Source organism: Delphinapterus leucas, chromosome 1 (genome assembly GCF_059928025.1).
Source record: "Delphinapterus leucas isolate spDelLeu-1000000601 "Yukka" chromosome 1, BTC_Dleu_Yukka2, whole genome shotgun sequence".
In the NCBI taxonomy this organism is placed as follows: domain Eukaryota; kingdom Metazoa; phylum Chordata; class Mammalia; order Artiodactyla; family Monodontidae; genus Delphinapterus; species Delphinapterus leucas.
Genome location: NC_143129.1, coordinates 132,486,358 through 132,768,971, shown reverse-complemented (window position 1 = coordinate 132,768,971; position 282,614 = coordinate 132,486,358). Strand labels below are relative to the sequence as shown.

The 282,614-nt window shown below is 39.6% G+C and overlaps 3 protein-coding genes and 1 long non-coding RNA gene across 9 annotated transcripts; 3 read left to right on the top strand and 1 right to left on the bottom strand.

Moving 5' to 3' along the window:
• Positions 1-33,621: 33,621 nt before the first annotated feature.
• Positions 33,622-88,481, top strand: IL23R (interleukin 23 receptor). The gene is made up of 10 exons (XM_022581145.3): positions 33,622-33,691; positions 36,601-36,897; positions 43,268-43,391; positions 54,619-54,779; positions 58,861-59,006; positions 64,610-64,766; positions 77,284-77,373; positions 79,690-79,795; positions 82,306-82,396; positions 85,967-88,481. The coding sequence occupies exons 1-10, from the start codon at positions 33,622-33,624 to the stop codon at positions 86,615-86,617; spliced, it is 1,893 nt and encodes a 630-aa protein (XP_022436853.1). The 3' UTR covers positions 86,618-88,481.
• Positions 88,482-132,448: 43,967 nt separating this feature from the next.
• On the top strand, positions 132,449-225,691 carry IL12RB2 (interleukin 12 receptor subunit beta 2). 3 transcript variants are annotated; one of them, XM_022581133.3, is made up of 16 exons: positions 132,449-132,960; positions 144,044-144,155; positions 145,663-145,950; positions 152,845-152,959; positions 153,866-154,050; positions 155,270-155,412; positions 156,538-156,688; positions 165,661-165,740; positions 178,417-178,636; positions 192,771-192,971; positions 198,220-198,318; positions 198,409-198,567; positions 202,583-202,720; positions 205,456-205,546; positions 207,916-208,015; positions 212,340-225,691. In XM_022581133.3, the coding sequence occupies exons 2-16, from the start codon at positions 144,080-144,082 to the stop codon at positions 212,877-212,879; spliced, it is 2,586 nt and encodes an 861-aa protein (XP_022436841.1). In that variant the 5' UTR covers positions 132,449-132,960; positions 144,044-144,079; the 3' UTR covers positions 212,880-225,691. The 3 variants fall into 3 exon arrangements, with proteins under 3 accessions (XP_022436841.1, XP_022436842.1, XP_022436845.1); XM_022581134.3 differs by lacking the exon at positions 132,449-132,960 and adding an exon at positions 133,016-141,540; XM_022581137.3 differs by lacking the exons at positions 132,449-132,960; positions 144,044-144,155 and having other exon boundaries at positions 145,849-145,950; positions 152,883-152,959.
• On the bottom strand, positions 225,591-240,037 carry SERBP1 (SERPINE1 mRNA binding protein 1). Of its 4 annotated transcripts, none has more exons than XM_022581141.3 (8): positions 239,725-240,037; positions 235,778-235,928; positions 235,140-235,280; positions 234,938-235,027; positions 234,223-234,342; positions 231,345-231,522; positions 227,585-227,758; positions 225,591-225,990 (listed from the first exon to the last, which is right to left on the bottom strand). In XM_022581141.3, the coding sequence occupies exons 1-8, from the start codon at positions 240,035-240,037 to the stop codon at positions 225,934-225,936; spliced, it is 1,224 nt and encodes a 407-aa protein (XP_022436849.1). In that variant the 3' UTR covers positions 225,591-225,933. The 4 variants fall into 4 exon arrangements, with proteins under 4 accessions (XP_022436849.1, XP_022436851.1, XP_022436850.1 ...); XM_022581143.3 differs by having other exon boundaries at positions 234,223-234,297; XM_022581142.2 differs by having other exon boundaries at positions 234,938-235,009.
• Positions 235,924-252,523, top strand: LOC149750732 (uncharacterized). The gene is made up of 3 exons (XR_016395046.1): positions 235,924-237,854; positions 238,428-240,788; positions 242,450-252,523. It is a non-coding gene; the product is annotated as an uncharacterized LOC149750732 (long non-coding RNA).
• Positions 252,524-282,614: the final 30,091 nt, after the last annotated feature.

Sequence of the window (282,614 nt, the reverse complement as noted above, 5' to 3'; positions counted from 1 at the left end):
ATTTTAATTTCCAGCCTTCCAGAGCCTCTACCTCCCCAGACGGCATCTACTTCTTTCTTTTCTCTTCTGGCTCTGGTAGCTCTTTTCTGCCCGCTTTAGCCCCTTGGCAATGCGTCCTGTGTCCACAGAAACAGTTTCCTGAGCTTTCCCTACCTTGAAAAGGTCTTGAGAGCAGAGTTCTCTCTCCTCCAAGGGGTTTTCGACCCCACACTTCTGTCACTAAAAACCAAAATGACTCACCAAACCCTTACAGATATAAAAACTATTATGCTGAAGACTGGAAGGAGAGAGAGGTTAAGGAAAGAAGAAAATCAAGTAAAAAGAACTGGGGAGCAGTGACTTTGCTTCTCTTTATTTCCTTCTTCCTTTTGTACTTTCTTGGAAACGCAGAATTTCAAAAAGAAGCTTAAAGCTTCCTCCATGCAGTTTGCAGCTCTGAATGGAAGTTGACAATCTATTTTTGAATACCTGATGAAAGACTGCTTTCGTGACTTATGACATTAAACAAACAAACAAAAGAAAACCGATTCTTATTCCTGAGGCTAAGAAACCACCCGTGTGATTGGTAAGATCACCCTTGTATTTTACAAGTTGTATAGCAGGTTTGGCCACACACACACACACACACACACACACACACACACACACACACCCCCTATACCATTCATACACACCACAGAATAATAATCTAAAATTGACTGACTTGGGTTTCCCTGGTGGCGCAGTGGTTGAGAGTCCGCCTGCCGATGCAGGGGACACGGGTTCGTGCCCCAGTCCGGGAAGATCCCACATGCCGCGGAGCGGCTGGGCCCGTGAGCCATGGCCGCTGAGCCTGCGCGTCCGGAGCCTGTGCTCTGCAACAGGAGAGGCCACAATAGTGAGAGGCCTGTGTACTGCAAAAATAAAATAAAATAAAATAAAATAAAAATGACTGACTTGAAAACATTCTTGATTTGCTCAAGAATGGTGGAGCATTTCTACAACGATGAATAATTTTTTAGTCAAGAGTTATACTGATAACTATTTCAGGAATGTGCCTTAACTGATGCAAATCAAAATAGAAGTAAAAGCTTTAGAAAACAGCATTAATCATTACAAGTCCACGCTAGTGGCAATGACAGAACTTTGCAAAAAAAGTAGTTTTAACTATGTAGTAATAAAAATTGAGTTAGAACTTGTTATTCATAGCCAATGTATGAAAAAATTGGAATCAATTTATTTAAATATAAGATTTTCAATGATAAAAGTATAAGGTAGTTTAATTCTATCATATTTTTAAAACCATATCCATTCAAGTACAATGATTTGTATGGAATTGGTAAATAGAATCTAGTGGACATTTGACTAATATTATTATAATGCCTTCACCTCAAATTTGCACAAAGGTGAAATTAGCTTCTTAAATAAAGGAGAATTGAGTTCAGAATTGTTAGCCACTTACCAATTTTTAGTCAATAAGATTTGTAAAACATGAATCTTATATAAAATTCTTAGAATATTATCATTATATGAGTTAATATTTATGGAACACAACAATGTGCTAGACACTAGACTAGAAATTTTTAATAACATCTCTCATTCAATGCTTCATCTTTCATTAATCCTGAATCTTTAATTACTATGTATGAGAATGGTATTATCTTCAATTTTAGAAATGATCAAATGCAAAGAAATTATGTGATTTGCCCAATATTATACAATGATTAAGCATTAATATAACATAAAATATTTTCTCTTTAAAAAAAAAATTTGATAAAATGTATGCCAGAAACAATTTAAATGGATTCTTTCCTAACTTCCTTAATTGCTCTCAGTTAAATTCAACAGGTATTTACTGAATGAGCTCATGAACCTATTATAGACAAATATTGTGTAAAGGAGTCTAATGAATGCTTTATTTTAAAAGAATACAATGTCTTAAAGCATAAACAAACAACACTATCTTAAAACATAAACTGTATTCTACCAATATAAGAAAGCAAAGAAAGTAGTATCCGCAGACTTTTTCCTCCTGCAAGGTGTTTAGGCCAACCACAGAGTTAGAGGGCATCTTCCCTAAGACCACTCACTTCTGACACCAAGTTTGAACTCTCAGGTTCAATAATTAGCTAGAAGGACTCACAGAACTCACTGAAAGCCATTATACGCAAGATTAGGGTTTATTACAGGGAAAGGATACAGGTTAAAATCAACCAAGGAAAAAAACACATAGGGAAGAGTCCAGGAGAAGTGCCAAATGCAGAGCTTCTTTTGTCCTTTTCCTGGGGTCAGGAACAGCTTACTCTCCCAGTATCGATGTATGACAATGCATAAAGAGCATGGCCAACCAGGGAAGCTCACCTGAGTTTTGTGCCCAGAGTTTTTATTGGAGGTTCATCATATAGGCGTGACTGACTGATTAATTGCCCACATGGTTAATCTCAGTCTCCAGGTTGACTGATCCAAAGCCCCCACTTTAAGTCACATTGTTGGTCTTTCTGGAGTGGTCATTCCCCACCCCTAAGACTATGCGGGAGGAGCCAGCCCTCCACCCTAAATCACATTGTTGGACTATCCAGTGTGACCCAAGGCCCCCAGGCAAACAAAGACACTCTATCAGATACAACACTCCTAGGACCCAGAGATTACCTCACAGAAGCCAAGGGCAAAGTCCAGAGCATCTTTTTGGGCAAGAGATTCTTTATTATATATTCTTTACTACATACTGACTATATCTTTTTCAGAAAATATCCAGATTTTTATGTAGCCATTCAGAAATGGTGAAATCCTGTATTTCCCCACCTTCTGTCCTCTCTAGAAAAGGGAGCATTTCTTTTCTTGCCCCACACAAACCATGAGGCCTGGGAGAAGTGTCATTATTCTTCAACTTTCCTATTGTCCCTTTCATACCTCTATTTTTCTTCTTCCTTAGGAAAGGCTTCCTTTTTTGAGGTTTGTGCCAACCATCCCTCCGCACCTACTTATTAACAAATTCCCAGCCATTTCTCACTTTTCTGGATTTGGGACCTTTCTCAGTCTCTATATTAAATTTATGAAGTCAATAGTTTCACCTCAACACTCATTAACCTCCCAGACTAAAGCTATCTTTACTTCATTGTCCACGAAAACTGAAACTCTGAAATCTTGAGCTTCAATAGATCATCTTAGATCACAAACTCTCCTCCCTTTAGCCTATCACCTCTCTTACTTCTAGATAATGGGCTCTTTGGCCCCTTAGTGACCCCTTAATTCCATCTCTCTTATTTGAAAATCCAATGGACATCTTTCAGACCCTATGCTATTTGACCTCTATTCTGAATTTGACACTGTTGATTTCTGGCTCCTTGAAATGTTCCTTGGCTTCAAGGGATGCTACTCTCTCCTCCTACTTCTCCTGCCTACTTCTCCTGCCTTACTGAGAATTTTCTTATTATTCTCCTTTATGGACTCCTATTCCTCTGCTCACTCCTCAAATATTATTCTACGCTGAGATTCTTTCCTGTTATTATCTTCCTTCGTTCTGAAACAGGAGGGAAGGGAACAGGGCGCAACCTTTAAAAGAATGACATAGCTGTTGAGGATACAACATAACTGGTTAGAACCCATTTGCCCCAAGAGGGCAGATGATTTGACTTCCAGTAGGTGTCTGGGCCTCATTATGCACTCATTGTAATACATCAGCTAAATGACATACCCACCGGCGCCAAGACAGTTCTGAGGCTGACGATAAGAGGCCAAAAAGAGAGTGATGGCCCAATTCCTGGAAATCCCCAGCCCTTCCCTAAAATACTTGGAACAGTTCTTCCACTTGGTAGCCCGTGAAATTACCCAGCCCATAAAAACTAACCACCCCATATCTCGGGGATGCTCTCACCTTTTGAGACAGACTACATTTTGTCTATGGAATGTGTATCTTTCTAAATAAATCTACTTCTTACCTACCAATTTGCCTCTTGCTGAATTCCTCCTGCACTGAGACATAAAGAACCTGAGCTTCACTAAGTCCTGAGACCAGGTGTCCGATCTCAATTAAAAGACAGCAGGTTCGAGTCCCAGCCCGTGGGTTCAAGTTCCAATCTGAGTTTTGGCTGAGTAAAAGTCTCAGCCCGTGGGTTCAAGTCTTAGAGTTTTGGCTAAGAGTCTCAGCCCAGGGGTTCAAGTACCAATCTGAGTTTTGGCTGGGTTCAAGTCCCATCTGAGGTGTGTGGTTTCCGTTCCCTTCTTGGCCTTGACATTGCCCTCAGAACACAGTCCAAATTACACAGCAAAGAACATGGATATGGAAATTTCTACCATCTGAGTCCAGTTTATGTTGAACTGAGTTCTGATTTTATTTTTTAAATCTCAGCCAATCCCTGGTACACAAAATGACAGCCTTATCTGTTCATGTAAATTTTTCAGATGTTTCAGGTTTTCATATCTTTGTGCCTTTGTTTATGCTGCTCCCTCAGTACAGACACTTCAGAGGAACTTAATCCCAAAGCTCCAAGGGGAGAACATGTTGTCTATGCTATGCCAATGAGACCACTGACTGTACCCCCTGACCACAGTGATTGACTCAGGGAGAGGCACATGACTCACGTGAGGCCAGTTAGGGCCCTGGGTCAAGCTACCAAGGAAGTTAGAACTACTGCCAGACTTTTTCATGATAAAATAAATTCTCTTTGTGCACAAACCAGTTTGGATTTATTTTTTCACTTCCTATAAAAGGAAATCTAAAAATTGACACTATGCTCAACAAATATTTGTCAAATGAATGGAAACCGTAAAATAGGTAGATTAATGATCTCATAGGGCTGGTCTGAGCATTAAACGATTTACCAATCTGAAGCACCAAGCCCAGTGCCTAATAAAAGCAGATTCTCAAAACTTTCATTATGTTTCTGTGCCCCTAGCCCTCCTCCCTATCTCCACGACGTCCACACAGTACAATTCAAAACTGCCACCTGAACTTGATTTTATAGTACCAAGAAAGTACATATTCTCAAATATTTAAATTATTAAATCCTAGAGTTTTCCCTCATAAATCCTCTCCTCCTGTTTAAGACCACAACTTTAAACATATTCCTTTGTATAGTATCTTAAAATGTTTTGCTTGCTTTACATGCAAAAACACAATATTTAAAGTAAAGGATTATAAAATCTCGCTTCATAAATATTTAAAATTTCTGCATGTCAATAAACATCAAAACATGTTAAAGTTGGAAAACTACCCAACATGTGTAAACAAAAAGTATCTCAAAAAATCTTAGGAATCATTAAGAAGAGGACAAACACAATAATGGGAAAAAAATGTGTGTTGAATATAAACAGTCTACTTGCAAAGAATACCTACAAATGACCATTAATTATATTTTTAATTATCAACAAAATATTCAAAGCCATATGCATTAAACCTACAAAATATAACTTTTTCCCTATCCTATCGGCAATCTGGGGAAAGAAACAGAGAAATATGCACACCTGTGCTGTACCAGTGGAAGTATGAATTGTTAGAATGGTGATTTACAATTTGTAGGAAATCTTTCAAAATATATGTAAACTTTGGCCCAGCAATTCCATTTTCAAGAATTTATATTTAGAAATTAATCACAGAAATGCACAAACAATTAGGCACAACGCTGTTAGTGTAACATTTTTTATAATGGTGTGAAAAATAAAAAATAGGATACTAGCATCTATTTGTTATTTATTGAATTCTCAATTACTAAATGTATTATGTATCAAGCACTATACTGAATTTCACATATATTGTCTCATTTATTCTTCATTTTATAGATTACAAGTTGGATTCAGAGACTTTAAGTATCTCGGTTAAGATCATAAAGCTAGTAAGTGGCAGATTCAGAATTTAAACCCAGTTATATCTGTTTCCAAAGCCTATAATCTTTACTACTGTTTTCAGATATTCTTGTCAAGCTTTTGTCCAGCCATAGGATGTTACATATGATGCAACTATTGAAAGTGATGTAAAGGAATACTTAATGACATAGGAAACTGTTCATGATGTTGTGTTAGTTGAAAAACAATCAGATTATAGGACTTTACATATTTACATTTAGAATTATTATTACTTTTTTAACAAAGTATGGGTCTATGTTCACAGAAAAGATCTGCAATAAAACACTCTTAAAAGATGGTTATAAAAAAAAAAAAAAAAAAAAAAAGATGGTTATCTTAGGGTGGTAAAACTATGGGAATTTTTTTGCTACTTTGTACCCTTTTCCATTTTCTAAATGCACAAAAGACTAATGCATAGTAGAGACTACATATGAATATGTATTATATTTGCACCCAAGTTACTAAAATACTTCAATATGGCCCCCAATGTTTTTTCTTCTTGTGAAATTTGAAAACGCAAGAGGCTCTTTGAAAAAAGTTTGAAATGTCTTTCCATTTGGCATCCAAAAAAGTTTGAATAAAAGTACATAAAGCTAAAGATTTAAAAAATAATAATTTAATGATTTCAAAAGTAAGGGATAAACCAATGAAAAATAGAAAAGCTGAGTGTAGGACTTCCCTGGTGGCACTGTGGTTAAGAATCCGCCTGCCAATGCAGGGGACATGGGTTCGAGCCCTGGTCTGGGAAGATCCCACATGCTGCGGAGCAACTAAGCCCGTGTGCCACAACTACTAAGCCTGCGCTCTAGAGCCTGAGAGCCACAGCTACTGAGCCTGCGTGCCACAACTACTGAAGCCCATGCGCCTAGAACCAGTGCTATGCAGCGAGAACCTACTGCAATGAGAGGCCTGTGCACTGCAATGAAGATTAGCCCCCGCTTGCCACAACTAGAAAAAGCCCACGTGCAGCAACGAAGACCCAATGCAGCCAAATAAATAACTAAATACATTAAAAAAAAAAAAAAGCTGAGTGTAGACAAGAGGAAAATTGCTGATAATTTGATAGCAATCCCCTTTAAAATGCTTCTATTGTCTGTTCCAGGCTATGGCACTTTTACCTGAGGGAGGGGTCAAGACACTTTTGTGTGAATAAGAGCTGAAGCCCCTCCAATTGGCCTGCTCTCAAAGATGTTTTACAAATACAATACAGCAATCTGCTTTGATCCTAAGGCAGGAAAAATCTGAAATGGTCAAGACACTTTAACTCTGACATCAACACTCCGAAATATAGATTGTATCCTAGAGTGGAAATAATAGATTATTTGCTCCCATGACTTATAACATCAGATGTAAACATTTTTATTGTTCAAAACTAGTGAGGGTACACTCAACTGAATTAAAACAATCTCTTATGCTGAGGTGAACTCAGAATTCCTGCTTAGATGAACTTGGTGTTGGGAATCTTTTTATAATTCCAAAATCAGTTTTTCAACTTTTCTACAACTGTGATGGAAAACCAGTTTAACATGATTTTTATTTTATTTTCTTAAAAAATTTTTTAAAATTTATTTATTTAGTGTTTTTGGCTGTGTCGAGTCTTCGTTGCAGCACGCGGGATCTTTCATTGCAGCGCTTGGGCTTCTCTCTATTTGTGGTGTGCAGGCTCCAGAGCACATGGACTCTGCAGTTGCAGCACGTGGGCTTAGTTGTCCCACAGCATGTGGGATCTTAGTTCCCCGACCAGGGATTGAACCTGCATCCCCGCACTGGAAGGCAGATTCTTAACCACTGGACCACCAGGGAAGTCCCGAACACACATCCATAGTGCCTGGACAGGGACATGAACCCTAGGCTGTGATTTTTAAATATGTGTTTTATTAGAAATATTTTGTAGGGAATTCTGTCACTTTTTGGGAAAATTTTAGGAAATCTGTCTTATTACTTTAAACTGTTCAAAAATACTCTAAAACTAAATTGGAAAAATATTATTATTATAGTCCTAGTAGACCAGTGACAAACCAGGCAAAGATAAACTGAGTCAGGGAAGGTAGGAGAAAGATAAAAAGGACAGAGAGAGAAATAAGAATAAACTGAATAGGAGGGAAGAGTATTAAAGAGCAAATAAATAATTTATGTCTAAATAAGGAAAAATAATCATGACGGTTTTATGGTACAAATAAGAATATGCCCTAGATAGCTCTTTTGTTATTTTCTTCTTTTTGGTACTATTTAGAGAAAGAAGGTAATACTTTAAGGGAAAGAAGTTAAGGAGAAAGGAACTAAGACACATGTGCGAGGTATTTTGCTAGATGTTTTATCTATTTATTTCATTAAAAAATGAACCACTTTTTTTCAGTTATATATATATATATTTTCCAGATTATTTTCCATTATAGTTTATTACAAACAATTGAATATAGTTCCATGTGTTATACAGTAGGTCCTTGTTGTTTATCTATTTTATATATAGTAGTGTGTATCTGTTAATCCCAAACTTCTAATTTATCTCCCCTTCCCTTTCCCCTCTGGTAACCATAAGTTTGTTTTCTATGTCTGTGAGTCTGTTTCTGTTTTGTAAATAAATTCATTTGTATTATTTTTTAGATTCCACATATAAGTGATATCATATAACATTTGTCTTTCTCTGTCTGACTTGCTTCACATGATATGTCCATCCATGTCGCTGCAAATGGCAATATTAAGAATGAACAACTTTTGGGACTTCCCTGGTGGTCCAGTGGTTAAGAATCTGCCTTGCAATGCACGGGACTTGGGTTTGATCCTTGGGCAGGGAACTAAGGTCACACATGCCACAGGGCAACTAAGCCTGCATGCTCTAGAGCCTGCGCGCCACAACTAGAGACAAGCCTGTGTGCTGCAACTACTGAGCTCGGGTACTCTGGAGCCCGTGCGCCACAACTAGAGAGAAGCCCGCGTGCTGCAACTACTGAGCCCACGTGCTCTGGAGCCCGTGTGCCACAACTAGAGAGCCTGCGCACCACAATGAAGAGCCCACACACCGCAACCAAAGATCCCACGTGCCACAATGAAGATCCTGCATGCTGCAGCTAAGACCCAACACAGCCAAATAAATAAATAAAATAAAAATAAAATACATTAAAAAAAAGAATGAACCACTTTTAATTGGACCCTGTATTTAGGGCATAACCTCATTTAGTCCTCCCCACAAGCTTAAGAGGTAGGTATTATTATCCCCACTTCATAGATGAGAAAGCTGACACTTGGACAGGTTAAGTAATTTGACAAAGCTACTTAGGTAGAAAGAGGTAAACTTTTTTTTTTCTTTCAAAGCCAAGGAGCTTTCTACTCCACCTCACAGCAAAACAAAATCAAAGGCTATACATGTGCTTCAAAGGCAAAACCTAAGCAGAGTGAATATCCTATCTGTGACACAAGACAAATTTTACAGACTAATAGATATGCAATCTTTAGATTGTTTGGCAATGAATAGCATGACGAAGTGCTGGGAAGGATTTTTGCTTTAAAAGTAAAATTAAAGGTGAATTGTTGTCTTATTTGGGTTCTCCCACAAGCAGACCAAGCGAAAACAAGGATTTGGTATAAGGACTTTATTTAGGAGGCAATCCCACGAAGTGTGATGAAGAAGTGAAACAAGGAAAGGAAAGAAGAAAAGTCAATGCTTTAATGAATGGGTTACTGCTGTGGGCAACTGGGGCTCAGTTTCCCTGGGTAATTCTGAGAGTTGATGGAATTGATGTAGAACTGACGACATAATTGTCCCTACGATGGGTGAGGAAGCTAGGGTTTATCCACAACACTCATCCCTCACTGACTGATGGTTATTCTGAGCCATTATATTCCTGGCACGTCGACCCTGCCCCACAAACGGGCTGAGCTCACTCCTGAGGCCAGAGAAAGTCTCTAGGCAGAAAGACACAGATGCTTGAGGTGAGATGCCCTTGGCAATATAAAGCAATTCTTCTTGAAGCTGCAAGTGACATCAAGAGTGAATTGAGGGGCTTGCCTGGTGGCGCAGTGGTTAAGAATCCGCCTGCCAATGCAGGGCACACGGGTTCAAGCCCTGGTCCGGGAAGATACCACATGCCGCGGAGCAACTAAGCCCGTGCACCACAACTACTGAGCCTGCGCTCTAGAGCCCACGAGCCACAACTACTGAAGCGCATGTGCCTAGAGCCCATGCTCCGCAACAAGAAATACCGCAATGAGAAGCCCGTGCACTGCAACTACCAAAGCCCATGCACCTAGAGCCTATGCTCCGCAAGGAAGAGCAGCACCCCCACTCGCCGCAACTAGAGAAAGGCCGCGCACAGCAACGAAGACCCAACGCAGCCAGAAATAAGTAAATAAATAAATAAAAATTTTTAAAAAAGGAGTGAATTGAGGGGATTCAAGGAGGACATCAACAGAGTCCAGTAAATAACTGTGTGTGTGTGTGTGTAATTTTAGTAGAATAAAATGCAGTTACAGAAGTAGGTTCAAAGAATAAAATGAAGAGAAAAACAATATTCTCTTATTTCACACACTCTTCTACCACTTGATGGCAGTATACAAAAGTTTAGATGATTGAAACTAAAAAAATAGTAGTAATGACTTGAAATGACACTAAATATCTCATGATAATGGCTGTAAAACAATTTCCCCAAAATGTGTCATTTTCCAGTTGGAGATTAAGCTACTCTTACTATATTGTAGGTTTTTCAGAAAAATTCTTTCTCCAATGTGTCCCTTCTCCCCCAGCCCCTGCCTGTTTTTATACTATTATAATAGTCATGAAATTACCATTATAATGCAGTGAAACTATTGAATTAATGCTTAAGCCACTTTCTTACTTTGTATGTCTCTTTACTTTTTGCTGCTACTGAGGCCTGATTTGTCTCCTTACACTGGCATTCCTTACAGAAAGAGGAAGATTTTCCTTTCAGTAAGAGAGGAGTTGTCTTTCTTATCAAAATGCTGACAAGAAAATCATCATAAAAGCTGATAACTATGACCATAGGTTTATGACCTAGGTTTATCTTTCCAGCCCCATTTCTCTCTGAAGCTCCATTCATTTTGTGATGGCCTGTTTAACATGTCCACTGGAGGTCCCACAAGCACTGAAAATTCAACATGTCTACTTGTTAATTTATGTCCTTCCTAAATTTGTTCCATCCCGCACCCTTTTGCCCTTTGACTTGGTCACTGACAATGAAATATTAGAGTCATTTTAATGTGAATAATAATAATTAAAATGATTAATTGAGTTCTGAGTCTTTTATATACATTACCTTATTTAATGCTCAAAACAAGCCTATGAGGTAAGTACTATTGTTAAAACCATTTTACAAATGAGGAAACAGACTTGCCCACAGTTACATGGCTAGTAAGTAGAGGAACTGAGATGTAAACTCGGTGTTTTCAGAGTCCATACTGCTAACCCACACTTAACAGGAGCAGCACCAAATATCCATGTGTCTAAACATTTTCTCACCTCCCTTGCAACTAGGTTGGGATCATCTATCTAGTTCTGGCCAATGAAATGGGAATGGAAGTGATGTGTGTCTCTTCCAGGCCAAGGCACTTAAAGAAGTTATATTCCCCTCAATCCCTTTTTCCCTCAGTTGTGGCAACCTTAGAAGCCATGAATTCCAGATGGCATAGTTACAAGCTGGAGGAGACGCCATATGGTTAAGGAAAAATACCTTTGTGGTAAGTCCCGGAGATTTCAGTTTGTTGTGATTACTGTGTATGCTAGCCTATCCTGACTGATACAAGCAACGTGCCAATAAATTCCTCCTTCTTCACTATCCACTTCAGATAGATCAATTACCAAATCTTTTCATTCCTCCTTAATTCTTCTTCCTCTCTTAAGTCCTCATTATTTCTCTAATTGGGACAGCTCCTAAATCCTTCTATATAACTCATCTTCCTGCCTCCATCCTCAACCATCTCCAATCCATACCCCACTGTGCAGCTAGAATGACCCTTCTAAAATCATATTATATTAATGTCCTGTTCTTACTTAACATTTTTAAACAGCTTCCCATTCCCCAGCAGATAACAGCCAGTCTTCTCAGCATGGGCCACAAGATCCTTGACAAGCTTGATAACACCCACGTCACAGGCCACTCCCCTCAACCTCATGTTCATTTCATTCAGGTCCCCCAATTCCCCTTATTCTGCTTTCTAACATGCTGCTCCTTTTGGGAATGCCTCTCCTATGCATCTTTTGAAATTCAACTTAGTTGTTGCCTTTCAGGAAGAAATCTTCCCTGACACTTTATTCCATCTCCTCTTTTCTGTGCTCCCATGGCCTCCCTCTCTTCTAGCCCTTATGCCATTGCATTGTAGCTCTTTTTTCCTATATCTGTGTTCATTTCACTAGCTATCATACTCATGTTAATATCTTCACTACCATGCATGCACAGTGTCTGGCACTATTGGATAATTAAATATTTGCTGAATGAATTAATAAATACATGAATGAATGAATAATATTTTTAGCTGTAATGTGTTTCCTAGATAAACTGCAGACAACACAAGATCACTAAAATAGTAGCAAAATTGCATTCTCTTGCTGTGGTAGCTAGTTTGCCAGGATGGCCCCCAGTAAACCACGTCTCCCAGTATTCACACCCTTATGTAAACAATTCCCACATTGAGTCTGAACTGGCTCTGTAATTAGTTTTAATCAATGGAACGTGGAAGAACGGATGTTGTGCAACTTCTAAGGTTGGGCTTAAAACATCTGCAGGTCCAATTTTTCTGACTGGGATATATTCCCTTTTGGAAACCAACTAACGTGCTGCGGTTAGTCCAAACCATGGCAATGACACAGGGAGGAACACTGAGGCAGTCTGGTCAGCAGTCCCAGCTGATTTCCCAGAGGGCAGCCAGCACAAGCTGCCAGCCATGTGAATGAGCCCTCTTGGGTGTTCCAGACTAGTTGAGCCACAGACAACTGCACCTCCAGTCAACATCATGTGGGACAGAAGAACCTTTCAGCTTAGCCCAGTCATCTCCTTCTCTCCTATTCTGGCTTCATGTGATCATGTCTCCTACGTGTGTAATGACAAAAGTGACAATCCTGCTGTCTTCTAAGTCTTTGCCACAGTTACCAGTGCCTGCCAATGTCTCTGCTAACGTTGCTGGCCCTCGACATTGACAGTGCAGATGTCTACACTGGGCTGCAGTCTCAGGTCACTACATAAGTTGTTGTCATGGATACTGCTGACCTCTTGCACTTCACTATCCCACAGAGATCATTGTGAAAAAGCCCTTCAGATCTGATCACATTTTTATTGCGTCCCTTTCACTCTAGGACTCAGGCATGAATCTGCGGGGGATGGGCCACTAGATAATCTGAGTGATAGACAGAAATAGTGCCACATTCATAATCATTTCTCCTCCTTTATCCTGGCCCACTGTCCTTAAGCCATACTTTTGTGCCATGATATTCCCTTCCCTTGGATTAAAATTTCTCCAACGAGGCACCAAGTCCTTCATGTATACAGATACTAGGATGTGAACCCCACCAGACCTTCAGACATGACCAGAGAAGACTGAAACCAAGAGGCTCAACATGCCCAGATTATAGTTGAATTATGACTGGGGATATTTATTCATTCATATGTTTAAGTGCAGAATATCTCTCCTCTTCCCACTTTCATTTGCTAACAGCTACCCTTCTTCTTGGGGAAACTGTCCTTCCCCCTTTCCAATTATTTTTTATAATTAATTAATTGTTGGCTGTGTTGGGTCTTCGTTGCTGTGTGTGGGCTTTCTCTAGTTGTGGTGAGCGGGAGCTACTCTTCGTTGCAGTGCGCGGGCTTCTCATTGCTGTGGCTTCTCTTGTTGCGGAGCACAGGCTCTAGGTGCAGGCTCAGTAGTTGTGGCACGCGGGCTTAGTTGCTCCATGGCATGTGGGATCTTCCCGCATCAGGGCTCGAACCCATGTCCCCTGCATTAGCAGGTGGATTCTTAACCACTGTGCCACCAGGGAACTCCCTCCAATTAGTTTTGGTTGGACTGTCAACTACAGTACATCACTCCACCTGGCCTATAGGAATGAGAACATGACCTTGTTCTGGTCAATCATAGTACCCCATCTCTCTAGGAAAAGGGATTATTCTAAAGGATAAGTACAGGCCCCAAGACAGGGCAGAGTTCTTCTCTGAGATTTTTTTCAGGAAAAGACTCCTTTCTTGAGGCACAAAGTAAGAAAGCTGTAGTCCTGGGCTTCTATGTGAAAGATATTTTGAGAAAATAAAGCCTAGAAGAATTAAGCAGATGAGAGACGAATGGTATGAAAGAGAGTTAAGTCCTAGTTATGTCAAGTTGGAAGTTTCTCTCCCTGAGATACCTGAAGTTACCTGTTCCCCACAGAAATTCCATCAATTCTATAATGGGCCGCATGCTTTTCCCATTAATTCCCATTTTTTTTACTTAAGTAGTTTGAGTTGGATTTCTAGCAGTTACAGTTTAAAAAATTCTGACTATTGCAAATACAAGCACACCAAAATGATAAAAATATTTTTTCTTGTTTTTAATTTATCTGCCTTATATTCATAATGGGAAAATGACTTACAGTAAAAAGAGCTGAAGTTGCAGTATATTTAAAGAGTTACCTAATAAGAAATCAATGTGCTATAGTATATAATTTGTAGTTGCCACAATCTGATGAGCTTAACAAATTGTTTAAGAAATGAAAATTAGATTTTCAGAGTTTTTTGTAATGGGAAAAATTTATGGAAAAATGTGTGCTTCATTGGAGTAAAATGACAATCTTAAAAGTTACTCAGCTTTACCGTTTTCTCTTGCAACTCCAATTTGAAAACTTGGTTGTTTTTTTTTTTTAAATTCTCTATAATTTTGCCATCCAGAAAAGAAAAGGTACACGATATAATATGAAGTAATGAAACTCTGAGAATTCTTTACTATTGAATAATACTATGCTCTGGATTAATGAAGTTTTTTGTTGGTTTCTAGCATAAAACATGTACAAATGTTTAATGATAACATATTAAATCATTCTTTTATTTAACAGCTAATTAGTATTAAACTAAGAAGGAAATCCCAGCAAAATATAAAGGTTCTTGTAAACAAGGCTACAGCAAGGACCACTTGTGAAATGCATAAAGTATAAAGGCATCTAAAGAAGACAAATTAATTAATCTTCCAAGATATACTCTGTCAAACAGGAAAGTAGAAAACTGACAACCTAATTTATACTATAAATTGCCTTTTTACAATGTGTTTACAGGTGTGAACACTTTGATTTCCCAATACTGTGAAGAAAAGGAGGCACATGGAAGAAACATCCTGAAAGAGAAAGTTGGTTAGCTACTGAAGGTAAAGTTAACAACTCTCCTATGTTAAAAAAACTGAATCACACCTGTAAATTGTGGTTAGTGAAAGATGTGTTAAGCTCCTCAGTGTTTAGACCACTGTACTCTAACAGTTTAACAGGAAGCTACATGTGCTCCACTACTGACTGAGAGGTGAAGCAAAACTCTCACAGTTAGGTTACCAGAAGATTCTCCTGACAGAAATAGTTGACAAAACAAACAACTACTTTGTTTTCTTTCAGTTGAATTTTGGTTTCAAGTATAGTGCCAATGACTTCAATGTTTTACTTTTTTCTCCTGTGCAAACTTGTGCTCCGTTTTATTTGAGACTTTTTCCATTCTGTAATAGTATTCGATTTTAGTGTGGAAAGGAACACAGAATTGAACTCAAGACAGGACCCTTGCTTTGTTCCATTTGTTATCACCATACCAAGAAACTAACATTTATTGCATAATTATGTGCCAGACACTGTGATATACATTTATAGATGTGATCTCATTCAATTCTCCCCCAAATCCTATATGGTATGTATTATTACCCATATTTTACAGAGAAGAAAACTAATGGTAAAATGGGCTTGTGACTTGTCTAAGGTCATTCAACTAGGAAGTGGCCGAACTTGAATTTAAACTTAGGTTTCTCTGGCACCAGAATATTTCTCTTTCCCATTATTCCATGCTGGTGCATTTGTTTCACAGACATAAACATTAGAAAGTTTAATAGGCATGACCTACTCTTAAAGAGGCGCCAACTGGAAAAGAGGTTATTAACTTGGAATCCTCAAGGACACTTTCTTTGCAACTTGAGAGAGTTTATGTGCAAAATGACACTGTTTCAGGTTAATAATAGCTTTTATTGCTTCTCCTTTGACATAATAGCTATAAAATTCCTAGTATACTGCTCACAACATTGTAAGGGATAACTGGTTCTCTTCCAATTCTCTCTACTTTAGCATTTGGGGATTGATAAAATCTACTACTTGATATTACTATATTTGTATCTATGTAATAATACTATACAGGACTCCTATTGTCTTGTTTGCCCAACATCCAAATTTCCTCTGGAAACTGTTTCTCACATTCACACCTTGTGGTAGATTAAATGATTTAGCCCCATCCTTCTCCCTCCCCTGTTGGTCCAGAGGCAGACTGGGCTACTTAGAGCTCTTCTCAATGTTTTGAACTTGGAGGGAGAACATGCGGGCACTCTTCCTGGGGCAGAAAGTCTAAGGTATAAAACCTAGGAGTTATCCTCAGCCATTTTGGCCACCCTGTGGAGAAAGCAGATTTGCAGTGAGAAAGATGAGTCGGGAGGTGAAGAGCGACACCTAGGGGCTCTTTAGAGTCCCTGGTTGCAGTTATTAAGGCCTCACTGCATCCTTAACCTTTCTTAGGCTCTCTGAACCAATAAATTTCTCCTTAGTTTGACTAAGCTACTTTGGCTGAGTTTAGTCTCTTGCAATTGAATGAGTATTGACCCATACACATTCTTTCTTTTCCTTTTTTTAAAAATTGTGGTGAAACCGTATTATGTAAAATTTACCATCTTAACCATTTCTAAGTCTGCAGTACAGTAGTGCGTACTATATGCGCACTGTTGTGCAACAGATCTCTAGAACATTTTGTCTTGTAAAACTGAAACTCTATAACCACTGACCAACAATTCCTCTTCTTCACATCCTTCCTTCCCCTGAAAACTACCATTCTACTTTCTGTTTCTTTGAGTTTAATTACTTTAGATACTTCATATACGTGGAATTATGAGCTATATGTCTTTTTGTGACCAGCTTATCTCACTTATCATAATGTCCTCAAAGTTCATCCACATCATAACATATGACAGAATTTCCTTCTTTTTAGGGATGCGTAATATTCCATTAGATATGTATATACCACATTTTCTTTATCCATTCATCCATAAATGGACATTTAGATTGCTTTCACCTCACGGCTCTTGTGAATAATGCTGCCATGAAGATGGGAAATATGTGCGAATATATACATATTTTCTTAATGGATTCAAACCCATAATTTCTTGTGCAATCTCTGCTTCTCCACTTTGGGAGAAAAAAAATGAAAGAAATATAGATGATAATAACAGTGGTTTGAGGACACAAACACCCACCAGTGAAACATACTCCTGAGCTTTCTCACACCGGGGCCCTTGGCCATATTATACCTTCTACCTGTCAAATCCCATCCTACCCATAGTTCAGGGGCTATCTGAGATGTCATGTCCTCTATGGAGCATCTAAGATGTTCCCAGTGGAGAATCACTTTCTTTAACTCGAACTTCCATAAAGTATTTCTGTCTCTCTGTGCCTCTTATCACACTTTACTTGTGTTACTTTCTATTTTTCTGTTGTAATCCTTCTGAAGAAAAAGACAGTCTCCTAATCAAATTTGCATTTCCCAAATTACTCTTTCAAGTGTCTTACACATAACTGGCACTCAGTAAATATTTGTGGAATTAAGTGATCCCTCACCCAAACCCCTGGGTTAAAACTAGATCCCCTCTTTTGTCCAAGTAAACCCATGTTTACTCTAATCCACCTACTTTATGCTGGAGGTTCATATTTCAATCATTTCCCATCATTTGACTGAAATTAAATCCCTAAATTACACTGGGCAAGTGAGTCAGCTAGTTTTTTAAAGGTCAAAATATTTGTTGCCAAAAGGCCAACAGGTTGAATTTGATCATCCTTTAGGTTAAGACGTACTTTAGCTTTAAGATTCTTTAGCTTTGTGATATATACAGTTAATTCTTTTTTCCAATCATAAATAAATGAATTTCCAGGTAACCTTCTTAAGGATAGCTAGAAAATTTGCCTTGGTTTATTTTTCCTTATATCTTTACATAGGAATGTTCTGGGCTCAGTCCTAGGGCTTCTTCCCTTTTCTACCTCTAGTTTATATCTACTTTCTTGGTAATCTCACTCTGCTTGCGGTTTTAAATTCATCTCTGTGCAGAAGACACTCAAATTTTGTATCCCACCTGTATCCCTCCTCTGAAATTCAGACTGATATGACCAACTGCTTATTCAACATCACTGTCTGGATGCATAATAGGCATTCTAAACCTAACATGGTCTAAAATAAATTCCTAATTTGTTTCCCCATTCCTCTGCAAAATATCTTCCTCTTCAAGTTTTACCCCATCTCAGTTAACGGCCACTTTACCCAACCTTTCTAGTTGCTTAGGCGAGAATCCTTGAAGTCAAATCACGGTCACTCCTCTTCTTAAAACACTCCAATAGCTTCTCATCTCAACTGTCAGAAGAGCTGAAGGCCCATGGAGCCTGACACTATTGCCCACCACCCCTTCACTGCAGTTATTTCCCTAACCTCCTTTCCTTCTGATTTTATCTCCCACTTTCATCTCCCCTTGTTTACTAAGCTCCTCCCACACTGGCCTCCTTATCTGTACTCAAATGCAGCCCAGAGCTTCTTTTCTTCCCCTTCCCTGCCCCCCACTGTTCTGCCTGCCTGAAGCACACTTCTTCAAATTAACTCCATGGCCCCTCACTGAGTCTACCAGATCTGTGCTCAGATATTATATTCCAGCAAGAGCTTCTCTGAGCACACTGAACTCTGTCTGTCTTTCCCACTTAATTTCTCTCCAAATGGTACCACCATCTAAAACTATATTTCACTTATTTATTTTACTTACTGTCTGTCTCCTCACATTAGAATCTAAGCTCCATGAGGACTAGATTTTTGTCTGTTTTGTTTACCCCTTTATTCTCAGTGGTGGAATAATTACTGAAACATAGTAAACACTCAGTAAATGTTTCTTGAATAAATGAATGTTCTCAAAGTAGATACATAAGTTCACAACAAATACAGACAGAACAAAATGATGAAGAATAATTTTCTTTCACTCGAATTATACCTTTCAATGAATGTGTCTAGATGGCAAGAATGACTCCATGGTACATTTTACATTGTTAATAAAAAAAACACTCTCATTCAGTTGTTTTTTAAAAATACATATGGGTAGAATGGCAGAGAAAATATGCCAAAGTAAAGCAAAAAAAAAAAAAAAAAAGGCTCTCTAAAAATTTATTTTGCTACAGAGGATACTCTAAACAAGTTTCCTTAGGGCAGAGTACTTCTGGTGATAAGTGAGTAATTTTAGATGGTACACAGGTAAACATTTTCATTTAATAGCCATGTGATTATTTTAATGTGTGTTAGGAAAAACAAAGCTAGCATATCACAGCTGTGATCTTCTGGATGTGACTTTTTTTTTTTTTTGCGGTACACGGGCCTCTCACTGTTGTGGCCTCTCCCGTTGCGGAGCGCAGGCTCCGGACGCGCAGGCTCAGCAGCCATGGCTCACGGGCCCAGCTGCTCTGCGGCATGTGGGATCTTCCCGGACCGGGGCACGAACCCATGTCCCCTCAATCGGCAGGCGGACTCTCAACCACTGCGCCGCCAGGGAAGCCCTGGATGTGACTTTTTAAGGTGAGGCTACAACAGGAAGAGCTGTGGTAATTTGTGTATCACACGAATCACAGGAGTGGGACTCAGGCCTACCCATGATCATAGTGAACCTCCTCTTGGAACTGTTCATAGAATGGATAACGGATGATGCTGTTCACTAGTATGTTTTCTTACATACTGAATTTTCAAGCCCATTCCTGCATTCTTTTCAGCATTAAATTGAAATGTCGCTTTGAAAAGCTGTTGAATGTTGAGTACTGGAGTATTAAAATGGTTGCCCTAGAAGCATAATCTAGTCACTGTTTGGATGCACCAGCAAAATCCCCCTGAGCACACACATGAAAACTGAAGAGGAGTATTTAAATGATGCTTTTCAAATTGTCAATTGTATAATCCAAAGTTCTCTTAAATTTCAGATTTTTACTTTTCAAAGAGATGAACAGAGGCAATGAAAACCATCGAAGATCATTAGCTTCCATGCGCCCAAGTCCTCACTCTTTCATTTGAGTTGATAGAACTCTAAATCTTTCTGAAGAAAGCCTTCAATCTTCAAAATTGTTTTCATGAATGGATTTAAAAGTAGAATATCTTACTGATATCTCTGCTAATTTGAACAGCTTAAAATCACCCTTACAATGTGAGCTTCCATTATAATTATACATGAAGGCCAAGTGAGTGAGGGGCCTGAAAAATAGAGTGATGAATGTGTCTTGATCATGCTATATTCTATTATTTTTTAACTGAGAAATTCTCTAAAAATATTTTAATATCATGAAACACTTCCTAAATACTTTTCCCCACTGATTGGCAGCGGTAAATGGATAAAGAAAACTCTTTTATTCTATTACTTTCTATTATCTTTAGCAAATGATATAAATTTTCCACCAAAGTCAATAATACTAATAATAAATGATAATAAGTTTCATTGTTAATAATAATTATCTTTATAGCAGTAAACACCTACATTGAGAAAAAAGAAAGATCACAAATAAACAACCTAAATTTACATCTCAAGAAACTAGAAAAAGAAGAAAAAATTAAGCTCAAGGTTAGCAGAAGGAAGGAAATAACAAAGATCAGAGCAGAAATAAATGAAACAGAGACTAGAAAAGCAATAGAAAAGATCAATGAAACTAAGAGCCAATTTGTTGAAAAGGTGAACAAAACTGACAAACCTAGACTAAGAAAAAAAGAGAGCAACTCAAATAAATGAAATCAGAAATGAAAGAAGAGACATTAAAACTGATGCTGAAGAAATATAAAGATCATGGACTACTATGAACAACTATATGCCAACAAATTGGATAACCTAGAATAAACAGATAAATTCCTAGAAACAGATAACCTACCAACATTGAATCATGGAGAAATAGAAAATATGAAGACCTATAACTATTAAGGAGATTGAATCAGTAATCTAAAGTCTCCTAGCAAAGAAAAGTTCAAGACAAGATGGCTTCAATTGGGAATTCTACCAAACATTTTAAGAAGGTTAACACCAATCCTTCTCAAACTTCCAAAAAATTGAAGAGGAAGAAACATTTCCAAACTCTTTTTATAAGGTCAGCATTACCATGATAACAAAGCCAGACAAGACCATAAGAAAAGAAAATTACAGGTCAATATCCCTGATGAACATATATGCACAAATACTCAATAAAATACTAGCAAACTAAATTCAACAGCACATTGAAAAGGTCACACACCATGATCAAGCCATGTTTATCCCTGGGATACAAGGATGGTTCAACATCCATTTATTGATATTCAAATCAATGAATGTGATACACATTAACAGAATGAAGGATAAGAATCATATGATCATCTCAATAGATGCAGAAAGAGCATTTGACAAGAATTCAACATCCTTTCATAGTAAAAACTCTCAATAAATTAGGTATAGAAGGAATGTACCTCAACATAAAAAAGGCCGTATATGACAATCCCACAGATAACATCATCCTGAACAGTGAAAAGCTAAAAGCTTTTCCTCTAAGATCAGGAATAAGACAAGGATGTCCACTCCCATCACTTCTATTCAACATGGTACTGGAAGTCCAAGCCAGAGCAATTAGGCAAGAAAAATAAATCAAAGCTACCCAAACTGAAAAAGAAATTGTCTCTGTTTGCAGATTTTATATATAGAGTAACCCTAAAGATTCCACCAAAAAGTAACTAGAGTTAACAAACAAATTCAGCACAGTTTCAGGATACAACATCAATATACAAAAACCAGTTGCATTTCTATACACTAACAACAAAATATCTGAAAGTGAAATTAAGAAAACAATCCACTTTAATAGCATCAAAAACAATAAAATATTTAAGAATAAACATAACCAAAGAAGTGAAAGATCTATACACTGAAAACTATAAGTCACTGATGAAAGACACTGAAGAAGATATAAATATGAATGAAAAGATACCCTGATGTTAATCAATGAAGTTAGAACACTCCCTCACAACATACACAAAAATAAACTCAAAATGGCTTAAAGACTTAAATATAAGACATGACACCATAAAACTCCTAGAAGAGAATACAGGCAAAACATTCTCTAACATAAATTGTAGCAACGTGTTCTTAGGTTAGCCTCTGAAAGCAATAGAATAAAAATAAATAAATAAAAAAATGGGACCTAATCAAACTTATAAACTTTTGCACAGAAAAGGAAACCATAAACAAAATGAAAATACAAACTACAGACTTGGAGAAAATATTTGCAAATAATGCGCCCAACAAGGGATTAATTTCCAAAATACACAAACAGCTCATACAACTCAATAACCAAAAAAAACAAACAACCCGATCAAAAAATGGGCAGAAGGCCTAAATAGACATTTCTCCAAAGAAGACATACAGGTGGCCAACAGGCACATGAAAAGTTTCTCAACACTGCTAATTATTAGAGAAATGCAAATCGAAACTACAATGAGGTATCACCTCACACTGGTCAGAAAGGCCACATTAAAAAGTCTACAAATAATAAATGCTGGAGAGGGTGTGGAGAAAAGGGAACTTTCCTACATTGTTGGTGGGAATGTAAATTGGTGCAGCCACTATGGAGAACAGTATGGAGATTCCTTAAAAAACAGAAAAGAGAGCTGCCATATGACCCAGCAATCCCACTCCTGGGCATATATCCAGAGAAAACTATAATTCAAAAAGATACATGCACCCCAATTTTCATAGCAGCACTATTTACAACAGCCACGACATGAAAGCAACCTAAATGTCCACTGACAGAGGAATGCATAGAGAAGATGTGAGACATATATATATATATGTCTCACATCTTATATAAAAAAGAATGAAATAATGCCATTTGCAGCAATGTGGATGGACCTAGAGATTATCATACTAAGTGAAGTAAGTCAGACAGAGAAAGACAAATACCATATGATATCAATTATATGTGGAATCTAAAAAAAAAATGACACAAATGAACTTATTTATGAAACAGAAATAGACTCACTGACATAGAAAACAAACTTATGGTTACCAAAGAGTAAAGGGGTAGGGGATAAATTAGAAATTTGGGATTAACATATACACACTATATATAAAATAGATAATCAACAAGGTCCTACTGTATAGCACAGGGAACTATATTCAATATCTTATAATAAACTATAATGGAAAAGAATAGAAAAAAGAATATATTTATATATAATATATATAACAGAATCACTTTACTGTACACCTGAAACTAACACAACATTGTAAATCAACTGTACTTCAATTAAAAAGAAAAGCAAAGCTATCCTGTTTCCTTGGATTGGAAAAATTAATATTGCTAAAACGTTCATACTATCTGAAGCAATCTACAGATTCAATGCAATACCTATCAAAAGTCCAATGGCATTTTTCACAGATATAGAAAAACAACCCTAGTATTTGTATAGAACCAAAAAAGACCTTGAATAGCCAAAGCAATCTTGAAAAGAAGAACAAAGTGGAAGGCATTACACTTCCTGATTTCAAACTATATTACAAAGCTATAGTAATCAAATCAGTATGGCGCTGGCATAAAAATAGACACACAGACCAATGGAATAGAAGAAAAAGCCCAGAAATAAACTTATGCATATATGATCAATTTTTGACAAAGACACCAAGAACACACAATGGGGAAAGTATAGTCTCTTCAATAAATGGTGCTGAGAAAACTGGATTTCCACATGCAAAAGAATGAAATTAGACCCCTATCTTACATCATTCAAAAAAATTAACTTGAAATTACTTAAAGACTTAAATGTAAGACCTGAACCCATAAAACTCTTGGAAGAAAACACAGAGAAAAAGCTCCTTGACACTGGTCTTGGCAATGATTTTTTGGATATGACACCAAAAGCCCAGACAACAAAAGCAAAAATAAGCAAGTGGGACTACATCAAACTGAAAAGCTTCTGCACAGCAAAGAAAACAATCAACACAAAGGAAAGGCAACCTATGGAATGAGAGAAAATAATTGCAAACTATATATCTGATAAGGGGTTAATATCTAAAATATATAAGGAACATACAACTCAATAGCAGAAAAACAATCTGATTAAAAAATGGGCAGAGGAACTGAATAGACATTTTTCCAAAAAAAGATACACAAATGGCCAACTGGTAACAGAGAAGGTGCTCAACATCACTAATCATGAAGGAAATGCACATCAAAACTACAGTGAGATATTACCTCACACTTGTTAGAAGGACTTCTTTATCAAAAAGACAAGAGATAACAAATGTTGCAGAAGATGTAGAGAAAAGGGAACACTTCTACACTGTTGGTGGGATGTAAAATGGTACAGCCATTATTGGAGATAGTATAGAGGTTCCTTAAAAAACTAAAAATTGAACTACCATATGATCCAACAATCCCACACCAGGGTATATATCTGAAGGAACTGAAATCAGTATCCAAAGAGATATCTGCACACCTATGTTCATTACCTTTATACACAATAAATGCAATAACCAAGCTATGGAAACAACCTAAGTGTCTGACAAGATGAATGGATAAAAAAGATGTGATGTATATATACAATGGAATATTATTCAGCCATGAGATAGAAAGGAATCCTGCCATTTGCAACAACATGTATGAATTTGGAGGACACAAAATGAAATACACAAGACAGAGAAAGACAAATACTATTTGGTATCACTTATATGAAGAATCTAAAAAAAATAAAAAGTGAAACTCATAGAAACAGAGAGTAGAATGGTAGTTCCCAGAGGCTGTGGGGTGGGGGAAATAGGGAGATGTTGATCCAGGGGTGCAAACTTTTATTTATAAGATGAATAAGTTCTGAGGATCTAACACACAGCATGGTGAATATCGTTCATAATACCATATTGTATACTTGCTAAGAGAGTAGATCTGAAGTGTTCTAACAAAAAAAAAAAAAGAGAGAGAAAGAAAGAAAAAGAGTAACTATGTGAGGTGATGAATGCACTGATTATCTTGATTGTGGTAGTCATTTAACATATGTATACATATACCAAATCATCACATTGTACATTTTAAATATATATTGAATACAATTTTATTTGTCAATTATACCTCAATTTAAAAAATATTTATTATTATTGCATTTCTGGTATGGCCTTCTTTTCTTTGAGTCACTAAAGACTTAAGGTCTCTTTTAAAGAAGATGGTAGAAGAATGAAGGAGAATTTAGTGGGATAAAAACTCTTCCCCCCCCTCCACTTAGAGTTGAACTTGCATAAATAAATGTGTACACCAGTAGACATATCAACAATTGCCTCCAGCTGCCTCATATTTTAGAATCGACTAGGAAGTAATCTCCTCTTTATATCCTTCCCTTTAAAGACTTCCTGTCCTTAATGTGTTTAGTATTTTTTAAATGTTTTTAAATGATCATATACAATATACTCATCCTAAAAAATAGGAAGTTATAGAAAAGCAAAAGGAAGAAAAAGTAACCATAATTCCATAATCCAAAGAAACCACTATTGATATTTTGGTGTATTTTTTCCACATACGGATTTTGTTTGGCTAGTATAGGTGAGAACTAGTGGTCTTCCAAATGTTTTCCTTAAATACCCTTAAAATAAACTTTAAAAACTATGTACCCTATTGCATATTTTTAAATTAATGTCTAAAATATTAAACAAAAGTCTAAAAAAGTTTACTTCCTTTTAAATAGAAATTACTGAATATTTTACAAGATGAAATAAGTGAGACAAGGCTGTTATAGGGACAAATATGCCATGATACAGCTTGATAACAAAACCTTTAAAATTTTACTTGATTTCTTTCAGATTTGCTGTACTTTATTGATAAGGTAGTTACACATGACTTTTATCCAATGTGTCTAGAAAAAATATGACAGTCCATCAAAAATCTCATTTACATTTAAGAGGATAACCATAAGCCCCCCATATTACTTCTGATGCTCAGCATTCAGACTATTCCAAAATGGGCCCAAATATCCCCAAATTGGCTAAAATTCAGAGTACATCAATATGGGCTGAAATACAAGTATTTTAGTAAGCTTCACTTTTCTAAAAAATGTATACAATGCAGGAAAAGATTAGAAGCCTTATGAGTTTAACGCACCTTGATTAGTAATCAGAAGAGTTCTCCCTGCAACCAGTATCTCCATTTCTCTGTTTGCTTGGTACCCTGGAGCTAATTATACCCAGGGTCATGCACAATACTGAGATTTGGGGTGGAGGGATACCATTCTTTAAGAAGCGAAAGAATGACTACTGCGAACCCAGGCTCATTCTCAGAGAAATCAAATGTAGGGAAGTGCACATTAGGAAGTTGAAAATCTGGAAACTGATCTCCTTAGGAGTATGCATGAAGTCTCCAAGAGCTACAGTTGTACACTGAAGGTTTTGAGTTCACCTCCGCTTCTGAGCATTCTTAAGTCTCTAAGAAACTCATAGGAAATAAGATAAAGTTGACCTTTAATGCACACCTCACAGGAAATGGTGATGATTCAGCCAGTGGCACCCACTCCTCCGATAGAACTGAATGAGCCATAAGGTATTTGATACTGAGAAATACTGAGCAGATGCATGTAGGGTACATGTAGGGTCCTTTGGATGAGTCAAAAGATTTATGGTATTTATTTCTCTTCAAAGCAACTACCTAACTCTTTATGAATAATGGGATTATTAATTCAGTAGTTGAGAAAATAAATAAAGTGACATCTCTTTTATCTGGCATATTAGAAGAATGAGTTTTTCCAGGTAAAATTATCATCAAGAAAATTATAACTCCAAGGCCATAAAGTTACAAAAGTAATTTCAACATTTTTGACAGAAAGTTTTCTGAAATGAATAATACTGTCTGTTACATTCTTAAGACTGCGGAACTGAAATTGTACTTTTCGTAATTACTCAGTTGTGAGTTTTGAAAAGTAGGGCAGGCCCAGACAGTGAGCTGGGCACTGTTGGTGAAGCAAAGTGATATGGTGTGGTACACACCCATTGGAGGATGATGGGGTAGAAGTAGAGGCAGCTGAAGGAGGAATGCTGGTACCATAAAAAGGCAAAAGATTTACATGATCTGAAGAGAAACCAGAGTTATTTGGTATCATAAAATCTAGTTCAGAGTCACAAGTGTGAGATCAAACTGCAGGGAATAGGTACGAAACCAAGCCTGAGTCACTGACCCAGATCAGGTAAACTTTGCCCTACAGGAGTTGGCATTCAGGGCTGAAGCTTGCAAAAGTGTGAACCTGAGGCTCCTGTATATTCCTCTCTGATCCCCTAATTGTTTTCATATTTTCTATTAGCATTTTTTATTGTAATTTTAAAATACAATTTTGTTTCCTACTTCAGGGTCCTTGAAAGCCATTAACATCCTCTTCCGTAGTCACAACACTTAGCCAGTCTATGCTGGCGCACAGAAGGCACTTAAGGCCCCTTTATCAGGCCTGTAACAATAGAAGGGCAGGGTGACACAGTCAATTATCCAAATAAGTCTTCAATTGCACATGCAAACGTCAGTATATTGAAGAGTGCAAAATGGTTCTTTACTCCAGGCTCAAGTCCCTTATTGCAGTATATACAGAAACCACCTTAAAGAGACCTGAGGAGTGGCTCACTGCCCCTGCACAAGTCCATCCACAGTCACAGTGGGCTTTTCTTCTCTCATCCTAAATTTTGGGGGGCCCACCCATGCAGTTGCCTCTCTTTTGAATGTTTAAAGAAGAAATTGGGAGGAGGAAGCCACTTTCCTAGCCAAATGTCTATTAAACAATTAGACTATTATTCTACTATGAATTGGGGAATTGCTTCAAAGCATAACTCCTGGTTTTTGCCTAGGGAAAAAGAAGCCCTCTGTCTTATCTTTGTGCTGCAGTTTCTAAAGGCCCTTTTCTGTCATCTTGGTTCGATTTGTGACTGCCCAAGGAGGAAGAGTGGATACATGTCTTGCCCTTGGCAGGGAGTGAGGAGGGAATCCAGTCACACTTTAGTCATTGTAGTACAGTAAGCCCTCTCAAATGGGAACACCTGTTTTACATGGTGTAGCAAGAGACTGGGCTGTACCACTGTATCCTAGCTACCAAGAATTGTGCAGATATGTACAAATGTCTGCCCTGAGCATATCCATATATTAGGGGACTTCCTCTGGCCTCTATGGGTAGCCGTTGTCATCTTCTCTCCTGCAAAAAACAATTCATCCAAACACCCATCAGTCTCCCCACCCTTCCATAATATTGATTTCCTTTTTTCCACACAGAATTGCTAGATTACTATGGCACAAAACTTTAAGCCTCCCAAATCAGGTCTACTGAATGGGATTTGCATATTTAGTGGTACCTTCAAAGGGATGGCTTAGGAGCTTTACACATGATTCAGACATTCTCCCCTACTAAAGCCACTTCAAAGAAACGCAGTAATCAAAGTAGAAATAGTGTACCTGCTTTGCAAGCACAAATTCAAGAGTTCCCTAGTCCTCCTCTCTAACCAGATTATCTGCCCTAAGCCAGGCCTATTTAAAAATGTTGGGGCTGCCATATCACTTCCCTATATAGAGGTGGTAGGTTTTCCACCTCTATTCAGAGTCAGGGAGTCACTAAGTTCCCATTTCAGGGATCAACAGTCCACTCCTTGTTCTTCTCATTCCCACCCATATAGGGCATCTGAGTTCTGAGGCAAGATAGATCCCTCTAGGTTTCCTCCCCAATGCTAGATGAGTGTTGTTAGGCAACAGTTTAACATTCCAGGTCTTGGTCCAGCTATACTTCTTAAAGTGGATGATCCTAACCAATCCACTTCAAGGAGCTCCTTCTAGTAGTCAGTTGGTTTATGACAGTGTCGCCACTGGATGGGGAAACTGGAGATATTTTCAATCCACAATAGGCAGGTAAATTTATAGAAAAGCACAATTGCATAAGGACTACAGTTCTAGCTGTTTTCTTCTGTTCTGAAGTTCCCTAAAGTGGATTTTTTTTTAAGTTGGAAAAAAGCTAAATGTTGCATTAAATGTATTTACCCTGTATGTGTTAACTCAAAATATACTTACTAACTTAATATGATATATTTTCAAGATCATGCATTTTACACTCAATCACCCTTTTCATCCCCTCAGCCGACAACCATTCCAAACTTTTACCAAATGCTAGAGAAAAACTTGAAATTGTGTGACTTTTAGAAAATAAACAAGGTTTATTACTTGCAGGCTTGTAAGATGGTGACAAGATATCTTCCAAAATGGAATAATTTTGAAAGTAAAATGGAGTGTTATGTGTAATTACCTTGGGACAAGTTTAAATTGCACTGTCCCAGGATACCCAGATGGCAACCCTGCCTATGGAAAGCAAGCCAAGACAATGGGTTTTGATGCTTTCTGATTAGCAAGTGAAGTCAAACCATTTACATACAAGATTTTATATAGTCGATCCTCATCATTCCAATTCTGTACTTGTGAATTTATTTACTAACTAAAATTGATTTGTAACCCCAAAATCAACACTTGCAGCACTTTGTCAGTCATTTGTTGAGATTTACAGAGTGGCGAAAGATTTGAGTCACACAATGTGCAAGTTCCCAGCTAAGAAACTTGTTTCGGCATGATACTGTAATCAAGTGTCCTTTCTCAAGTCTATTTTATAGCTACATTTTTCACATTCTGTGCTTTTTTTTTGGTGATTTTTCTGTTTAAGACGGCCCCCAAGTATAGTCCTGTAGTATTGTCTAGTGCTCCTAAGTGTAAGAAGTCTGCAATGTACACTACAAAGAACACCCGTGTTGCATAAGCTTTGTTCAGATATGAATTATAGGGCTGTTGGCCCTAAGTTCAATGTTAATGAGTCAACAATATAAACAGAAACACACATAAACAGAAACACACATAAAGCAATATTACGTATTGATCCATTGATAAAATTGTAAGCAGAGACTCACAGGACAAAGAAACAAAAGAAAGAATCACTAAAATAATTAATGAATTGGGCTTAATCAAAATTAAAAACTTCTTGCAAAAGATGTTGGTAAGAAAATGAAAAGATAAGGTACAGACTAGGACAAAATATTTGTGAAACATATGTCTGATAAAGGACTAGTTTCCAAACCACATATAGAACTCTCAAAACTCAGTAACAAGAAACATAATAAACCAATAAAAATGGACAAAATATTTGAACAGACTGTTCACTAAAAAAGAGATATGCATGGCAAATATCTTTGAAAAGATGGTTAAGAAGTACCACCAGCCCCCATTAAAATAAATAAATGAATCCTGATTTGCACTGAGCTGTCCATCAATCTCATCTCCACTGTCCGAATTCCTGAAAGATTAGATGATGTCCTCTCCTTTATTTTCTATTCTAATTCACTTCAATCTCCTTTTTGCCCCCATTTCTTTTCTGAAACTATTCTCAGGGAAGACAGACTTTTGTTAAATTCAACACTACCTGTTAGTTCCTATCATATTTAATCTCTGACAATTTGACACTTGGTCACACACTTCTCGTATCTCTTCTTCTGTCCTTTGGTCAAGATTTTTGGCTCTGGCCACCTACTCCCTTCCCTTAGCTCCCTGGATGTTCTCTTTGAGTTCTCTTATTCTAATCTTACTTTTAATACTATTGACATGCTGAAATCTTCTAAATTTAGATCTTCAGCTCAAACTTCTCTCTCAAGTTTACCCAAGTCTCCAATATCCTACCAGTCTTCTCTGAACATGCTGTAAGCTCCTCCAAATCACCATGATCAGAACCAAATTCATTACTTCCCCACCCTCACTCCTCCTTTTTTGTGCTCAGTTAATGCTGTTATCTGCTGAGTCAGCAAAAGTAGCCACAGAGTCAATCCTTAAGCTCCCAAATTCTTAGCCCCACACAACTACACAGCTGTTGAATTGGCCTCCACAGAGCTCTCAGGTGTGTTTCCTCCTCTCAGTTCTCACTGCCTTTGCTTTGCCTTAGGCCTTCATCAGACTCTGGTTTTCCATAGCCTCCTAACTGGACTCTCTACCCTCATTCAATTCTCCACACAGTAATTAGAATTATCTTTCTAAAAATCCAACTTGATTATGTATTTCTCTGCCTAACAATCTTTGCTATCTCTGACACTTTCTGATAAAGGAAGTTGGGGATTTTTGTTGTTGTTTTGGTTTTTTTTCAGCTGTGTAGCCTGACAAGCAACGGCCAGGTGGCGATATGCAGCTGGGTGAATGGGAGGACGGACAGGAATACACAGGAATACAAAGCCCATTACATTCTGCCACTGACCTAATTTTCCAGCTCAAATCCTTTTCCCTTCAACCTGGAGAAACAACCTGCCAGTCCCAAACAATTTACTTGCACCTTCTGTTCTTGGTATGTGAAATGTTTTCCCATACCCTCTCCTTCACGGTTTAGAAAATTGTTACTGGTGATTAAAACCCAGTGATAGTCAAAGACATTCTTATTCGTGTATTCCAGTGGACCTCAGCCCTGGCTGTTCCTTGTAACTACCAGGAGAGGCTTTTTAAAAATATCGATGCACAAACATCCACTCACAGAAATTCTGATTTCATTGGGTACAATAAATTTGAGCATAGGAATGTTTTAAATATTCCCCCAGAGTATTCTAATGTGCTAGGTGCAAAAGATATAAAAATTGAAAAGACAGTATGGAGTTTCTAACTTCAAGAAATTCACTGTGGAGGAAATTAATAAATTAATTGTCATTTACAATATAAAGGAGTACAAAGAGTGAAAAGATATTCATGTAGAACAAATAAGGAGGCAAGAAAAGGTGTGTCGCAGAAGTCTCCTGGTGATGCTTACTATAAACCAACCAAATAATTTGACAATTATTTTATTTGGTTGTAGGATCCTGCTAAACTTTGAACAATAGTTCAAAGCCACTAATCTGTAATTTTATCATGTAAACAATACAATAAAGCAGATGTTCTGTGATTAATCACCATTATATCTTTAATGCCCCGAACAATACCTGGCACATATTAGATGCTCAAAAATGCTTGTTAAATACATGAATGGTCAACAGTAGTATTTAAACTTTCTTTTCTTAAGAAATGGGTTTATAATGGATATCACTGTTGGTTGCAAATGAAAACTAAGCATCATATCTTTGGTGTCAAAGATTTTGATAGATAAAGCATATATATGTGTTCTACTTCTTGGCTGAGACAGATTATTTTAAATTAAGATGAGGAAAAAAAAGTACTGACAAAGCAGTTCACTTTCAGTAATCTGGGTTTTCCCAAATAGTGACATAAGAGCCAGTCATTTTGAATTGGACGGTTTGAGTTCCTCTTTGAGAATCTGAAATGTAGGTCGGTGCTTTGCTGACATTTCCATTTGCCTCATCACTGAAAACCTGAAGTGATCATTGACAGGCAGGCAGTGAGGAAAGAAGATGTGACACAGGCGACAGCCTGGCTCTGAAGTGGAATTATGTGCTTCAAACACGTTGAAAGGTAAAGAGACAACGATCATCTAAATACTCAAAAAACAGCTATATTTTCTTTTGGAAATACATGGGCCAAGTTGTCTTCTCTTAAAAGTTCTTGTGGTATTTCATACAGTGGTTACTGATGGAAGTTGAATCTGTAATATTGTCTATCACATCACTTTAAATAATATTATTGCGTATGTTCTATCAGGTGAGTAGTTAACTCCTAACTGGGAACATTTTAGGGCTTGTTTCGCCTATTATTTATAAAGTGAAGACCTACTATTGTTAACAAATTATGAAAGGGATCCTTATATTCATAAGTCATGGGGACCCCAGTTTTTAAAAGTGTTATCAGGTATCTTGTGCTATTTGATGAGTCATGAGTTTTGTTGTTTTATATGAAAGGCTCAGATTTTACTAAAGAGATAAAAATAACTGAATAATGTTGATTATTGAATAATTTATTCAATAATGTAGGTAACTGATTACCTGAATAATGTAACTCCAGTTGTATACTCATGGCAATATTGTTTGGAATTTCTATAAGGTATTTCTTTTGAACTCTCTACAGATAAAAGGGCTTTCTGTAGATTTAACTGGTGATAGCACATAAGCCTTTGTCTCACTTTCTCTTGCTTCATTTTGAATGCTTTTTTTTCTGAAAGTTCTGACATTTTTGGCTTTTCCTGAGTTTTACTTATCAAAGACTAATATTTCTGGAGCTTGATAGGCATGTAAACCTGGTCAGGAAAAGAACTGAGCATCAGGGGTTAGAGCAGAAAGAGATTTCTGATGAAAGAGACAAGATTAGAAGGAGTTATATTTTATCAAGGGTCAAAATGTCCTACTAAGGTAATTCATAGTGATTTTGGGAGGGTATAAAATTCCATACTTTTGCTTTACTCCTCCACCTGTATTCTACCTCCTCGCGCTCCAGGAACTCCTTTGCCCTGTTTCCTTTACCTCCCCCTTCCTTCCTTCCTTCCTTTTTTTCTTCCTAATTATTCTCATCAAAAGCAACTGTTAGAAAAAATGTTATGCCTTTTAGTATTTTATTGCTATTTTATTAAAATATTACAATTTAAACATTTTTCATATTTTTTCTAGAGGGCGACAAAGAGCTTTTTCCTGCCTTTGGTCATGAATCAGGTCACAATTCAATGGGACGTGGCAATAGCTCTTTACGTATTCTTCAATTGGTGTCATGGAGGTACAGTGTTTTGAGTACCTATTGCTATTTTTTATTCAAATAAAATGTTGAGTGTTTATTATGTTCATGGCATTATGCTAGGATCTCTGAAGAATAAAAACTTATTATATTCAAAAAATTATATGCACATAAAATTATGTGGAATGAAATAAAGTCCAACCTCCCTACTAATTCAGGATTCATTTATCAAGCATCCTAACAGACAGACGTCTAATTCTTATACCAACATTTCCACGAAGGAGCTTATTATTTTGAGTTGGCATATTCTATCTTTGAATACTTTTAACTTATATGATAACTCATCAAACATTTCAACTTAATTCAATTCCACAAACCATTTATTGACGGTTACCGTGTGTCAGGTGCTGTGCTAAGCCTTGTATTCCTTTGTGCAGTAGTATTATGTGCTATTATTATTCCTATTTTGTAATTCACACAAACATCTGGCATTATGACAAAGGCATACACAGATTTTAGGAGTCCAGGAGGGAGATCATCAGAAGTTCAGGCAGGGCAGCCATCAGCATTTGAGAGTTTCTGCTTAGCATCCTTGGCAGGTGACAGGGATTCATTTACTAGGAGATAAGCAACACCAAGGCAGGGTTCTAGACCTTGAAGGAAGCTTTGCAAATCATGCAAGTTACTCAGAATAGTGACAAAAGCAAAACTGTCTTCTGTAGGTTGGGACACATTATATTAGAGATATAGAAGTAGCCCCACCTTGAGAACTAGAATCCTTCCAGCAGGATATTGGACACTTCCAGAGTCAGACCAACAGCTATCCAAGATTTAGTAAAAATAAGACACCAGCTACTTTTTCCAGCTTCTGGAAATATGCAAATGATAAGTAGGACTTCTGTTTATATATCCAAGTGATTAATATAAAGCATAGAGAAATAAGACAAGCCCGTGTCATGTGGCATTAGAGACCTACCAGCTGTCCATTAAAAATTATTCTATGTATTATTGTTCAATCTGCTATGAATATTTTTAATATCATCCAGACTATCTTTTCCACGTTTTCTACTAGAACATTTTACCCCTTTTTAACAGATTTGCTGAATAAAAAATATACTATGTTTAGCATTCCTCTGACCAATCTAAAAAGAAGAAATTAATGTTTTATATGACTTATTTTAACATATTAAAAAGAGAAATTGACAATTTTTCGTATGACTTATTCTTATATAGTCCATGTTGATTCCTGCTGATTACTGATTTTTTTCTATGTACTGAAAAATGATCAACTTACTAATTTATTCTTGAATGTTGTGAAGCTCAGCGGCCCAGTGTTTCTGGGGTTCTTCTTTATTCCACTTTTGAAAACCAGGAGAATATTTGTCCAAATCTGAAGTCTTCTGACATTTTTGATATTTTCTGTGTATTCTCAAACACTACTCACAATGGTTTCATGAAAGTATTCACAGATTTTTTAAGGTGCTCAAGATGCAGTTTGTCTGAACTTGAATTGTTGAACTTATTTAAAGCAGTCAGATGCTTTCTTAAAACTTCTTTCCATGTCTTTGCCTTCAATTCCCTATTGATAATGATGGAATTATTTTTAGCATTACCTCAACATTTAAATATTTATAACTTATATGTAAATGTTCATTACATAAATGGCCATATTCAATTATACTTATATTATAAAAAATTTAACTCTTTTTAAAAAATTAATTAATTAATTAATTAATTTATTTATTTTTGGCTGCATTGGTCGTTGCAGTGTGCGGGCTTCTCATTGTGGTGGCTTCTCTTATTGTGGAGCATGGGCTCTAGGCATGCGGGCTTCAGTAGTTGTGGCACGTGGGCTCAGTAGTTGTGGCTTGTGGGCTCCAGAGCGCAGGCTCAGCAGTTGTGGTGCACGGGCTCAGTTGCTCCGCAGCATGTGGGATCTTCCCAGACCAGGGCTCGAACCCGTGTCCCCTGCATTGGCAGGCGGATTCTTAACCACTGCGCCACCAGGGAAGCCCCAAAAATTTAGTTCTTTAAGCTTTGAATTCCAAAGATAAGAACTTTTAAAAATCAAATACTGACCTTTAATTATCACTATTTTGATAAGGTTTTAAGATATTCTGATACAGGTATTTCCAGAAAAAGCCTACAATAAATTTTCCTTGATGTGAATTTAATTTAATTGATATTGCATAGCATTGTCATTCAAGTTTATGAAAATGACTTTATTGTCTTTTGGTTATAAAAATAATATGTTATTATATAATTTTAAAAACACAGAAATATACAATAAAAAATTACTCTAACACACAGAGATTATCATTGTTAATATCTTAGTGTATTTCTTTTTAATTCATTCATCGAGTTATTTTTAACATTGAGCCTCCATTAAATATGTTGTTTTGAAACTTGCTTTTCAACTTAAAAGTGAAGAATTTTAAGTGGTTGTCAAGCAATAAATTTTTGCAGTTAGTAATTAGTACTGATTTTACTCATTAAACTCATAGTTTTCTGTTAAAAGTAGCCTTTATCAAGTGAAAGTGAAAATAGCTGGTGAAAGAGTGAAAGATTGAGTAGCTGGTTAATGGGGTTTGGATTCTGCAGTGCCAATTCTTATTCCTAATGTTACCTTTGAAAAATGAGGTAGACTCAAAAAGTCTCAGTCCTCACCTTTAAAACAGGAGAGCTAATCATATTTGCTCTTTAGACAGCTAGAGAAACTTAAAGGCTGAAAGCTGACTCTAGTCTTGTGTCATGCTGCCGAACATCAATAGAACACGGTAAAAACACACTTTGATAAACTAAACAAATGATACTCTGAGTCCTAAAACTCTTTTCCAATGGTAATTATTCAGTTAATCGAAAAAAACTTTTAAATGCAATAGCACATTCTTCTGAATCTCTGGTTTTAATGCTTTACATGGAATTTTTAATTTTATCTATTTGTTTTCCAGGAATTACAAATATAAACTGCTCTGGACGCATCTGGGTAGAACCAGCCACAATTTTTAAGATGGGTATGAATATCTCTATATATTGCCAAGCAGCAATTAAGAACTGCCAACCAAGGAAACTTTATTTTTATAAAAATGGCATCAAAGAAAGATTTCAAATCACAAGAATTAATAAAACAACGGCTTGCCTTTGGTATAACAACTTTCAGGAGCCACAAGCCTTTATGTACTGTACTGCTGAATGTCCTGGATATTTTCAAGAGACACTGATATGTGGAAAAGACATTTCTTCTGGATGTAAGTGTTGAGGTGCATTCAAAATCCAAATGAAAGTTAGGCTAACAATTAACTGGTAATTACCAATCTTGTCTAAAAATAGAGGCAAATTAATATAGTTCACTTCTTGTATTAGTTTAATGTAGGAGTTGCAAATTCAAATGTCTCCAGGGGCCAGGCTGGTGAAATGTGTGAGTTAAGGAGGCTGGTGGGATCCGTGCAGAGAGGAAAGCACAGAGATGGTCTACTGGGCTCAGCCACTGCCCAGCTTCAGCATCTATGAGGGTCCAGTATCCCTAGATCTTTGGACACTTCAAAAGAAGACAGAAGTGTAAATTTTCAATGTGAACTCTACAAACTTTAAATGTTTGTATGCCAATGCATTCAAAAAATAATTTTTCAACACTAGTCTGGCCAAACACAGCATATGTGCAGGGCAGCATCCTCAGATTTTCACTGTTGCTCTTCTCATCTGTTTTTTACTTAACATTGTTATCCAAACTATTCAATAATATCAACCTTGAAGCAGATCCCATTGAAAAATTTTGAGGCTAAGATTTAGGAAGGAGAAAAACATTTGCAACATTAGCTTTGTGTCCCTGCTATACTTCTTACCATCTGTGTGACCTTGGGCAAGTTGCTTAACTAGTCTGAGCCTCAATTCCATGTCTGTAAAATGAGGCTAATTATATTGGCTATGGTAAGCATCAAATTTCAATAATTCATTTGAAAGCATATTATACACTTTAAACTACAACATTAATGTGCCTAAACCCTCTTAAATGCATCCTTTTGATAAAACATGGGGAGATTCTGATACAATTCCCTGCACCTAATGTCACTCCCCTAATTGTGAATAATTGTGTTTGTTATTATAATTATTAAGAAAAAAATTAATTAAGTTAATTTTTTAAATATTTGGTAAGTTCAATTTGTGTTCATGGTATTCTGAAGGTGTTTAAGTTACTACAGTAATATGGGCTGGCTTGTATAATTATACACTTAACTCTTGGTTCTACTATTATGAAGGAAAAATCAGTAAGTTCAGCACGGTTTTAACCCAGAGGTTCATTCCCTACAGCATCTGGGCCCATTTTCAGTGAAAGATAGAGGGCTTTGGGTCTTTGTCATGCTCCCTTTCTCCATACTTTTGAGAATCAAATCTGAGTTCTTCCTCATCTCCAGTCCTCAGCTAGACAGAGCAAGCCCACCTGGCCACCTCCACCTGCTCCTTGAGGGGATGTCTGAGAAGCAAGAGGTTTCCTTGTTCTCAAGTAAGGCTATCGTCCTGCTGGGCTCCTGATCTCTGTGATTTTCAAGAGAGAAGAGCCATGGGAAGTGGTAGAGGTCAACGAAGGAAGGAAATTAGTAGGTTTTGGAGTCAAAGAAAAAATTTATGCCTTAAAGTAATACTAACATGCTAAACTTGCCCTAAATTGTAGGAATTGAAACCACAAGTAGACATCTTATCTGATGTCTAAGGACTTCTTAGCTTGTCCACATCCTCAGGAAACAGAAATAACCCTTCATGCTTAAATACTTTCCTATTTATTCTTTGGGGGTGTGGTGGGGTGTTGAGAGAATATTTCTTTAGAGGGCAAATGAGTAACTTTCACAGTTGTGTGGAAAGGTTAGTTTTTAATTAAAGCCAGAGTAAGAAAGGAGGCAAAAGAAGTACGCCTCCTTCCCTCTGTTGCAGTTTGGGTGACAGGTTATTGCCAACCGCTCTCCCTGTGTTGCCTGAGGCCCTCTGCCCTCAAACACAACCACCAGGCGATGTTTAGGGCCAGGAAATGGCCTTTTCTCCCCTTCTAGGACAACATATTAGAAGCACTTATACTTTTTGCTGATGGCTGCTTAGAAAGAACATCATCCTTTCCACTTATTTACTTTGTGAGTTGGAACTTCTTACATAGACCTCTGGTTATGAGCGTGAAATTGTAACTGCCATGTAAGGGTGTACTCAAACCCCTGGATTCAAGAACCCCTGTGTTCTCAAGGCTCTGCACTCTTAGCAAACAGAACTTTCTATTTAAGTAGGTCAAGCAAAGGTTTTTGAGGGGTTTTGTGGTATTCTAGAAATCACATTGCTTTCACTGGATCACTTTGAGTACAGGATATTCATCCTGTGAGCTTTATTGTGTCAACTTATCATCACTGTTCTGAACAAAATGATTATGTGTATTTTTTTAAACTGGAGACAAATCATAAAAGACAAAGAGAAGATAAATGAGTTGTTGCTGTTCCTAAAAAGATACCTAAACATATTAAAAAGGTTCTGTACCTTAATGTGTAATTTGTGAAATACAAACTATTATTATCACAGTTTTCATTTTTAGCCATAATCTTAAAAACTTCCTAGATTCTTATCTGTGATTAAATGCATGCATATTATGAAAAGTATTCTATTAGAGTCACACCATTCACGGGATAAAATACTATAAGATGTCTTTATTCATTTAAAAACACCAGATTAAACTATTCATGAAAGTCATATATCCACATAATCATTTATTTAAAAGTTTAAATATCTTTGACTTAAATTTTAACCATCTTTGATCTCTACTTGTCATCAGTGCCTAGAAGGCACTGAATATTCGTCTTTAACATTGCTACTAAGTCTCATTAGTGACACAATAGGCTGGTCTGCGTGCTCCTTAGGTAAGGAATTATGGAGTGATCTTTGCCAGAAGTATTGACTTTCTTTTAATTTTAAATTCTTCTCATTGTCATTTTATTAATCAAGCCAATCAAGTCATGAAATAAACTTTACTAAGTGGTTGGTATGCACCAAAAATGTGTTAAACGATAGAAATTCAGAGAAGAGGGGATCACAGACAGTGCCTTCAAGAAGCTCTCAGTAGAAAATGATACTTGGCTAAACTTTGAATTAACAAGAAATCTGGCCTGTGAATAGTGAGGGACCCAATGGTAGGGGAGAGGTGCAATTAGTAGGAGAGAGCAGAGTGTTTTCTGCTATCTGGCTGTACAGAAGGTTTTTATCCATAGGCATTTAATAACCTGGCAATGAGATCTAAAAACAATTCGGTCTTATTCTTATAACCATATTCACATTCCCTTCTTTACATAGCTTCACATTAACAAATAGTGTGTATATTTGCATGTGTGTATATAATCTATTTGATCTTTTGCAAAGTTAATTAGTTACCAGACACTTCAGAGAGAATGCTGTGGCATAACATAGCCCAAAAGACTGACAGCTGTCTTTTAGGATGGCCAAATCAGTGATACTCTGTCTGAAACCAGAGGGAAAAAATAACTTCAGCACAGATCACTGAGGGACCCCAACTCAATCAATATCCAAAATTATTTAAATTTATGTTTCCACAGCTACCTCCTTCAAGGCTCAAAGAAAACTTAAAGATTTCTTTTATCCTACTTGGAGTCCAGTTTCTCCCCATTGTAACTTGATACTACAACTACACATTTTAGTGTGTTCTTACTGTGTGAAAACACGTTTTTTTTGGTTTTTTTTTCTGAGAACGCCAAGTTAAAGTTTTATTTTTTTTTAACATCTTTATCGGAGTATAATTGCTTTACAATGGTGTGTTAGTTTCTGTTTTATAACAAAGTAAATCAGCTATACATATATCCCCATATCTCCTCGAAAATATGTTTTTTAATTGTAAAATCAAATTGCATTCATGTAGAAAGTTTTTAAAATTTTGGACTAACAAAAAAGAAATACTTATCATTTCTATAATCCCATAATCTCACTACTAACAGACTCCCTCTTTAATAATTTGGAATATGCCTTTCAAGTTTCAGTATTTTTCTCTCTCTCCCCTTCTCTATCTCTCTGTTTGTCTCTCAAATGAGACTACTATACTATACTATTTTTTTCACCTTATCATATGGCCGGTACTTACTTACTTAATTAAACATATTTCTAGTGCCTTCCAAAGGCCATATACTTAAACTGTCTTCTATAACTTTGTTTTTGGATGTATTTTAGGAGTGCATTTTGGGTTGTTAAGGTGGTCTCCAATTCTTTCATTATTAGGAACAACACTTTAAGAGGCAAACCCTTTTTAGCCAAATATTTTTGTATATCTATGAACATTTTAATATGGTTGCATTCCTAGATTTAAAATTGCTGGGTCGCAAGATATTACTCCCACTTTTAAAGGTTGTGATATGTAAAGTGCTCTCCATAAAGGTTGTATCAATTTGCATTCCCACCAGCAGTGTGTTAGAGGATTTCCCTGAGTTCATTCCAATACTGTGGATTAACATTTTTCAAGATCCTTGCCAATTTGATAGATCTAAATGACATCTATTATTGGTTTAATTTGCAATGAGGATAAATTTTTCATATATTTATTTCTTCTTTTATAAGTAGTATTCTTGGTAGATGATTTACAGGTGAAGTGCAAGAACATACTTGTATTTAAGATAAAGCTTTGGGTATAACTTCAGGTGCATAAATGTCTGCATTTTTATTCTTTCTGAGCCCCCATCCTTTCCTTTTTTTTTTAATGGGAAAGAATTATCATTTTCTTTTTTTTTTTCCTTTTTTTTGGGCGCACAGTGAGGCATGTGGGATCTTAGCTCCCCGAGCAGGGATCAAACCCATGCCCCCTGAAGTGCAAGTGTGGAGTCTTAACCACTGGACTGCCAGGGAAATCCCTCTTGTCATTTTTTGAGTAGTCAAGTTTCCCAGGCAGTACTGCAAATGTAGGCACAAGCTGAGAGAGCCACACCTGAAAAGTGAGCATATGCTACACACTCAGTATTTCCATACTTCTTTTTTTAATCTTGATTCTTGGTAATTTATTATTGGATGATGCATCTGAAATTCCAGATGCAGTTCTACAGTTGCTGGGGTTTCATAGGCTTCAGAGGCTCCAAGGGCTCAAACAATGTCATTAGAACTCTCTCATCTTTTCTCATTTCTTGGGTTTTGTTTTCCCCTGTGTTGGCTTCATTCTTAAATAGACTGTTTCACTATGACAGCAAAATGGCCATCAACAACTCACAGCTCACATGTTACTCAGAGATAGCAGTTTCAGTGGGGGAGAAGCACCTCTTTTACAATGGCTCCAGAAGAAGATCCTTGGATAACTCTGATTGGTTCATCTTGAGTCATGTGTTCATTCCCAAGGGAAATACTCTGATTAGTTAGCCTAGGTCAAGGGTACACTTCTGTGTGATTGACAGCCCTTGGCATAGGGGTGGAGGTTGGGAGTGAGGGAGATGTCAATTCTCAAAGGGAAAGATGGTAGCAGACAAAAACTAACAATATTCCCCATAACAGGGCCACTCAGAGAAAGAGTTGAGGGCATGGGAGAAGGGAAAAAGAGAGAGAAACTAGAAATAGAATTCTATGAATGCCAAAAATTTTTAATCTTTTTTTATTGTAGTAAAATGTACCATTTTAACTATTCTTAAGTGCACAGTTCTGTGGCGTTAAGCATATTGTACATTCACATCACTGTGTAACCATCACCACCATCCATTCCCAGAACTTTTTTCATCTTGCAAACCCAAAACTCTGTACCCACTGAACAACAACTCCCCATCTCCCCCATCTCCCCAGACACCATCATTCTACTTTCAGTCTCTGTGTGTTTGACTGTTCTAGATACCTCCTATAAGTGGAATCATATAGTGTTTGCACTTCCATGTCTGGCTTATTTTATTTAGCATAATGTCCTCAAGGTTCATCCATGTTGTAGCATGTCAGAATTCCCTTTCTTTTAAAGGCTCAGTAATACTCCATTGTATGTATGAACACCAAACTTTTAAAGTGGGTAGTGGAATAGGTGCTGGAGAAGTAGATAGTTGCCAGAGCAGAAGAAAAACACCATGGAGAACCCTTTCACAAGAGCCAAAAGGCAGAGAAGTTTCAATGTGGGAGTGACCAAAATAGCAAATGCTGCAGAGGTCAAGCTCAATGATGACTTCACAGAAATCATGGGATTTGTGGATTAGAAAGTCACGATGACCTTAACAACAGTGGTTCTGGTGGAATTGCAGGTCTGAATCTTGATTGTTTGGGGTTCAAGAGTAAATGGGAGTTGAGGAAAAAGACCAGTATAATGGACTTAAAAAAAAAAAAAAAGCTATTATGAAAAGGAGAAAGATACGTTGGCAGCTGAGGGGAGACAATTTGGAGAGGAATTTTCTTTTTGGATGGGAGGAACTTGATCACCTTAGTATCCCAAAGGAGGGGAGAATATAGTAAAATATATGGAGGAAAGTAGCAATGTTTGAGGGCAAAGTGGGTTGCAAGGTGAGCTGGTAGGGATGGAATGGGGGAGGTGCTGTGTACCAATTGGCCTGGTTTTCCAAATAAAATGGAAAGTTTATCAAGTAACTATAAAAAACTTTATGTTTCTATGCTCCTAAGTGATATATTTTGTTGCAGATCCACCAGATGTCCCTGACAAAGTAACCTGCGTCATTTATGAATATTCAGGCAACATGACTTGTACCTGGAACCCTGGGAAGCCCACCTACATAGACACCAAGTATGTGGTGTACGTGCAGAGGTAGGTTCCCTCCTAACAGTCTAACCTGAGCGATTCCACTCCAGTCCAGCCCATGCTGTGCCTCCAGCAGAGATCCAAGAAATCAACTTTAAATATTAAATGCATCCTTTTTATCACCAACTCCCTAATAATGATCAAGGAAGCTACCAAAACGCTTTTCAGGCCATGAATATTTTCACTCTGTGGGACAATGTGTTCCATAATCTTTCTACTCTTTTGACTCATTGGAGGTAATTGGGGCCAAGGGCCTAAAGGGATACAGCACAGCACAGTTTTAAAAGGATCTTTGCTCAAATCCCAGCTCCATCCTCCTTCTAGGGTTTAGGTAATTTTAATCTCTCCAAATTGCCATTTCTTTATCTTTAAAATGGTTTTAAAAATAAAACCTAATGCACAGGGTAATTTTAATTATTTAAGTGGAATTTGGCTTTTTAAGTGTGTATCACTGTGCCAGGTCCATAGTCAGCACTACATTCATGGAAGCTGTTAGTTATTAATAATGACCCCCAAATCTTAAATTTGGTGTCTGTGTAGGCTGACCATCTTCCCTGGTTTGCATGAGACTAAGGGAGCTATCAGGACACAGGACTTTCAATTTTAAAACTGAAAGTAATAATTGAATGAAAGTAATAATTTTCTAATTGGAGTTGAGGAGGGCTTTGTGGAAATGCTCTTTGGTTACGTTCTAACAATAACCAGACTTCAGGAGCCAGACAACCATGCAGCCAAAATCTCTTAAGTTTTATGCTTAAGGACAAATAATTGATCATAAGAGTTATATTACTTCATACTAAATTAAATTGGGAGAAATGTATCTTTAGTTTCTGCTATTCAGAAACTGCAAAATAGGAAAAGGTTGATGTGAAAAAAATCTTTTCCTTCCTGAATGTACATAGTTCAAATGTTTCACTGTTAGAGCAGTTCCTCAGAGCTACTGAGGCTGTCTCCTGGGCTATAGTCCTCAGTTTGCCTTGAATAAAACTCTCTTCTATCCCTTAAAAAAAAAATGTTTCACTGTTACATCTAAACTATATCCACATATGTCAGTCTGTGTTGGACTCCTTTGCTAGTGTTAAAGATGGAAATAATACCATTAATTTTGGGGGGAAAATTGTGGGCAAACTGGGCTACATTGGTCACCCTATCCTTGTTTTGTTTCATTTATTTTTTTTTTAAAAGAATGTCTTTAGTTTTGTACAATTGATCCTTGAAAAACGCAGGGGTTGGGGTGCTGACCCCTTTGTGTAACTTCGTGTAACTTTTGACTCTCCCCAAACTTAGCTACTAATAGTCAACTAATAGTTGACCAGAAACCTTACTGATAACATAAACAGTTGATTGACATATTTTGTATGTTATGTGTATTATATACTGTATTCTTACAATAAAGTAAGCTAGAGAAAAGAATATGTTATTAAGAAAATCATAAGGAAGAGAAAATACATTTATAATACTGTACTGTATTTCTTGATACTGTAAGTTAATGTTGTCTGTTTACAAGATTAATCATCTCTTACTACTGATATCAAAAATGAAAAGATCATGTGAAAAAGAAATTCATGTTTATTTACAGGTGTCACAATTCATGCATTGATAGGGAAGAAGCAGCAATATGATTGCTTTATAATAGCCTAGCCTATACACTAATGAATGAATCATTATAAAATTTTTATGGCATACAATATTGCAGTCATATTCATAATACAGCATTGGAAACTTTGTTACATTTTTTAAAAAACCACTTACCTGTGATGATAGGCTGATACACAGTTTCTCTGATTAGGAAAAACAGGCGTACTATATGGTAATGTAATTCTTTGAAAGCAAAGTTATAGAACAGTAAGAAAGTAACACATCATTAATTTTATATTAAATATCACTTACTTTATGCCTATGTAAGGATAGACAAGTATCTACTAACATCTACAAATATTTTATGCATTTATGACATACCTAAGTTTTTCTTAATTTTTTGATATCTCTATGCAGTTCATCTGTGAGTTTTTTCAAATTGTCGCAAATCTCCTAAAATTTTTCCAATATATTTATTGAAAATAAACCACCTATAAGTGGACCTGCACAGTTCAAACCCATGTTGTTCAAGGGTCAACTGTATTTGAAGTACACGTTTTCTCTAGTGATTCTCAAAAGTTTCACAAACTACTTTTTCTTTTATACTTAAATATATATATATATATTTATTGGACTCCTACTGTTTGCTAAGCACTGGGCCAAAAGCTTTATATGTGCTACCTCATTTAATCCCCTATACAACCTTGTGTGGTACATATGATTATTTTTCCGATTTTTGTAGACAGGTGACTGAGGCTTAGCTAGGTTAGGTGATGCATCCAGGGCCACGCAGCTATGAGAGGGAAAGGTGGGATTTGAATCTGGGGTGGCCTGACTGCTTTCTTCCTAGTTTAGTCTTTTCTGCTGAAGTGGTGTGGGAACCCAGATCACAGGGTATATTTGAGAGATGCTCTCCAGGTCTCATCATTATGGGAAAGAATAACCTTCCAATCTTACTCTCTCTCTCCAATCTGTTAGGTACTCAGAATAACTTTGATTAAGTGAAACATAAAAAGTAACACCTCTGTGTTCAAGACATTTTGGGTAAAAACTAGACAGATTTTATGAATACATTGCTAAGCCTGGGGTTACTGGCTACATGTCATGGGCAAGAAGCTCACATCTTTCACTAAGTAGCGGTATGGTCAGGTAGCAAAGGGATGATGGAAACACTGAGATCAGTGACGGGTTGTGTTGTCAAATATATAATATACTAAACACTGCGCTCCATACTTCATGTGCCTTACATCTTCAATCCTCAGCTTAACCTTGAGCAGTAACTATTAGAATTGTCCCCTTTACAGAGCTTATGTTACTTCCCCTTAGACATAAGGGAGCCAGAATTCTAACAGGTGTCCAAGACTTAACCAATCCTCCTTGCCTCTGGGATAAAGTAGTCCCCTCGAGATGAAAAGAGTCCATGAGGACAAGAATCTCATTGCAAAGGCAACTTTAGGAATGTGAAAATGAGGGCAGTATGGGAGCAAACACCACAGTTTAAGCTCAAAGAAAAGTTAGATAGTGCCAGATTGACAGAGAATGCCTAGGCTTTGCTATCTCCTGCAACTTATACTATCTCATGGACTCACTGATCTTGATTAGTTGGTTAATTCTTTTTCTTTTAATATAACAGCTTTATTGAGTATAATTCACATACCATACAATTCACCTTATTTAAAGTGTACAATTCAATGATTTTAGTATATTCAAAGAGTTGTACAACCATCACCACAATATTAGCACGTTTTCTTCATGCCAGAAAGAAACCCCATCTTCATTAGCAGTTACTCCCCATCTCCCCCCAACCCTCCCAGCCCTAGGCATCCTCTGTGCATTTGCCTACTCGGGACATCTTATATAAAAGGAATTATACAATTTGTGGTCTTTCATGACTAGCTTCTTTCACTTAGTGTAAGGTTTTCAAGGTTCATCCACGGTGTAGCATGTATCAGTACTTCATTCCTTTTTATGGCTGACTAAAGTTCCATTATTGTATGAATATATCACATGTATCCATTCATTAGTTGATGGACATTTGGGTGGTTTCCATTTTGGGGGCTACTATGGATAATGCTCTACTAACATTCATGTACAAAATTATGTATAGACATATGTTTTCATTTCGCTTGAGCATATATTGATACTTAGGAATAGAATTGCTAGGTCATATGGTAACTCAGTTTAAACTTTTGAGGAACTGCCATACTGCTTTTTTTAATTGAAGTATAGTTGATTTACAATATTATGTTAGTTTCAGGTGTACAACATAATGATTCAATATTTTTATAGGTCATATTCCCTTTAAAGTTATTGCAAAATAATGGCTATGTTTCCCAGTGCTGTACAATATATTTTTGTTCCTTATTTATTTTATAAATAATAGTTTGTATCTCCTAATCTCATACACCTATCTTGCCCCCACACACACACTAGTAACCACTAGTTTGTTTTCTATATCTGTGAGTCTGTTTCTGTTTTGTTACATACATCTGTTTTATTTTTTAGATTCCACATATAAGTGATAACAGAGTATTTGTCTTTCTCTGTCTGACTTATTTCACTAAGCATAATACTCTCTAGGCCCATCCATGTTGTTACAAATGGCATAGTTTCATTCTTTTTTGTGTCTGAGTAATATTCCATTGTGTATATATATATATATATATATATATATATATATATATATATATGTATACCACATCTTCTTTGTCCATTCATCCGTTGATGGATACTTAGGTTGCTTCCATATCTTGGCTATTGTAAATAATGCTGTTATGAACATTGGGATGCATGTCTCTTTTTGAATTAGTGTTTTCATTTTCTTCCAATATATACTCAGCAGTGGAATTGATGGATCATATGGTAGTTCTATTTTTAGTTTTTTGAGGAACCTCCATACTATTCTCCATAGTGGCCGCACCAATTTTCAATCCCATCAACAGTGTACTAGAGTTTCCTTTTCTCCACATCCCTGCCAACATTTGTTATTTGTAGACTTTTTGATAATAACCATTCTGACACGTGTGAGGTGGTATCTCATTGTTTTGTCCTGTTTTGTTTTGGCCATGCCGCACATCTTGTGGGATCTTAGTTCCCCGACCAGGGACTGAACCCAGGCCCTTGGCAATGAGAGCGCATAGTCCTAACAACTGGACCGCCAGGGCCCCTCTCATTGTTGTTTTAATTTGCATTTCTCTAATGATCAGCAATGTTGAGCATTTTTTCATGTGCCTGTTGGCTACCCCTAATTTCCTATTTAGTATCATAAAAATGTTCTCCTAATATTTTATAAGATTATTATATATCTCTTTTAAAAGCCATTAATGCATTAACAATTATATCTGTCTAAATTATTTACACGTGGTTTTTGAGGGACACATCTTCTTTATCAAGTGAGGAATACTTGCAGTAGTTATGAATACTGAAATTGTTCTCAGTACTCAAAAAGTCACTTTGGAAATCTTAAGAATAGATTTATTAAAGAGCAAACTGTCAGAAATATCCATTGGAAAGAGTACAGGCTTTAGAATTTTATGTTTGAATTCCAGTTCTGAGGCTTATCATTTAGATGTCTTTTACGGTACAAATATCTGAAAACCCAAGTGCAGTGACTTAAACAGACAAGGCCATAGTGGTAGGTAGTACGGAGCTAGCATGTTAATTCAATGATACCCCAAGGAACCAGGCTCTTTCCACTTTTCTCCTCCGCAGCCTTTAGTGTGTTGGCCTTAATCCTCAGATGCTACACATCCAGGCTTCTCATCCAAGTTTCAGGAAGGAAAGAGGTGAAGGGAAAAGGATATTCTCCCATGGAATTCCACTTGCATCTCATTGGCCAGAGTTGAGTTACATGTCTACTCTGTCAGGATGGCAACCTCAGAGAGGGGTGTTATGGGTGGAGTTCAGTACTGTCATCTAATAGTATCTGCCACAATTGCTAGCTGAGGGATCTTGGTAAATTTGTTTAGCTTTGCTAAGCCTCAGCCTCCTAAGAAATGAGTATAAGTAATACCATACTGAGTGTTATAAAACTTACAAGAAAGCAAACTATAAGAAAAGGCTCACAAATAGGAAATGCTTAGAAACTGACAAAAAGGTGATGTTAGAATATTAGAACATTAGGGTGAAACTCAAGGCTGGCTCTCTAGACTTGTCTGATTTGTTCCAAAATCAAAACCTGACTGATCTGGGAGACAAGATTAATGTAAAGCCATAAAAAATGATCACTTACAGGATATTATAAACAATAACTTTATTTACATTATTTTCAAGTAACAGTAATTTTGGACAGATGACTATCTAGAAAGATTGTTAAATGTGCTCTAATAAGACTAATTTTCTAACTGTTGTACATATGTCAGTAGTAAAGTCACTCATTTATTCAAACTAGAAATGTAAACCCAATGTGGGCAAGAATTTTTGTTTGTTTTGTTCATTGCTATATTGCTTGAGCCCAGGATGAGGCCTGGCGCATAGTAAGCGCTCAACAAACACTCGTTGAGTGATTATTCTGATAACTAGAAATAAACATTTCCTGCATCCTCCCTTCACAATCTAGTTAACTAATAATACTACAAGGTCCTATATATTAAAAAAACTTTTCTTACTGTCTTTTCTGAAACCAAGAGCAAATTATAGCCAAACTCAGGCAAACCTAACCCAAATTCTGACTTGATTGAGTCCAGATTAATGGAATTTTATCATTTTTTTAAAAACTTTATCATAGGTTATCATAAAAGATGTGAAGGGTTACCATAAAAACAAATGTTCTCCTCTAGCAAATTCAAAGAATGAGCTCCTATAAGCACAGACAAATTGGAAAAGAAAATAAACATCTGTTTGTCTTACAATTAATTAAAAATGCACCCAAGAGTTGAGAAAAATTAGAGAAATCCATTTTTTTCTAACTTATGGTTAAGAAGGCCTTTCCCCCTAGGAAAAAGGTGAGTTATAATGAATTTTGTGGTTGAAGTGGTATCAGATTTAAAAAGCCTTTTCTAGATCCTGGGTTCTCAGGGTATTTTCCACTTGGGCAGTTAGGTAGAGATCAGCATTTGCAAGGTTTCACTTCCAACTCATGTGGTTCCGTTTTCCAGTAAAATCACATATAGAGAGAGGCATTTCACCTCAGCCCACCCACTTGTTTCCACAGTGGCAGAAAGATGGCATTCCCTCTATGGCAGCATAGGGGCCATCAGGGCCTCTGTCTGGTGTTGGATTGAAGTTGTAAAGTAGAGGAATTGTGTCTGTGTTGCTTCTTTCTCCCCAGAACCTTTGTGGTGACCCCACCAGCAGAGCTGCATGTCCATTCACATACACTCCTCAACCCCTTTGTATTTTGCTATGCACCAGTGGGTGGTGATAGAAAAAAAAAAATGAACCTCTGCTAATAAATATCTACTTACTGTTGTCCCATTACGCTCAACAGCTTCATGTAAATACGTTCTTTCTTTACCTTGGATACTCTTGCAATGTCTGGCACAGTACCTTGTTGAATGAAAATAAATAACTTGTTGAATGAAAATAAGTGCATGATGGCCCTTCATTCTATTTTATTCAAGTCAATTTAACAAATATTTATTTAGTATTTCATGTCTTCTTGGAACTATGTTAAATGCTAGAAAAAATTTTAAAATACGCAACATGTCGGTGCATGACAAGTTTATAAACTGTTTAGAACAGCACCAATGGTAGAATTTTCAGGTACTATGAAAGACCAATAGGGTCTTTTAATTTTTTGTTTTTTGTTTTAGATATTGTATAATTCTTATTATGTAACTGCTACACTTCCACTTTTTATTTATTTATTTATTTATCTTTTGGCTGTGTTGGGTCTTCGTTTCTGTGTGAGGGCTTTCTCCAGCTGTGGTGAGCGGGGGCCACTCTTCATTGCGGTGCGCAGGCCTCTTATGGTCGCGGCCTCTCCCGTTCCGGAGCACAGGCTCCAGACGCGCAGGCTCAGTAGTTGTGGCTCACAGGCCCAGTTGCTCCGCGACATGTGGGATCTTCCCAGACCAGGGCTCGAACCCGTGTTCCCTGCATTGGCAGGCAGATTCTTAACCACTGCGCCACCAGGGAAGCCCAGGGTCTTGTAGTTTTAATGAGACCCCTAAAAACAACTGCCTACTCTTCCAGTTCATAAGGCCTGCTTGTTTTTGCCACATCTTCCTCTCCATATGCATATTCATTATAACCAGAGTTCTTAGATATAATTCCAAATATATTTGAGGCTGTGATGTTATATCTCTACTGAGTTCAATAACCAGTTCATATGTTAAAATCCATCTCCTCACCGATTCTGCACCAGTGCTTGGAGAGCTAATTGTGGCTGGGAACAAACACAAACTTACTGACTGATATTACTTTATATTCATGACCACTCACCACACCTGGACCCAGGTAGCCACCCAGTAGTCCTACTACACTTCACTGGTCAAGTCACTCCCCCACTAACCGGGTAATTATTTCATTACTCTTTCTTTCATCTCTGGTCTCTAACATCTTCTCCCCTTCCTCACTCTATTGATGACCTGCTTTCTATTTCACTGAGAAAATAGGAGTAATGAGAAATACCACAGCCTCCCTCATCTGCTGACACACTGACATCTGTACCCACATACTTGGTCTTCCCTTCTAGTACGGTGGATGAATTACCATTGCCCTGATGCCAGCTCTCCACTGTGTACTAGATCTTACCCTGCCTGCCTACTAGAGGACATTGCTCCAACAATACTCCTTTCTTCTGTATCATCACCTTTTTTATCTTTACTGGATCTCCTCATCAGCTTTCAAAGATGCTGTAGCATCTGCTCTCTTGAAAATACAACCCTCCCTTGGTCCTTGCCTTCCACTGATCTATTTCTCTGCTCCTTCTACGGCAAACTCCTCAAAAGAGTTGTTTGTACTTTCTGTCTCTACTTCCTCTCTTTTCATCGTCTCTTTAATCTAGTCAAGTTTTTGCCCTTCACCTCCAGGTCTTAGCAGTGTCACTAATGACTTCCCCATTGCCAGATGCAATGGTTTATTCTCAGTCCCCACCCTCCTTATCAGGAGGATTTACCATCAGGAACATTTAACTTAGCTTTTTACTTCCTTCTTTTGGCTTCCAGGACAGCACTCCCTTTTGGTTCTCCTCCTACCTTCCTGTATGCTTTTTCTCAGTCTCTTTTGCCAGTTCCCCTTTATTCCAGTAAAGTAATGGTGACCCAGAGCTCTATCCTAGGACCTCTTATTATCTCTATCTACATTCATTACCTAAAAGATCTCACCCAAATTTATGGTGTAAAACTCCCTAATCTATATCTCCAGTCCAGATATCTCTCCTGCAATGCAGCCATCATTTATCTAACATCTTACTCAGTATTTCCTCTTAGATGTCCAAAACGTATTTTCAAGCTAACACTTTCAAAACCAAATACCCAGTTTCCTTTCCCCAGACTCGCATTCCCTATCTCAGTAAGTGGTAACACCATCCTTTCCAGTATTCAGGTTAAAATCATTGGAGTCCTCCTGGATTCCTCTCTAACACGCCCCCCATTCAACTGATCAGCAAAACCTACTGGATATGTCTTTAAAAAACTGACTTCTCACTGCCTGGTCCAAGCCGTATCATCTCTCACCTGCATTAGTACACTGGTGCTCTACCCTTCACCTTTGCCCTGCTACAGTCTATTATTCACAAGTAGTCAGAGTAATCCTTTTCACATGCACATCAGATGTCACTCCTCTGCTCAAAATCTCCCATTTCACTCAGAGATCAAAGGCAGCATCCTTCCATGGCCTTATGTGACCTTACAATGCCTTCTAAATCTCCCACTCCTCTAGGACTCTCTGATATCATCTCATCCCTTTCCATCCCTCAGTCTACCAAGCCTCAATGACCTCCTTACTGTTCTTGAACAGGACAGGCAAGGTCCTGCCTCAGGGCCTTTGCATATCACCTAGAATGCTCCAAAGAGCCACAAGACCTGATTCTTTACTGCTCTAGTGTTACCTTCTCAGATGCTCAGATCTTCCCAATCTCCCTAAAAAAAAAAAAAAAAATACCCCCACACCTACTCCTAGCATTTCCTAACCTCCTTCTTTTCTCTTCTGAACGTTTATCACCACAAGACATATTATATATGCATTTGTTTCCACCAGAATGTGTGCTCCACAAAGGTTGGGACTTTACCTGTTTTGTTCACTGTGGTAGCCCCAGTGACTAAAGTAGTGCTTGGAACATAGTGGGTGTTAAATAAATATTTTTTGAATGAATGATTAAATTAAAAAGTACTGTTCACCATTATCACCACAAATCAGCAGTGTTTATTAAAAATCTATTAACTACAACTAGGATTAGGTGCAATGGAAGCTTCAGAAAAATATAAATCATGCTGACTCCTTCAACAAATAATCTGTTATGTATTAGTTAGCACAAGAAAAAAAGAAATAGAAGTAAGAAATTTAAAAAACTTTGTAACAGGGCTTCCCTGCTGGCGCAGTGGTTGAGAGTCCTCCTGCCGATGCAGGGGACACGGGTTCGTGCCCCGGTCCGAGAGGATCCCACGTTCTGCGGAGCGGTTGGGCCCGTGACCCATGGCCGCTGAGCCTGCGCATCCAGAGCCTGTGCTCCGCAATGGGAGAGGCCACAACAGTGAGAGGCCCGCGACCGCAAGAAAAAAAAAAAAGAAAAAAAAGAAACAAACAAAAAAAAACTTTGTAACATACAGTTGTATGCAAAAATTGTCCTAAAGTATATAGTCAGTCATTACAATTAGATTCTTCATCTAAAATAGTGCTTTGCGGTCTAGGTGCTGATATGAGGGGTAGACTTTAAAAGAAGAATTAAATTGCCTAGTAGCTATGGTTAATGTCGGTTTGAGAATACATTTCCATTTTGACTTGTGGTCTCAATACGTGTGATAAAAGAATTAGCCACAAACCAATTAGCAACATGTATGTGGTTTTCTCTAACTGGAAAATATTCAAAGATGCCCTACTTACTACTTACACATAGTTGCCATTCTCTTATTTTCACATTTGAATACTTATTTACCATGAAGTTAGCATTCCTTATTATAAAGCCCTTGCATGGAACCCCTGTGCAATGCTCCTTCTCAGAGGGAGCTCATTTACTTCAAGCCATGTCCACAGCTGCCCTTCCCAAAGAGGTACAGTAGGCATAGTACCCAGGGCTAGCCATACTTTCAGGAGTCTACAGGATGTTTAATTGCATTTAAAATCACAGGAAAAAATGAACCATTAGGTCAAAGAAAATGGTTTAATATGTGATATTAATATAGTTGCTTTTATATCAGCAGTTGTGAAACATAATCTATATGAATATGTGTGTGTGTGTGTGTGTGTGTGTGTGTATATATATATATATATATATATATATAAACATAAACATACCTACACACATATAAACTTTTTTATGTTAATGGGAGAAGGGGTCTATGAAGGCAAAAGTGCTTAGGGCCCATGAAAGTCATACTGTGGCCCTGGATGGTCTTGACTTTGTTTTAAAAAATTCTAAAAGTGAAACCAATTCTGATTCACTTTTAAGTAAAAGGTTGCCTTCTGAAAGCTAGCTAAAAAGATAGCATCAAAAAAATTGAGGAATAATTAATTCAAACCAACATAACTGGTGATCATAATCTTTTTTTTTAAGTTTAGAGACAGAAGAAGAGCAAGAGTATCTCACTTCAAGTTATGTTAACATCTCCACTGACTCATTGCAAGGTGGCAAGAAGTATTTGGTTTGGGTCCAAGCTTCAAATGTACTGGGCACAGAGAAGTCAAAACAAGTGCAAATTCACCTGGATGATATAGGTAAAGAAAAAGAAATTCTGTAATGGCTTTACGAATAAACAACTAATTTGTTCTGACCTAATCAAATGAAGTTGAGATTTGAAAAGAGTTTCCCTAAAGTTCCTGAAGATCATGATACAGACAACAAGAATTACCCATAAGTCACTGCCTGAGACAAGCCAAAGATAAGTAAGGCTGCCATTGTGTTGTATATTCTTCCAGTCTTATTTCTACATGGGGTATGTCTTTTCACAATATTTACTGAGAACTTCTTATGTTTAACCATTGTTCTAAGGGCTAGGGAGAATGAGATAGACAAGGAAGATACTTCCTGTCCTAAATATCTTGCAATCTACCAGGGAAGAGGGAAAGAAATAAGGATTATAATAAAGTGTGATGAGTCTTATGTTGTGAGAAGTACAGCATACTAAAGCATTCTACTGTATATGCTATTTTGGAAGTTATGTTTTTGTTTGATTTTGTTTGAAAAGTTCTGCAAAAAACAGAAAATTGTGGAGAATTATGTAGACATCTCTATGTACACCAGCCAGATTCAACAAAAGTTAACATTTTTTGCTTCAGGTATTTTAGAACTTGCCTTTAAAAAAATAATAATATAGAATACATATTTCTATTAATTTAATCTATAATCTTATTTTTAATTAATATCTTTAATTAGTCCCTTATTATTGTTCTCAATTTTTCGCCATCATAAACTACACTGCCATGGACAACCTTTTGGCTGAATTTTTGCATAGTAGTTGTTTTTTTTCCTTAAGATAACTTCCAAAAAGTGATTGCCCTTGAGCCTTTTACAACTATATCGTAGTCCTAAAGCCAGAGTACAGCCAAAGAGCACCAAGTGTGAATCACCTTCTCTCTGAAGATCCTAGTGCCAATTATTCTTGTTTTTATTATTAAAGATGATTTCAGTAGCTAACATTTATGGCACACTTTCTTCAGTGCTAACTGCTTTTACATACATTATGTTATTTAACCCTCACAACTGTCCTATTTTGTAGAAGAGATTATAATTTACACATGAGGAAACCAAGGCTAGGTGGCATTAGAAGTTGAGTTTGCAGAGCTAGGAAGCCTCTAGTTCTAGTATCCTCAACTCCTATCCTCAGTCTTTATTTAAAGCACACTGCAAAATGTGCAGTTATTTATTTTAATAGAAAGACAACTTTCCTGCTGATTAATGTTCTAGGGGATGTGACACCTCTTGGGGCACAACACGGGTATCCTTTGGGGACTACTGGGGTCTTTTATTGGAACTAATATCTCAACATCTCAACTAAACTGAACTATCTCAACTAATAAGATTGGTTTAAAAATCTGTCCTTATGCTATGAATATTGGCTTTGAAAACAAACACTGCTGACTATGGTGGTGAATAGTAACTCCATTGTACTGTATATTCTTGGACTTATAGTTCTCCACATTTTTGTAAGTTTACATTTTGAGGTAGGATATAGCCATAACTTGCCCTTATCTTAAAACAGGTTCCCCTCAATGGATTAATGATGTTTAAAGGCTATTGTGTTCAGTATCATTTTGGCAGTATCATTTTTAGGAACTAGATTATTACTATTAGTCTTACTGCTATTATTACCATTGTTATCTTATTATGATCTTAGTGTCATTGCATCCATTTATTGAACACCTATAGTGTTCCAGACAATTAACATGCAAATCACATTTAATTCTGAAAACAATCATGCATGGTACCACTGTGCCCATTTTACAGACGAAGAAAGAGATAAAATAATTTGCTCAAAGCACATAGCTAGGAAGGAGGAGAGCCAGATGTCATCTCAGACTTGCCGACTTGCTGTAGTTAACCAGCACCCCACCTCCCATAAAGGGAAAGATCTCATCTGTCTGTCACCTCCAAATCTGCTTTTCACACTGAACCAGGGAGCCTCTTGTTTAGAGTTACTCCACCTCCTTCTCTTCCTCCTTTCTCAGCATCCCCAAATGCACTCTTAGAAACTCAGGTTGAAAAGCACAGGTTGACAGTGTAGGAGGCTACTCCCAACAGAGCCCCTAGGTTATTAACGGATGAACTATATTCATTTGTGGCCCTTTAAGAATGAGACATTGCAAGTTAGATATATGAACTGTTCTATGAAACTGAAGACAGGGAACTCTCCTGGGAGCAACTTCCACATAACGGCTATGGGGTTGGTCTTTAATTAAGTTAGGAAGATATGCTGAAAGGCAGGGCTGAATTAAGAGTGCAGTAACACTGCCAAAATGACATGTGAGAGGAATGCTTAAACTTCTCTTATAGAGAAATAAGTTTCAATACGGAAAATGCAGTGCCTTCCGGCTGCCATTTTGAACATTAGTTCTCCCCACTGAATAATTATAAGTAAATACATGCTGTTAGAAAGACACCAAAGAACTACAATATGGTTCTTTATTTCAATATAAGTGGAAACTAAAGATATGGCATCTACGATGGAATTGACGTTTTTTTTAAAAAATGTAAGATCTAATGGGAATGTATGAAACCAAAGCAATGAGAGCAAAAATTCAACATTCTGAGTCTTGTGTAACAAACTAATGTTCAAGTACATATTACATAACATGTTTTTATTTGAAAAATATAAGCTCATTCAAACCTAAACCGTCAGATCTCTATTGCACCTATCTGCTCTGTGCTAAGACTCTATCTTAAACCCAACTTACGTTTCTCATAGGACTAAGCAGACTTTTGCTTCCTCCCCAGAATATCTCTTTCTGCAAAAGGGTCTCGGAATGCTTGTGTTGTTACGTCTGTGGCAGGTCACACTCAGAGGTGGGAGACAGGAGGGGGTAGGTAATTTGTAGCCTTGAGGGTGCTTAAATGGCCCCAAGTGGTTTCAGAGCCCTGGAGATCCACTTCCCTGGCTCTAGAAATCTCTGAATTCTGATTCTCATTACAAGAAGCTTAAACTAGCAAAAGGAAACCACCTATGGAATTCAGATGATAAAGTTTCAGTATGGTAAGCTCTTTAATTAGATTAATCCTGCTACTACTACTTATGTTCTATACTGGGTTTAGCCCAAGGATTTTATTTTAGGTCAGTGCTACTAGAAAGCAAATCTTTAATTTTTATATTTTTCTACAAATCATATATCTGTGCACATAATTTTAGATAATATTATTCACTGAAAATAAAACAAATTTCCCAAAGAATACTTTATAAACTTAGAATAAACAAAAAGGAAACTAAGTCATAGAGAATATTAAGCTGTAATAATGGCCTCTAAAAACACACATACAGGTCCTTGAGTTCTTTGTTAAGTAATACATCTAACAAAGCTATAGGCTCTCACTGCTCTACTATGCATATAGGAGAAACGGGAAATGCCCATGATTTTATCCTGTTCAGACACAACGAATTTACAAGAATGTACACAGTTCAGAAATACAGAGCTTCCAGTTACAACATTACACCTAGTACAAAAAATAACTAGTAAGATAACCAGTCAGTTTCCTTTTGAAAATCATAATCACAGAACACAGCAATAATCTGTAAAGTCTAAGAGTCTTGTGAGACTCCTTGTTCAAATCATACTTTCAAGTACAGATTTATTTTAATAGATAACAAAAGTTAGCAACAAATATAAATATTCATACAAGTTTCCCTAGGACACAAGAGAATAAAAATATTATTGTGAACGATCTTAATTTTACATCTTACCAAATTAGATTCTCTGAACTAAATTTAGGATGCAAAACATCATTTCTCCCTAAACGGATGCGGGAAAGAAGAGATATCTTCTTTACCTCCTTTTTACATTCTTTTGTTAATAGGCCAGGCTTCAGAATTTCATTAGTTTGGAATACAGGGGAGTATGAGGTGGGAAAGGACAAGACAGAGCTCCATTTAACAGATATGGAGAATGGGTGGAACAGAATTTTACTTAAGAACAGCAGTTTTCTCCTACATAATAGATTAGAAAACAAGAAAAATTTCATGTTAATTAGATCATGAGATTTTTTTTTTTGGTACTTTGCGTTTTAACATTCTAAATATTGATGAAAAAATATTGATTTCTCCCTAGGCAAGTTTTAAGCTGCTGGATTTCTGTTTTTGTTTTTCTTTAGTGATACCTTCTGCATCCATTATTTCCAGGGCTGAGGATATAAATACTACAGTGCCCAAAACCATAATCCACTGGAATAGTCAAACATCAATTGAAAAGGTTTCCTGTGAAATGAGATACAAGGCTACAACAAACCAAACTTGGAACGTAAGCTAACTTTCACTATTCTTTTGCATGTAAGTGAGTGAAAGAAAAGCCAGCCAATAGTCAGTGACCACAGTGGATGTATAATGATCTGTTTTACATGTTTTTATCTGATTGTTCATGTAATATTCAAACCACTCTACTTTTAATAATGATGCTTCCAAATAGAGAGGTGTTTCCTGAAAAGGTCTCTTGCCTTTTGTAAACTGCTAAACAGACAAATGTCCAACTAGGACGGATTCATCTCTTTAGCTCCTTGTAATTCACTGTCTCTTAGGGTGAAATTTATATCAGTGATTATGAATATAAAATGTAAGTATTCTATGCTGAAATTTAACAGCCACCCAGGGAAATAAAATCTGTTCAAAGAACTTCAGATTTATGGGTGTCTCTTTTTAAATGAAAAATGTGCAATCCAAAATGTAAAATTTGTTACTATATTAGTCTTAGATGAGCATAAGGTAAAAAGTGAATGTCTAGGCAAACTAATCATCCTTAAATAACAATGGTAAGTTAGTAAGCGTCTTAGGAGAGGCATAGGTACAAGGTTCATTAATAAAATCGCATCACATGACAGCACCTGTGAACATTATAATAAAAACTCACTAATTTGAACTACAGGGTAACACTAGCCTGGCTGAAGAAAAAGTACCAATTTTAGTGTATTTGAAAACAAATGCCATTTTATTATTTTTAAGTACAATAAACTGGCATTTAGTCAAAATAATTAAGGAATGGAGTTTATGGCTTTGCTTAATTAATAGTTACGTGTCATGTATGAATTTACCAGTTTTCAGAGAGTTAAGTGAAATGATATGTATTTATTCTCTGGTGATTAGCATGGCTCCAAAGTTTTCATCATTCTGAACATGAACGATATTGGCTTTGCTGTAGAACAATATGTTTAAAGAGTGTCAAGAAAATGAGGGTAAAACTATACTGATTTCATGACATACTCTAAAGACTGCTCTTTAAAAAGAAATCCCGGATGCCAAGTTGTTTATTTACCCTTGTTAATGTACATGAGAAATGTGATCTTTTAGTTGTTTAGATTACACTTGGATGCAAGTCCATGTTCTGCAACATTTGGTCAGTAACCAAATGAAGATCCTGCTGGACTCGTTGACTAAATAACTGTGGCATTTGTGTGCACAGCAACCCCATGCTTGAAGCCTAGGACGAGCAAGATTAAAAACTTCACAGCCAATCTTTTGCCTACGTGGAATTTAGGTAAATTTGAAAACAACCCAAATGAAACTCTCATCCTAGATTCTGAGTGGATGAGGCTTTACTCTAATAAGACACCTGGGTAGTGTCAGGGTCATAGGATGATATTGAGAAGACGAAATTTCTTTATTTGGCATAATAAGCTATAAGAATGTTTAGAAAATAGAAAGGAGTTACAGTATCAGTATCCATGAATAGATTTTCAGAAACCAACTGTTTTCCTGTTGAAATTCTTGTTCTCTGCTCCCCTTGGTGGTGCTACATATGCCACTGTGAGACTTGGTAACTCAGAGGTAAATCTGAGTTCCCTTTTCAAAACCTTCTCTTTATCAGAAGCAGGCAAATGGAGGAGCTGAAAGAATATTTGTTACCTCATTTCATCTTCATCACAATCTTTTATGATAGGTAGTATCAGCTCCATCATCGAAATGAGGACATAGGGCTTGAAAAGAGCTTAAGCCAGGTTCTCCAAGCTTACAGAGTTAGTAACTTAGTGCCTCTTACAGACCCTACATCACTTTGGGTACCCCAAAAATGTTGGGAAAATGAAGGAACCAGTTTCAATTCAATATGTGTATCCTAACCCTTTTACCATGATTCCTCCAAATGTAATTACTCACACAGATGACCCAAGTCCAGTTGGTAACAGCCAGAATGATGCTTTGTTTTTTACAGTTGTTACCCGTCAGTTTCATCTGGATCATGCATAAAATGTTGTCTTTACCTCCTTGTAAGGAGATAGAAAGCGAGAGTCATAAAGATTGGGCAGACACAAAGGACTACGGATTTGTTCTTCCACCTCAGCTCTGCCTGCATCAGATAACTGATGGAAGGAAGCTCTTCACTTCAAAGTGGCAGACCGCTATGCAGAAAGCCTTGTGGCTAAGCACATAGGCTCTGGAGTTCAAAGCCTGGCTCTACCACTTTCTGGTTGTGCAGCCTTGGGCAAGTTCCCTAGCTTCTCTGGGCCTCATTATTACCACACCTAAAGGAGGGATAAGATAAGCACCTACCTCATATGGTTTGGGGGATGATCAAATGATGGAAGAAGCTAGCCCAGAGCCTGGAATAGAGTTAATGTTCAGTAAATGCTGGCTGTTACTGTTCCTCTTCATCTTAACCTCCAGGAGAGCCATGCAGCAGGTGTGGTTGAGCCAAGGATGCCAACCTGAAAATCAAAATCAGTGCATTGAGGGTGTTTTCAGCTGTTTTTAGCTAAGCTGCATATAAATTACGAGGTATCAGCCAGTCCTTCAGGTGAACCTGCAAGGCTGGCACCATGGGGAGAATATCTACTTGTTGGTTATCTTCATGGACTGTCTCCCTACCTCCCTGGCATCCTTGCCCACTTCTGTGTACCTTATCTCAGGAACATTTGCCATGTTGTTTGTATTTACCTGTTTACATGTGTATTTTCCCATCCTTTAACTACGAGTCCCTGGAAGACAGGACTGTTCCATAATCATTTTTGTATTTCCATTGCTATTTATAATGTCTGGTTCACACAGATAATATTTTGACACATTAGCTATTAGTATTATTATTATTTGCCTTTAATGGTGCCAACAGCAGTGATAGTAAAGTAGGGAAATCTTGACTAGAAGTTCAACTGAATGGATTAATATTGACTCGAGTCTCTGATTAAGCTAGACCAGGGTATTGGCAAACTTTTTATTCAAGGGCCAAATAGTAAACAATTTAGGCTTTGCAGGCCATAAGATCTCTGTCCCAACTATTCAACTCTGCATCTGTAGCATAAAAGTAGCCATAGACAATATGTAAATGGATGGACATTGCTGTGTTCCAGTAAAATTTTACTTTTGGACACTGAAATTTGAATTTTATATCATTTCCATGCATCATTGAAATAGTCTTCTTTGGATTTTCTTTCAACAATTTAAAAAATGTAAAAAGTCTTCTTAGCTCATGGGCTGCACAAAACCAAGCATTCACTTTTTTCCTGGAATGGCTAATAGAACAGCAGGCAGACAGCCAAGGTTCAAATCCTTGGCCTTTGCATTTCAAAAGTATAAATGCTAGTATAGGACAGAAGACTTGTAAGAAAATGTGATTAGTCATGACTGGCTTTCTCAATCCCCATCCCCCTTCCCTCTCACACCAAAGACTAGATAAAGATTCCTGAGCAGAGAGAGGGGGAAATGGGTGAGGGGAAGAGGTTGGTAAGGGGGAAGAACAAAAAGAGTTTAGACTTGGGTGGTTACTGAGCAGGACCCCTCATCTGGGCCATGCCCCAGGTTGGGAGTCAGAGGAAGCTGGGATTATAGAACTCTGAATAGGTTGAGATTCTCCCCTTCACCCAAGGATGCTCCCAGAAATTTAGGTGTAACCCTAAGAAAAGCGGTACCTCAAAATGATGGAGATTAAGTTTCCAGGCCTCACGTCTTCAGAATTGAGGCTCTAAAAAGAAAGTAGCTGCTATAAAAATAAAGTTATATTTCTGGCCCTTGAGGTCATACCCTCTGCATAGGAACACAGTTAGGTCCAGCTCTCTCAATGTCTATTGTAGCCTCTGAAAGTATCATTTTGAAGGTACCATCTTCAGCTTGCAAGGCCCTAAGCAGGCACCTGGTTGGCCTCTTAGTAGAAGCAACTGTTAACAGTTCCATAAACTTCTTCTTTCTATTTTAGAACTCTGGCTGTACTTTAGGGTATTTCTCTTCTTAGAGGACTTATCTATAAACATAATGGCAAGAGACATATTGGAGAACAGCAACTCCTCACCAAAAGAAGCTCATATGAAGCAGGGTGCATATGGAAGTCAAACTTTTGGCACTAATAAAAACTCTCCTAGCACAGGGAGATCAGCTCGGTGCTTTGTGACCACCTAGAGGGGTTGGATAGGGAGGGTGGGAGGGAGGGAGACGCAAGAGGGAAGAGATATGGGAACATATGTATATGTATAACTGATTGACTTTGTTATAAAGCAGAAACTAACACACCATTGTAAAGCAATTATACTCCAATAAAGATGTTAAAAAAAAAAATTTCTCCTGGATCCCAGTAGACTCTAGGGGCCTTTGGTCATATTTAGAAGAGCAGAAAATTTCAAGGGCCGTGGGTAGAAATGTGGCTTACGGAAACTCTGAATGATATCTTTCAGGAAACGTGATATCCCAAAACAGATATGTTTATGATTTTTACATTTTCAATGCATTGAAAGTTTTAAAGATTTATGTTAACACTGGGTTTTAACATTAGAATCTCTAAATGACGTGTATACCTTGTTGTGTGTGTGTGTGTGTGTGTGTGTGTGTGTTTTAATCGTGATAGTTTTAACTTTCTCTTTCATGGTGACTGTTTTCTCCCAGTTGCTGAATAAATGCATTTCTAGACTTTTTTTTTTTTTTTTCGATACGCGGGCATCTCACCGCCGTGGCCTCTCCCATTGCGGAGCACAGGCTCCGGACGCGTAGGCTCAGCGGCCATGGCTCACGGGCCCAGCCGCTCCGCGGCATGTGGGATCTTCCCGGACCGGGACACGAACCCGTGTCCCCTGCATCGGCAGGCGGGCTCTCAACCACTGCGCCACCAGGAAAGCCCTAGACTTTTTTTATGTTTACGTTTCAATTGTGCTTCACTTTTTTCAATAGATCCACTATTACAACACACTAAGGTGCTGCGTAAATGCCTTGGTTTTTCTCTCCCATCTGAACCAGCTTGTCTGGGGGTCCTTTTTCATTATATTTTATAGCAGGTTGTAGTCCCAGAAAAATGATTTTTAAGTTTATCCCTCAGCTATTTTCTTGCTTATCTTCCATTGGATTTTCACGTTTCAACAGTCTTAAATGTTTTGTTTTGTTTTCTCATATATATATATATATATATATATATATATGAGAAAGGATATATATATCCTTGTAGAATGCATAGATCTGCAATAAGGACCAATTTAACAGCTTAGTTTGTAGGTAATTTTTTCCAAAAGTCATCATTCACAAGTGAAATTATTTCATCATTCAGGAAGAATTATTGATCTAAATATGCAACTGCAGAGAAAGAGAGAGAGAGGAGGGAAGACTGAATTCAAACAATTGCTATTATGTCCCCCTTTCTCCCACCCTATTAAAATCTGCTGTTCCAAAATTAAGAATATATTACATTTTGGAATTTCTTGATATTTAAAAGCTTGAAAGAGTTGTCAAACACTAAGCAACATGTATTTCACTTTTAAGGTTAAATAACATGTATTTGATTATTTTGGCCATCTTTTATACAAAGTAGCCTATTCCTCTCTGTTTTCCCAGGGTCCTGGAACATAATATGTGTCCCATACATTTCTGCTAAATGGAATAATTGTTTTAAAAGCACAGTGCATCATTTCTTTATGGTATTTCACTATGGTTATTCATCCATTTTAGGTTAAAGAATTTGACACCAATTTTACATACGCGCAACAGTCAGAATTCTACTTGCAGCCAAACACTAAGTATGTATTTCAAGTAAGATGTCAAGAAAAAGCTAAAAGGTACTGGCAGCCCTGGAGTTCACCCTTTTTTCATAAAACTCCTGAAATAGGTGAGTGTATTTATATATTTAATCTCTTAGGCTTCTCTTTTGACTTCTGTCTCTTTTCTAAGTATACATTTGTTTCTCCTTAATGTCTATCAAAATCAACAAAACTATTCTAGGGCAGGTGATAACATTTAAATTGTCATTTTTCCTTTGATTTTGTTAAGGCTGACTACAATTTATGTAATGGTTCTCAAACATTTCAGGGCATAAAAACCAATAAAAACCACCTGGGGGTGCTTGTTTAGTATGCATGGGATTACGTAATTCTCTTCTCAATAAAATCTAGCTGAGCTATTATCTTTAGGTATTTTCCTGCTCTTAATATTATTCGTTTAATTTTCTAGTCATTTACACATCGTTCAATAAAATCTTAGCCAAATAGACTCAATTGTAAGCAAATAATAAAATAAATCTATAGTAATTTTCATAATACTCCACAGTGGCCCCATTATCCTGAAGATGTCTCCCTACTGTAGGTAGTTTATACACTAGATTAAAATTTTTTTTTCAGAACTGAAGTACTTAATTGTAATCACAGCATTGTTAATATCGTTCTTACTATAATACAACATCTTGGAATTGTGTTTTATGTTTTCAAAACACTTTGACATACATTATAAATATTGATGGACACCAAATAAGCAGAAGGTGCCAAGAGCCAGACAAGCTAAGAAGTTCTTTTGGTGCCCCCTACTGCCAACATCTCAGAAACACATTATTAAGGGAACCATTTACAATACTGGTTATCAGTTCTCTTTTTTTAAAGTGATTTTTTAATTTAAGGTATTCTGTTTTAAGTTGATATTGTTAAAATTCTTAGGACTTTAGATGCCATTTTAGAATAGTCAGAATTTAGTTAATAATCTATTTTAATGAAATCTAAAATTGTTTAGCAAGATTATTCAAATTGATAATTAACATTTACTTACCACTTACAACGTACCACTATATATAAGCTTGTTTGACCTTTACATTAGTCATATTTGGTAGTGTAATTGGCATCATTTTACAAATGAGGAAACTGAAGCATGATTTGCCTCAAGCATGATTTGCTTTAACAGCAGTTAAAGGAGAACACGAGTTTTCTTACTCACCACCAGCCCTCAGTAATCTCATCAATTTCTTTCTTTAACCAATTACAGTTGACCCTTTAACAACATGGGTTTGAACTCTGCGGATTCACTTATACACAGATTTTTGTCAATAAATGCTACAGTACTACACAGTCTGTGGTTGGTTGAATCCACGGGTGCAAAACTGGGATGCAGTGGAACCAAGAATACTGAAGGCCAACTATAAATTATACGGGGATTTTTGGCTGTGTGGAGGGTCAGCACCCCAACCTTTGTGTTGTTCAAGGGTCAACTATACATCAAAGTGGAGGAACAGTTTACTAAAATATCCTACAGGTTAAGTACAGTCAGCTCTCCATATTCATGGGTTCCACATCCACAGATTCAACCAACCATAGATAGAAAATATTTGGGGAATAAAAGCCTGGAAAGTTCCAAAAGCAAAGCTTGAATTTGCCTCACACCAGCAACTATTTCCATAGCATGTACATTGTATTTACAACTATTTACATAGCATTTACATTGTATTGGGCATTATAAATAATCTAGAGATGATTTAAAGTATACGGAAGGATGTGCATAGGTTATGGGAACATACTACTCCATTTTAATTAAGGGACTCGAGCTTCCTCGGAGTTTTGTATCCGCGGTGTGGGGGGGGGGCAGTCCTAGAATTTATCCCCCATAGATACCAAAGGACTACTGTATAGGACCACAAATGTTCTCCTTTAAAAGTAAAGGCCGTAAACCTCACATAGAAGGAACAGGAATATCAGCTACCCCGCAACAATTCTAAATGTAAAGTCTTTGTTTCCTAAGGGGGAGAAAACCACTTAAGAGGCAAAAATGCCAGTTACAATGAAATATCCCTGAAAACTTGCATCTATCCATGTTTAACATGTTAGCTAAGAGGAACCATAAACTATTCTCTTGGTACAAATTCCTTTCTAAGACACATTAAAGAAGAAACAGGGAAAGTGTGTTAGGGAAAGTGCTAGTATTAAATCTTTTCAAAAACTTATCTCTTTTTATCTATTTGTAAAAGCAATGTAAGTCGGTTGTAATATGCAACCTAGAAATAAGTGTTGTTTACATTTTAATGGATTTAATACTAGTTTTTTCCTATGCACATATTTTTAAATGGTTGATGCTGTGGTATATGTACTGTTTTATATCCTGATTTTCTTAATCTACCTTGTTGAATTTAAAAACCTATTAATGGGTGCATTCCAGTTTATGGATGTAGTATAATTTAATCATTTCTCTATTTAAACAATATCTAGGTTATTGCATTTTTTCCGTCATCAATAAACTTCTTTGAATAGCTTTGTATATGAACTCTCCTTACGTCTTTAGGTCTTTTTGGATCAAGAGTTAAGCACATTTTAAGACGTTTGATGCAAGTTGCCAAACTGCTTTTCAGTAAATCTTTAATATCAATTTCTTTTTAAAAAGGTATCCATGAAAAGACAGTAATTCATTTAAGTTGTTCATGAAGTATTCATGTATCCTCTACCATGCACCAGACACTTGCTAGGTACTTGCAGAACCTCAGTGAGCAAAGGAGACAAAGATCCCTTAATTCTAGAGAAGACAGTCAATACAAAAGTATAATAAAAAGTATATAACATTATAAATATAGAAATCAAGCAGTAAGAATCAAACCTCACAACTGAAGTTTGAATTGTTTCATAACCAACTTGTTTAATAATGGGTTTTTTTTGGCTAAACTTTCCCAGTCATTAAGGTTTATTTATTTATGAAGAAACACAGCCCAGGCAATACTTCACCCCCCATGCGGGAATTTCCTGTTTTTGTTCTCTAAAATTCTCCTATGTGTATCACTAAATTGATTCATCCTGAAACAATGTGTTTCCAAAACTATGCCCAGATGGCACAGCAGGACAAATCATGAAGTAGGTATGGCTTTTCCTGCAGGCCCCTAGCATTCTTCTGTATCACCTTCCCTCTGGACAGCACCTTTCCTTGGTCTTCAAAAACCTGGTCTCCAAAAGAAACCAAGGGAACTCAATTATAATAAGGGTTAAATGACGTATTATCTTTTCCTTCCTTAGAGTGTTTAGACTTCAATGGAAAACAAAGCCTTACACAGTAGTCCCCCCTTAACAGTTGGGAGATATATTCCAACCCCCCAGTGGATGCCTGAAACCACGGATAGTATCGAACCTTATATACGTTATGTTTTTTTTCCAGTACATACACACTTATGATAAAGTTTAATTTCTAAATTAGGCACAGCAAGAGATTAACAACAATAGCTAGTGATAAAATAGAACAGCTATAACAATATACTATATTAAAAGTTATGTGAACGTAGTCTCTTTCAAAATATCTTGTGGAAATTTAATGCCTTTTGCATCTTAACTAAGCACTCATCACACTCTATAGCTGTAACTTTTGCAGTTTCAGGTATGACAGCAAAACTAGCACAAATTTCTTTTTCCCTCTTCACAACTTCAAGGATAGAAGATTCATTCTCACCGTACAAGTTAGCAACCTCAACATAGGATTATTTTTCCTTCCTTAATAAGTTGAGAACTTGCATCTTTTCACTTAAAGGAAGCACTTTACGGCTTCTCTTTGGCATATCCAAATTGCCAGCATCACTGCACTTGTACTTTGGGCCATTATTACGTAAAATAAGGGTCACTTGAACACAAGCACCATGATAACCAAGACGGTGTTCTGATAACCAAGATAGCTACTAAGTGACTAACAGGCCAGATCCGTGGATGATTCCCATCTGGGGTGGGACAGAGCTAGACAACGTGAGATTTCATCACACTACTCAGAATGGTATGCAATTTAAAACTTAAGAATTGTTTATTTCTGGAATTTTCCATTTAATATTTTGGGGCCCAGTTGACCAAGGTAACAACCCAAGGAAAGCAACACGTTGGATAAGGGGGGACTCCTGTACTAAAAAAGAAAAAAAAAAAAATCAACCTTAGTTGATTACTTCCTCTTGGGCTTTAACAATCACATAGGAGAAATTTCTCTAGATTACAGACTTTTTCTATACTGGTATAATAACAAGAGGCTAATTCAGTGACTGAATCCAGGTGACTTCAGGATAATAAATAATATAGTAACATTTACTGGATGCTTATTGTGTGTTGGGCACTGCGATAAGGATTTTACTCATCACTGCAGCCCTATAAAACTGTTATTCCAGCTGTGCAGATGAAGAGATGAGGCTCAGGGAGGTTAAGCAGTTGGCTGAACATTATAGCGCTGGTAAATGGTAGGGCCAGGGCATAGCTCAGGCTGTAGGATTCCAGTACTCACCCTGTAGCTCTGCTGGTCTCCTTCCTAAGAGACCTAGGAGGGTCCCATGTCAACCTTCCCTGGGCCACCTAACCATATTCTCCTCTACACATTAGCTAATATGCCAACATAACTTCATTTAATGTAATGCTTGTTATGAAATGCAAATAAATGAGAGAAGAGGGAACTGTAAGATGCTATCAACTATTTCTCCTTTGGCAATGAATACAAGGTGTGGAAGCATGTTTGGGTTAAAGTGATGAGAATGAAACAATGGAAACCTTGGGATAGGATAGTGCAGTCTGACATGAGGACAAAGTATACACGGGAAAGGTGACCTTGCCCAAGACAAGGCACCACAGAGAAATGCATAGTGTGTTTTTCCAGCTGGCCCTGGCTCAGGAAAATGTCCTGAAAGCAATGTTTCTCAGAGCGGGGTCTGTGGACCATCTACATTAGAAATGCTTGCTACTAGTTTAAAATACAGATGCCTCAGCCTCTAGTCAAGTGATACTTCTGCAGCGAAGTGTAAAAACCAATGTTCTGGAAGTTGGACACACCCTTTAAGAGGGAGAAGTGTCATGAAGGGTGTGGGTAGGAAATGTGGACAGAAAGGGGGAGAACAGAGTGCTCAAGCCATTGCCTTGGTAAGAGTGGTTCTGGGGGCCAGAAAAGGGTGGGCACATGAGAGTCTCAGGCCACTCTCTCTAGTACTGTCCGGTTCCCTCTCTATTCCTTTTCCTCCTGCCCACCGCTTTCTCAGTCACTGGGCACCCCAAGTCTCTTGGCAGCCCAGGATCCCAAGAAGCACGGGATGCAGGACCTAGGCTCCAGTAAACCATCACATCCCACATTACCCCCACTGCCTACACCCTCCCCTGCCTCTGGGTGTGAGGTTTCAGCAGAGGCTCTGAAAACCTTCAGGGGCTGCTGAAATGGCAGCTTCTAGACCACCAACCTGGATAGTCGCTGTACAAATTTCTGGGATCTTTAAGCAGTACAGAAAGACCCCCAAAGGGGAAAAGATGGTTTGTCAGCATAAAAAACCAACACTGAAAATGTGACCATGAATTCCCTACTACCAATGTGAGAAGAGGTCTTCCAGGCAGGAATGTTTTTCAATTCTGCATTGTAATACAGATCCCTTTGTAATGAAGAAAAGGTAGAGGCTTCTCTAATCCCTTTAAAGACAAGTCAGAAGCCTGAGGGAAGGGCAGTCACATTTCATAATGACTAATTAACTTGCTTGAATTGCAACTTGCAGTAGAAAAGTTTCCCAGAGAATTCATATTCTGTTGGTTTTTTTTTTGACAATTCTCCAGAGGAAGGCAAGTATAAGCAAGATATTAAACCACATCGTACTTTGTTCTCACAAAATACTGTTTGTTGTTGCATTACCAGTGACTCAAAGATTCTCATTAATTTTCCAGGACTTTTAGTGGCTTTTTAGCTACTAAAACAAATGTTGTATCAATGGAACCAAATATAGGTGGTATTAAATATAATGCAAATTAGAAGTGGCACACAGACACAGAATGTACTCTTGCAAAAATTCTGTTATTTGTAACTAGAGATTTCTGATTCATTCATATTGAGATGAATTATAAATTTGTAGATTTGTGGTTACTACACTGGGTTAAACATATACACAATATTCCTTGAAATACTAATCATTTTAGACCCTTCATCTGGATTTATTTAATCTTTGGGTCCTGTCCCTAATAAACCACCAGGGTTTTGTAGAATAAAAAGCAATTCATAAGAGTTTCACAATTTCTCTGAGGTTTGCAATCCGGTAATAGAGAATAAAGATTATGCTTTTTCATGAGGAAGTAATAATCTCCTGTATTAGTTTCCTATTGCTTCTGTAAAATGTTAGCATAAATTCAGTAACTTAAAACAATACAAAGGTATTATCTAGTAGTTATGGAGGCGAGAAATCCAAAATAAATATCACTGGGCCAAAACCAAGGCATCGGCAGGACTGTGTTCCTTCCGGAAGCTCTAGGAGAGAGTCAGTTTCAGTGCGCTTTCCAGACTCTAGAGGCTGCCTGCATTTCTTGGCTTGTAGCCTCATCCTTCATCTTCAAAGCCAGAAGTATAGCATCTGCCAATCTCTTTCTCTGACTCTGACCCCCCTGCCTCCTTCTTATAAAGACCCTTGAAATTTCGTCCCTGTAATTTAGGATAATCTCTCCATCTCAAATCCCTTTTGCCATATAAGGTAATCTATACACAAATTCCAGGGATTAGAGCATGGTCATCTTTGTGGGGTCATTATTGTCCTACCATGTCTCCTCACCTAACCACCCACTACCAACAATTGCAATTTTTACCAACTACACAAGTTTTCACTGCGATTAGGTGCAAGCAAAAGAAATAAAATCTGGTTCTCTTAAGCAGAAAGAGAATTATGGGAAAGATAGCTGGAAAGTAGTAGAAAGGCTGGCAAAATGATCACGGGCAGGATCCAAGGGCTGCAGGAACTAGAACCACAGCCAAAATCGCAGCCTAGGAAGAATCTGGTGAGAACTCGCAGCTGGCACTGTGGTCACTGCCACTGCCTGCCCTGTGCCCTGGACACTCCATTGGTGCTGCTGTTACCAGACCCTGGATATAGCTGCTGCACCCATATTGGATTCTAAGCGATTTCCTGGAGCTGTGTGTCCTGTGCGAGGTGGGGAGGAGGGCATCTGATGAGCTAGGCTCAGGTCATCGGCTTGCAGCTACTTGCTGGCTGTGGGGAGAGGGGGCCTCTGCTCCATTGAGGCTACCACAGTGGGAAGCCCTACTGGCCTCCTGCCTACCCTAGGATGCCCACAGAGTAAGTCCTGGTGCTGGGCAACTGAAAAATGGCAAATGTCCACTAGACTGTTCAGACCAGGAACAGGAACACGCTGGCTTGACAGCAAGGTTGCACCTCTGAAGAATCCGAAACCACTGGGTAAAACTTGGAAGCTGCCTATTCTTGCACATAGAATTTTGCTACACTTTGACATCAGACCCTCACCTCTGTGTGGTCCATGTCACTCAAGAAAATGTCTAGGTGGCTGCTGCTTTTTACCTTTTCCTTCTCTTATTCTTTCTCTTTAACAATATGATTGCCATATACATATTTCTTACCTTCTTTACTCTCTATGTACCAAGTACTTACAGCCTAGGAATATAAGCATGAAGACGGTCCCTTGAATATGCCTAGGCACGACCTCTCATCATTAATATACAAGGATAACACAGTAACTCATGAAATGATTCATCGTTTGACTTGTTTTTCGAGGTGTGATAAAGAGTTTGTTCTGATGTATAGTTTTCTCTGCCCTGGGCTTCTGCTGCCTATTTGATAGGTCTGGCCACTGTCTTTTGCTTTGCCATCTGACATGGACTGGGGTCCAATCTTCACTCTTGGCCCAATAATGTTGAATTCCAACCACAGAGCTAAATTGACCTAGGGAGATAGCATGTAAATGCTGTGAATAGCTAAGATTATTAGAAGAAGAAGAATAGAAAGAAATCAAAAGGAGATGTTTATGTTTTAAGAAAAACAAGATGGAAAAAAAACCCTTCACTAACTTGAAAAACACACCTATAATATGGCTCTTCTTTCTTAAATATCTAGAAACTTCTGAAAGAGAAAGATCTAGAAAGGTCCCTGTGTCGGCTCTGGTCAAACCTCTAAGAAGCAGGCCTTGATTACTGTGGCTCTGACACCAAGACTGGCAAGGACAAAACTAAACAAAGGAGCATTATCAATGTCCATACCCTTTGGCCCACTAATTCCACTTATAGAAATCTAGCCTTAGGAAATAAGCAGAGCTATGGAAAGGAGCCTTATGTACAATGATATTTATTTAAAAGCTAATTATAAAAGTAAGAATTTGGTAACAATCTAAAAGTCCAATCATAGCAATAGCTAACGCTTATTAAGCTTTTAATTTGTATAAGGCATGGTACTAAGTGCTTTGTATGAACTATGTCATCAAACCTCATGAATGAAGCGTTGTCATTACCCAATTTTACAAATGAAGATACTGAGTCACAAAGCAGTTAAGCAACTTGCCCAGGGCCAAGCAACTCCAAGTGATAGAGCCGGGATTTGAACTGAGTTTCATCTGAATCCAAAGCTGGTATTTGAAATCACCAAGCTATACACTTTTTTAATGGAGGATGATTGAATAAACACAGTACAAACATCATGGAATATTAAATTGCCATTAGTATGATGATTTTGAACAATTTTTAAGAAAATTTAAAAATGTTCATGATATAATATTAAATTTAAAAATCCCAGACACAACATTTAGTAAAGAGCATGATCTCAACTAGGGTACAGATATACACAAAAGACTGTTAACAAATGTAAAACTATGATTGTTTCTAGTTTGTGAACAAATGTAAAATTGTATTTTCTTTTTCATACTCTTCTATACTTTTCAAGCATCCTACAGTTAGCAAGTATTGCTTGTATAAAAGGGAAATAGTTGGTGTTCAGAAGAAGATAACTCTAGGCTGGAAGAGTCTGAGAATCAGTGCTCAATGGGTTAGCCCAACCATCGTCCATTGTGGTGGGTTCTGAGCCCTACAAGGCCAGGCAGCTCTAACACACTGGCCAGCCCCCAGGGAGCAATGGCTAAGTCTCAGCATGGGAGCACTGCTTGCAAGGCTGACTCAGCTGCTCCATCTGGAGCCATCCTGCTACAAAAGTGAGATTATTAATTAATGGAGCAGAGACCAGCACAAATTACATGCCAGAACCAGGTAGGAATTTTCACTCTTGGACCTCTACCTAGGTGACTTTGGACAAGTCATTTATCCTTTTTATGCCTTTGTTTCCTCATCCATAAAATGAGGACAATAGTACTATCTACCTGATTGGGTTGTTGTAAGGATTAAATGAGAGAAAGCATGTAAAGTCTAGTACAGTACCTGGAACATAATTAGTACTCGATAAATCATCACTTTAAAAGAATAACAAAACACACTTTGCCCCATGGTAGACGTAGCGGGAAAGGCTGAGGAGGCTGTTTTGACATTATCCCTAAGAAACAGATGGAATACATTATCGCTAAAACTAACTCCTGAGTGGATTTGATTAAATTAAGCTGGTATTGGGTAGGCCAAAGAATGTAGTTATGCTTCTAGTTTTGTCCAAGAACAAGAAACTGCATCTTTTTTTAAAACCATTCTAAACTCCCTATAAACATGCTGCCTTCTGTTAAGACTAACTCTAGTGTCCAATGTCAGTGTGTATAAGTTATATAAAAATTCTTACCAAATTAGAGACGATTTGGGGTTTCTGAGTACACTCAAATATATGCTGTGAGAGTAATAAAACGTAATTTAATATTCCGCTGCAGGGACAGAACTGTCTCTTTACAGACATAATGCTGAAGATATTAAATAAATTACAAAAATACCATGAGATTTTTTTTCTAGCATTTTAGGCAATACACTGATGATTAGAGTTGATATAAACAATGTTTTTCAGTCATGGCAGGTGAATTAAGGGGATGTATTAGAGTTTTTTTCCCTCTCTCTTTTATTTTTCTTATTAAAATTATTTTTTCCTATTATAGTTACTGCTTTTATAATGAAAAATATTAAGTATGATTTAAGAAGAAATGACCTAGCCACTTGGTGGCAGTATGTCATGAAGATAATAGTCTATATGGCTTCATTTCAGGCCTTCGCTTAAAAATTTTGTCATTGACATATATACACTACCATGTATAAAATAGGTAACTAATGAGAACCTACTGTGTAGCACAGGGAACTCTACTCAATGATCTATGGTGACCTAAATGGCGAGGAAATCTAAAAAGAGTGGATATAGGTACAGCGTATATACATATAACTGATTCACTTTGCTGTATAGCAGAAACTAACACAACATTGTAAAGCAACTATACTCCGATAAACATTAATAAAAAAAATTTGTCATTGGCTTGATCTCTTCTCTGACAGTTTTGTTTATAAATTGTCTTACTTCAGATATCTGATTCTTTGTGAAATTACCCTCTTACAATTAAGCATCTCTTTTAACTGACTTTAATTTAATCTAATTTAAATTAATACACCTGGTTGATTTGAAACTATGATAACAAAAAGACTCTAAAGGAAGATTATGTTTATTCTCTATTAGGGCTAATAAAGCCCTAGTCAGATATGAAAATTATTTTTATGTGATGCAAATTAATAACTGACGTTTCATGCCAAATAATCACCTGTAGTTTATACAACAGAATTATATTAACCGGTATTAAAAGCCAACAGCACCATATATATTTTTAAATAAAAATGCTAACTTTAAAGTAATAAAAGTGAAAACAAAAATAATCCAGCAACATATGCTATAAACCCATGATTTTGCAAAATTGAAAGTTGTGTTACATTTTAATGTAATATTTTTCTTAAAATTTTAAACTAATGTAGATGCAGACTCCTGCTTGGGCTCCCTGAGAATGAACATAAGCCTGTAAAATACTAATTTAGATGAATAAACCTGGCTGTTGACCACTGGGGATGGAACCACATACTTAGGGAAAAAAGAGACATAGTGAAGCACTGAGGAGCCACAAAGAGCTTCTGATTTGTCACAATCCACAGTGAAACATTTCCCTCTTGCTGTGGAGAAGTGAGAATAAAAACACAGGAAAGAACTTTTGGCTTTTCTGATGTTTTCATCTTCTAAAATTCCCTACCCATTGTTCTTAGAAAACTACTCTTCAATCGAGCCTGTGTTTGCACCCAGATCAGCCTTTTTAAAACATTTCCAAAGACCCATAGGAATCTTTTTATTGGAACTCTGTGATATTTTTCTCAAAGAGAGTTGCCCTGGCCACATAGCTTGTTATACAAGCCTATGATATCTCCGTAGCAGTTAAGGACACCTCAAGTTGTGATTTCTCCCTGGCCCCCAAAGTGATTCTTTTAATAGAAGAATTTGAACACTGAAATCAGAATGACTGAATAAATAGGGCTTGAGGCCCTCTTGGAGATCCAGAGCTTAGAACCATTTTCAGGAATATCTTCTGTCAGCTGGGAGAATTGTGTCCTTGAAGTCACCTCTGGAAGCTTTTAATTATCAGGAGGGAGGAGGTGGGTAAGGAAACTCCAGGACTCTTTTTTTTCTTTTATAAATTTATTTATTTTATTTTATTATTATCATTATTATTTTTTTGGCTGCATTGGGTCTTCATTGAGGTGAGGTGTGCGGGCTTCTCATTCAGTGGCTTCTCCTGTTGCAGAGCATGGGCTCTAGGCGCACGGCCTTCAGTAGTTGTGGCACGAGGGCTCAGTAGTTGTGGCTCCCAGGCTCTAGAGCACAGGCTTCAGTAGTTGTGGCACATGGGCTTAGTTGCTCCGCGGCATGTGGGATCTTCCCCGACCAGGGCTTAAACCCGTGTCCCCTGCATTGGCAGGCGGATTCTTAACCACTGAACCACCAGGGAAGCCCATCCAGGACTCTTCTGAGTTCAGGCTGAAAACAAGTTAGCTACCAAGGCAGCTGACCCCACCCTGGTCAGAAGATTTCATTAGCAGTGTTCTGACAGGCTTTACGGGTAGACAGTGCTGGCCAGGATCCTTGCCCGCGGGGAAGGAGCAGAGGGAAGTCATTAATGGCATTCCACCCTTATGTTATAACCTCAAAGTGTCTGCTAATCAAAACTGGGCTTCTTATATGAAGCCAAGAGGCTGTTCACAAACAGCATCTCTAAGACTGTGCAAAGGCAAAAGTGACACATCTTGGAGGCTCTTAAGGAAACCTAAACTTTATTGCATCATCTATTGGAAGGAATCAAGTAGAGACCAGTTGTGTGTTTTTTTCTGGCTCGGTGAATGAAATAAAGCTCCTTGGAATTTGTTGCCTAGAAGCCTCATGAAATTAGTGGACACACCTTCAAGTCTTACAAACCCTAGGTAGTTTTTATTGTCCTTTGAATGTTTCCTCCTTTAGGATTTACCCAATTTAATAAAAAGAAGAAGACACACACACACACACACACACACACACACGTTTTTGCTTTTACTCCATCTTTCCAGTCTATTAAAGTTACTGGTTTGCTTTAATCATCTCCAAACAAGTGAAGAAACTCTCTAAGGAAATTGGGTAACCTGAGTGCAAAAAATAAAAAGCTGACACTATTTTCTTTTTGTTTAAGTTCCCCAGGTCACACTGAAATCATTTCAACATGATACTCAGAATTCTGGGCTTCTAATTGCTTCCATCTTTGAAGGACACCTTACTTCTGGTAAGAAAATACTGCTTAGGTTTGTTGAGTAGTCTTTACTAATCATCCATCTGAATGCTCCATACTGAAAAATCATGTGTCAGGCATACGTTTCTTGACAGTAAGATATGCCACATGCTTTCCATAGGAAAATAATCAAACAAAAATCTGCTTTAAATTGAATGTAAGGAGTGGTTTAGGTAGATTTTGCCAGCTTTGCTCTGAGTTAGATACACGTTCAGTTCAATTGCTGCTGGGGCTCAAGACCTCAAAAATTCTTCCTAAAAAATACCATTATTTGAGTGTCTACCATGTGCTAGGAATTTCATATACATCATCTTTTTCAACCTTCAAAATCTTCATCAATCTTCAAAACAACCTGTTGAGGTAAGTGCTATGTATCTATTTTACAGATGGGAAAACTGGAGCTCAGAGAGGTTGAGGAACTTGTTTGGACTAAAATTCAAGTCCAATTTTCAAATCCTGAAGTCTGTGCTCTTTCTCTTATACAAACCAGCTCCCATTTTATTTGTTAGTATGACTTTGTATTTTCCATTGATAAGCATATCTAAATGTTTCAGGCATAAAAAAGATATTAGATCAGGTTGTAGAGCATTTATCTCCTTGCACAGAAATCTGGCAAGAATAGTATAAAAACTTTGGCAGGTGATATTGACATTCTTTGGACTTCTGTTTATTTATTCAAAAAATATTCTATGTTGCCAGGCACATATTTATGTGCCAAGCACTATTCTGAGTACTGGGGAATCAGCAGTGAAAAAGATGAACAAAGGCCCTGTCTTCATGGCGCTTCCATTCCAGATAGACAGGGTGGGGTGGGGGAAACCACAAACAAAAAAAAGGAAAGGAAGGTGGCAGCAAGTGTTATAAAGGAAATGAAGCAATGTAAGGGTACTCTGGATTTGTGTTATGTGAATCAATTACGGGCCAAGTGCTTAGGTTCAGCACAGATCCCTAATTACAAATGCCTGCACAGACCTGCACCTTGATATTTCTGTGGGAATTGTGGAGGCTAGGAACCCATGGCTGCTCTGTGAGATAGGTATTATTTTACAGAAGAGGAAACCTGAGCTTCAGCAAGTTCATTATTATGCTCTGATGTTACAGAGCTAATAAGCAGCAGCATCTAGTTCGAACCCAGGTATCTCAGGTTATTCTCTTGGTGACTCTGCTCTACTCCTCAAACCCCTTTACCTGGCCCCATGTTAACTTGGGAAATCCTCATTCTCCTCCAGGACTAATGCACAAGGATATGTGGAAGCCAGTACCTCCCGTTAGTTGCTTGAAATCCTTAGCAATAGTATTGTAGTCCTAGGAAAACACTAATTCCATACCCCACTGGGACTTTGGAGTGAAGTAAGCCTCACTGGCCCTGGCCCACCAGTGGCTTTAGGAGAGGGGCTGGACAACGTGGAGACCCCCAAGTGCATGTTAGGTGCCGCTGGGGAATAACTAGGGCAGGGCCAATTCAGTGTCTGACACATGGTAAGTATCCGATAAACATCTGCCAAAGCTGGGGAGGAAGGAGGATGGAAGGGGCCAATACCCAGCATGGCTCAGAACCAACTCCAGCATGACAAGTCATGTCCAAATTAAAGTTTACATTTGAAAATAGAAAATAGGGTTTTTCATGTACTAGGGAGAAAATAGGATGAGTCTGGTAGGTAACACATGCCGAATATAATAATTATTTAAAGATTACAGGTGATTAATTCCACTTCAAAATTCAAAAAAAGCACTGTTTTTAAAATAAAATGTCAGTGTAAGATATATGGCAATTTGGATTTCTCTCTTATAACAAATATTGTTCTAAGTAGAGTGAAGGTTCTTTTTTAGCAGGAAAAAATTCATGAACAATAAATTTCGAAGAATGGTGACAAGTTGTACATAACTTCTGTCTTGTACAAAAGGTTAAAAAAAAAAAACAACTCAGTTGTGATTGTGGCCAGCTTTAGACTCTGTCTCAAGCAATTGGGAATTCTCACTCGTGCCGAGCAAACCAAGTGATGTTTATCACTAAACTTTTTTTATATAAAATATGCAAGCACAAGCTCAGAAAAATGTCTAATGCTGACCACGTTTGCCAGAGACTCAATTCACTGACATCAGATATATGCAGCCCAATTCCCTCAAACAAAAGGTATTGTGCAGTTTGGAAGGGCAGTCACTTTACAGCCCAAGGTAAAGGTTAATTTTATTTCCCCTTCCTATTTCCTTTGAGATCAATGACCTTCACTTGGAGCAGAGTAGAAGAACAATGATTCTGGCGTCACACAGATGGAAATTATACCTAAAATTATTTTTCTTTCCTCTCAGACAATAGGCAACAAGACATTGGGCTTCTATTAGGAATGGTCTTCTTTGCCGTTATTTTATCAATTCTTTCTTTGATTGGGATATTGAACAGATCGCTCAGAACTGGGTAAGTTTTTGTAGAATTTGTTTTCTCATTTAGACATATATTGGTACCATCAAAATGTAGTCAATTCTATGATTTACTAGAAAAATTCATCAACATTTTTCTTGAGAGAAAGACAAAAGAAACTGTTCAATGAGTACCCACCCATGCCAAACTATTTACAAATGTCATTCATTTAATCCTTGCAAGATCCTGCCAGAAAAGCTCAGTGGCCTATTTTACAGATGACTTACACGAGGCTTAGAGAGGTTAAGTGCTCAACCCAAGGTCACCAAACACTAAGCCAGGAACAGCTGACGTCTCAGCCCATGTTCTGTCTTTCCCTACGCAGCCTTCTCATTGTGCCCTCAAGTCTGTCTACAGTGCCTGAATTCTTCACAGTAGTTTAAGTCGTAACCTACCTCAAGTTCTACCCAAGCAAATCCCCTGAATCAGTGTGAAGAGAAGTGTGGCAATGTGTGAATTCATCACTTTGATACCAATCGTGTTAGTGTTTTAGCATCCAGCCCCAATGCCCATTCCCCTTGGCCTCCTTCAGTCATTTTTTTCCAATATGGTATTAGTATAATAAAGATCAATGCCTAATTATTTTAAAATGAGACTTTGAGGGAAGCAAGGCCTTTGACACCCTAAATTTTACCAGATGCACTGAGTATTTCTAATTGGTTAATAAAGTTGTTTGAGGTGTCAGTCCCCCAGTTCGTCCAGTGACGCACAAATTTAACACATGTGAATGTTCTTTGCCTAATTGGCACTGAGTTTCTATTTCTTGCCATCACTTGCTTCATGAGATAATCCTTCTTTCTTTGAAATTTATAATCAAAATGCAGTAGAGAGATTCAGAATGAGCTATTGTGAATAAGGCACACTAGTGATATATTTTTTAAATTTACATAGGCTTTTTCCTCAAAACCTAAGCTTTTAAATTACACATTAATAAATATATCCCTGGTACCCTTGTGAGGTGAGAAAACTAATATGGAACTTTATTTCAGGTTGTTTTAAAATATACTTGATTATAAAACCCTTTGAAATATCTTAATGTTCCAAGTTGTAGTGCATAAGCATATTAATATTTGTGTTATTATCCAAAGATGGCCTAGAGAGTGCAAAATTTTAAATAACATTAAGTTTGTTACGAACTAAAAATTAACTTCCTACTGGTAACGATAAATAAGAAAATAAAACAATTCTTTGCTAATTTAATTATTTAAATAAGCATTCTTTTTAAAAAGATAAAACTAGAGATAATTCCAATATTACTATTTTACATATGAGCAGATACTGTTTTTACTATAACTTTACATTATTTATAAAAGCCTTATTTCAGAAACAGAACTGGAAAATGGAGAGCAAAACAATTTTTAATATAATGAAAACAAGAGTGGTATCTATCTATCTATATATATACACACACACACACATATATATTTTTCTCACTGTATCAGTATGCTGTATAAAAACTTTTCTTCAATAGCCTGAACTTACTAATTTGGTCTCATTTTAGGTATACAAAGGGAGTGTGAATTATTTAAAAAACTGAACCATAAAACATTGTATAAATATGTGTAAAGAAATTATTTTTTACCCTACAGTTCAAGGTCAAACTGGGCAAGCAAATTCCATGCAGCTAATTTGGTTGTTACTTAGTAAAAGTTCTTAGAGAAGCTGCATAAACAGATATGAGTCTGATCTGTTGTGCTGCATTGTTAACACATAATAACGTGCCAGAGATCAGTGTAGTCTCTTCGAAGCTCCCGGGACAGCCTTTTTGCTCAAATCAATTTTTACGTAAATGCAGAAAGTGCTTTCAACACAGTGGCAGTGCCAAGGGGTAGCTTAGGAGGAAAAGTGAGGTGTTCACAGCTTCTCACTCTTCCTTCCACCACCCGATTCCAGAGATCCGTAATAAGCACACAGCCTAAGTAAAAACTGGTGTCCTCACCATTCCACACAACTGCAAGCCAACTTCCCAGGACTCCTGCTCCAACTACATAAGGAAAGTCTGGAGCCACCACTATCATCTCAACCTTATTTAGAATCATTACAATTAGAGGAGCTCAAATATTATAGTTTTATTATATGACATTCTCTTCTTTAATATTTCTCTGTGGTTATGGTCCCCTTGGAAAGCTTTACAAAATATCCCTTAGGTTTTACAAACTTTTCCACACCGACATCTCCGCTTATAATGGTTTGCCATATTTAACATGTGTATAGTTTCACTTCCTGGGTGGTTCTCCCATTTATCTTGAATCTAGTGTGAGTGTTTTGTAATGTTCCGGCTTATTAGAGACAGGCAGAGCAATAGAGAGAAGAGGAAAATCCGAAAAGATATTGAATCAACTTCCCACATAACTTTTTAAAGTAAGAGATGGAAATCTTAGTTTCTGCATCGAAAAGTTTGGTTTTAATTATACATTCCATTCTAGTTGATTTCCTAATCTCCTAGATGATTGCCTGCACCAATCCTCAAGTAAGATGCTTATTCTTAGTCATTTTTTGTTTTTTAGAATTAAAAGAAGAATCTTATTGCTAATACCGAAGTGGCTTTATGAAGATATTCCTAATATAGAAAATAGCAATGTTGTGAAAATGCTACAGGTAACCAAACACCATCAAATACAAACTAAATGGCAGCTGAAACCAAGAGTGCAGTCCAATAATTAGAGTAGAATTTCCATTCAAATAAAGAAATATGTGTGCATATTTGCACAACTGTATGGCTTATGTAGAGATAAAATTATACATATTTCAAATCATACTTAAGAGAGATGAGAGAATGGACTAAGGGAAGAAAAGAGAGATGAAAGAGAGAAGCAATGCCATTCAAAAGAGAAGAGTGAATGGAAGATTGTAAGCCAGGTGCCAGAGCCACTTACTTGGTGGCCAAGCAGTTGGAAGGTGTCTTCAGGGACAAAAGGAAGAGGGAAGAAAATCTCAATAGATCGAGCCTCAGAGACACAAAGGGGCTTCTGTTTTACATGAGACTGGAGAAGCAGGTGGAGCCCAGGGAGGACACCACTTTGCTCCTGAGACCCAGTGGAATTAGAGAAGATGAATGTGAGGGGACTATGGCAGATGGCGTCACCAGGGGTGGGCCAGGTATCCAGTTTAGCAAAGAATAGAAGGGTGCCCCAGGAAGACCCTGAGGCTGTAGGGGACTTTGCCAGTTATGGAGGAGCTGCTGCTGATTATGGAAGAGGGGAAGTAATCTGCTATGTGTGCTCCTACACTTTCTGGCTCTCCAGCCTGGCTGTCAAGGGGTTCAAAACTCAGTTGATGGGACAGACACATCATTCAAGCATTGCAATGCAGTGACGTAGTACAGTAACAGAGATGAGACCAAACATGATGAGAGTATAGAGGAAACATATTAAAAGACAGGAAGGAGTTGCTCAGGAGAAACGGAAGACATTCAAAATAGACAGGCTACATGAGCAAAGGCACAGAGGTGAGAAGAGCATGTTGGGTGTTGCTTTGTGGAAACACTTGATGTGAAGAGTGACTGGAATAATGGGGGAATGCAGAGAGGGATCAGATCACAGGAGACCTTATTATGGAACTCAGACTTCATTCTGCCAATCAATAGTTTTCAAACTTAAAAAAAAGTTATTTTTAGCCTAGGAACCCTTTGTTCAAATGATGTGAGGAAGACAAGTATTTGTAAAACAAGAAAAAGTGGCTCTTTTTGGAGATCTAGCGAGCCGGTTAACCAACTCCTTCCCTAGCCCCAGGTGAGTCCCTAAGGCAACAGTTCTCAGCCTCGGTTGCATGCTAGAATCCTGATTCCCAGGCCACAACCCAGGGTCTTTGGGGGAGGGAGGGCAGGGGGAGACCCAGGCCTCAGCATTTTCCAAAGCTTCCCAAGTGATTCCACTACACAGCCATGGTGAGCACACTGTTAAGGGGTTGAAAACTATTGCTAAAGCCAGTGAGGAGTCAGTGAGGGTGTGCCCATTGGAATAGGAACGGTCCTAGGAAAGAGGCAGAATGGGAAGGTAGAGAAATGAGCATCGTGAGTTGTGGGCCAAGTGTCGAGAAGCAAGGGTGCTTGGTGCTGACTTTGTAGAGGGTCTGTAACATAAGAAGTGGAATGCATCTGTGGAATGTGACAAGGAGCAGGTCACTGGTGATCCCGGCCCAGGGGTTCAGTTAGAAGTGAATGGAAGGGGACTGAGAGTGGAGACATCTTTTGAGGAGTGTAGTCTAGAAGGGAAGTAAGAAAGGGGCTATGCTGACACATGATCAAATACTCTCAATACTGATGCAACGAATGTATTAACAGTAGCTCCAGAGCAGTATGGACTCAGAAGCGTGTTTGTACTAAATTGAATGGGCTTGAGAGGACTAGTATGGGGGGGAGGGGCAGGGGAGGGAGGGGACTCATCAAGCACGACTATGAAGGGATGTGGAGGAAAGTCTCACCTGGAGCAAGAGGAGGGATCCTTGTCTCTGGATCCTTGAAGGAGAGAAAGGGTGTGGACGTGGTTGATTTTGAAGGAGGTAATGTTGCCTACACAGTGGACGGGTGGTCTGGAATAACTGAACCCACATATAGAATAAAGTACATAGTTAACAGCTGACTGAAGGACAAGTACATAGTCACCAAACTACAACTAATAAATACTGTGGTCTTGATATACATTCTACTTAGTCGTTCTGTCTTGCTCCCCCACTAGTTATCCTAGGGAACTGGGGACACTCTGTGATTCAGAGCATTGTCCCTGCCCTCGTTGTGATCAGATCCTCCTCTTCCTTTACTGTCCTCACACTGGAATAGTCCCTGTTGCTCTTCTATGTCCTTCACTATGGTCTGACTCCCATCCACTTCTCCACTCAGCTGTCAGCCTGAAGAGGGGAAAACACCGCCTTCCTCTCAGTTTACTATAGCAACTCTAGCTCCTTTGACTGCATCTGACCCATGACTACATGTCTGCCCTTCCCAACCCAAACCTGGCAAGTGCCTTGGGGAGGCAGAGTCGATGAAAATTTGAACGACCCTTCATGCTGCTTTATTCAAGGTCTTCGTCTTTGTCAAACTTCCTTCCCATTCTGGGCTCCTGGAATTAGAAATGAACCTTAGGGTTTCCTTCAGATGAGGCTTTGTTTTCTGCCCAAAGACTAAGGGGTAGTGTTCTAGTCAGTTCAGGCTACTCCAACAGAATACCATAGACAGGGTGGCTTAAATGACAAACATCTATTTCCTACAGTCCTGGAGGCTGGGAGGTCCAAGATCAAGACACCAGCAGATCTGGTTCCTGGTGACAGCTCTCTTGCAGATGGCTGCTTTCTGGTTGTGTCCTCACATGGCAGACAGAGAGATCAGCTCTCTCATGTCTTTTCTTATGAGAACGCTAATCCTATTCATGAAGGCTCCACCCCCATGACCTAACTACCTCCCAAAGGCCCCACCTCCTAATACCATCACATTGGGGGTTAGGGCTTCGACATATGAATTTTGGAGGGACTCAAACATTCAGTCCATAGCAAGTGGCTATAATTTTGTAATTGTGTTGGGTGGGAGTTATTTGCCCTGGGAAGCCAGCCATCAGCTGGAAGGCTTCGAGTCCTTTTCTTACCAGAAGAGTAATCAGGCTTTTATACAAAGAAAAACTTTCTTCACCCAACCTCCTGACTGATCATCACAGACATGTCTGAATTGTGAGCAGCTAGCTGCACACCTTTAGAACCACAGCACAAAGCATTTACTACAACTTTATTCTCAAATGGAAGCAAAATAGGATTCTCCATGCACTATCCCCCACCGCCAACTTTCTTTTATTTAAGCAACAAAGTATTTTCTTGTAGAAAGGAACTATAATATTAAGAAATAGTCCAAAATTTTAAAAGGCCCTGAAATAATTTGCAAGTGAATATGAAATAGGCTTCTTTCTCTTTAAAATTTTTAAATAAAGGCATGTGCTTAAAGCATGGACTATTTTTATTACTCCCTTCCTTCAGTCTCCTCCTGGGAGAATTTAACAAACATTTGGAATGGAGCAGGGTTAACAAAAGACAAAAGGAGGAAATCATATGGGAAGCGAAACAATATGAAGAAAAATGAGGGGGAGAGGAAAGTTGAGGGAAAGCAAAACTCCAGTCCTTACTCAATTATCCAGTTGGCTCCTTTAAACTTCTTTTGTAAAATAAAACAATGTCTTTTCTTTCTAGGAAAAAAGTGAATTTATGAATAATAATTCCAGAGAACAGGTCCTATATGTTGATCCAGTGATTACGGAGATAGAAATCTTTCTCCCAGAAGAAAAACCCATGGACTACAAAAGGGAAAAGAACACAGGATCCGTGGAGACAAACGACAGCCTGCAGAAGTCACTACTCACCAACACTACAATTGTATATATTCCTGATCTCAACACTGGGTATAAACCCCAGGTTTCAAATTTTCTCACTGGGGGAAACCATCTCAGCAATAATGATGAAACAGCTTCCTCAACTCTGGAGCCACCAGCTGATTGCTTAAACCTGGGAAAGAATGCCAGGTTTAAAAAATACCCTAATTTTTCTTTCTCTGTCTCAAGTATGAATTCGCTAAGCAACACACTATTTCTTGAAGAATTAAGCCTCATTTTAAATCAAGGAGAATGCAGTCCTCCAGACATGCAAAACCCTGTAGAAGGGGAAACCACCATGCTTTTGGAAAATGCATCACCAAATGAAAATATTCCAGAACAGACCCTGCTGCCTGATGAATTCGTGACCTGTTTGGGGAGCATGAACGAGGCGTTACCATCTATAAATTCTTATTTTCCACAAAATATTTTGGAAAGCCACTTCAATAGGATTTCGCTCTTAGAAAAGTAGAGCTGTGTAGTCCAAAGCTGCCTTGCAATTTGAAGATGGCTCTCTCCCTCAGCACAAATTTAATTCTGCCCTATTTTTTTTAATTGGAGAATTAAGATCTAAACATAGAATATAATTCATGGCCACAAAAGCAGCAACAATATTAGGGATGCCTCCTATATTTTAGAAGATGTATCAACTATATCTTTTTAAATTTTCATTACAAGGCACAAAACAGATCTCTCTTTTGTATGAAGGATAAATAATGCAAAATATGTGGTAGTGAAATAAATGCTGAAAATCGTTCTTTGAAATCGAGATATTAGTATTTGCTTACAAGAGGAAAAGCAAGTTTAATTTTCATTTTATTACTTAGTGTTCTCTCGAGTAGATAAAAATACAGCCCACAGACAACAGAATAGGTAAGGGATGGAAACAGAGGAACAATTAATTGCATGTTTACTGTGTTGGGTTTTTGCCCTACTACTTTGTATTCAGATGTTAAGAATTTGATCTTCCTTATTTTGATTTTGGACTGAGAGAGTTGTAAAACAGTGATGTGTGGAAATCATGAGATAGCTGTCTTCATTCCAGTTCAGAGTGATGGCATTGTTCTCCTGTGGTGTAGTTGGTGTATTAATTACACTGTAGTAGATTTATTGAGGTAGAAGATCAACAAGGTGTAATTATTTCTTTTGTATTAGATATGTGTCACAAAATTATTGTTAAACCAGGTATTTTTCCAAATCTAGGATGGCAATACTTGCCACACCTATCACTGCCCCATATCCTATGTCTCCTGTAAACATCACCAACTCATCACCTTGTGCCTTTCTGCTGAGCCCTAAGGTGGCCTCAGAATCCTCGCAACACAGTGCTCCTCATGGCCACAGTCAATAAGGGCTGGGACTGGAGATGAACTCTATCTGCCAACCAGGTCAATATTGGAAGTGGGTGATCTTAAAAATATAAAATGCATATTTTAATTGAGAAATGGTACCCAACAGACATCTCCATTATGATTAATTTTTACATCAGGGGGACTTTTTTCTAATGATCAGAACAATTTGAAAATTGAATAGATTACCCATTGAATTTCTCTTCTTCTTCTAACAGTTGTCAGCAATAATTTATATTCAGATTAAATAGTTTTATTTTAGCAAACAAAGCAGTTAATCAAAAAAGGACCAGTTGTTAGCACATGAGCAAGCTTTTTTGTTTTGTTTTGGCTTTTGAAAAAAAGAAAAACCACAAAAGCAGTTTTGTTGTCATTAAATGTCCCCATGGGGCTTCCCTGGTGGCGTAGTGGTTGAGAGTCCGCCTGCCAATGCAGGGGACGCGGGAAGATCCCACATGCCGCAGAGCCGCTGGGCCCGTGAGCCATGGCCGCTGAGCCTGCGCGTCCGGAGCCTGTGCTCCGCAACGGGAGAGGCCACAACAGTGAGAGGCCCGCGTACTGCAAAAAAAAAAAAATGTCCCCATGGGGAGGATGACCACACATCCTGGTTTGTCCTGGTTTTTGTCTGTTGTCCCAGTGTTAATTATGGCCAGTGTGCCTTTTCCCTCTCAGAAGCATCCCTTTGGATGATAAATCATTTGGTCACTCTATCTATGAAGACTGTTTAATGTCCAACATATAAATAATTTATCACAATTCATCTCTTTTTTTGCCTTGATGGTCCTCTTTATTTTATATCATTTAATAAAGCCATTGTGCTCCAAAATGAACATACTATTGGTGTAAAAAATATATCTCCTGCTGTGAAATTCTATTCTGTTTACCCTAAAATATGTATATATTTGTTGTACTTCACATATTCTGAAAGGTGTATATTTTAAATCACTAATGAAATGCTAACATTAAATATCTTGACTTGTAAATGATCATATGCCTTTGTGTTATTCCTTATCCAATGGGAGTATATAATGAAGCAAAGAGGTGGGTAGTATTTGAGATAGAAATAACAAAAGACCAAAATGAATCTTTGATGTTTACCAATCTGCTGAAGACATCTGTTAACAAGTGAAAAATATTTTCATAGTGTATTTCAGTATAACTGTAACCTGCCACACATCAAAAAAGCTTTTGTCAGGCTTATAGGATTGCAGCATTATTTGATCTTCTGTGTGTGCTTTCAATGCAGTCAGTGCTTCCTTTAGAACATCTCCTTCTTGTCCCCCTGGAGCAGAAAGGGGGCTGCTTTCTCTTCCTATAGTGTCCTTCTCACGCCCACAACACGTTAAGAATGGAGGACACACTTCTAGTTCCATCTACGCCATTGGCCCTTGTTGGTTCCAATGGACTAAAATTTGAGGCTATACCTATAAACAAAGCAGTATGCTTGCCATTGCCCCAACTCAGAGAAAATTTCAACTGCTTCATCACAATGCAACCTTGGTAAACGGCAAAGGGTTTTCTTTCTATGATTCTTTTTTTTTAATAAAGTTATTTATTTTATTTATTTTTGGCTGCATTGGGTCTTCGCTGCTGTGCGTGGGCTTTCTCTAGTTGCTGTGAGCGGGAGCTACTCTTTGTTGTGGTGCGCCTCATCATCGTGGCTGCTCTTGTTGCAGAGCATGGGCTCTAGGCACATGGGCTTCAGTAGTTGTGGCACGTGGGCTCAGTAGTTGTGGCACGTGGGCTCTAGAGCACAGACTCAGTAGTTGTGGTGCACGGACTTAGTTGCTCCACAGCACGTGGGATCTTCCCGGGCCGGGGCTCAAAGCCATGTTCCCTGCATTGACAGGTGGATTCTTAACCACTACGCCACCAGAGAAGCCCATCTTTCTGTGATTCTTATTCAACAAGTATTCACTGAAGTGTTGAATGCCCCTACTATGTGTAAAGGCACTTTGAACCAATATAGATGTTAACAAAACCAGCCAAGTCCCTGCAGCCTTAGAGCTTATATTCTAAAAGCAAGAAGCAGATAGCACATGGAACCAAATCACTGCCCTTCAGGGAGCTTTCGGTGGGGAAGAGGGTGAGGATAGGAGATGGAGAGAGGCAGAAAAAAATAAAGAATAAAAATGCCAGATAATGAGTGCCATGTAGAGAGGTAAAATGGGATAATGTGACAGAGAAGGACTTGGTGGCCACTTTGTGCTGGGCAGTCAGGGAAGGTCTTTCCCAGGAGGGGACGTTGCAATCTGAATCACAGGTAGGAGCTGCATGTGAGAATCAGCTTGCCACTGATAAGTCCCTTTTATAGAAGAATTCTCCAGAGCTAATGTCTCTACTTCTTTCCCTCCTGGACAAGTTGCCCCTAACCCCAGACCTCTGCCACCTTTCCCTTCCTCAGTCAGAATTTTCTGTAGCTTTAGGGGACAACTTTGTATCTTTTCATCTTTCCATCTAGCCCTTGGGCTTATTATTAACTTTCTTTCTCTGAGTCTCACAATCTAAGTTGCTGCTTCCTAAATGAATGTGTCATACTTATTGGAGTCGGTTACGGAGAAAGAGGAAGAGAGAGAAAAAGCCCCTCAAGATACCATCGAGAGGAAAGAAGGGGAGAGAAATACAAAGAAAGAAAGGTAGGTTAGTATGCAGTGATGCTGAAGCAAAATGGAACACCTTGGTTCTGGACAATACTGAAGCTGATTAAGGGACATCCAATTTCCTCCTGTTCTTGAATCTTCTTTGCTCCCTACCTCTCTTTTCTTACACAGAAGCAATATAGGGAGGAAAAATTGAATTACAATTTGGGGGTATCTTCTTGGTTTGTGTGTGTGTTTTATCCTTTTTTAAATTAGGAATTTGTTTTTGCCAGAGTTAGAAATAATATTGATGCTATAAGAGGGCTTTAGAGTTTTAGCATGCAGTTTTTGGGTAACATGGGTTGTTGTTTGGCCCTCCTGGTTCAGTCAGAAGGTGTTCCCAGCTTCTTTTCTTTCCTTCTATTTTCAGTCCCTTTGACATAGAGGCAGAAGATGACTATGGCATAGGGCAGAGGTTTTCAAAAATAAATTTTAGCAGCTGATCCCCTTTCTCCAAATGAAATCTGTTGCAGAAGCCCCAAATAAAAAACAAGTGAAAGCAAATATTCTGTTGAAACAGAGGGTGATGTTCATGCTTGTCCCCGCTACCCCTCCTCTGTAGCTGCTGCTGAAGGAGCCTATCCATCCATGCATAGGCTTGCATATGAAAATCCAAGGCTGGGGAATTTCTAGTCCACACCTGGGTGATCCGGGTCCTAGCCCAGCCTTGAGAAGCCTGTACCTCAGGATTGAACAAAACTCCCCATCTCAGCCACAAGGTTGCCTACCAGGCAAAGAGGACCAGAATTCCCTCGAACCTCCCTACGCTCTGAATGACTTTGTAAAAAGCTTTCTCTCAGAGACTACTAATAGAGGTGGTGCTATATGCAATAATTAACTTGTTTCTTTCCAATTACTTCATAATAAATGTCTGGGTTTTGTTCAAGTTTATGTTCTTTTTGTGATTACTAAGAATAAAATATTGTGTTGTGAATATAATTAGATTTTATAAACCCAAAGACTGCCAAATTGTGCTGCAGTTTATCTCTTTATGAAGTAATCATACCAATTACAGGGAGATGATGTTTTTAATGGAAAACATTACCCACTTGGCAGACACTATTGATTTAAGATAAAAGAAGTGATTAAAAACAATTTATGGATCTCTCTTGGGTAAAAGCATGAAACCAATAAAAAATAATTGGATTCTGATTCATGGAGTGGATTGTGTGCAACTTTCTTGGACGCTATCATTAAGGCAATATTACAAGGATATCTAACAAAGGTCTGATAGAATGTTATTATGTCTCTTTCCTACTGCTAAGATTATCACCATTAAATCCCAATTAATGTTTCATGTTAGGACTACCCTAGCCACTTTGCTAATTTCACTTTTGAATTTAATTTAGGATAAATAATCTGCATCTTTTATATACAGAATTTCCATCGATTTTCTGAAGATGCATTTCCTTTATGTTTATGGTCAGGAAAACAACTTATTATCTAATTCTCATAATTAGCATTTAGCAACAAATTAAGAACTTATTCTTAAATGGCCCCTTTTTGTTTGGGGTAGGAAGAGGATTCACACACTAAGCAAGTGTTGCAGAAACACAGTTCTTGAGATCACTGGTTCAAAAATTCAAGCAAAACAAAATGCAGTTTCTAACCATAAAGGCATACCTATAATTAGTGACTTTGTCAGAGGACAGGAAGGAAATCATAAATAGTCAAACACTGGAACCCAAGTGTGAGATGCGGAAGTCCATAAACCTGACTGTTTCTTTCTGTTCACATCCTGCCTGAGAATTTTATTAGAAGTGAGTGAGAAAGAAAGAGTACAGTAGTAAAATATATATATAGTTTTAAGCTATACAGTTATACATGAAAGAAACAAATCTAAGCAATACCAATGTAAATGGAATGAAAAGTGACAGTGCCTTTTCCCACCCCTGCTTCCCATGTGTCATCCCCATCATCAAAAATAGTGACTCTCAACAAGTTAATGGTGTTCTTTCCAATATGTTTTCTACCTAAGTGGTTAACATATAGTATTATTCTGTGACTTTTTATTTTCACCTATCAATGTATCTTGGAAATTTTTACGTCATTATATTTAACCTTATCTTACTCCTTTAAACAGTTGCACAGTATTCCATAGAATAAATGTGTTTTAGTATATTTACCTATTCTCCTGTTACCGGACATTTAGATTGTTTCCAATTTTTCACTAGTATACCCATTCCTGTAATGAATCCTCTTATATATGTCTGTACACACATATGTGAGTCTGGGGGAAGGGATAGATACTTAAATAGAGACAGCAAGAATGGGAATATGAGGTACCTGAGAGGAGAGGCAGGAAGTGTCACTAGACTTGTGGACTGAAGAGGAAGAAAAAGGACTAGAAAAGTTGAAAAGCATGCATTTTAGGTAGTGCAGGCTGCTCATGTCCACCTAGTAAACAACACCAACCCTAAACTCTCATCATACTCCTGCTGTTTTCTTTTCAGTGTTCAGGATTTCATGGTAAACATGCAAAATTTGATATTCATTGGATACTGGCTGATGTGATGCTTATTTAAAACCTCTTCTCATCTGGATTTAAACAAAGTTCAGCACTCATTTTACTTTGGTATTCAACGTAGAATATTATTTTAGTAGCTAAAATTGAAAATCACTTGTATTTCATTAAATGAGATTAGGATTTTAAGAAGCTGCCAGCTGCCAAGCGTTTGCAGGTTCATTTTTCCTTTTTTAGTATTCATTGCACATTCCACCCAGCATGCTACTTCGGAGATTCCACTTGATTGAAGAGAGGCAGCATATGTAGAACCTTGTGAGGGATGGGGAAGGAGCTCGCTAAAGCCCAAAGTAATGCAGAAAAGCAATTCGAATGCAACAAACAAACCAACCCAGAAACACTTTGGAAAAATGCTAGATGTTGGTTTCAGCCTATCCCCATAACGTTAATGAAATGATGATTTTTAAAAGCACTTTTTAAAACTCCTATTTTTTCCCCATTTTGTTTTCTTTGTTTTACTAAGCATGGAAATCCTTCTGTTAAAAATCCAAATTTTTTTAACAAAAAATTTGCAGAAAAGCATGTAGAGCTACAAATACAACTGATGTTGCAAATAGGTGTACTAGACTTTATTTTCCCTTTAAGAGCTTGGATTAAGGTCAAACAATCAGGGTTTTTGAATCTCAAATGTACCACATGCCAAGTGTGTGACCCTGGGCAATCACTGGAGTTTCATGTTCTCTCTCTTCATCCTATTTTCTGGGACAGGGACACGGATCTTGGTGTACCTTGCAGAAGAAGATTTGACTGAGGTGACTACTCTCTCCTTCCTGAAACGCTCTCCTCATTTCACTCCCAGGACACCGCTAGCCCATGACCTCTTTCTCTGGCTAGTCATTCTCAGCCTCGTTTTCAGGTTTCTCCTAGGCCTCTCTGTCACATAAATGCTGGAGGCCCCACAGCTCAGGCCTTTGTTTCTCCTTTGGTGATCTCGTCCATTCTTGTGGCTTAAAGCACTATCTACATGTCATGAAAACAGATTAGCCCGACCTTGACCCTGAACTCCAGACTCATACATTCAATTGTCTGTCTGACGTGTCCATTTGCACCTCCTCACAGGCTGTAAGATCCAATACAAGATGATCTCCCAAGACTTCTCTTCTCACAGGCATCCCCATCTCAGTAAATAGTACTGCTCACAAATCTTGGTGTCATCCTTGATTTTTTTTTTTCTCCTCTTACTCCTCATGTCTACTCTTTCAGGAAAATCCATTTACCCCACCTTTAAAATATATCCAGAAATTAAATCACTTCTTACTACCTCTGCTCGACCAACCTAGTTCAAACCACCATCATCCCTTGCCTGGGTCATTGCAAAAGTCTCCTACAGATCTTCTTCAATAGAGTAACTAGATGATCCTGCTAAAACAATGTTGTCTGTTCAAAACCTGTCAATGGCTCCCCATCCCACAAACAATAGTAGTCCAAGTCACTACAGTGACCTGTGAAGGCCTACCTGGTGTACCTCTCTCTGTCCCCTGGCCACCTAGCAAACACCTCAGGGCCTTTGCCTTGCTGTTCTCTCTTCCTGGAATGCTCTTCCCCAAGGTTGTTGCGTTGCTCACTAGCACACTACCTCTGGGCCTTCCCTGGTCACTCTATCTAAAATTGGAAACCTGCCCCCCATACTTCCTACTCTCCTCCCCTCCCTTTTCTTTATTTATTGTACTCACCACCATCTAAAATCAAACATACTGCATATTTCATACATTGTTCATTGTTACCTACTACAATGTAAGATCCAGGAGGGCAGAAATTTTGTCTGCTTTTTTCCCCACCAATCTTTAATGCTTAGAAGAGTGCCTGGCACATCGTAGGTGCTCAATAAATATTTGTTAAAAGAGTAAATGAATAATAGACAATGACACAATTTGTTAATTCCATCCGTTTCCCATGAGAAGGAAAACAATATTACATGAAGGCATCAGAGAACTTTCAGGCCTCAGTGTGTCTTCTGAGGCTCTTCCCTATAGTCTATTATTTTATCATCATCATTGTTGTTTCTCTCTAAGCTGCCACAGTATAACTGATGAGAAAGCAATGACACAATGTAAAAATATGAATTTCTCTTTTCAACTCTGCAGTTTTCTTTTATTTCCTTGGATCATTTCAACATGGCAGTTATTTTTAACCACCTTTTTAACTTCTGACTGAATTCCTTACTACAAATAGATTCATATGGCAGAGTTAATAACACCTCAGTGAGCAAACAATACTTTCGGGGCTTCCCCGGTGGCGCGGTGGTTCAGAGTCCACCTGCCGATGCAGGGGACACGGGTTCGTGCCCCGGTCCGGGAAGATCCCACATGCCGCGGGGTGGCTGGGCCCGTGAGCCATGGCTGCTGAGCCTGCGCGTCTGGAGCCTGTGCTCCGCGACGGGAGAGGCCGCGACAGTGAGAGGCCCGCGTACCGCAAAAAAAAACAACAACAATACTTTCCATTTCTTCAGGAGAAAATGTTTCTAGCTACCACACTAATTAGATAGCTTTCTCTGATAATCAGGAGCAGAAAAACTGTGTGGTGTGTTAAAGAAAATGAGCAAACCAACAGATGTGCTCACCTTACAGGACATTCATTAAATAGCTCACTAATAAAAAAAACACCAGCTGAATTCTGAAAGACCAGGCATTTGCGTCGATAGGAACTTTGGTGTAAAGAAAATCACTATATTCTACTAAAATAGTAGAGATAATACGTAGAATATACTTACTTACTTATTACTTTTCTAAATGTCATCTATTTTGTTTCAATCTAGCCTGTTAATTTTTTCAACGAAGCTGGGGTCGGCTCGGTGATTTATGCAGTGTGGCAGAGCTGGGGGCACATCCACTTTCCTGACTCTTACTCCAGGGTTCTTTTACCACCTAAACCAACTTAACCGCTTAGAAATAGACCAGTAGTATGGACTTGGAGGGCATTATGTTAAGTGAAATAAGTCAGACAGAGAAAGAAAAATACTGTATGATATCACTTACATGTGGAATCTAAGAAATACCCAAACTAGTGAATATAACAAAAAAAGAAGTAGAATCACAGATTAAAGAACAAACTAGTGGTTACCAATGGTGAGGGGGCTGGGAATAACAGGTATAAACTACTGGGTATAAAATAAGCTACAAGGATATATTGTGCAACACAGGGAATATAGTCAGTATTTTATAGTAACTAAAGTATAACCTTTAAAAATTGTAAATCACTATATTGTACACCTGTAACTTATATAATATTGTACAGCAACTGCACTTCAATAAAAAATTAATTAAAAAGTAAACTATTGATAAAATAAAACCCTTAATCAATTCAGAAAAAGAAAGAACTAGACCAGTAGTTCTTACCTGCCTAAACTTTAGAATCACCCGAGGAACTGAAAAACCAAACAAAAAAGAAAACCCAAAACCTCCTGAAGCCTGATCACGGTCTCCAGCCCCATCAGTACCTTTTTAAAGGTTCATCAGGGGTATCTTGTGCACTGCCAGGGTTCAGAACCAGCCACTTAAATGTTTTTCCTTGTAAAAAGGAGCTTTTTGCCTTTGTCCGTTATTATTCAGCATCCCCACTTCTTCCATGACCTCTTCTTCTCAGGGACAACAGACGCCAATCAATGGAGCCCCTTCCTCACCACCACCTCACCTACAAATTGCTTTCCCCCATCCTCTCTCCTTACTTCCATAAAGCAAAAGAGATACACCTTTCCCTTGTCAAGCTACTCTCTCCACCTGGCACTGGACTCGCCCCCTCATCTTGTGCCTCCTTAGGGACTGGCTATAGTTAACTGTTTATAAATCACACCCACCTCGTTCTTGTTTACCAGTGTCTGGCTCACCGTAAATGTGGTAGAGTCTTCTAGTTGTCTCTTCAGCATCCATTCTCACATTCTTACTTACTATCAGGACCTCTCTATTATTGAACCACTAAAAGCCATTTTCCAGCCTCCCTTATGACTACGTGTGGCCGTGTGATTGAGTTCTGTCCAATGAGATTTACATAGACGTTTTTAGAGGGATTTCCAGGAAGTCTTTTAAAAAGGGAAGACAGACACATGGAGAAACCTCTTCTCCTTTCCTCCCCCTTCCTTCTTCCTGATGGCTGGAAAGTAGACATGATAGCTAGAGCTCCAGCAGCCATCTGGGACTGTGAGACGAACTGAAGGATAGAAGAAGCCACACACTGAGGACGGTGGAGCAGAAAGATGGAAGGAGCCCACGTCCCTGATGATTTTGAGGGGCTGCCCTGGAGAACTTACCTCTATTTTTAGATGAGGCTAATATTTTTAACTCACTGTTATTGGTAGTCTAGATATTTGTATATGAGTTAATCATTATGGATGCAATAAGTAATCAGAAACTAATTTTCCTAAGAAAGGATGGAGTACACCCCTATGGTGGCCGTCTATCGTCTGCCCAGTTCCCCCTCTCTGGGAACTGCCCCTTTCCTCCCTTCCACGTGTTCCTTCAGTGTCACACTGGTCAGCAGACTGCACTTGATTAGTGTGGGGCAGGCCGACCAAATGCCCTCCTAGGACTTGACTCTGGTTATAACAATTGGGCTAGAGGTACACACTTGACCTAAGCTGGACCAATGAAAGGCCTTCCCCAGAAATTCTGGAGAAACAGTCTCTCCAGTGATAGAAGTTTAGATGCAGAGTTCAGAAGCTGTTGTTAGTCATGTTTTTTTCTCACATGACCAGAATTTAAAAAGGAGGATGGTTTGCAGAGAGCAAGAAGAATAAACAGATGAACAGAAAAGGGCAAAGAGGAGAGGTGGAATGAGAACCCCAAATGTATCACAGTCCCTGGTTTTAATTGTTAACAAGGTTCAATTACATTCGTGACCTACAGTATAAGAGAAAATTTTATCATACAGTCATCTTTTTGCATAAACTACTTAGAGCTGTATTTCCGTTATTTGTAATTGAGAGTCCTAATACAACCCTCCAGAGTTATAGCTTTGTATTTTGCTCCCAGAATCTATATAGTTTTAATAATGATTAGCAATAGTGGTGTTTATCTTGTGCACTAATTTACCTGAAATTGAATAGGGACTACTGCACACACATGTATTTGGTGTTGTTTTCAGTAAATTTTTAGTAAACTGGAGTTAAACCTCAAGCCATCCTGACAACTTCTTCCTCGATCAACCTCTTTGCAATTACAGACAGAAGAATTGGCCATAAATGCAATTCAGCTTAAAAAACACCAAAAATTTTAAAAGCCTGTGAGGGGACCACTGGATTGCATTATCAACTCATTGTACTTCCTATTTGGAAGACTAAAATTGGAAATGAAATTCTAATGTTTTTGTTTATATAAATGTTTATAACTGTCCTCTTTCCATCTCAAACAACTGTGCCTCAATAAAGACATTGCACGCTATTTGAGAAGAGGAAAATACCTTTAAATTATGTGACAGAGTTTTAGAATGTTAATAAAGTATGGCTAACCAAAATGTTCAAACTAACTGATGAAAATTTCCTTTTCTATGACTACGTAAACAAAAATCTTTTGCGCAGTACCAAGTTGTTTTCTGTATTTTTTTTTTTTTGTGGTTCGCGGGCCTCTCACTGTTGTGGCCTCCCCAGTTGCGGAGCACAGGCTCTGGACGCGCAGGCTCAGCGGCCATGGCTCACGGGCCCAGCCGCTCCGCGGCATGTGGGATCTTCCCGGGACCGGGGCACGAACCCGTGTCACCTGCATCGGCAGACGGACTCTCAACCACTGCGCCACCAGGGAAGCCCCAAGTACCAAGTTTTATGTGGTATAATGTGTAAAAGAGAAAGCACCTTATCTGTGTTTGTGCAGAAACCAGGTAACCTTGTCATAAACTGGGGAAGAAATGACTTAAGTGTCACCGCCCACTTCTGCTGTGAATAGGTTTAAGGGCTACTAGGTGTCATAACCATTAACACAAACTTGACAGAAACTAAATCTCAGTGCACAAACTAAAAACAAACCCGATCTGCTCTAAATGAGTTCTATGAATTCATATGGGGCTATTCCCAAACACTGTTTAACTTCCCAACAACTTGTGAGGTATTATCATCACCACTTTGCAGCTGAGGAAACTGAGTCAGAGAGCTGTTGCATTGTGCCAGGGTCACCCAGCTTGTAAGATTTTGAACAAAGGTCACTCACTCCCACCATATGCCTAACTCAGCACTGTGCTCTACTGTGAATTTCTCAGCTGTGGTTTAAATTGTTTCTTTAAAATTAACATTTGCTACGCAAGACTGGAGTTTTCTTCTTGGTAGTAATACTGTACACAGCACCAAGAATATAGTAATTATACCAAGAGTATATTAAAGTCAGCAGGTGTGTGTAATACAGCAATTACAAAAAGCACACCTGTGAAACATGTTCAGATGCAGCAATAATAAATCATTTGAAAACTAGGCTTGACCACTAAAACCGACACATGATTCTGGACTGAATCCTATGCCGAGGGCAAGTATGAGGGGCAATTTACTATCAAGACTATTAGTGGGACATTCAGCAGAATTTTAATATGAGCTGCAGTTTACTTTTAAAATGCTGTATCAATGTTAAAATTTCCTCTATTTGATACCTGCACTGTGAATATTTAAAAATATATTTATATGAAAACACATTGGAGTATTTCAGCTAAAGGGCAATAATATATGCAAGCAATCTCTCTCAGATAGCTTAGTGAAGAAATTGTGTCTCAAGAGAGATAGGAGAGAGATGACAAAACAAAAGCGACACGTTAAAAATATCCAGTAAAGGTATATGTCAATTCTTTGTGTTATTTTCATGGTTTTCCTGTAAGTTTGAAATTATTTAAAAATATAAGTTTAATTTAAAAAGAGCCCTATGGGCTTCCCTGGTGGTGCAGTGGTTAAGAATCCGCTTGCCAATGCAGGGGACACGGGTTTGAGCCCTGTTCGGGGAAGATCTCACATGCTGAGGAGCAACTAAGCCCGTGCGCCACAACTACTGAGCCTGTGCTCTAGAGCCCGCGAGCCACAAATACTGAGCCTGCGAGCCACAACTATTGAGCCCGAGTGCCACAACTACTGAAGCCCACGCGCCTAGAGTCTGTGCTCTGCAACAAGAGAAGCCACCACAATGTGAAGCCCGTGCACCGCAGTGAAGAGTAGCCCCTGCTTGCCACAACTAGAGAAAAGCCTGCACGCAGCAACGAGGACCCAATGCAGCCAAAAATAAAAATAAATAAATTTATTTAAAAAAAAATTTACACACAAAAGAGTAGATATTAAAAAATAAAAACAAAGAGCCCTAGGTTAGACCCAGGGGTTCTGGATTCAGGCTCAGATTTCCCACTGTTCAACTGAGTGACATTTGCCATTTCACATAACCTCTCTGGACCATGTAAAATACAGAAGTTATTTGTTTTAATTATGGATTGGCATTCCATTATATGAATAAACCTCAGCTCATCCATTCCCCTACCTGGGGTAGTTTCAACTTTTTCACCATCACAAATAGTGCTGCAATGAGCAGCTGTATACATGCTTCCTTGTGCTCACATGCAAGCTTGTCCCAGACCTGATCCACATTATCGACAGGGATAAATTCAAGAATATGAGTGAGTGGGGAAAAAAGCACACTGCAAAAGGATATGTCAATCTGATTCCCTTTATACAAATTTTCAGACACTAAAATACATCATAAAAGTACAAAAACATATACTGGATTGATGTATACCAGCTTCACCATAGAGCTAACCTCTAGGCGGGAGGGAGGAAGGGAAGGATAGGGTGGGCTTTGGTCGTATCTATAATTTCCTTTTTTTTCTTTTAAACTTATTTTACTTTATTTTATTTTTGGTTGCATTGGGTCTTCGTTGCTGCACATGGGCTTTTCTCTGGTTGCGGCGAGCAGGGGCTATCCTTCGTTGTGGTGCGCAAGCTTCTCACTGCGGTGGCTTCTCTTATTGGGAGCATGGGCTCTAGGTGCACGGGCTTCGGTAGTTGTGGCTTGCGGGCTCAGTAGTTGTGGTTCACGGGCTCTAGAGCGCAAGCTCAGTAGTTGTGGTGCATGGGCTTAGTTGCTCCGCGGCATGTGAGATCTTCCCGGACCAGGGCTCAAACCTGTGTCCCCTGCATCGGCAGGCAGATTCATAACCACTGCGCCACCAGGGAAGCCCTATAATTTTCTTTTAATAGATCTTTATTGGAGTATAATTGCTTCACAGTGCTGTGTTAGTTTCTGTTGTACACCAAAGTGAATCAGCCATATGCATACACATGTTCCCATATCCCCTCCCTCTTGAGCCTCCCTCCCACCCTCCCTATCCCACCCCTGTAGGTGCTCACAAAGCCCCCAGCTGATCTCCCTGTGCTATGCAGCTGCTTCCCACTAGCTATCTGTTTTTCATTGGGTAGTGTATGTATGACGTTACTACTCTCACTTTGCCCCAGCTTCCCCCTCCCACCCCGTGTCCTCAAGTCCATTCTCTATGTCTACATCTTTATTCCTGTCTTGCAACTAGAGAGAGAGAGAGAGAAGCAGAGGGGAAGAGACAGTGAGAGAGACAGAGAAAGTAAAAGGATTCAGCTAAAGAATCTTTCAGTCCTTTCCAGCTCTCATGTTCTATATTCGAGTTAGATTTGTAACCTTAAGAAACTTTATAACCTTTAGCCTAGTAGACAAGTCAGAGACAAGTAAAACATAGTTTAGTATGCTTTGAAGGAAAAAGGACTGATGTTGTATTGAAGAAAAAGCTTGATTAATCATTTCCTTGAGATAATGGAACTTAAGCTGCAATTAGAGGAGATAGTGAACATGGGGAGAAGGGCAGGCTTTGGTTACAGAAGTGCTTTTAGCCATAGATTCCTGATGGGGAAAGAGGACCTTTTCATTCTTAGCATTGTTTGCTCAGTGAACCACCTAAGGAAGTTACACCCCAGAAGGAAACCTGTTATTACACATTGGAATTGACTGGTCCTCCACTAATAGCTACAACTGAATAGCATGTTTTGAAACAGCAGAAAAGCACAAAGAAAAAATATTTTTGATCCAAGACTGGTGTCATTTAAAGTAAACAAAGTAGAAATTTCGTAATTATCCGGTGAATTTCTGCAACTTGATTACTAGACTGGATAGTTCAAGCAAAAAGTGCATCTATTGGGACTTCCCTAGTGGAGCAGTGGTTAAGAATCTGCCTGCCAACGCAGGGGACACGGGTTCAATCCCTGGTCCGGGAAGATCCCACATGCCGTGGAGCAACTAAGCCTGTGTGCCACAACTACTAACCCTGCGCTCTAGAGCCCGCAAGCCACAACTACTGAACCCGAGAGCTACAACTACTGAGCCTTCATGCCACAACTACTGAAGCCCACGCGCCTAGAGCCCGTGCTCTGCAACAAGAGAAGCCACAGCAATGAGAAGCACGCACACCGCTACGAAGAGTAGCACCTGCTCACCGCAACTAGAGAAAGCCCGCGTGCAGCAACAAAGACCCAACACAGCCAAAAAAATCAATCAATCAATAAAATTTTTTTTAAAAAGTGCATCTATTGGTGAGTACACACAACTGCAGCAAAACATCTCTCTAGCTCTGAGGGTCACCTTATATAAAATTAAACAGAGAGGGGTTTATCCATCAGGGCTCTTTTGGTACCAAAGAGTAGAAAACCTGATTCAAATGAACTTAAATGAAAATAAGAGTTTATTGCATCAGGTAAAAAAAAAAAAAAAAAAAATCCAAGGGTAGATTTAACTTTAAGTACCTCTTGATCCAGGAGCTAAGGCAATGGCATCAAGACTTTGTTTTCCCCCATCTCTTGGCTTGTCCTTCTACACAGTTGGCTTATTTTCAAGCTTCATATGGTGTCCACCATAAGGTCACTCTTACTGCTAGCAGTCCCAGGGAAAAAGAGATGGTCTCAGCTGAGCAGCTCCTACACAAATTCCAACAATTAAGGTGCTTGGAATAACCCACATCACATACTTATCTCTAAGCTAATTAATCACTGTTGCTAAGGAGTGCAATGCTTTCATTGGCCAGGCCAAGTCACATGCCCAGGAGTCAGGGGTGGAGTTAGTTCCAACCTCAGCTCCTAGGGGAGAAGAAGTGTTATCAATGAACACTTCTCCCACTTTAATGTGCACTAAATTGCCAGGGAACTCCTAAAATGGAGATTCTGATTCAGGAGGTCTGGAGTGGACCCAGAATTATACAGACAGAGAGTCTGTATTCACAATAATCCTGGCCATATATAACTCCCAAGGAGAATGCTAAACTACTGTTTAAGGATCTCAAGTGTTGTTAGTTACAGGCCAAGCCAGCTACATAAATTAAGGGGCCCAGTGAAAAATGAATTGGAGCTCCTTGTTCAAAAATTATTAAGAATTTCAAAAATTGGGGACAGCAGAGCATTAAACCAAGCGCAAGACTCTTTTAAGCTTGGGACCTGTGCATCCTTACAGGTCACACATCCATGAAGCCAGGCTTGATTGAAGGCTTCTGTTTTGATGAGTCTATGGCCAGAGCAGGATTTCTGTGAATACTAGGGGACAGGCTGAAGCAGACCCTGAGGTCCTTCTTTGCTCTTCCCCCAAAGAGATTCAGCCTCATCTTTGAATAAATGTTGAATATCTATTTGAAAATCATCTCCCTGAAGGAACACCAGTTATTAGGCTGCCTGTGGAGCCCACGAATCTCAGTCTGACTCTCATTAGAAGAGCCCTGCAATGCTTACTCCTCTTCTTAATTGCCACTGATTTTACTCCCATATTAGGCTAGGTATTCTTGCTGTGTGTCCCAAGGCATCCCACACTTTCACAATCATTGCACTTAGCACATATATATTATTTGTTAGCTAATTTAGCTCTCTGTCTTCCCTCCCAGACCACAAGTTCAAGGAGTGTAAGAAAAGTGTCTACCTTGTTTAGAGTCCCTTTCTCTAGTACAGTGCCTGGGACAATGTTTTACAAATATCTGTAAACTGAGTCGACAATTATAGCAATAGTTAACACTTTTGGCACTGTCAGATGTTTAAATTTTAGCCATTCAGGTGGGTGTGGTTGTAGCCTAGTGTTTTTAATTTGCATTTCCCTGATGATTAGTGAGGTTGAACACCTTTTCGTGTATTAACTGGCCTTATGAATACTTTCTGCATCTGCTGGCTGGGGCTGCCATAACAAAGTATCACAGACTAGGCGGCTTAAACAACAGAAACTTATTTTCTCACAATTTTGGAGGCTAGAAGTTTGAGATCAAAGTGTTAGCTGGGTTGCTTTCTTCTGAGGCTTTCTTCTCTCTTTGACTTGTAGATGGCTATGTTCTTCCTGTCTTCACGTGGTTATCCCTCTGTGTATGTCTGTGTCCTAATTTCTTCTTATAAGGACACTAGTCAAATTGGATTAGGGTCCATCCTAATGACCTCATTTTAACTTACTTCCTCCTTTAAAGAGTCTATCTCCAAATACGGTCACATTCTGTGGTGCTAGGGGTTAAGACTTCAACATATGAATTGGGGGAGGGGGTGCATAATTCAGCCCATAACCCCTCTTCTGTAGAAGTGCCTTCAAGTCTCTTGCCCATCTTTCTTTTGAGTTGTCTGCTGCTAGAAGCTCTTTATATAGCCTGGATTCTGTCCTCTGCCTTCTTCTCTCTCAATGGACTCCAGCTCCATGTATGTTAGACCTTTTTACTGTGTTCTACGTGTCACTTACCTCTTTTGTCTCTCCCTGCTTCAGTCTGGATATTTGACTCTGACATATATCCAATTTTATTTTCTCTTTAGCTGCATCGAATCTACTATTAAATCAATCTATTCAGTGCTTACTTTTTATTTTTCAGTTCTAGAACTTCCATTTGATTCATTTTTATAGTTTTCAGTTCTCTGACAAAATTATTCATCTTGTTCTTTAATTTCTTAAACACATTCTCATAGTTATTTTAAAATCATGTCTAAAACCCCCAACATTTGTATCTCCTGTGGCTCTGTTCATATTTTCTTTCTGGTTTAGGTTAATTATTATTTTGGTAGGCTTCATTCTTTTTTATTGAATTCTAGACATTGTACATGAAGAAATATGAAGGCAATTTGGGGCCCTGGGTTGATCTTTACTTTTGGCAGGAAGTTTGGCGAGAGGTAGATCATCTTAATGCAATCTGGGATTAAAATAATGCAAAGCTAGGCTGGAGTTCTTGTGAAGCCTATTTCCTACTCCCATTGACTCATAGACTGAAGCCCTTCAGGATCCCAACTGAATGCCTGTAGAGTTTACCAGGGAACATTTTCTGAGATCCATTTTTTTGTCCCTGCAACTCCTGGGACTTCTCAAGGAGCTTCTCAGTCACACATTTGTCTGGCATCTCTAAAAGGAAAGAGTCCAAATGCCAAGCTCACATACCTAGACTTTACTTCCAGGTCTTGCTCCTGCAAATTCTCATGGTCTTCCCTGGCCTCTTGCCAGCCAGGTTTGGATGGGAAGAGGTAACCAGAATCAGTTTTTCAGAAGCTGACTTTCTCAGAGGGTCCCACTGTTGGGACACACTGGCTGGTCCACTGAGCTGTGCTCAGGTGTCTCTTGGAACCAGTAGTACTGCCTCTTCAACAAGGAGCCCCATCACCAATCTTAACGTTCTCCCACAGGCAGGAGTGTATGCCTGGGAACAAGTAAGCCTTTAAAAAATGTTCTCTAGAGAATCTTTTTTTTTTTTTAATTTATTTTTTTGGCATGTGGGATCTTAGTTCCCTGACCAGGGATTGAACCCACACCCCCTGCATTGGAAGCGTGGAGTCTTAACCACTGGACCACCAGGGAAGTCCCAAGGATCAATGTTTTGAAGGCATTTATTTTCAACAATTCCTCCTCTGAATCTGTGTATGTTTCAATTAGATAGGAAACTCCATCTTGAAGCTGGGTTGTTGCATGTAAGCACAGCCGGCAGCATAAGCTCTCTATGTGAGCAGCCTAATGTGAGAACTCTGCCTCATACCAGTTTGGAGAGTGACTGTGCTAGATTCAATAATGTCTCCAAAATTCATGTCTATCCAGAACCTCAGAATATGACTTTATTTGGGGAAAAAGTCTCTGCAGATATAATTAACTAAGTTAAGATAAAGTCATACCGGATTAGGGTGGGCACTAAATCTAATGACTGGTGTCCTCATAAGAACACATCATGTGAAGAAATAGGCAGAGATTGGATGCTGCTACAGCCATGGAATTCCAAGGACTGCTGGGAGCCACCAGAAGCTAGGAAGAGGCAAAGAAGGATTCTTCCCTAAAGCCTTCAGAGGGAGCATGGTCCACCTTGATTTCAGACTTCTTGCCTCCAGAACTGTGAGAGAATAAATTTCCATCGTTTAGGTCACCTAGTTTGTGGTAATCCTTTTTTTTTTTTTTTTGCGTTACGCGGGCCTCTCACTGTTGTGGCCTCTCCTGTTGCGGAGCACAGGCTCCAGACGTGCAGGCTCAGCGGCCATGGCTTACAGGCCTAGCCACTCCGCGGCATGTGGGATCTTCCCGGACCGGGGCACGAACCCGTGTCCCCTGCATCGGCAGGCGGACTCTCAACCGCTGCGCCACCAGGGAAGCCCCTGTGGTAATTCTTTATAGCTGCCTTAAAGAACTAATAATACAGTGACAAACAAATTTAATCACAACTTCTCCCATTAGTAATATTCAATCCGAGACATTGTCTTGATTGTACTTGGGATTTATTTTATAGAGATGACTGAGTGATGACATGGAAAGGAAACTGTGAGGGTTTTTTTTTTTTAACATCTTTATTGGAGTATAATTGCTTTACAATGGTGTGTTAGTTTCTGCTTTATAACAAAGTGAATCAGCTATACATATACATATATCCCCATATCTCCTCCCTCTTGAGTCTCCCTCCCACCTTCCCTATCCCACCCCTCTAGGTGGTCACAAAGCACCGAGCTGATCTCCCTGTGCTATGCGGCTGCTTCCCACTAGCTATCTATTTTACATTTGGTGGTGTATATATGTCCATGCCACTCTCTCACGTCGTCCCAGCTTACCCTTCCCCCTTCCCGTGTCCTGAAGTCCATTCTCTACATGTGTGTCTTTATTCCTGCCTGTCCTGCCCCTAGGGTCAGAACCATTTTTTTTTTTTTTTTAGATTCCATATATATGTGTTAGCATACGGTATTTATTTTTCTCTTTCTGACTTACTTCACTCTGTATGACAGACTCTAGGTCCATCCACCTCATTACAAATAACTCAATTTCGTTTCTTTTTATGGCTGAGTAATATTCCATTGTATATATGTGCCACATCTTCTTTATCCATTCATCTGTAGATGGATACTTAGGTGGCTTCCATGTCCTGGCTATTGTAAATACAGCTGCAATGGACATTGTGGTACATGACTCTTTTTGAATTATGGTTTTCTCAGGGTATATGCCCAGTAGTGGGATTGCTGGGTCATATGGTAGTTCTATTTTTAGTTTTTGAAGGAACCTCCATACTGTTCTCCATAGTGGCTGTATCAATTTACATTCCCACCAACAGTGCAAGAGGGTTCCCTTTTCTCCACACCCTCTCCAGCATTTGTTGTTTGTAGATTTTCTGATGATGGCCATTCTGACCGGTGTGAGGTGATACCTCACTGTAGAAACTGTGAGCTTTATTACTCACAGTTCCCAAGAGAAGGGGGCACACCACACTGTGCAGGGCCACATAGGGAAGTTCCAGGATTGGTCAGGAGGCAGAAAGAGTGAGGTGAGAACATGTCCTACAGCCTTTTGGGGGGTTTTCATGGGAAGGAATGAGCAGGGCAGAGCAGGTAAGTTTGAGCAAGTTTAGGATTGGGTAGTTTGAATAATCCCAGTGGACTCTGGGCTATAAAAGTGGTCTTCAGTCGTCTGGTACTCGGACATGGGGTGGTTTGAGGAATGGGAGATACTGACTTGATGCATGGAAATTGTATAAAGGAGGTGTTCAGGGATATGGACTTTAGGTTAGTTGGTGTTATGGACTGAATGTTTGTGTCCCCCCGAAATTCATATGTTGATGCCCGAGTTCCCAGTGTGATAGTATTTGGAGGTGAGGATCTGGGGAAGTAATTAGGCTTAGATTAAGTCATGAGGGTAGGACCCTCCTGATGGGATTAGTGTCCTTGTAAGAAGAGGAAGAGAGTGAGAAATCTCTCTCCATGAGAGTGCACGGAGGAAAGGCCATGTGAGCACACAGCAAGAAGGCAGCCATACGCAAGCTGGGAAGAGATCTCTCACCAGGAACAAATCTGCTGGCACCTTGACTTTGACCTTCCCAGTCTCCAGAACTCTGAGAAGTAGATGTCTGTTGTTTAAGTCATCCAGTTTATGGCATTTTGTTATAGCAACTGGAGCTGACTAAGACAGTTGATCTGTATATGAAGAGTGTTTGAAAGCAAACTGTTTACTATCTTAGGAATTAGCTAGTCCTGGGAGGGGAGGTCTCTCCCCAGGTCTGCAAGGCCCCAAAATGTCAAAGCATCATAAAACACAGAAAGTAAAAAACATGATCATCAAACTTATAAAAAAGCTTTTGCACAGCAAAGGAAACCATAAACAAAATGAAAAGACAAACTACAGACTGGGAGAAAATATTTGCAAATGATGCAACCAAAAATGGCTTAATTTCCAAAATATACAAACAGCTCATACAACTCAATATCAAAAAACCGAACAGGGGCTTCTCTGGTGGCGCAGTGGTTGAGAGTCCGCCTGCCGATGCAGGGGACGCTGGTTCGTGCCCCAGTCCGGGAAGATCCCACATGCGCGGAGCAGCTGGGCCCGTGAGCCATGGCCGCTGAGCCTGCGCGTCCGGAGCCTGTACTCCGCGACGGGAGAGGCCACAACAGTGAGAGGCCTGCGTACCGCAAAAAAAAAAAAAAAAAAATGAGCAGAAGACCTAAATAGACATTTCCCCAAAGAAGACATACAGATGGCCGACAGGCACATGAAAAGATGCTCAACATCGCTAATTATTAGAGAAATGCAAATCAAAACTACAATGAGGCATCAGAATGGCTATCTTCAAAAAGTTTACAAATAATAAATGCTGGAGAGGGTGTGGAGAGAAGGGAACCCTCCTACACTGTCAGTGGGAATGTAAATTGGTGCAGCCACTATGGAAAACAGTATGAAGCTTCCTTAAAAAACTAAAAATAGAATTACCATGTGATCCAGAAATCTCACTCCTGGGCATATATCTGGAAAAGACAAAAACTCTAATTCGAAAAGATATGCACCCCAATGTCCACAGCAGCACTATTTACAATAGCCAAGACATGGAAGCAATCTAAGTGTCCATCAACAGATAAATGGATAAAGATACGGTATGAAAGAATAAAGAATGGTATGATATGTATGTATATACATAACTATATATATATATATCTGAATCACTTTGCTGTACACCTGAAACTAACACAATATTGTAAATCAACTATACTTCAATAATAAATAAATAAATACATAAATAAAAACATGATCAATACAGACATACAGACAGAAGTCACCATAAGCAGAAGCTGAGAGAGAACGAGACAGAACCTGAAATTACCCCTTTGTATTCAGGGCCAAATTTCTTGAAAGGATAACTTACATTTCTTATTTATTTATTTCTCATTTACTCCTTACCAACTACAATTTGACCTTTTTCCTTACCTCTAAAGAATTCCTCTTACGCAGGTAATTGCCAAATCCAATTAATACTTTCGCATATGTCACCCTCTATATGAATCCTTTCCATTTCCCCTGCCCTCCACAGGTAGAACTGGTCTCTCTTGCATTGGTGTTTTTTGGTATAACTTACGGAAATTTTGATCAAACACCTTAAATATTTCATTGTACATATTTGCTTATATAAATACTCCTCTACCAAAATGTAAGCCACCAAACTCTGAATTTCTATCCTTAATATTTAGAATTGCTTCTATTCATAATGTTTAGAACCTGACACAGACTATGTTCCCAATATATATTTCACAAATCAATTTAATGACTAAATGCACTCCTCTGAAGCAGAACTTATCATTTTGGACAGTTCCTTGCCTTTTTAAGTTAGTTCCTCCCTCAGTTTCCATGGTCTCTTTCTCTTCCTGATTTTTCCCCAGCCTCTTACAGTTTCTTGTCTATCCCTTTTTTTCTCACATTCTTTCAAGATTAGTGTTTCTAAGGTTCCCAAGGACTTTATAAAATCTCCCTGGATGATCTCATGTACTTTTATGTTTTCAATTACCACCTTCATGCTGATGCCTTCTATATGTCTTGGCTAGATCTCTCTTCAAAGTACCAGGCTTATATAGCCAGTTGCCTACTAGACATCCTCCGTCATAACTCCAAACTGCCTCAAACTCAGCCTGTCCAAAGCTGAACTCACAATCCTCCTCTATGTGACATTCCATAATCTGGTTGAGTCCTATTTTGGAATCTGTTTCTAAATGTCTCTTAATTCCATATTCTCCTCTGCATCTCTGCCCCACTCACAGAGTACCCAGTCTCTCCTTCCTCCAGGTCACTCTCCTCTCTATTTCAAGACTTAAAAGGAGAATTAGGTCAATGTTTTTAGTGCTTCAACAGTTCTCTGTATACTTCAGGATAATTCTCTCTCCCTAAACATAACATGCTTATTCCTTTGTCCTCTACTTGGGAGACCCCTCCCTGTCACATCAGCCAGCCAGTCTCTTGTCCATGTAATCATCCAAGGAACTTTAATGTGTGCCTTCTATGTGCAAAACACTGGGTTCATATATCTTTTCTTTTTTTAAAGTACAATGATTATACATTGTAGTTGTTAATAACACTTTCTTTTTTTTAATGTTTATTTATTTATTTATTTGGTTGCGCCTGATCTTGGTTGTGGCATGTGAACTCTTAGTTGCGGCATGCTTGTGGGATCTAGTTCCCTGACCAGGGATTGAACCCTGGCCCCTGCATTGGGAATGTGGAGACTTAACCACTGCGCCACCAGGGAAGTCCCTGGGCTCATATATCTTCCTTCAAAAAGCTTCCCTGATCTGCCTCCCCATTTTACAAGATGGCCAGTTTCACAGAATTCATCAAACTCTATTATGATTACTTATCTATACATCTCTTTTTTTCCCCTCAGCATTAGTGAGGTATAGATGAGAAACAAAATTGTAAGATATTTAAAGTGTACAACATGACGATTTGATATACACATACATTGTGAAAGGATTCTTCCCTGCATCAAGTTAATTAACACATCTATCACCTCATATATTTACCTTTTTTTTTTTTTTTTTTTTTGGTGAGAACATTTAAGTTCTACTCTTTTACAAAATTTCAATTTGTGTCTCTTATCACCTCTTTCCTGTGGGGCCTATCATAACGCCCAACCCATACCAGGCATTTAACAAATTGCCACTAATGGAATGGACGGTTGAATCTTTCATGGGTCCTCACAAAAGACAAATGAGAATCTTCCAATCTGACCAACCCTACATGTCAGCTCATTTCTCACACTCCACCCCGTGCATCTTTAGGATTCGTAGAAATTATTCAAACCTTCCCAAGCTCAACCTACACTTTGACTCCTTACATCTAACCATACAATCCATCTCCATCGATGATCTTTCCACGCTCCTTTGGACCTGCAAAGTTCCTATTCATCCTTCCAGACCCACCGTGAGTGTCACATCCTGTGACTCTGTTTTTTATTCCCTCAGGATGAGTTAGATCCTCTTCTGATTATTACCATAGCAGTATACACATAGTAAAACTTACTCTTGCACATATGCTGTTGTTTAAAAATATCTTTATATCTGTTTTTTTTTTCACCAAAATGGGAAAAGATTGAGGATATGAAATATCTACCCATCTTGGTATTCTCAGCAATTGGCACTGTAAACTGAATGAATGGTTGACTGGCTAAACACATGTTCAAATTTGGGCTTTAGGAAGATTAAATTGGCGAAAGAGTAATTAGGAATATAATACAAAGGCAATGAATACCTGAACTAGGATGCTGGTAGTGATGACAGAAATACTAAGAATATCAAGGTGGCAATGTTGAAAGAAATTGACAACCCAGCCAAAGTTAAAAAGGAGAGAGAAAAAACAAAATTAACTCTAAGTCAGTTTTATTCAGTTATGCACACCTTTGAAAATCTAAAGAAAGCTAAGGGCATCATTCCTGGAAAAGAATGCACATATGCTCATTCGCAAAAGCTTCTTTGCATAATAAATCAGGAGATTCCTTCCTTTCTTAAATACCACCACTTAAGTTCACACACCACTACTTTAGAGTTGTAAGACTGGATGGTTTGGAAGATGGTGATAGCATTAAGCAACCCATGAACAACTTGAAAAATAGTTGGTTAGAGGAGTAGAGGGAAGTTGGGTTTTAAAAATACAGAACAAACACCTTATAGTGTGCGTGGTTTTGACTACTCTAGAGAGACCGTTGAGGAGCATGACGTGTAATTTCTAAGGATGCTGAAGCCTGAGGCAGTGCTCTATAACAGCAAGTGACTTAGTAGTTAGCCCAGCTGAGTGCCTAGCCAATGAAACTCAGCTTTTAATGCAATAGCCCTAACAAAGTGAAAAAGATCAGCTTGTGGAATGGGTATGTGCAGAGGAAACTCATGACTTTAAAGGCTAAGTTTAAATTATGAACTCAGACAATCATCTCCTTATGTGAGAATTAGATACATCATTGATCAAGGTTTACCGTATCGAGTTTGAAATGCTCATGGGCCACAGAAGCAGAGATGCTCGTTAGATGGCTGAAATGGTTATTGAAAAAGAAACTGAAGTTAAGGTACAGACTTGAGATTCATTCCTGCTAAAGAGTGAATTTCAAATAGTATTCAAGTATAAGATTACCAAGTGTGATAGGCAGACTTCTAAGATAGTCCCATGATTCTCACTCTCCAGTATTCATACCTTTGTATAATCCTCCCTTCTTGAGTGTGGAACCTGCGACCTGTTTCTAACCAACAGAAAATGGTAGTGGTGGTAGGATATCACTCCTGTAATTATGCTACCTTATATGGCAAAGGTGAAGGTATTTTGTGGGTGTCATTGAGGTCCCAAATCAGTTAGCGTTGAGTCAGTTAAAAGGGAGATTATCAGATGAGCCCTCTAAAAGAGGGACTGAGGCCTTCCCCACGTTCAAAGAGATTCTTCTGCTGGCTTGAAGGAACAAGCCACCAAGAGTTCTATCGTTGCATGGAAATGAATTCTGCCAACAACCCTGTGAGCTTGGAAGAGGATAGCATGCTTCAGATAATGTCACAGCCCTGGTCAACACCATGAGTGCAGCCTTGTGAGACGCTTTATGAGCAGAGAGCCCAGCTGAGCCATGCCCGGGCTCCTGACCCACCAAAACTCTGAGATAATAAATATATATTGTTTTAAACTGTTACCTATGTGGCAATTTGTGATGCAGCAGTAGAATACTAATACACCAATGGGAAAAGAATATGAAGAGAACCAAAGAGGGTCAAAATTTCTGACAAATATTGATATATCCATATTTGAATGACTGGGAAAAGAAATACGGACAAAAATGGGTATTAAAAAGGGGTGGTGGTCAGACGGTGTCTTAGTTAGTTTGGGCTGCTATAACAAGAATTCTAGAGACTGGGTGGCTTAAATAACAATATTTAATTCTCACAGTTCTGGAGGCTGGAAGTTTGAGATCAGGGTGAAAGCATGGTCAGGTTCCTGTGAGAGCTGTCTTCTTGATTTCCTCACAATGTGAAGAGAGAGCTTAGGTTTCTTTAACTCCTTATGAGGGCACCAATCTCATCATGGGAGCTCTACGCACATGACCTCATCCAAACCTATTACTTCCCAAAGGCCTACCTCCAAATACCATCACACTGGAGATTAAGGCATCAACATATGACTTTGGGGGGGAACACAAACACTCTGTCCAAAGCAGATGGAGACTTCCTGATAATAATATAGCAGGTGATATAAGAAGCTGTCTCTAATTCCAAATACATTGAAATTCTGAATTTTTTAAAAATTTTGTTTAAAATACATAGCCAAGCCAAAAGTAAGAAAGAACTACCCCATTTGCCAGAAATGAAGAGAGGCCCAAAGTAAAAGCACTGAGTAGGAGCTAAAGCAGAATTCACAGGGGTGAAGGAAATAATTACAGACCTTTGGGACTGGAGTTTCACTACTTGTGAGAAGAAGAAGCACATAGCCTCAGACCCAGGTTTGATGGAAAGCTTGAATAATTCTGTGAACCACTCAAGGTTGACCTGTTAGGGGAAATGGGTCAAGGAAAACTCCACCAAACCAACACAATAAGACAATTAAAAAAATAAGAAGTATAAGAATTAGAAGTGACAAAGGTTTCATATTTTTAGGTGATACAATCATTTATATAAAAAAAGATAAACTATGATAACCAATAAGATTAACTATTATAAAAGAGTGTTATAATAATTTATCAGAACAAGATCTGTATATAAGAATCATTAGTGCCCCGTGGTTCCAGCAATATCCAATTAGAAAACATAATAAAAAGATTTTTTTTCCAATTAAAAAACATAATAAAAAGATTTCTTTTATAACAAAAGATAAAGTTGGAATTAGCATAATAAGTAATGCCAGACCTTTATGCAGAAAATTTTAAGTAAAAATTATTCATAAAATAACTACAGCATACATATAGTTCGAAAATTTAAAATACAAAAAGAAAGAAATATTATTTAAAAATGACCTCCCACCCTTTCTCAGCCACTTAATTCCCTTCTCCAGGGGAAATCACTCTTGGTTTCTTATGCATTCTTTCAGAGATATCCTAGGGATACACAGGCAAATATATATTTTTCTTTCTTTTTTTTTTTATAAAATGACAGCATAGTGGAACATTGCTCAGTACCCCATCTTTCTTCACATATCAATATATCTTGGGGATAAATTCATATTAGTACATATGAAATTGCCTCATTCTTTTAAAGTGTAGCACTGCATTCCATTTACATAACCAGTCCCATACTAATTAATATTGGTACAAACAATGCTATTGTGAAAAGCCCTGTACGTAAATCACTTTCCACATTTCCATATGCAAAAGTATCTCAAGTTCAAATTGCTAGAAGAGGAATTGTTAAGTCAAAGGTTTTGTGCATTTAAGATATCAATAAATAAGCCAAATAGCCAAAATACCTCCCTAGAGGTTGCACTAATTCACATTCCCACCAGCAATGTTGGTTAGTGCCTGTTTTCTCCCGATATACTCTCCATCTCAGTGTTTTTTCAAAATTTGATCTTTGCTAATATGACAGGTAAAAAATGGTCTCATGCAAGTGAAAACCACAAAGAGATAACCACTTCACACACAGTGGGATGGCTATAATAAAAAGACAGATATTAAGTTTTGGTGAAGAACCTGTATACACTGCTGATGGTAGGAATTTTAAATGATGCAGCCACCTTGGAAAACAGATTGAACATTTCTCAAAAACTTAAACATAGAGTTGTTATATTAGACCAAGCAATTTCACTCTTAGGAATATACCCAAGGGAAATGAAAACATATGTCCACACATAAATTTGTACATGAAAGCTTATAACAGCATCATTCCACCAAAAGACAGAAACAACCAAAATGTCCATCAATTGATGAATGGCTAAACAAAATGAAGTATATCAATAAAATGGAATAAGATTTAACCAGAAAAAGGAATAAAGTTAGTGATACATGCTACAACACAAATGAACCTTGAAAACATGCTAAGTGAAAGAGGCCAGCTGCCAAAGACCGTATATTATGTCATTCCATTTATATGAAATGTCCAGAACAGGCAAATCTACAGACACAGAAAATAGATTAGTGGTTGCCTCCGGTCAGGAGGGTTAGAGGGGTTGGAGGTGATAGCTAAAGTTTACAGTGTTTCTTTGGGAGGTGATGAAAACAGTCTGAAATTGATTATAGTGATGGTTGCACAACTCTATGAATATACTAAAACCATTGACTTCTACACTTTACATGGATGAGTTATGTGGTATAATAACTATATCTCAATATATCTCAAATGTTACCAAAAATATCTCAAATTGTTACAAAAAAGTTTCAGTGTAGTTTTAACTTGCGTTCCTATTATTAAGAGTGAAGTTGAGCATCTCTCCATATATTTATTAACACTTCAGGTTTTTCCTTTTGTGACTTGTCTATTTATATCCATTACTCATTTTCTATTCCTTTTTTTCTTATCAATTTATAAGATTTTTTTGTACATTTTAGCTACAATGAGATGCTTTACAAATTGGCAAGAACTATAAAGTTGGTGTGGTAGGCAGAAAAATGCGCCCCCCCCAAAATGATCCTGACATTTTAATCCCCAGAACCTGTGAATATATTAGGTTACAGGGCAAAAGAGAATTAAGGTTGAAGGTAGAATTAAAGTTGTTAATCAGTGGACTTTGAAAGAGGGAGATTATCCAAGTGAGCATAATGTAATCACAGGGGTCCTTAAATGTAAAAGAGGGAGGCAGGAAAGGGAGAGTTAGGGTGATGTGACATGAAAAACACTTGACTGACCATTGTTATCTCTGAAGATGAAGGGAGCTGTGAATCAAGGAATGTGAGTTGATTCTAGAAGCTGAGAAAGGCAAGAAAATGGATTCTCCCTTAGGGTCTCTAGAAAAGAGTGCAACGTTGCCAACAAACTGATTTTAGCTCAATATGACCCGCTTTGGACTTCTGACCTTAAGAATGTAAAAATCTGTGTTATTTTAAGCCACCAAGCTTGTAGTAATTTATTGCAGAAGCATTAGGAAACTAATACAATTGGATAGTACAAGTTTCTGAAAAAGATGAGGAGAAACGGATATCCTCACATGCCACTCATGTGACTGCCAACTGGTGCAGCCAATTTTAAAGAGCAATCTTGTAGTACTTAGTTCATTTGAGTGTGTGCATCACTTATGACTCAGCACTTCTATTTCTGGGTGTACACCTTAGAGAAACATCCACATACATGCACAAGAGACATACACGAGGATGTTCAAGGTATTATTTGTGGCAGCAAGGAGTTCGAAGCAACTGAGAAGCCCATCAATATGAGAATGAATGTGGAAATGTGGATTATGCTTTTGAAGGAATGTTATGCAACAGGCTGAAACAATGAACCAAAGCTACTTGTAACAACATGAATCGATCATAAAAACACAATGTTGAGAGGGAAACAAATGTGAAAACAGTATTAAATTTATAAAGCAATACCATTCATTTAAATTTTTTAAAACATAACAATGTTAGATATTTATCATAAATTCATAAGTATGTGAATAAACACACAGAATGCAAATTGGAAAGATACATTACATAAATGAGCGTGTCAGTGAGTTGGGCAGTAATAAGACTGGAGATAGACAATTAGAAAGGAAAAATAAAAGTAAACAAAACAAAAAGTTAAAAGGGGGTGTGAACTAGACTCACCAAAAAAAAAAAGAGAGAGATAACTCAAATAAATAAAATCAGAAATGAAAGAGGAGACATTACAACTGATACCACAGAAATACAAAGGGTCATAAGAGACTACCTTGAATAATTATATGCAAAAAATTGGACAATCTAAAAGAAATGGATAATTTCCTAGAAACATACAAAGTACCAAGACTGAATCATGAAGAAATAGAAAACCTGAACAGACTTATTACTAGTAAGGAGATTGAATCAGTAATCAAAATCTTCCCAACCAATAAAAGTCCAGGACCTGATGGCTTCACTGGTGAATTCTAACAAACACTTAAAGAAGAACTTAAAGAATATCATGCCTTCTCAAAATCTTTCCAAGAAATAGAAGAGAAGGGAACCCTTCCAAACTCATTTTACAAGGTCAGCATTACCTCACTATCAAAACCAGAAAAGGCCACTACAAGAAAAGAAAATTACAGGCCGATATTCCTGATGAACATAGATGTACAAATACTCAACAAAATATTAGCAAACCAAATCCAACAATACCTTAAAAGAATTATATACCATAATCAAATGGGATTTATTCCAGGGGTGCAAAGATGGTTCAACATCCACAAATCAATCAAAGTGTTACACCATATTGACAAAAAGGAGGATAAAAATCATATGATCATATCAATAGATGCTGAAAAGTTATCTGACAAAATTCAACATCCATTTATGATAAAAACTCTCAACAAAGTGGGAACAGAGGGACTAGACCTCAACATAATAAAGGCTATACATGACAAGTCCACAGCTAACATAATACTCAGTGGAGAAAAGCTGAAAGTATTACCCCTAAGATCAGGAACTAAACAGGGATGCCTACTCTTGCCATTTTTATTCAGCCTAGTACTAGAAGTCCTAGCTAGAGCAATTAGGCAAGAAACAGAAATAAAATGCATCCAATTGGAAAGGAAGAAGTAAAACTATCATTATTTGCAGATGATATGATACTATTAGAGAAAACCCTAAAGGCTCAACTAAAAAAAAAGCAAAGAAATTGAGAAGTAATAAACAAATTTAGTAAAGTTTCAGAATATAAAATCAATATACAAAAATCAGTGAGGTTTCTATACACTAATAATAAACTATTAGAAAGAGAAAATAAGAAAGCAATCCCATTTACAATTGCATCAAAAAGAATAAAATAGTTAGGAATAAATTTAACCAAGGAGGTGAAAGACCTGTACACTGAAAACTATAAGACATTGATGAAAGAAGCTGAAGAAGTCACAAATTGAAACATAGTCCATGCTCATAGATTGGAAGAATTAATATTGTTAAAATATCTATACTACCCAAAGAATTTACAGATTCAATGCAATTGCTATCAAAATTCCAATGGCATTCTTTCACAAAAAGAACATACAATACTAAAATTTGTATGGAACCACAAAAGGCCCTTAATACCCAAAACAATCTTGAGAAAGAATAAAAAGCTAGAGACATCATGCATCCTGATTTCAAAGTATATTACAAAGCTATCATAATCAAAGAGTATGATATTGGCATAAAAATAGACACAGATCAACCGAACAGAATAGACAGCCCAGAAATAAGCCCACACATATGTAGGTTTATGACAAAGAAGCCGAGAATACACAAGGGGGAAAAAGCAGTCTCTTTGATAGATAGTGCAGGAAAAACTGGACAGACACATGCAAAAGAATGAAACTAGACCGCTCTCTTACACGTTACACAAAAATTAACTCAAAACAGATTAAAGCTTGAACATCAGACCTGAAACCATAAAACTCCTAAAAGAAAATACAGGCAGTAAACTTTTGACATTGGTCTTGGCAATGATTTTTTGGCTTTGACACCAAAAGCAAAGGCAACAAAAGCAAAAGTAAATAGGTGGGACTATGTCAAACTAAAAAAGCTTCCACACAGCAAAGGAAACTGTCAACAAAATGAAAAGGCAACCTACTGAATGGGAGAAAAAATTTGCAAGTCATATATTTGAAAGGGGTTAATATCCAAAATATATAAAGAACTCATACAACTCAATAGCAAAAAAACAAACAACTCAATTAAAAAATTGGACAGAGGATCTGAATAGGCATTTTTCCAGAGATAATATAGAGATGGCCAACAAGCACATGAAAAGGTACTCCATATCACTAATTAAAAGGGAAATGCAAGTCAAAACCACAATGAGATATCACCTCACATCTGTTAGAATACTATTATTAAAAAAACAAGAAATAACAAGTGTTGGAGAGGATGTGGAGAAAAGGGAACCCTTGTGCACTGTTGGCAAAAATGTAAATTGGGGCAGTCACTATGGAAAACAGTATGGAGCCGCCTCAAAAAAGTTAAAACTAGAGCTACCATATGATCCAGCAATTCTCCTTCAGGGAAGAAAACAAAGACAATGACTTGAAAAGGTATCCACACCCCAAAATTCATTGCAGCACTATTTACAATAGCCAAGATATGGAAACACACTAAATGTCCACTGATGGACAAATGGATCAGTTGTGTGTATATATATGATGGAATACTATTCAGCCATAAAAATGAAGGAATTACTGCCATTTGCAGCAACACGGATGGACCTTGAGGGCATTATGCTAAGTAAAATAAGTCAGATAGAGAAAAACAATGCTGTATGATCTCACTTATACATGGAATCTAAAAAGTGAACAAACAAACACCAAACTGGTGAATACAGAGAACAGACTGGTGTTTGTTGAAGGCAGAGGATGGAGAGTGGGTGAAATAGGTGAAGGTGGTCAAAAGGTACAAACTTCCAGTTATAAAATAAAATAAATAATTCCTGGGGATGTATACAGCATGGTGACTATAGTTAATAATACTGTATTACAGGGCTTCCCTGGTGGCGCAGTGGTTGGGAGTCCGCCTGCCGATGCGGGGGATGCGGGTTCGTGCCCCAGTCCAGGGGGATCCCACGTGCCGCGGAGCTGCTGAGCCCGTGGGCCATGGCCACTGGGCCTGCGCGTCCGGAGCCTGTGCTCCACAACGGGAGGGGCCGCAGCGGTGAGAGGCCTGCATACCGCAAAAAAAAACCAAAAAACAAAAAAACTGTATTACATATTCAAAAGTTGCTAAGAAAATCTTAATAGTTCTCATCACAAGAAAACAAAATCGTAACTCTGTGGAATGATGGACATTAATTAGACACTGTGATGATTATTTCACAATATACACATATATCAAATAATTATGTTGTACACCTGAAAGAAATATAATGTTATATGTCAATTATATCTCAATAAAAATTGTAAACATGCACTTTTTCTGATGCTTAAATTCTACTTCCAAAATTTATCCCATGAAATAGCCACAAATGTTCAGAAATGCGTATATAAACTATGTAAAGTATGTTTCTTGCAATATCATGTTGATAACGGAAAATTACAAAACAAAATGTCCATTAAAATGAAACTAGTTCATGAATTGTGGCCTATTTGTGTTATAGATGTGATGAAGTTGTTTAAGAAAAATACGAGATAGGCTTACACACTTTGACATGGAAAGAACTCCAAGATGAACAATGGTAGAAAAGACCAATATGTATACCATGGTCCCAAATGTACCCACACAAAGAAAGGCGTATGTTTGTGAACACAATGAATAGAAAGTGGGTGTAGAGGTTAGAAACTGTTAACAGTAGACCCAGCTAAAAGTTGTGTTTGCTTGGGACTTTGCATAAATTCAAACAACAGAAGGTGTCACTATCAAAGTATGGTCTGGATGGACTGATAGATATAATAAGAGGACCAAAATCTCCCTAAACTTAATTTGATAGTTGTTGGGTTTGTGATGAGGGTGGGGAACAAAGGGCATTGTTTATTTTGCTCTCCACTCTTATATTCTTGACTGTTGCCTAATTAAAAAAAAAAAAAAGTACTGATGTATTAACTGCAAAGAAAGAAAGAAAGAAAGAAGAAAGGCGGGGGTGGGGTAGGATTTTAAAAGACAACTGCATGCTGTGTACTCCATGTACTGGCAGTTATACTCAACACGATTCTATACATCTAGGGCAAGGTTAGCAAATTTATTTTCTGTATAGGACCAGATAACAAATATTTTAGCCTCTGTAGATCCTGTAACATTTACAATATCTAGGATTCAGTAAAAAATTACTACATGGGCAAAGAAGCACAATTAATGTGACTCATAAGCAGGCAATAGAAATAAAATCAGAAATAGCAAAGATGAAAGAAATAGCAGACAAGGACTTTACTACAACTATTATAAATGCACTCAAGGATTAAAAGGAAAAACTGATAACAAGTGAAAAGGAAACTATTAAAAATGGAACTTCTAAAGATGATAAACATTTTAAAATTTTTTCTAAAACTAACTGGATAGGGGGCTTCCCTGGTGATGCAGCGGTTAAGAATCCACCTGCCAATGCAGGGGACATGGGTTCGAGCCCTGGTCCAGGGAGATCCCAGATGCCACGGAGCAACTAGGCCCGTGTGCCACAACTACTGAGCCTGCGCTCTAGAGCCTGCGAGCCACAACTACTGAGCCCGCATGCTGCAACTATTGAAGCCTGTGCGCCTAGAGTCCATGCTCTGCAACAAGAGAAGCCACGACGATGAGAAGCCTGTGCACCGCAACAAAGAGTAGCCCCTGCTCGCCGCAACTAGAGAAAGCCCGCACGCAGCAATAAAGATCCAATGCAGCCAAAAATAAATAAATAAATAAATAAAACTGGATAGATTTAACAGATTTGACACTGCAGCAGAAAGAGCAATAAACTTGAAGACACAGCAATCGAAACTATCCAAGCTGAAGCAAAAAGAGAACAAAAAAACTGAAAAAAAAAAGGTTTACAGGAACAATGTCTGAATATTTTTCCAATTTTGGCAAAAACAAAAAAACCCCACAGATCTACCAAGTTCAACAAACACTAAGCAGAATTAACACCAAGGAAATCACACCAAAGCACATCATAATATAATATGAATATCAGTGATAAGGAGAAAAATCTTGAAGACATCAAGGGGGCAAAAAGGACATTACATATAGGAGAACAAGATAAGAAATCCACTGACTCTCATCAGAAACAATGCAACCCCAAAGACCATGGAATAATATCTTTAATATGCTACGGAGAAAAAAACCTGTCACTTTATATAAACACGAAAAATACTGCAAAATGCAGGTGAATTAGACATTTTTAGACAAATAAAAGCTGAGAAAATTTGTCACTAGCACACCTGCACTATAGGAAATGTTAAAGGAATTTCTTTAGACAGAAGTGAAATGATACCCAGTGGAAACTTTGATCTCTACAAAAGAATAAAGGGTGCTGGCAATGAAAAATATGTGGGAAATATAGAAAATTTTGTTTTCTATTTTTAAATTTCTTTAAAAGATAGTTAAAGCAAAAGTAGTAATAATGTATTGTGTGGCTTGTAATATGTATGAAGGTAAAATGTGCAATGGAATAGCACAGAAGATATGAAGATAGAAGCCTACTGTTGTAAAGTTCTTGCATTATACATTATTTGAAGGTAGGCTGAGATAACTTAATAATACTTATTTGTAAAAACTATCAGACATAGGAAAAGATGATCGTAGTCAAGGATATACAGTTTAAAGCAATGAGATACCATTTCTCACCTGTTATATCGATAAAAATTACAGAAGATGGATAGCATTCATTGTTAGTGATGATGTGGTATGCTCGTAAGAGTGTGAACTACTACAGTTTGGATAATAATCTTGCATAATACATTAAAGTGAAAAAGCTCAAACCCTTTGATTCAACAAGCCACATGTGAGATTCTACTACACACTATACATTTGTATATGTTTATGTTCAAGAATATTTTTCTTTTGGTGAGTATGTTGTATTTTTGTTTGGAGGAAAATAGGACAAAAACTGAAGACCTATAAATAAGAGAAGGGTCAAATAAATCTTAGTGTATACATAGTATGGAATACTTGTAGCTATGGAATAAATGAATTAGATCTATCATGTATGTTGTGGAATGAAGTTTATGCCAAGTGGTAAAGAAAAACAAAAGATAGATAGATAGAATGACTCAATTTTTGTTTAAAGCAGAAAAAAAAAACCTATACATCTATAAAGACATGAAGAAAAATGTGGAAAGATTCTCACAAAACTATTACTTTAGGGGCTTCCCTGGTGGCGCAGTGGCTGAGAGTCTGCCTGCCGATGCAGGGGACACGGGTTCGTGCCCCGGTCCGGGAAGATCCCACATGCCACGGAGCGGCTAGGCCCGTGAGCCATGGCCACTGAGCCTGTGCGTCCGGAGCCTGTGCTCTGCAACGGGAGAGGTCACAACAGTGAGAGGCCCGCGTACCGCAAAAAAAACAAAAAAAAAACTATTACTTTGGAGGGAGGGACTAGAAAGAAAGGCCAAATTATTAATTTACCCTATTATTACTCTGTTGTGTTTGACTTGTAGCAAAGGATACTTAATTGAGATTCTGTCTCAGTTTTAACAGAGGTCCTGTAGACTAAAATCAAAAACACTAATACATCACCCAGCAGATAGCAGTGCTTCAGACCAATGACTTCCGGTGTCTCACATTTTTCTCCCTTCCAAAGGGGAGCATTCATTGTTCCTGTTCCACAACTTTACATCATGGGTGAGGGAGTGGGGTACAGGTAATGTGTGTCTGGCGGTTATAGGCAGTGGACCAGAGGAGTCATAGCTCACTAGGCAGCCACTGTTGCTCACTACCCAGAAAGCTTGGCTCTGAGCTGGATACACTGACGGGACAGGATTGGAGGTTATCTCACTACAGAAATCAGAGAGTACTTTTTTTTTTAACATTTTTGTTGGAGTATAATTGCTTTACAATGGTGTGTTAGTTTCTGCTGTATAACAAAGTGAATCAGCTATACATATACATATATCCCCATATCTCCTCCCTCTTGCGTCTCCCTCCCACCTTCCCTATCCCACCCCTCTAGGTGGTCACAAAGCACCGAGCTGATCTCCCTGTGCTATGTGGCTGCTTCCCACTACCTATCTATTTTACATTTGGTAGTGTATATATGTCCACGCCACTCTCTCACGTCGTCCCAGCTTACCCCTCCCCCTCCCCGTGTCCTCAAGTCCATTCCAGAGAGTATTTTTTATGTATGGAAAGCATGGAGCAAAGAGATATTTGGAGCCTAAAAGACTGATACACAGAAAAGAATGTTGATGCTCACCAACCATCTATGTTCCAGAGTGCCCTTCATTAGATTTTCATTGAGCAAATCTATAACTAACTAACTAATTAAATAAATAAGAATCTACTGTGTGATTTTATGCAGGAATGTTTGTCAGAAATTTGTCTTTTATGTGAACCACTCTCCTCTTTAGAAGAACCTAAGAACTTTCTCTTGGGCCACCGCAAGTTCTGCTTCTGATGCCCAGGTTACAAGCCATTATATGATGGGATCTGTGAATCCTGTGTGTCATATGTCTCTTAGATTTAGCTGTTGAGAAGAGCCAAGCCAGACTGCGAATCAAACTTATATTGTGCAGGGCCTGTGGCTGTCAGTGTTTTAAATTTGCCTCCCGTCTCATTTTACTCTTTAAGCTTTATTTTCATTTAATAAGGCTTCTGGCAACCTAAAAACCTCTTGTAAATGCATTGTTCCTATCTAAGACACGGCATTTTCCATGTGGTTTGTTCATCTATAAACAACATCTGTGCTTGCTGAATGTCAGCTGTGGAAAAGTTACGACTCTGCATTTTAAGAATCTTTGGGGATCACAAATAATCTAAGAATCTTACACTACAATATTTTATATTTTCAACATATGACACTATAAGTATATTTAGGAGTTACATTGGTGTCCTATCAGTGTAACACTTTGGACAGATGAGTAAAATTGATAATTAAGCAAAAACTTTCAGAAATGGAACTTTTGCAAAGTGAAGCAGTAAGAATGAATAATTAATCTTAGATTCTAATCTTCTTATTAAAGTAAAAGGTTAAAATGTATGTCAAAACTTCTTACCAAGCTTAAGTGGTGCCAGCATTTGTCTGATGCACTAAATCACTATGTTGGCAACCATCTCTTAATATTTATTCTGACAAATGACACTCAGCTGTTCATAGCACAGTATGATTAAGTACTTTCAGGACTTCTGATATCAACAATGAACCAAAATAGACATTTAAAGGAATTGAAAAATACCAGAAATGGAAACTGAACTAGTATTTCCTAGAAAAGTCTTTGTCACTGTCAGTGTGGTTATTCACTTAATTGAGCTTTTGATTTGCAAGTGCTACAGCTACACAGATGACCATCTCATATCCAAAGACTTAAAAATAATCATCCTAACCATCATAGGTTGATAGTTTGGTTTGTATGTTAGGCTCTTGCTTCACCAGCCTTTCTCAACTGTCTAGGGCTTGTTCTCAGAAAATACAGAAGCAAGATTTTTTTTTCTCTAACTAGATAGGCAACCACTGATAACCACCATGTATCTACTAGGGAAACTCCCCAGAGATTCAAAGAAGAGGAGGAAGGAAAGGAAGAGAAAGGAAAAAAGAAAACAGAAAGACCTCTACAGATGGTTAAATTCCATACGGAAGGGTCATTGACGTGCTAAGCAAAACTATATATAATTTCCCCACTATTCTTTTTTAACTCTGTTGAAAGTTTGAAGATTCAATACCACTTATAACTTTGGTTGACCAAAGAGAATGAGATCTCTCCAGAGCAAGTCAATTCAACTCAACAAGAATTGGTTGAGCCCCTATTCTGTGCTGCTCACTGTGCCAGGTGCTGGAGATAAGGGGGCAAACAAGACAGGACTCCTTGCAGTCCTGGAGCTTACAATAACAGGAAGGATGCAGGGAGGATGGGAGAACCCCTGTTATCAATAACTATTAGCACGAGCTTTCCCTCAATATTTAACCCTAAATTGAATGAGCTACTGATGAACTTAGAAGAAGATAATTTCTCTAATAATGCTTATGTAAGATAAGTCATCTTCTGATTTATTTGCATCCACGGAAAAGAAGAGAATAATGAAGGCTATCATTGTTGCCTGCATCTTATAGTTTTCTCATAATTTGTTTAGCTTGCTTAACTGATTCAAGTCCTTTCTCCAATACCTCTCATCTGTTCCCCTACAGAAAATGGCTCAGATGTACTGGAATACCAACTTGTGTCTGATTTAGCAATTTTATAACATGCTTCAGTTAGAAGTTAACAGACTAGTGGTTTCTAAACATTTTAGATTGTGCATGCCTTAAGAAAAAAGGGACTTGAGAATATATTCCCAATATATGGTCAGCTTTTTAAAAAATTTACTTAAAAATTTTATATATACATAAATATATATTATAAATATAAATTTCCAACATATATATTGTAAAATGTACACAAAAATAGAAATTAATTTTAAAATGAGAGTAAAATTCATTTTTTGAATAATTTATTAACAAAATAAGAAGCCTTTCTTCTCACTAAAAATTGTAGAAAAATAAGCTAATCTATGAATTATATAAGCTTTTTATTAACATTTGGTTACATAATTTTATTACTCCTGATATTGATTAGTTGTCCTTTCAAACTGAGCAGAAGCTGCTGCATTTTCATACTTTTTAACACCTGGGTTGAAAATTCACTCAATTACTCAACTGAAAGACTGAAAAAGATAGTAAATTGTTTCCAAGTTTTTTAAGCATTTTTTTGTAGGTGACAAAGTTACATATTTTTAGCAAAAAGAAAAAAAAATCCCACAATAGTGGTAATGTTTTGAAATATTTGTTTTCAAATGTTCTCTTTATAGCACTTTCTCACTCAGTGTTGAAATGTTATCTTTACTTGAAGGGACAAAAAAGCCTTGTTTTTTATTTTTTTCCAAAAATATCTATTAGGTAACATACTACTAAGAGACACATCATTACAGAAAAGATCAGCGAGTTTAAAATATTTGCCTTCTTTGTAAAAAAATAATAATAATAGCTCAGTTTTAACTAGATTCTTTTAACTTTGTTGCAAATAATTTTCACAGTCACTCACCAGCTCACTAGGCAGTGATGTTAAGATTCTATAATTTAAGGATTTGTTTTTATCAAATTATTCACGTAGATAAATTGCTGAAGTATGTAAACTACATGTCACAGTCTCATAAAAGCAATCCACTGTACTTTGTCATGTCTAAGATGTACATTTTTCATATTTAACATCTTCAGAACTGGGAGGTGTCTCTACATAATGATCAAGGGATCAGTCCAAGAAGAAGATATAACAATTATAAATGTTTATGCACCCAGCATAGGAGCACCTCAATACATAAGGCAAATGCTAACAACCATGAAAGGAGAAACCGACAGTAACACAATAATAGTAGGGGACTTTAACACCCCACTTACACCAATGGACAGACCATCCAAACAGAAAATAGATACGTAAACAAAAGCTTTAAATGACACAGTAGACCAGATAGATTTAATTGGTATTTATAGAACATTCCACCCCAAAGTGGGAGAATACCCTTTCTTCTCAAGTGTACACAGAACATTCTCCAGGATAGATCACATCTTGCATCACAAATCAAGCCTCAGAAAATTTAAGAAAACTGAAATCGTATCAACCATCTTTTCTGACCATAACGCTATGAGACTGGAAATCAATTACAGGAAAAAAACTGTAAAAGACACAAATACATGGAGGCTAAACAGTGTGCTACTAAATAACCAAGAGATCACTGAAGAAATCAAAGAAGAAAAAAATATATACACAGAAACAAATGACAACAAAAACACAGTGACCCAAAACCTATGGGACGCAGCAAAAGCAGTTCTAAAGAGGGAAGTTTATAGCAATTCAATCTCACCTCAAGAAACAAGAAAAATCTCAAATAAACAATCTAACCCTACACTTAAAACAACTAGAGAAAGAAAAACAAAGAAAACCCAAAGTCAGTAGAAGGAAAGAAATCATAAGGATCAGAGCTGAAATAAATGAAATAGAAATGAAGAAAACAATAGCAAAGATCAATAAAACTAAAAGCTGGTTCTTTGAGAAGATAAGCAAAATTGATAAACCCTTAGCCAGACTCATCAAGAAAAAAAAAGGGAGAGGAAGCAAATCAATAAAATTAAAAATGAAAAAGGAGAAATCACAACTGATACCGCAGAAATACAAAGGGTTATAAGAGACTACTACAAACAACTATATGCCAATAAAATGGACAACCACAAAGAAATGGACAAATTCTTGGGAAGGTACAATTTTCCAAGACTGAACCAGGAAGAATTAGAAAATATAAACAGGCCTATTAAAGTAATGAAATTGAAACTGTAATTAAAAATCTGCCAACAAACAACAGTCCAGGACCAGAGGGCTTCACAGGCAAATTCTATCAAACATTTAGAGAAGACCTAACACCAATCCATCTTAAACTCTTCCAAAAAATTGTAGAGGGGGAAACACTTCCAAATTCATTCTATGAAGCCACCATCACCCTGATACCAAAATCAGAAAAAGATATCACAAAAAAAGAAAATTATATAACAATATCACTGATGAACATAGATGCAAAAATCCTGAACAAAATACTAGCGAACAGAATCCAACAGCACATTAAAAGGATCATACACCATGATCAAGTGGGATTTATTGCAGGGATGCAAGGATTCTTCAATATATGCAAATCAATCAATGTGATACACCACATTAACAAATTAAGGAATAAAAACCATATGATCATCTCAATAGATGCAGAAAACGCTTTTGACAAAATTCAACACCCATTTATAATAAAACCCCTCCAGAAAATGGGCATAGAGGGGACCTACCTCAACATAATAAAGGCCATATGACAAACCAACAGCAAGCATCATACTCAATGGTGAAAAACTGAAAGCATTGCCACTAAGATCAGGAACAAGACAAGGATGTCCACTCTCGCCACTCTTATTCAACATAGTTTTGGAAGTCCTAGCCATGGCAATCAGAGAAGAAAAAGAAATAGAAGGAATACATATTGGAAAACAAGAAGTAAAACTGTCACTGTTTGCAGATGACATGATACTATACATAGAGGATCCTAAAGATGCCACCAGAAAATTACTAGAACTAATCAATGAATTTGGTAAGGTTGCAGGATACAAAATTAATGCATAGAAATCTCTGGCATTCCTATACACCAACAACGAAAAATCAGAAAGAGAAATTAAGGAAACACTCCCATTTACCATTGCAACAAAAAGAATGAAATACCTAGGAATAAACCTGCCTAAGGAGGAGAAAGGCTTGTACTCAGAAAACTATAAAACACTGATGAAAGAAATCAAAGATGTCATAAACAGATGGAGAAATACACCATGTTCCTATATTGGAAGAATCAATATTGTGAAAATGACTCTACTACCCAAAGCAATCTACAGATTCAATGCAATCACTTTCAAATTACTAATGGCATTTTTTAACAGAACTAGAACAAAAAATCTTAAAATCTGTATGGAGACACAAAAGACCCCGAATAGCCAAAGCAGTCTTGTGGGAAAAAAACGGAGCTGGAGGAATCAGACTCCCTGACTTCAAACTATACCACAAAGCTACAATAATCAAGACAGTATGGTACTGGCACAAAAACAGAAATATAGATCAATGGTACAGGATAGAATGCCCAGAGATAAACCCATGCACATATGGTCACCTAATTTATGACAAAGGAGGCAAGAATATACAACAGAGAAAAGACATTTCTTCAATAAGTGGTTCTGGGAAAACTGGACAGCTACATGTAAAAGAATGAAATTAGAACACTACCTAACACCATACACAAAAATAATCTCCAAATGGATTAAAGACCTAAATGTAAGACTAGACACTATAAAACTCTTAGAGGAAAACACAGGAAAAACACTTTTTGACATAAACCACAGCAAGATCTGTTTTGACCCACCTCCTAGAGTAACAGAATTAAAAACAAAAATAAACAAATGGGACTTAAAAGCTGTTGCACAACAAAAACCATAAACAAGATGAAAAGAGAACACTCAGAATGGGAGAAAATATTTGCAAATGAAACAACGGACAAAGGATTAATCTCCAAAATATACAAACAGCTCATGGAGTTCAATATCAAAAAACAAACAATCCAATTAAAAAATGGGCAGAAAACCTAAATAGACATTTCACCAAGGAAGACATACAGATGGCCAAGAGGCACATGAAAAGATGCTCAACATCACTAATTATTAGGGAAATGCAAATCAAAACTACAATGAGGCATCACTTCACGCCAGTCAGAATGGCCATTATCAAAAAATCTAGAATCAATAAATGTTGGAAGGGGTGTGGTGAAAAGGTAACCCTCCTGCACTGTTGGCAGGAATGTAAATTGATACAACCACTATGGAAAACAGTATGGAGGTTCCTTAAAAAACTAAAAATAGAACTACCATATGACCCAGCAATCCCACTACTGGGTATATACCCTGAGAAAACCACAATTCAAAAAGAGACATGTACCACAATGTTCACTGCAGCACTATTTACAATAGCCAGGATATGGAAGAAGCCTAAGTGTCCATCGACAGATGAATGGATAAAGATGTGGCACATATATACAATGGAATATTACTCAGCCATAAAAAGAAACAAAATTGAGTTATTTGTAGTGAGGTGGATGGACCTGGAGTCTGTCATACAGAGTGAAGTAAGTCAGAAAGAGAAAAACAAATACCATTTGCTAACGCATATATATGGAATCTAAAAAAAAAATTGTACTAATGGACCTAGTTGCAGGGGAGGAATAAAGACGCAGACATAGAGAATGGACCTGAGGACATGGGGTGGGAGGGGGAAGCCTTGACGAAGTGAGAGTAGCATGGACATATATACACTACCAAATGTAAAATAGTTAGCTAGTGGGAAGCAGCCGCATAGCACAGGGAGATCAGCTCCGTGCTCTGAGATGACCTAGAGGGGTGGGATAGGGAGGATACGAGGGAGGCTCAAGAGGGAGGGGATATGGGGACATACGTATGCAAATGGATGATTCACTTTGGTGTACAATAGAAACTAACACAGTATTGTGAAGCAATTATACTCCAATAACGATCTATTAAAAAGAAATTGGGAGGTGTCTTATGCTTACTGCCCAAACAGTATGGTGATGGAGTTGGCTCTGCACATACTCAGCAAGCCTGGATTGGTTTCAGTGGAAGGGAAGAACATCCCAGAGGTAACAGTGGGACATTCTTTTAAGAAATGTGGCTTTATTAATACTCATGTCACTGAATATGATATTGAGTGAAACAAAAAAGTCATCAGGAATGTTGCAGACTGAACGCGAATGTATCTAAAGAATATTTTAACCAAATTTATTTTGCTTCTATTTTCCTTTTTCTTTTCAAATGAACAAGACTGATAGCAAACACATATGTCTAATAAATCTAAAAGGGATATTTTTTAAAACATAAAAATTTTAGGGGCTTCCCTGGTGGTGCAGTGGTTAAGAATCTGCCTGCCAGCGCAGGGAACACGGGTTTGAGCCCTGGTCCGGGAAGATCCCACATGCCGTGGAGCAACTAAGTCCGTGCGCCACAACTACTGAGTCTGCGCTCTAGAGCCCATGGGCCACAACTACTGAAGCCCACGTGCCACAACCACTGAAGCCCACGTGCCTAGAGCCCATGCTCCTCAACAAGAGAAGCCACCACAATGTGAAGCCCACGCACCGCAACGAATAGTAGCCCCGGCTCGCGGCAATCAGAGAAAAGCTTCCACGCAGCAACAAAGACCCAACGCAGCCAAAATAAATAAATAAAATAAGATAAATAAATTTTTTAAAAATAAAAATTTCAATTAAAAATATTCTAAGTGACAAGAAAGCATTATGTCACAAGTTTATAAGACAGTTCTTTATCTTACTAGTGTTTAAAAAATAGTACGGGGCTTCCCTGGTGGCGCAGTGGTTGAGAGTCCTCCTGCCGATGCAGGGGACACGGGTTCGTGCCCCAGTCCGGGAAGATCCCACATACTGCGGAGCGGCTGGGCCCGTGAGCCATGGCCGCTGGGCCTGCGCGTGCGGAGCCTGTGCTCCGCAACAGAGAGGCCACAACAGTGAGAGGCCCAAGTACCACAAAAAAAAAAAAAAAATAGTACGTCTTAGAGTTGAATTCCTAGCATCAATGAAATATTGTCATAAGTAAAAGCACCGCTGTCATCCCCTCTGCATTTTGGACAGTTTTCCCTCTTCCCTCAGAATCCCACTTATAACGTATGGAACATGGGACCATTTAGAGTCAGGGTCATGCCACCTATTTAATGTGAATTCTTTCTTACTTTTTAGTTACAAACACAAATGAAAGTTCTAGTATTTTCTTCTCACACCCAGTCTTACAGCCCGCTTTGGTGACCGCAGAACTAGGGTGTGGTAAGTGCTGGGCAAGCACAGAAGAAGATCTCTGAGGAAAGTTCTCTACAGAGTGTCAACGAAGTGCCGCTTCCCCGTGGCGGTGAAGGGCGAGAACATGATTCGGCCGTGCTTTTCATACCCTGGTGCTTAATTCACCTCACCACCCCGGCTGAGGAGCGAGGCTTTCCTACCCGCCTTGTATAGAACGGGAACCCGACGTGTGCCGCGGTTATTACCTTGCTCCGGGCGGCACGGGCACAGCCCGCCAGGAGCGGAACCGGACCCTGACCGGCCCGCTTCGACAGCTGACAGCACAGCCGCTTTCCCTCTGCCGACGACCACGGCCACATCCATCTCCTCGGCCCGGGCGCCGCCCGACGCACGTCCGCGCGCGCCCCTGCGCCGCCGGAGCGCCCACCCCGGGGTCACAGGCGGGGCGCGCACGGGCACCGGAACGTCCGGAGCGCACACTGCCTGCGCCGCACGTGCGTCCCGCAGCAGCCGGGCCATCGGCTCCGCGCCGCCCCGCAGCGGGCCCGCGGGCTGGAGACGCGCGGTGAGTGGCCGGGGAATCGGTGGGGCGCGGACGCTTGGGACCCCCGGCTTTCGTGCTTCGCTTCTACCGGGGAGGGGGATTTGGGGGCGGCCTCTGCTCATCTGGGTCCTCACTGTGGGCTGGACGTTCGCTTGAGAGTGCCGGGTCGCGGTTGGCCAGATGGAGCGGAGGGGCGCTCAGATTGAGTTTCCAAGGCGTTCGCAGAACGGTGGGAACGTGAGGAGGGGAGGGCTGGTGTCTGGAAACGGCAGCGGGTACCCGTCAGGGGCCAGCCTGGGTCCAGGCCCACGGGCGTGACTCGCGGCTCGGAAGTGGATCTTTTGAGAATAAGATATGGAGGAGTCTTACTTAGTCTTGCATGGGGGTGAATTGTCCCTTTCTCCGCAGCACTTTCCTGGGGCCTCTGTAGACGCAGAGTCCCCACCTGTCTAGTCACTAGCAGAATGCTCTGGGGCGAGCCGCCTGGCCAGTCGCTTTTCTCATCTGTGAAATGTCTCTTTAGAGAGGCTTTTTTCACTTGGTTGAGGGGCAGTAAATACAAACATTGGAGGAGATTAAGTATCCCTGCGATTAGATCCAGGTTTTACGAATAGCAATGCAAATGCATACAGAATGTTTTTTCCTGGTATCTCTAAAGAACAAGGCAAAACTCCGAATGTCTGTTACAATCCCCTACGAGTATATCCTGTGTGGATAAAAGTCTTCGCTGAGCACCTACTATGGACTTGGCCCTTGGGTATCACTGTTACCCTCTATAATTCTTCAGAAACTCAGTGAACTGGTTATAAGTATTCCTGTTTTACAGATGTGGAAACTTTCACACTTTCACAGAGATAGTGAGTTACAGGTTTTTGGCTCCAGACTCTGTGCTCCTTGCCTTTGCACCTCTGACTCAAAACATTATATCCACCTCCACTTGGGCAAACAAACATTAGATTCTGGTTCCCTTTAACAAGGAATGGTACAGTGCCCTGTTTCTCTGTCCAGCATATAACTGAAAGGACCTTAGTGGCTGAGAGCTGATAGTCTTTCCCTCCATTTTAATGTGAAATTCTCAATTCATTACTGTCACTTTCTTGGGCACAAAAGGCTCTAAAAGAGTTTGCAGCATTCTTTTATCATGCATCATGTTTCTTGACTGTCATGATGTTTACATAAATTCCCAAATTTTGGCAAGCTTTGAATCTTTCTTACATTAGAATGAGTTCTAGTGTGGAAAAAAATTCTAAAGCAGATGTGAGATTTTTATGGGAGAAGAATCCTATAAGTACAGTAGATGTACATCATTTCTCAATTGTGGACTTTTTTTTTTAATTGTACCTGCTTTGTTCTTTGGCCAATTATTTGTCATCTTTGCAATTACACTCACAGCACTGCTCTCAACTTCTGCATGTACATTTGTGCAGGCTAATCTGGAAAGAAAGCCAAACCCCAAAGAAGCTTTGTCCAATTTCCTTTGTTCTTGGAACATTGTGGTGTCCTTTACTAATGGTAACAATGTGTTTTTAAAGTATAGATATGTATTGAACATCTGTTATGTTCAAGACATTGTGCTGGTCATTGTAATATAAAGAAACGTAAGTCTCAGTTCCTGTCCTCAAAAAAGTTAAAACTGTTTAGGAAGACAATAATTATGAGAACACTTAGTATGTCATAAATTATAAGTGGCATGAAGTCACCTTTCATGGAGGAGGTATGGGATCTAGTTTTAATCAAATTAATTCTTCAGTGATGAGCCAGATGAATGGGCCAAGAGAGAGGTCAAAAAGCAAGGCTGTCTAGCTTAATTCTAACAATGTCCTTGATAAGTAAATGATATTATCTTTTTTCTTATAATAATAATAATGGATGATAGTATTTATTGAGCTCTTTCTATATACCAGGCACTTTGCTAAGAGCTTCTAATTTAACTCCCACAATAATCCCGTGAGTTTGGTGCTATTTTTATTTTTATTTTACAATTGAGGAAACTCAAGCATGGAAGGTAGTTTTAATTTATCTAATTCTGAATTTACTTCTGGTTTTTCTGTATTATCGTGATCAACTTGCAGATCTCTCCACCTGCAGAATAGAGATACCAATAGTTACTTTATTTAGTAGAAGACCAAATGTTAACAACTCAGTCACATGCTCTGCATTGTGATAAATTGCTAAGTAAATGCCTATAAAAGATTATTAAGATTAGAATCTTAATTTACATCCCTTTTGCAGTAATATGCAGAAGAAAAGGAAAATATTAAGTAAAACAGGCAGAGGTGCTGAGATATGGGATTATTAGTGTCGAGATTTCGGTTGAATTTTTAGTTTATAGAAGAAACCTTGAGGAATATTGTAGCATGGTGATCATTAGTCTTTGTCTGCCCCCTAGACCCAGGGTGCCTCCAATTATATTAAGATAGTTGTGAAATTCCGAGAAAACTCTTAAAACAAAGTAATTGTAATGTGCTTTAATATTTTTAATGCCTTATAGCACTAAGAAAAGACTCAGGGGTTGAAGCTACAAAACTTGCCAGGATTTTACAAGACTCAAGGATAAACCTGCCACTCCCATGCCATTTTCCACGAATAGAGACTTCAAGGTTAAATGTGTCAAAGGAGAGACTTTTCCAATAAGCTAAGGAAGAAAAGTTAGTGAAAGAGATCTAATTTTCTCAATAAATGTGGACTGCCATTTTTCAGAGTTACTTGTGATGATGACACAGGTAGAAGTGGAGAAACCAGGATGACACCTGACCCCAGGATGATCCTCTGGCCCTAAATACCAGGCTCTTTCCAGTATATCATCCTTTTCAGTAAAAGATGGCTTATTTTATTTATAGCTATTGAAGGATGCAGAGAGTGAAATTAGAGAAGATTGGATTGTTGAAACTTAATTGAACAAGTGCCATGAAAATTGTAGCCTTGTGAAGCTAATCAAAGAAAGAAAAAACAGCAAATAACACCAACTGATCTGAAAGTACCTTGTTTCTTCAAGACTCCATCCACGTCTTTATTTCCTGTTTATTGCTCTATTGTAGGAATGCTTGTTCAATTTATAAGACAGTTCACAGTACATATGATTCTGGGGTTGGGGCCTGATAAGATTCCCTAATGCATTTTAAATGTAATTTGTTTACACACAACATTTCAGGAGCCAGTATATTATGTCCAGGGTGATATATCTGAATTGGAAATAGAGATGAATAGGTCTGACAGAACATTCCAGAAAAACAGGAAAGAAGGGAAAAAAGCATAAGGGGATCTTTGTTAAGAAAAATTATAAAGAGGTCATAAAGCGGGAAAGGAGAAAACACCCTAAAATTTAAAAAAAGAGAGAGAGAGGGACCCAAACTTCAGAAGTCTCCTGAATTCAAGCAAGAGAAGAAAGTTCCTGTAAATGGGTAAAATTAGGACTACAAATGCTAACCAGTGAGATGAGAGAAGGTTCAAGAGAGCCTCAGCAGGTGCATAAGAAAGGAAAACAGGTGTGCGTCCAATTCGGCTCACGTAATGGGGGTTGGAACTGTTGGCTATCAAGAAGAAAAAGCAGAAGGGGTTGATGTGGTTACTTTCCTTCCCCTTTAAGCCATCTGACATTATGAAGGGGGTGATTTGATGATCTGAGGCTGGCAGGCCAGAGTTTGTCCGTGTTATGGCTTGTTCGAATTTTCAACAAATGGTAGACTCAGAAGCAAAAAGGAGATGATGCTTTGGTCAGGAAACTCTTCTTTTTCATGACATAGCCCATGGAAAGGTATGGGGAAGAGAAGGTTAGCTCCAGTGGCTGAGTTGCAAGTTAGCTACTTGGTGGACCTGATTTTCCTCTTCCATCCTCAGAGTGGAATAGATCATTAGAGATGGTTACATATTGTATGTACACTGGGTTTTATTGTTTGATCTTCTTTTGAGGGAGGTGGGTGATTCAACCTTCTGAAAACTAAAGCATTAGTCATTGTAAGTGCTTTACTAGATGGGTATCATAAAGATTGTATGTAATGTACATCAAACATAATAAAAGATCAACAAACTGTAGCATTAGTATTAAGGGCAGTGTTAATATTAGTGTTATTTCTAGTTTTATGCTGCTATAGTTGCAACTGATCAGAAGCAATCTTACCTGCTAGAAGTAATCTTGGATTAGAAATTGGGACACCTCCGTTCTGATCTGGATTCTGCTATTAATGTGACCTTTGGACCTTTGGCAAGTCCCTTCTTTTCTCTAGGGCTCAGTTTATCTGTATATAAAATGAGGAATGTAGGGCTGCCCTGGTGGCGCAGTGGTTGGGAGTCCACCTGCCGACGCAGGGGACAGGGGTTCGTGCCCCGGTCCGGGAAGATCCCACATGCCGCGGAGCGGCTGGGCCCGTGAGCCATGGCCGCTGAGCCTGCGCGTCCGGAGCCTGTGCTCCGCGATGGGAGAGGCCACAACAGTGAGAGACCCGCGTACCGCAAAAAAAAAAAATGAGGAATGTAGAATACATGACCTCCAAAGTGTTGTCTCTGTACTGATCTGCCACCAGTAAGATATGTCTGTCAGTAGCTTTGCTGGCAGAAGAGAATGATTTTGTACCCTGCCTCATTGCGTCAACTGGGTAATTAACGGCATGTATTTATAAGGCAGACAGCCTTAACGCACATTCAGAACAATCACTTGGTTGTTCTCTGGTGGCCCAGACTCAAATGTCAGCTTTTGGGAGGGGAAAGGAGCAGTAGGACATGGTAATTATTGGCTAACCTTTGAGGTTCCTTCCTCCTCTGAGTTATTAAATTCTTTGATAGCCAGGGATAAGACTGCCTAACATATGACCTTTTACCTTGTCTAACAAAACATACAATTCCAATACGTTGAAAGTCGTAAACGATTTAGAAAAGAGATACAAAAGCTGGACCCAGAAGGGAAAATGGGAGCTAGCCTCAGTGGAGTGCCTACCCTGTGCTAGGTAATTCTCATGGGTCCATGACACTGGCATATTCATCCTCCTAGTAACTTTGTCTAGGTAGGTATTCCTGAACTCATTGCATGAATGAGGAAATGGCCCCCTGACAGTTAACAGCACGCAGTAGAACTGAGATTCACTAGCCTTTTTCTTTTCCACAATACCATGCTGCCCCTTGAGCTTACTATGGTGCTACAGAAGAAAAGTGATGTGGAAGTAGGAAGAGTTCTAGCCTACATGAAATTACCACCTGTGGTAAGGGTTTTTCCTAGTCTAGTCAAATATGATTTTAGCTGTTTATTTTGTGCTTCTTGGAGCAGTGGGGAAAGAGAGGCTCACTGAGGGGGAATTGTCTCTGCCCTCCTGCCAGTTGCTTTATTTCTGGCTGGTCCCCGCCCCCCCTCATTGAGATGTTGTTTTCACTGTCTGGAAATTGTCACCACTTGAGTGATGAGTCAGTGACATAGCACACTCTTTGATTTTCTGATTCAAGACAGAGTTGTAGTTTTAATATTGACCCTCCAGGCAGACTGTATGAAGGATGTTTACAACTGATAGGAGGTTTCATTTTATTGGAAGATACCTCATTTACTTGAAGGTCTTTGGGGTTCTGAGTTTCTTATAAATGAAGCATCTACTTTATCTGGTCATTCAGAGGAAATGAGCATGTTTGTGTTTGAATCAATGTACTATATAAACTCAAACTTATCCTCTATTTTGCCTATTTCATATATAGGTGTGTGTATATATCTATCATATATATACATATTTCAGATATATACATTTTAAAAATTCTTATAATAACCAAGTAATGTTTTACTATTGAATATTTTACTATTTGGAGAATGTTATCGCTTCATAAGTTGCAAGGCACATTGAAAGATACCCTGTAGATACCCTTTGCAGTTAAGAAGCAGAAACCTATTTAATCCCTATATATCTGTTCATTCAGTTATCTTCTAATTCAATCCATAATTTCCTTTATGCCAGAATATTCCAAGGCTTAATGAAAACTAACGAATTTTAAACTAAACTAAGGTAGCTACAATAAAAAAAGACTTATTAATGATGTCGAACACCATGTAGCAGAATAAGATTTAATGTACTTTTAATGTATTGTAGTTATATTAAACTAAACCAGAAGTAAAAAACAGGAAAACCATTTAAATTTCATTCAGTTCAGCACATGCCTTTTATGTGCCACGGATTGTGGCCTCTGCCCATGAGGAACTTGCAAGCTAATGGAGGAGACAAGCAGATACCAGAAGAAATTAGTTCTATTTAATACAACAGGTGCTAAGATAGGAGGATGCCAGGATGCTATGAAGATACTAGTAGGAGGCTTCAGTCTACCTGAAGACATCAATAAGGCTAAGATCTGGCTACTTCTTTCCATCTCTGCTGCTATCACTGTGGTCCACATCACCGTCATTTCCTACCTGGGCCTCCCCAGGTGCTTCCTAACTGGTCTGCTTGCTTCTACTCCAGCCTCCATACACAGAGCCAAGACTAGTTTTTCTGTTTGTTTGCTTTTGTATTTGTGTGTGTGTTTAATGTAATTCATATCTTGTGATACCCTAGTTAAAACCCAGTTAAATAAATAAATAAAACCTCTAATGATATACCAATGGTTTCCCATAGATTGGAGAGTAAAATCTAGGCTCCCTTCCATGGCAAACAAGCCCATGGTAGATCTGGCTCCTACCTTCTTCTCAAATTTCATTTCATACCATTCTCCCCAGAGTCACTTTCCCCAGCTACCCTGACCTTATTTCTATGCCTCAACCACAGCAAGCTTGTTCCTTTGCCTCCAGGCTTTGCACTCAACATTTATTCTGTCAGGAAGTCTTTTTGAGTCTTTGTCTGGCTTGTGCCAATCTCAGCTCAAGTTTCACCTCCTAGAAACACCTTCATTGACTGCCTTCTCTCCTCCTCGGGTTCTCTCTCCCCTTAGCCTCTCTTATTCTTTCGTCATTATCTGAAGGTATCTGTTTGTTATTTATTTGTCTTTTGTCTACCTTCTCCAGAATGTTGGTTCCATGAGACCTAAAACCTTGTCTGTCTTTTTCTCCACTCTCTCCCAAGTCCTTGGCACATAGCAATGGCTAAATATATATTTGTTGAATAAATGACTGAATAGAAGGTGCCTGAGCTGAGTTGGGCTGGATGAGTAAGACTTAGCCAATCTGGGGCTTCCCTGGTGGCGCAGTGGTTAAGAATCCGCCTGCCAGTGCAGGGGACATGGGTTCAAGCCCTGGTCCGGGAAGATCCCACATGCCGCGGAACAACTAAGCCCATGCGCCACAACTACTGAGCCTGCGCTCTAGAGCCCGCGCTCCTAGAGCCCGTGCTCTACAACAAGAGAAGCCACCACAGTGAGAAGTCTGCGCACCGCAGCAAAGAGTAGTCCCTGCTCGCCTCAACTAGCGAAAAGCCCGGGTACAGCAACAGAGACCCAACACAGCCAAAAATAAATTAAATAAATTTTAAAAAATACCATTCACTAAAAAAAAAAGACTTAGCCAGTCTAAGAACAGTGGAAAGGTAAGAGAATAACATGAACAAAGACACAGAAGCATGTATTGGCATGGGATGTGCAGCTCAGTGTTACTAGACAACAGTGTCAACAGTGGTGGATGTGGCTGGTAATGAAGACAGGAATTAGCTCACAGAAGCCATTGTGTGCCATGACCTGGGCCTTCATGATTTAGAGAGAGCGAAACTGTTGGATTTCAATTTAGATCAGTGTTTCTCAAACATTTTAAACCAAGACCCAGAGAATACATTTTACAGTATCTGTGAGCTGAGGGTCATCTCCAGATTTCAGAGGCACCACCTTCCTTGGCCCATAACCCCCTCCCTCCATCTTCAAAGGCAGCAGCACAGTCCTCGCTCTACAGCTGTCTGACCGACCCTTCTGCCTCCCTCACCCACTTTTAGGGACTCGCGTAATTAGATCGGGCGCATCTGGGTGTCCAGGATAACCTCCTCCCCTCAAGGTCCCTAACTTTAGTCACATCTCCAAAGTCCCTTTGTCGTGCAACATAATATATTCACAGGTCTGGGGATTAGGGCATGGACATCTTTGGTGGGCCATTATGCTGCCTACCACAGGGACGTTTATAGGGAATTGTCTATAGCCCCTCCATCCCTCCTTCCCTTCTCTCGTTCAAAAAAGACATATTGAGTACTCTTTCCCAATGCCAAGTGCTCGCATATGGCAGTGAGCAAGACAGTCAAAGTTCCTGCTCTCATGGTGGCTTAAACTCTAGCACAAAGACAGATGATAAATAAGACAATCAAATAAATAAACAAGATAGTTACAGATTGTATCATGAAGTAAATAAGGTGATGAGTAGAAAGGAGATGGCCAAGACCACTTTGGCTGAGTGGTCAGGGAGGGGCTCTCTGAGGAAGTGACACATGATCTGAGGTCTGAGAGATGTAAGCCAGTCAGCCACTAAGAAGAGCCAGGGGAAGAGGATTCTAGCAGAGGAAATGAAAAGCGCAGAGTCCCCGGAGCAGCAAAGGGCATGCCTTGCTCAAGGAACAGTCTGAAGGCCAGTGTGAATGAAGCAGAGCTGGCAAGGCAAAAACGTAGAGCAAATGATGGTGGCAAGATAGGAGACATGAAGCCATGCAGTGGCTGAGAGAGTCATGTATGGTAAGGACTTGGGATTTTTTTTCTAACAGCAATGGGGACCTGTTGATGTTTTTTTTTTTGCGGTACGCGGGCCTCTCACTGTTGTGGCCTCTCCCGTTGCGGAGCACAGGCTCTGGATGCGCAGGCTCAGCAGCCATGGCTCATGGGTCCAGCCGCTCCGCGGCATGTGGGATCCTCCCGGACCGGGGCACGAACCCGTGTCCCCTGCATTGGCAGGCGGACTCTCAACCACTGCGCCACCAGGGAAGCCCTGTGGACAGGTTTTAAATAGAGGTGATATGAAGCAGGTAACATAATCTGATGTATGTTTTTAAAAGGTAGTCAGCTATGTGAAAATGACTTAGAAAGGGGCAAAGATGGATGGAGAGGCACATTAAGGAGCTACTGCAGTCATCTAGGGGAGAGAGGACAGTGGTTTGGACTGGGGTGAGGATGGTAGAAATGGAGAGAAGTGGACTGATCTGTGATGTATTCTGGAGATAAAATTGACAGGACTTAGTGATGGTTTGGCTGTGGGGCATGAGAGAGAGGGTGGAATCGAGGATGACGTCTAGGTTTTTGAGCAATTCAGGGGATAAAAATGTTATTCACGGAGGTAGAAAAGGCTGGAGGAAGAACCAGTTTGGAGAAGGGAGACCAAAAATTCAATTTGAATATGTTAATATTGAGCAGTCTCTTGATGTCCAAGAAGTGATGCCAAGGAGACATACGTATGAGACTAGAGCTCAGAGCAATGTCTGAGTTGAAGATAAGCATGGGAGGGTCTTTAGCATACAGATGGTATCTAGAGCCAGGTGACCAGAGGAGATCCCTCGGGAGAGACTAGAAATAGAGACAAAAGTGTCTTGAGTACACTGAGGTCCTCCAAGACCTAACAGTCAGGAGGAGGAGGAAGAGCCACCAGCAAAGAGTATTGAAAAGATGCTGATATTATCTGGGGGCTTCCCTGAGTGATGATTGGGTTAGAGGCAGAGGAGTCAAAAGAGCAAGTGGGGCTTCCCTGGTGGTGCAGTGGCTGAGAGTCCGCCTGCCGATGCAGGGGACACGGGTTCGTGCCCTGGTCCGGGAAGATCCCACATGCCGCGGAGCGGCTGGGCCCGTGAGCCATGGCCGCTGAGCCTGCGCGTCCGGAGCCTGTGCTCCGCAACGGGGGAGGCCACAACAGTGAGAGGCCCGTGTACCGCAAAAAAGGAAAGAACAAGTGGACACTTTCTAGAAGCCCACTAGGGCAGGACTGTTGTATCTCTAGCACTTAACACGGTGCCTGGCAGATGAAAGGTAGCCATCACTGTTGAATGAATAAGTGAATTTTTCTGAGGCTCTCCAGTACGTTCTGGCCCATTTCTAGGTATGGGAATATGAGGTGAACATTTGCATTGGCTGGTTGCCAGTGGCCCAACATCACACAGCTTTTCAGCCTGCTTCATGAATTTCTGGTCCACCTTTAATAGAATTTAGGGATTTGCTAAAGCCATTCCTTAAGTTTAAAGTTGGAAACAAACAGAAATCACCAGCTTGCGTTTTCCAAATCATTCAAGGTAAAAATACTCAGTAAAATAAATAAATAATGAATTAACAAGCAAACAAACAAAATTGAACTTCTATAGAAAACCCAAACAGCCCCCTAAGAACCCTTGGAATTCTTTTCTTACTGCCAAAGAGATCAATCTTTCACTGAATTCTTGGTGGGGGGGTGGGGTGTGTGTGGTTATGAGCCACTATTTTTTTATTATTATTTATTTTTTAATTTTTTTAATTTTTTATTTTTTTGTGGTTCGCGGGCCTCTCACCGCTGTGGGCTCTCCCGTTGCGGAGCACAGGCTCCGGATGCACAGGCTCAGCGGCCATGGCTTACGGGCCTATGAGCCACTTTTTAATCTCCTGTTACTTCCAGAAGCACATAACTAGATCAGAAATTCTCACTACTGGAGCTTCCCTGGTGGTCCAGTGGCTAAGACTTCGCCTTCCAAAGCAGGGGGTGTGGGTTCCATCTCTGGTCAGGGAGCTATGATCCCACATGCGTTGCGGCCAAAAAACCAAAGCATAAAACAGAAGCAATATTGTAACAAATTCAGTAAAAGACTTTAAATTTTAAAAATTAAAAAAAAGAAAGAAATTCTCACTACTCTTGGAATTTAATACTACTGCGTTTGACTATGATGATGCAGCCCTGTTTGGAAGAAAAAAGTTTTGTGTGAGACTGAAGCTCAGAAGGTTAAGTAAATTGCCCAGTAGTCTCAAAGTATTTAAACCAGTTCTAAAGGACTCCAAAGGCCAGATCTCTTCCCCCACCCTTTGCTGACCCCAAGAAGCTTAAATGACATGGGGGTTAGAGGTGGCTAAGATTTTCAGTTTACTAGTTTTAAAGGTAAACTTCATTAAAAACAAAAAAATCTTAACAACGTGAAGAAAATTAAAGGGGCATTTTAAGCCCTCTGAATAGTATTGGTTCTGGTATTTTGTGAATGTATTTAACATGAATGAATTTGTCTTCTTTTACAAGGAAAAATACAGAGGTGTATCCCAGAGTTGACTGTTCATGGCACATACAGTTAACGGGTGCCCATTGGCACTTACTTTTATCATCGTGTGGCTGTTAGTTAAAGCAAAAATAGGTAAGATATTTCTGTAATCTAATCTGTGGAGGGATTTTTGGTTTAAATTCTCAGTTATAGATGAAATATGCATTTGTGGTAATTGTTCTGGTAGTTGGTCTTTTGTAGTCAATCTTCTGTCAAGTTTAAGTGGATAAGTCTGGTTCTATGTCTGTTGCTAATATGTATTTTATTTCATTAATACTAATGATTAAGAGTCCAATGATATCTTTTCCTCTTAACAAAATGGCTAGGTATCAAGCTAGGCATCATGAATGAATGTTTTACATTATAGTACATTTTAACAGAGGGTATTCACGGATGGATTCAGCTCTGCTAAAAAAATAATGGCTGGCATTTTCTTTGCTGTTTTTATTGGCATCTTATTTTTTACTTTCTGGCCCCTTAGGATCAAAGAAACAGAAAACAAAAATATAAGTAAGATAAGAGAGAGAAAGAGATTTAGTTCTGAAAATAAAAGTGGAAACTTTTCAGAATTCAGTATTTCCTTTATTTGATATGAATAACTTTTTTACCAATTTGTTTATGGTAGTTGATCCAAGCAATCTGATAATTACCAAAAAAGGCTTTCAGTGGAGGCTTTATATCACATCTAAAAATTCAAGGTGAGTCTATAATTCTGAGGTTTTTTTTCTTTTTTTCATCAGCAGTAGCGAGTACTACCCAAAACTGCTAATTTCTGATTAGTTGTCGTATCTACATATACAAAACCTCCTAGAGAGTAAGAATGACCTCTCTTTAAGTGTTTATTGTGGGACCTGGCATATAGAAAATAATATGGAGAACTTTTTTTAAAAGAAGAATACATTCATGTGATTTCGTATTAGCTGTATTGGGCAATGGTTCATCCTACCTAGGGTCTTACATCTTGAAGGAATACCATGGTAAGACTTGATTTCCATCCTTGATGCAAACTACACATACAGAGCCCCTAAATATTTTCTCTTTGTTATAAAATAATAGATTACACATACTTTATACCTCTAATATAGCAAGAGAGGGAATTATTCCCAAATCTGCCCTTTAACATTTGTAATAGCCTTTTAAACATTTCTAATAGCTTGTTAATCATTTTGGTATGAGTATTGAAGTAAGTGTTATAAATCATAAGTGGGGATGGGAACAAATGTGATTTATTCTGGGAAGTAATTTTTAGTAGTCTGGTGAATAATTTGCATATAAGAGAGATTGGTTTTTCCTAGAACTGTGCTCCTGAATGTTCTTCCAACCCTATTTTCTCACCACTTTCCTATTTATAGTTCTGGTTATAGTATTACTGTTTTGAGAAGGATGTACATTTTAATTCAAATACAGTTAGACTTTAATATGGTTGCCTTCTCTCCTCATTGTGCTTCACCAATACAGCCAGAGCAATGTAGCTTATGTATATTTCCATCATTTGACAGGGTTAGTTTTATCTAGCTTTGGGGAATTACACAAACCCTCCATCTTGCAGTGGGTTTCTTATATGCCATCTTATGTCTTTTGCATTTGTGTCTTATTGCAGATGTGTGCAAGAGAGGGGATGTGACTGTGCAGCCTTCCCATGTAATTTCACTTGGGTCAGCTGTCAACATTTCGTGCTCTTTGAAGACCAAACAAGGCTGCGTGCAATTCTCCAGTTTTAACAAGTTAATCCTCTACAAGTTTGACAGAAGAATCTATTTTCAGCATGGTCACTCACTCAGCTCACAAGTCACAGGTCTTCCCCTGGGTACAACCCTGTTTGTCTGCAAACTGGCCTGTAGCAGTAATGACGAGATTCGAATATGTGGGGCAGAGATCTCCGTTGGTGGTGAGCATTCCATCCTGAATTCCTAAAAATTGGTGATCTTCTTGTATTTGTCATGATTAAGCAGAAATCCAAGTAGAAGACAGTGTTCTTTCTTCTCCCACCACAAGGATATATTTAATCTTTTTGTTAATATAAATTTATTTATTTATGGCTGCATTGGGTTTTTGTTGCTGCACGCAGGCTTTCTCTAGTTGTGGCAAGAAGGGGCTACTCTTCGTTGCGATGTGCGGGCTTCTCATTGCGGTGGCTACTCTTGTTGTGGAGCACGGGCTCTAGGCACGTGGGCTTCAGTAATTGTGGCACATGGGCTCAGTAGTTGTGACACACGGGCTTAGTTGCTCCGCGGCATGTGGGATCTTCCCGGACCAGGGCTCGAACCTGTGTCCCCTGCATTGGCAGGCAGATTCTTAACCACTGTGCCACCAGGGAAGTCCCAGATACATTTAATCTTGATAGTAACATGAGCACCTCAATGTAAGAAGTCCAGAAATCAATAGAACTGGGATCACATTTAGTAAGTCTCCTCTTCCTTCTCTTCTCTCTTTTCCACCCCTCTCCTCCCCTCTCTCTTTCGCTCCTCTTTTTGGCCATTAAGACCATTTACCTATTGCCCGTGGGCTCCAATGGCAGGAAAATGGCTCTCCACAGCTGAGTCTTCATGCCTTCTTACTTATGAGAATTGTTCAAAGCCACTGCCCCCCAAAAAGAAGAGAGATGTCTCTTTTGACTTATGCAGCCCAGGCTGATACCCAAGGCTGAGCACTTTTCCTCTCTCTGACTTAATGCACAAAAAATAGTTCTTCCATCCACCTCACTCCTGACCACTGGTTATCAGACTTAGCAGAGGTTAAGAGAGAACTATCATCATACTTAGTATCTTTTCCTGGGTTTTCTAGAAAACTGCATGAGACAAAACTGACGTGCTAAGACTTCATGGGGGGAGGGGAGTTGTACAGTTCTAGAGGAGCAAGAGTGAGGGAATGAACTAGGAAAGGAGCAGAGCAAACACGAGGTGGTTAAGTGACTGAGCTGGCCTTGGCATCAACAGAAGATACAGCTGGTTTCTTGGTCAGTAGCGACATCCCCAGAAAGAACATATAGAAATAGAGCGACACGTGAAAGAATTAACAGTCTGCCGTCGGTCAGAGTTCACCCACAGAGCACCAACTCCCCCGCACTGCTTGCTTGCACTGTGTGTGGGCTCCTCCACGCAGCCGTGGGGAGAAAGAACTAAGATGTCAGAGTTGGCGTCTACAGCCTGAGCCACAGTGCACAGGGTGAGCCGACAGCACACCTTCCTGCAGCCTGCAGCCTGCAGCCTTAAAGGCCCAGCCCAGCAAGCCAGTGAGCATACATAGGCCCTGAGCGATCCCACGGCACTCTGTGCCTCTGTGGATCCAGGGAAGCTCCGAAGGGGCAGGTGAGAGGCATAAGAAGAGTGGGAGGAATTGCTGCAGTAGGCTGACTGACCAAGATGCAAGGACAGGGTCCCTCTCATAAAGAGAGTGACATAGACCTCAGTGAGACTCTTCAGGATGGAAAGAGTCTCTTTCCCTCTTCTAGGGAAGAGGCTTCCATCCTCTTCTCTGTGACCTATAAGAAGGTGGTCGGTACCAGGCGGTCTTCCTGGAGGTCAACCACAAGCATTGAGCAGAACACCAAGCAAACGTCTAAGCAAATCATTTGTGGGCACGGAGGCATAAACTAGGTCCTGTACTCCTCTTCCAGATCAGGGGCTCGTGTTCACACCACTTATGGGTCACGCACTCTCAGCTCTGATAGCCTGTGGTGTAGTAAAAGGTACCTAGGCTTTGAACCTCAACACTGCCGCTAGCAGTGGACTCTTAGACAATTTCAGTTCTCTGAGTCTTAGTTTCTCCATTTGTGTGATGAAGATACTAACACCTAGCTCATAAGATGGTTGTAGTGATTAGATGACACCTTGTATGCAAAGTGCTTAACCTAGTACCGGTCACAAAGGAGGCACTTAAGTGATGAGCGCTAGGGTTGCAGTTCCATCGGTTTTACTCTTTTCTTCATGTGTGCAGCATGCTGAGCGCTGAGCCTGTTTCTCTTGAAAGGAAGTATAAGCATTGGTTATAGACAAAATGAAAATTTTTTCTTAAAAACACCATTAGTCCTCACCTCCCTTGTCCTCAGAACACCTGAATATTTCATCCAGGTAATTCACAATCTTACAGACCATCATACCATATTGGTATCAGACATTCTCAGCCCTGTGATGTCAGTTCCAGGTGTCCACAGTGCTGCAGGTGTTTTCTTCTTATTTAGGGGGCTAACAATGGCCTTGAAAGTCAGTATCTTTGCAGATGTCCTTAAGCCATTCCATTCCATTTCCTATCTTTGCTTAGGTGCATGAGAGTGATGTAACCCCTTTTCATTTGTTTACTTTTTTTTTTTTTTTTTTGCGGTACGCGGGCCTCTCACTGTTGTGGCCTCTCCCGTCACGGAGCACAGGCTCCGGACGCACAGGCTCAGCGGCCATGGCTCAGGGGCCCAGCCGCTCCGCGGCATGTGGGATCTTCCCGGACCGGGGCACGAACCCGTGTCCCCTGCATCAGCAGGCGGACTCGCAACCACTGCGCCACCAGGGAAGCCCTCATTTGTTTACTTTTCCATCCAGAGGTTGTGGATACATCTGTGACAGTTTGCAGCATCAGGAGATCTAGGGAGATGGTGAGGGGTATCTGCCCAGTGCAGCTCAGTTGGGTGACACTGCTGGAATGTTGCTTGTGCAGCATACTCAGGTGGTAACCACACTATCAAATGGCTGCTCTTTGAACAAGTTTAGCACCTTTGAGGTGAAGAACTGACTGGAAGCAACACCTTTTTCTGAGTATGGCTAGTCATTCCAAGAAAAGACACAATGAATGTTGGTTTCACCCGGTGTAGTAAGCTTAAATCTATCTAGTGAGGGAGTGAGCAGCCCACTTTCTTTTTTGTGATAAGCAGTAGCCCATAGTGCCATTGCATACTCTGAGTGGGCCTGTCATAAAGTTGACTGGTTCTTCAGAACTGGGAATGGGTAAATGGCCTTTAAGCCTTCTCTTTCTGGCCCCTTCCTGGGCTTGTGCTGCTCTGCTGCCTGGAGCTCATCCAAATTGTGCGGTAACTAAACAACCAGTGCTCTACCTAACCTCAGAGGATTGGGCCACAAACTATTTGGACAATCAAGGAAATAAATGAAAGACAATGGATCCTTGCTTAGTTGTTTTCAATATATGTTTAGCTGTTGATATTTCTGAAAGCTGTTTTTCTAAGACCTTTTATTTCACCTAGTAAGTAGGGCTTTTAAAAATAATAAGGATAATACGCATAACAATTCATTACATGGTAAACCATTTTAATTTTCAGAGACTTTGATTTCTGACCTTTCCTTAGCATCGGCTATTATATATTTGTATTGAAGAGAATCACATCTGGTTTCTCCTGGGACAGACAGTCTCTGCCCAAACCAAGTCCTGGGCTGAAGTAGGTAGACACCTTGATTTCATGGTCCAGGGAACTCACACTGAGAAAGTTGACTTGATTTGTGGGTAAGAGCTGTGGTCTTTAAAATGAGATGCTCTGCAAACTTTTAGGAGTAAAGGTGAGGGTGAGTAACATTTTCGTTAAGCAAAAGTGCCAGGTACTTTATCTCATTTGGTCATCAAAAGACTGTATGAAGCGTTAGGGTAATGATGCTGGTTTGAACACATGCATTTACTTTCATTCCTTGTGAAATAAAGCCAAGATGCAGTAAAAAAAAAAAAGTTTTCTAGAGGCACAAACCCTAAAGGACAAAAGGAATGGGAGGGGAGACACAGCAACAAAGTTTTGGAAGCTGGAAAACAGGTGGGCCAGTGATAATTGGCTTAGCCTACAGCTGGCAGTGAGAAACTTCAAGATGCAACCTGATTTAATGCAGAAGCTCCCACCCCAGACAGACAGAAATTGGTGATACCATATACTGCTGGGAGTGAGGGTAGCAGTGGGGATAAAAATGGGAGATTTTAATTGAAAAATCTATTTAAAAAACAGATTCTCAGATTCCCTTCCCAATTTCATGTATCCAGTTACTTGCTGCTTTTCTACACTGGCATAGCCCTGGAGGCCTGGTATCAGAGGGCCACTGAGCTAGTTTCAGCCCATTCAGTTGAGATTGGTGGTATGCACTGAAAAACAGAAGGATGAAAAGGACGTTGGCATATAGCTCCCTTCAGACCTGTACCCTCCTCCTGGCAGATTAGAAAATCCTTTTCTGGAAATCAGACCAGGCTAAGAGGAAATATCTAAAATTATTTGCAATAGAGGCTCCTAAGAAACCCTAGTCAGATCACCCTGGAGTGAAACCCAGAGTCAACAAATGTCCCTCAACTGACATATCCACAGAGCTCCAATCTATAATGTAGCGTTCCCCCTCCTATATATGAGTAAAAATACAAGGATCCAGGAATTCCCTGGTGGCCCAGTGGTTAGGACTCAGCACTTTCACTGCCAAGGGCCTGGGTTCAATCCCTGGTTGGGGAACTAAGATCCCACAAGCCACACAGGGTAGCCAAAAATAAAAAAAATAAAAAATAAAAAAAAAACAAGGATCTGAGGAAAATGCCTAACATGGAGAACAGAAACTGAAACAAACATGTGGAACAAAGCATAGAAGCAAAGTGGAAGAAACAGATGTATTCAGGGAGAAGAAATGTTAAGAAACAAAATCTATCCTTGATACACTTAGGAATTAAGAGCAAATATTGCATGTAGAACAAAAATAGGATGCTATAAAAAGGAAATATTCAGAGAATAAAAAACATCCCCCCCACCAAAAAATAAGTGGAAATGAAAAACTCAATAGGAGGGAAGAAATGTAAACTGAGGAGGTTTTTTTCCTCATATTAGAGCAAAAGGATCAAGAGTTTTAAAATATAGGAGATAAAATACAAAATTAGAGAAGAAGGTCCAACCTATGAAACTAGGGATTTTTAGAAAGAAAAAAACAGATAAGAATTATCAGAGAAATAATTCAAAAATGTTTCCCAAAATACTAAAAGTTCCCAGAAGTTATGATCTCTTTGAGAATCCATAAGAATGAAAGAGAAGAGACCCCATTAAGCACAGTCTATACTCAGCCAAAGTATCAGTCAAGTGTGAGGGTAGAATAATGACATTTTTAGCCATGTTCAAAATATTTCCTCTCCTGCAACCTTTCCCAGGGAACTACTGGAGGATATACTCCACCAGCACAAGTAATTAAATCAAGAAAGAAGAAAGCATTGGATCTAAGAAACAGGAGATCCAACACAGGGAAAAAAAAAAGAGAAGGAATTTCCAGGACACTGAGGTCTGGCAGTTCCAGAAAGATAGCTGTGTACAGGCATAGAGGCAAACCCATCTTACTGGAAAGTTCACAAGGCTCCCGGAAACTGGTCTCCAAGCAGATGAAACAAATATAATTCTCAGTGCTTCTGAGTATGTTGAACAGTGATTCAGATAATTGACTTGAAAGTTTGGAATTATATTAATAATAAAGAAACTAAACAAATGGAAAAACAAGAAAATGACTACCTCCAAGATAAACAAGAAGTTGTACATAAAATGAAAAGTTAACATAGTATTAGTCATAAGCGGTTGTATATACAGATGTATAAAGTATACATATAAATGTATACATGTATATATGTATATCTGTATATACACATATGAGTCTATTATCCTAGGAAAAGAAAGAGTTTATTATTCCATTAAACAAAACTCTATGAGCTACATATTGTTCTACTCACTTTATAGATGAAGAAACTGAAGCTCTGAGAAGCTCATCTGGGCAAGATCACACAGTGGGTACTTACTGTCCCCAGATCTATGGTGTGTGCTAAGGACAAAAAAAGCTTTTATTCCATCAATTACAGCTTTCTTTTTTTCTGAGCAGACAGTGTCTAGGGCTTCGGTGGTACCCTTGTTTTATCTCACCCAAAGGAAGCCTCTGTCTACATCTGGGTCTCAGTATTAGGGTAGAATGAGATGACCCAGTAACAGAGTATTTTCTCTTATCTCCATTATATCTGAGAAACTCCTAGCTTTGAGTTCTGTCTTTGACTATAAAATGGCTTCATTTAAAAATACACACCTTATGATAGAAGGGACCATGCCTGCCTTGTTCACCTTTGCATTTCCACAGCTAACACTGCCTAGCCCATGGAAGGTTCTCAATGTCTGTGTACATAAAGAATTAATTTATACATGTTCATTAAGTGCTCCAAGTGATGCTGCAGAAATTAGATTTAGGTGGTACAGCCCAGGAAGACATGACTAAGGGCCAGTGGGTAAAAGTGCCTTGGCAACAAATCTCAGGTCAATGGAGAAAGAAAGCCCCTCAGTTTTAAACGTTTCTAATATTTGAATGGGCTTCATTCTAAAAAGGTAAACTCATCATCAACCGGGGTAATGGAGCTAGCACTGGACGTTCATCTGTCAGGGAGAACAGTAAAATATGGTGGTGAAAGGCTTGGATTCAAGTCAGCCACTCCTGGGCTGGAGACCTGATTCTGCCACTTCATCGTTTTGTAATCTTGGGCAAGATACTTCATCTCTAAGTCTTAGGTACTTGATGTAGCTGCTATGATTTCCAATTGAGAAAAACCACACATAAAACACTGAGCATAGGACTTGGCATATAATAATTGTTTGATCCATATTCACTATTATTGCCATGGTTATTAGAAGAAATTCATGCCTAGGAGGCAAATTTGAACTTCATGGGATCTGAAATAGCTCCCAGCTCCTCTGGGTATAGGAGACATAGGGGAAGTATTGTTATCTTGTTGGCAAATAATAACAATGTAATTGAAGTATCACCTGTGTGCTATTTAAAATAGGTGGTTTTGTTATTTATTTTTAAAGTTGTTCCAGAACAGCCTCAAAACTTATCTTGTATACAGAAGGGAGAACGTGGGACCGTGAGATGCACCTGGGATAGAGGACAAGACACCCACCTGTATACTGCCTATACTTTACAGTGAGTGAGACTGTATTTTTGCAGCTTTTTTGGTAGGTCTTCTCTTAGATGACATTTAGAAGTACCGAACAGTTCTAGTTTTACCAGAGAGAAGAAGCAATAAACACCTCTAGATAATTAGATACTTTAAAAAAAATTCTAGTGTTCATCAAGTAAAACTGGTTTATTCATCTAAAGTGTGACTAACTCAGAGTTCTCTTCAGGGCATCCAAGGCCCATGTTGTAGTCGTTCTTCCCTGCTTTATAGGATTAAACTGGCTGCATTATATCCCTTTCCTTTTCTGCAGTTGTGGACTCTTAGGGTCATGGTATAGACTCTTAGAGTCTATAAATAGACTCTTTTTTGTGGTAGCATTCCATTTGCCTTGGAGGAGTTTCTTTTTAAAGCACCTTTGCCTGACCTGAGAGTTCACAAAAAGAGAGTCTGGGAGATTCTTTTCCTTGGAGTTGATTCTGTAATCCTCTCCAAAGATCCCGCTGGTAGCACTATGCCTAAGTGAGTAGGAGATAAGGAAAAGGCAGTGGGGCTCGGGGTTCTGGTCTGTACTAGCATCTGGTATTTCTGTGCAGTAAATGCCAAGGTGCCCATGGATCCTTTGGATGATTGGATCTGTCCTAAGGAGCTAAGATGTCAGCCAGGGTTTTGGGAATTCAGACAGTGTAGAGATGGTTACTCATCCATACGAATGTCAAAAAGTCTCAGTCCTACCAAAAACAAAAGAGAGGGGTGAAGTATGGCCCTATTTATGACCACAGAATACAAACATTCCCATTGTGTATCCCCAGTAGTAAAACTGACCTTAAAAATGTGAGGAATTTTAAATATATGAACATTTTGTTCCTTTGTGCTAAGAAGGCAACAGCACATAAAGTATCTTGCTAAACACAATCGTCTTTCATTTACAGGTTAAAGGGACCAAAAAATTTAACTTGGCAAAAGCAATGTAATGATCACTATTGTGATCATTTGGACCTTGGAATTAACCTAACCCCTGAATCACCTGAATCTAGTTACACAGCCAAGGTTACTGCTATCAATAGTCTTGGGAGTGCTTCTTCATTCCCATCCTCATTCACATTGTTGGACATAGGTATGTATTATTTCACTTTTTGTAAGTGTCGATCTTTAGCACGTGAATATTATTTTTTAAATCACTTGAATGTTCTATGTGTGATTGTTTCAAAAGGGACAGGGGTTCATGGAAAGTGGCCAGTAGGCATAGGCAAAGGATAGATGTTTCTTTGATGCAAGCAAAAGGATGTATGTCTCTAGAGCTATAGAGAGATGTTCAAAATGGGATATTGAACATTATTCTCTCTGTTGGAGAAATAAGAGCCCCCTGGCCTCAAATCCCATGAAGGCACTGGCTGCCAGTGATACCATCTCCCTGAGGCAAGGGTCATGTGAGGTTATTCAGGTGTCTTTTCACCCCCATGGCTACTCCATTGTTCTGAGATAGGCTGCATGTGGGCCTGCAGGGCTAGAGCAGCCAGGTGCCACCTATAAAGAAAGTGTATCATTGTACCAATCCATCTTCCTCAGAGAATACCTACCTCCACCCCTCTCATCAGCTTGGGAGCTAGAGTGAGCCAGTCCCAGCACATTTCTGAGCAAATGTAATTGGCCCAGTTGAATCAGAGGCCAATCCCAGGCCTTCCCAAGGTCTCAACATCCCATGTAGGACTGGGCTTCAGGCCTGCCTGAAGTTCTGGCCTCACACTATGTGTCTCTCTTCTCTCTTCCCAAAGCACCTCTTTGCACACATACTGCTAACTGTGAGTCTGAATGTTGGTATCTACTCTATATTTTCCTATCAAAGTTCTGCCCATTCTACCTTCCATCTGTTTACATTGATCATCTCTAGCCACCTTCTTTCCCTCTTATTCTTCTCTTCTATTCCTCTGTTGCTCTCTTTCCTATGGCTTTTCCTACCAATATTTCTTCTCCTTCTATGGTGATCACCACTAACCACACCTCTACCTTCTCAGCCACTGGAACTCCTGGGTTTTGGCACATTGGTTTTCTTTTAATCATTGAATTAAATGGAATCGAAATTATTACTGATGTTCATCATAGTTTAGTAAAAATGAGGGTAGATTAAAGGGAATTACTTTAATGATTTAGAAATGAATCCAACTTTTTCTTCTTTCTAAAAGCCAGGGACTACTCTCTTGTCTATTTCACCAAGTTTAGTAACCATGCATCTTAGAAATGAGATTTGTTCAACTCTTTATAAGCCCATGTCTATACATAAGACAATTTCCAATTATGGAGCCTGAGTCACACTTTTTTTTTGTCCTGGTTACCAGTGAGGCCTCTTCCTCCGTGGGACATCAGAATCAAATTTGTAAACGCTTCCGTGAGCAGGTGTACCCTTCAGTGGAGAGATGAGGGGCTGGTGCTGCTTAATCGACTCAGATACCGGCCCATTAACAGCAGGTCCTGGAATATGGTAATGGTCTCTAGAGTGAAGGGGAAACCAGGGAGGGGTTCTTAGGAGCAATGCCCAGATCTCTCTTTTCATACCAGCAAAATATGGAGTTTAAGAATATTTAGCCCAAAAGTACACATACACATTTGAGACACACCAGTCACTTACACTTCTGTTTATTAAGAAATATCTTAAAGTTTGATCACTGATTCCGAAATTTTTTAAGCCACAGGCTTCTGTAAATCCACATTAATTTTCTACAATTTATTTCTAGTGAGTCATTTTTCCTTGTTATTTTACCCCCTACCCCATCATTACTTCCATTATTACTTTTTAGTAATTTTTTTAACATATTGGAAAGAGAAATATTAGGGAATGTTCAAAGAGGGGCTTATCTGAATTGAATATTCCAAAGAAAAAGCTTCACATTTTGATGTAATAGTAAACATTAATTTTTTATTTATTTATTTTTTTTTTGCCATGCCACGTGGCTTGTGGGATCTTAGTTCCCCTACCAGGGATTGAGCCCCAGTCCTTGGCAGTGAAAGCACGGAGTCCTAACCACTGGACCACCAGGAATTTCCCTAAACATTAAATTTTTTACAATAAAAAATATAAGATTATAATTCCTTCCAGTATTTTGTAAAATATAATGGCTTATAATAATAACAGGATAAGCTCCACATGTAGAGAGGTATAATAATTAAATTTTTCACCTATAATTTTTCCTATATAATTTTCTTATATAATTAAATGTTTCTGTTTGGGACCAGTTTTATGCCTGTGTTAAAACATTCATCACATCCGAGTTGTAACCAAATAAAGAATAATCTCTAGTGTAGAAACAAGCTTCTTCAAGGCCCTTTTGAAAACTGGTAGTTTTCAATCTTGTTTTTCAGCTGGTTTCGGGATCCCCCTTGGAATCCATGTAGATGGATTCTTAGACCCAGGAGTTTTTTGTTTTATTAATGAGAAGCTATTGTTTCAGATTAACATCACGTGTATTCAGTAACCCAGTCATTGATATTTCTTCTTATTGAATGACAGATTTGAAAAGTAAAAAGCGTTATCTGGTCTGGTTTTCCTACCTTTATTTAAATTAATTTAGTATTAACAGGCACTTTTTAAAATCTTGTTGGATTCAAGGTTAATGCCACAAATGCCAAAGGAAGACATGATTTGCTGGATCTGAAACCCTTTACAGAATATGAATTTCAGATTTCCTCTAAGTTACATCTTTATAAAGGTAGTTGGAGTGATTGGAGTGAATCACTGAGAACACAAACACCAGAAGAAGGTATGTGTCTAAAAAAAAACGGAGGGGAGGGAGGTGGATAGAGTGGAGGAAAGACAGGAGAGAGAGAGGAAGATGTAATGATTTCCTTGGAATAGAATCTCTAAAGAACTGTTACTGAATCAAAAAGTATGAGTGCATTAATTAACAAGCTCATTTTGACATTGACTTAAGTATTGAAGCTGTCCAGGGAGATATGTTTATATTGCTAAAAATTTTTTAACATTAGGTAACGTGTTTGCCACACGTTATCATGCTGGTTACAAGTTTATGCCTCAGTAATGTTTGATTATATCTCTTATTTCTATTTCACTTACTTTCTCAGTTACTTTCTCTTATTCCACAAAGCTGCAACCAGTAATTAATTTCATTCCTTTATCATTAAACCTTGATACATTTTACCCTTTTGATTCTATGAAAATTAATATGGCTTTATAAGCCATACTAAAAGCTTGAAAAAAGGTAAACTCTGGAGACAACATTTTAAAATAAAGTTTAACATCTGGCAATCTTTTCTCCTCCAAATGTTACAGCACTGCACTTCTTCAAACCTTTGATACTCACTGCTCACATGAGTACCACTAGACTGCCCATAGCTATAAAGAGGAGATCAAATATATTTTTAAGTCTGATGGACTTTTCTTTTTGGTAATTATTGGGAAGACAATTTTATTGAAGTATAATCGAAAAAGCAAAAATGCTTATATGAACTTTATGACAATACTAAATCTTTGGAGATATAAGAAATAGCCATCTGAATATTAGCTTTCAAAAGCACTCAGTGATACAGTGTACAGCTTCATAATTTATGAAAATTTGTTTCAGAGGAAAAATAATTGACATATAATCTGTTGCTTTATTATCTGGAGATTTTGAAGCATTAATGTCAGAAAAGCTAAGTCCTTATTTGTGAGACTTATAGATATGTGTGCATGTAAACTAGCCTAATGATTAAGCTACATTCATTTTCTGTGAGCTACTAGTGGTTTTCGGTAACTAATGACACTTATCAGTGATACCCCCAGTGACTTTCAAGGATGTAAACTATTAATAAAATAAATAATATATAAATTGTAGAATAATTGTATACTCTTCCTTTCTTCTGACAATAATTGCATTTCGCTATTTAAAAAAATATTTTTAAATGAATTCATTCAGCAAATTATAATTTATTCCTCTCCTTTTATGATAAACATCTCTTAAATTAATGTTGAGCCACTTTTTCTCTGTTTAAATGTGTGTCATTTTTATACTCCGGAGCTTACTCTTATTATCCTTTTATTACAATGTCAAAGTAATGCATTTTAAAAATACCTCATGGATTTTTAGACTTTATTTATACATAGTACAGAAAAAATTCTTGAAAATGGGCCATATTTTATGTCCAAGTCCAAGGTAGTAAATAGACTGAAAAATTTTAAGTTATATCACATTAAGCTAAAGTATAAACTAGGGAAACTCTGGGCTTGTAAATTCTTATCATTTTTACTCACACTTGATAATGACCCATTTAGAGATGTATGAAAAGGTTTTTCTTTCTTTCTTTTTTCTTCAAGTGTTTATCTGTTGCATTAAAAACCCAAGGCAGGACGGTAACTTTCTCATATCCTATAAAATAAACCACCATCATAACAATGAGTGCAGCAACTTGTTACGGTTATGAACTCGTAGATGGTTATGAATTGAACCAAGGAAGCTGGCTTATTCAGAGTAGTTGCAAACATTCATAAAGAGAGAAACGCATTCTCTGAGATACACCACGCTACCAAGCTCTGCTGGTTTCCTTTCAGTGTCTGAATCTCCCTTTTTTGTGTTTGATCTTTCTGCGGGTTGTTGTAGGTTCTCTTTTCTCTAACTCTAAACTTCATGGTTTTCACCTTTAACCGCTGTTCCTGTCATCAGTTTCTGTATGAAACACCAACTGATGTAAACCTAAAAGGTGTGAATTTTTTTTTAACACTATTTCCTTTTGACCCCTGAGATGTGTACGGATATATAACTTGGCATTAAAAAAAAAAATACTAGTAAGCTTTTTTCTTTTTTTTTTTTTAGTTACTGTCTAAAACTGAATGATCTTATGGTAGAGCTTTTTCTTTGCAGCCTTGGCTACTCAAAACAGAGCAATATGTTACCTCCTGGTGGATTGGGCACAGTTATTTATAGCACTCCAGCAGAGAATGAGGGTATTATTCACTCCATATGGCCCTTTCCCATGTCATTAAATTCAACTCTTGTCATGGTCCTCCATGAAAAACACTTTTTAAATGACCACTAAGTAAGGGGTGGAAGGAAAGAGATAACTTTCTTATGTTTAGGAGGACAGTCCAGCAATCAGTAACCATCAGTGGGCCTGATACTGGGAAACAAGCAATCATATTTTACTTCTAGTGGGAAAACAGTCTGAACTTGGGCTGCATAGTGTCCAAACATGCCTGAGAATATGCCCAGATGTTGGGGGGAAGGCACTCCCTCATCATTTTGAACACCCAGGAAGAGACTCCAAAATAAAGATGAATGAACCACTTCTTAGAGCTGTATTATCAGTTAGGTGTTTCTGTCTGTTCATTCACCATTTTTCAGTCTTATTTATATGTTTGGTCTTGCTAAATGTGACTGTGAACAATTAATAAAGGAAGTGTTAAATGCTCATACTAGTGCCAGAGCAGCAAAGGAGGAGTCCTCCCCCACTGTGGTGATGGCATAGGTGATTGGTGAGAGATCCCAAAGAGGGAGAAAATGCAAGGCTACCAGCTGCAGCCACCCATGTTCACATTAAGAAGCTAGACAATTATTCATTCATTTGTGACTTTGAACTATTGCTAGGATAGGTTAGGTGTGAACAATTAAATACTAGAGGTTATTTTACCATCTTAGTTAGCAAGCAAGATGGTAAGTCTAGCTTAGGAGTCAGCAAACATTTGCTATAAAGGTCCATATAGTAAATATTTTCAGCTTTGCAGACCATATGATCTTTGTCACAACTACTAAAATCTAGTGTTATCACAGGCAAGCAGCCATTGACAGTATACAAATACATAGACAAAGCTGTGTCCAAAATTTTATTTTTGCACACTGAAAATTGAATTTTATAAAATTTTCATGTCACTAAAAATGATTCTTCTTTTGACTTGTTTTCAACCATTTAAAAATGTGAAAACCATTATTATTAGTTCACTGGCTATACCAAAACAGGGAATAAGGAATCAGCCAGATTTGGTCCATGGGCCATAGTTTGCTGACTCCTAAACTAGCTAAACTTGAAACTATTATACTTGCATCTTTTTGCCTAAGGCTTCAGGAAATGAGAATGAATGGTTCTTTACATTCTAAAGGGATTTACCTACAAACATTTTCATTAGAGGGAAAATGTTACGTTTTAGATCCAGTGAGTGTCCCTACCCTTTTATCTTCTTGTGGTCTCTTCTAAGCCCAACATCTATCCTGGAAGAAGTAAATGCCTGAGCTTAACTATTTGACAGAGTAGTGATCACCCAAATGGGAAGAAATGTTTTCCATGAAGCCCTCCAAGAGAAGCCACTGGGGGAAAAAATACTTCTCTGGATGATCTGTGAGGAATGTGTGTATATCAGGAACTATGCCAGGTGCTCAGACATAATGATAACCAGTCAGATCCTCAGACTCAAGAGCTTATAGTCTATCTTGAAACATCACGGAAAGATTCCTGGAAGAGATGACACCAAGAAAAACCTGCAAAGTCCAAAGGGAATCTTGTGGCCTTCCTCCATCTGGAACATGTGGTCTCCAAGGTTATTGCAGTAGAAGAAAAGAACTATTTCCTCCTAGAAGTACTTGATTCTCTTGAGTTCTGTGAAATCCCTTGTTCCTGGTTTTTACTCTACCATGTTGGTCAGTTCTTCTTTGTCTCTTTTGCTGGCCATCTTTCTCTTTTTAATCTCAATCTGTAGGGCTTTATATTGGACCCCCTTCTTTTCCCAGCTGACCTCATTCAGTCTCATGGCTCTAAAACTAGATAGGTAGGTAAAGAGAGAGAGAGAAAGATAGAATATAGTTTCTGTCCTGGACTCTTTCCAGAACTTCAGGTTTGTGTTCCAGTCACCTATTCCATATCTTCACTTAGATGTCAACAGACATTCTAAACCTCACATAGCCTAAACAGACACTTTTATTTTTTTCTCCAAAGCAAAATGTTTCCAAAATGCCTCTGTTTCAATCTTTCCTATCGTGGTAATTGACACCACCATCTTCCTAGCTACTCAAGTCAAAAATGCAGAAATCATCCTTAACTTCTCCTTTTCTCCTATCCCCTCATACCAGCAGTTGACTCTTCTAAAACATTCAAAATGCATTCATTCTTTCCATTGCTACTCTGACTATCCTAGTTTAAGCTACTTTCTCATTACACAGTGTAACAATAAAATGAACACTTAGAAACCCACCATTCAGCTTAAATGCTATAAAATTACCAATACATTCTTACCGTGTCACGCTTCACTATACGTAACCACTATTCTGGACTGTGTGTTTATATCATCCTCATACTTTTTCTCATAGCTTTCAGAAATGTATGTATTTCTAAACAGTGATTAGTTTTGCTTATTTTTGAGCTTAATCAAAATTATATGTGTATGTAATCTTTTGCAACTCACTTTTTTCCCTTGGCACTCTAACATGAGGCCTCCATTGACTTTAGTATGGATGAAACATTTCTGCTTCTATTAAGAAACAAGCTCTTCACTTGTGATCTGGATGTTGAAAGGTTATGTTTCTTTAAGAAAAGAAAAGATGGTGGAGTATTCAGCTATGTCAAATGCTGCCAATAAATCCAATGAAATGAGAATAGAGAAGTGATCATTAGATTTGGCAAAATAGCATTCATTGCCGACCAGGAGCAGCATCAGTAGTGTGATGGAGACAGAATCAATTGGCATTGCTTGAGAGTGAATGTTAGGTGAGGGAATAAAGACAGTGACAATTCACAACTCTTCAGGACGTTCTGTGAAGGAGAGCAGAGATGTTGGGCAGTAGCTGGAGCAGGATGTGGTATTAAGAAATTCCCTATTTGTTTTTGCTTTTAGGATCAGAGATAATACAGTATATTTGCAAGGTGATGATAAGGGCCCAGCAGAGAGGGAGAAATTAATGATACAGGAAGTAGGATAATGGTGGGAGAGAGATCCTTGATGAAGCGAGAGGATGGGATCCAGAACTCAAGGGGTTGGTCTTTGATGGAAGTGGGGATGCTTCATCCACAGTAAAATCAGTAGGGGTGCTGTGTTAGGGAATTGATGGGGAAGTTCGAAAGTTTCCAGGGTGGAAAGATTAGGGAATCCCTGTCTGATTGCTTCCTTTTGCTCAGTGAAGAAGTTGAGAGAATCAGATCATTGGAAGTGAGCAGCTGGAGGGAGGGACAGTACCAGCCATTGGGAAGGAACACCAGGGTGGATGATGAGCCCCCAAAAATAGTGACAGAAAGGAGTGGAAAGAGAGAGTGAACCAAGTGTTGAAAGTTATCAAAGAGGAGGAAGGGTGGGAGCATCTGTGTAGGGCTTCCCATGGAGACATAGCAGGTGGTAACATATAAAGGCAAGAGTGTACCACTAAAAAATTGTTTAAGCAAATGGGTGTTTGTAAATCTGTTTGAGTTATTTGAAACTAGATTTTAGAGAAACGTATCACAGCCCAAAGAGTGGACGTGGAGTAACCAAGATGGCAAATGACTTATCTCTATCTTGTCCTGCTTGGAGCATGGTTTGGACCAAAATATTCTCATGGGTTCAATTTAGCCCACTACCTGAAATCTCTCAAGATATTCCTTTTTCATATTTACTTTGTGTTAAATTCTCCATTTTCACTGTTCTTAGAGATCTTTCTACTCCACTCCACTGCCTGCTAAAATCTCTGTGGAGGGATTTCTTTCCACTTGCAATTCAATTGCTCTTGTTTACGCCCTTGCACTTGCCTTGGCTTCAGAGACGGATGCTAACCTCAGAAGTAGCACATGGCTTGGCCCTGATTTATTTACCACATGTGCTATTTCACAGAATCCTAGAATCTTGGGATTTAGAGTTGAAAGAACCCTCGAGGTCAGTTAGGTCAGTTAAACTGATCTTCTGCTTAATTTAGGATGTCCTCTTTTTTCATATTGGTGATTCCCTCCTCTTTAACCTAATGGTTTTTTCCTTTACCTTGAAGGTACATTCATCTCAGGAGAACTGACTTCCATTTCTCAATATTCATATTTTTAATCATTTGTACCCATCTTTTTTTTGTCACTTGGACATATGGGCCTTTGACTTACCTTTTCTTGTCTACCCATAGTAGTTTTATCTGTCTTTTGTTAGATAACACTGAGGTTAGGACTTTAAGTGATTTTATGACAGTTGAATGTCAAAGATTGTCTCTAATATTAGCCCTTAAGTTGCTCTAAGCAGAAATGGTTTGACATTCCTGGTCATGAAATTTTACACTTGACACTCATACAGATTTGATTAATGATTTCTCTGCCATAGAGGCTTATGCTGCAAGTGGGCACCATTAAAATTTCAGCTTCACTTGCAATTTATCCTTTGAACAAAATATGACTCTAGAATTTAATTCTTAGCTCTGTAATAATCTGGTAGGTTGTAGAGGCAATGAGTGACAATGAGAGGCAATGAGTGACAATGAGAGGCAATGAGACAATGAGTGTTCCCTTTAAATTTCTTACCAATATGTAATTTACTGAAGACATTTAGCACCATGGAACACGTCCACTGGCTTTGACATTGAGCACACCCAAGTTTCCAAATCCTGATTTTGTAGTCAATGTCTGGATTATCTAGTTTGTGGAGTGTTCAGATCTTTGCTCAACACGGTGGACTGTAATGGACGAGCGGGGTCTTTGGAGACAGTGAGACCTGGGCTCGGCTCTTAGCTTTGCCATCACCAGCTCCACGCTTTTTGTAAATCACTTAGCATTTGTCAACCTCCTTGTCCTCAGCTGCAAAACAGGTATAATCACATGTACCCTCTGCCTTGTGTGAGGATTAAGTGAGATCATGCATATAAAGTGTCCAAAGATTACCTGGCGCATGGTAGGTGGTTAATAAATGTCAGGCCTCCTTTCCTTCTGTTGCCTGTGCTTTTTTCCTTTTATGCATCTGGACTAGCAGAAAAAAAGTTCTGAGCTTGACTCCTGGCTCCCTGTAATCCTGAACGATTGAGAGCACTTTCAGAATGTCTTCTGTACACATTTCTTACTTCTAATTCCTGGCTGCAAGGGTAAATACTACCACTGGTGGGAAGAGAAGGGGAAGAAAAGAAGTGAATGTTTAGAAATAAAAAAAGAGAGACAAAGGTGAGAGAGGCAGGAAGAGGAAGTGACAAAGGAAGAGAATAGAAAGGTGTACCTGATGGAGGATGAAAGTTTTATAGAGAAATCATAACCCTTCACAGAGCCAGGCAACCGCATGATGCAGAGCAAAGAGCACAGGCTACGTGATAAAACAGAGCTGTGTTCAAAGCCTGGCTTCTCCGATGATTAGTTCTGGAACCTTGATCAAGTTCCTTAACTTCTCAGTACTTCAGTTCTCAAAGGAAGAAAACACAGCAGCAAAATTTACTGAGTACTTACCATGTGTCAGCACTCTTCCGTTCATTTACATTCTCACAACAGCCCCATCTGATGTGTAGAATTAATGTCCTCATTTGACAGATGAGGAACCTGGCTTGAGGACATGGTAAACATTTGTTCAAGATCACAGAGCTGGGATTTGCCCATAGACAGTCTGGCTCTGGAGCTCACACTTTAACCACTGCACTGAACCTAGTGCATCACGGGGCTGAGGAGGACGGGAGATGTAATTGAATGGGCCCACAAAGGGCCTGCCCATAGTATGTGCTGGGACATGTGCTCCCTCCCTGTCCTTCTTTCTCTTCTCCCCTCTCTGGCTGTTTGTCTTCGGCTCTCCAGATGGGACTTAGTTTCTGGAAATTTCCATCTGGTTAAATGGAACTTGCTGCTCCAAAAGGAACCCCAAGATAGCCTCACCCTAATATACTCTGAATGTCACTGTTACACAAGTAAGGTTGGTGCAGTTGAAGCCTGTTTTCAGGGATTGCTTCTGCTGATTCCACCCCGGCTGTAAATCAAAACAGATCTGACAGTGGGAGAAATAAAACTACTTGACCCATTCATACACACACACACACACACACACACACACACACACACACACACACACACTCTTAGACACAGGAGTTGATTATTCAGTTTCTTTTCAAGTATGTTCTATTGACTTTCTCAAATTAAATTAGGTAATATTTGACCATCGTCTTATGGATTGGTGATTATTTCTTCTATGAGTTCAGCCTGTGTTTCAGCATCAAGTAGATAATATTGCCTGTTTTTTTCATTTGCTTATTCATCATTTAACAAGAGTAACTGGGAGTCTGTTACATTCTAAGCATTGTGCTAGGTATGAGGAGTATTAAGATGAATGAGATAGGCCTCCTTACTAATAGATTATTGTCTAGTGATCATAAAACCAAATAATTATACTCCAGCATAAGTTCAGGAACGGAGATGAACTCAAAGTTCATCTTTTGTATTTTTACAGGATCAAAAAAATGTTTCCCTTATGATTTATGTTTATTTTTCTATTGAGAATTCTTTCTGCATTCCAATAAAAAAGAATTAACCAGACGTACTTTCTTTGAGTTGTTTTACTAATACACGTTTTAAGAGTAAGTTAAGAATCTAATTTCCTCGTCATTTTTAAAAATTTGTCTTCAAGGTAACCTTGTTTTTTCTGACTTCTGTAGTCAAAGATATATACATGTTCATTGTGTAACAGCAGAAAAAGGAAGATACTGGGACACAAAGAAAATTGAAATTATCCTATAATCCTACTCCCCCTGAATTATTTAATGAATAACCAATTGACTTCCAAAGTCTTCATATTGTATAGATATATATGTATATATGAAACTGTTTTTTTTCCCCTTCAAAACAGAGCCTACTGGAACATTAGATGTCTGGTACATGAGACAGCACATTGACTACAATAGACAACAGATTTCTCTTTTCTGGAAGGTAAGTTTGCAGTGTCCACTTAAAATTCAGGAGAATTATAGATTTGGGTTTTTTGTTTTGTTTTTATTGAGATATAATTGACATATGAAGAGAATTACATATTTGAATGATACGTTTCAAGGCCAGAAAAAGACCTTCTGTTTCCGTAGTGGCTTTGGTATGAGCCTTCAGAGTCTGTGTTGGAGCTCATTTTCTCAGCCAGATCCTCATGATGCTTGATTCTGTGTCATTTATTTTTCCCAAACAAGGGTGAGAACTCTGACTTCCTGACTCCACACAATCACATCTTTCCCTCACCCACTTCCAGTCGGATCAAGGCTCCCTCCCATCCCCGAACATGTCCACCCTTTGACCCCACTCAGTACACCTTCTCTTCTGGTTCATACAATATGCCCAACAGTGACCATGCAACCTCACTTATTCATTTGTGGGGAAATTAAAGCTGTGAATGTTTAAGAATATGGTTTCTTGCAAATCAAAACTACAATGAGGTATCACCTCACACCAGTCAGAATGGCCATCATCAAAAAATCTACAAACAATAAATGCTGGAGAGGGTGTGGAGAAAAGGGAACCCTCTTGCACTGTTGGTGGGAATGTAAATTGATACAGCCACTATGGAGAACAGTATGGCGGTTCCTTAAAAAACTAAAAATAGAACTACCATATGACCCAGCAATCCCACTACTGGGCATATACCCTGAGAAAACCATAATTCAAAGAGTCATGTACCAAAATGTTCATTGCAGCTCTATTTACAATAGCCAGGACACGGAAGCAACCTAAGTGTCCATCGACAGATGAATGGATAAAGAAGATGTGGCACATATATACAATGGAATATTACTCAGCCATAAAAAGAAACGAAACTGAGTTATTTGTAGTGAGGTGGATGGACCTAGAGTCTGTCATACAGAGTGAAGTAAGTCAGAAAGAGAAAAACAAATACCGTATGCTAACACATATATATGGAATCTAAAAAAAAGGTTCTGAAGAACCTAGGGGCAGGACAGGAATAAAGACACAGATGTAGAGAATGGACTTCAGGACACAAGGAGGGGGAAGGGTAAGCTGGGACAAAATGAGAGAATGGCATGGACATATATACACTACCAAATGTAAAATAGATAGCTAGTGGGAAGCAGCTGCATAGCACAGGGAGATCAGCTTGGTGCTTTGTGACCACCTAGAGGGGTGGGGTAGGGAGGGTGGGAGGGAGACGCAAGAGGGAGGAGATATGGGGATATATGTATATGTATAGCTGATTCACTTTGTTATGAAGCAGAAACTAACACACCATTGTAAAGCAATTATACTCCAATAACGATGTTAAAAAAAAAACCAAATGGAAAACAATATGTTTTCTATGGTCACTGAAAAGGGAAAGGATGGGAAAAAAGCTGCTCTACCTCAGGAATACTAATAATAGTAGAAAATAATAGGAATAGGAAAAGGAAGCAGCCTTTACGAATAGTAGTAAAACAGTAGTAAACTGAACAACCTTCCAGAAAACAATGAGGCCTAATGTTATTACAAAATGTAAAAGTTTTACAGAGTACTGAAAGCTGGCATTATCATTTCACTTAATCCTTACAAAAACTCTAAGAGGTACATACTGGTATCCCCACTAACACATGAAAACACTGAGAGTCCAAGAAAGGAGGTTCTTCTCAAAGTCACCCACCTACTAAGTGCAGAGCTGGGACTGAAACCCATCCAGAGTTCTTTCTGCTACAGCGTGACTCATCTTTGTCCAAAAAAATACTATTTGAATTGAGCTACTGATTGGCATGTTCATAAGAAGAGGTTTTATTTCCCAAAACTTACATCCCTTTTACGACAGTTCTTCTAGTTAAGGGCAAATAAACAGTTCTGGAATTATGAAGCTGATGAGCATGAAACCAGAAGTCAGACTAATAAAGTCCTCTGGTGGGGTTAGCTTGATAGATTTTGATAATTGCAATCTTCTTCGGTTTTAAGAAATGAGCTCTTGCTCCCTCTTTCCCTTTCTCTCTCTCACACACACACACGAAATGTCTGGCATAAGAGGAGTCTACTATAAATAGCTTGGTGAGTCATAATCAAGTTCTTCCCTTCGAAACTAAAACTGCAGCTTAAAATTTGTCTTAAAATAAAGCATTGTTAATAGCAAGATTATTCCTAAAGCAAGGCATTTAGAGCAGCCATGATTTGTAAATAGTATAGAAGAACCCAGCTCAATTCCTGGCTATTGGTTTTCGTTTTCAGAAGTAAGCGACTGGTTAAAACGAATATTCTTCCTCCCATAAAGATCCCTTCTCCCAAAATGTGCTTTACAGTTATCTGAAAAGATACTCTGTTCTGGTCCCATTTCACTCCTCTCTGCTCTAGGGTATCTCTCAGTAGAATGAGGGTAATGAGCCTGGTACCTGCAGAGCTGACAAGGCCGTTGTAGGGCCCAGTCAATGAGAAGACACAAACGCAGAAAAATCACGGGGGCCACCAAGGAAAAATTAAATGATACTGCATCATGATTTTTATCCTAACAGGGTAAGCAACGTGCCTGGTGCTATATCTGTGTATACTGTCACAGAGAGAATTTAGAACAGGCACGAGCAGGGTACCCTGAAACCAACGTCAGAGCAAAGTCAAAATAACTATTTGTTAGCCAACAGGTAATGCTTAGCAAGCTTGCGTATGCAAACTCCTCTCTGCTACTCATCTTGATCCTGTCGCTGTTCCTCACGAAGCTTAGATTCTAAAATGAAGCCTTGAAATTCAAAGAGGCTTTAAAGCACTTCTAGTCCACGCTTTCTCTCATAAACATTGCTCCCAGCCCAGCCAGGACAGACAGATATCTGGGACCTTCTGGGACAGGGAGAATCGCTTTGGAGGAAGCCCATGTCTCGATGGCATCTCTTATTGAGAAGTTAGAAAATCTTTCCTTTTGTGGAGCCAGAATTGTGGGCCCAAGAAGGATGCTTTGGACTGGAATCGATTTGAATAAGAAACCAAAAATGTAAATACTAGAAGCTTCTATAACCTTGTGCCAGATGGTAGTCATGACAGGGCACCTTCAAAACCTTCAGTGATTGTCCAGCCTGAGAAAGGAAAGTTGGACCCAGTCTTCAGTTTTATAGGGTCATTACAGGATTTAGTCCTTCTCTGTCGAATCCTGGGCTTCTTCGATTGCCTCTCCACGCACCTGGGAGGGCAATTAAACCCCGGCTGGAGTTGCTGAGATGAGCAGTCCTGCTCTGGACCCCAGAACCACGAATCCCAGACCTCTAGAGCCAAAGAGCATCTAAGCAGCATGCAGTTCTAACACTCGTTTTACAAACACGGAAACTGAGGTCTAGGGAGGGGAAGTGATTTCCCATGAGAGGATTCCATGATGTGGTGCTTGTGCTGGAAGCCTTTCCTGGGCGGAAATACTGCCCTCTGGAACCACCCCTCTCCCACTCATCCGCCTGGGGATTCCTCTTGCCCCCCTTAGGCAGGCTTGGGAGTCTCACGCACAGGGCTGTGCTGTGACACAAGGAACTCATCTAAACCTCAGGCTAGAAAGAAACACTGTAGCCGGATCAAGTGCTTTGTGGTGGGGCCTCAGTCAGACCACACTGGGGAAAGGAAGCAAAGACGTGTGTGGTGGCTGATTTTTCTTTTTTCACTTTGATCAATACTGGGAAACCAGATAAGGGGGACACCCCGCCACTGCAAAGGGGAATTTGGGGCTTTGGCACCAGAGGAAGCCCCAAGTAAAACCCCATCAGCCTGTGAACACAGAGACAACGCGTCTCCCTCGCAGATTGGGAGAAGTGAGATGACCTTCTGCTTCTGTGGGATGTTTACACTAGGGGAGAGCAGGTGGTGCTGAATGGGTACAGCCCCGGTGTGTGTGGAGGGAGGCGAGGATGTGTGAATGTGCGTGTCTGGAGTGGCGTGTGTGCGTGTGTGTTGTCTATGTGAGTGAGTGCACGTGTGTGAATGCGTGGGAGTTTTGTATGCGTGGGAGGGATGTGAGTGTGTGGGTGTATATATGTGAGTACGTGTGTGAGTGTGCGGGCATGTATGTTATGCATGTATGTGTCTTAGTATAATAAAATACCACAGACTAGGGGCTTATGAATAACAGAGATCAATTTCTCACAGTTCTGGAGGCTGGAAGTCTGAGATCCAGCTGCCAGCATGGTTGGGTGAGGGCCCTCTTCTGTGTCGCAGACTTCTGTTGTATCCTCACGTGGTGGAAGGGGCTAGACGGCATTCTGGGGTCTCTTAGAGAGTGCTAATCCCACCCATGGGGGCTCCACCCTCAGGGCCTAATCAACTTGCAGAGGCCCCACCTCCTGACACCATCACATTAGGTGTTAAATTCCAACATGTGAATCACCCTCCTCAGTGAGTGTGGGATACATGTGGGTATAAGTGTGGGTGTATATGTGTGGGTGTTTGAGTGTGAATGTGTATGAATGTATCTATATGCATGTGTATTTATGAAGGTGGGTGTGTGAATATGTTGAGGGTAAAGGAGACCTTTGATGTTCTGGTTCCCACATAGTTACTCATTTTCCCACACCTTGGTTTCTCCAAAAAACTCCATTTCCTCAAAAATATCCTGTACTATTTTTTGCCATAGTTGCTTTTTAAAAATTTTTTATTTTTAAATTTTTGGCCACACCACGTAGCTTGCAGGATCTTAGTTCCCCAACCAGGGATCGAACCCATGCCCCTGGCAGTGCAAGGCAGAGTCGTAACCACTGGACCGCCAGGGAGGTCCCCATAGTTGCTTTTAAGAGAAAAAATACTTTCTATGTTGAAGCCAAAAAGTAGAACCTAATCTAGGAATCAAGCAAAAACACCTGGGTGTTGTTAAAACAGTAAATGTAATAACAGGTAGAAACTGTTGCTGTGTTACCAACAGCCTCAGTGTTGGGTTAGAGCCCTTTAAGGGGTAGGGGGAGGAGTGTCACCAATTCTTTCCCTCAGATTCCCTCTATCATCTCCTTCTGCACAAACTTTCATACTGTTTCCTTTGCTTTGACAAAGCATTTCAATCCATGATTCCAGCACACTTTTCCTTCAGTTAATACAGCTTCTATCCTTTAAGAAGAAAGTCACCTCGACTATATATGGGGATGATGTATGAAAAGATATGACGATGGGTTAAAGCCACATTAACCTTTCCAATATCCTCTGTAAATTTCTTCAGTGTCCTCTCACTGTCTCGATCATAGCAAGTCACAAACTTTCTGAAATGGTGGTTTGGGCCATGGGTCTGGAAGAGAAATACCTGTGTGCAGATGGAGCTGAATTCACTCCTTCATTCACTCACTCATTCATTTATTCATTCAAGCAAACACATACATGAAAACCCCTCTTTAGGCCTAGAGCCCTGCTGCATGTGGGGATATGGAAGTGAACAAGCCGGGTCCAGGCTCCATGCCCTTGAGCTCACAGTCCAGCAGGAGGACAGAAATAGCAAGGAGGTGGTGAGGGCCCTCAGGTTCAAGGAGGGGTTCAAGGTTCGGCTGGGGGTGATGATGGCCAGGCAGGGGAAGGAGTGAGGAGTCAGAGAGGACCTTTCAGAATGTAATGCTGCAGATTTCAGCATCGTCCATTCTCCATGCAGCTGACTAACTTTGTGAACCATAGAACAAAGTGGAGCTCAGGCAATGAGCGAGTCACTGCAGTTAAAAGATGGAGCATCAGAAGGACAAAGGGCATAGGAGAGTCTACACATCGAAAGATAGGCCTGACAGTCAGAATCCCACGTGAGTTTCTGCTTTTTAGTTTCTTAATTGGTTGGAAGGATTTCGAGGTGTGGGTAAAGTGAGTCCACAGTCGAGTTGCTGAGGGTTAAATAGGGTGAAGTTTTTGTTTGTTAGCTTGTTCTTTTAAACAATTTTAAGGATAAAATCTTTTAGAATAGTTTAAATCTTTAGAAAATATCACGTATAAACTTCCCCTTAAATTGTTAGTATTGATTCTGTCCAGGTGTTATTAAAGTTTTCTGACCCTAAAAAAAAAGAGAAGTTAATACTGGAGCTCCCCAGAAGAACAAGTTAGTCAGGACAAGGGTGGGAGAACATTTGACAGGAGAACCCCTGGGGACACGACGTCGGCTTGAAGGATCACATTAGTGAAGTGCTATCCCATAGAAATATAAAGCAGGCCACGGATGCAAGCCACATGCATAATTTAAAACTTTCTTGTAGGGCTTCCCTGGTGGCGCAGTGGTTGGGAGTCCGCCTGCCGATGCGGGGAACGCGGGTTCGTGCCCCGGTTCCTGGAAGACCCCACGTGCTGCGGAGCGGCTGGGCCCGTGAGCCATGGCCGCTGAGCCTGTGCTCTGCAACGGGAGGGGCCACAGCGGCGAGAGGCCCGCGTACAGCAAAAAAAAAACTTTCTTGTAGCCACATTTTAGAAAGTAAAAAGAAACGGGGACAATTTTAATAATACATTTTACTTACAGATATATTTGGAATGTTATCATTTCAACATGTAATTGATTTAAAAAATATGTATGAGCTATTTTACATTCTTTTTTTCCTACTATGTCTTTGACAACTGGTGTGTCTACTAAGTGCCAGTATGGCACAGTGGCCAGGGGCTCACCCTCCAGATAGCAGCCGGTCTCAGGTCAGGAGAGCCCCGTTTTGAAGGCTGCAGAGCTCCTTCCTGTAGTGGGCAACAACCAGTCTCCTGAGCCTTAACAAGCAAGATAGAAGAGGGATAGGGAATCTTTTGGTTCCAAAGGTGGGGAAAAAACTGGGTGTTTTATATTCACTTGTTCAATGAAGTAATTCATTTGGATAAACAGCTACCCTCGAACCATAGAAGTCAAGAAGAAAGAGAAAAGAGCCAGCCCCATACACCAGTTTACAGCACAGCCTCAGACTGTTGAGACCAGAAGCGGCTTATTCAGTACATTCACTTGGTCTCTTTCTCCCTGTCTTTGTCTTTGGTGAAAGAAGAATATTCCAACCTGTATCACATTGCACTGAAGGGATGAATTCTTTGGCCTCCTCATATGAAAGGGATTCAGTAAAAGTAGAAAGTATTATTTGTAACCTGGTTTATATTGATGGAGGACAAAGGTCTATTGTAAATCCCCAGGGAAGATTGGCTGCCAGGAGCCTGAGGCCCTTATATAATTATAGGAGGTATCCAACCTCAGAATCAATGTTTAAATACAAAAGCAGCAGATGGGAAGATTAGTTTTGCTGCAGTATTCAACTCTCTCTCCTTCCCTTTCCCAACCCTGTCTCATCACAGGCTGGCACAGCATTTCTGGAGATATTTTCAGACAGAACAGGTTGCTTTCCCTTGCTTACTAGTCACACATACTGTACCAGATGCAATGCAGGGAATTTGGGTTGGATAGCAGAATGTGGTCAGTGACAAAGATAAGAGTAAGTAGCAGAGAATTAACAGAAGATAGAAAACAGAGATGGAAGGGGAGTTAAAGCTTTGCTCTTAAAAAGTTTCCATTATTTTGCTGTTTTCTAGCTGTAAAACAAGATAGACATCGTTATGCCCGGGTAACGACCAGGAGGTATGACTATCAATTAAATCAGTTCAGAGTAGCAGGACACCTGGGGGATGCCTACTACGTGCCAGCATGCCAGCAGTTAAGACTTTATTCTCCAGATAGAGCAGCTGTGCTAGCTGGGTTCAAGCTCCAGCTTTACCACTTACTTTGTGTTCTTGAGCAAGGCGCTTAAATTCTCTGTGCCTTACTTGCCTCATGAGTACCATGCAGATAATAAAAGTATATATAACATGAGGTTGGTATGAAAATAAGAATTGTGAAAAGTGTTTGCCAGGTCATTCTTAGGAGGCGGACACTGGTCATGACACTGAGGATGCAAAGACGAACTGACAGGCTAGTGGGGAGATAGATCCACAGATGGAAATTTCCAGTACAGTGATTTTTAAAACTTCCAGGTGAGGATTGTCTTCACTTTGGACTGGGGTTGCTGAAGGCAGTCATAAGTTCTGAAGTCAAGGTACCCAGACTTAAACCCACAAATTGCATATACTTTGTAATCAACTGTATGACACTGGTGAAACTTCCATAGAGAGCTGTGGTATAAGCCAGGTCAAGATTAATAGAAGAGCCATATAAGTATGATGGGAAAAGTGCCAATTATGATGATTTTTATATTAGAGCTAAGTGAGAGAAGAGTACCCACCAAGTGTCTTCATATCTCTCATGCACCAAACACTCTTTTGAAACAGTTTACTTCCCTTAGCTCATTGAATCCTCCAATAAGCCTATGCTGCATATAGAATTATCCTCATTTTACAGATGAGGAAATTGAGGCTCAGAGAGGTGAAATAACTTGCCTAGGGTCATGTGGCTGCTAGGTGGTGGAGCAGAAAAGCAAAAGATCTTCCCGAATAACAAGAACCAAGTCAGCAGTGTTCCAAAACCAAAAAAAAAACAAAAAAATCTTCACAGATAAAGCTGTGACCAGTAGTGTTCAAACTGCCCAGCTTTCCAAGGGGTCTTGATTACAGACTCTCTTCTCTGATACAGGCTAAGCTCTAACAGTTTTTTAAAAGTTATTATTTGCATCAGGAAAAGTTCAGAAGTAAAATATTACTTTATTATAAGTACAGTAGTTTTTTTGAAGTCTTAAGAGGAAATGATTTATCAATTCACAGAAACACCTTTCCTATAATATACTTCAAAACACAAACGGGGCACGCATTCACAAATGCATCAGACTTTGTCCTTTCTTGGATTACATTCACCAAGTTATTTTTGATGCTGAAAGTCTTTTCAGGCAGCAGAATTCTTATAATGGTTTATGAGGGAGCTGTTCACTCTTCGCTTCTCAGACAAAGCGAAGTCAGAAAGGCTACGCTCACTAAGTTTAGATCATTTTCCACAGGGCAGAGCAGAAAGAAGACTGAAGGGAGAGAGGCAGTGGACAGCTTTTCCTTTTTAGTGTATTCTTACCAGTAGGAGAGGGTGACAACAACAGTAGGACCACTGGCTTGAAACCCACTCTCAGCACTGCCCAAGAAGGGACAAGAAGTACCCTGTCTTTGAGATGCTCCTAGGGACCCCAGACTCCGTCTGGATATCGCCCTCCTCTCTCATATCCACCAGGGGGCGCACTAAAATCTCGCATTACTTTTCTGTAGGGACTTTTTTTTTTTTTATTAATTTTTTTTTTCTTTTTTTTTGCGGTACGCGGGCCTCTCACTGCTGTGGCCTCTCCCGTTGCGGAGCACAGGCTCCGGACGCGCAGGCTCAGCGGCCATGGCTCACGGGCCCAGCTGCTCCGCGGCATGTGGGATCTTCCCAGATCGGGGCATGAACCTGTGTCCCCTGCATTGGCAGGCGGGCTCTCAACCACTGAGCCACCAGGGAAGACCTAATTAATTTTTTTTAACATCTTTATTGGAGTATAATTGCTTTACAATGGTGTGTTAGTTTCTGCTTTATAACAAAGTGAATCAGCTATACATATACATATGTTCCCATATCTCTTCCCTCTTGCATCTCCCACCCTCCCTATCCCACCCTTCTAGCTGGTCACAAAGCACCGAGCTGATCTCCCTGTGCTATGTGGCTGCTTCCCACTAGCTATCTATTTTACATTTGGTGGTGTATATATGTCCATGCCACTCTCTCACTTCATCCCAACTTACTGTTCCCCTCTCCGTGTCCTCAAGTCTGTGTCTTTATTCCTATCCTGCCCCTAGGTTCTTCAGAAGCTTTTTTTTTTTTTTTTAGATTTGTAGGGACTTCTTGAGTCAGTTTCTTAACCTCTCTAAGCTTTAGCACCCTCATCAGAATGAGGAGTTATAAGGAATAAATATGACAGGATGTAGAGCTTCTGACTCATGGTATGGCCCAATAAATGATAGATTCCCCCTTCTCACCCACCCAAATAAACAAACACTAGAGTAAAAATAAATTTATCTGAGAAGACCCAGCTGGCTCCTCAGGCCAAGGTTTTTCTTGATTCAGAGCTTCTCTCCTTCTGACTCAGGGCTCGTTGGCTCTGGAAAAAAAGAATTCTGGATCTCCACTCTCCCCAAATTGCTGACCTCTTGCCCACTGTTGATGTTCCAGTTTCTTTGCAACTCTGGGCCAGAAGGGTGAATGGGGATCCAAATATGCAACATGGCGCTCGTACTCACCAGTTCATTGTCTCACGCTTGCCGTTAGAGGGAGCAGTGAGTCAGAGTGCAGGGGTCATGAATCCAGAAGTCAGGAGCCCTGGATTCCACTCTCAGCCCCTCTATCTGTCCCTTGAGTGGCCTTAAGCAAGTCATCTCTTGTCCCCAGGGCTTAGTTTCCCCATTGATAAAATGAAACACTGAATTCATTGTTAATCTGTAGAACCCCTTCCTGTTCTGTTGTTCTGGGATGATAGTCCATTCCGTCAGGGCCAGGTGTCATCAAGGGGTAATGCATTATATACATGATTCGTAAACTTGATGTTACTGGGGTTTTTTTAACCAACCTAATCACACTCTTTTTAGTTGCTTCAGGAGACTGAGTGCCCCTCCAGCTAAATACCTGTTTTCCCACTGGCTCATTGAACTCATTGAATCTTTTATTCTATGGACCCTGCTGGACAAGTTAGACCCATTTTCCAGTTTGGTTAAGGAGACCAGTTATCTGAGAGATGTTTATCGCCAAACTGGAGCTTGACATTTTATACAAGCATAACTCAAGGGTTACCATATTTATTTGTCTAACTCCTTGGCCCCATCCTCACCTTCTCACTGATATTTACAACTCAAAACTAATGCAAAGTGGGTCCAAGCCCTTCCCTGCCCTCTGGGAACATTTACTCATCTTTCCAACCCACACCTCTGTTTACTCCATCACTGGGATCAGCTGGATTTCCACAGCGGTCTCTAGGTAGGTTCATTGTATCCAAGAGGACTTGACGTTTCCTCCCTTCTGTCAGCACTCTACCGCTGGATTGCATGAGATTGCTGAGGTGTCTGTGAACGATAATGAGCGCGTGGTAATGCAGGCTGTTTCCCTATTGCCCCTTGGGTTCCTGGCAAGAATGAGGAGCTTTGTGAGCCCAGTTAACTCTTGGGGAGTGCCTTTGGGTGGGGTGCCTGGGATAGGGGTGACAGTCCTCCCTCTGGAGCTGCACAAGGGACAGGGAGGGAAGAATGGAGTGAGAGAGAGCTGAGGGAATGGTCTTCCCTAGCCAGCTTTTGCTTTAATTTATCTTGTTTTTTCTCCTATGACAAAGGGCATGTTTATTAATAACAGTTCAGAACATCACAATGTCAAAAGCACTCACTTGTTTTAATCCACACCATGGGCCTATGAGATCAGCTGTGATGGACGTTTGCAGCGCTAACTTTCTTGGTTCTTGCCAGGACAACAGGATGTCTTCTAGGGAACGGCTGAACGTGCGCCCAAAAATGCCCCCAACAACATGGCATTCACCCAGTGTGTTGACCATGGTTTATGATCCAGTCTTGGGCCTTGTGGATCCAGAAGGGTACCTAGGGCATGATCTGCATGATTCAAGCTCCTAGAGCCTGAAATATAAAAAGCTGGATGTTCATGCATTAATTTATAGTGAGAATTGCAGCTGTTGGGCCAACCAGAAGGCTTGAGTCAGCAGATAGGAACATCCTCTCCCAGCGTGCTAATTATTTCAGAAGCCAAATTATAATCAGAAGGCCAGTTTTTTCACTTTAAGTGAAAAATACAAATTTTAAGTGAACCAGATGTTCACGTTAGCCCAGCCTCTCCTGACAGATAAATGACGATAAATGACATAGGAAACCAAATTATTAAAAGATTGCTTAGGGAGCAGAGAACCAGAGAAAGGGGCATTTGCCAATCCTAAGGTGTGCCTTTCAGCGGCTTGAGGCCACCCCACACCCCATGGAAGGAAGAGCCTTGTCAAGAAAACTGTGATGCTTAAGTCTGGTGAGCAATGCCTTTCTCTCCCTGCACTAGGCATGGACAGGCACTGCCAACACAGGCCTTGGCAACTCCCCATTTCCAATGCTTCTGTTTCCCATGGTCCTTGTCCAAACAGGGTTACAGTACAAATAATTAGTTTTCTGCTTACTTTCTGGGATTGTTCCCAAGCCATCTCAATTGGAATTCTTGCAGTTCCAAAACTTGTTAGTCACACATTTATAAACAGTGTCTTAGTTTCCTAGCACAGATGGCTAATCCAATTCACTAAGTATGGATTTTACTAGTTTAGCTCTTAAGAAGCTTGTTTTTGATTTCAGGAGCAGCATTGCACTTTCTATGTAAAAATATATACGTGTGTGTGTTTCACAAATTTGGAAATGGAGACTCAGAGGGTCTGAATGCCTTGCCCAGGGTCACACAGCTGGTGATTGGTAGAGCTGGAACTCAAACCCAGATCTTCTGAGTCCAGATCCCTCACTTGTTCCATTGAATGTAATTGAGTTTTCTCCTATTAGGAAGTGTCACTTTGAAGCAAGAAAGGAAAATCAATATGTTTTTAAGAATTAGCTTTAAAAAATGTTAACTGATTTTTTTTTCTAAGTGGCGGGGCTGGATGGAGACATGAAAGTGTGCAATGGAGGAGATGAGATGTAAATAAAAAGGTCACTCCAGTGTAGCCACCTGCTGCTGGCAGTCATGAGGTCCTAGCATAGAGCATCCAGCGACCTTGTCTGAGAGTACATAGTAAGGAGATGTGTTTTGTTGCAGAATCTGAGCCTATCAGAGGCAAAAGGAAAAATCCTCCACTATCAAGTGACCTTGCAGGAGGTAGCAGGGGGAAAAGCCACACTACAGAACATCACAGAACACACCTCCTGGACCTGGGTCATTCCCAGAACTGGGAACTGGGCTGTGTCCGTGTCTGCAGCTAACTCGAAAGGCAGTTCCTTGCCCACTCATGTTAACATAACAGACCTGTGTGGGGCAGGTAAGTACCAAATTTTCTTTAATATTACTTGAAGGAGATTGTTTTACTAAACTCTTATCTCCCTCAGGTCCAGCTCAGGGCCTGGTATGAGTAACACAGGAGTTTAGAATTTGGAGTCAACAGCCTTCAGAGGCCATCTGAAATTTCCATTTAGCCAGTGAGTGTCCTTGGACAAGTGAATTAACACCTCTGAGCTTCAATTTCCCCCTCTCTAAACTAGGGATTTTATTACCTGAATTACAGGTCATTGTGAGATTAAATACAGAGACTAATACATAGCAGGTACCTAATAAATACTAGTTAAGGAAATATTCATTACATTAAATTGAACACTATTATCTGGCTCATTTTTCCAGAAGCAAGAATAATATGTGTTGTCAAGTTCTAGAAAAACCATACCTATAGTCAAAATATGTTTTAAAACCAATAGTATTAAAATGAAATTCTGGCTGTTATGGAACTATAGTACAATTTTGCTATAATACAGCTCTTTATTGCACAAATTTAGATATGTATCCAGTTATCTACACTGAAAACCTCCCAACTAGCTATACACATTTTATAGTTGCATCCCCTGAAAACTAACTTAGGATGTAAGCCCGTAATTCATCAAAAAAAATAGATATTAAAGCTATTTCTCAAGATCTGTATAATAAAAGTATTTCAAGTCAAGATCATTGGCCTAACTTTTTCAAAAAATGCCTGATAGAATAAAACTCTATAATTAGATCCTTCCTTAAAATTCAGTGTAACAGTTTATCCACATGGGGGTCTAGCAATTATCATTTTGAAGAAGCTTCTACCAAAAATGATTATCTTATAGACACTGTCAAACCTTGGTTATATGTCATTTCAGTCGTACATCTGTAAATGTAGAGGTAATATAGTAGATAAAAATACAAATAAATATTGATATAACCTTGGGTTGGCATATGAGTTAGGAATCGCTCTTAGGAGTAAGAGTTGCTCTTACCAAAGGCCTGACTACAGTGACTTATTTATTCTCTTGTATAAAAGAAATTTGGAGTTGGACAGCCCAGGGTTAGTGTGACAGCTTCATTACATTGTGAGGACTCCAGGCTCCTTTCTTCCATACCCACTGCCAAGTTGACTTCCATCCACAAGATGGAAGTGGCCCAGGATGGCTGCTGGAGCTCTAGCTGTTTCCTTCTAGGCAACAGAAAAGAAGAAGGGAGAAGCCTCAACTCTCACTCTTCAGGAGTTTTGCCCCAGGTCACACAACAACCCTTGCAGTCATTGACCCTAACTGGTCACCTGATCACACCCAACTGCAAAGGAGGCTCAGAAATACATTGTTCCCTTGCTAAAGAAGCTGAGGAGGGAGTATTTGGTAGGTAACTGGTAATCTCTGCCTCATGTGGGGAAGGCATGAAACCTGAAGGAAAAGATGGATTAACTATAGGGAAAAAAATCTCAAACTTTATGCATAGTAAAGTAAAAAATTTTAAAACACCATAAATAAGGCTTTAAAATGCAAAGAGCAATTTAAGAAAAGTGTATGCTACATTCTTGGTAAAAAGAGGATTGATTATCTATATATATAAGTTTTCAAATAATAAGAGATCATGGGATATGAACAGGCTACTCAAAACATAAATATAAAATAAAAGTAATAATAAAGATATGAAATTTTTAGCCTAGTTAGCAATCAGTGAGATGCAAATTTTGAAAAAACATGAGAAATCAAACCAGACCGAGAAAGAGTAAGTAAAATTAGCATAACCTATATTGGTGAGAGTGTGGGGAAAATACACCCTTGTATACTGCTGGCAGGTGTGTAAATTGGTACAACTTTCTTAAGAGAAAGTTGGCAATTGGTAACACTAACAAACTTTAAATATGAACATATCTTTTGATCAAGAAATTTTGCCATTAGAAATGTGTCCTCGGGACTTCCCTGGTGGCGCAGTGGTTAAGAATCCACCCGCCAATGCAGGGGACACAGGTTCAAGCCCTGGTCCAGCAAGATCCCACATGCTGCGGAGCAACTAAGCCTGTGCACCACAACTACCAAGCCTGCATTCTTGAGCCCTCGAGCCACAACTACTGAGCCTGCGTGCCACAACTACTGAAGCCCACGTGCCTAGAGCCTGTGCTCTGCAACAAGAGAAGCCACCCCAATGAGAAGACAATGCACCTCAGTGAAGAGTAGCCCCCACTCAATGCACCTAGAGAAAGCCCGTGCACAGCAATAAAAACCCAATGCAACAACAACAACAACAACAAAAGAAATGTATCCTAGCAAATAATAAGGCATGAGCTTAAAAAAATGTAAGCACAAAAATGTTTGTTGAAATGTTTTCGAAATAATGAAACACCTCAATAATGAAACACCTCAAAGCCTAAATATTTAATAATAGAGGATGGATTGGTTAAATATATCATGACCCTCACCCACCTTAATCCCACTCCAGCATTAAAGTGATATTGTAGCTATGTTTTTATTAGCATGGAAATATGTACATAATAAGTGAAAAAGTAGGCTTTCAAAAGTATACATGGTATGATGTCATTTAAAAAATATATTTACACAAATACACATTTTAACATAGTAAAAAAAATCTAGGAGAATGTACATGGAAATATTAACAGAAACCATATCTACAATATGGTATTACAGGTGATTTTTATATTTAAATGTTTTTTCTTCAATGAATAAGTACTATGTATATAAGTTTTAAAGGGAATTCTGTTGGGGAGAAATTGAGATCTTACCACTGTTTAGTATCCTGCTCTTGTTAAGATGTAGTATGTCAAAATACGTTACTTCTTTAAACCTCACTGCAGATGGGTCTTGAGGATATAAGCTTCTTGAAGTTTCTGGGCCCATTCCAGCTTCTTTATTTAGATTTGGAAACAGCTTCTCAAAATGACACATTCATTATTTTAGAGTTGGCCTCTACATTATTGATTCAACAAAAATTTATTGAGATTACTATATAAGGTAACTGGAATTCACAAGAGGTAAAAAATACAATCAAGGTCCTACAGTTATATTTTGATATTTTGTCCAGTGGGAGGGATAGACATATAAACAAGTAAACTGCAGTACAGGATAAGTGTAATATTAGAGGTGTGCACAGGGCACTCTAGGAACAGAGAAAAGCTGAAGCATGGGCTTAGAGAGGAGGCTACATGTGAACAGAAATGGAGAGACAAGATGGTGTTAGCCAGGCAAAGTAGTGCAGGTGTGCGAGTGTGAGGGTTTGCTTTAAAGTGAGATCTGAGCAGGCATGTAAGTTGAAAAGGAGAAATGGGGTGGGAAAGAGTTGAAGGGAAAGGGGAAAGGGGATCATTAATGGAATGAAGTTCCTGGGGAGCTAAAAGATGATGGGATCCAATAGCAAAAAAGATGTAAGAGACACACTTCTTCCTCTCATAATGGAAGGTGTTAAATAAGGGTGAGGCTCAATAAGGAGGAACGTGGAGGGGTGGTAAAGTAGGATATTGAAACAGTTCTCTAGAACCGAGCTGTGGCTAAGAGGGTCCTACTCCCAGAAATCTCAAGAGCCTATTGTCTCTCCTAATGCCACATCTAAACCATCCATTTAGAGTAGTTGTGCACCCCAGCGAGACCTGGAGGACAGATTTGCAAACCACATGGTCCCATCCTGGAGCCCTCTTGTCTTGTGCAAATTCTGCATGATCTGTAGGAATAGCGTACCATGATTTTTGTCTCCCTCTCTTTCAATATATGTTCACACTACTCACATAAATAACTTTCCTTCTAGGAAGAGAAAAATGATGCCCCAAGAGGCAGAATTATGTTGATTTTGAGAAAGTAGGGACAACTTTGTTGTAAAAGGTATATGCCACAGCATTGCATATCAAGAAGCACTAGAATGATTTTGTTGGTTTATGATGAAAATTGAATGTGTGCTAAACCCACCAGTCAACAAGTAAAACATATTTAATATTTCAGACCAGTCCCTGTGCTCAAGAATTCTTGAAACTATGGCAAGAAACAGAAAGCAGTACAGCCATAAATAGAGGCCCACACAGATGTCAGAGACTGAGGCCCCAGGAGGTGATGTAACTTGGCCAAGATCATATACACAATTAGTGGCAGAGCTGGACTGGAAAACCAAGCCACCTGTCTCTTAGGTGGGCACTTTTTCCAAATATAACCTTATGACTCCATAACTCTATTTAGAAGTTCTCAGTGAAAATGGAGGTGGGAAGTCGAATGATAGAGGCTAAAGGAATAATTTGAAAGGTGTCAGAGAGGTGAGTTGTGAGCAGAGCTCTAAAGGAGAGAGCATGCCCTGGCAAACATGATGGAGAGGAAATTCAGGCTGGCTCCTGCCAAGTGTGGTGACTCAGAGGCTAGGCAATGCCAGGTTGATTTACTTAGCTAACTGCAAAGAGAGCAGTGGTTAGAAAGGCTCTTTGGCTATTTTAGCCCATCATCTGGCAAAGGGTCTTGCAAACCCTAGGTGCTCAATACATATTACTGAATGAATACATTTTATTCTCTAAAACAAAACAAAACAAAAGCAAACTTGTGACATAACCAGAAAATAAGATACCAAGGCAAATGAAGATAAAGAACCAGGGCTGGGGAATTCGAGTTCCTGGCAAGGGAGCCAACACACAGGTTCCAGGCTCTCACCACCAAACCTTCCCTGAAGATAACCACAGGAGAGACAGAATAGAATGGCTGAGTGCCTGTGGATGGGTAATAGTGATAAAGGGGGAGGGCTGAGGTAGCACTTGCTGGTTGCACTCCTTTTTCTTCCCCTTGTTGCCCTGAGATGTCCATCTCCTGGGCATTTTTACTATGGGCAGGAAAGTCTGGAGGGCAGGGCAGAGTAACTTCAAGGAAGCCCTGGAACCTGACAAAGAGTGCCTGAGATTTTCTTCTGCCACCCGTCCCATGGCCTGGCAATTATAAAAGAGAATAACAGCCCTACCCCCCATGAAGAGCAGTGCCATCCACAGAGACATGGGTAGGTTCTGGAGCTGCCAGGTACACCTACGGGGAACAGGAGACAGGCAGAGCTTAGGGTGAACCACTACAGGCTCCCTGGCTTTCCTCTCTGAAAAGCTCTTCCACCCCACCTAAACTTACCTGGAGGAGCGTGAGCTCTGGCTAAACTTTCACTCCTCCCCCAACAGAAAAATAAAGGCCAAGGCTGCTGATCAATCCAAGAAAATAAAACATGATCCCAAAGGAGGAAATTAGTAGAAATCTGAGGGTCACAAATTCTGAGAAAGAAAGGCAGCAAATGGGACTACCTGTATGGTAGGAAGTATAACCAGCACAACAGAAAGAGCAAGAGTTTAGAATAAGCATAATAAGTATCCTTAGAAAGATAAGAGAGGATGCTAGGAACATAAATCAGAAATAGGTGGTTGTGGAAAAGGCCCAAATAGAGATTCAGTATGGAAAGTTCAGTTGTTGAAATAATGAACTCACCCAATGGGTTGGATTGCAGAAAGGACTCATCTGAAGATTGAAAGAGTACATGGAAGATTGGATGAGAAACTCTTTGAAAAGTCATCAAAAGGGGAAAAGAATTTGAAAAATGAGAAGACTTAAAACACTGAAAGAATAAAAAGAAAAGTAATGACAACCACCTAAAAGGAGTCCCAATAAGAGAAAAAAAGTAAATGAAAGGAAAAAAGTATTCTAAAATATTTATCAAGAATCTTATAGAACGTACTACTCTGATGCAGGATGTCAATAGTGGGGGATGTGATGTGTGTATGGGGGCAGGGGTGTGTGGAAAATCTCTGTGCCTCCCACTCAATTTTGCCATGAACTTAAAACAGCTTTAAAAAATAAAGTCTATTAAAAAAGAAATAAGAGAAGAAAAGAATATGAGTGCAGAATGATCAAGCAGGTGTTGCTCCCAAAAATACAAAGATAGATCAGTATCAGAAAAATGCATCATTGTAATTCATTACTTTAATACTGAAAGAGAAAAAAAAGGATATGTTCTTAACAGATGTAGAAAAGTATTCAGTAAAACAAAGTTTTTAGTAAATAAATAGTTTTTTTTGTTGTTGGTGGTGGGTTTTTTTTGCGGTACGCGGGCCTCTCACTGCTGTGGCCTCTCCCGTTGTGGAGCACAGGCTCCGGACGTGCAGGCTCAGCAGCCATGGCTCACAGGCCTAGCCGTTCCGCGGCATGTGGGATCTTCCCGGACCGGGGCACAAACCCATGTCCCCTGCATCGGCAGGCAGACTCTCAACCACTTCGCCACCAGGGAAGCCCAAATAAATAGTATTTTATAAAAATCAAATCTATTTGAAAGCTATGAATAAAAGAAAACTTTTTAGCTTTGCTAAGACTTTCTACCAAAAACATGCAGCAAGCATCATCGTAATTAAGATATGTAGGAACATTCTCTGTAAAATTACAATATAAAAGCAAAAAAAAAAAGCATAAGATTTAATTCAAAGATTGAAGAGAGAAGATATTTTAAGTGTACAGCTAATAAGATTATTACATGGAAATTTTAACAAGGGCAATAGACAAATTATTAGAACTAATTAGAGAGTTTAGCAGGTCTGCCAGAATAAGAATAACATACACAAATTAATACTGGAAAAAGCAGTAGAAAATAAGATGCCATTTAAATTGCAAACTAATAGTATAAAGTGTCTAGTAATTAACCTAAAAAAGAATGCATTAAACTCTAAGGATGAATTTTTGAAATTCCATTAAAAGATATAAAAGGAGACCTAAATAATTTCAAATAGACAGCATATTTATAAATGGGACAATTTAATGTTGTCTAAATTGAGCTATAAATTTAATATAATTCCAATAAAAGTACCAGCTGAAATTTTTGAGGACTCTGATAAACTGATTCTAAAAGCTATATGGAAGAATAAAGTTTCTTGAATACCCAAGACCACTTTGAAAAAAGAAGAGCAAAATGAGGAGGGACTTCAACCACCAGAGAGTCAGGTGTCACAGAGCCTCGTAATGTAACCAGTGTGTTCTGGTGAAGAAGCTGACCTAGACACAAACCCATGAATGTGTGGAACTTGGTGTGGGACAGGGATGAAACCACATTTGGAAAAATGGACTCACTGTGTGGAAAAAATAATAAAGTTTATTCCCTTAAAAAAAAATACGCTTTACCTAGATTTGGATTAAAAACCTAAATGTGAAAGGTAAAACCAAAAGCCAATGGGTGGAAATGTAGTTTAGTATCTTTGTGACCCCAGAATGAAAGGATTTCATGAACAAGACTCAAAATACACAAACTGTGGATAAATTTACCCACATCAAAGTATGTTTGTGCAACAAACACATCATAAAGTTTTCAGAGATTGAAAGACTGGAGTGAGATATATTTGGTGTTGAAAACTAACAAGTGATTAATATCTAGAATATAAAAACTATTTCTGCAAGTCAGGAAGAAGACAGGAAACACAACAGAAAAAATGAGTGAAGTATGAGAAGGGGAAAGTCACACAGCTAGTAATATGGGAAGAGAAGCTCAGCCTCATAAGAAATCAGAAAATGAAAATAAAACCACAATTAAATACCACCTTACATGTACCAGATTGGCAAAATGAGAAAGTCGGAAAATACCAAGTGCTGGTGGGGAAATGAGAACTTCTTATGCTTTTCTTGTTGGAGTGTCAACTGACTATTTTAGAGATCACCCTGGCTGTATTTAGTGAAATAGGTGAATTTAGTCTATAATCAAGAAATTCTGTGCATTTAGAGAGAGAGAGAGAGAGTCACTTTTTTTTTTAATTGGAATATAAAATAAATGCAGAGGAAATAGGCAAACTACCTGAAAAAGAATTCAGAGTAATGATAGTAAAGGTGATCCAAAATCTTGGAAATAGAATAGAGAAAATACAAGAAACATTTAACAAGGACCTAGAAGAACTAAAGAGCAAACGAACAGTAATGAACAACACAATAACTGAAATTAAAAATACTCTAGAAGGAATCAATAGCAGAATAACTGAAGCAGAAGAACAAATAAGTGAGCTGGAAGATAGAATGGTGGAAATAACTGCCACAGAGCAGAATAAAGAAAAAAGAATGAAAAGAATTGAGGACAGTCTCAGAGACCTCTGGGACAATACTAGGCACAACAATATTCGAATTATAGGCATCCCAGAAGACAAAGAAAAAAAGAAAGGGTCTGAGAAAATATATGAAGAGATTATAGTTGAAAACTTCCCCAACATGGGAAAGGAAATAGTTCATCAAGTCCAGGAAGTGCAGAGAGTCCCATACAGGATAAACCCAGGGAGAAACATGCCGAGACACATAATCAAACTAACAAAAATTAAACACAAAGAAAAAATATTAACAGCAGCAAGGGAAAAGCAACAAATAACATAAAAGGGAATCCCCATAAGGTTAACAGCTGATCTTTCAACAGAAGTTCTACAGGCCAGAAGAGAGTGGCAAAATATGTTTAAAGTGATGAAAGGGAAAAACCTACAACCAAGATTACTCTACCCCACAAGGATGTCATTCAGATTCAACAGAGAAATCTCAAAAGCTTCACAGACAAGCAAAAGTTAAGAGAATTCAGCACCACCAAACCAACTTTACAACAAATGCTAAAGGAACTTCTCTAGGCAGGAAACACAAGAGAAGGAAAAGACTTGTAAAAACAAACCCAAAACAAGAAAATGGTAATAGTAACATACATATCAATAGTTACCTTAAGTGTAAATGGATTAAATGCCTCAAACAAAAGACACAGACTGGCTGAATGGATACAAAACCCATATATGTGCTGTCTACAAGAGACCCACTTCAGACCTAGGGACACATACAGACTGAAAGTGAGGGGATGGAAAAAGATATTCCATGCAAATGGAAATCAAAAGAAAGCTGGAGTAGCAATACTCATATCAGACAAAATAGACTTTAAAATAAAGACTATTACAAGAGACAAGGAAGGACAATATATAATGATCAACGGATCAATCCAAGACAAAGGTATAATAATTGTAAATATCTATGCATCCAACATAGGAGCACCTCAATATATAAGGCAAATGCTAACAGCCATAAAAGGGGAAATCAACAGTAACACAATCATAGTAGGGGACTTTAACACCCCACTTACACCAATGGACAGATCATCCAAACAGAAATAAATAAGGAAACACAAGCTTTAAATGACACATTATACCAGATGGACTTAGTTGATATTTACAGGACATTCCACCCAAAAACAACAGAATACACTTTCTTCTCAAGTGCACACAGAACATTCTCCAGGATAGGTCACATCATGTGTCACAAATCAAACCTTGGTAAATTTAAGAAAATTGAAATCGTATCAAGCATCGTTTCTGACCACAACGCTATGAGACTAGATATCAATTACAGGAATAAAAACTTTTAAAATGCACACATATGGAGGCTAAACAATACGCTACTAAACAGCCAAGAGATCACTGAAGAAATCAAAGAGGAAATCAAAAAATACTGAGAAACAAGTGACAATGAAAACACGACGACCCAAAACCTATGGAATGCAGCAAAAGCAGATCTACGAGGGAAGTTTATAGCAGTACAATCTTATCTCAAGAAACAAGAAAAATCTCAAATAAACAACCTAACCTTATACCTAAAGCAATTAGAGAAAGAAGAAGAAGAAAAACAACAAAAAAACCCCAAGTTAGTAGAAGGAAAGAAATCATAAAGATCAGATCAGAAACAAATGAAAAACAAATGAAGGAAACAGTAGCAAAGATCAAGAAAACTAAAAGCTGGTTCTTTGAGAAGATGAACAAAATTGATAAACCATTAGCCAGACTCATCAAGAGAAAAAGGGAGAAGACTCAAATCGACAGAATTAGAAATGAAAAAGGAGAAGTAACAACTGACACTGAAGAAGTACAAAGGATCATGAACGATTACTACAAACAAGTATATGCCAATAAAGTGGACAACCTGGAAGAAATGGACAAATTCTTAGAAAAGCACAACCTTCTGAGACTGAACCAGGAAGAAATAGAAAATATAAACAGACCAATCACAAGCACTGAAATTGAAATTGTGACTTAAAATCTTCCAACAAACAAAAGCCCAGGACCAGATGGCTTCACAGGCGAATTCTATCAAACATTTAGAGAAGAGCTAACACCTATCCTTCTCAAACTCTTCCAAAATATAGCAGAGGGAGGAACACTCCCCAACTCATTCTACCAGGCCACCATCACCCTGATACCAAAACCAGACAAAGATGTCACAAAAAAAGAAAACTACAGGCCAATATCTCTGATGAACATAGATGCAAAAATCCTCATCAAAATACTAGCAAACAGAATTCAAGAGCACATTAAAAGGATCATACACCATGACCAAGTGGGGTTTATTCCAGGAATGCAAGAATTCTTCAGTATACACAACAATCAATGTGATATACCATATTAACAAACTGAAGGATAGAAACCATATGATAATCTCAATAGATGCAGAAAAAGGTTTTCACAAAATTCAACACCCATTTATAATAAAACTCTCCAGAAACTGGGCATAGAGGGAACTTACCTCAACATAATAAAGGCCATATATGACAAACCCACAGCCAACATCGTTCTCAATGGTGAAAAACTGAAACCACTTCCACTAAGATCAGGAACAAGACAAGGTTGCCCACTCTCACCGCTATTATTCAACATAGTTTTAGAAGTCCTAGCCACAGCAATCAGAGAAGAAAAAGAAATGAAAGGAATCCAAATTGGAAAAGAAGAAGTAAAGCTGTCACTGTTTGCAGATGACATGATACTATACATAGAGAACCCTAAAGATGCTACCAGAAAACTTCTAGGATACAAAGTTAATGCACAGAAATCTCTTGCATTTTTATACACTAATGATGAAAAATCTGAAAGAGAAATTAAGGAAACACTTGCATTTACCATTGCAACAAAAAGAATAAAATACCTAGGAATAAACCTACCTAAGGAGACAAAAGACCTGTATGCAGAAAACTATGACACTGATGAAAGAAATTAAAGGTGATAGAAACAGATGGGGAGATAGACCACGTTCTTGGATTGGAAAAATCAACATTGTGAAAATGACTATACTACCCAAAGCAATCTACAGATTCAATGCAATTCCTATCAAACTACCAGTGGTATTTTTCACAGAACTAGAACAAAAAATTTCACAATTTGTATGGAAACACAAAAGACCCCGAATAGCCAAAGCAATCTTGAGAAAGAAAAAAGGAGCTGGAGGAATCAGGCTCCTGGACTTCAGACTGTACTACAAAGCTACAGTAATTAAGACAGTATGGTACTGGCACAAAAACAGGAATATAGATCAATGGCACAGGTTAGAGAGCCCAGAGATAAACCCACACACTTATGGTCACCTTATCTTTGACAAAGGAGGCAAGAATATACAATGGAGAAAAGACAGCCTCTTCAATAAGTGGAGCTGGGAAAACTGGACAGCTACATGGAAAAGAATGAAATTAGAACACTCCCTAACACCATACACAAAAATAAACTCAAAATAGATTAAAGACCTAAATGTAAGGCCAGACACTATCCAACTCTTAGAGGAAAACATAGGCAGAACACACTGTGACATAAATCACCTCAAGATCCTTTTTGACCCCCTCCTAGAGTAATGGAAATAAAATAATAAATAAACAAATGGGGCCTAATGAAACTTAAAAGCTCTTGCACAGCAAAGGAAACCATAAACAAGACGAAAAGACAACCCTCAGAATGGGAGAAAATATTTGCAAACGAAGCAACTGACAAAGGATTAATCCCCAAAATTTACAAGCAGCACATGCAGCTCAATATCAAAACAACAAACAACCCAATCTAAAAATGAGCAGAAGACCTAAATAGACGTTTCTCCAAAGAAGACATACAGATTGCCAACCGACATGTGAAAAGATGCTCAACATCACTAATCATTAGAGAAATGCAAATCAAAACCACAATGAGGTATTACCTCACACCAGTCAGAATGGGCATCATCAAAAAATCTACAAACAATAAATGCTGGAGAGGGTGTAGAGAAAAGGGAACCCTCCTGCACTGTTGGTGAGAATATTAATTGATACAGCCACTTTGGAGAACAGTATGGACGTTCCTTAAAAAACTAAAAATAGAACTATTATATGACCCAGCAATCCCACTACTGGGCATATACCCTGAGAAAACCATAATTCAAAAAGAGTCATGTACCACAGTGTTCATTGCAGCTCTATTTACAATAACAAGGACTTGGAAGCAACCTAAGTGTCCATCGACAGATGAATGGATAAAGAAGATGTGGCACATATATACAATGGAATATTACTCAGCCATAAAAAGAAATGAAATTGAGTTATTTGTAGTGAGGTGGATGGACCTAGAGTCTGTCATACAGAGTGAAGTCAGAAAGAGAAAAACAAATACCGTATGCTAACGCACATATATGGAATCTAAAAAAATGGTACTGATGAACCTAGTGGCAGGGCAGGAATAAAGATGCGGATGTAGAGAACAGACTTGAGGACACTGGAGGGGAAGGGGAAGGTGGGACAAAGTGAGAGAATAGCACTGACATCTATACACTACCAGATGTAAAATGGATAGCTAGTGGGAAGCATCTGCATAGCACAGGGAGATCAGCTCAATGCTAGAGGGGTGGGGTGGGGAGGATGGGAGGGAGGCTTAAGAGGGAGGGGATATGAAGATATATGTATACTTATAGCTGATTCACTTTGTTGTACAACAGAAACTAACGCAACATTGTAAAGCAATTATACTCCAATAAAGATATTTTAAAAATTTTTTAATAAATTGGAGTATAGTTGCTTTACAATATTGTGTTAGTTTCTGCTGTACAGCAAATTGAATCAGTTATACATATATATATATATATATATATATATATATATGCACTCTTTTTTAGATTTCCTTCCCATTTAGGTCACCACAGAGCACTGAGTAGAGGTCCCTGTGCTATACAGCAGACTCTCATTAGTTATCTGTTTTATATATAGTAGTGTATATATGTCAATCCCAATCTCCCAGTTCATCCCACCCACCCCTTCCCTCCTTGATAACCATAAGTTCGTTTTCTAATCTGTGACTCAGTTTTTGCCCTGCAGATAAATTCATCTGAACAATTTTTCTAGATTCCATATATAAATGATATGTGATATTTGTCTTTCTCTTTCTGACTTACTTCACTCTATATGACAATCTCTAGGTCCATCCACATTGCTGCAAATGGCATTATTTCGTTCCTCTTTATGGCTGAGTAATATTCCATTGTATTAATATATATGTACCACATCTTCTTTATCCATTCCTCTGTCGATGGACATTTAGGTTGCTTCCATGTCCTGGCTATTGTAAACAGTGCTGCAATGAATATCGGAAGCATGCATCCTTTCAAATCATGGTTTTCTCTGGATATATGCACAGAAGTGGGATTGCTGGGTCATATGGTAGCTCTATTTTTAGTTTTTTAACAAACCTTCATACTGTTTTCCATAGTGGCTTTACCAATTTACATTCCCACCAACAGTGTAGGAGGGTGAGAGAGACACTTTTGCACAGGCACACATGAGGACATGCTAGAGAATGTTCATTGCATCCTTGTTTGTGTTGGCAAAAAGTTGGAAGGAAGCTACTGCTTGTCACTTGGAGACTGGACAAAGACAAGGTTGAGGCAGCAGTCTGAAGGAAGGAGCTGGATTTTCATATAGCAGCAGGATGGATGTATCCTGGAAACATAATGTTGAGTGAAATAAAAAGTTAGGAAATGCATTAGATTTACTCCAAACATGTTTCATGAAAATTCAACACACTAGCATAAAGCAACACTAATTCTCAAGGACACATATATATGTAAATAAACATATGGGAGGTGGATTAGAAGGATGCATATTATATTCACTAGAGCAGGTACCTTTGGGGACACAGAAATGGGAAGTGAAATGGAAGGTGAAGGGGAAAATAATTTCATAAATAACACTACATAGGGTCCTGGCACTGATCTGAGAAGCTGGATGAACAAAATCTGTGAACCTGAAGTTCTTTAAAAGAAATCGGTTCTTGCTACAACTTTGCTGGGTTGAGTTGTTGTTTTCTATGTCTTTATCCACTGTGATTTTACTTTTACCCCTCCCCCTCTTTCCCCATAAAGGGTTGCTGGCTCCTCAACAGGTCTCAGCAAACTCAGAGGGCGTGGACAACCTCATGGTGACATGGACACCTCCAGGGAAAGCTGCCGCTGCTGTGCAGGAGTATGTGGTGGAATGGAGGGAACTCCATCCGGGGGCCAGCACGCAGCCCCCTCTAGGCTGGTTGTGGAGTCCCCCCTACAACCTGTCTGCTCTGATTTCAGGTACTTAATTATTCACCTTCCTTCTAGAGGGTTTCTAAGTTCACGTTTTTTGAGGAAATTGCAGGTGGGAACCCAGAGTCATGCCTTCAGTTACAGGCAGCTGCATGAGAAGAAGGATAGTGATGACCTAGAGCCCATCAGGATGCACCACTGCAGCCATAGAAGACTCACTGATTAACTAAAAACTCTAGAATTTATGGAAAACTTATGTGCCTGATACAGTGCCGTATAAGATGACTGAACAATGAACCCAACAAACATGGCTGAGAGCTAAGTAGTAGCCAGTCAGTGTGATGGACACCTTGCATTTGGGAGTTCATTTAATTTTGAGAACAGTCATGTGTAGCAAGACTTATTATACCCATTGTACAGATGAGGAAACCAGAAGATCTTTCATTTCCAATTCTGCTACTTACTAGTTGTGTGATAAATCCAGAATTATCTATATGATAATTGGTGTCTCTAGTCCTCAAATTCTGAATCTGTCAGTGGTTAAAATCAAGTGATAGAAAGTGTCTGAAAATTTATTCAAATAATTGGACAGAAGTTAATCAATGCCTTTTCTTTTTTTTTTTTTACAATTTCATTTTACCCTTGGAGCAAGCACAACCTAAATTTCTGTATCATACAATATGAATTTAAATGAAAAAGAAATCTCACAAATAGTTCAATCCTGAGCATAAACCACATTGGACAATTGGAAAATAAGGTAGCCAAAGGCTCATTTAATCATTTTTATAAATGATTGCTATGGTGCACATCTTCCTCCCATCAGAGTGTGACACTTGCCCTTTAGCTTTCATCATAGCAATCCCTAAATGGGGCTTGCCATTCCTGACCAGTGAAAAGAATCCTTAACCTCTTCTCTCAGAGGAGAGATCTAGTCCTAGTCACACAGCAGGCAGTTGACATTTGCCAAACAAACATCAAACGGCAAGGTCTCAGGTTTATTTTTTTTCAAGTTCTTAATTCACAAACTCTGAAGTGTCTTACTCTGTTAGCCACAGTCAGCTTCTTATTTTTTTATTTTTTTATTTTTTTATTTTTATTTTTGGCTGTGTTTGGTCTTTGTTGCTGCACGCAGGCTTTCTCTAGTTGCGGCGAGCGGGGGCTACTGTTCGTTGCGGTGCGCGGGCTCCTCATTGCGGTGGCTTCTCTTGTTGCGGAGCACGGGCTCTAGGCGTGCGGGCTTCAGTAGTTGCAGCAGTGGGGCTCAGTAGTTGTGACTCGCGAGCTCTAGAGCGCAGGCTCAGTAGTTGTGGCGCACAGGCTTAGTTGCTCTGTGGCATGTGGGATCTTCCCGGACCAGGGCTCGAACCCGTGTCCCCTGCATTGGCAGGCAGATTCTTAACCACGGCGCCACCAGGGAAGCCCCACAGTCAGCTTCTAAGATTGTTTTGTGTTTAAAGTACTCAGAGGCCTCCCTTACTTACCGATGAATACGTTACCAAAAACCTATTAGTGAAATTCTTCTTATTTTAATTTTCCCAAAGAGAAATGGTATTATTTGCATATCAAAGTTAGGTTAGTTAGGGCTTCCCTGGTGGCGCAGTGGTTGAGATTCCGCCTGCCGATGCAGGGGAGGCGGGTTCGAGCCCCGGTCCGCGAGGATCCCGCATGCCGCGGGGCGACTAGGCCCGTGAACCACAACTACTGAGCCTGCGCATCTGGAGCCTGTGCTCCGCAATAAGAGAGGCCGCAATAGTGAGAGGCCTGCACACCGCAATGAAGAGTAGCCCCCGCTTGCCACAACTGGAGAAAGCCCTCACACAGAAACGAAGACCCAACACAGCCATAAATAAATAAATAAATAATAAATAAATAAATAAATAAATAAAAAGAGTGCTGCCTGGATAATCCAGTGAACACCAGAGGAAAGTGAGTAAGCCATTAGGGGTCTGGAACTTTTTTTTTTTTTTTTTTTTTTTTGGTACACGGGCCTCTCACTGTCGTGGCCTCTCCCGTTGCGGAGCACAGGCTCCGGACGTGCAGGCTCAGCGGCCATGGCTCACGGGCACAGCCACTCCACGGCATGTGGGATCTTCCCGGACCGGGGCACAAACCCGTGTCCCCTGCATCGGCAGGCAGACTCTCAACCACTGCGCCACCAGGGAAGCCCGGGTCTGGAACTTTTAATGTGGAAACCCCTTAGCCCATAGAAGAGAATTCTGGATTGGGGCAGTGGGGGGTGGTTGATGGCTGTTACTGGCTTCGACATGTATATAAGAAAGAGTATGTGTCCTTTGTTGTTTTGGAGAGCATAATGAAGGCCCTCTGCATAAAAATTATAAGAAGACAGATGTCAGCTCAGTTTTGAGAAAGAACTTTCCTTATGCTTGATGGTCTCTAATAGGACAGTTGATTGCCCCTCAAGGCAGTGTGTTCTCTGTCCCCAGCGTTGTTGCAGTAGAACCGTTTTTCCTTTAGAGCTGTTATGCCCGTCAAATCAGATGAAACAGTGGATAGAAAAGGCATTTACTGAACTCTAAACTGCTATATAATTGTAAAAGCTTATTATAAACTGTATTAGGATTTACCCCTTTGGGATAGTTTGAACTATATAGTCCCTACAGTTCTTTCCTTTTAGAAATTCTATATTCTACACACAATGCATAAAATAGATGACAAGAGAGAATGTTTTTCATACTTAGGAAGCTAAAATGTTTCCTAAGTATGACATATTCATTTGAATAAAATGAATAATACTGGGTAAGATAACTATTAATCCAAGTTGTTCTCCCACTTGAAAACACTTGATCAACTATGAGTCTGTGTTGATGTTATGTTCTGGAAATAAACACTTAAAACTTAACTCATACTTATCATGAATTCAAAGTAACCCTCTCCAATAAGTAAGATGACTCATTGTCATCAGATCCTTACCAGTCTTTTCTCAGCATCTGGCTGGGGCCAAGTTGGGTGTTTTGGAGCAGACTACAATGAAGTCCACCTCCTGGATTATAAGTTGGTGTGGCCTAGGCTAGAAACTGTCAGTCCTGTCTTGTCTTGCTGAAAACAGTTCTGACCTTATAGAGACACTCCTTTTACAAATATGTAGACATCACAGTGTCTAGAAAACCTTCCCTGATGCCTAGCTATTTGGGCCCCTCTTCTGTATGGTCCCATCATACTTCCTCTGTGATTACTCCTCATTGCTGATCATTTAATGTTTGCCTTCTCCCAGACTTAACAGGTGAATTTAGCTTTCTGCAGAAAAACCACCTAAGAGGTGGTTTATAAATGTGAAGACAGAGCCTTTGCCCAAGGGTGCCAGGTATATGTGTATGCCTGGGGGTTTCAAGATATAAGCCTGGAAGTTGGAGCCAGACTGTAGAAAGAAATGAAAATATTAAGAGTATGGGCTTCGGGCTTCCCTGGTGGCACAGTGGTTAGAGCCTGCCTGCCGATGCAGGGGACACGGGTTCGTGCCCTGGTCCGGGAAGATCCCACATGCCACGGAGCAGCTGGGCCCGTGAGCCATGGCCGCTGAGCCTGCGCATCCGGAGCCTGTGCTCTGCAATGGGAGAGGCCACAGCAGTGAGAGGCCCACGTACCGCAAAAACAAAACAAACAAACAACAACAAAAAAAAGAGTATGGGCTTCATCCACCAGCAGCAAAGGCTAAGGAATTTTTGAGGTAGGGAGCAGACAATGATTAGGGGGTGTTCATGTAAGAATTAGCCAGTAAAACAGGAGTTCTTAAGGTCAGAACTGGGGAACAAGCTTGCCAGGGCTCTGCTCTTCATAGAAAGGAAAATGTCAGCTAAGTTATGGAGCCACATTTTCCTCCCTCCTCCACTAAGGGTAGGCTGTTCATAAGAAGGAACCCACAGCTTCTGATGCAGCAGCTCCCCAAGGCCTCTGCCCTGAACTCACACTTTGCATGGCAAAATGCAACGAAACCATTTGCCTAATGAGCTCATCTGGAACTCCCACATGGCACGGTGGTTGGTGGGTCCCTTCCAGAACTAGCGACAGAGCAGCCAGGCACCAGCCCCTCCCAAATGAAATGATTCCATATTCCGTGTTGCCCTCAGAGCTTCTGGGTCTGGAGGCTACCCACAAAGTATCTTTGGATTACAGGACTAAGCTGATTGCAGCCTCGCTCCATTTCACTCGGTTCACGGATACGAGTTGGAACTCACCCATGGTGTGAGTTTTGATTTCCTCATGGTCCCTTCTGACGGTACTGGTTGCACGTCTGAGCTTCATATACTACCTACTTGCTGGAATATTTAAGGGACAATGGATTTTTATATAACACACACACTAGTAAATTATTTTGTGATGTAAAATTCTTCTTCCCCAAAACGAAAATGTTAAACCCTAATCAATTGTCAGTGTAGGGGACCAGACCTACCTATGGCAGGGCATTGAACAATATGGGAGAGAGTCCTTACCCTGACCACATGAGACTACAGTTAGGTACCTAACAGAAATAATCTTTTTCCTTTAAACTTTCATTGGGAGTTTAAAGATATGTCATGGGCAGTATCTATGAGAGGGGACTTTTCTTTACAGGAAGTAGAAATCTGAGATTCATGGAAATAGGGAGTTCAGGAAGGGAAGAGTGACTTGCCAATAAACTTCATGATTGACAGAAAACTGCCAAGTGTGGCACTTTAAAAGCTAGGAAGGAGGGCTTCCCTGGTGGTGCAGTGGTTGAGAGGCCACCTGCCGATGCAGGGGACACGGGTTCGTGCCCCGGTCCGGGAGGATCCCACATGCCGCGGAGCGTCTGGGCCCGTGAGCCATGGCCACTGAGCCTGCGCGTCCGGAGCCTGTGCTCCACAACGGAAGAGGCCACGACAGTGAGAGGCCCGCGTACCGCAAAAAAAAAAAAAGCTAGGAAGGAGTATTAACATTCCCAGGTATCTTCCTAATCTTCCAAGCTGTGAAACAACTGAGATCTGAGTGGAACATGGTACGAGGAGGGGGGGAAGGGGGGGAAGGGGGGGAAGGGGGGTAACAAGGGGGTAGATTGCACTGAGCACCCCTGATTAGTCACGCCTGAATGTGTCATCCCATGCTACCCTGTCAGAGCCTGATAAGCATCTAGGGAATTAGAAGAGCCGTTCCGGTGCTATGTCTGCAAAACACCACCCTTACTTTTCTGTAAACAGCAAATAATTTATTTGTAAAAGTCAAAGTTTTTCCTTGAAGGTGAGTTTTGTTTCAAAAGCTGTCTGTGTGGTTTTCTTTAAATCCTTGTTTCACCCGGAGTAGCGTCTGTCTTTATGTCTTGCAGAAAACATAAAACCCTACATCTGTTATGAAATCCGTGTGCATGCACTTTCAGGGGACCAGGGAGGATGCAACTCCATCCGGGGTAACTCTAAACACAAAGGTGAGTCTTGGGACCTTTTGCCCAATTTTGCTGTAGTTTAATGGTTTGGATTTGGAGGGTGACAAAAGCCTCCTGTGTTCTACTTCACAGCACCACTGAGTGGCCCCCACATTAATGCCATCTCAGAGGAAAAAGGGAGCATTTTAATTTCATGGAACGAAATTCCAGCCCGGGAGCAAATGGGCTGCATCCTCCATTACAGGATATATTGGAAGGAACAGGACTCCAATTCCCAGCCTCAGCTTTGTGGTATGTGTGAGAAACAAAGCCAGCAGGGTCTTTCTTGTTTAGGTGTTGGGAAAACACAAGGGTGTGCAAGTGCTAGCACCATGCCTGGCACTTAGGAGGTGCTCCATAAATATATGTGAAATTAATTGAATGAAGAAAAATAGACATCTAAACACACACACACACTCACACACACAAAGTTACTGAATATGTGTTACATGCCAAGCAAACTGAAGAAATGAAGTTACTGGACGAGGCTTTCAAGGAGCTTACTCATATGGGGAGATAGCATTTCAAAAAGCAATAAGCGTGCTTTGATACTATTATATAGACCCTTGAGGCTTGCAGGAAATGCATTTGGAGAATCTTCGAATCACCACACTTGCAAATACCATCATAGCATATTATTTTCTCCTTAAATGGATAAAATACAATTTAAGTAACTCCTTATGACCCATAATTATGCTGTAAGACTAAAGCAATTAAATTCTGGCTGGAGCATTATCTCAAATGATTTCATCACTCGTTCACCGAGCAGTTCCAAGTCACTTGCCAGATTTAATGTTCTAATCTTTGATTTACTCAGTTTTGTTTTGTTTTTCCTGGCTTGAGCTTCCCTTTAGTATTTCATAGGCAGCTGGCTTTCTTTCGGGAGCATTTATCATAAAGAAGCAAGCATTTTATTCCTTTGTGAGAACTATTAGGTCCAAGAAGAATGTAACAAAGCCAGCCTGAGATGTAGGTGTCAGAGGGCTGCCTGCAGAGTGATTTTTACCTGGGAAACCTGAGGAACTGGTCCTCTCTCTTGACCTTAGATCTGCAGTACTGCTTCTCTAAAAGTTATGACTTTTAAATCTAATTAATTTCTTATTACATAAATAATACTTGTATATAGTAAAAGCATTCAAATAGTTCAAAAAGATATAAAGTGGAAATTATCCCTTCCTCCATACTTAGGCTGTTAGCAGTTCTTTGTGTGTTCGTCCAGAAAAAAACTTAATGCATACATTTGGGATAAACATCTGTATTCTGATCTGCACCTTACCTTTGCCTCTCAATAATGCATACTGAGATCTTTCCACATCAATCCATGTGGACTTGTCTCATTCTTTTTTAACAGCTTTATAGTATTCCACTGTAGGATCTTACGATAATCAGCTTAATAACCCACCATTGTTAAATACGGCAGGTCACTGAACAGAACTGCTCCCCGCTGTCAGGGTCAGTTCTGAAATGCACCCCCAAAGGTGATGAATCAATTGATCTCGTCATGAGCCATTTGGAATACTTCATATGAAATTTGCTCCCCCCCAATTTTTCATTTTGACAGAATTTAAACCAAGATGCTTATTTACAACAAGATCAACATGGTTAGATGGTTCTTAAATCTGCTCTTGTAGATGTTGAAGAAATTACCTACCTCTTTTGCACCAAATCTGATGAATCTAAAGTCTGTGTAAGGGTATTTTAAAATAAGTTTAAAGGGGAGAAGGTGCAGATTCAAAGCCCTGTTTTGTACCAGTTTTAGATGGTTTCCCTCTTAGCACTTACAGATGAACAAAGACCTGTTCCCTATCTTCAGAGAGCTCACAGTGCACCCAGGGAGATGGAAAAGCACACAAAATTGATATGTAAGTGCTGTAATCAAGGACTGACACCTACTATTGCATTGGGCAACCAGAAATCATTGGCAAATCCACAAGTGCCATTTCTAGAGAGTGGTAGAGGGCAGTACGTTGAGGAGGAGGGAAAAAGAAAGCAGAGAGGCTCCACATCAGCAAAAGGAGGATGGAGTTCCGAGGCGTCTTCTGCCACGGCCCCTAACAGCACAAGCAGGGTGCAGTAGGAACACTTCGCCTGCCTGGGCAGGTGAGCGGGGTAGCCCTGGGGTGGGGCACCTGCATTCCCCAGGTGATTTGGGTACACAGCCACTCCTCTGGAAGTTTGTTGATACTGCCATGTGCACTGCTCTATGGGCACACACATTCTACTTATCACTTGGCTGTTTTTGCCAACATGAGGGCAGAAGCCATGGCAGTTAGTTCACCATTGTCTCCCCCTTACCTATAATACAGCCAAGCACCCAGTAGGTGCTTAATAAAAATAGTATTTTTTGAGTAACAGATGGGTTCATACTGCCGTGGGCTTTGTCAAACCAATGCAGTTGTTTAGATAAAAGCGGATTTCCTGGCGCCATGCAGCTGTTTTGCCTGGTACCACTTGACCTTCTTACTGGTGACCTTTCAGATGATTGGCAACCATCACATCTCCCTAAACTGGTGCCTTTGTCATTTAACCACCTTAAACCTAAAGTTTCAGACCCAAGAACAGAATGGCCTCCTTTATCTCTGCCAGAGATCACAGCCCAGACAAGGCAGCAGAACCAGTATTTCCTGCATGACTTCTTCCTTCCTTTACTCAACTCAACCTATTTGCCAACCAAACTGCTGACACCATCACCCTCCTCTTGGCTTCCCCCATAGTTTCTATTTTTATTCTTCAAATATACACATGTGCATGTATCTGTGTTGGCGTGTAAACTTTTTTGGCCCAACAAATCATTCAAACTCCTTCCCTTGTGTTCCAACGGCTCATTCACTCCTGGAGTTAAGGATGCCCTAACACAGTTGGACGACTGACTCCCTGATGCTCGCCTATGCTTTGCTGCAGGAAGATGAGCAGAAAGTCTCTCCCAAATTATTGTTTTAGTCCCCTGCCTTGGGAATAAGAGACATTTTAGTGTAATCATATAGCTGAAGTCTGTGCAAGCAATTTCATCAGGTTAAAGTCGGCTTGGGAATTTTCCACATGGTACTTTTTCTCAAAAGGATGTAAAATATAGAATTGCTCTGATAGTCACAGCTGTTAAATGATCTGCTCAGGCCTCAGCTCCTTTGGGTGGAGTGGATGCAATAATACAGGGTTCCATCTTGCTGGTCACACATAGTAAGTAGGGGTGAGTGAGTGTAAGGGGTCTGTTTTCCCTACTAGATGGTGAACTCTTTGAGGCAGATTCTGTGCCTTGGTGCCTTGTCCAGGGCAGACACTCAATAAATATGTGTGACTGTTGAAATAAATTCAGCAAACAGGGTCAAAATCTGACTTGCCCTGGGGTTTGTGAGACAAATAATGTTGAGGCACAAAGTGCTGAGTTCTAGTTTCCACTTTGATCACCAGCACACACACAAGTCTGCTGAGCAAACCGGTAGGCTACACCTGTCAAAGTTCTTGCCTCGATTTTATAGCCCCCCTCAGTTTTTGAGAGGTCACTCCAAAACTCACACCCAGCAGATCCCTGGAGGAGGAGACTGCCTATTTACTAAAGGCTACAGATATTCATATCTCTTGGAGGAAAAAAACAGCATAAACACATTGCTCAAAAACCAAAATCTTACTTGCTGAGAACCTGCAGGGGTGTTAAAAGCATAAAGAACTGACAGTCTAGCCTTGAACTACCAAAATAAATCTAAGTACCATTGTTCTCATTTTTTAGATTTTATGTCAAATTGAAGCAGATCAATGATTAAACCCACTAAGACCAGTACCCAGAACTTACCAAAAAATAAAAAAGAAAGTCAGAATTAATAAATGTTATTAAATGTCTATTTCATTAATTGCTAAACTTAGCTTGCTTAAAAATTCCGTTGAAAATAATTTGTACATTTAATTTCCTCCCCAGGGGTTCTCAAATATACCTGATAAATGTCGGAAACATTATAGTCATAGGAAATAAAAGAAGTTAGTTACTACAGCTAAATAGTTTCAAAAGCAAAATAATAAAAATTCTTTGAAAAGATTTTACCACAGGAAAAAAATGTAATTCTTCTGATATGCTGTGAAGTGGTGCCTTCATAAATGACAGTGCCCAGGGCCTTTTAAAGTGTTAAGTATTAATGAATTAGGACTACTTTAAAGCAGCAATGTGCTTTTCTCTTTCAAATTAAATGAAGCATTAACAAATAAAAATGAGTAAGAGCCCACATTCAGATATTTCCTTTAATTTGTGCCTTAACCTTTATATTTATCTTCCTTTCAGAAATTCCCTATAGGGTCTCCCCAAATCCTCATCCCATAGACAGCCTGCGGCCCAGAGTGACATACATTCTATGGATGACAGCTCTGACAGCTGCTGGTGAAAGCCCCCAAGGAAATGAAAGAGAATTTTGTCTGCAAGGTAAGAACCACCCTTAGAGAGGGCAAGTCCACTGTGAATTCCTATACAGGAGTATACTCCCACTACTTGCTATGGAGATTATCAGATTTTCTGTAATTCACTAATTACTTTCTTGCTGCTATACCTTTGCACTTGCTATTTCCTCTAACCACAGTGCCCTACCATTACATTGTCTGCTTGGAGACAGTGTCTACTCGTTTTTCTAAACTCAGCAAAAATGTTGCCCCCTCCAGAAAGCCTTCCCAAATGCACATCCATATTTCCTTCATAATGCGCTATACTTGACCCAATCCAACAGGCAGGGACTAGTATCTGTTTAATCTCTATCATCAAGGTCTAGAATGGCACCCAGCACATAGTACTTGTTAAATGAATATCTGTTCAGTGAATGATGAGAATAATCCCCAAAATAATACAGCTACTGCATATCAGCTAGTTATGTGCCAGGCACGTGTTAAGCTCTTTGAATACTGCATTAGTTTGCTGGGGCTCTTGTAACAAAGTACCACAAACTGAGTGGCTTAAACAACAGAAATTCATTTCCTCACAGTTCTGGAGGCTGGAAGTCTGAGATCAAGGTGTCAACAGAGTTGGCTTCCTCCAAGGGCTGTGAGAGAATCTGTTCCATGCCTCTCACCTCGCAACTGGGGGCAATCTTTGGCATTCCTTGGTTTCTAGATCTCTACCTTCATCTCACTTAGAGTTTTCCTTGTGTGTTTCTCTTTGTTCAAAATTGCCCTTTTTACAAGGATACCAGTCATGTCAGGCTAGGGGCCACCCTACTCCAGCCTGACCTGTCTTAACTAATTACCTCTGCAATGACCCTATTTACAAATAAGGTCACTTTCTGAGGTACTTATTGAGTTAGAACTTCAATATATGAATTTTGGGGGTGGGAGGACACAATTCAACACATGTAACACATACGTTTACTCGTTTAATCCTGCCCACAACCATGTAATGTGCCTGCTTTACACGCCTGTACCTGGCCATACTACCAGGCACTCAATATGAAATGAATAAAAGAATGAGAGATTATGATGCCTTTTTACAGGTGTGAGGTACAAAAAGATTACCCAAGGTCTTAGAGGTGGCAAGTGGCAGAACTACAAATCAGACACAGATTTGAGTATGTGACGAAGTGACCCAGCTAACATGAGTTTCTCTCCACTGGCTAAATTATGCTTTTCTCTCTGGCAGCCCCTGTTTGCATCTGCTCTAAGCATAAAACAAGCTGTTCTTGCTTTGTGACATGGAGTATCAAGTTAATCATTCAGGACTTTGTTGTTCTATGCCAGATACTCCTCCACTGGGAAAAGTGGCAAGCCCTCTTCTCAAGCACTCCCATGAAAGTTAACTTGTGAGCAATTAATTGGACTAAGGACTCAGCATCTTTCTACTCCTGGTACTCCAGACTCGTCCCATCTGCCCAGAAAGAAAGGCAGATGCTAACGAAATGTCAGATTGTGCCGATTGTCTGGGGTGGTAACAAGGTTTCCTGCATTAACTCCCCTGTTCAGCCCTGGGAAAAGCCCCTGTCACAGGGGCTAGCAGGTCTCTGGCCGCTAGTGGCCCCTGGTCACCCTCCCTCCCACCCTGTTCTTCACTCTATCAGAAGAATCTTTCTACAAGATCCCTGTTGCTGACATTCTACCTCCTGTTGCAACCCATCGGTGGTTCCCCACGGGCTTTCAAGCTAGAATTTAAACTGCTTTGTTACCAAGCCCTGCACGACCTGGTCCTGTTCATCCATCTAGCTTTGTTGTCTGCCGCATACTCATCATTCATACTGGAAAGCAAGACCAGACTATTTGCGGTTGCTGAAGCACTCGCTCTTTCCTCCTTCCGCGCTTGCTGTCTAGTCTGCACTTCCCTAATTTGTCCACTTAGCCAACTCCTAGCCATCCGACTCTAAACTTTCGACATCCTGCCTTTTGGGAAACCTTCCTGAGCTGCTCGTGAAGCCATTTCCCATGCTGTTCTCTGTGACACAGCCTTGTACATGCTGTTTTTAGATGTATCCCGTGGCATCATGGTTTACTGTTTACATGTTTACACATCTGTCTCCTGGACTGTCTTCAGAGCCCATGTCCCATTCATCTGTGTATTACAGCACCTAATCTGGCTTGTTACATGGTTTACATTCAATAAATGTTGGATGAATTAATGAAAACTTCCAACACGTAGTGAAATATTTACATGTCATAGGAAGGAATCAGAACAATTTCAAAGACCCTAGGTAGACAGAGGGCTTATCCAATGGTTTGGTAAAATTGATAGCTACCATTTCTTGAGGCCTCATCTGTTCAAGTACATGGCTGTGCCCTTTAAATACACCATCTCTAATGTTCACAACAACCTGCAAGGTAGATGTCATCGTTCACCTTTTATAGATCAAGAATCTGAGGTCCACACATCAGTCAGCGGCAGAGTTAGGAATGGAATCCAGGGCTCCCAGTTCACAACCAGTGCTTTGTATACCACAGTCCCTTTCTTTCTGCACCTATTAGAGGAAGAAGCCCTTGTAGGGCTGGAGCTCCTTCCTTGGAACCTTAGTATTGGCCCCTTTGGGCCCTTTCTTCCTTCTTCAATGGGCAAAAGAGAGTTGGCCTTGTTCCTGAGTCTAGCTATCCAGGAGCTGTGGGCAAAGCCCAGCGGGTTCACACAACAGTCAGTATTTAGAAATGTTCATTGACGATAACTCAGTCACAGGGTATGCTAACTTTTCGTTTCAGGTAAAGCCAATTGGAGCACATTTGTGGCACCAAGCATTTGCATGGGTGTCATCATGGTGGGCGTTCTCTCAGTGCGTTGCTTCCGGCAAAAGTAAGTTCATTACACCTGCCAACTTTGGTAAATTTTTTTTTTTTTCATATAATAGCTGTTGCTGCTATGGGTCAAAAAAATGGTTACTCTCCTACATCGCTGGTAGCACACTAAATATATTCACCTTTTTGGGGTGACAGTATATGTTTAATTTTTAAAAATATTAAACATTTCACCTAGCAATTCCCATCTCACTATATCATAGGTATATACAAATATTTAGTGGCAACTGTGTTCACTGAAGTATCGTTCATAGAAGGAAAACAATCTGAAGCAACCTAAATGCCTAACGATGTGGGATTGGTTAAATAAATCAGTATATTTCATGCTATACAGCATACTATGCATTCATTAAAGATGTAGAAGAAAATTAAATGGTATGAATATTTGCTATGTTACATTTTAAAAAGCAAGTTGCAAAACATGTACTTTCATTTTTTAAAAATAGTGCATACACACGTGCCCACAGACACGCAAGGTATATTAGTTAGCATTTAATTTGGTTGTATGTAACATAAAAATATGACAAATGAGCTAAGTTTCTCACCCAGGTAAAGTAAGTAAACTCAGGTAACGGCTGGTGTAGGAGGTCCCCAGTCATCAGAGACCTAGGCTCCTTCTTTTTCTGCTTCACTATCCCGACATTGGCTTTCATCATCAAGTTCACCTCATGGTCCAATGGCTGCAGGAACTATGGTCATCATGCCTGCATTCTACAACTACAGGGAGAAGGGAGGTGCCCACACCCACCTTTTCAAGACACATGAAGAAGTCACACATGGCACTTTAGGTTACCTCTCATTAGCCAGAACTTGGTGAGGCAAGGAAGGCTTAAAACTGTGGCCTTTTAGCTGGGCTTATTGTTGTCCCAGTAAATCAGGGTCTCCTTTCTAAGAAAGAGGGGAAAATGGGTATTGGACGGCAGTTAATACTCTCTGCTCCAAGGACATACACTAAAATATTAATGGTGGTTATAACAGGGGATAGAATCATAGCGCTTTTAGTTCTATTTAACTGTATTTCCTAAAATTTCTTTAAACATGTATTATTTGGTAAAGAGAATTTTTAAAATGAGTTAGTTATTCAATAGTTTTCTTCAGATGTTGTGTAATATAGGAGAAGAGGTTAAAATAAAACTAGCTCAAAGTCATTCTACTAGTCATTGAACCTGTCTGAAAGGTTTTCCATTTATTGAAGTTCCCCCATATGTGATAGATAATTCAAAGCAGAGCTCTCTTTAGGTAGACTTTGAAAAAGTTGAACTCAAAGAGTCAACTAGGATCACATGCATCCTCTCTTCAGGGAAATAGTATCAGTTAGGGTGGAGGCTTCTGCTGTTAAAGAAAAAAAAAAGAGCCCCCAAATATAGTGGCTTTAATAAAATAGCTCATTTTTCTCCCATATAATAGTTCTAAGGTATGTCATCCAGATTGGCTGGCAGCTCTGCTCCACACTGTCATTTAGGGATCTAATTGTCTTTCACTTTATTGGCCCACCATCCCTTGGGTACTTTCCTCATCCGCATGATCTATACTAGGTCACAGGTACCTCTGCTCACATTTCTTTGGAAAAAACCTAGTCACATGGCCTCATCTCTTGTTTCAAAGGGTTGAACACATCCCAGAAGCTTACTTTTCTTATTAAACAAAGTGTGTTAAAGCCAAGTCTTTAACATATTGGTCTTGAATTTTTTTAAAAAAATAGTCAAAATAGTTAAGTCATATGCATGTGAGAAACATTTTTAGGATTTTTTTCTTCCACATAATAAACTCACCTTAAAATATTTTCAAAAACCCAGAGATGTGGAAAGAAGAAATAAAAAGACCCTCTGATCACCAAATACAACTACTTTAATAGTTTGGATATTTCCATATTGGTATTTTTTTTTGGCATTTTTTTTAATTGGTTATGTCCAAGCTGTTTATACCACCTGTATCCCGTTTTACTTTGTTTTCATTACAAGCTCTTTATAAACATTCTAATTTACTAAATATAAATAGTAATCTCCCCAAGGGTATTGACCATGTCCTCTTGTTTGCTGTTTTATCCCCAGCATGTGGCACTGTGCTGGTCATACATTAAGGATTCAATCAACGTTTGTTGAGTGAGTGCTTGGCTGCTTAGTGATAGCTAAACATTACACCGAGCAAAAGTTCCGTAGTTTATTTAGCAAACCCTAAGTCGTTGCACCACGAGTCTTTATCATCTATCCAAACTTCACAGAAAACTAGTCCAGACTTGGACGATGCATCATCTTTCTCCTGCAGTGTTTACAGTTTACTCATTTGCATACCCCTACACTGAAGTCACTGTGCTTCCAGGCCACCGTGTGCCCACTTAACCAATGTCACTGTTTTCTTTACCTGCAGGGTATTTGTTCTCCTTTTGGCCCTCAGACCTCAGTGGTGTAGCAAAGAAATTCCAGACCCAGCGAATAGCACTTGGGCCAAGAACTATCCCATTGTGGAGGTAAGGTATAAAGCCTTAGTGGTCAGTCGATGGGGTTCTGGTGATCAGTACATCTAAGTCTCTCATTGTACTACAGGGAAACCTCGGTGGTTAGATCCTATGGATAAGCTGCTTATCACGAGTGCTAGGTTACCATCTGAGTCATCACTCCCATGCACAGGAATTTTCTGAAGCTTATGACCAAGACTAAAAGACCCATAACTTTTCATTCCTCTCTATGCCTTCTGTTCCTCTCCTCACCTCAGCTCACTTCAAAAGAAATTTTAAAAGCAAATATATTTGCCAAGCACTAGTCTGAGCATTGCCTCATCCAAATTCAAGAGCACTGAAGCTTTACTGTGATGTTCCCCGTCCTGTGTGAGCACAGAACAGATAAATACAGCCCAGACTATTTTGGTCTTGGCAGGAAGCCATTAAGTCATTCCACTGTGCAAGGAAAAGGTTTGAAGGCAGGAGAGGTTGCTCAGCTGGCAGAGGAGCATGCTGGGAGTAAAGGACACGCAGGGAGCGGCTGACACAGTCCTAGGAGGGAAGAGCAGCTCACAGCGGGCAGCAGGGTCTGTCTCTGACGGAGGGTCTTGAAGGGGAGGAGAGGGGTGTCCACATTCTTCCCATCACCCGGCGCCTTGGCAGCCCCGCACTCTCGCATCGTATAGCCCTCCTCCTCCAAGATTCTTCTCTTCAGTCACCCATGCCTCATCCAGAAGCCAGTGGTACCAGCCGCCTCTCAGAGAAAGAGCTGGTCCCAGCCATGTCTGCCTCCGTAGGAAGTTAAGTCACCGCAGTTTAATGCCTTTGAAATAAGGCCACCTCTGCCACTTACTATGTCAATGACCCTTGAGCGCTTGCCCGATGACATGAGCCTTAGTTTCATCCTCCGTAAAATAGGAATTGACAATATCTCTCATATATATTGTTGTGAAGACTAGGTAAGATGCCATGTAAAGCACATGGCTCATACAAGGCAAAGATCATTCATTTCCTTCCCAGGAAGATTTACACTTGAAGTCTCCTCTCTCTATTGAGGAGTTTTGTTGCTGTTAAGTTACAGTAGCAAGAACAGTATAATAATAACAGTATAGGTATGTGCGTGTATATGTCGTATGTATGATAGATGTTTGATATATATTTGATTATACATGACATATAATTATATATGATATACAACAATATTACATAATAATATATTTACATTTATATATACACATAACATACATTACTTTCTCTATGCCAGGCACTTAAAAAAAATTTTTCATGCATTAACACCTAATCTGTACAACAGCTTTATGAGACTGTAATATTATTATCCCCATTTTTCAGATGAGGAAAGTGAGGGACAGAGGACTCAGTAACTTGCCCAGTGTTAGTCAGCTAGTAGGTGGACCCTGGATTCACATACAAGCAGGATGTGCTGTCCTCCGTTATACTATACGTTCTAAAAGATCTTAAGCACCGGGTGAGGGGTGTGTTTCCAGCAGTCAAAACCTCTGAGCTGAACAGACTAACTCAAGAGGTGTTCACACACTGGGCCCTCACTTGGTGGCAATATTGTGATGACCTACGGGAAGGCGCTCAATAAGGATGCCACTGCTAGGATTAGAGGGGATTCAGGTACCAGGAACTGAATCAACTGAGCTCTGAGATCTCTTTCTTCCAATGCGGAGATTCCACAGTCCCATGTCCTAAAAGCCTGAAATAGCACAGTGAGAAGCAGCTCTGGGTCAGTCGCTGACACCTGGCTCCCAAGCTGGTAGCTGTGGCATCATGGCCTCTATTTGCCACTGCCTGGACATGAGGGGATACAGAGGCATGCAGAGCCACTGAAGAGCCCATAAAAGCCTAGAAGAGATGCTGAGAAAGACAAAGAGTTAGAGAAAGTAACACATGGAAAAAGTAACAGAAATTGCCATACACATGCCCAAAGTTGTACAGTATGGGGATGTTCACTGCAGCATTATAAACAGAAGCCATAACGTAACCGGCCACCAGGGGGCTAGGTTAAACATTTGGGTATATCTGTACAACAGGATGTTATGCAACTACTAAAAAAAAATGAGATCTGTATGTGTCTAACATCTCTAATATATTTAAAAGTGAAAAAAAGCAAAGTTTGTACTAATTGTCTAAAGTGGGTTCTCATTTGTATAAAAAGATGATTTTATACACACACACACAGTCTCCAACATGTGCACAGGATATTTCTGGAAGCCTAAATATGAAACTGATAATGGTGGTTGCCTTTGGGGAGGCAGCTGTAGGCATGAAGCCCACTTAATTTTTATTACAAATTCCCTTTGAACTTAAAAAATTTTTTTACAAAACTATGTGCATATATTTCTTTTGCAAAAATAACCAGTAAATTAGAAAATTTAAAAAAAAATTAAACATGCCATCTATGATGGCCTTGTGGCAGCCTCAGAACCCCATGTCACTTGACCCTTGAAGGGGTAAACTGTTTTTAAAGACCCAAACTGCTCTCCTGGTGACAGGCTGGGGCAGACATCAGAAACACAACAGTCTTTCACCTCCAACAAAATGTGCTTTAAGTTCTCAGACTGTACATCCCCCTACCATTGCTTAAAATGTAGCTAAAAAGCCATGGGTCTTAAAGCTGTAGAGGAAAAGGCCCAGTCATAAAGGGGATCACTGGGATGTTATCTATTTTGAGCTTGTAAAAGCTTAAAATAGTTTCCATGATGTACCTGAGTTATTAGTGGTCCAAGACGCCTTGCCCCAGGACTTGTCAGCCAGGGGGGCTGCTTTGTAAAAGCTCTGAGGAACAGCCTCTATTGATACTGCCAGAGCTTTCAAGAAGGCAGAGCCTCGCACTGTGAAAACAACGTGATCCTCATCCAGTGAGATCTCTTCCATAGCAGTGGCCTCAGCACTTAGGCCGCTGCCAGTCACGTTCCAAGCCAGACCAATGTGCCAGGGCCAGTTTGCATAGCGATAGGGAAAAAGCAGGCTCCCGAAAGAAAAGTACACATGCACCCTCTGGCTGCTCAGCGCCCTTTGCAGAAGTCTACCCTAAGACAGCATCGTCATTCACTTTGGGGACAATTGCCATGCTCAAGGCAAGGGTGGGGACATCAGAGGCCAGTCCAAACCAAACCATTCTTGCACAACTTGGCATCCGACAGATGAGGGATCCAAAGGCCAGACAGGTAGACTGAGTTTTCCCAAGCCGTAGAGTCTCCGAGTTGGGACTAGTCCTCAGGGTTTGCCCTGTCCTAATGCTATTTTTTGTTATTCTCCTCCTCCCTTAAGGCATGGTCCCTACTTGCAGATAGCTTACAGACATGTTAAAAAAATAAAATAAAAAGTGACAGCATAAAGCTTCTTGTGCTAAGAACCTAACAGGTGGCTTCTTTGCTGTTGTAGGAATCCAGTGGAGGGAACAGTCACTAGGGGCTTCATGAAAGCAGGCTTTGGAGATCTGCTTCAGAAAGATCAAGCAGTCAGCATAAAACATAGTTTCAAGGACGTAAAGAGAGCCCAATAAAGCCTGTAAAAAGAAATGTTAATAAAGTGCTTGAACTTGACTCAGGAATCAGTAATAAGTTTGGAAAGGAAAGATATGACACTGAAGAGCTGGTAACCAATTAGATGTCGAGAAAGACAAAGCAAGAAAAGTAACAACTGAAATTAGCTGTAGGGAAGAAAGGATGAACATCATTTCCAAAAAAGTTATTCCAGAGGGTTCTTTCTTATGAGCATAACTGACAAGGATATTACCCTGACAAAAAACCTTCAGTAGTTGTATCAAAGCCCAACGTCTTTAGCATCCCATAAAAGTCCCTTCAACATGTGACCTCCTTCTATTTCTGAAGCCTCAGTGTGTCTGTCCTAAGAAAGAACTAGCAGGTTCCAGAATAGACCAATTCTCCTTGCCCACCACCTCCTTACCTGGAAAATACTATACATCTCTCAGGATTCAGCCCTAGTGTGACCCTTTTAAATTCTTCTGTGCCTCATCCCCAGACAGATGCAAGCTCAGCCCTTCCTTTGCACACCCTCGTACCCTCTCTGCTAGAGGAAAAGCAGCTGGTGCAGTTTGACTCACCAGAAACAAGTCTAGTTGAAGGTTGAGCAGGGTAGCGAATCACTCACTGGCTGGGGTTGAGAGGAGTCCACGGCTCCTGCCTGTCTGCCTCCCCAGCAATGTTAACTGCTTCTCTTACCTCACAAAGTAAAGGCCCACAGTGTTCCACATCAAGCTGACTAGGCAGTGCAGGCTGCCAGGCCTTTTGGAACCCTGGAGAAGTCGGTCGTCATGGCTACTTACTCAACATAGCCACATGAGTTTCTTCCTCCCCTTTCTCAGGAGAAGACGCAGCTGGCCTTGGATAGGCTCCTGACAGACTGTCCCACTCCCGAGGAACCTGAGACCCTGGTCATCAACAAAGTCCTTCACCAAGTGACCCCAGCCTTCAGACGTTCCCATCACCCCAACTGGCCAGAAAAGGGACAAGGAGTCCAAGGTCACTATACCTCTGAGGAAGACACAGGATACAGTGCCTCGAGCCCCCCACCTCCGAGAGCTCTCACAGCAGAGACAGGACAAGGGGTGGATCTGTACAAGGTGCTGGGGAGCAAGGGCCCCGACTCAACACCAGGAAACCCAGCCAGCCCCTCGACAGTCCTCCCAGTGGACTACCTTCCTGCCTATGAGGGCTACTTACCCTCCAACATAGATTATCTCCCTTCACATGAGCCTTCCATAACTGACCCTCGGGAAGAACTGCCTCAGCACATCTCTCTTTCCATTTTCCCCTCGAGTTCCCTTCACCCACTCACCTCCTCCTGTGGTGAGAAGTTGACTCTGGATCAGGTAAAGATGGGGTGTGGCTCCCTCATGCTCTGAGTGGCAAAGCTTGAAGTTTGGAAAGTCGATGTGCCTCCACGTGGCACAGCGTGCCCCATCTCCCCAGCCACCTGCTCCAGTGGTTGTTACGTCTGGGTGCTACCATCAGGTCTGGTTGCAGCTAGAGGGCAGGCAAGCCAACTCAGGGTGAATCTCATCTCAAGATACCTCATCTTGCCTTCTCCAGAGCCTTAAGATCACATCCTCTGCTGTGTGGACCTAGAGACTCCAATCTGGGTTCCTGCAACTTTCTTGGCTATGTTGGCCAGAAAGGAGAAAGGCAAGAGTGGGAACCAAAACTCTTACTAGCAATGGCAGACAGTCCAGAGGACCATTCATCCAACAACTATTTACTGTTGACCCTGAATAATGTTTGAGCTGCATGGGTCCACCTACAGATTTTTTTTAAATAATAAATTCTACAGTACTACATGATCCATTGCTGGATGAGCCCATGGATGCAGAACCACAGATGAGGAAGGCCAGCTAAAAGTTATATGCAGATTCTCAACTGCACAGGGGAGTTGGCACCCCAACCCCCACATTGTTTAAGGGTCAACTTATAAAGCAGCTACTACAAACCAGGTCTTATGTCTAGATCAGTACCGTCCAATAGGCCTGAGATAGAAATGTTCTATGTATAGCTGCCCTGTTTGATCCAACAGATACTAACCACATTGGCCATTGATTACTTAGGGATGTATCTCTAGTATGACTGAGGAATTGACTTTTTATTGTAATTAGTCACATATGACACTTGGCCACTGTATTGGAGAGCACAACTCTAAATGATGGACATATTAGTGAGAATTACTGGGTACCTTCCAAACAGATCGACCTAGTTTTACATATGCAGGCATAAAAGACCCCAGTGAACACCAATATAAAAGGGCTCCCAAGATGGTCATGGTTGTCCTTATTTGTAGAAGCCTAAGAATGTACCTTTTCCTTAGTTTTGCCCGTTTGTTTTCTTTTGCCTTCACCCTTTTTCAGTGAAAGCAGCTTGATGGTGGAAAGCTACTGCTAAACCCACTGTAGGACCCTGGGCAAGCAGCCTCCCCTCTCTGAAATCCAATGTCTTGTAAAAGAGTGGGCCAAAGCTTCTCTGACCCCTCGTGTTTCCTCTTCTTTCTACTGCAGCTGATACTGCCTTTAGGACCAGGGCTACCTCAGGGTCTAAGACCAAACTGCCTAGATTGCACTCATAAGTCATCCCTTCTGAAGGCATTCTGCTTTCCTTCCTCAGGAAAACTCTTGAGCTGGTCCTCAGACAGGTCAAGTTGAGCATGGAAGATAATTCTCTTTTCCCCAGCATGAACTTGGAAAACTTTAAAGATATGGCCTCTGGCTTATCATCCTCCCTTCACCCATCACTGCCTCTATCCCTTAACGATAGGCACTTCTGCTAAGCTGATAGAGAAGAATCTTAGTCTAAATGCTAATAGTACTCTTTGCAAACAAATGGGATGAAAGGTCCAAAAACCTTTTTCTTAAATCCCTGTCAAGCCTGGGTCATACACCCTACCACCATCCCACTCAAACACTGGAGCTGAGGCAGCTTTGGTTTACCAGATGTCCCTCAGAGCTCTAGAAATTGAAATGAGCATTTGCTCTGTTTGTTCATGTTTAACACTTCATCCATGCCTCCTGCTATTCCAGACTAACACGTTTAGTTCTTCCGAGCTTTATTTGAAAAGCTTAAGCTTCTTCCTTACATCTCCATTCTACTCTATTTAGCTGCTGTGTAGCACCCCCATACCATGGTTCCCTGCATCTCAGAAGCTTCAGTACTGGCTTGTCTGCACCCAGGATGTGGAGCCCCTTGACTGTTTGCAATGGGCCATGACAAAGCTGCCACCTCAGAAGCAGGCCAACCTATCACCTCTTGACAATAAGAGCCAACTTTTCTTTCTTGCAATACCTGCTTTTCCTATATTTACTTTCCTTTTGATTACCTGATAGCCATCTTAGTCACTCTTCCCTTACCCCGGGGGTCCGCAAGCCCCAGGCCATGGACCGGTACCGGCCCATGGCCTCTTAGGAACCGGGTCGCACAGCAGGAGGTGAGCAGCGGGCGAGCGAGCGAAGCTTCATCTGTATTTACAGCCGCTCCCCATCGCTGGCATTACTGCCTGAGCTCCGCCTCCTGTTAGGTCAGTGGCGGCGTTAGATTCTCATAGGAGCGCAAACCCTACTGTGAACTGCACATGCGAGGGATCTAGGTTGAGAATCTAATGCCTGATGATCTGAGGTGGAGCTGAGGCAGTGATGCTAGCTCTGAGGAGCGTCTGCAGATACAGATTATCATTAGCAGAGAGGTTTGACTGCACAGAGACCATAATAAATCAATTGCTTGCAGACTCATATCAAAAGCTCATATCAGTGAGCGGCAAGTGAAAACAAGCTCAGGGCTCCCACTGATTCTGCATTATGGTGAGCTGTATAATTATTTCATTATTTATTACAATGTAATAATAATAAAGTGCACAATAAACGTAATGCGCTTGAATCATCCCGAAAACATCCCCCCTCCCCCCACCCCCCACCCTACCCCCGTCTATGGAAAAACTGTCTTCCACGAAACCAGTCCCTGGTGCCAAAAAGGTTGGGGACCGCTGCCTTACCCCTTTGGCCTCAACACACAGGCCCCAGTCTCCCTTTTACCCTCCACACCTTTTCCCCTCCCTTAAAACTCCAGGTGGTACTGCAGTCCTCACTTGCTTTCCTAAAAGATGAAAAAAAAATTTATTTTTAAGGGAGAGTTCCTTGACCCCTAAAGGCTCCTTCTAAGGATGCAGAGGCCTCCTCAGTGCTCCCCTAGCATGATGCACTTACTTCCTCTAGTGGACTGTAAATAGCTGGAGAGCAGGAACCATGGCAATCTCCAGCACCATGCCTGGTCCATAGTAGGCTATCAATAAAAAGTAAAAGATGTCTTCTGCCACCACTTCCACCTTGTTCCTTCTATTCCAGAAGCCAGTCCAGCTATGCCTGCTTCCTCTTTATTGAGACAATTACACTTGCTTGTAGTCTCTTCATTCCCAACCCCCATTCTACCCTACCGTTTATTGACAGCGCTATTGTAATACATGTAGCAGTTTCTTATATTAAAAACATATTTGAACATGCCTTTGGCTGCTCACTCTGCCAGATAAAATGTCCTCTTTCCGTGAATGACAGGACAGGTAACCTCATTCTGCCCTTGCCCCAAAGTTTTTATTATCTCCCTTCCTGCCCACACACAGTCAAAATCCCAAATCAGATTGCCTAGTTTACCAGGACTAGGTAGAGCTCACTAATATTCATATAGCCAGGCTTTCATTCCTCAGGAAAATTGCAACTCTTTAAATCCTCTCTCCTTATATCCAAAAGCCAACCCAGAAATCTCTGCTCTACTGAAACACATCAAATTCCTTAATTCTCTGGGACCTAAATACTACAAATAGTCCAAGTTCATTCTCAATGAATTCATGGGAATCTCTACCAATTCCTGTGTACAGATCATTACCCTGAATTAAAAGGGCCCTCTTTTCCAGAAGCCAAAAATTCTATTTCCTGGACCTCTGTTTTCCTTATAGGCAATAGGAAAGCCAAACTGGTGTTATCTAGTTCTTTCCCTTTTAGTGCCTTTTCCCCTCCACCCTGTCCCAATTTCTCAGCTTCCATTAATAGCCTACAGCTGCAACTCTCCAATTCCCAGAGGCCAGTCAAAGAAATGCCAAACTAGGCACATTCTATTCTAGTCAATCCCCCCGTGTTTGATTCTTGGTTTTCTCGATCAAGCTTTTTCTTTCACCTGACGTAGTTGTCATCTGTCCCAGTATCACTGCTCAGGCCCTCCAAAGGAGCCCTGTTTTTCTCTTCCTAGCCTGCAGGACACAAAGACACTCACATTATCCACCCTTATGAAAGGCTAATAGGTGAACCCTCAAATTAATCAATCTCTAGAATAAAAGAGATCAGAAAGGCCTCTTCTTCAACCTAAAAGAAAAAAAAAGATAAGCAATTTAATCAACTGGCCAACTGATGATAGAAAGAAACAAGTCATATTTTTACATCACAGCCTACACAGGAATAAATTTCCAATTAAAACTTTGCAAAACACACACACCAAGTTAGATAAAAGTATTTGCAAGACATGCCAAGATACTTAATAAGGCACTCTTACAGATCAATATGAAAAAAGCCAACACTTCAAAGAAAAATGGAGTGAGCAACTCATAAAATACATATAAATGTCCGATAAGCATAAAAAAACCCCAGCTGTAATCAAAGAAATAAAAATTAAGTACTATTTTTCCCTTACCAAATTAGCAACAGTAATGAAAAAATTAGCGACTATTAATCAGAGAACTGCGGTTGGCTACAGGAATGTTAGTTGGCTCTTTTCTGGAGGCACCTGGGCAATATTCAATAAAATTTGACTAGCAATGTAAAGAACAGTACAAATATCATAAAGTCTATAAAAGATTTATCACAGCATTCATTATAATGGGGAGAGGAACCTAAATGCCCTTCAGTAGGGACATGGTTAAATCACGCATACAATCAAACACTGAATTTCATGGAGTCTAAGACGCCACCAATTTTAGGGGACACCTCATTACTTTGCTATGAATAGGGAAAAAATGCAAATTAAACTGTAATATGCCATTGATTGCTATGGTGCACACTTCCCCGCCCCCTCCACATAATTTTAACATGACTGAAATTGGGATGCATCTTAGAATTGATGCAAAGCATACTATGCAGCCTTTTAAAAAAAACATAACAATGTTTGACGTGGAAGTGGTTAAAACGGCTGAATAGAATCATCTCACTTTTATAAAGCAATGCAAAAAAAAATCTAAATATACACCAAAATGCTAACAGTGACTACATCCAGCCACAGGTTTTTAAATTACACTTTTGCATTCCTTTCATCTCAAAGGCTCATTACTCTTAGAAGTGGAGTCAATGAAATATAAAATATTAGCAATTTCTTTCCAAAGACCTGAGACAGTGGGTCCTAATGACAGACACTCACCACTTTCTTTATGGCCCATGTCTCTTTCATCCTCCACCTCCTCTGTCTGGCACTTCGACACTTAATATTCCAGTCAGAGGGTAGAAAAGACAAAGTAGCTTCCAAACGAGGTGAGGCGGGGGGGGGGGATGTTAGAGTAATAACTGAAGCAATGGATCTTTGAAATACAAAGTTTATATAAAAAGCCAAATTTTGCCTTCTTCCCATTCTAACAGGAATTGTTAATAATGATCAATGACCTCTAACACAGTACTTAATACATGCAGTTTTTAAGGGGTGTAAGACGGTTCTCACCATGACTGGTTTAAGGTAGGTGTTATCTCCACTATAGAGATGAGGAAACTGTGATACAAGTAACTTAACCAAAGTCACACAATTAGTACCTGATACCGGTCTGGTTTTAGAGCATAATTTTCAACTACTTTAATTCTTTTCTGTGCAAGTGACTACACAACAAATTTATATCGATTAGGGTTCCAACTGTAGTTGACTGTAACTGTGAGTCCATAAAAATCTTTGAAGCTATTGTTACTAGGTAACCAAAAACTGGCATCTCTGTACTTCTAAAGTTCTAGAGCCTTCTTGGTTCTTGAGAAATCTACCCAAAAAGCATGACACCAGGACAAATCTGGCACTCCTGAATTTGCTAACTTATCTACCCAGCTAATCTAAATCCTACAATACAAGGCACACTGTGTAGGCCACAGAAGGGAAATAACACTCCTGAGAAAGTCCATTATTTTAAGGAAATTGGTAAGTATTTAAAACTATGAAAACATTATGCCTTTCAAAGAAAGAGAAAAGTAACCAGAGCAGTGTGTTCTCTCTTTAAAATAACTATAACCCCATCCAACTTACCTGATTTTTTCCAAACATGGTTATTTGTTAAGTAAAAAGTAGGGCTGCATTTGACTCAATTGTGTTGCTTGTATGAACTGTTGAAACATAAATGCCTTTCCTTCATTCTATGGTAATTGGCTCCACATTTTGTTAATCGTCCTTTCTTTTATTTACAAGTGGCAAAACCATTCTTAATTTGGCTCCGAATCTCCAAGAAACATACAAACCTATTATGTGCTACCTTGGGGTTCCTTTACATCAATTCTGGCCACTTGTCAATTTCCACAACTGTACGGAATTCTTCCACAAGAGATCTGGGCCTTGCCTAGGCAAGAGAATGTCAGGTGAGGCCCGTAGTAACTTCCCTTTTCCAATTTCACATATTTTGCTACTCATAGGTAATTGGACCCAATGAAATACTTATAAAAGCTGTTATGAGATTCTCACAGAGACTAAATTGTTTTCAAAGGCCCTGAATTTTCACCAGAAAGGTAGAACACCCACAAGCCGAAACATTTTCGCAAGTTCAGAAAACTGCAAAAACATTCTTCTGAAATTGGATAGAAATTATTAGTAACGAAACACACTTGTTCCTTTAGGAAACAAAATCTAATTCACTTACTAAAATGTCAGCTATATATCCTCCTGCACATTAGCTGAGAATGTAGCCTGTGTTAACTAGAGGGTTTTTCCTGTGCTATTCAAAGCAAAGAGCCTGGAGACCCTCATCCCTAGACAAAAAAATCTCTCAAGGTGAAAATAGGATGTCACAAGAGTTCATTTAGAAGCAGAAATCTTACTTTACCCCATCACAAAGGGGGTTAAAAGACCATTTGCCTTTTCACAGTACTGTAGAAAATACTAGTTTTCTAAGTTTTCTCTCCTTTCACTTTAACAACTGCATATGACTGGATTCCTTTGCATACCTATGAACACTCCCTTTAGACTCCCTCTGGTCTATGGCAGGATAGCTTTCAGAGCAGTTGTATAGATGGTTTTTAAAAGAAAAAAACCACCCCACTTTTGACATACTTAAAATAGATAAAATAACTAGAAAGGATAATTAAGTCAGTAATTTCTCAAGCTACAGATACTCTTCAAACTTTTTCCTCTAAAAATCTGCAGTTATTTTTAAAGTTTAATTAACTCTTAAGTAGCAAGAAACTGATGATCCTGAAAAAAAAGGTGAGGGGAACATCCATGCTTTGCTGTAATTGAGGTGCTGGTTATTTAAGTTCTTCAAGCAAATATTTTCACCTGGTATCATACAGCCTCCAAAGCACTTCTCTATTTCTGTCAACGTGACTTCCAGCTCTACCATTTGACTCAAAATGCGGGGCTGAGTGGGGGTGGGCCAATCCAACTGTTCAATGTTAAACACTTTCATCTACTGGATTTTGTCAATACAGTGACAAAGTGCCACTCAATCTTCAAGGGATACTGTTATGAACAAAACACAGTGGTCTGAAGCACACACAATATACGTGGCTGGGTATGCTGATTTTCCTCGTATGATTAGTGACCAATGGACACCTGCATGAAAAGTAGTTTTATCCAATTCAGTCTTCCATGGCATAGTTAAGAAGCTACTACAACTGTAGCACCTAAGTGAAGCCTTGATAGACAAGTACACAAGATCAAGCTGAAACCAAATTATCTGTAGTTTTTAGGAAAAGGTCCTCCTCTTTTACTGGGAAAAAAAAATGTGGAAGCTTCACTGGAAATTCAGAATTTCCACAGAAAAGACAAACCACTGTATCTCTAAACAGAAAGGTTTTCTGTGTTTAGTTCATTTTGCCAGTCATGTAAGCCTACACATTTTCAGCTATGAAATAGTGTTGGGGGGTGGGGAGGATTCTACCATCTTCGTTGATGTGTTTAGTCAACTCCTGAGCACTTTGACAAAATGTCTAAACATGTGCTCATCTAACTTTTGTCAGTATGGCTGCCAAACAAAGTAACATTTCACTATAGAGTATTACACCCAAGGTGTGAAACAACGAATTCAACATGTAAAAGTTCCCATAATTTCTGACATTATTCATCAGCTAACAAAAAACTTGAGATCCAATCTGACAAAATTCTGGGCAATGTCAAGAACCAAGTTCAACTGCATCACTTTACACAAAATCTCCATTCTAGGTCGATGAAAACCTGTGCCATTTCTTCAAACTGAAGCTCTTTCTAGGTCCTAAAATCTGTAAGAGAAATCAACTACAATTGCAATTAAGGTGACAGTGTAAACTATAAACAGTGTATATTATACTATGTATTGTATATAGTGTAAACAATACTGTCCAAACAAACTACTTCCCAAATAACTTCTCAGTTCTCCAAATAACAAAATCCTAAATATTCACTAGCCTTTGCTTTTCACATTTCCACACCAGTAACACTAAAGCAGCTATTTAAGGAGTAAAGCCACAGCAAGATCAGTTCAGAACAATTCTCATCACTTTAGGTACTGTCTGTAAAGTTTTTAAAAATCCATTATGAACCAGAATTGTCAGATTAGTTATCAGCAAGTATCTCTTTTATGTTTTCCAAGCACAAGACTTAAGAGTACACCTTCAAGTGCCAGAATACACATTCAAGTGCAATAGAACTTTCATACCCTCCTCAATGGGCAACAAAAGGGACAAATGTTACTGATTTAACACTACCTATGTAATTAACATCTCCAACAAAAATGTAATTTGGTAAATTATTTTCTAACTTGAACAGGCCGTTTCTCACCTTTTCTTTCCTTCTATTTCAAAGCGAACTGACTTCCAGTTATTTTGTAAGACAGAAGCGAACAACTGACTCCGTTATTTAAGATGGAAGTAATGGCACAAAAGCTAGATTCTGCCCAGATAACCTCCTGGTTAAGCTGAGAAATGCAGTTCTCAGAAGCCATTAATTCCCGCCCCAGTCAACCTATGGAGTTAGAGACATTAGTTTTCTTACCTATACAAAATACTCATAATTCTCATCTTACAGAAAAGTCAAAATTAGCACAACAGAATTATCTTAGCACTAAGTGGTTAAGTGCCACTAAATGTGAAAAACTATAATCGGGCACTAAATATACTATTTTAGCAAATTTATACTTTCCTAACAGCTTTCAGAATTTGCAAACTAAACAATTTTTTAAATAACAAGATCTTCTTTACTAAGAAGCTATCAAGTATCTTGCCCTTATTCTGATTAGAGGTAAGGGGTAAAAAAAAAATGTTTTTTAATACTTCTAATTTCACAACTTCCCAGGAGGTAGGGTGATTTAATCTGTACCTGGAAGTAAACTTTTTTTTTAAAAAAAAGAACTTATATGTTTACCTGAGAGTGATGCTTAGATCAGGGGTCAGCAAACATTTTCTGTAAAGGACCAGATGTTTTAAGCTTTGTGGGCTACACACATCTTTATAGAATAATTTTTAATCCTTTTAAAATGTAGAAGCCATTCTTAGCTCAGGAGCCATACAAAAACAGGCCACAGGCTGAAATCTGTTGACCCCTGGCTTAGACATAGCACTTATTTAAATGATACTCATTACTCATTTCCAATGTTAGTAATGATTTCAATAATTTATATCCTAATCACTTTCTGAAATTAAGCTTATCCTTTAGGTTACAACCTTTCCCCATATTACTGATCTAATGAATTCCTCTCAGCTTGACTTATTTCAATCACTTCTCTATTTGTCTAACTTACATCAAGTAAGATTCTGAAGCTGAGAGAACATGTCATAGGTAAACCCAGGCCGAGCAAAATATCGAGCCCAAATTTCTGAAAGCTGCCACTTAACATACAGCTCAATGATAAAACCTGATAGTTTTACAATGTTTATAGATTATCTCACTATTTACTAGAACTGAAAATTTGACTAGGGATTTTACTGCCTTGTTACTACTGTAAAGCATTCTAGTCATCACGTTCTGGGCTTTCTCCAGTGAACCTGGAGATGTGGCTTGTAAGTGTTCTGACTCCCTAAACATTTATTTACACGTTAATCTCAGCAGAATTACAAATGTCTGCATTAGAATCTATTTTCTAAGCATTTATTTATTTTCTTTACAAAGTAGAACTACAGGCATCTGAGAGCCTGAGAATTTGCTTTACCAATTGCTTCAACGTTGGGATACAGATGTCCATTAGTATACCTGATATGATCTTACCTTAAAGTCAAAATCATTCCAGTTCTAGTAGCTCCACATTTCTAAGTTTTTATTTAGCCCTTTACTATTTGTTGATTCTTTCCATATAATGCTAGTGCTCTTAAAAATGTATTTTAAAAATCCAATATACCGTATTCAGACTTTCTATGCAACTCCCTAACAGCATAACAAAATTTTTCTATTTCAGGACAACCATCTACAGCAATTCGAAAAATAACACAATCAAAATGAACACTTAATATTCTCCCTCCACACCCACACCAACAAGCCCCAAATGTATTTACAACTAGATATATGTCCTGCCTCCACTTTTTAAATAAAACTGAGTAAACTTAGACGTATAGTTCCTAGCAACACATATTAAAATCTTTCATAACTCCGCACAGGTCTCAAAACATTTAATTATAAAAAAAGAGACCTCATCCCAATCATCAATGCAAACTGGAAACATGTTAATAAAAAATATAAGCTCTGGCATTATTTCCATTTAAAAGCATCAAGATAAAAGTTCATTAGAACATTCTATCAGCCACCAAAAAACAAACGACCCCCCGACATTCAGTATGGTTAACCTTCACACTCAAAAACATGGTTTGCTGAAAAGAAATGCCAATTGTCTTGTCAGTCCTTGAAATTCATTTTATAAGAACTTTCTTATTATAATTAAAATAGGTATCCCTCCCAAATGTTGACAGCCTAGTTTAATAAACAACCCACATAAACAAAACCTAAGTTTAAGGAGGAAAAAAGAAATATGAGCATTACCCTTGGGGGTGCACACATAGTCAGAAAACACATGACGATAAATGGGCTCCTATTTGATTGTTTTTATGACTTTTAAGAAGTGAGCATGAAAATAAAATCTTTATTTTCAGTTATTACCCACCAATAAGAGAAAGTTAGGTTCACAGTTTTAGCTCTTGACACAAAGTGAACTAGGAGGCAAATTTACATCCATCAGATACAACTAATGGACCAACTTTTAAATTCCAAGCTATCTTGAAAGCTTGCAACATACCAGATATTGCTGTGTATTCTCTAGTGACAGAATGCCAGCAATGGCTGACAATGAATAGAACTTGTGATGGGTTTTTAATAGCAGTGTTTTTTTATATGTTGCTAGAAATCAGGAGGTTTATAACACATTCATGTCCAGAAATGAGTTAAGATACTTCTAAGTCTAAACACACTTATGTATGAGTGTGTTTAGGAGTGTGTATGTTGCAATCTCAAGAGGGGTAAAAGTCCATATGGACTAAATTAATACTTGCCTCTGGGTAGCAGGTATGTTTGTAAATATAAAATTATGTTAAAACATTAGCACCAGTGCAGAACATGCTCAGCATCATAAGATCCAAAACACCAGCACAAGTTTATCCATCATTAAAAAAAAACAATTACCTCCTTCCTAAGATGTCAAACTAGTAGGTAACTAGGTTAATAAATCTAATCCCAATGAACAACACTTGTACTGTACAATTTCTCATTTAGAAGTATAGGGGAGAACTAATCAGCTAAACAGACATTTTATGATTTAAAGTCTTAAATCATAAAGTATTTTAAAAACTGGACATTACCATAGATAGAAAATTACTAATAATAGTGACAAAAAGATCTTCAAAACTGTAAATAAAACCCCTTTCCTGTTTATCAATAAGTGTTGCAGAAGACTTAAAAAAAAAAGGTCCTAGAAAGCCTGTTTGATTATTCTCTCCATGTATGTTTTAGTCAGTGGTGATGCTCTCGATCAAGAAATCCATTATTAACCTAATTTTCTAACGGAGGAAGAGGTAAAAGATACTTATCACTTTCTGTGGAATCTATCAACTTGAGACCAAAATGAATAGCAATATAGGAAATTCAGAAACAGTAAAATTTTTGGTTTGTATTTCATGGATGGTGCTGCTGTTCCAACCTTATAAAGTAAAGCTGTCTGCTTTCCAAATTCCAAAAATTAACATACCCCCCCACTTACCATACTAACCAGTGCCCTTTGGTTTCTTTAGAACAAGGGTTGAAGGGTTGATTATGGATGTACAATTTTGATTCGGGACCTTTCACACATACAAATCATACTGAGCGGTCACTTACTTTACAGAGCAGTTTAAATATTACGCATTAGCCAAATTAACTTGTTCCACCCACCCTACTGGAGGAGGAAAAACCCAACACCCATAAAACTACTTCACTTGACAGTATGTGTCTATCAACAATAAGTAGCTTAAACAACTTTCACCAGTAAGGTGTCTAGATTGGTTTTTAAAACAGGAAAGTGACATATTTTAAAAGTAAATGTAATTAAAATTGTGAATCAATTATAAATTGAACCTAATGAACCATGCAGGAGCAAGGGTTAATAAACCAATGTGCTTTGAATTTGTTCAAGTACGGATATTTCTGTATATAAAGATCTAGCATATATAACAGCTATCATGAGAAGTGAAAAAAGACCTTATCCCCAGAAATGAAAATATTAAAACTAAGTTAAAATACATAAAGTAGTTAGTATTCCACACAGCATAAAATTTGACAATCAAAGTTTACATGTCTCAGTTGACCATGTGTGAAAATGCAAAGCAGGTATTAAAACTGCTATTATGTCCAATATTTAAAACCAGTTTGTAATAGGGGGAACATCTAAATCCTTAATTAAAAAACACAAATGAAGTGAAAGCTTTAAACTGGTATACACTGTTCACACCTATATTTCAAGTTTGGAAATGCATATTTGCAAGCAGCAATACAAAAGTATTCATGAAGAATGCATAATCTCTGAAAATTATGAAAACATCCCCGCTACCAATACATTTCCTAAATACAAAACTGACTACCATATTGTTACTTCTGTGTAGCAGGAGAAGTTCATTTTCAAAACAGATAAAATTCAGTCTTTAGGTGTGAATGGTATGAATGACAGTCTTTTTTTTTTTTTTTTTTTTTTTTAAATTTCTTAGTCGTTTGGGATCCTTAAGCATGCAAGCCTCAAAGAGGAGGGTCCACAAGGAACCAGGGTTGTCTTATGGCATCCAGTTAAGCCAGAGCTGGGAATGCCTCTGGGTCATCCACATCAGGAGCAGAAGCACTTGACTGAAAAAGAAACAGAAGCAAAATTAAAGATTTTCAAATCTTATTAATATATTCCCAGTGTCTACATTTAGACACAGAATTCTGAAAAAAACTTAGTCTTATTACAATAAGTAAAATATGTCAAAGCTTTTACTTTTGAAAGGCAAAATTATGGATCAGAATAGGACTACAGTTGGGGAGAGATTGGGATTGGCATATATACACTACTATATATAAAACAGATACCTAATAAGGACCTACTGTATAGCACAGGAAACTCTACTCAATACTCTGTAATGACCTATATGGGAAAAGAATCTAAAAATGAGTGGATATATGTATAACTGATTCACTCTGCTGTACACCAGAAACTAACACAACATTGTAAACCAACTATACTCCAATTAAAAAAAAGAAAAGAATAGGACTACAAATATTTGCAATAAGCCTTGTCCTAAATTTCTATCAAGATCTCAGAAAATTCCCTAGTAACAGCATGGGTTATTTTTCTAATAAATCACACAAGTAGATTCACACAAGGTATGTATGTGGATTCTTACTCAGTTGTTCAGTATCCTTTTATTTTCCCCACTTGCTAAATAAGAACGGCAGCAATGTGACAGCAGGCTAAGAAACCAATTACAATTATTGAAGCAGCACATTCATGGCTATTTACAGTCAAAATACAAATTTTTACAAAACAAAAAAGTATTGAAAAGATCCATATACACAATGCCTTTAGAAAGAACCCATGTCACAGAAAGAAATAAAAAATCACTACATTGTTATGGGTGACCATAAAATCTAGGATATTAAGTTACCACTATAATCAAACATTGGCGGACTCAATCAAGCAGATGGGTCCCCCAATTTGCATATCAGGTGTTGAGAATTCAGGAGGACATTATGGTTGTTTCCTAGGTAGACCATAAGAGACAATAAACTAACCCAAGTTATCTCTAATACTTTAGTAACATCTAGTCATTAAAACCATGGACTTTGGCATCCGACAGATCATTTCAAATCTACCAATTACTAGGGCTTCTATCAACGTATTTCAGAAGAAATTTGTTTTTTTGTCACACTTAGTACAAGGCAATGGAGATTACAGAAAATGGGACACAAATGAATCCCAACTTACAGAACAGCTCTCATGAACAAAAAACAATCAGTCAATGCCACAAAATTATACAAAGGAAACAAAGGTTTTATTAAGCTGAGCCCTAAAAAGCAGTGAAGATTTGTCAAGGCAAAGTAAGTATTTGGCATTTCAGGCAGACCTTACCAAAGGCCAAGAATTACCTTGATTCCCTTCACCTGAATTTCATCTTCTGTAAAATGGTGGGGTTTTTGTTTGTTTGTTTTTGTTTTAGCACAGTACCATAACTGGCACCAGATAAGTACTTGATGAAGGGTGGTAAACTTAACTACTGGCAGCACTATTCAGTCACGTAAGTGCTTTTAACAAAAAATATAACCTAAAATGCAATTTCTTAAAGGCATGCATGTCAACCTTTTTCTTCTTCGACTTATGTCCCCAAAAGGACCTAGGGCAGTGATATATGGAAAGAGGTCCTCGAATTACTTAAAAGGGTAAAAGAAGCCTTAAAACTACCTTGTCAGTCCTGATGCCACGGTTTGGACGTCCACCACGCCCACGGCCACCTCGTCCTCCCCTGCCACCACGTCCTGGGCGGCCAAGGTCTCCAAAATTGATCTCCAGCTGAGACGTTATATCATTTGCTGGCTTCCGGAAATGGTGATCCATAACCGAGTCTTCAGCATGAGCCTAAAAATTTAAGTGAAGGCCACTGGATGATTAATAGGAAAGTAATGTTGCACACTTCTAAATAATGAGTTTTCTCCTAAAAAGACCAAAAATCCAACCTGCTCTTTGTGTGAAAAAATATAGAAACACCTCTACAGGTAATAAGTAAGCTTTGGGATCAGCTACAGTAATCTAGGAGGAATAATTCCTTTCACTTTTCTCTATTTCATGTTCCCTTAACTTTAAATTATAGATGATATTAGCAAGTCTTGATTAGAGATATAATCACAACTATTCAAGTGGCTGGGCCCCATCTCACACCTACTGAATCATCATCTTTAGCAGTGAAGTATGAATAAGTACATTTAAAATATGCCCTTCAGATTAGCATTCCAATGTGAACCTCTGAGGAAGACTTGGATAGATGGTATATATCTCTATTAGAGACATTATTGAATATTTAAGTTTTAAAGAGAACTTTTGCTCTATACTCTTCCAACTATGACCTGGGAAAGAAATTATATATAAACTTCTCAAAATGCTTTTGTTCATATTTAACTATGTGTTCTTCCATATAAATTGGAGAACTACAAATTCAAGTGAAACACAACGTTACATAAGAAAGGAACCTTGAAAAGCTGTGCCCAAATAAAACCATGCCTTAAATTTACCACAGGAACCTTCTTAAAAATGAAGTCATCATATTTGGGAAACCCAGATCCTAAGCTACATAATGGACTCTGCAAAAAAAGGCCAGAGAATTTTACACTGCTTAACGTCTGATCTCTTTTGTATGCTTGGGGTGAATGGGTTTTAATCTTCTAGTTAGAAACTTCTCATACTAATTTAAAGTATGTTTTGATTTTTCTAAATACACATATAATCCTCTTTTCTGAAGAGATATTTCACTCTTTCTAAATAGCTTGTAATATTACAACTGTTAATAATTACCTTTTAAGTACAAATAAATTTTGTATTTTTACACAGATTTTCATTCCTTTAATCATCGAATACCCAAACTAAATGTCATCCCTTTAGGTTAACTTTAAAGGCAACAGAAGATTCTTTTTAAAATATTATAAAGGAGCATAAAACACAGATGCAAACCCACAAAATCACTAGCAAATTAAAGTCAATGATATATACTAAGTCTCTGATTTTAAACGTTAGCTATTGCAATGATATCAATTTATCAATTAAAAGCATTTATAGGTTTCCAGAGCACAGAAGCAAAAAAATTTAAGTTGATATACTACTGAAAACATCTTGAAGGTTTTACTATAATAAAGAGGAAGTCTGGATGTTCAGGTTACATCCGCAACCTTCAAGTTAACTAGTAGGATAAATTTTTTACAAAGTTTTTTTCCTAGAGCACTGTATGACAATGAGGAAATAAGAGCTCTGGTCTCAGCTGTCAATAATTCAGTTCTCCATTTCTCAAAGTTTCTTTCTTTCCCTAACTATGAAGGGAAAGATGAAGATAAGTAAAAGAGAAAAAGTACTTAAAGCACTGTATACAACAAACTTGAAGACCTATCATACCGATCTTCCTCAAATTACAATGGTGTTGCATCCTGATAAAACCTGAATATCTTTAAATCCAAAATACATTTAATACACCTAACTTACCAAACATCAGTTTGGCCTAGCCTACCTTAAATGTGCTCAGGACATTTACATTAGCCTATAGTTGAGCAAAATCATCTAACACAAAACCACAAAGCCTATTTTATAATAAACTGTTAAATATCTCACATAATTTATTAAATGCAGTATTGAAAGTGAAAAACAGAATGGTTTTAAGTGTTATCAGTTGTTTACCCTCATAATCAGGAGGCTGACTGGGAACTGCAGCTCGCTGCCGCTGCCCAGCATCACAAAAGAGTAGCGAGTACTGCATATTCAGCCTGGGAGATCTAAATTCAAAATTTGAACTATGGTTTCTACTATATGTGCATTGTTTTCACACCATTTTAAAATCAAAAAACCAAAAAGTTCTAAGTTGGGATCAATCTGTATTCAAATGATAAGGCCATATATGCCAGTAAGGCTGGATTTCATGTACATACATCACAAAGGCAGCATAACTATAAGGGTCCAAACATACAAAAGTGGCTTGATAATGAAAATGTCCTGATTTCAAGATTACTCACCACCAATTTCACATTTTATAATTTTCTAAAATTTCTAATTATATACATCACCTTGTGTAATAGTTATTTCTTAAAAGCTCAATGTAAAATAATACTTAAAGCTGGGACACCTAACCTGATGTCTAAAAAATGCATGAAGAGGCTTCAGGATATTAATGATACTAATGATACAATATATCAAAACATTTTATATCTATGTGTCCTATTCTGGAGAAAAGTTCCATCGGGACCCCAAAAAGGTCATGAATAATTGTCTCCAAGGTGCCAAAGTAAACCTCTTTCACATTAACCTGAACAGTTTAATAATTAGTTCAAATGAACAATCTCCCCGAAGTGAACTTTCATGGTTCTTTAAATAAAGAATTCTCTTTGTTTTACACAGATACACAAAACAACTTTGTCTGCAAGAACTACAAAAAAATAACCAAAAGCATTCTAATGAAGGAAGATGTTTTTTCTTCCTTACAGGAATTGACAATATCCTCATTTATACTACCTTCATGAAGTCAATGTTTAAAAAATCATCTCCAGGGCTTCCCTGGTGGCACGGTGGTTGAGAGTCCGCCTGCCGATGCAGGGGACACGGGTTCGTGCCCCGGTCCAGGAAGATCCCACATGCCGCGGAGCAGCTGGGCCCGTGAGCCATGGCCGCTGGGCCTGCGCGTCCGGAGCCTGTGCTCCGCAACGGGAGAGGCCACAACAGTGAGAGGCCCGCGTACCGCAAAAAAACAAAAACAAAAACAAACAACAACAACAAAAAAAGTTAAAAAAAAAAAAACATCGCCAAACCTCTATTTTATTTAAAAGTATTTCCAAGTTTATTTCACAGCTATTTTTTTGTTTAGAAAATTAAAATGTGGATTTTATTGAATCTTTTTATTACAGGTTGCCTTCATAACATTTCAATTTAACTTTGTGACTAAAATCTCATACTTACACAAACCCTAAAAGGATACAGCAGTGAGATTTTCCTCTAAGAATGTGCCCCAAGGCTTAAATAGAAGCTACCAAATCAAAAGCCACACACGTTTTTCTCAAATATTTTCATTAGTTTCCTTGTTTCCTAAGGAAAGGAAACTCATAAATTAATTCTCTGGTCTTTACAAGACATCACTCCTCAGTAAAGAAGGATAATACCATTTACTAAAGATTCCTGGATATTATATATGGCATACGCAGACAGTTTCCCACATAAAAATGCAAACCACCTAACCTAATACAAGTCTTAATGACTCCCAGTTAAGATTTTTTAAAATATTACGCAAATTTGAAAGAATAATTTCTTAGACTATATGATAATGCAGTTTATTTTCCTCTTGGGGCAATTTATCTGCCTCAAATAATCCTATGTAAAACTTTATAAACAGATTACCCATGTGAAATTTTAACACAAAAATTGTAAATGCAATTCAAGTCATCTGAACATTTTCAAACACCACAAAACTTCATTTTACCTCTTCACTCTTTGACTTATGAAGAACAAATCCCTTCTTCCACTGCCCATCAGCACCTTCATTTGGTTTTCGGATATTAAATTCTACTTTTGCCCGGTCCTTATTTTGAATAGCCTTCCATTCATCCAAAGTCATTTCTTTTGGGCCTTCTTCCTTTACTTCTTCAACTTCATTCTCCCTGTGTGAAAATGTTTTAAGTTTTACATGTGGTAAGGGGGCTTATAAAATCATATAACTTACAATTATAAGTAAGGAAATTAACCTTGGCTGGTTGGTAATCTTCTAGATTACCCAAGGACAGGAGAATCACAGTTTTCTTTGTAACCCAGTGGCTAACATGTGACTTGGCAGAGACCAGGAATCCAATGTTTAAATTATTGAAAGCGTGGATAACTAAGGAACATACAATTCATCTTCATAAACTCTTAAATGATCATCTATCAGTAACACAATCTTGAATTGGCTATATCAAACCTAGAACACATTTTTTAAAACCATACTACTGTTTTTAAAACTTACACTATGTGATTAAAATCATTAACCTAACTTCTCCTAAAACACATTTTTAAATTTCCATAATTTTTCACAATACATAATTTATAACATATATGAAGGTAATCATCTAGGACATCCATAAGCAACCAAGTTTCATATTCTAGAATATAAAAGAACTGTTCCCCTATCCTTTAACACTTAAGGCAAATCTTTAATTTCTACAGATCTTAACGTTATATACTCCAACTTTCAAACGAATCGGTATATGAAAAGGAGACTACAGTTTCACTAGTAATGGAAGTTTCTACAAAATACTGGTTTCAATGCTTAACACCAAATTAGTTATTTCTAAATATAATTCTCAGGCTATAACTATTACATATTATCCCTTTCCCTTTTTACAGAAACAAAGCATGGGCCTAGGAATCCACTATTTAATCTCAATTTCCAATTGTCACCAAACAAGTTGTTTGCTATTTTGGGAGCACTGCTTTCCAAAGATAGCAGGTGATTCAGTTAGCCTTGCTCAAATATCTCCTGTCTGTGCTACTCTTTACTGTTTGACAAATCCCATCTTAAAACTTCCCAGACCAAGCTTACACTGAATTGATGAGATCTAGACTGTAAAGTCCAACCCTGTCAGTTTACATATCAGAAAACTAAAGACTGAAAAAAGGTCCTAGGCTACGCATAAGTTGTACCACAGCCAAGAAAAGAACTCGCATACCTTTATCATATCATGAAACCATGACACCTACCGTCAAGGGTAGGATTGTAAGGATCAAATGAGACAAAACAGAAGCTCTAGAACTATACATAAGGAAGCTAATCAAATTCAGCCAAAGCTGTTTCTTAAATTTACACCTGCATATGCAAGACATAATACTACGTTCAGATTCTCCCCTATTCTGGAGTAAGACTAGAGGCTGTTCTAACGTCATCATCATGGTCTTTAGACCCAATACCCCCTTTTTAGTCCTGGGAACTGAGCTAAGGATTTGCTGCCAATACCCTATCAATAACATCCTTTCCTTCTGGTAAACAGTTATAATCTTGTCAGATTACTCTTTTTTTTGCATGGGGGTGTGGTTCGCGGGCCCCTCACTGTTGTGGCCTCTCCCGTTGCGGAGCACAGGCTCCGGACACGCAGGCTCAGCGGCCATGGCTCACGGGCCCAGCTGCTCCGCAGCATGTGGGATCCTCCCGGACCGGGGCACGAACCCGTGTCCCCTGCATCAGCAGGCAGACTCTCAACCACTGCGCCACCAGGGAAGCCCCCCAGATTACTCTTAAAGTGAGTTAAACATGAACTCTTCATTAAGGGAACAACATTTATGTTGAGCTTTGTAAAGTACTTAATGTTACGTAAGGTTCATCTATCTCACCTATCACAATTTCATTGTTTACCACACAAAATTAAGACTCCATAGTTTCGTATAAATTAATTTATATTACCAAGTTCTAAACATCACTTAACACCATGTATTTTTATCTACTCTCTCCAATAGTAAATTGATTATTATTCCTTATTCAAACAAATCCACAAAATATGATTTTCCAATCATTAATAGTGGTTCACTGTAAGAACAACTCCTTCTGGAGAAAAAGAAAAGTTTAGAAAAGCATTGCCTCCCTAAATGATTTGAATATGCCCTGATTAAGAATTACTGACCTAAATAATCTGTAATGCAAGACTTTAAACCACATACCGAAAGAAATGCCTGGCATATAACTTCTGCTTGTATTGATGGAAACCAGAGGAAGGCATTAAATTATTTCTACTAGCATAACTTGAGTCTTTAAAACTCTCCCACACCCTTGAACAAACAATTTCAAAACCGTCTTCTAGTGAACTGACAACATATTCTGGTGCTTGCTCTCCTCACACATTTTAAAACAAGCCAATAATGCTATGTTCCAAATTCTATGTTGATGGAAAAAAAAACTTCAAGGAGATGGAGAAACTAATTTTAAAATGGTCATGTTTTCTCATTTTAAACTGTATTAGAATAAAATTTGTATAGTTACATAGAGTCCAAAGTACTTTGAACTATGAGTTCCAAATATTTCTCAAGTTAAAACGGCTATTTTTGTGCTTAGGGTTAACAGGATTTACTAAAATACGTATCTTCCGTATCTTTTTAAGATGACAATGGTAACTTCAAATAGAAATAACCACTTCTATTTGTCAAACCATTAGAGCCCAACATATACATTTGTAAACCACTCCTCTAAACACTATTTGAGGGAATGGAGTACAATAAAGTCTCTCCTTTTAAAAAGCAAATAGATAATAGCTTTAAGCCTACAGGTTGTTTTCTTGTTAAAACCCAAACATTTCAATGCTCGAGCATTACCGCTACCGTACACACAAATCACTTACTTATTTTCAGTGTCCGCAACTGGATGTTCTTCACCTTCAGGTGTTTCCTCAGTCACATTTGATTGCTCCAAGTCACTGCAATTATAAGATATTGGTTTCTGAATGTATTTGGGGGACTCTCTAAGGAAAGAAAGAAAAAAAAGGCATCTAGGTCCATTTACATGTAGCTGAAAGTCTTCACAGAAATATTTTAAAATTCTCACATTCCCAATGTCTTTTCCTACTAAATTTACTCCCCAGTAGACCACTAAGAGAAAATAATTTTAAAATGTATACTGATCCAAGTTATAGCTCAAGTACATTACTCAAAAAGTAGTATGACAGCAGTTAGTTCTAAAATAAAGCCTTACTGGCTTTTCAAATTTTTGTCATCACCAAAGGGGTCAATAGCTAGAATAAGAACTATTAAATAAGAAACATACAATAACATAATACCCAAATAACCTCAAAAATAGGATTTCAATAAAAGCTATATATCCATATTAAAAGAAAAATTAATACCATATATTTTTGAAATGTAGAAAAACTGGTCATTTGATACATTATAATCCAAACATATCCAAAAAAGCATTCATTATCTTGTAAGGAAGTAGCTCTGAGATAAGAGCATCCATCCTTGTCCCAGGGACAAGTAAAAATTTAATGGGCAAACCTCTAGTAAGGTATAAGATCAATTTTATTAGAAGTATTTATTTAAAAAAACCAGAATACCAACGTTAATTCATCTTTGACAGTTCCCCAGTTGTGAGATCCGCTACCTCCACGCTTGTCCTCATGCTTCAGGCCACTGTAATGTGAAAAAGAACTAACAAAACTGAGTTAACATAATACTCTTTAGTTCTAGAAATTCAAATTTTGTTTTATTAAAGAAGTAGCTTCAAATATAAAAGTATAATAAAAACCAATATAAGACTTACGATCTATCACTTCCACTATGCCTATCAAATTCACGTTTGCCACGAGAATCAAAGCCATCTCCCCGGCCCATTCCTCGTCCACGACCTCCTCGGCCTCTTCCAAGACCACCACGGCCTCGGATAGGCCGGTCAATAATCGGTCTGTAACAAATAAAAAAATATTATATACTTCTAAGGTTTCTGGTAAAAGGAAGAAGGGAAATTCAAAGGCTCAAAGATGCAGGAACATATTTACTGGCTCATGTCCCAAAGGAAATCAAAACTAGGAAACTCCCCAACGTAAGAAAATTACTTTGACATTCTCTAAAACTTTACTACTAATGCATATACTTCTTCCTTGTTACTCATTTCACATTATAATCTAGTAAAACTGCTATTCACCAATATACATAAAAATTAAAATAAACACACGTAACCTTCATAACTGAAGTGTTTCATTACAAGAAATCTAAGTTTGAATACTAAAAACTGTTACCAAAATGTCCTAAGAACAACAACACACACACTTAGACGTTTCGCTAGAAAAACTGATAAAATTAACTAGCTACACTGCTTCCTGGCAATTATGCTCAATTTATCTGTGTTAAGATGTCTCTCTATAACTGACAAAACATGAAGACATTAAGAAACAATCTTGCCTATCAACTGAAAATTCTCCTCCTTCACCCTTTTCTTCAAGTGGTTTTTCAAATCGTCTTTCACGAGGTGGTCGCCTTTCTGGTCTCCTATCAATTATCTTCCCTTCACCCTGAAGTTGTTGATCAGGTCTTCTTCCAACGCGTCTTATTCCTAAAATGATTTTAAAAAAACCACGTAAGCAAATTATTTTTTGCAACACAAAAAACTAGGCCTAGGCTGTTAAAAGAAAAAAAAATTTACTCTTTAAGTCCATTAACTAGCACTTCCCACTGAAAAAGGCTAACACTGGGCATCTCTAAAGTGTAACAAGGTACTTCAGAAAAATTCCTATTTAAATAAACTTGTTTCAAACTTCCACTCAGTTTGCCAAATCACTTTTTTCCCCTAAAGCATTCTCTATAACTGACCTGGAAGTCATTTGGGTAGCCATTATTTCTCTCACTTTTCAAGATGCCAGTCTCTTAATTTAAAATTCTAAATTTAAAGAAATTTTAAGCAAATGATACATTTTGGTTTTAAAGATACCAAAGATAACACCATTAGCCATTCATAAATAATAACCAAGCAAACCAACACAATCACCAGGTAAAGACCCCCCAAAAAACCCCAGTGAAGACATTATTTTATTTTATATAATCTGGAGGGGGAAAAAAGAACACAGTAAAAAGACTGATGATTCTATGAAATTACAAAACTGAAAGGAAAACAAATGGCATTTAAGTTTACATCTCTGATGGATAACAAGGTCTTAACTGTAGAACATGGGGAACTATTGATATATTCAATATCCTGTGATAAACCATAATGGAAAAGAATATATTAGAAAAAGGAATGTATATATGTATAATCGATGAATCATTTCACTGTACAGCAGAAATTGACATTGTAAATCAAGTATACTTCAATAAAAAATTTTTTAAAAATTTTCTCTATAGTTGAAAATAGCTATTTAACAGCAAAAAAGTACCATTTTCCTCTCCTGTTGCAGTCTACATACATATATATGTATACATATACATACATACCACACCTAACTTTTAAAACATACTGTTATGCAACCAACAGGAAATAGTCCACTTATTTTATTATTATGGAGATTTTTTTGGTTTGCCCTTTCAAGTATCTTCGTTTCCAAAGAATCTTTAAAAACCACATACACAAAAGGACCCCTTTTAAGCAAGACACAGAAATAGAAACTTGTGAAACTAAGTGATGGCTGAAGCATTTACTGATTTCCCCCTTCATTCATTACTTTTTTCCTGTTAGTGTCAGAGGCCAAAAAGGCAACCAATATGCATTACTGGTAGCCTTAAAGATAATAAGTAGATTGATGGTTAAATTCATGACTAATATTTTAGGTATGCTCTAATTCCCAAACCACAATTTCTGACAAAGTCAAAAAGCACCTGAGGAATTGGTTTCGCAAGAAATTAAGTTGGTTCACTCTGGTTCTTTCTAAGAAAGTGTAACACCACCAGGATGCCCCCAATTGTTCAGCTGCTGGTAGCCAAAGTCAAACGGTAAATGTCAAACTCTTCAGTGAAATTTTAAGGTCCATTCCATATACTCTCAGGACAGACCAGAAATCTTAGATCTTACACCAAGGCATTTTAAATAAATTTCATCAGAGGTAGTGTATTAGGGTGGAGCTATGGAACCAGTCCTTATAATATCCAAGTCACACACCCAAATGAACAATGGCTTGCTTCCCCACCCCAATATCCAGTATCAGGCTTACAGAATCTACAACACTTACAAATAAATCCACCCAATGACTGACATTTAAAAATGCAAGCGTCTCTTGATTTTCACTAGATTCCAGGCTTCTAACATTAAAAAAACAAATGAGTATGATGGTGTCAATTCTCAAGTTCCTCAAATGGCCAAAAGACAAACTACAAAATTCAAAGAATATAAACATCAAACACACATCTAAGGCAAGTCTAGGATCGTGCCAGGACCTCTATTCAAAGGCAAGGAACACATGATCAGGTTAACAATCAATCCCATGACAAGAGGCAGGGACTCTGTTTACAGGTCTATCCTTCCCCAATGCCCAGAATTGACTGCTAAGAGGTAAGGCCTCAAAACGATTTTTTTTCATTCAATATTCTTATAGGCTTGTGTTTTATGCAATTTAAGGTTAAGTGTGCTCTGAAATGCTGACCTAAGGAAAATGTTGATAGGTAATAATGTAAGTTTTCCCAAGGAAAGACTACTGAATGTTGAACTCGGTCCTGGTCATAAATTTATGAAATAAATTTTTAACTTTGTAATTTAAAATACTAGGTTCCCGCTAAGAGCTTATTTCAAAAATGGGCTTTCTGATCAAAACATATGAGGGGTTTAAACCATGCTTTATGTTTCAAAAATTCAAAAGGGGTGAACACACTTCAGATTCCATTTTTTCACGTACTTTCTTTGGATTAGTGTGATGAAGGAGGTAAACTTGAGCAGTTTAAATAAATACACAAACCAGTGTTCCTTAACATAGAAATTAGATTTATTACATTGTGCTACAGATTGCTATAAAACTTAGCTGAATGAATATTTAGCCTAAACGATGTATATACATGCTTTCTAATACTCCAACTTGTGCTTCCCTCCCCAACCTGTAATTTTAATACAACTGTTTTATTTACCACCTAGGTTCTTCACCCCAAGCCTCACAAAGCTCTCTCTGTATTTTCTAAAAATTCTAAACCAAAACCTAACACAATTGTTTTGATTTAATTTAAATTAGTTGAATGTTATCAAATTCGACTAAAGCTAATGAGAACTCCTTTCAGAAGCACGTGGCAAAATTTCAATTTTCAACACATAAAGGAAACCTTTAAGCTTCAAAGCTTAAGTCCTACACCTACTTACTACGGATCGTGTACACTTTTTCTCATCCCCCACTGTTTTGCTTTTTCATCCATCACAAAAGACAAACCAGTAACGAGTGAGAGAGCAAAAACCAAGTTCAAGACAATCCTGCGAAGTTTACAGTGACCTGGAAGCAACTACTACCCGCCAATGAAATCCTGACCATGCTTCACGCACATGGGGAGAAAAAGCTGCACTCCAAAGGGCTCTGCAGCAGCTAACGCTGTGACAGCCTCGGCACTCTTTGCACCACGAGGCCCAGGCCAGGCCACGCCACGCCACATGTAACACTGCATGCGGGGGGTCCGGCCGGAGAAAAAGATCGTGACCCGAGGACGAGCTTCAGGATTTCCTGCCATCACCAATCTTCATTCAAAATTCCCGCTTCTACTCAATCCAGGGTGGCCAAATTTCTCTCCCTCCCAACAGCCTGACGCACTCCAGCAAGTTATTAAGTTTGCAATAGTTGTGCGGGCGAGGGGGTAACGATAAAGCACAGGGAGCACCTAAAAGGGCACCTTGCTCCACAACATCCGATAGGCTCGAACGTGGGGGGGGCGTAGGTGGAAACTCCGACCCCCAGCTTTTCTCGGGGGTACCCCACGCCACCCTGGGACAAGACGGCAGGGCAGGAGCCTAAAAGACACAACCGCACCTCAGAGCGGCGGGCTGAGAGAAAGCTCTGAGCAGGAAGAAGCCGCGGAGGCCCCGCCATCCCGTTAACAACAAACGCTCCGAAAAGGAGCTCCCTTTCCCGAACCTCGGCCCATGCGCTCGCCCGCCAAGGAATCCGGCGGGAAGACAACAGCCTCCCAGGATCCCGACCACGCTCCTCCGCTCAGAACCTGAGGCGGGAAGGGGTGCCTCCAGGATCCTTGCAGGTGGCGGTTTGAACTTGTGGCTACCACGCTCCCAGCACCTTCGCAGGACCTGGCTTTCATCAGGCGGGGGAAACGCGAAGAAATCGGCGGCCAAGTCTCCCGCGGACCCTCGGAGCTCCAGAAGCCAGTGGTAGCCGCCAGTCCCCTCGCTCCTTCCCTCCATCCCGGGTCTCCCCCACCTTCCACCACAGCTTTACCTTCTTTCTTAAGCGCCACGGGCGGCTGCGTCTCCTCCTTCTTGTCAACCACGCCGACGTTGGGGGGCAGCGGGTTCTTGCGGTCTTTCTGGGACTCTTTACGCAGCTGTTTGCCCGCCGCGTTGGAGTTTGTCTGGGCTGCGGCCTGAGCTGCGCTCTTGGCCCCAGGGCCCCCAACGCCGCCCCCGCCGGCTTCTTTTTTCTTGTTCTCTGCTGCCTTCAACACCTCGAAGGGGTCCGATTCGTCGTCAAATAACTGGTCGAATCGGTTGGTGACCACGCAGCCGAAGCCTTCTTGTAAGTGCCCAGGCATGATGGTGGCTCGGCGGCGCGTTCCTCCACGGATTGCAGCGGGCCGCGCCGAGCCAAGAGCGCCTGCTTCAGCTCTTCCCACAAGATGGCCGGGCCGAGAGAGGGGGGCCGTCTTCTCTTCCGGCGCCAGGCACACATCCGGGAGCGGCCAGCGCCGCGCGGTACCATGGGGTGTGTAGGCCGAAGTCGCCTCTCCCGAGGCGGCTCCCAGCGTTAGGACTACAATTCCCAGAACACACGGCGCGACAACTCTTCGCGCGCGCCTCAGAGGCGGGACCTCACCGAGGGAGTGGAGCAGCGAGCAGAGAGAGGAGAAGAGTGGTGGTGGGCGGAGCCCTGCCACCTGCTCTCGCCACCCTTAAACTCTCCGGGTCTCGAGCTGCGCTGAAAACAGGAAAACGTGACGGCTTGTTTTGCTCGGGAAAGTTCTGAGCCTTCGCTTTTACGTCCCGCCTCTGGCCCAGCGCTAACTTTCCCCACCTGTCCGGGAGGTCAAGGTGACTACCAGTCTTACAAGTGGAGACTCACAAACTTCCAGGGCTGGCGGGTTGCTGAGGTGCCGCGCTTGCCTCACGAAGGCAGGACCCGCTCTGTGTCAAGTCCCTAGCTGATCAGTTGCTGGAGTCGCCCTCCTGCAGCCCCAATAATGAATTGAGGCTCTTCTGTTTAATATGAGGCGGAATACGCTTCCTCTCGCGGGGACTGAACTCGAGCAGCAGAATCAACCCAAAAGACAAGTTGAACTATCATATGTGAGTGTTGCGCTCTTTTCTTGTGTGAAGAACGCCTTGTTGCCACTAGTGCTTTAATTGAAGTAAACTGCTGACACTGCAACACTAACCAGACGCTGGGCAAGCCTCGAAAAGGCACTGTTTGTAGAAACACTTTCTAGAGTCAATCCAATTGTCCTTTAGTGTCCGGCAAGCCAAGGATTGGGTGTCAGTAAAAAGTGCTCAAGAAATAACATTTTAGAGCATCTGAATGTGTGGTCCGCTGAGAGGTGCAGTGAGGGGAGGAAAATAATATCAGCGAATTAACTGTCATTACTAAAAGCATTGATATTAGTTGAGAATATTAAAGTCCATTAATGTAATAGAGTGTCAATGCGTATTCAGCCATATTTGGTAACGCTGTAAGTGTACTATCATAATTTTAAAACCTTTTTCCATTAACACAAAATATAGAAAAATGCATCTCTATGTTCCAGGTGCTATGAATAACCTTAATGTCGACAACAACTTGTTAGGTAGGTGGTTTTCCCATTTCACAGATGAAATCATTTCAGAGGTGAAATGACTTACCACGTTCATATCTTTTTAAGTGCTAGTGCTAGGAGTTAACCCAGTCTTCTAACTCCACGCTGAGACTCTTGACATCAGCTCTTTAATCCAGACTCTGATTTCTGATAGAAGTCAGTCAATATAAGTTAATTTACAGTATTTAATAAGATTTAAATATTGTTGCATGTCAGGCAGGGTATGTCACATGGCCAAATGGCATCTTATCGATTTCTGAGCAGAATTTAAATCAGTTCCTTAACAGGGAAAATAAAAGAGTCGTGTTACAAGCATGTGGCAGCAAGCCTAGTGTTTTTCTTACTTCTAAATCCAGCCCCCATTCCTCAAAGTCACCTATTTCTCTGTCGCCTCAGTCCCTATCATACACACTCCCATCTCACACAGAGACCCCACCTCCTTCCACGAGCTCTGGCTCTTGTAGCTCCTACCAAGACAAAGGACAAGGAGTGTTTGACTATACTCTTCATGCCCCTTTGAAAATAGCGCAAGTGCCATTTGGAAGATCTCCCTGCTTTAACAACCTCTTTCTCTTTACCAAGGGCTGTTAATATCTGCATCTTTGAGACATCTGCTACACCTCCTCCTCTTACCCCTTTCTGACCACTGCCACAACAATGTCGGGAGCTAAAACTTGATATTTTATTAGGTACTTGGTGCACTTTACATGTGTGATCTCATTTAAGCCTCACGTCAACTCTATGAGAAAGGTATTATTATTGCCTTTTTAAGGTGAGGAAAATGAAGCACAGAGGGACTAAGTAAGTTACCCACTCCTACCACAGTCTGGGGGGTGGGGCAGGCCTGTCCTTAGTTGTTTTTTATCCTGTGTACAGGTCTCTGATTTCCTCAGACAGATCTTTATGACCACCAAGCACTCTTACAACAAGAATACTTAAAGATATGCTACATGTAGGGAAATTGTATGGCTATGAATTTTTGAGTTTCAGTCATGCTCCTCAGGGACTTTATCTATTAATATAACGTAAAAATATAAATAAACGTTTGGGGAAAACGGGAAAAATTTGTAAGCACTTTCAACTTCCTTCTCTCCCTTTTGTCTCTCCTGGAATTTTGGTTAATACAGGAGCTTTTTTTTTTTTTTTTTTTTGCGGTAGGCCTCTCACTGCTGCGGCCTCTCTACCGTTGCGGAGCACCGGCTCCGGACGTGCAGGCTCAGCGGCCATGGCTCACGGGCCCAGCGGCTCCGCGGCATGTGGGATCCTCCTGGACCGGGGCACGAACCCGCGTCCCCTGCATCAGCAGGCGGACGCTCAACCACTGCGCCACCAGGGAAGCCCTTAAAGCCCATTTTTAAAGTATACAAATAAAGCTCCAAATGCTAATTCTTTTACATCTCACAATTTTATTTTATATGTAATTAGTTTTGCAAATGTTTCCTTTCTTCTGAGAAGTTAAAATAGTCTAAAACTATTTAAAAGTTCCTGCTACTCTCAATAGGAAAAATATTGGCCAAATAAACCTCAAGAGAGAAGGAAAAGGAGACTTCTTGCAGACTTATTCAAATGAATGGCAGGAGTTGTAAGGTGACATGGTATAAGATATCACTGATTAGAAATGTAGCTTAAAATATCAGCTCTCTGTAGCGATGCTTGAATCACATATTGTTCTCTGAAAAATACTTGTGCAACTTCACAGCCTTATCTATAGCAAGCTTTCTAGAGTTTTCTAGCAGTAAATGCTGAAAACTATCCAAATACCTTGATTAAACATCCAATATAGTTGCCTGATGTTAATGCAACTGGGAAATGGAATATTATACCTCCTTCCGGCCCTCACTTGTTTTTAGGATGCTAATACTCAGTTGTCAACCACATTACAACTTGTTTTTTACCTATTTCTAAATCTCAAGTCTCTGTTACTAACTGTTGCTATATTATAATAGTAATTACTAACAAGGACTACAGTTTGAGCATTTGCTATGCACTTGACACTGTGCTGAATACCTTGCATGAGTCATTTCCTTTAATTCTCAGAACAGCATTATGGAGTAAATAATATTACTCTACTCCCCTTTTACACATGGGGAAACTGTGGTTAAGTGCCTCTCCCAAATTCATATTGCCTAGAAGAGTCCAGACAGTCTGATCTCACAGCCTGTTATACTTGCGAGTGGCATGATAGAGAGAACAAAGTCTTTCATGGCTACCACCTGTAGCAAAGGAAAACTATTATTCTATTATAACACTTTGGGGACACTGGATACAGGTATCATATAAATGTAAATAAGAGAATCTGATTTTTAGTGTACTCTATATAATGCATTTTTAAAACAAAAGCAATAAAGGTGGTTCTTATGAAGAAAAGGGCAAATCCGCCGTGTCTGAGTATGGAATGCTAAATATAATATTCAAGTCTAGGCTCTTGCTAAAGTTAGGATATCAAAGCTAAAAATAGAAATATTACACTCTCTATTTTGTCACCTCAAACTTTCTTTGAAGGTTGATACTCTTGATTTTAAGCTTCCCTCCCTTTTTTCCCTTACATTGTACTCTTAAGAAAACACACACACACACAGCTTTATTGAAACATAATTCACACACCATAGAATTCACCCATCTAAAGAGTACTATTCAAAAGTTTTTAGGATATTCACAGAATTGTGCAGCTATTACCATTATCTAATTTTAGAACATTTTTATCACCCCCAAAAGAAACCCATACTCATTAACTGTCACTCCCCCATTCCTTCCACCCCCAGCCCTGGGCAACCACTAATCTACTTACTGTCTCATAGATTTGCTTATTCTGGACATTTCATAGAAATGGATTCATGTGGTCTTTTGTGACTGGCTTCTTTTCACTTAGCATAATATTTTCTAACTTCATCCATGTTGTTGCATGTATCAGTACTTCATTCCTTTTTGTGAATAAATAATATTCCATTGTATAGATAGACTGCGTTTTATTTATACATTCACCGGTTGATAGACATCTGGGTACTTCTGCTTTTTGGCTATTATGAATAATGCTGTTATGAATATTTGTTTGTAGAACTTGTATGGACATATGCTTTCATTTCTTTTGGATATATATCTAGGAATGGAATTGCTAGGTCATATGGTAACTCTGTTTAACATTTTTAGGAGCCAGACTGTTTTCCAAAGAGCGTGCACCATTTTACAATCCCACCAACAATTATGAGGGTTCCAAATTCTCCATATCCTGTGTGTTTGTCTTTTGATTATAGCCATCCTAGTGGGTGTGAAGTGGTATCTCATTGTAGTTTTGATTTGTATTTCCCTAATGGCTAATGACGTTGAGCATCTTTAACGTGCTTATTGCCCATTTGTATATCTTCTTTGGAGAAGGTCTATTTAGATCTTTGCTATTTTCTAACTAGTATATTTATTTTTTAATTATTGAGTTATAAGAATTCTTCATATATTCTAGATCAAGGGCCTTATCAGTTATATGATTTACATATTTTGTCCCAGTTCTGTGGGCTGACTTTTCACTTTCTTGGTGGTATCCTTTGCAGCATAAAACCTTCTTAATTTGATGTGGTCTTTTGTGAAGCCCAGTTTATCTATTTTTCTTTGGTCACTTGTGCTTTTGTTGTCATATCTAACAAGCCTTTGCCTAACCCAAAATCACAAAGATTTACTCCTATGTTTTCTTCTAAAAGTTTTATAGATTTTTAAAATAGTATTGGCTCTTACATTTAGGCCTATAATCCATTTAAAACTAATTTTTTTGTTCCATGTATTCCCCTTCCTTTTAATTTAAATTAATTTTGAATATGTCAAACCCAAAGAAAAATTTTAGAAGGAAAAAAAAGGTGGTTATTTTTCATCTTACTATTTTAAAAACATTTTATTTTGGACATTACAATAAATTGCAAGTTTTTAGGTTTAAATACATCCAATGAAGTTCCAAATGCACCTGTATAAACCCCTTTGAAAACAGAAAATATATTTCACACTTAATACTATTTATTCATTTTGATAATAAACATTTAATTCAACAACTATTTATTGAACATCCACCTGTATGTCAAGCACTGCTCTGAGTCCTAGGGATTCTGTGGTGAACAAAACAGGCAAGGCCCTGGTCTTCGTGGACTTTACATGCTGGTGGAAAGAAGCAAAGAATAAACAAGTAAATAAATGTCACTGACATCATTTTCAGAGAATGGTACCTACTATGAGAGCATAATGTGAGGAAGGGACAACTGTTTTGGATTGTATGGTCAGAAAGCCCTCTGAGCTAAGGCCTGAACAATGAGAAGAAACCAGCCTTGCAAAGACTTTAAGAAAAAGCTGAGGAAACAGCAAGCAAGAGAACGTGAAGTAGGAAGGAGCTTGTAGATTCCAAGACAAAAAACAAAAGCAAAACCAAAAATCTCTGAGTGTGTAGCCAGATGAGCATGAGGTTGGAGTGGCGAACTGGAAGACAGATCTTACAGTGAATACAAAGGTAATTTAGTCTGTATGTGCTTTCAGATTGCTTCTAATTTTCTCTGCCAAGAAGAATCCCTTGGGCTTCCCTGGTGGCGCAGTGGTTAAGAATCCGCCTGTGCAATGGGGGGGACACGGGTTTGAGCCCTGGTCCAGGAAGATCCCACATGCCATGGAGCAACTAAGCACACGTGCCACAACTACTGGGCCTGAGCTCTAGAACCCGCGAGCCACAACTACTGAGCCTGCACGCCTAGAGCCCGTGCTCTGCAACAAGAGAAGCAGCCACAATGAGAAGCCTGCGCACCGCAACGAAGAATAGCCCTGCTCGCCGCAACTAGAGAAACCACACATGCAGCAACAAAGACCCAACGCAGCCAAAAATAAAAATAAATAAAAGAAATAAATTTTAAAAAAGAAGAAGAGGGCTTCCCTGGTGGCGCAGTGGTTGAGAGTCTGCCTGCCGGTGTGGGGGACACGGGTTCGAGCCCTGGTCTTGGAAGATCCCACATGCTGTGGAGCAACTGGGCCTGTGAGCCACAATTACTGAGCCTGCGCGTCTGGAGCCTGTGCTCCGCAACAAGAGAAGCCGCGATAGTGAGAGGCCCGCACACGGCGATGAAGAGTGGCCCCCGCTTGCCGCAACTGGAGAAAGCCCTCGCACAGAAACGAGGACCCAACACAGCCATAAATAAATAAATAAATAAATTTTAAAAAAAAAGAAGAAGAAACTAATATGGCAATAAAGCTTACAATATAAAATATTCTGGGGACTTCCCTGGTGGTCCAGTGGTAAAGAATCCGCCTTACATTGCAGGGGATGCGGGTTCCATCCCTGGTCAGGGAACTAAGATCCACATGCCGTGGGGCAACTAAGCCCACGTGCCATAACTACTGAGCTCGCGTGCCTCAACTAGAAAGGCTGCGTGCCGCAAACTACAGAGCTCACATGCCACAACTACAGAGCCCACATGCCCTGGAGCCAGTGTGCCACAACTAGAGAAGAGAAAACCCACACACCACAACTAGAGAGAAGCCTGTGCCGCAACGAAAGATCTTGCATGCCTCAGCGAAGATCCCGCGTGCCACAACTAAGACCTGATGGAGCCATAAATAAATAAATAAATAATAAATCTTTTAAAAATATTCTGTAATCAAAATTCTCATTTGTTATTCTGAAAGAAGCCAGGTCAACACATTCTTGAAGTTTTAACCTGATACTTTAGGCATTGAGAGCGCAAAGGCATTCTTATTGATCCCATAGGAGCTCAAACATTGCTTTTTTTCACTAAAAGTTCCCTCTCCGTACTCTGACTGTTCTTGGCTTCTGTGAAGTAGGTTAGATGTAACAGTACCAAACAAAGATTGTTGGCAGAAGGTTTCTTCATGGTGATATCATATTATTTACCAGGAGCTACCAAAAAACTGAAATAGTACATGTGCAGGTGGTATCCCTAAAATTGAAAAATCAGAAGAGTTAATTATAAGTGCAATGCTCAGACATAATAAGCACCGAATGAATAGGAGCCGTTATCACAATAGCTTAAACCAATCTTCAGAGACACTACTCTTGATTGCTGGCTGGAATCTCTTAGGTTTCTGCTGCTCCCAGAAGAAACAAATGGTGAGGTTATAGGAGATGGATCCTTGTGGCTGACATTCACATGTGGAGATTATGTGTAGAAATTTTGGAGCAAGTTGTGTGGGTGCAGAGATCTCAGGTTAGGCAGAGACACAGGAGTGAGGGCTACAAGGCCTTGCTGCCCACTGTCACCACAGGGAGTTTCTTCCTCTAGTGCCAACTTTGTAGAGATTGGGTTTGAATTTGTTAAGGGTATTCCTTTTAAATTTAAGCTGGGGCCTCTGCTTTCCTAGAAATTGCATACAAAATTTTGCATATTCCCAGAATAGACCTTGCTTTCATCAGATCTTTTGAAGAATTTAAGAGCAAATATGTAGAAACAGAAAGCAAATTCGTAGTGGCAGCCTACACCCGTGGAGGGGCTTGGGGACGAATGGGTAGTGACTGCTAATGGGTGTGGAGTTTCTCTTAGGGGTGATTGAAATGTTCAAAAATTTGGGAGTTCCCTGGTGGTCTAGTGGTTAAAATTCAACTCTTTCACTGCCATGGCCCAGGTTCAATCCCTGGTCATACAGCTGAGATCCCACAGGACACTTGGCCAAAAAAAAAAAAGTTCTAAAATTAGCTTGTGGTGATGGTTGTACAACTCTGAATATACTAGAAAACATTAAATTGTAAACTTTAAATGGGTGAATTGATGGTATGTGATGGTATCTCAGTAAAGTTTTTTGTTTTTTAATGAATAGCTAAGACATTCAAAAGACTAAGGACCACTGCTGTCTGGCGTGAACCTCTGATTGTGTCTTATTTTATAATCCCAGAATACAATGATCATGCGTACTATGTGCCCGGCACTGTACTAGGTGTTTTACATGCTTATGTTATTATATAACAGACTTTGAAGTAGGATTGTTATCTACACTAAACATGAAACCAACAAATGGTAGAGACTAGATTTGAATTCAGTTGCATGCAGCTCCAAAAATTCATGTTCTTTCCATTATGCCACCTGTACTCCTCAAACTTTTCCAACTAAGTACCCATCATAGCTAAAAAGATATTACTTTTGAGGGCAATGTAGGATATTCTGCCCTTCCATTCTGTTCTAATCAGTCATCACACTCTAAGAATTCTCCATATTATCTCCCAAATACCTCTTCTTCTCCATCCCCATGGCCAGCACTTCAATGCAGGCCTTCATATCTCTCTAGGAGTATCACTGTGGCCCTGACTTCAAATCTCATCAGGTCTGGATTATCTGATCATATTACTCCCAGACTTGACAGCTTTTCATGGCTCCCTGTTACTTACAGGATAAAGTCCAAAGTCCTCAGCAAAGCCCTGAAGACCTTTAATAATCTGGTGGTATCTTCTTTCCAGCCTCCTCACCTTCTTCCTGCCTCCTGCCCCATGCACCCGATTCCTTAAGCCAGGTAAAACTACTCACTCTATCCCGTGCACGTTCTCCATGCTCTTTATACACCTTACAATTCACATCCTGTTCTAGTAATATGTGGCAAATTCCTTCTCATCCATCAGGTCTTACCTTCAGTTCACTTCCTGTAAGAAGCCTCCTCCAACCTTCAAATGTCATGCACCCCTACCCGCTCTTATGCTCTAATATAACTCATTTCTACTCTATTTGCAGTACTTATTACATTGCACTGTCATTATTTGTCTATTTACCTCTTCTAGTAGTTTGTAAATATTTGTGGTGGGGGTGTTTTGTTTAGCTGTTATGCCCCCCAATGCCTGGTGCTTAGCACATGAGTGGATCTATTGACGGAATGTGCCCTATATTTCTCACTAGATTTCAAGTGCTTTTATTTGCAGTGCCTGGCATACTTCTTTTTCCTAAGTAGCTGTTCAATGATACTTTGTGCTTATTGAGCATTTACTTGTGCCATGCACAGTACTAAGTATTTAGTATAGATTAACTCATTTTAAATTCATAATAATTGTGTGAGGTCAGTGTAATCATTAACCCATTTTACGTAAGAGACCTGAGGCACAGAAAGATTCATTAACAAGCTGTGTGACCTTGAGCAAGTAAATGGCAAAGCCACAATTCAGACAAAGTAGTCTGGTTCCAATGTCCGCACTCTGACGCTATGCCATACTGCCTGTGTGTGAGTGTCTGTCAAGTGAAGGAATGAATAAATAGAATCCTTCCCAACCTCTACAGGAGCAAAAGGAGTTGTTAGCCTATTTAAGGAGGGAAGATAGAAAGTCCATTAGGAACTGGAATGCGCTTAATTTCTCATGGGAATAATGTCAGATTTCACTGGGATTGGTTGAAATACTGTGAGAGCTTCAAGCATATTACAGGCAGTATAAGCAATTGTCAGTTGGCCAGTCATGCTGGGAGGTGGCAGAGCCTGGTCTTGATCCTGGGACTGTGTGAAAAAAGGCCCTCGCATCAAACCATCACCCCACTGACCTGGGGCCTGGTTCTTAACCTCTCTAAGCCTCAGGTTTCTTATCTGTTAAATAGGGATGTAATTGTTAGAGATCTCTTAGGTTTGTGAGGATTCAATGAGTTAATACTTGTAAAACACTTAAAACAAAGCAAGGCATGCTAAAAAAAAAGGAGGAAAAAGTTTTTTCTTGGGGAGGTTCACTAAAACCAAATAATCATTTCAGTGGTTTATGAATAGCTGCTAACACCTTTCTAAATGAGTAGAAGAGGGAAGAGAAAGCATCCAAACTTAAGCCAATTCTACTTTTTATCAAGTTTGGGAATTAAATGTTAGGAAAGAGAAGGTCATTGTAAACATTTGCTAAAGGGAAATGTTGGGGACACAGCACAAATAAATAATCACGTTAGAGATTCTCCATAGCTCGTTAAGAGGTGCCTGACCATATATTTATACTTACAGAATACCTCTCTTTTGAGGAATTTAAACAACTTTTAAAATTAGATGGAACCTTTCTAGCTCAAGGGAATTCTGAATTCTGTTAATAATTTTAAGGGCTCTGTTTCCTCCACTCCCTAAATCTCCTTTTCCCCCCTTTCCCCTCTAGCTACAAAATTTCCCTCAGAAACAGCTTTTTAAGATACATTTCCACTAGTAAAATCCCCAAGTTCTTTTTTGTTTATTTTGAGAGGAAATGGTTAAGAATGAAAGTAAAAGAAAACAGAGAAATACTCAGTCCCCTTGGCTGCCTGCCAGGAAAAATGCCAAATGTCAGATGAGAGGCCTTGCTGAAAGCTACTCAGCCAGCCACAAGCACAAGGGATTGGCCTACCACAAGATAATCCTCCGGGGAAATTTATACCAGCAGTCTAAAAATTGGATGGTTTTAGGAGTTCTTCTCCAACAAGGTCTCACAACCAGACTTGATAGTAAAATATTAGGGCCTTAAGCTCCCAAATCAGTTGCTAGAAAGAGCCTGAGATCTCAGGTCACACGCAAAGGATTCAAATATGTGAATGCTTTAATCTGTCTGAGAGGCCATGTAACACAATGGTGAAACACAGGCCCTGGGGCTAGAGAGATCTCTGTTTGGATCCTGGGCCACTATTTATCTCATGGATGATTTTGCACAAATTTCTTATTCTCACCAACCTACTATTTCTTCATCTATAATATCAGAAATAAAACAGTACTCATCTCAGAGGATTGAGTGAGAATTAAATCAAAAGCCCCTAACACATTTAAGTACCCTGCTCAGTAAATGTTAATTACCCACTACCACTAGTAGTTGACAAAACATCAGCCCTCAACATTGAAAGGTAGAGACCAGCAACTTTTTTTTTTTAATTAATTAATTTTATTTATTTATTTTCGTCTGTGTTGGGTCTTCGTTGCTGTGCGCGGGCTTTCTCTAGCTGCGGTGAGCGGGGGCTACTCTTTGTTGCAATGTGCGGGCTTCTCATTGTCATGGCTTCTCTTGTTGCGGAGCACGGGCTCTAGGTGCACAGGCTTCAGTAGTTGTGGCACGTGGGCTCAGTAGTTGTGGCTCATGGACTCTAGAGCTCAGGCTCAGTAGTTGTGGCGCATTGGCTTAGTTGCTCCGCGGCATGTGGGATCTTCCCCGGGCCAGGGCTCGAGCCTGTGTCCCTTGCATTGGCAGGAAGATTCTTAACCACTGCGCCACCAGGGAAGCCCGAAACCAGCAACTTCTAATACAGAGGCTGCAGGACCATGCTACTCTTAGGGTGTTTTCATTATGTCTACACCAGTAAGTCACCCCAGAGGATCTAGGTAGGTCTAATAACTCAACCATGAGTTTGGCAAAGGGAACCTAAAAGGTAATAACCTAAATCAAAAACAAGTTGTATACTTATTAATAACAGTAACTATTTGCATAGCTAATATATTATCCTACTTCATCATCACAATAGCCCCTAAGGGAATATCATTAGTCCTACTTTATAAATAAAGAAACTGAAGCTCTCAGTTTTTCCTACCTAACAGGTAGTGGAATTGGGATTTGTCCAAGGATTATCAAACACTACACCTTCTTTTCTTTCATCTCTACTGTAAGGCCTTTTAGTTGAAAGCTGCAAGATTTAGCAGTGTAATCTAGAAAAGCTCGTTATTTTTACTCAACGTGAACTGTGGCAAAACCTCAAAAAGTAGTTCCTCCTAGCAGCCCCTACCCCACCTCAAGATCAGAACCCCCCTTAAGCACACCTCTCATCCCCCAAGCACATACTTGGTTTGAAGAGATTTTGAGCAAGTCCCATTTTAATCATATTAGACAGATACCAAAAACCAGGGCGGATACCCCAAAGCTGTCTTGTCTAGCCACACTTGGTCATGAATGCCTGCCAACAAGGCAGAGCACATTCAGGGAAGCCTGAAAGAGGCAGAGCACTCAAGGCAAAGCAGTGGGGTGCCCCAAACAGCCCTGTGGCAGACTGTATTTTCCAAAGATGAACAAAACAATGTCTCATGCCACGTGCTCTCCTGCCATGTGATCTTCCAACTCCCCATCAAGAGGTGGAGTCCAGGGGCTTCCCTGGTGGCGCAGTGGTTGAGAGTCCGCCTGCTGATGCAGGGGACACGGGTTTGTGCCCCGGTCCGGGAAGATCCCACATGCCGCGGAGCAGCTGGGCCCGTGAGCCATGGCCGCTGAGCCTGTGTGTACGGAGCCCGTGCTCCGCAACGGGAGAGGCCACAACAGTGAGAGGCCCATGCACCCACCCCCCCAAAAAAAAAAAAAAAAAAAAAGAGGTGGAGTCCAATGCACTTGCCCTTGTGTCTGAGCTGGTCTTCATGACTTGCTTGACCAACAGAGTGTGTTGTAAGTGATGTTCTGGTTTTTCCAAGGCTGAGTCATAAGAAGTATTTCAGCTTCTGCCTGGATCTGTTGGACACCTCACTCTTGAGATACTGTCACTGAGAAATTCAGGCCATGCAGAGAAGTCATGTGTGGGGATTTCAGGTGACAGCCTCAGTGGAGCTCCCAACCGACAGCCAGCATCAGCTAGCAGCCTTGTGAGTGAGGCATCTGGGATATCCAGTCTAGTCAAGTCTTCAGATGACTGCAGCCTCAGCCAGGACCAGCTCCATAATTTGTAAGGCCCAGTGCAAAATGAAAATTCTGGGCTCCCTGTTCAAAATGTATTTAGAGAATCAAGATGGCAACAACAGGACATTGAACCAAGCATGAGGCCCTTCTAAGAATGGGGTCCTGTGTGACTGCACAGGTCACAGCCATGAAGCCCACCCTGGTTCTAGTAGACTCTGACTGCAACCAGTTGAGAGATCCTAAGTGAGAACTTCCCAGCTGAGCCCAGTCAACCCATGGAACAATGATAAACTGTTATTACAATTCACTAAGTCTTGGGTTGGTTTGTTATGCAGCAATAGATCATGGGAACATTCCCACAAAACAACCGCAGTTAGCCCTAACCAAAAAATGCTAAAGATAGCAAGTCTGTGAAAGGATCCTCTGCTGAAAAATCACACAGAAGGTTGATTGTATACAATAAAACACATAAATCCCAGATCCGGGAGTAAGGCTTCCCTGGGGTCAGAGAGATTTTTCCCCTTTGGGCAGACTCTGGGAGAAACAGGCAGGCAGTATAGCTGCCTCAGAAACAACTGAAAGAATTTAATAGCATTACCATTAAAAAATAAAAGTCAAAATATGAATAAAGTATACTTTGCGATTAGATTTATTGCAGCAATGGAAAGAAGTTAAAAATGAGGGAGCCAACCCATTTTGGTTATCTTTCTAAGGTATCAGGGAGAATGAAAAAGGTTTGGGGGGGGATGCATGAATAGTTTGATTTTCTAAAAAAGTGAAAAAGTTGAATTCTGCAAACTACCGCTTAGTTATTAATACTTCAGTGATCATCCTGGGCTAGATTCTGGAATAGCATGTTCAAGGAATAGTTTGTGACTTACTAAAAGAGGAAGAACTAGGGCTTCCCTGGTGGCGCAGTGGTTGAGAGTCCTCCTGCCGATGCAGGGGACACGGGTTCGTGCCCCGGTCCAGGAGGATCCCACATGCCATGGAGCGGCTGGGTCCGTAAGCCATGGCCGCTGAGCCTGCGCGTCCGGAGCCTGTGCTCCACAACGGGAGAGGCCACAACAGTGAGAGGCCTGCGTACCACAAAAAAAAAAAAAAAAAAGAGGAAGAACTGATCACTAGGATCCCATACTGATTAGGAATAAATCATGGTAGACACAGGGCTTTTTTTGGCACATAGCAGGTCATCAAAAAATACTTGGTGTATGAACTAATTTTATTTCTTTTTTTGATGGAGTTACCACACATTTCATAAAGAATTCAAGGCATTTAGCAAAGCATTTCATGAATTTCTTGAGGGAAAGAGAGAGAAATGTGGGCCACAGGATAGTGGAGTTAGGTGATTTGTAACTGATTTAACAATCGGCTACAAACGCTTTGTAAAAGACAGAAGGAGTAGACTACTTGGCCTATCTAGCATAGTGGAATAAAGCTTGGATTTTAATGTCATTGTTCTGCCATTTGCTAGTTACAAGATCTGGGGCAAGTTACATAATTCCTCTCGGCCTCAAGTCTCCTTGCCTTCAGAGCGGGAGTAATATCCCACATGGGATAGGCATGGAGTAGTTAAACAGAAATCCCCAGGTCAGTTGGCCCTGGAGAACCAGAGCGGGTGGTTCCTCTGCCAGGGAGACAGTTACAGCGAGAGGCAGGAAACAACCCAGGAGGAAAAGGCTTTTGAGTAAGAGGAGAGTCATCCGGGCAGCGCTTGGCTCAGAAGGCAGTCTTCTTTTCTTTTTTTTTTTTAAACTTTTCTTAATGGCTTTCTTTTTTTTTTTCTTAATTAATTAATTAATTTTATTTATTGATTTGGCTGCGTTGGGTCTCCGTTGCTGCTCGCGGGCTTTCTCTAGTTGTGGCGAGCAGGGACTGCTCTTCGTTGTGGTGTGCGGCCTTCTCATTGCGGTGGCTTCTCTTGTTGCGGAGCATGGGCTCTAGGCACACAGACTTCAGTAGTTGTGGCATGCGGGCTCAGTAGTTGGGGCTCACGGGCTTAGTTTCTCTGCGGCATGTGGGATCTTCCCGGACCAGGGTTCAAACCCGTGTCCCCTGCAATGGCAGGCGGATTCTTAACCACTGTGCCACCAGGGAAGCCTGACAGTCTTCTTTTCAACAGACTTTAGACACAGAGGTCCCTAACAGCCTGTCCTTCCACCACAGGTCTGAGAAGAGTCCCTGGCATTCCAAAGCCTTCAGAGGGACTTTTTTTTTTTAAATACAGCAGGTTCTTATTAGTTATCTATTTTATACATATTGGTGTGTATATGTCAATCCCAGTCTCCCAGTTCATCCCACCACCACCACCCCGCCACTTTCCCCTCTTGGTGTCCATACGTTTGTGCTCTACATCTGTGTCTCTTTCTGCCCTGCAAACTGGTTCATCTGTACCATTTCTCTAGGTTCCGCATATATGCGTTAATATACAATATTTGTTTTTCTCTTTCCGACTTACTCTTCGGAGGGATTTTTGACTGGAGAGAGAGTCATGGCTCCTGATATGTGTGGTTCTCTTCTATTACTACTGTGTACAGAAACAAAACGTAAGAATAATGTAAATTTAGCAATAGAAATACATAATGCAGGGAAACTCCATCCTGGAAAGACCCAACTTTGGGCAGCTTCAGAGACTGAGAGTTCTTTGCAGTTGGCAGATCAGCATTAAAATAGAAGAGCAGACAATCCAGGGACAGTCCAGAAGGCCTGACACAAAGCCCTCCCGTGTAGACTTTTGATGTTATCTCCAAATGAGGTTATATGTTTGATTGTCCTGGAGGTATATTTACAGAATTGAAAGTGGGTTATGTTCATACGCAGTTTTAAACTGGTGTTTCATTGCTGGACCATACCACCTGTAATGTGTAATATTTTTAATAAAATTAATGAACCTAATAAGACAATTCTGTAATTATTTTGTGCATAGCTTTTTATCATACATTATTAACAAAACTGTTACTAAAAACCACTTAATGTAAACATGACCACAATTTTTGTAACTCTATTTTAGCATTTTTAAAAAACATACCAAGATTCTCAAAAAACACACATGGCCTGGGCTTCTCTCAGCCTCTGAGAGAAGGTGGACGAAAGCCAGGTTCAGCATCATGACAGTGAAAGTAGATGATTCATGCCAGGACAGCATAGGTGCCACTCACTGGCTGAATTTCTCCGGAATCAGAGATAAGCCTTGGTGATGCTGGCCTGAGCTTTATGAGTTATCGTTTGTGTGTTTGGAGGCTCTTCCTGTGTAAACAATAGTTTTCACCCTTTAAAAGAGGGGAAGTGTTATACTTAAAGCAGGAAGATATCTCAGAGATCATCATGTCCAACATCTAACCCCTTACATAAAAATGTTTCGCAGCTATTAATACCTGGGTGAAGAAAGGTAGTCCTCAATTCCTTAACCAAAACCTTTGCCAGAGGTTTTCAGAATTCAGAATTTTTCAGATATAAGAAAGATAATATGTGCATATAAAGTATATTATGTAACACTCTAGTGGGATATACAGCAGACCCGTAATTGTAATCAAACATTATTTCTGCACAAAAACTTATGAATATTCATACTAAGTGGGAAATAAAGACTATAAATAGCCACATAACATATGAGCTTAGTTCAGGTTTTTGCCACTAAATGAATTCAGATCAGATTATGTCTTGCCAGGAATGAGTTACAAAACTAAACCAAACCAAACTAAACACCACCAACTTTCAGCTTTTAGAACTTCTCTAAAGATTTAAGTTATGCAGTTAACCCCAGTCCCACTCCAAAGGTATGTCTTCATATTAAATGGAATTTATGTATATCTAAATCTGTTTCAGTCATACTTAAACTATAAATTGAGCATGTTAGATTATGCCTTGCCCTTTGCTTTTTCATCACTGATCATTTGTTTGTTTTTTCTTTTATAAGTTCCCAAGGTAAAAGAAATCCTTCAGATACGAAAAAAGAAAGGTAGCTAGTTATTGCATAACTAGTTTTCCATATACAAGGATACCATGCTATTTTTAAACACCAAAACACCAGGGTAGTTGTTGGTATATTTTTTTTAAAACCCGAAATTGAATCATTTGTTTCGGAGGATGTATCCAAAGAATTATACACTGCATTAAAATCCCAAGTCAAACAAAGGTACATGTATTCTGACAACACCACTCCTCTGCTTTAAAAACTCTTCCAAGCATTGTTAGCTTTGTTTTAAATTTCCACTTCCCAGGTTTCCAGAGAGGTTGGCAGCTTTTCTAATGTTTATTAGGCGTTTGTACTTCCCCCAGAGCCTGTTTCTGTCAGAGGGAGTCCTTTCACAATGCACTGTAGGGAGGGTGAGTGGTGTGTGGAGGGGGTTTACAGACTGTGTATAGGTGTGGTCCAGGGGTTGGGGAGGAGGGGATTAGGAGAGGAAATAGGAAGAAAGTAGAGAGGGGAGGAAAGTGTTAGGTCCAACTCTTATCTTGTCCCTGGAGCCTAACCACCTTTTCTTCCTTGGGGCTGCCTTTCCTCAACACTCCTTCCTTCTGTCTTACAGAGTCAGATCCATTTTCTCACCTGACTCTACCATACTCCTAGGATAACTTATTTTAATTGGGATCTTCTTCCTTAGGCATAGGCATCCTCCCAGAAGAGAGTAAAGGCTCAAGGGTAGAGATGCCCAATCCCAGACCCTGGTCTTTTCCACATGGAAGAACATCTGAGGACCAAGTGTAGAGACAATGAGGACATATCTTAGCCAAGTATGGAGATACCAATCTTGTCATTTTGCTCTGGTGTTGCAACCCCTGCAGCTTTGAGTACTCCTTATACTCAAGAACTGGCATTTGTCACCAATCTTCTAGGAGATCAAATGATATCTAGTAGAAAAATCCCAGTGGGTCTACTCCAGTCTTTGACTGTCTTCACTAATCCAGACAGATAAAGAGCATGCTTTGAAGGCAGGCTGAGACACCTTGAAGTGTGTATTTAGCCTCCTTGAGTTTTCTCATCTATAAAATGTGGATTTAAAATACCCACTCCCTGTAAATCGGTGTGCAGTAGAGATAAAGAATGTAGTGTGTCTAGGTCAGCGGCAATGCACGTTAAATGTTTATTTCATCTTTTCTCCTTATAGGAACTTGTGGCCCCAGCACACTGATGGAGAAGTTATAGAAGGTAGACAAGGGAAAGGAGAAACATGGGGCCCCGTATTTATAGGTCATCTTAGCTAGACCCAAAGAGAAAATTGACTGATACATCTTTTTTACATATGAAAGGTGTTGGAAGGGGAGAAAAGGACAATTTACTAGAATCTAATTATTTTCCCCAGTTTATCTGTCACTTTAGACACATCCCTTGCCTTTATCTCATTTTTATTATCTTCATGACTCTTCTAACAGAAACATGCCACAGCAAAACAGCAATAAAGTATCATCTTTGTGATCTTCCTTGAAGGCAGTGGGGCATGAGGTCAATGGTTAGTGACCAGTCTAGAATCAGATAGACTTTTTTCCAGTACCAGCTCGGCCATTTATTTTGTAACTATGGACAAATCTCAAAGCCTCTATTTCATCATCAGTAAAATGGTATAATCTTAACTCATAGGGTCACTAATTTGCTAATCAATATTTTTCTGAACACCTACCTGCCAGGCGCTGTATTAGATGTTGAGGATAGACAGTTAACAAAACAAAATCCCATCCTTATACACCTTGCATTCTAATGGGAGACAAAAATATACCAAGAAACTTAATTATGTCAGGTGGTGACTATGGAAAAAACAAAGCCAAGTAAAAGCACTGGGGGTGAGGGAGCAGTTTATTCTCATATAGGGTGGTCTGAAAGGCCCCATAAGTAGGTACCCTTTGAGTAGAGACTAAAGAAAGTGAAAGAGTAAAGTGTATTCTAGGCTGTTGTAAGATTTAAATGAGATAATGCTGATAAAATCTTAGCACAGTGTCTGGAATACACTGGGTGCCATATCAATATTAGCTGTTTAGATTATTAAAGAAGGTATTGCATTACAGGAAAGGTGAAAAGTTTTCTAGTTCCACATAAGACACTCCTGAGGGACTCTTAACCACTGCAAAAGATAGGGGTGATGGCTTTTGGGACTTTTTACGCATACATTTTATTGCTAGCAATAAAATGCCAATTCTAAGAACAAAAGTACTTCTGTAGGAGTGGGATGTTTTAAGCCAGCAAAAAAGAGTGTGGGGTAAGATATACTCCATAGAAAAGTGTTCAGATTCATATTCTCTGTAACAAGTATTCCCTATTCTGCAATTTGCATGTGTGCTAAACTATTCCCCATCATCAACAACAATAATGGCAATGATGACATTAATTATGCTGTTTATAGGTTTGTAAAAGCTTTTCTTTCAAAGACCTCAAGTGTTTTATGGACATGACCTAATTCACCCTTACAGCTTCCCCAAAGGAGGTCTAGTCCCACTTAATAGATGAGAAAACTGAGGTTTAAAGAAGCTAAGTAACTTCTTCAAGGTCAAACAATTACCTAGGCAACTCTGATCTGGATCCCAGACTTAATTTTCAGGTCAGGTCCCTTTTTGCCTGACTCTTTATCTCTCTGGATCTTGGAGATGACTAGGTGGGTGCAGTGAAAGGAAGCCATGATGTCAGATGTCAAAGTGCCCCTCCCCTGCTCATCACATAGTCAGTGATCAGTAAATCTTGTTTTGTTTGTTAAACTCTTTAAGAAGGAACTTCTTTATTCTTCCTTCCTTCCTTTCTTCCTTCCTTTCTTTCTTTCTTTCTTTCTTTCTTTCTTTCTTTCTTTCTTCCTTCCTTCCTTCCTTCCTTCCCTTCTCTCTCTCTCTCTCTCTCTTTCTTTCTTTCTTTTTTGGCTGTTTTGGGTCTTTGTTGCTGCACGTGGGCTTTAGTAGTTGCGGCGTGTAGGCTCAGTAGTTTTGGCGCGCGGGCTGTAGAGCACAGTCTCAGTAGTTGTGGCACACAGGCTTAGTTGCTCCACAGCATGTGGAATCTTCCCGGACTAGGGCTTGAACCCGTGTCCCCTGCATTGGCCCTGTACCACCAGGGAAGTCCCAAGAAGGGACTTCTTTAATGCTACCAAAATATTAAATATCTAGCACACTTCTCTGCTCTCTGATAACCACCTCATGCTTATATGTCAAGATGGTATCAACAAATACAAACCTTGGTTGATGAGAGAGGCCTAGTTTGGAAATACCCATTTGCTTGTAAATACAGATATTTGGTTTCTCTCTGTGAAAGTCAACAGAAACATAACAAAGAAATTCATTTTTGTCGCTCATCTCCTCTAGGCTAAGCCTTTTATATATGTCATGTGTTGTTTAATCCTCACTTTTACAGGAAAAATGATTGACCACACTTTACAGACTATAAACAAGGTATCCAAAAAGTTAAGTGATTTATCTAATGTCACATAGCTTATAAATGGCAAAGATGGGATCCAACCCCACATCTACCTGACATCCAAGTCTAGACATCTTCCGTATGCAAATTTATGTTGCCTCACTCAAAGTACCTGCAGTCTGATGATCCAGTGTGAGTCATTTATGACCCATTTTTCCCTTTACATGAAATACTAGCAAAAAAATAAAATTGTCAGGTAAAATTTGAATAATGTAATTTTGCTGTTTTTAAACTTTCCTCTTTAAAGTTTATCAAGTTGGTATATGCAGCTAAAATTTGGAATTTTGAAAGTTCTATCTGAATTTTAAGTATCTAATCTATCCCTTTGCTCTTAAATGTGGACAATTGGTAGCTTCCCAAACATTTCAGTGCATCTCTTTTTCCTGTGGTGGTGACAGCTGGATTTCACAGGCAGGCACCTCTGGAGACTTGAGGAAGTTCTGAAATCTGGATTTCAGTGACATCAAGACCTTCTCAGGTGCCTGAGGTGATGTCTTGTAGTTAAATGCTGCAGACTTTGGAAAAAATTTCACTTATAATTCAATCATTCTTATTATTCAAACTGGTAAAGTGATGTTACGAGTAGATAGCTTATGTATATATAATACCTAAGCAATCATCAAAAAAGCTATGCAAAGAAATATACTCCAAATCGAAATGAAATTCTCAAAAATGTTCAGGTAATACACAGGAAGGCATAAAAAAGAAAACAGAGAAATGGAACAGAAAAAATAGAAAATAAAATGGCAAACTTAAGCCCTCACATAGCAATAATTATATGTAAATGGCCTAAATACACCAATCAAATGACAGACTGGCAAAGTGAATTTAAAACTATGATCCAAATATGTTATCTATGAGAAACTCACTTCAATTATAATGAAATAGGTAGGTTGAAAGGAAAAGATAGAAAACGATATGTCATATAAACATTAATCAAAAGAAAGCATGATTGTCCATATTAATGTCAGAAAAAGTAAACTCCAATAAAAAGAAAATTACCAAAGACAGGCACAAAAAAATAATGATAAAAGGGACACTATACCAAAAAGACATAGCAATCCTAAATATGTATGCAGCAAACAACCGAGCTTCAAAATGTGTGAAGCAAAACCTATAAAATTGAAAGGAGAAATAGACAAATTCACAATTACAGTTAGAGACTTTAATATACTTCTCTCAACAATTGATAGTACACCTAGACAAAAAATTAGCAAGGACATAAGAGAACAACACCATCAACCAACAGGATCTAATCAACATTTATAGAATACTCTGCCTCACAACAATAGAATACACATGCTGTTCAAGTGCCCATGGGTCATACGCCAAGATAGACCATATCCTATGAGGTTTGCTATAAAACAAACCTCAACAAAATTTAGAAAATTGAAATCATACAGTGTTTTCTCTAACCACAATGAAATCAAATTAGAATAAAAGAAAGATTACTGAAAAATCTCCAAGCACTTATGAACAAAACAAATCCATTTAAACAATCCCTGCGTTAAAAAGGAAATCTCAAGAGGAATAAAAAGTACATAGAAATAAGTAAAAATACAACCTATTTGTTGTGAGATGCAACTAAAGCAGTTCTTGGAGGTACTCTTTCCATCCTATGAATACCCCAGTACTTTGCATGTTCCTTTAGCAAAACACAAAATTTCCTGTTTTAAAACCATTCCTTCTATATCTTACTTGTTTGTTAGGTTGTGAATGGACAGTATCTTACTTATTTCTCTCTGCCCTCATCTGGCTTACTGCTCAGTAAAAGTTGATTGAATAAATGAATGACTAGACAGAGCAAGTTACTTAGCTGAATGGAATTGCAGCCAAACCAATTTCTGTGTGGAATCAGAAAGTGTTTATGGTAATTCAGTGCAAGGTATGTGGGCCCTTATGCAGTGGCTGCTGCATAGACACGATTCTGAGCCGCTGCCTAGTTTGTCTCACAGGAGAGCCTCCTTGGATTTTAGCTGCCAAATGTGGCAAGTGCCTATGAGCAATGAAAGTGGAGAAAATTCAACATACGTAATTCCATATCTCTGCCCTCAGTAAAAATAGTTTCTTTAGTTAGTTAAATCAGATTCAACTTTCTCCTTATTCCCCTGCCTCAACTGTATAACTTTTCCTATCCCTTCCTCTATTCCCCTATGAATAGGTTCATGAAACCATAAAACCATAGAATTGAGAAGGACCATAAAGGTCATCTAGTACAGCTTCCCATTCAATGACTGAATACCCTATAGTCAGTAGAGGGGTGAGCTGCCAGTTTTTTTCACAATTGACTCAACTCAGAACTCTCTGGGAAGAGCATTAGTAAGAATCAAAATGTAAGGCATAAGCTTAGTAACTGAGGAAATGACCTAAGAGAGAGTCTGTGAACCCTTCCCTTTCAAAACAAATGTTTCTACTAAACACATAAAGGCAGGCCTATTCTTGAAAGCTAGCTGGGGTCGAAAGTTGGAAACACATTCCAAAAGGTGAATGTGCTAAAATTGCTCAATAGTCTTACATGTTATGAGGCTGGTTCTATATTCCTAGAGAACCCAAGAGGGTGATAAAATCCCTAATTATCACAGTCTTGACAGTATATTTCCAGGATTCTGTAGATGTGTCTAAATGTGTGTGTTTTTACCCTTACAATTGATAATGCAGTCAATTGGTTGACATATCCAATACGTTGTGTAGTTACGTTTCTCATAGGGAGTGAGTATATGGCACACTAATTTTTGTACATATGTCTCTCTTAGCTTTCGATCATATCTTGGTGTACTTGTAATTCAATTTATGAGCCTTTAAAGAGTATAATCCTTCCTGGAAATCTGGAGACTATCCCTAATTAATGCCACCATCTGGTAAACTCTCTAGTTTGTCAACTAGCTTTGTGGCTCAAGTCACATCTGACCTTACCCCAGGTCTTTCCATTCAGATGAGAACAACATCCTAACAAAAGATCCTACTGCCTATACTTGACTTTTGTTAGAGAGAGGGAACTTCGTTTTCAGGAGGTTGCTTCTTCACTCTTTGATTGGTGCCTTTAGAAATGCTAAAGCTTGCCTCCTTTTCCGTTTCTTCTCTTTGATCCTTGTTCTATCCCTTGGGGCTATGCTGAGAAAATTTAAGCTCTCCATTTAGTTAAGCCAATGATAAAGCCTAAAATAGCAGAGTAAAATTAAATAACAAGTGACAACAAGGATATTATCTCTACATTCCTATTTTTCTTTTGCAATAATTAAAAAGAAAGAGAAGTACAGTTACAGCAATCATCACCCCCATTGAGAGCAATCCAGGGAGTAGGAGACTCCCAGGATCTAGATCTGCAAGTCACCAGCAATTACCCTCCCACTCTGAAGTCAGCAGGGCCAAGGGCTGACTTTCTCCTCACCAGCCTCATTCAAGGTGCATAGGAACTGGCATTAGTTCAGCCTACTTAATAACACACACTTTCTGTGAGGATACTGGATTCAGAAGGGAAGGACCAGTGAGACCTGTTTGTCAAGGTCCTAAAATGGGAATTTGCCTGGTTATACACACAACAATGAGTACCAGCGACATTAATAGTGTCAAGAGTGATGGGGTCAAAAGCTTGACTCTTGGTCTGCTGTTAATTATTAGATGATGTACCCCCAAAGTAGGTGGACAGAATTCACGTTTCTAACTTAGAAATAGTCTACCTCTTACCCTAGCCTTAAGATGTTTGTTTGGCTCAAATTACATTTTGTTGAAGGTGATTTTGCATTAATTAGAGAGTGTTTAGGGCTTCCCTGGTGGCGCAGTGGTTAAGAATCTGCCTGCCAAGGCAGGGGACACGGTTTCGAGCCCTGGTCTGGGAAGATCCCACATGCCGTGGAGCAACTAAACCCATGCGCCACAACTACTGAGCCTGTGCTCCAGAGCCCTCGAGCCACAACTACTGAAGCCCACGTGCCTAGAGCCCGTGCTCAGCAACAAGAGAAACCACTACAATGAGAAGCCCGTGCACCACAACGAAGAGTAGCCCCATCTTGCTGCAACTAGAGGAAGCCCGCGCACAGCAACGAAGACCCAACGCAGCCAAAAATAAATAAATAAATGTATTAAAAAAGAAATATTAGAGAATGTTTAGAGTTTGAGAAGGTTATGGGTAAGTTTATAGAAATTGTGGATGGCAGCTCTAAAATATTCCGAGCAGCTGCCTGGAGGTGATGATTGAAAACTTTAGGTTCCTCACATAGGTGAGTCCGTCTTTTCTACATTTGAACTTTCTCCCTCCTTCTCAGCTTTGAATTCCTGTTGAGATGCTGAAGTGGTCTCAGTTTGGAATACCAAACAGCACATCTGGGAGGCCAACTGCAGGCTTTGAAGCATTCGTGACTGTGGCTCCTAGAACAATGATAATAATTGACACAGGATGACCACCCAGGCCTAGCAGACTAAACATCTTTCCTAGTTCTTTCCCTTGGCAACACCTTCCTCCCAATCACCCAGGCTGAAAGACTGGGGCTAATTTCCTTTACTTTTCTCTTTTCCCACCTCCCCTTGATTTTGCTTTGAAACTTTTTTGTATGGTCCCCTCTATAGAAACCTGCTATCGTTATTCTTGACCTTTCCTATGCATCATCGCAAAAGCCTTCATCCTAAGAGACATCAACTGTTAACTGTGGTTATCTCTGGGCTAGAGACTAAGAGGCACTTGTACATTTTTAGCTATACATTTATACAGTCCTTGAAACCTGTAACTGGCATGAACTGCTTTGGCAATCAGAAAAAAAATTTTTTTAATTCAAAAAGGACAGGGGAAAGGGATATGTTTCTCAAAGAGGCCTCTCTGATGTGATGGGACAGGAGTGGGAGAGAACATTTGAGAACAAACACATTTCTGTAAGTTTTTTACATGTAACATAACCCGAAACCAAACTTTAGCTCCCGTGCTAAAGCAGCACAACTGTCTTCTATAAATAGTCAGAAAGACTCTGTCTGGATCCTTATACAATATCATCTGACGGACAAGATGGAAAAGGCATGTTCGTCAGGGACTGACAGAAGAAAGGAGAGTGAAGAAATGAAGAACAGAAAGTCCTAAACAACTCATAACAGGAATTAGTCCTTAAAGGGACTCCTCAGCGTTAAACCTGTGTCATAGGAATTGGTTTTTCTCCTGAGACTCATCATTTAGACTCACTGGTTTGCAGTCACCGAGGAAAGCCAGCATGTCTTCCTGACCTACCTCCCCTTTCACATATGACGGTGCTATTTATGGAGCTGCTTGGCTGAGCCGCCTGTCCCAGGGGTCCAGTCTCAAGGAGGCCCTGTGTACTTTGTGACACGTTCCCCTCAGGTTGGGCAAGTTTCAAGACCAGCTAGCAGCTGCTACTAGTTTTTCAGAAGAGGTGCTAACAGGGCAAAGGAGAGGGCAACAGAGAAGACTCCTGGGAAAAAAAGCCTTCATCTGGCTTCCTTACTTCCGACTGGACCCAGGGTGGAACTGTAGCACACCAGCTTCTCACGAGCCCAGAGCCTGAAGGGTGCAGCCATCACTGGGCTGTCCACCAGCCTCTTCTTAGCTCATCTTCCCTGAAATTAGGGCTAGTGGGGACTCTGGCATTAGGACACAGACTTGTGTTTGCTGAAGTGTGGAGAGGGTTTTGGAAGCCTTTTCCAAGCATGCCTTCATTAATGAGTCCCTGTCTCAGCAGGAGCACATGGGTTATATTTACAATGAGTAGGGAACTAAGAAAAGAGTCACTCAACATATGTCTTTTGCATGACTAGTAGAACATGGTGGTAAAAATCATAAGCTCTGGAGGCGGCCTCACTGGGATTCAAGTCCTACTTAGCTGTGTGACCTTTGTAAAATTGAAGCTCTCTAAGTAAGAACACCTACTTTCTAGTCCAGACTGTAGTTTAGTAACCGAATTTGCTTGGCCAAGTTATTTCATTTCTCCAAGTCTCAGTTTTCTCATCCATAAAGTGGGATAATTATACCTGTCCTGTCTACCTTAAAAGGTTATCAGTGGGATCAAATGAGATAATGTCATAAAAGCCCTTTGTAAATTAGAATATACTGTACAAATGCAAGCTACTATTACATTTAATTCTAGTGCCTAGTGAATAGTAAACTGGTGGAATCAATAATCCCATTGTCACCAACCTGAATCTTACACAGCAATTTCCCAATTCCACCCACTCTACCTTCTAGGCACTTCTACCAACCTCCCTCCATGACTTCAGTAAAAGACAAGAGAGAGCACCGTAATAGTTTGCTTAATTAACTTCCTCAATCAGAGCCCTGTGAGAATGTATCCAAAAGAAAAGGGGAATGTATAGCAGAGTGTGTACTGTTTCTTTTAGGTCAGCTCTTTATTCCCCTATATATTTTGGGGTGTTGTGTTTGTTTCGGTGCTGTGAGTCTGTGGTTGTTTTCACGCTGTTATTTGGGTGTACATCAGCAGGCTAAGGTTCTGGGCTCCTTTGGCCACAGTTGGCTAGGTGAGCATGCATTTGTTACGTTCCTCTCACTTTCTCCCATCTGTAAATTTAGGGGCTAAAGTAGATGACCCATTGGTTCCTTCCAGTCCTAGGGGACTATAATTCATCTGGAATCAGGTTTCCCAATTCCTCTGCCCACTCCAGACTTCAAACTTTTTGCTATTAGGCATGTGTGATTTATGCTGGGACGAGATTAAGAGCAAAGGAAAAAGTCACAAACACAGCAATCACAAGAGGTAAATGTTAAGCTTCTTTCCACATCTCCTTCCCATCCTCTCTTGTAGCTCTTCTCTGGAGCAGGTTAAAAAGGCTCTTTTAAAAGAGGTGAAAGCCAGAGTTGAGAGGTTGAAGTGGATTTGGAGTGAGAAACTGTCAGCCCAATTTATCGTTTTTTTTTTTTTTTTTTGGCTGCGTTGGGTCTTCCTTGCTGCGTGCAGGCTTTCTCTAGTTGTGGCGAGTGGGGGCTACTCTTCCTTGCGGTGCGCGGGCTTCTCATTGCAGTTGCAGAGCACGGGCTCTAGGAGCACAGGCTTCAGTAGTTGCAGCATGCAGGCTCAGTATTTGTGGCTCGCGGGCTCTAGAGCTCAGGCTCAGCAGTTGTGGCGCACAGGCTTAGTTGCTCCGCAGCATGTGGGATCTTCCCGGACCAGGGCTTGAACCCGTGTCCCCTGCATTGGCAGGCGGATTCTTAACCACAGCCCAGTTTATATTTTCTGCAACTTTGGGCAAGCTAATACATTAGCTTCAGTCTCAGTTCCCTCATCTTTACAATGGGGCTAACACCTGCCTTATTTATAGTCTTGTTGTTAGGGGTTAAAAAAACCGAAAAAACCCTGATTCTGGAATCTGAGGGCACCTGGGGCACTTAGATCAAGGTGGACTAAATGTAAAATAGAATCACAACGGCACAGAGCCTAGAATAAAAGCGTCGCTTGCTGCCTACCCATCCTTCCCTTCTCCACAGCAAATTCTTCCCAGGACTTTCTTGCTGAGTTAGTTGTCAAATGTTCCCATTCTCAGATGATTCAGGCTTATGTTCTTTAAAACGCCTCAGATGTCTAACACATAACTACCACTGCATTTAGAAACCCCTAAGCAGAGCCATGGAATTTGGAACTGCCTGCTGCTGCTAAGCTCCATAGGTGCAAGACACAACTGCCAGCCACTCCTCATTGCCAATCAGCTTGATCCAATCACACTAACAGTGACAGGCCGAATGTAAGCCAGCGGCAAGGGTTCATGTTGGCTGGGGTAAGCCAGCTCACATACTTAAGGAGCACTAGCTAGGACAAGTCACTTCACCACGTAGCCTAATTACCTTAATGGGTTCAGGGCTGTCTACCTGGAGGAAGGAAACAACTTGCAGGATTCTGTGAACATATTTTCTTCTTTGTACTCCACACCCTCCCCACTGGGGGATCTCATGCATTTCCACCCTTTTCTGATGACTTCTACATTTCTATCTTCAAACTAGGTGTTTTACCTGAGGGCTAAACTACTATCTGTTGACTGCTTATCTCACTTGCATGCCCCACTGGCACCTCAAATTCAACAGATCCCAGGCTGATGTCCTCACCCACCCATCCACACATCAGCTTCTTCTCTCCTGGTGCTTGCCCTCTGGCGAGCCCTGTCCTAGGGGCTGATACTCCATCCACCCGACTGTCCAAACAAAGGGATGGCCCTTGACTTCTCCCTCCCACAGCCCATCTTTGATCAAGCCCTAGTAGTTCTACTCCTTAAATCTCTGAAATTCATCTGCCTCCATCCATCCCTGCTGCCACTCACCTAACTCAGCTTATGATTATATTTTGCTTCAATTCTTTATTTTTTTAGAATATTTATTTATTTATTTTTGGCTGTGTTGGGTCTTCGTTGCTGCGTGTGGGCTTTCTCTAGTTGTGGCGAGCGGGGGCTACTCTGTTGCGGTGCGTGGGCTTCTCGTTGCGGTGGCTTCTCTTTGTTGCGGAGCATGGGCTCTAGACATGCAGGTTTCAGTAGTTGTGGCTCATGGGCTCTAGAGCGCAGGCTCAGTAGTTGTGGTGCATGGGCTTAGTTGCTCCACGGCATGTGGGATCTTCCCGGACCAGGGCTCGAACCCGTGTCCCCTGCACTGGAAGCCGGATTCTTAACCACTGTGCCACCAGGAAAGCCCTGCTTCAGTTCTTGCAAAAGCCTCTCAACTGGTTTTCTTACTTCTATTCCTGCCCCCTCTGATCCTTATTCCACAACAGGAGTGTTCTGAAGTCTGCAAGTCTGATCATGCCATTTGTTCTCTTGCTTGAATGTTTAAATAGCCTCCCAGCGCTCAGAGAAGAAAACTCAAGTCCCTTGACACGGTCTTCCAGGTTCTGTGTGATCTGGCCGAGCTCACGTCTCCAGCCTCGCCTCTCACCACTCCGTCCCATCCCATGTTCTGGTCCAGCAGTTCTCAATCCTGGCTACACTGAAAGTCACCTGGGAAGCTTATAAAAATACCCAAGGCTGGGCTTAATCCAAGACCAAATAAATCAGAACCTCTGGCAGTGGAGCCCTACCCAACTACTTCTCGGTTCCTGCAGTGCACCATGCCCTCTCTTGTCTTCCTTTGCACATGCTTTTGGCTTTGCCTAAAACACTTCCCCTTTAACCTTGCCTCACCTCCTGCCATCTGGCTGACTCATTCATCCTTTAAGCCTCACCTGGAGCATCGTGTTGTCCTCCAAGTAGCCCTCCCTGAGCCCAGTGTTTCGAGTCTGGGTTAAGCGTCCTTTCTCATGTGCTCCCAGATAAGTCACCCTGTACCTCTCCTCTGGCAGTAGCGTCTCTCACACTATATAATCCTTGTCTGTACACTCTGAGCTCTAAGAGGGCAGGGACTGGGCCTGCCTCGCTCACCCCTGCATCTCCAGCATCTAGCACAGTATCTGGCACATACAATGTGCTCAGGACATTTGTGGAAATAATTTAGTTAATTTTATAAGGTCACCCTGGTTACTCCAGACTTGCCAATCCCTCATAGCAGCAGGGTCTCTAGTCATATCCATTTCTGAGTTCCTTCTTACAAATATTTGAGAATCTGGTAAGTGACCACTTTTAACCATCCTGAAATAAATTGGATTTCCTCAAATGAAAAATTCCCCACAGCTGAGGCCTGAGACATATCTGAGGAGAGGCAAAGAAAGGGTTTCATGATTTCAATTTGCCTGGGTCATAGAACTATAGCCAGAAGACATGGACAGCTTCCCCTGTTTGCACCAACTCCACCCCACCCCATACAGGGAATCAGGCCAGGAACTACTTGTGATCGTTTCCAAGGATTGCCTCTCCAGATGCCTGAGACCTTGAACAAGAAAGGCTAAAAAACTGAAGGGGTTGTAATAAACCCTGAGTTGATAACCTCAAAGGGTAGAAGCTGGCTTCTTAAGCATCTAATAAGTGAAAACATGGGTGAACATCCCTCCAACATACCCTGCTCAGAGGGCCTCTGCTCCCCACTTCCGACAGCTTTAGAAGCCCCACCCATGGACACCAGACAGCCAGAGCCTGAAGCCCAAAGGCTGGTGTACAAGGTTCCTAGGGAGTATGGAAAGCTCTTAGCTATTCTCCAACCTGCACCGAGCTGGTTCTATCCAGCCAGAACTAGGTACTACCACCAAGAAGACCTGGCTGGGTCCCAACTTCAACTCATAAATGAACCAAACAGAGTAAAACTAACCAAGTGTGAGTAGGGGTGGGGGGAGAAGAAACAGTAGGAGGCAGAGGCAAAGAAGAAACTTTAATTATGGTACTGGTAGTAACAAGACCGGCTAATGTTGATTGAACACTTAGGATGTGCCAGGCATTGTGCTGAGCTCATTTAATCCTCATAACAAACCTCAAACCCCAGTCACTGGTGTGGCCGCCACCCTGTGTTTTTAGCCATGATGCCAAAAGTCTGTGCAGGGAGTCAAGTTGAAAGGAAGCTGATGGGCTTGGGGATTTGGGAAGGGTTGAACAGCTGGAATTCCTGCTTTAGTGGAGGTGGGGTAAAGGACACTTGGAAGATGTAGAATTTTAAAGAGATCAGAAGGGTTCCAAGCTGGTGATGGTTGAGCAGGAGCCCCAGAGTATGACGATGAAGGCCAAAATAAGGCTCTGGTATCTGGGTGGTGTAGGTGGGAGATGAGAAGGAATCAGGTGTTGTCATCAAAGATGGCAATGGGGGAAAGTGTAGGGAGGTATGAGCTTTATTCTTCTGGTTTATAATTAGGTATTGAGCTCGGCTGTGCGTCAGGCAAGACTCTAGACTCTGTGGATAGTGATGAATAGGAAAGCTAAAGCCTTGTGATCATGGGGTTTATGTCCCTGTAGGAGTGACAACAACAATCAAGGAGCAACTACACAAGAAAGAGGCCAGAAAGTGATTAAGTGCTGGCAAGTGATGGAGTGTGTACGGATTCAGATTTGGACTGTGTGGTTCAGGAAGTTCTTCTCGAGAAGGTGACATTTGAGTGGGATGTGAAAGGCAAGAAGGAGTCAGCCATGACAAAATCAGGGGGAAGAGCATTTCAGATACAGAGACCAGCTGGTGCAAGGGCCCTAAGTGGGAATAAGCCTGGAAGAAGACCAAGACCAGGGTAACTGGAAATAATGAACACCCAGAGAGTGGTGAGGATGAGGTCTGAGAGGTGGGCAAGGGCCAGATCATGGGAGACATTATTGTCCACAGTTTGCCATTTGGATTTTAATCTAGGATAGTAGGAAGCTGTGAAGTGCTTTAATTAGAAGAGGAATGGCCTGGTGTGTGTGTGTGTGTGTGTGTGTGTGTGTGTGTGTGTGTGTGTGTTTATTAAAGTGATCTTAACTGTGGAGCGGCAGTGAATTAGAGAAGGGAAATAGGGCCCCAACAGAAATAAGCCATTTTCCACAAGAGGTTTTTGGGTTTTGTTTAGTTTAGTTTTTTTCAGATCTTGAAGTAGAATGCATTTCTAAGGGTCAATTCCCAAGGTCAAGAGTAATCTGAGGAGTCTGTCTGCTCCCTGTGGTTGTTTGTGAGGAAGTCAGAGAGAAGCACAGACCAAACCTCTTATTATGGAGGAGAGGGTGTGTGTGTTTTTCCTTTCCCCTGAAAAACAGACAACAGAAGAAGTGTATTTATCTGAATCTCTCCCTGCAGAGGATGTGCCACCCACCGTCCCCTCTCCCAAGGTACCTGGAAGCCCTTTCCCAGTATCTCTATCCTTCCAATGGTTTAACAAATTAAGCCCTGTCTAATTTCCTAAGTCGATTTCCCCAGTCCTCTTACTTGGGGAGTTCCTTTTCCTGTCATAGGAACTAGCTAACTGACTTCGTTTTCCTTTCCTGCCCCCATCACCAGGGCAATGGATCCGGGAGTCACTTCCCTGACTCCACACGACCCCCTTCTCAGGCTTCAGATTGCTCCTCTGGGCCTCCATTCCTCCTGCTCCTTTGGTGGTCCAGACTCCTCATTTTCACCAGATTTCATGCTGGACAACATGCTGGAGTGAAGGAGGGAGTGACTCTGGCAACCTGAAGAGATACTTTGCATCCCTGGCAGCTGCTGCCCTGGCTCCCCAGGCCCGGAGCAATGGGCAGGTTGTGCCTGGTCCTAGCCAGAGTTCTATGAACCACCTACCACAAGGTTGCGGGCAGAGCCCCTGTGACAATGTGGATGATTCGGAGCAGGGAGCCAACTTCTTCTGACTCTTCCTTTAGTTCTGGTTGCCATGGCACTGCACTGAAGGCCAACATACAAAAGCGGCTCATGCTGAGTGAGGACATACCATGGGCTTGATTCTGCGCTAAGGTCTCTATAGGCCCGTCTCATGAGGCCCTCACAATTTTCCTTCAGAGAAGGGGTCTTGATCTCCACTTTTTTTTTTTTTTTTTTCCGGTACGCGGGCCTCTCACTGTTGTGGCCTCTCCCGTTGCGGAGCACAGGCTCTGGACGCACAGGCTCAGCGGCCATGGCTCACGGGCCTAGCCGCTCCGCGGCATGTGGGATCTTCCCGGACCGGCGTACAAACCCATGTCCCCTGCATCGGCAGGCGGACTCTCAGCCACTGCGCCACCAGGGAAGCCCCTTGATCTCCATTTTTATAGAGGAGACTCTGAGGGGTTGAGTAACCTGCTTGCCTAAAGTAATAGAGATAGGATTCTAACTCAGGAGTCAAGCTCCAAAATCTCAAGGGGCTTAATCATGATGCGCCTACCATAGCCTTAACCTTCATTTCTCCTTCACCAGCACTGCAATCTCAAGGTAACCCTCTGATGCAGTTTACTTTCAGGATCTCAGTCACAAAAATTTCCCATCATGAGCTCAACTACCCACACCAAGATTCTTTCTCAGTATGGGCCCTGGGGAGATGTGGAGGAGGTTCTGATTGATGATGTCAAATCTGAGGTTCCATATTTCTCACAAATAGCCTTGTTTTCTCAATTAATGGACTTCTAAGTGCCACACATGAAAGTGTTTCCAGTGTTTGGAATTATAAATGTAATGTCAATACTTAATTGTTCTTTCCATATTTTTTTTGCATCAAACATGCTTTTAAAAAAAATTTTTTTTTGGATGTGTTAGGTCTTTGTTGCTGTGCACGGACTTTCTCTAGTTGTGGCGAGTGGGGGCTACTCTTCATGGCAGTGCGCAGGCTTCTCATTGCGGTGGCTTCTCCTGTTGCAGAGCACAGGCTCTAGGCGTGCAGGCTTCACAGTAGTTGCAGCGCGCAGGCTCCGTAGTTGTGGCTCCCGGGCTCTAGAGCGCAGGTTCCGTAGTTGTGGCTCCCGGGCCCTAGAGCACAGGCTCAGTAGTTGTGGCACATGGGCTTAGTTGCTCCACAGCACGTGGAATCATCCCAGACCAGGGATCGAACCTGTGTCCCCTGCATTGGCAGGCGGATTCTTAACCACTGTGCCACCAGGGAAGTCCCCAAACATGCATTTATTTTACTATCAGGAAGGAAGAAAAGGAGCAGTAGGAAATAAAACAATAATAAAATAGGGGAAAAAAAGAAGAAAAGAAAATAAATTGTTCAGACTTGTCTCTGGCCATCGAAGCTAACAAGTTCCCTGTGCAGAGGATCTTACTGCAGTCACGTAGACCCCATCCTTAGACTTTAATTCTGGCCTGGCTGAAGACCAAGCCTTCATATCTGTAGTACATGGTCAGCACCCTTGAACAGAGATGGAGCTCAATGAGGATTGGTGGGTTAAATCAGATGTGGTCCAGGATACACGAAGAGTGCCAATATTTGGCCAATTTGAGATTAACAGTCCCACAGATTTATTCCCTTTTGAGGTGTGAGATCATTTTTAGTGAGACTCAGATTTTAGAGACTTGAGAAGAAAACTGATGTCATGATTCAATGAGTTCCTGAAGAAACACATGGACTTTTTTGGCCATATATTCTCAGCTTTTGGGTTCATTTGGCATAATGCCATGCTAACTTTGAAAGCAAATGTCAAACATAATTATTATATATGTAGAAATTCACCTCCAAGGGACTTATGTTCCTCATCTGGAGAATGAGAGGGTAGACCAGATGCTCCCTAAAGGGGTTTCTAGCACTTGTGCGCTCTGGTTTATGTATTTCGGACATAGTATTTCACTTTTTTGTTTACTAAAAACTGAAAAGAGTGAAGAAGGATAATACCCAGCCTCCAACTTGCCACCCCCATTACAGCTGACCTACAAATTGGATGTCTAAAGGATTATGTTACCTTGGCTAAATAAAAGGAATAGGTCAGCATTCTGAGAAGATGCCTGGACTGTGGCCTTCTAGATAAGCCCAATGCCCAGGCATTTGCAGCGACTGCCCTATGTCACAGACAGAATTATTCCATGCCTTTTGAGTGTACATGTGAGAAGGCATTAAAATAAAGTACTAAGCCATAGCCAACTAAAATATTCAAGCACTTCTGATTTTGTGTTTTCACCCAGAATGTGTATGTTGCTTTTTGGTTCTCTCTGTGTTTTCTTTTTCCTTTTTTTTTTTTTAAAGCAAGTTATCTATAAATAACATTTACTTAGGCCTCTTTTAAAAAAAATCACCCAATATTGCAAATAAACTCTCCAATACTCCTGTATGTGTGAGGTGATAATTAGTGACAGAACCATGTAGTGGTTAAGAGTTGAAGTCTTAGATCTCTGTCTTGCCACTTAATTAGGTGTGTGATCTTGAGCAAGTTACTTAACCTGAGTCCTCGTCTATGAAATGGGTATATTAACAGTTCTTTCCTTCCTTCCTGCCTCCCTCCCTCCCTCCCTCCTTCCCTCCCTCCCTCCCTTCCTTCCTTCCTTCCTTCCTTCCACAAATACTTTTTGGAGCACCTGCAATGTGTGACTCAAGGCTCTGGGGAATAAGTACAGGCGTGAACAAAGACAGAGTTCCTTTTCTCATGTACCTAGAATCTAGTTGAGTGAAACAGATAATAGATAAATATGGATGCCAGGTGGCAAGTGCAATGAACAAAGCAGAGTAAGGGGTATGAGGGGTGGAAAGAAGCTATTTAGAAGGGGTGGTCAAAGAAAGCCCCTCTGAGAAGGTGACGTTTGAGCTGAAACGTGAACTAAGTGTAGAGAAGAAGATTCCAGGTGGGAGGAACAGCAGATGCAATGACCCTAATGTGGAAGGTATGCTTTGAATGAATGTTTGAGGAAAAGTAAGAAGGAACATTACTCCATGTAAAGCCTTTAAGTTTTACTCTAAATGAGTTGAGAAGCCGCTGGGGGTTTGAGCGGAAGAGTAGTAACATGACCTGATATATATGGAAAAGGATCATCTTTCCAGATGTTTTAATATGTCGTTTGACTTTGTGTTTAAGGAGTGACTTCTCAGGCATGTGGTGAGATTGACATGAGTTTATGAGGTGATGTGTATGTGAATTGCTTAGGCCAGTGCCTGGCAATAGACTGCATTAAGAGGGCAGCTTTTATTACTACTCTGAGAGTGAAGTTGAAAATCTGTCACCAAAGTTCTTCACTGATGATGATAGGGCATCTCTTGGGGGCCAAGGAAGCAGGGAGAGAAAACCAGTGTTTCTTGAGCACTTACTCTGTGCCAGGACTATACATATTTAGCTCAGATACAATATAGAACAAAGCAGCGTGCTTTGAGAAAGGGAAACAATGGCATCTGACCCTAAAATAGCTCCCCTACCTTGTACCTGTCTTGTCATGGTGACCAAAACTAGTCATAACTTTGGGTTGAGGTCACTATGAAAGTGTACATTTTGACCTGGGATGGTAACACCAGGCCCTATTCATCTACTTTCCCTTGATGTAATTTCATGGATCAGATAAACTAGCTGACTACCCCAGTGGCTCTGGAGTCTGAGGGCTTGGGGTCAAAATCCAGCTCAACCACTTACTAGCTATGTGGCTTTGAAAAAGCTACTAAATCTCTCTGTGTTTCAGGTTTCCAGTCTCAGGAATGATAGTGATAACTATCTCTTAGTGTTTATGTGAGCCAATGTGAAGTAATGCATGCAGAATGCTTTATCCTACATAACTATATTATTTGCACAGTTAAATTAATTAATGAGCCAACCAGAAGAGCTTTGAGGGGGTGGAACACAGGACTGGTAATTTTCAGGAGAAAGCAAAGGACCATTTTCAAGAGAAAGCAAAGAAACAAAAATGTTACGGTGCAACTATAAGAAGTTTTGCAGGATGAGAACTGCCAGGAGTGGAAACAGCTGGTAAAAAGATGCTAAAACATTAAAAAAGACTAACTTAAGTCTTTGCAAGTTCTCACTATGGAGGCAGAAGATTCAAGTGATCCAGCAAGAATTTTTGATCAGTATGCTACAGGGTAATGAATGATAGGGAGCCAAACAATTAGATGGGCTATAAAAGGAGTTCAAACAAGGAAGCAAGAAAAACACTTAAATGTGGGAAAGGACAGAATCAGAAAATTCAGAGTAAGAAATGCAACTAGAAAACAAATTAGTAAAAAAAGTGTGTGCCAATCAAGTTAGCAAAAATTTTTAAAAAATACAAATTCCCTTGCAATTATGACAAAATGAGAGCTTTCTTATACAGTCCTTATATAGTCCTTCCTCAGTACCCGTTGGGGGATTTGCTCCAGGAGCCCCGCAGATATGAAAATCTCAAGTCCCTTATATAGAGTGGAATAGTATTTGCACATAACCCATGCACATCCTCCCCTATACTTTAAATCATCTCTAGATTACTTATAATACCTAATACAATGTAAATGCTTTGTAAATAGTTATAAATACAATGTACAACATACCCCTAATTTTACTGAGGTTTGTTTTATCCTGCTCCACAGATACTGTGTTTTTTACAAATTGAAGGTTTGTAGGAACCCTGTGTCGAGCAAACTGTCGGTGCCATTTTTCCAAAAGCATTTGCTCACTTCCTGTCTCTGCATCACATTTTGGTAATTCTTGCAAGAGTTCATATTTTTTCATTATTATTATATTTGTTATGGTGATCTGTGATCAGTGATCTTTGATGTTACTATTGCAAAAAGATTACAACTTGCTGAAGGCTCAGACAGATGATAGCATTTTTTTTAACAATAAAGTCCTTTTTAATTAAGGTATGTACTTTTTTAGATATACTGCTATTGCACGCTTAATAGACTACAGGACAGTGTAAACATCACTTTTATATGTACCGGGAAACCAAAAAAATTCATGTGACTTGCTTTATTACGATATTTGCTTTATTGCCATGGTCTGGAACCAAACTCAAAATATCTTGGAAGTATGCCTGTAAACGCTATGTAAATAGTTGCCAGTGTGCAGCAAATCAAGTTTTGCATTTTGGAACCTCCTGGAATTTTTTTTTTCCCGAATATTTTTGATCCAAGGTTGGTTGAATCTGTGGATGCAGAGGGTCAACTATATACTGCTGAAAGGAGTGTAAACCAATAAAAACTTTTGAGAAAGCAATGTAGTCAAACATCTTTATTTTGTTTTATTTTTTAAAATTTAGTTTATTGAAGTATAGTTGATTTACAATGTTATGTTAGTTTCTTCTGTACAGGAAAGTGATTCAGTTATACATATATATATTCTTTATCATATTCCTTTCAATTATGGTTTATTATAGGATATTGAATATAGGTCCCTGTGCTATACAGTAGGACCTTTTTGTTTATCCATTCTATATATAATAGTTTGCATCTGCTTATCCCAAACTCCCAGTTCTTCCCTCCCCCACCCCTCTCCCCCTTGGCAACCACAAGTCTGTTCTCTATGTCTGTGAGTCTGTTTCTGTTTCACAGATAAGTTCTTTTGTGTCATATTTTAGAGTCCACATATAAGTGATATCATATGATATTTGTCTTTTTCTTTCTGACTTAGTATGATAATCTCTAGGTCTATTCATGTTGCTGCAAATGGCATTATTTCATTCTTTTTTATGGGTGAGTGGTATTCCATTGTATAGATGTACCACATCTTCTTTATCCATTCATCTGTTGATGGACATTTAGGTTGTTTCCATGTCTTGGCTATTGTAAAGAGTGCTGCTATGAACATAGAGGTGCATGTATCTTTTCAAATTATAGTTTTGTCCAGATATATGCCCAGGAGTGGGATTGCTGGATCATATGGCAGCTCTATTTTTAGTTTTTTGAGGAAGTTCCATACTGTTTTCCATAGTGGCTGCACCAATTTACATTCCCTCCAACAGTATAGGAGGGTTCCCTTTTCCTCACACCCTCTCCAGCATTTGTTATTTGTAGTCTTTTTAAAGATGGCCGTTCTGACCGGTGTGAGGTGGTACCTCATTGTAGCTTTGATTTGCATTTCTCTATTTTTTTAATTGAAACATAGTTGATTTACAGTGCTATGCCAATCTCTGCTGTAAAGTGACTCAGTTATACACATAGAGACATGATTTTTTAATATTCTTTTCCATTATGGTTTATCACAGGATATTGAATATAGTTCCCTGTGCTATACAGTAGGACCTTGTTGTTTATCCATCCTATATATAGTAGTTTACATCTGCTTATCCCAAATTCCCAGTTCTTCCCTCTCCCACCCGCCTCCCCCTTGGCAACCACCAATCTTTCTCTACATCTGTGAGTCTGTTTCTGTTTTGTAGATAGGTTCATTTGTGCCATATTTTAGATTCCACATTTAAGTGATATCATATGGTATTTGTCTTTCTCTCTCTGACTTACTTCATTTAGTATGATAATCTCTAGTTGCATCCATGTTGCTGCAAATGGTATTATTTTGGTTTTTTTTACAGCTGAGTAGTATTCCATTGTAACATCATTCGCCATTGGGGAAATGCAAATCAAAACCATAATGAGATACCATTTTATACCCACTAGATGGTTACACTAAGGAAGACAGATAGTATCAAGTGCTGGCAAGGATGTGGAGAAATTAGAACCCTCATACACTGCTGCTGGGAATGTAAAATGATGCAGCCAATTTGGCAAACACTATGTCAGTTCCACAAAAGGTTAAACATAGAGTTACCATATGACCCAGCAATTCCACTCTTAGGTATATACCCAAGAGAAATAAAAACATACTTGTACACAAATGTTCACAGCAGCATTATTTATAGTAGTTAAAAAGTGGAGACAACATAAATGTCCATCAAGTGACAAATTGATAAAATGTAGCATATCCATATAATAGAATATTATTTGGAAATAAAAAGGAATGAAGTATTGATACATGCTATAACATGGATGAGCCTTTAAAAAATTATGCTAAGTGAGAGAAGACAGTCACAACAGACCATATATTGTATAATTCCACTTACATGAAACATCTAGAATTGGCAAATCTATAGAGACAGAAAGAGTGGATGCCTAAGGCTAGGGTTGGGGTAGGGCTGGGGATGGGGGTAATAAAAATGTTCTCAAATTGATTATGGTGATGGTTGCACAATTCTGTGTATGCTAAATACCACTGAACTATATACTTTAAATGGGCAAATTTAAATTCATATGGTATGTGAATTACATCTTAATAAAACTGTTAAAAAACACATTTGTGTAAAGTATATAATAATAGAAGAAATGTTCATAAAATGTGTGAATGATTTGAGATCGTGTTTTGTAAACTATGATTATAATTATTTGGAAAAGAGATAATAAGTTCTGACAAATTCTGGCAAGAGATGCACTAAAGTGTTAATGAAGTTTGCCTTTGGATTGTTGAATTATGGTTGATAGCTTTTTTCCCCCTTTGATGAGCAGGCCTTACTTTTATAATAGGCGGAACCTTTTTAAAAAAGAAATGAGGAGGCCTTATTTCCAAAACTGTCCTTGGGCATAATCCTTATGAAATATTGCCAAACACAAAGCAACTGAAGACAGTTTCAACTGTCATTCTTCAGAAAATAGTCTGATTGAGACCAAAATGACATTTTCCATGTTCCCTCCTACCTCCTGTTCTTCTACCCCTCCGGCCCATAAAAGAAAATCATTTAGAAAGTCCTGAGCCAGTGAAGCCCGGAAATGTGCTGGCAGCCTCCTGCCCTGGAGTGGGGGGGCAGACAACTACTCTCCAGGGCTTCGGACGGTGAAAGTGGAGTGAGAGAGGCATGTGTCTCAGCTGGGGGCAGGAGTTACGGCCCGTGCCAGGTACAAGAAGTTTTATTTATTCCTGGAGCACACACTCTGTGCTTATCTCTACTGAGGAAACCAGCTTTTCCTTCTCACCTCCTGAAAGGAGGAGCCAGCGCTGGCTCATGTCCCTGTTCGGGGTTACACTTCCCAGCTGGGCCCTCTCCAGGCAGCCAGTTGTCCATCTCTATCTTAGAGGAACAGCTTTGACAAAGACCTTGGCCCTGTTTGGAAATTCCCTTTCCTTTGCTCTCCCAAACAAAATTAATTTGAAACGGTTGGGTTCATCTGACATTTTTTCCTATAAGGAACATGTGTTCATGTGAGGGGGGGGGTATCCTAGAGACAGTCCCCAGGCTGTCTGCTTGTAGTCCACATCCCTCCCCAATGCTGGCGATCTGCAGTGCATTCAGAGGCATGCCTCTGGGATGGAGAGGGACCTGGGGGCCAGGTTTCTGGGAAATGGTTGAAAGATCTGGGGCTGCTCAGCACGTCGAAGAGAAAACTCAGGGAGATCCTGAGAGGTGTCTCAGTGAGCTGTTACCACGAGACAGGTTTATCCTGGAATAGCTCAGAGAAAAATTGAAACCAATGTGGAGAAGTTGCAAGGAGGAAAGTTGCCTTAACAGAAAGAATTTTAATAACTAGAATTTTCCAACAAGCAACAGTCTTTATAGTGGAAGAGATAAGTTTCATCCCAGGAAGCCTATATAACAAGTTTGTTCCTGGCATCACCAACTTGTGAGAACAAAAAAAAGTTTTTCAACCATTATGTGGTGGTTATTATGGTGGCACTGTTCTAAGTACTTTACATATGTAATTCCTGGAATAGTCACAACAACCTTCTGAAGTAGTATATTATTATCTCCAATTTACAGATGAGGAAAAATAGGCTCAGAGAGGTTCAGTAACTTGCCCAGGGCCACACTGTGACTCAAACTCAGCTAGTCTGGCTCCAAAATCCATGCTCTTTACCACTATAGTGAGGGCACATTTATATGAATACCCCAAGATATAGCCCCTACATGTCGAATTATAGGAGTTTCTCCCCCCACCCAGAGGTGCCTGGGTCATTTCCAGGAGTCCCCATGGAGTACCTACCTCCGCCTACAACCTAGTGCATATGGTATGAGCACCTGTCATACACTGTGGCTTCCCTCTTGGTGACATCTTAGCTCTTGGCACTATTTAGGCTGACTTGCTCCTACCTCTGCCAACTATACTAATTGTTAGAACAACAATGTCTGTGCCAGTGTCTGCTTTCTCACAATGCACTCTGGTCCTCGGGCTCAGCATCCCTGTGTGTACCAATGTATGTGCCAAGGGGGCTTCCTCACAATGCACCCTGGTCCCTCTGGCTCAGCATCCCCGTGTGTCACTGGGTCCTGAGAGCTGTGGAGAATGGTCCCACTTCTGTGCCACAGTTTGTCATACGAGTCCTCAAGAAACACTACTTTTGGCCAGAGTCTTCTATCTCTCAACAACAAGATGTCTCTCTCAGCTTCTGGCCCTCATATTCTTGGTTATAGGGTTTCAGAGAAGTCCAACAGTTAGATTTGGGTCAAATTAATACAATATCCTGTCCCTCCCTGTCACCTTTACTTCTCTCTCAATGGTCTCTGTCACCTGGACAAGCAAAATAAATAAAACTCTCTTTTCCCCCAGTCACAAAGCACAGAGCCTCCGTGCACCACTTGAAGAGATACTCTGCAGAGATGCCACCTAGCTTCTCCCCAGGCCCTGCCTAGCCACAAAGGACCTGTGATACCTGTGAACAGAAGCAGAAAGGCTGTTGGTCAGGAGTGCAGGGGAAAGGGGTGCTGGACCAAGTTGGAGGCTGGAAAAAAATGGTGAGGTCTCGTCAATTCTAAAGTGTTAGAACCCTAAGTCCCAAATAGTTTGATAGAAATGGAGTTGTTCAGCCTGTTTCCTCAAGTAGCCCCACTGGGTTTGTTTGGGGAACAGTAAGCTATGTTTCTAGGTAAAATTTTTAGCAGTTTCTGGATTCTACTTCATTTATGGAAGGTGAAGAGTAAAGTATCTGGCTATCTCATACAGCTCACCTTTAGGCAAGTGAGGAAACTGGCATGGAGATTTATTGATGAGGAACAACTAATGGTTTATCCAATAAGCCATTTCCTTCAGGGAGAATTACAGAGATGAGCTTCCTGTGTTTGTACCCTAGTCTCTCTCATGCTCTAGGTAAATATAGCAAGGATTTATTTATTTATTTATATTTTTTTGCTGCGTTGGGTCTTTGTTGCTGCATGTGGGCTTTCTCTAGTTGCGGTGAGCTGGCGCTACTCTTCGTTCCGGTGCATGGGCTTCTCATTGTGGTGGCTTCTCTTGTTGCAGAGCATGGGCTCTAGGCATGCAGGCTTCAGT

Bases quoted from the DNA above. Each gene is read 5' to 3' on its own strand.
- IL12RB2 (XM_022581133.3), top strand. From the start codon at position 144,080: ATGGCACATACAGTTAACGGGTGCCCATTGGCACTTACTTTTATCATC. The intron at 155,413-156,537 runs GTAATGGTCTCT...GTTGGATTCAAG, and splicing joins ACAGCAGGTCCTGGAATATG to GTTAATGCCACAAATGCCAA. The intron at 198,568-202,582 runs GTATGTGTGAGA...TCTTCCTTTCAG, and splicing joins TTCCCAGCCTCAGCTTTGTG to AAATTCCCTATAGGGTCTCC.
- SERBP1 (XM_022581141.3), bottom strand. From the start codon at position 240,037: ATGCCTGGGCACTTACAAGAAGGCTTCGGCTGCGTGGTCACCAACCGA. The intron at 235,929-239,724 runs GTAAAGCTGTGG...AAATCATTTTAG, and splicing joins CGTGGCGCTTAAGAAAGAAG to GAATAAGACGCGTTGGAAGA. The intron at 231,523-234,222 runs GTAAGTGATTTG...ATTTTCACACAG, and splicing joins GTTGCGGACACTGAAAATAA to GGAGAATGAAGTTGAAGAAG.
- IL23R (XM_022581145.3), top strand. From the start codon at position 33,622: ATGAATCAGGTCACAATTCAATGGGACGTGGCAATAGCTCTTTACGTA. The intron at 36,898-43,267 runs GTAAGTGTTGAG...ATTTTGTTGCAG, and splicing joins AAAAGACATTTCTTCTGGAT to ATCCACCAGATGTCCCTGAC. The intron at 54,780-58,860 runs GTAAAGAAAAAG...GTTTTTCTTTAG, and splicing joins AATTCACCTGGATGATATAG to TGATACCTTCTGCATCCATT.